General features: G+C 46.9%; 5 protein-coding genes across 12 annotated transcripts in view; 3 read left to right on the plus strand and 2 right to left on the minus strand.

Annotated features, from left to right (window-relative positions):
* The window catches only part of LOC142589980 (arf-GAP with dual PH domain-containing protein 1-like), a 25,060-nt gene extending 1,820 nt beyond the window's left edge, over positions 1 to 23,240 (plus strand). For both annotated transcript variants that reach the window (XM_075701755.1, XM_075701757.1), the window contains 6 exons: positions 4,765 to 5,000; positions 6,830 to 7,003; positions 9,531 to 9,680; positions 10,857 to 11,075; positions 12,484 to 12,706; positions 19,675 to 23,240. In XM_075701755.1, the coding sequence (XP_075557870.1) occupies positions 4,765 to 5,000; positions 6,830 to 7,003; positions 9,531 to 9,680; positions 10,857 to 11,075; positions 12,484 to 12,706; positions 19,675 to 19,742 (1,070 nt within the window). In that variant the 3' untranslated portion in view covers positions 19,743 to 23,240. The remainder of the gene's footprint in view (positions 1 to 4,764; positions 5,001 to 6,829; positions 7,004 to 9,530; positions 9,681 to 10,856; positions 11,076 to 12,483; positions 12,707 to 19,674) is intronic.
* A 12,307-nt stretch (positions 23,241 to 35,547) lies between these two features.
* Polr3I (RNA polymerase III subunit I) lies at positions 35,548 to 36,361 on the minus strand. The gene has a single exon (XM_075701760.1). The coding sequence runs from the start codon at positions 36,237 to 36,239 to the stop codon at positions 35,772 to 35,774; it is 468 nt and encodes a 155-aa protein (XP_075557875.1). The 5' UTR covers positions 36,240 to 36,361; the 3' UTR covers positions 35,548 to 35,771.
* Positions 36,362 to 36,793: 432 nt separating this feature from the next.
* On the plus strand, positions 36,794 to 47,226 carry LOC142589984 (peroxynitrite isomerase THAP4-like). 3 transcript variants are annotated; one of them, XM_075701761.1, is made up of 8 exons: positions 36,794 to 37,243; positions 40,138 to 40,279; positions 40,465 to 40,590; positions 40,679 to 40,799; positions 40,957 to 40,993; positions 42,279 to 42,419; positions 45,090 to 45,232; positions 47,034 to 47,226. In XM_075701761.1, the coding sequence occupies exons 1-4, from the start codon at positions 36,920 to 36,922 to the stop codon at positions 40,702 to 40,704; spliced, it is 618 nt and encodes a 205-aa protein (XP_075557876.1). In that variant the 5' UTR covers positions 36,794 to 36,919; the 3' UTR covers positions 40,705 to 40,799; positions 40,957 to 40,993; positions 42,279 to 42,419; positions 45,090 to 45,232; positions 47,034 to 47,226. The 3 variants fall into 3 exon arrangements, with proteins under 3 accessions (XP_075557876.1, XP_075557877.1, XP_075557878.1); XM_075701762.1 differs by lacking the exon at positions 40,957 to 40,993; XM_075701763.1 differs by lacking the exons at positions 45,090 to 45,232; positions 47,034 to 47,226 and adding an exon at positions 42,491 to 43,085.
* Positions 47,227 to 91,175: 43,949 nt separating this feature from the next.
* On the minus strand, positions 91,176 to 212,660 carry Sans (SAM_USH1G_HARP domain-containing protein Sans). Its single transcript, XM_075701769.1, has 5 exons — positions 211,964 to 212,660; positions 100,701 to 100,872; positions 98,485 to 98,679; positions 97,702 to 97,929; positions 91,176 to 95,583 (listed from the first exon to the last, which is right to left on the minus strand). Exons 1-5 carry the CDS (start codon positions 212,128 to 212,130, stop codon positions 94,867 to 94,869), a joined length of 1,479 nt encoding a protein of 492 aa, XP_075557884.1. The 5' UTR covers positions 212,131 to 212,660; the 3' UTR covers positions 91,176 to 94,866.
* On the plus strand, positions 128,386 to 173,578 carry LOC142589985 (solute carrier family 35 member E3-like). 5 transcript variants are annotated; one of them, XM_075701766.1, is made up of 8 exons: positions 128,386 to 128,509; positions 133,512 to 133,841; positions 164,708 to 165,105; positions 166,315 to 166,699; positions 168,057 to 168,233; positions 168,701 to 168,890; positions 171,383 to 171,708; positions 173,040 to 173,571. In XM_075701766.1, the coding sequence occupies exons 3-8, from the start codon at positions 164,817 to 164,819 to the stop codon at positions 173,206 to 173,208; spliced, it is 1,536 nt and encodes a 511-aa protein (XP_075557881.1). In that variant the 5' UTR covers positions 128,386 to 128,509; positions 133,512 to 133,841; positions 164,708 to 164,816; the 3' UTR covers positions 173,209 to 173,571. The 5 variants fall into 5 exon arrangements, with proteins under 5 accessions (XP_075557881.1, XP_075557880.1, XP_075557879.1 ...); XM_075701765.1 differs by lacking the exon at positions 128,386 to 128,509 and adding an exon at positions 129,666 to 129,741; XM_075701764.1 differs by lacking the exon at positions 128,386 to 128,509 and adding an exon at positions 129,749 to 129,885.
* Positions 212,661 to 216,249: the final 3,589 nt, after the last annotated feature.

Below are 216,249 nucleotides of genomic sequence, written 5' to 3' on the forward strand. Positions count from 1 at the left end.
TGAAAGATAACCATGCACTTACTATGAGCTGTGAAGATGTATGCTTTATTGATGCCTATCGGTTCACATGATTGTAGTGTTTAGTTGATAATCAGCCTATATATGTAGAGTGCTCAGCAATTCAAATGCGATAATCAGACCAGATCGCAGTCTGTGCCTTCTGAGCCACCACTTACTGCACCACTGGATGCAGTCAGAATGCACTACACACTCTCCCATTGATCGTCTACCACTATACAGGAGCTTGATGCCGCCTCCATTGGCGCAAAAAGCGTACGTGGCCATAGGCTCCACATATTGCATTTGAAGTGCAAGCAGTGTATGTGGTGTCAAGCCATTGGCATGTGCAGCAATGTTGTCACTGTGGCCATGAAAATGACAATGCATCTACCAGGCCTCGGCTTTCGCATAAAAAGAAAAAAATAAGTTTGGCTGTCGACAAAATACATATGCTGCGTGCGAATGTTCTTACCTGCCGAAACAATTCATACTGTTATGTTCTCATGGATAACCTTTGGAAATTAGTGCAAAATTTGCGTAGACGCATACAACCGAAACAGTTTGATATAGCATGCATAGCCAATGAAGTCACTTCTGATTCATAAAGCACTTGGATGCTTCCCCGAAAACACTTACATTGCCCACCGAATCTCCACACTGGGCAGCTGAGTTGCAAGGAATTTTTACTTTCTTGCAACTTCCTTGCTTCAAAAACTTTTGCAGTTGGACATATGTTTTTGTTGCAGTTGGCAGTACTCTGGCTTGGTCAAGTTGATACTTAGCTTTAATGGTGACACTGGCGTGAAGTAAATGCAGACAGATTGACATGAAAATGTACTCTCATGTGCAAAAGTAACCGAGACCCCCCTCCAGTTATGAATTAATTTCTGCATCAACCCTAGGTAAAAGCCAGTGCAATCCCAGTTGAAGACCAATGGTTTTCTTCTGGGGCCAATTGAAGCCAATGCAACATCATTTGAAGACCAGCAGCCTTTTACTGCAACCAGTTCAAAGCCAGGAGCTTTCTACAGGGCCCACGTCAGACCAGTTCATTCTAGTTGAAACCACTAGCAGAATTCTGGCCTGGGTCGGCCAATGTGGCTTGACCCCGGACACATTATGCGAGTACAGAAGTACAGTCGATGTTGGTGACTATTAACGAAACCGAGCTGTGGGTGGAATGCCGTGGTCGACACAAGTCGCAACTTGCTTCAGCCTGGTGTTCCTGGAAGTGCACTCTCGAACTCTCGTAACAGTGTTGGTCGGAATGCCTCCGCCAGTGCCTCGTACATCCACGCAGCGGGCGCAAACCGCTGCGGGGGACACCGGCAGCGGCGGCAGCAATTGTTGACTCAACGAACAACGCGGCCCCAATTTATGACTTCAAGTGCACACCACGGACCACGACTCTGCCGAGCGTAATGGCCCGACAACTACAGTGGGGCTAGATCATGACGGCTGGAGGCATTCTTGTACCTTGTCTTGATCGTGGGACTGTGACTCTCGCTCGAGAAAGCCCTGAATGAGCTGGAAAAGACTCCATGCTGCAGGGGTTTTGAGCAGTCCTTAGGGGAAAGTCTGGGGAGATGGATTTCTGAATGTGCCGAGTGAACATCAAGCAATAAATGAACTGCATTTATCCCAGTCAAAGTCTCCTCTCATCGTGAGATATATGAGAATTAGCTTTCTCAGTATCAGTCCGCATTGGACAAAGGTGCTGTCGAACATCATTTCTGGGTAGCAAAGCTATCGTCATTGTTTCTACTTGAAGATGTTCTTCAAGTGTATGACAACGCTTTAAACAGGAATTAACCGGTAACTATTCTGTCAAGTGACGCCCACTTGCAGTTTGAAAAATGCTAGACGATGTCTGTTACTGTTGCACATGCCTGTACATCACAAGGCACTTGTAGTCTTGTATGCTACATTGCTACATTGCTACAGTATGCTACATTGTAGTCTTGTAGTCCACTCCTAAAATGAGCACTTTAACAATGTACTCAGCACTGATTAGAGATCACACTTCACAGAAACACCTGAAAATTTATCGTTTATCAGTGGATACTTGCTTAACACTTCCCATGATCTACCTTCTTCCTGGAAAGGTTAGAGAATTGTAAAAGTTATATTCTGTTCAATTCTAGTAGTTCTTCTCTTTGTGTCTTTAAGTTTTTATTACGTGACATTGCATCTATTGTACATCTCTGTTAAAGGCTCGTCACCAGGCCACATAACAAATTTTGGTTATGCCCTGGAATTTTTTACGTGCCCTCTAAGGAGTGTCATACCACAAGAATTATTCAGATTAGTTTGTTGATAGCAGAGAGATAAATATTTTAAGTGCCGCGATTCCATGACTTCAGGAGGTGAGAGTCACTGCCAACATAGACACTCTCTTCACTTGCCCCATCTAGCTTCTGCAAGTGAAATTCCTTTCCTGTGTTCTCCCATATCAGAGCTGAAGGATCACAAGACAAATATGTTGTGGGTCTCGCCTTCTTCTTTTTTCTTTATTCTTTCTTTTCCTCACTCGTATTTTTGCTGAGTGGCACACTTCTGGCGATGGTCTTGCACGCAAGCTGTTGTGTTTGTCTTGTTTTGCACGGTGGACAATTTTGCACGCTCTGCACGAGAACACTTGATTAGCAGTATAATTCAGTGCCACACTCGGGAGCACTGAGGCAGACGCGAGAGGATGAAAGGGCATGATCTTGGATGGCACTGGAACATGGTAGAAAATCACAAAGTTTCGTTCTCTGCGCGTGCGACTGCCTGACGTGGGAACAAGCAGTCGAAAGGGAAGTACAAATCTCTTGCTCTGGTAAAAGTGAAACAAAAACACACAAACATTCGCTTTGTATGTTTTATTATTTCTCTTAACTTTAATTCGTCCATTGAAGCAACGGATTAAACAAACAACTGATGTTGCCTTGAATAATTCTCTAAATCACGTGCCACTGTGAGTGACGTCACAGCACCGCCATGTATGCAGGTGGCACTTGCGCGATTGACTTCGACTCTCTGGCTGGGACTGCGGTGCCCATGAGGAGAAGGGCAAATGCCGTTTGGTTGAAAATTTAAGCTCTTTCCGCAGCGCATTATATGCACTGTGCTTGTCAGCTCAAAATGGCCCGACCCGGTGAGGAGACCTTTAAAGGCCAACTGCAACAAAATGTTGGATTGTGTAAACACTGGTTTAAGTCTTTTTACGTCTGAAATACTAGTGGATGTATCACAACATCACAACAAAGTAGCAAAACAGATGTTTTTGATACTAAAACTGAAAACAATGCCACCGTTACCACTTGCCGAAATTAACATAGAACACGGCATGTTAAGAACCAGTGCGGCGCCTCAGCATGACCTCTGGGGTAAGACAGCGCACACGGCACGCTGAAAATCTTGGGGGTCATGGCATGGGGTTTACATCTAATCAGTTAATTGCAAGAAGGTGCATGCATTGTTTCTGCAGGTGCTACTTAAAGGCTGTTAGCCCTTTGTAAAAGCAACGGTTGTTAACGTCTGTGTGCTATTACTGACCTTGTGAAACTGGTGAAAATTTCTAATTTTCAGCATTAATGTATGTGGACCTTTCATGATATAAATATTGACAAACTTTGTCTCTGTGCATGCATTCAAAGCAAAAGTAGCCAGAAAATCCTCTGTTTTCACAGGTATACGCGAGGGGAAAAAAAGGTTAATAAGACGGTTTGTTACTTATTGTTATTATTTATTTAGTATCTGAAATACCCCTTTCAAGGGGCAGTGCATGAGGGTAGTGCTGGAGTTATACAATAACTTCGATGATGTGCTTGCATTGAGCGGGATTGGCAAGGAGCTCGAAGTTATGTGGGAGGCTGCTCAAGTCCTTGGAGTTACGCACAAGAAAAGAAGGAAGGTGGGCTGAAGTACGGGCATAAAGTGGGTGAACGGCCTTCGGATGACATGGGCGTTATGACTTGCAGTGAGTTGGATGGATGACAGAGTTGGCAAGCTGCCAGTAGTTTAACTTACGAAAGAGACAAAGCTGGTAGATTTCTCACCTAGGCTTTCATTTTGTAAGATTAGCATGCGAATTAGGAGCATTAACCTTGGAATGAAAAGAGAAATTGGAAAAAATATACCCTACTGCATGTTTCTTAATAGTTTCAATAACTGTAGATGAGTTGCATTGATGGGGGTCCCATGCTACGCATGCCTATTTTAGTTTTAGACGTACTACTATACTCCTTTCCATAGATAGCCGTCAACGTTGTGGAGGCTAGAGAGTCTTCTTGCAGTGGCTTCGTTCGCACTTGGATATATTTAATTGTTTTTTGACTGAAATTTAGCACAACCGTTTTTTGTATAGGCGCAGTATTGAATGAAACAAGTTTTAATCCTTAGAATCAAACACACCGTGGTATATGGTTGCTAATGCGTTGCTCTAGATCATTTTTATTTTTTGTTATTCTTTTCGTTCTTTTTTTTATTATTTGTGCCCCATCGCAAAGAGTCTCACGTGCATGATCGCACGCAGCGAAGCATGGACGGAACGCTTCGAGCGGTAACTTTTCTTGACCGAACTTCTTGTGTAGCCTCCACAGCGTTGGACACTATGTATGCAACGGAGTATAGTGTTAGATGACCTAAACTTCCGAGTCGAGAAGCAGCAAGATGCTAGTTGCGGCGCAAGTCTTACCAGCCATGCAGTTTTGTCAAAGTTAAACGTTGTTGAAGTTGTGTTTGAAGCCAGCAAGATTATTGTGGTGCCCTTAATTTCAGATCCCGAATGGGCATCCTACAACCTCGGCGTGTTCCTGTGCACGGAGTGTGCCGGCATCCACCGGAGCCTGGGCTCCCACGTGAGCCGGGTGCGCTCGCTGCGGCTCGACAAGTGGGACGACGCACAGGTCGATGAACTCGCGGCCGTGGGAAACATTGTTGCCAAGGCAAAGTACGAAGCCAATGTCCCGGCCTGCTACCGCCGGCCGCTTGCAGACGACGTTGGCGTTGTCAAGGTAACTCGTCACGTGGTATGAGAAAGGCTTGCATTGGCTTTGCTCAGCTTTTTCAAGGTCCCCTCGCCAGGTTTGGCCATTGCAAACAGGAAAATGCGGCATGTAAATAAAGCAGCGGCTATGGTGTCTGCAAATTATCTAACCACTGCATGGCTTGAAAACAGTTGATGTTTCGAACAGAAGCCCGCACTTCCTTCCTCTTGAGGGAGCTCCGTTTCCTGCCGGAGAGTTAAGGTCACAAGCAAAAGTGCCTTTACGTAAATTGCACTGCCTTTAATGTCACTTATTGTGGCATGTGACATTGATTTTGTCCACTGGAGAGTGCAAAGTACCGCTACTTTGAAGTGTGTCATGCAACAAGAAAAAAAAAAAAAGGTGGAGGCATGGCTCTTGACACGCGTGGGATGCGAACTCTCGGCTACGGTGTGGGAGAAGGCCAGATGGAAATGTCACTCGCAGTTGCTAGTCGAGGCAAAGAAATAGAGTGTCTTATATTAGCTGCGAAGCTTGCCTTCTGGCAGCATGGCATTGTGATATTTTGGTTTCCTCTAATAATGAACAAATCTAAAAAATTTCTTCCAGCAAAATGCTTCCTCCACAGCAATCTACTGCTTATAGCAGATGACCAAAATTGTGCAGTGGGGCCTGGTGAGTGGCCCTTTAAAAATTGGGGCATAACTGCGCTGACATATCGCTTTCGACTTGTCAATCTGTTGTTTAAAGTGACAGTCCGAACTTTCTAAAATCTAGAAGAAAATATTGGCAAGAATCAGAGTACCACGAATAATTTACTATAATGCTTGTTTCTGAAAACCAGTTTCGGTATCAGTACCCAGGAGGGTGGTTGGGTCATAATGTGCAGATTCACTTGGTTTTTGCGATTGCAGCAGTGGCCACACATAAGCGCAGCCAGAATAAGCACGCAGCATGCTATTTTATTATTTCTTTCAGCAACCTCATCGTACCTAGCCCTATTGCTACACGTCTGTAAATTTTGCTTAGTACCATGACGTCACAGTAATGTCAATGATGCAGGTCTTGCGTTTGGGGACTAACTTTAGTATCAAACCAAAATAGCTTATAAGAAGCTCCCAACCTTCACACTTCTTAATTGTGACCCTTTCACATGCAAGGAGCATATGGTAGATTTTGTAGAAGTTCAAAATGTGCCAATACTCCTTCAGTATTTCAAAAATTGTAAAATCACTGAATAGTCAAAATGGTGGATATTTATGCATTCAGTCTTGTAAGGTCATTAAAGACCTCCTGAACTGTGGGGATTGTGGTATCTCAGTCTGCTGTCACTGGCAGGAGGCCATGTCTTTGCTGCTTTCTGGGCGACATATTACGTGGGGTGCCCTCAATGTTGTCATTTTACCTCGTAGTAACCATTCGTATAAGCGAGATGTACATAGTGTGCCAATATGTAAGGGAAAACCAGATTTCCATATATAGCTGCTAATTTTATTTATTGACATGCTGAAACCTCAAAAAAGAAAGGAAGAAGAGAGAGAGAAAATCGCAAGAAGTCTGCAGCAAACAAGCAATGAGCGAAGTTTTGGCCTGTGTTTTTCCTGTTAAAACAATGTTTTCTTTCATATAACCCTAGAATATGCTAAAAGAACTTAATCAAGTTACGATAGACATTTGAAATGCGTAACAGTGCTACCACACCCATGGCATTTTGCATCAGCTGCCTGTTTTGTGTGTCTGTGTCAGATTATGGGTGACTTGTTGGTTTAGCCAGAAGAGTTGATGTAGCTGCTTTTTCTCATTTGCGTAACGCTCTTTATACATGTGTTAATCCTCTTGCCTCCATGCTTACACAGGAACAGTGGGTGAGGGCCAAGTACGAGCGGGAGGAGTTTGTGCACCAGGACCGGCAGGTGTACCAGGAGGGCCGCATGGAAGGCTGGCTGAACAAACAGGGAAAAGAGGATGGCCGCTTTCACCCTCGACGGTTTGTGCTCAGCGACGGGGTGCTCAAGTACTACGTCAAAGAAGTGAGCCTTTGTTCGTGTGGAGGGCATTCATTGCAAATTGTGTCATGGAGGGCTCATTTGTCAAGCCTTCTATAAGTTACTGTGTTTAATACAAAAAGTAATGCCAAGAGTAACTTCCTATTGGTCTTTGACTGGACTCTGTTATGAGTGAGAGCAGATTACGCTGTCTTCGAGTCGTTGTTAAGTGGCATCTAAAATAACTGCCTGCTGGGGGGGGCTTTCTGTCACAAGTAAGTGCGGATGATGGATCGAATGGGTAAGGAAAAAAATGAGCGAAGAAAAAAGATTAAATATTGGCACTCGGCTTGTGTCATACGCGGCCATACATATGCTGGACAACTGTTGTTGCCATCACCGTGCAGGCCGTTATCATCAACCGGGGTTGCTAGGCACAATTGCATGGGCCTTGAAATGACCGACTGAGCAAGTAACCATGCCTAGTACTAACAGGATAGAGATTCAACAGACCACGTGGTTCGTTGAATCTTTTGCTATTATCGCGACCACCACACCAGCCACTATAGTCAACTGAATAACTAGACATGCATGCACACACGCATGCAAACTCTCATGATTTATGCGTTGACTCCGTAGGCTTGTAGATATAAAAAAATACATTTTTTACTCAGTTACAAAAAAACAGTACTGTGCATTGTAATTCAGGTTGCAGGTTTTCTTTACATGCCGATAAACGCCAAGAATTAGCCCCCAAGGCTGTTTTCTCTGAATCAAGGAAAACTGAAAAGTCCTGAATTTGAGCTGTTCATGAAAAAAAGAGGGATGGGCAATAATCACCTCAAATCTACGACTTCTTGAGTCACCGCGACTCACTAAGACACATTTTTCACTTACTGCTCGAGCATATTTTGTTTTCATTTCTCGCTCTGTGCAAGTAGATTTTTCAGAGATGTTAAAACAATTAAAAACAAATAAATTATTCTTTTGTAAAGAACTCTGAGAATATTGTCACATTGCAAGGACAGTGAAGAAGCATACAGTAGTGAAAGCTTTGAGCAATGAAAACTAACTGTTTATGTGACATGTACGGGTTTGTTATAGCATAGTTTTTTTGTTAGGGAGGCATTAAATGAATGAGACTGACGCAGTTATTAAAAAAGGCATCACAGTTTTTCATTGTTATGTTGTGGCACTGGACATCTGCCTGTTTAAAAAAATTTACCACTTAGCTTTCATTATCATCAGTCGTTTGTGCGAGAAGTTTCAGCTAGGGTGTCTATCTCAGCAGTCCAGCAATCCACTATGCTTCCAGCTTGCCACTTTGATTTTGTATGCGTTTCAGGCATGATGTTACTAGTGATGTGATCGTTGTCTGTGTTCAGCCCAAGCATTGCCATGCTGCAGAAGTAACACCATTTGCCTGCTTCAAGATGCTTGCAATGTCACATATTATTATTATTATTATTATTACTACTACTACTACTACTACTACTACTACTACTACTACTACTACTACTACTACTACTACTACTTAACGATACTGTCAACCCTCTTGCAATGGTCCTTACACAGAGAGTTGTGAAGAAATAGAAAAGAAACAAAAACATGTAGAATAATCACAAACCCAGAATACATCGGAATCAAGCGGCACACTCACATAGGTAGTCATCAGAGTTTGTTTGAATTGAGACAGATCAGTATGTTCCGCAACACACATCGGTAACTTGTTCCACATTTTATTTACGTTGGGGAACAAGGAGTTCCTGAACATATGATATATTCAGAGGCCAGGCTGGCAACCCAGCAATGCAGCCGGTCGAAGTGGCTGAAGTTTTTTTACAGTGCTTCAGAAGATGAGGCCCTGAATGACTTCAAGTGAAGTGAAGTAAGTGTTAGTTTCATACACCTAAGGAGGGCGTTGGTTCAACTTTTATTCTGCTGGAATTTACAGATCGTAAAAAATTTGTTTACGGAAATTTAGTGGCCTGAAATGCCAGAGTATGCCATTTCGCGATGAGGGTGCAAGCATATGTAATCATGTTCGATCTAAAATACGTGCTTCTTATATACCAATTTTTTCTTCAAAAGTCGCGAAAAGTAGGGGGTGTGCATCTTACAGAAAGATGTAACTTATGCACTGTAAAATACAGTATATGTGTGTATTGTTTATTTTAGGTACATAAATGTGTGTTTTCACATATTTAACTTGCCAAGTACAACTTTCATATTTGTTTATTGTAGTCACTAGTGTGCTTGTATAGGTTATGGGCCTCTACTAGTCTTCGGCTACTGGCCCAACAGATTCTTTATACAAGTTCGGCGTATAAATAACCAATACATAAAAACAAAAGCCTAACAAACATTATATATGGAATAGTATGGCATATTGCAATCGCGATATGCCATACTATTCCATATATAGTGGTTGTTAGGCTCTTGTTATTGTCATTTGAAGAGCGCCACTCGGAACTAATCTGAGTTCTGTGTTCTCCTTGGCATAAGTGGCTGAATGGCTGAAGTGATATGTTTATGCTCAAGCAGACGATTCTGCGATTGTTGTCGTTATCAGTCTCACAAAGAGCCCAAGGCATCGATTCCGGTGTCCGAGATCAACGCCGTCTTCTGCCCCGAGAAGATTGGCAACAAGCATGGGCTTCAGCTGAGCTACGTCAAGGATGGCTCGACGCGGAATATTTTTGTCTACAGCGAAGACGGCAAGGTGAGCCTTGCAGATTCTGTCCAAGATTCAGGAGTTCACTTCGTTCACTGAAATCACATTTGGCCAAAAGTGGCTTGGGTCGCGTCGAGAGCACCACTTGTCGACTTTCAATACTACGCCTTTAGAAACTGCTGAAGCTGCTTCCCGCAAGTGACCCATCAGAAAGAGATATTACAGTTGACTTCCATTAATTTGACCGTGACTGGACCGACAAAATCGATCTATTTATTTGGCGGGTCTAACTAAACAAGGTCAAGAAAAAAAGTCAAAATACATCATTCATTGGCAGTATTTGCCCATTTCGGACACGCCCTCAAAACAAACGCGCGCCCACTTGCTAAGTGTCCAAAGTAATAATGTAGAAATGACATTAAAGCTCCTAAAACAAAGTAGAAATCTAACACGCACCAGATTTTTTAGCAAGAAAAACTGTCGCGCACTGGTAGCCGATTTCTTAACGTCGGCTTCGCCACGCGGTTTACGTAAAGCAGCTTCGCCGCAGTACATAGGTGTCATGCAAAAAAGCATACTAACTTTGCGAAGGAGGTTTTAGTTTTGTGACCAACTGCATCGCACAAGCAATCTTCAAAAAAAAAAAAAAAGACGCGTTTTAGAATCGGGTTCAGTTTGACCATCTTAAATTCTTTGCTTTGTGTGTTACTTTTGTAGCAAATGTCTATCTTTAGCCGTCTCGACTTTAGCGCTGAACTCGCAGTAATCACACTCTGTTTGATGTTCGCTCGATCACCATGTCTTGCGATTGGTACTGGTCCACGGTTTACGATTAACAATTTTTTGGGAACTGATGTATGCCCATAAGCAAGGTATACTGACCACAACTATGCCGAAAGAAACTTAATTTCTTCCTGATGAAGTTGCACAAAGTGAAGTAGACCAGTTCACTGGAAAGTTTGCTATGCCAAACTTGAAGTGCTGCCCACGATTTCGCGTTTAAACATTTGCAGGCAGAGCAGAAAGTCGGCTTCGACGCGAAATCCCCGGTTCGTATATTTATGCTCGAGGGAGCACTTTAACAATATATTTCCTGTAGGCATCATGACTGGGTACGTCGCTTTATTCCCTGCATTTTGTTGCGTTCCAAGCCTGTGACCTTCCTCTGTAGATTTTCTCCTTGAGGTGTGACGGCGGCATCTTTCGCTCGCCACTTCCCTGCAGACAATCGTGGACTGGTACAGCGCGCTGAGGGCGGCCAAGTTGCACCACCTTCAGGTGGCGTTCCCAGGTGCCAAGGAGTCCCAGCTGGTGCCGCACCTGACGCGCGACTTCCTCAGGGAGGGCTGGCTCTGGAAGTCCGGACCGAGGCCTGCCGACCAGCACCGGCGCCGCTGGTTCACCCTGGACGACCGCAAGTGGATGTACCACGAGGATCCACTGGTGGGTGTCGACGCGTCATCATTGCACGGTCAGTTTAAGGTGGAGCGTTCTTGGTGAGCACCTTCCAGACTTAAGCTGACCATGGCTGCTGCTGCGGTCTTCCTAAACAGCTCAGAACAAGATGGCACACATTTAACCAGTTGTCTTATACGTATAGCCATCTGTACTACGTATAATGATGAGCTCGTGGCGAGATTTGTTTCCCACGTAGTTACATAATCAAATAACAACTGCAACCTAAATATTCTCACTGCAACAAACAGTATACGCCAAGTGCATTATTACTTTTATTAAAGTGAATAGTTCTCTTTGGCTGTCTCTCCAGTTTTCATGGTTGGAGGAGTATGTTACCTCAGTAGCACAGGCACTTTTCTTCTGCCAGCTCCAACCAGCCCTCCAAAGTGCACGTGTTCTTGTGAGACAGCTTCGCTGTGTCTGACGGCTTAGATGCTGTGGTTGGCACCGACCTTGCCTTGCTCCACTGCCTCCACTGCCTTGGTCTTCAGCTCAGATTAATTTGATTTTTCTGGTTAATTAATCTCAGCCGAAGGTCCCAACCAGCACCCATGCATTTCTGTGGATTCACACTTTCATTACTTCAATCCTAAAATTGGTGTTCGACACTTAATTGGTAATTGACCATTGAGCATGCATGCACCTGACCCCTATAGTGACCCCAATAGCAACCCATTCGGTCCAGCATCCATTTCGGCAGAGCTTAGGGGACAGTGAACACATTGAACACCCGTCATAAATCTCCCATTGGAAATGGCTATTTTCGGCTTGCCCTAGGAAGATGTTCAAGCAATAACTGTAGCTGACAATGTTTGATTACTGTATTTACCTAAATGTAACGTGCGGCTTCTTTTTTTCCCAAAAACAATCGAACCTCAAACTGCGTTCGCAGAGTTCTACTGCTTTGCCGCATAACATGACTGTGCTGCGGCGAAGCCGCCTTTCGGAAAACGACCGCCACTGTGCAATGCACATCACACATTTGACAATGTTTCTTGCTAGGAAACAGGGTGCGCTTTAGATTTCTCCTTTGTTTAGGAGCTTTAGTGGTATCTCGAGATTTGTTTTCTACTCTTGACTCATAAAAAGTGGGCGTGGTTTTTATTCGGGGGTGTGTGAGAATCTGCCAAATGAATCAGCAGCGTGTTTTGATGTTTTTTCTGCATGATATTTATCTCGACCCACCTTATAATTCGATAAGTTTCGTTGGTCTCATCATGGCCGAATTAACGGAAATGAACTGTATTGAAGTTTGTTATATTGAGGCTTAACTGTTTGTCAGCAAGCCTTAAACTAAACGGTTTCTTGCATTGTCTTTATATTTATTTTATTTTATGTTTCTTTGTGTCTTGCCAGTAGCCTCAAATTGAAACCGACCATCTTGTTTCGATAGGATGCCTACCCGAAAGGTGAGGTGTTCCTGGGCCACCGAAGTGAGGGATACTCCGTCCAGACTGGGGTGCCACACTCGTTCAAGGAGATGCCCTTTGCCTTCACGGTGAACACGCCGCACCGGAAGTTCGTCATGGGTGCCGAGAGCGACCGGGACCGCACAGAGTGGATCGCGGTGCTGCAGAAGGTGATGGAGCGCCCTCTGACACCACAGGACACCAACAGTAAGGCTCGGCTCGCCCTTCGGCTGTGACCGGCCAATCGCACTGGAGCACTACTAACCCCAAGCACGAGCATGGAGGTGGCGGTGCATGCAAGCGACTGGGGGACACAACTTGGTGACTTCTCACTGACCGCATGCAGCAGCATGTCTGTGTTTGTTCCAGCATGTCATGAAAGCTTGGTTCTTTAAAGCTGGAGATACATGGTATGACGTGGCGTCTGACATGATCTGCTATGTGCCTGAGAGATGGCTGTTCCAATTGTTGAAACTTGACAGAACGTGATCGGACTCCGTGGAAACCAGTGGAACCTGTTAGAAATTTTTCCGATCTGGTTATTGACACAACTGTTCATACATTGTACTGCACGTGGAGTCGACCTGATAGAAGCAGTTCGAACACGTCTGAAACTTGTATGCGTTTGTTGCTGCGACTGTCTATGGGGGAACCACACGAACAGTTGCCAGGCAATCGTACGTGAATTGCACATGAGAGTCATACCGTGTGTCTCCGCCTAATCGCCTGTCTTCATTTTGTTTGTGGTGGAATGCTTGGTTTCTTTAAGAGGAAGCTTTGGCTTAGGAGCTCGTATGTACAGTAGAACCTCGTTGATACGTTCCCGTTACGTATGTTTTCCTGGTGCCAAGGTTCGCTTTCGAGAACACAAAAAATTACCCAATAGAGTTAAGCTCATTTCTTACCGGTTCATACATTCCCGGAAGACACAATTTTCCGGCACCAACTTTCAGTACGTCGCCAACCTGCGATCTTATGATACATTTTCCAGCCGCTAGATCCTGTGTAAACAAGAAAATGCACGAGGCGCACGTGATCGAGAACAGTATATAGCTGCACTGCAATACTTGCTTGCCCGTCTCGTGGGAAAACGCTGGCGCGCACTCAGTTTCTAATTTCAGTACCAGCATATTTCCAGGATCGTAGCACGTGGCATTCATGGCTGTCATCGCCAATGCTATTGCCCGATAAGCATCTTCGCCTATCTCTTTCACAGTGTGTGGTGCCGTCGGAAGTGTAGCGCATGCTTTTAATGGGTGATAGCCTAAACGCGTCACCGTTTCCTGCTGCAGACTGCGATTGTATACGTTTTCCAGCCGCTAGATCCCATGTGAACTAGAAAAGGCGCAAGGCGTGCGATTGAGAACAGTATATGACTGCCTGTCTCACGTGAAAACGATGGCATGCACAGTTTCTTATTCCAGTACCAGTAAATCTCCACCTGGGCTGCCGCATGTCCCATTCACAGCTATCGCCGCCCAACCTGTTGCGATAAGCACCTTCACCTATCTGTTTTACAGCTCGTGGTGCATAGTGCCATTGGTAGCGTACTGCACGCTTTTAGTAGGCGAAAATCCAAACGCACCGCCGTTTCCTTCTGCAGGTGGCGCAATGTGGGCATCACGGTTCGCTTTGGCAGCATTTGGCATCGCCCACCTGCTCGATTTCTTCCATTTGCGGTCGCCCTCTTAACACACTACACAATAGGAAAACAACAAAAAGTATGTCAGGCCACCGGATTTGCAGCGATCTGCGGGACGCTTCGCATTACGTAGATGTTGACAATAGTTGAGTCTGTCAAATTTCTTTAGTTACTTTGGATCGTACATCTTCCCAGTTAGTATGTTTTTTTCTGACGGTTTTTTCCAAAACATATGAACAAGGTTCTACTGTATATGCATGGGAATGGAGAAGCCATTTTGCCCTGTATCTGCTGCACACAACTTGATACAGTTTATTGCATTTAAAAGAAGTTCAAGTTTAGTGGCTGTGGAGAGTCAGTCTACTACTTAGGCTGTCAATTTATTTTACAACAAAATTTTGAAAATTGTAAATTATTAAAATAGCTGAAGCATGATGTTTTGAGCTCTGTAGCTCAGTAATAAGGAATAATATTACAATTCTGTTAACTGCACTTACTAAGACATCGAAGGGAGTCAAAGTAGATGTAATATGCACTGCTTTGAAATACAGTGAAACCTCGTTGATACGATCCTGTTGCCAAAGTTTGTGAGCAAAAACATGAAAAATGACCCAGTGCAGTTGCGCTTCATTACCGTTTGATACGTTTCTGAGGACACAATCTTTCTTCACCAACGTTGAGTGCATCACCAAACTGCGGTCATATGACGTTTTCGGCCTGCTAGATTTCGTGTAAACAAAAAAAGCGCGAGGTGCGCGCGATAAGGAACAGTAGCCGCCGTTGTCGCAAGGAAACGCCGGCGCATGCTCAGTTTCTTATTCCGTTACCAGCAAAACTCCCAGTGGGTCTTCGCATGACAAATTCACCGTTATTACCACCAACCCTATGGTGATAAGCGTCTTCACTTATATGTGTCACAGCGTACGTGGCGTAGTGCCATTGGAAGCATACTGCATGCTTTAAATAGACGATAACCCAAATGCGCCACCGTTCCTTGCTGCAGGTGGCACGAAATGGGTGTCATGTTTCACTCTGGCAGTATTGTAGGCATCGTATTCCAGCGTCGCCCACCAACTCGATTTCATTTCGGTTTCCCATCGCCGTCTCAAAACACCACACGTTAGGAAAACGACAGCGCGTATCTCAGGCCACGCAGGCCCTATTAACTTGATCGGTGCATGTTGACATCTCCTGCTGCAACAATTCACACCAAGTGGGCAGGTTCCATCTTCCCGCTGAAATGCTCCGCTGGAAGAAGTTGCCGACCCAGGCCGAATTCGAGGAGCGCTAATGTAAGCTTGATGAAGCCGCAAAAACAATGCGCACCTTGTGGCCGCTCGGGCCCCATCAACTAAATACGCATTGGTGCCTTGTGCTGCAATAGCTTGCGCAATGCTTAGCATTGTGAAGATGTCAGCTACAGTTGAGTCTACCAAATTTTTGGAGGGACTTCGGATTGTACATTTTCCTGGTTGGTACGCTCTTTCTCGTGTTCCTTCCCAGAATGTATGAATGAGGGTCTACTGTATTTGTGAGCAATTTGTGAGTGGGACTTTTGCAAAACCCTCGTAAGCATTGTAAGAATTTTGCATGAAGTGTAAACTTATATATTAGATACTTTAACAGTTCACAGAACTGAAATATGCGTCTTTGGTGCAGAGTTACATATTTTTAAGCGTCATGCTTAAGTTGTTGTTCTTTATCTTATCAATTTTCAGCAATTCTTGTTGAAAAACTCAAGGCCCTAAATAAAAATTCTGCTACCTAAGCTCAGTAGAACTCAGCAGTCTTTCTCAAGTGCAACAAATATCAGTCAGATTGACTAAGCGTTTGTCTCAGGAGAGCAACTTTGCATTTCATTAAACTGGAAAATTGGCATCGGGCTCCCAAGTTGAAGCTTCCTCTTTAAGAACCCCCCTCCTGTTGTTTGTGTAATCATGCTAGCCATTCCTTCATGAATGACGTACTGTATGTGTGTTTGTCTAACCATGTTGTATTGTGAACCATCCCTCTCCTGCCGTTCAGATGTCCACCCCAACAGCTTGTCGCTGAACTAAACTCCTCTTATATGGCGAAGCTCCTTGTAAAGAATCGCATCTCAGTCCGTAGCCTGCACCACATGGCAAAGTTTCATGTAAGGAATAAAGATCCATTTTCACCAGCACATCACTCAAGTACAACAGAATGGAACACACACAGCGCTGTTAAGTGGCACGTGGGTGTGGGACACTTCGTTCAATTGCATTTTTTGTGCCTTTGCTTCAGTTGTCTTTTCCTGTTCTCACTGGTTCTTAAATGGAATTCAGACTTTTTCTTGGGAAAATAATGTTTCACTTCAGCGCAGCAAATAATGTTTCAGTCCATGTTATTCATTTCTGAAGGAGAGAGGTGGAAAGGGTGTTTCCGTGAGGTGGGCCGCCGTGTTGTCAGATAGTCTCCGTTTGGCACACAATGAATCCACATAGACACAAAAGTTGAATCCACATAGACCTCATTGATCAATACCTCTCTCCTCCATTCACAGCCGCCCAATCTTGGCGATAACTTCGGCAAAGCATTGCCCAGACTGATGACAGAGTGTGAAAAGGAATAACATTAAAATAGAACAGTAGTTGCATTATGCTGGCCCTGCTTTCTGCGACCGGCCACAAGCGATGTTCAAACGAGCATTCCCACTGAGCTGCTGTGTGTAAATTGTTAGGATGGGCTAGGCCGGCCGGAGTAGACAGTAAACGCCTAGCTAAATCGGTCGGTCCTTGGCAAAACAGCACTGTAACAGATGAGGACAAAAAGAAAAGCTAGGTACACACACGCGTGCACCTACCTGCCTTTCTTTGTCCTCGTCTGCTCTAGCGCTGTTTTGCCAAGTACAGTTGAACCTCGCAAGAACTTCAGTCACGGGGAACGCGAAAAAAATTCGCTTTCGCGAGAGCTACGAAATGCATTGAATCCTATGGGCATTCGCTGGGGATATGAAAATGTTTCGTTGTCATGAGAATTTCGTTGTTGCTGGATTTCTTTAACGTGGGTTTCGACTATGTGAACCTTCAACAACTAGCACAAGTTTCCTCACTACTAAACCTGTCTCTTGTCGCACCTTTTGTTTCACCCACAGGGACACCACAAGTTGAGCTGTGGCATTGGTTTTTTTGCATGTTGAATGATGTCCCAACCTGCTTGATTGTATGTGTGCCTTTCTATAATTTGGCCAACTGTGACTGATGTGATTCTGTGTTGTCTCCCTTCCCATGTGACTAACTGTCTGTTGGCACTTGAAATTTCTGCGGCTATCGCACTGCACGAAGCATGTGTCGTTCACAAAGTGACTTCTGACATTTTTTTTTCTTTTTTCAAGTTAATAAATTTCATTTGTGTGCTCATTTTAACACATGTCCAGTGTGCTGTCATTAAATTTTCTTTTTATTCCTCCCTTACTTTTATAACCTATCTTTTTATGCCTGCCTGACATCCAAGCACTTGTGGCTGCTTGGTCTGTCAGTGAAAATGTGCTTGCATACACTTGTTTGTTCATTGATTGATTGATTGATTGATTGATTAATAATTTGATTTTTGAGAATTTTGAGAATTTGATTTTATTATTTGATTCGTCATTCTGCACATGAAATTCCTCTGTAGAGTGTGATCAACAGTTTCATAAACGACAGAAGCCTCAGTCTGCAAGCAGCTCTTCTAAAAAGTGACCTATCATCATTGGGGTTGGTTTCACGCTTAGACTCCCCTTGTTCAACCACAGTTGGTTACATCAACTCCCCACTTTCCTGCTGAAAATTTCTTGCCAAAAACCTAGGCGCCTGTACTTCAGGCGCGACATCACAAATTTCACAGTACAGTCGAACCCGCTCACAACAATACCACGTATAACTATATAGCCATGTAACCGATACCACATAACGCACGAAATTTGAAGGTGCAGCAGCTGTTATTTGTTACATCTGACTACTACAGTCGAATGCACTTATAATGATCCCAGATATAACGATTTATTGGTTATAACAACCACATTTCACTGCATTTACGATTTTCCGACCATGCCCTATTGAAATTCCGCCCAGGTATAACAAATGTTTTCAATGGTACCGTAGTGCTACAACGAACTCTTAAAAACTGGCCACAGTAAGAGGAGGGCACTTGCAAAGTTCCGAAGCACGGAATCGCGACCGAACTGGGCACACGGCAGCACCTTCCCCCCTCCCTCCTCCCCGTTCCAGTCCAGTAGCGACAAAGATAATACCGCCAAGATGAGCGATTGCTGCACGCAGATTTCAGGAGCCGTGAGGAAAATCACTCACTTTCAACTCTTTCAGCCATGCAAGGGCAACCACGCTTGCAAGGCGTGTCTCCAGCATGCTTCAGGGCGAGGCAGAACGGCAGCTGTGGCCTCTGCGATAGCATGCACCGGTCCTCTCGTGGAAGCCACGATGGCAGCACTTTAGTTTTTTCGCATTTCTTCATGCGGCAATGTGTGCAATCTCGGGAGGTCACGATAGCAGCACGCTCGTTTAGAGTCGGCGGACGTTACGTCACTGTTATTAGGAGTTCGCGGCTCATCCACGCTTCATTTACTTGGTTGCCGATAAATATTGCAGTGGCGTTCTACCTTTCAAACTTCATAATTTGTCTACTGAAGTCACATATAAAACACAACTTCGCCCTTCCCAGCGCCCATGCATCTGACGCTGGGGTCGTAACGACAAGACGTTTGTAAAATGTCAGCATGCCGCAACAGTTTTCGTTTGCAGCGAACAAGAATGTTTCACCATCATATTCAGAACCCACTCATTCCACTGATAGCAAAACATATAACTAGCTCTCAAAGAAAAATGGCGGTGGCTGCACTCGTAGTTTCAAAATGGCAGGTAACCGGAACCAACTGGGTGCCATTTTGAGAGAGCTACGATACCGCATTTCATTCTTGGGATGACGTTTTCAATGGAAACTTTCAGTTAGATGCAGTAAAGTGCCAGGAACAAAAAGTTAGATACCAAAAGTATGATTTTCGAAGCCAAATGTTGTCAAATCGTAACTGCCACTGCCAGATTAAGTGTTGTTAATGTTTGCATGTTTTGAAGGGCAGGATCACATATAATGAACTACTGATACAACAACCACTTTTCCTAGAACTGTTGAGTTTGTTATAAACGGGTTCGACTGTATTCTTAGAACTAGTAATGCTATAAGTGGTTTTGGACTACACTTCTTTCTATCTAGTTAAAATGTTTGTTCCCTCTGCTTATTCTTCGTGCAACCGGGTTATAAGAATTGTCGGTTTATAACAACGGGGACTATCTTGGCATCTGACTATCCTTATAACTGGATTCGGCTGTACTTTCTTATATTCTGATCATTCTCGCATTGAAAAAGAAAAAAAAGTGATTTCAAGTTGTGTTAAGAAATGCAGGTTTGTGGGTTTTTCCCTTTCCCTTCCGCACCGCAATATATTTAGGAGTTCTGAAGTGAACAGGTCGGCAAGTGTGGCAAAGGAAAACTACAGCTTGTTCGTTGTTGCTTACAGTGGCGGCCAAACTCGTGAGGAAGCGACCGTCTCTCTCCTCCTCTCTTCAAATTCTCAAGGTCAGGTGACCTGCCCTTGGCGTGCAGGAGTCCTCACCGTCAGAGTCAAGCCAAAGGTTGTCGCACCCCATCGCTGTCGCCGCCACCGTGGTCGTCTTCGTTGTACCAAGCCATCGTCCAATGCGTATTCACAGCTCTGGCTGGAAAGAAAAAAAAAAGGAGGCAGCCGTTTAAATTCTCTGCGGACTTGTGATGGCTGTCGCTCACTCGAGCTAGTCGATCAGCACTTTTTCTCTTTTAATACTACTTCTTGCTAGTAATGCTAGCTCCTCCACAGCAGGACTGCGTTGTTACTAGCTATGAGTTACTCTTTTCTCTCTTTTCCTTCTTTTTTTTACTTTAAATAGAAAGAAGCAAGGTGAGAGGCTAAACGTTCAGCAAACAGGCCCAAAGATTGAGCAGTCGTTGAGAATTGGTGAATGTCCAGGAAATGTTTTAGCATGCCCTCATCACCTGTATAGTGATCGGCGTTTATTACCTGCGCAGTTAACATTGATGACGAACTCAATATTTTGCTTGTTCACTTTAACTCAGTATGACCACAGCCTATACATATTGCACTTTCCTCTAGGAATATATATATATATATACATATATCAAAGTCTTAATATAATCAAAGAGGTTACTTTGAATACTTTTACAACCTTGCACGTGTTTTCTTGTTTACTGATCGGAAAAACTGTTATCCACCCGACAGTAGCCCAGAGATGCATAGGAAACCCAACACAGGTTTCTCAGAAAGAAAGCTCCACAGCGGATGAAAAATTTGTCCTGGTCTGGGGATTGAAGACAGGGCCAACGCCTTTCCAGGGCAGTTGGCCTACCATCTGAGCTAGCCATCTGAGCCAGGGTGCTAGCAGATCTCAAAAGTGAGGCCTTCCTTTATGTTGCGGATTTTTATAGGTTCATCACATTCAGTGTCCCTGCGCCTTTGAGCCGTCAGTTAACCCCCTTCCCCACCACTGCAGTGTATGGTCATCACCGGAATTGGTGCCAACCTAGCCGATCATGGATATGTACATGATGAGGAAACATACCTCGCAGTGTGAACCCATGATGATTATATCCGTCAAGTTGCTTCTAGTTGCAGTTTTCGACACTAGATGGTGTTGCTGGCATTTTGTGTAATTTTTCTGTTTATTACGTGCTGCTTGAACGCTTGCATTTGGAAACACAGCTGGCTGCCAGCCATATTTCTTATAAGTTTTGGGGCAGTTTAGGAAAATTTCGATAATTTCCTGCGTTACGGAAAGTGTTAATTTGGCCTCAGCTCTGCGATCTGCTAGCCTCCTAGTTAGCTCAGATCACAGAGTGATTGCCACGGAAATGCGGTCCCGATTTCGGTCTCCAGACTAGAACAAATTATCTTCACCTGCGAAGCTTTCCTAGGGAGAAACCCGTAGGCATTCCATTTGTAGCTTCAAGCTACTCTTGGAAGGATGACAGTGTCTTGCTAGCGTGAGGCGCTCTCTGCATTGCGGATTCCCGCAGAACTGATTTGCCATATTCTTGTTTACTGTGTGTCAGCTTTGGGAAAATACTTTTTCGGTGTCATTTTTTTTTTTTCGTTCTTTGTATGTTACTTTTAAATTTGCGTTTAGTATTTTCCCTTTGCAATCTGTCGGAGTGGACAGATGAATCAGCAGGCCTTTTTTTTTGATGATGTTTCTCACATTGTTGAATTCTGAAATCGTTTTTAATACTAGGACAGTTATCGTTATTGTCTTTTGTTCTTCAGTGGCCTACAATGCGTTTCACGTGAATACTTTCTTTTTTCCCCTCCAAAGGTGAAGGGATTGAAAGCGGTGGTTACACTTTAGCAGTTGTAGATATTCTATTTCTATTCTATTTCTATAGAGAGTCTACGAGGTTGGGTTTCAGAATTTGCCGAGACCGACAGGAAGGTCTGCAGAATGACAATGGTGCTTTTGTTGCTGATGCCCCTCCAGAATGATCGTGTGCACCCAGAAGTGTGATACACCTTTCTACATGTGTGTAATTTCTTGCAATACTTAACGCTGTACAAAAATATGAAGTGTGCCTATAGTTATTTTTATTTACTGTTCTTTTTTTCGAGCCTTAAATGTGGTCACAAGATAGGCATCGTACTACTTTGTCGTTGAATTTTTAGTCTGCTGCGATGCGATATGCCAGCATTTGCATGAACCCCGCGAGTCGACTTACCTGCCTCGATCTATCTTCTCCCTTCACATTAAATACGATTCGTCTTTCTAGCACAATACCGCCATTTACATAGTCGTACGCCATTTCATCATTACGTGGTATTTACTCCATTTGCATTCATTTACATGAATGCAATGTGACGGACTATTGTAATGTTCTTGTAAATGCACCTGCCGGGGGGAGCAGCTGTGTACATCCGTGTTCTCGCTTGTGCAGAATCAAAAGATGTGCCCTCGATTTGTAATAGTTCAGCCTTGGACAGTTATCTCGGTCGTTTCCACATTCTTCATATGCATTTTCAATGCATTTTAGCACTGCTACATTCAAACGGGCCTCAGTTTGTTTCCACTTCTTGCTTATCGGACAAAGTAGTCTTAAATGCAAAAAAAATCCCACATATAGTACAAGTTTTTTATTATTATTATTTTGGGTTCTCAGAATTCTGGCATTTAGTGTCTATGCCTTGCATTGTATTTGGGTACTGAACCTTTTGTAAGTTTGAGGGTTTTCGTTTTTGATTGTTTGTTTTTTTCTTATGTGACCAAAAGTAACAGATGTAATCGCATTGTATTGGGATGTATTTCTCATTTGTTTCCTACTTTATGGCGTCCCTCGTAAAATATTCAGCTGTGTATTGTATGCAGGATTTTACGGTAATACAATTTTCACTGCCAAACATGGCTGGAAAACGGCACCTGTGGAGCTTTGGAAGATCAAAATATGGCTTCCATAGCATTTAGTTTTCAAACCTTGTATTTTGATGAAGCGATTGACAATTTATTTCCAAAGTTTGCTAGACCACGTTAAAGCTTATTAGTGATTTAAATTTTTCAAATCTTTCTTTAACCCCTTCCGTGCCTGGCCATTAACCGGTATTCTGACCAAGAATGGTCAGATTTCTTTATTGCACAATTTTTTTGTTTTTTTACGAGAAACAGTGTAGACGATGCTTGGTGTGTCTATTTGAAATCTCAAACCATTACTGCAGAAGTGAACCTTAACAGCACTACACATCACATAGCGTGCAATAGGTATGAAAAAGGAATTTGACACTCAACTGTGTGTCTCCAGTGTACACTATGCCCAAGCGAGGCTATCAAAAGATTGCAGACTCAATTCATGGCTGAAGTCGGCTTTTCTTTTCTGTGACAAAGCCAGCAAAGCTCGAGTTGCCTGTGGCATCATTTTTAAGGACCCCAGTTTCCAACGTGCTTCACTTTCTCTGCTAGAATATAGTCACTCCTGCCCGTGCTGCCATCTATGAGAAGTGCAAGAAGACTCTCAGATGAAATCAGTCCTTCCAGGGCATTGCAAAAAAACAAATGACGTGTACCTCCGCCGAGCTTAGGTCATCCTTTTTGTTGTTGTTTTTTTTTTCTATAAACTCGTGGACTAACCAAGTTAGTCTATGGCACGGAAGGGATTAAGATTGCGTATGTGTTCTGATCTCATTCGAGGCTGCTTGAAAAGAGGCACGCAAGGGAAAAGTCTGCCGTTCCAAAAACTTTTAAGTTGGGCAGATCCAGTGAGAGTTTCGATCACTGCAAGCATTATAGCTGTCATTTTACAGTGACCGTGTAGTTCGTGCTTAGCTTTCTTGTTCTAAGTGTCCAAAGTACAAAGCTAAGTTGTGGCAGACGGATCTTTTTTTGTGTATGTGTGTGTTTTGCAAAGCATAGGATGCAAATCTTGGAGTTGGGAAAGTGTGCTCATACATTATTAGATCTTGTTGGAGTTAATGAAATTACAAGAGGTCAGCGCTAATTAGGTGAGCATTGATCCATTCCATGAACCTGTGTACCCGTGGATAATGTATTCACGTTATTCACACCTGTGCGGAAAGGTCTCCGCTCGCATGTAAGGCCTCATTCGAGCCAGGGTGAGCGAACCGTGCAAAACAACAAATGTTTTGTTGTAGTTATCAAAAACACAAGCGTTATGAAAACTTTCGGCTATGCAAACACGCTCTAATATTTCCTTGTATGGACACCAAGACAATGTGGTGGTACGAGTGTCCGTACATACATGTATATGCAGATATCAAGTTCTTATTTGTGTAGATGCAGCTTGCTGATTAGCATGAGTGGGATAATCTTTAGCTGCGGTCAAATTCAGGTGGTGTTCAGTGGAAGCCTAATGTGACTAAAAGAATAGCGTTAATTAACCTCAAGTAGCTCATTAACTGTTGTCTGTAATGACAATCTAAAAAAAAACTCGAACACTTACTTGAACTCTGCCACCGATACTTGATCTCACCAGTACTCGTATGAGCTTGTCATTGTGCTGCAGTTTGTTTTTTACAGTCTCATTGTGTGAGAGAGTGATACTGAAAAGTATGACTACATTTATGTCACTCAATATGTTTTGCAATCTCCAGTCATGCATTGTGTAACTAGCCTGTCTAATCTGTCTATCCATATACTCGAGCACACAAGGACTTCAAATGTCGGGTGATCCAGTGATTGATTACATCATAAAGTTAACTTAATCAGTGACAAAAATAGGGTTTTAATTAGTCAAATTTTGGGAAAATCTGGAGGTTATGACATTTTAAGGTAGCCAAAATTATACCAAGTTACAAACATGTTACAGTATCTTGAGATAGACCGTTTAAACTTGGCTACATTCCCTTGAATATTTCCCAAGCGATATATTTGAGTAACTGATGTAAAAACAGTACAAAAAAGTTCCTTTTCTTACGTCACTTCAGCCTCGTTTTAAATTCTTCCAAGACATGTATCTGTAAGATTTTAATGCGTTCTCTTCTTTTATAGCACTGCCGATATGGGAATGCTGTGCCTGCAAGTTTTTCCGTTTTATTACTTTTGGCCGTATATGTCAAGTGAGCAGAAGGCCTCAGTGAAAGATTTTTTTTTTTATGTTTCAATAGTTCTTGAAGCGCTGCAGGACTTTTCCTGAAAACTTGTGTGAGGAGAGCCATTTTTATTGCAATTTTGTGGAAAAAAGGAAAATGGTTCCTGCATCATTCAATGCAGGCATGTTTGATTAAGGAAAAGGAAAACGTGGTTTGTTCAAGATGTCAATTGTTAGCACAATCACTCTATGCGATATGCCAGACGCTTTGTAATGATTTGAGGTAGTTGGCCTCCTCCTGAGGGCGACATTTGGCATTGCAAGCAGTTGCTGACCACCTGGCCGATCAAACAAGCATACCCATTTGCGACCTTAAGAAACTGCTTTCAGAGTACTCAAAAAGGCAGTCCTGGAAGGAATGGTTACCTTTCATTCTGCGATGCTTTCAGACTGCCTACACCAGGTCAGAGGTAAAAGATTTCTAGACTGCGAAATGGCGTTGCTTAAAAAAAAAATAACATGCCAAGACATTTTCACTACTACTGCAAGCACCCAAACGTCGCTGTTAACTAAAACAGGGTTTATTGCAAACAGATCTCGACGTATCACTTCTCAAGCATTACACACGTGCAGCCATAGAACACGAGGCCCTACATAGTACGCCTCCACAATTTAGCCCTGCAAATTCATGGTCACCATCTTTGTGAAACGTCAGAAAGAAACAGTTGTGATGGGCACATCGGGCATCTAATGTTGGTCCACGGCTCATGCGATGCAAGGAAAAGGTTGCCTTAGAGCAGTGGGACTCGTATCTTTCCATTTCCTATATCGTGTTGTCATGTCTTGTCAATTTTTCTTCATGAACTCTTTTACAGATACAGTGCTTAACCTTTTTCAGACGCCCTGCGTAGAAGCTGCCATATCACGTAGCCAATTTCATTAGCTTGCTATGTGAGCCTTGAAGCACAGTTGAGTGCTTCACTGAGTGTCCTTAACAAGTACCTTAGCCCACTAGAAGCTGCCTAGAGATGCATAAACATACTGCTACTATACACATGTACTTAGAGAGTCTATCGGAAGATGTACCACTAGAAGCACATGTCTTAAAAGATCAGTTATGAGTAGTTGCCATATTGCACCAGAGTGTGTTAGCGAAGTGTAAAGTGCTATTTTGTAGATGCTGCTTGCTGCAAGCATGTTCACATATCTGCAATGTTGTGAAATGACCTGGTAAGTTCCAAAGCATTGGTGTCGGAAGGCCAACTGCTACGAAATTTTGGACTGCATAACACAAACTGTTTGTGACAATGTAGATAAAACGGAGCCCCCTGGCAAAATTTTATGCTTGAACTGCGATTTGATGCATTACAAAAAATCCAGCAAATTTTTTTATAACATCGAAGAATGTGCCATCGTTACCACTCACCAGAAAGGATGCAAAACCCGCAATGTTTATAAACAGTTCGGCGCATGGGGTTCTAAGATTCAAGTTTGCGGTGCGCCAAAAATCTAGGAGGCTTACATGCTGGGGCTTGCATCGTATCTGCTGACCTCCAGATGCCCACTTTGCTTAGGTGCTTTTCAAAAGGGGTGAATTAGAAAACTAGGAATGTTTCAGCCCTGCAGCTTTGCCAAGGTTTCTTCCATGGCACACACAGTTATTTTATTAACCAATTGAGCCAAACTGAAGTTTCGGTGCAGTTGTCCTTCTAAGCGACTTGTAGTATCTGACACCAGTAACACGAAGGCTTGTTTTACACTCCGGCACGTTCATTGCTGCAGTCAAGCTTTGCCACGGGGATCAGAATTGTCTCATTCAGCCATGAACTCCAGGGTTCAGAGCTTCAGCCTAGGCCAGGTTCTTGGAGCACAGAGTGCATGCCGGCACAGACGTAGAAATGTTGCATCGTCTGTGATGACTTGTCAGATGTAGTTGGTTATCATGCACTGACACAAAGGTTGTTACAATGCTGATGCACATTTTATTATTATTATCTTTGTTCAAGCAGATGATAATATTACACAAAGGTGCTGGGTTCAGACCCGCTGAAGGGCACCCGCCAAGATAAAGGCTATATGCGATCCTTGGCTAGGCACCCAGTTGCCGCAAGGGTATCGCTGCTTGTGGGAAGCTCCTACTGTTGGTGCAGTTATTCGTGGCTCTCTGCCACAGTGGCTGGGCGGAAACTTAGCCTACCGATGCACACTGCTGGGGCGGTATTCTTGGTCGTTCACTTTCGGAGAAACGCAATCACTCTTACGAGACTGTGTGTTCAGCAATGTGCCAGGAGCGGTGCCGAGTCGCCACAAAGTTTTGTGAGAGCGATTGTATCGCCTGAAGTGGTCGGCCAGAAATACCCACTCCCTGGTCACAGGCATGCATCAGCCGGTCCTGCTCTGTCCACTGCCGCTCGACGCGTTGGGAGTGTAAACAAGCCTCAAGCAAGTCCAGGATTAGTGTCATTGACGGCTTTATAATGTGTTGTCTGACATTTCTTTAATGTAGAAATGATTTCCTGCTTTGTTTAAGTTGAATAATTTCGCAAACATTGCCATGTAGCACTCCTTTGTTGGCGTTGGATTGTCCCAACAATGATTTGCATTCTCTCTTTCCGGTCTGCATGTAGATCAGGTTAGCAGACCTTTTATTACACATTATATGTGATTTGGTGCTGAACAGTTTTTATGAATCTGCGAAATGTTTCGTGTTGTGTTAAAAACCTTGGATTATTTGGAAGAGTTCAGAAGTGTCACTCTGCCAGCAATAAAAACTTCAAACTTTCCATCAAATTGCACATAAAGCTGGCATTTTATTCTGAGAGACTGTTTGTGGAATGTACATAATGCATGTAGTACAGTAGACTTAAGCTAATTCAAAATTCAATTTCTTGGTTAATTCAATCCAGGCCGAAGGTCCTGGCCGGTGCCCATGCATTCCTATTGACCCAAAGAGTCATTATTTCCGACCTAAAATTGGCCTTCGCCGAGTAATTTGAACTTTACCAGTGAGCATGCCCATGCCTTACCCCTTTAGGGGCAGTCTCCGTCTCAACGGAGCTTAGTGGACACTGAATCCATTGAAAACATGTTGTAACGTCACGTTCTGCCAAAAACACATTTTCGGCCTACCCTAGGAAGAGTTTTGTGCAGTAAGTGTTGCTCAATGTCTTATTAGAGTATTTACCCGATTATAACCTGTGCTTTTTTTTCTTTTTTTTTTTGAGGGAATTAGCTAAAAATTGCCTGCACGGCGCAGTCGGATAGGAAACCAAAACTGCCTTCGCAGTGTTTTACGATTTACCACATAATGTATTACAGCAAAGCTAACTCTAGGAAACCGGCCACCGTTGAGCGACACATATTAAATCCTTGCCAATTTTTCTTGCTGAAATAAGTGGCGAGTGTTTGTTTTGTACTTTGGGCACGTACAAGGTGGGCACGCGTTTTATTCGGGCAGGCCGCATAAAGCAGTGATGCGTGGCCGTTTGGTGTACGGCTTGTCTAATTCGGCCCGCCGCATAATTTGACTAATTCTGTCGGTCCCATCAGAGTCGCATTAACGGAAGGCGACTGTAAACTTCTTTGCCGAGGCTCTGAATTGAATTGAGTTCTGTGGTTTTATGTGCCAAAGCCACGATTTGATTATGATGCACGCTGTAGCGGGGGACTCCAAATCTGTTTTGACCACCAAGGGATCTTTAACATGCCCCCAATGCACGGGACATGGGCGTTTCTCTATTTTGCCCCCATCAAGATGTGGCTGCCACGTCCGGAATTTGATCCTGCGACCTCATGCTTAGCAGCGCAGCACCATACCTACTAAGGCACTCGGCAGGTCTTTAGTGAGGCTCTATTCTCAGCTGATCACTTCCTGGGATGTTTTCACATTTGCATCAAAAGGTGTCCGGCACGACGCCTCACTACAGAGATGGGCATTCTTTGGGCTGGCTTAACCAATGAATGTTTTGCTGAAAGTGACTGACCAAGCGTATCGCTCATAACAGCACAGTCAGGACATTGTGACTGGCGTTTACAGTGCAGTTGTGCATGTTTTTTTAATGTAGAAATTGGTATGCTGGAGACAGCAGTTCCTCCGAAGACACTTCATCATCTAATAGTACGTAAGACGTCATCACGAGGTAGTTCTGCGTTTTTGCGGTGGCAGAACATGTCCAGTCTCTTGACTGTCGCTTTCACGCCTGCTAAAACCCTACTCACAGAAGAGCCGATGCATTAATCAGACATTTTTGAAAAGACTGTTGCTTGCCTTTAGCATTCTCATGTTAAAGTGAGATTGGTTACTTTTGAAAGGGAAAGAGAAAAAAGTAGCATAGGAAGGCAGGGAGGTTAACCAGAGATAATTCAGGAGCCTCACTCTCAGATTATCACTTTTGGGGATACTTTCGGGAGACTTGACCAACACCATGTGCATGCCATCTACTAGTGACAGCATTCTTGGCACACAACCAGGCACTCTTTTCTTTTCACAGTGCCAGAATGCTGCCACAGGTGTACACGAACACACCCAGTGCTAATTACATGAAATCCTGAAAAAGTGAAAATATCCCCGAAATGCGATCTTCCAAGAATGCCAGCTTGCCGATTACCGTCCATGTATGGGGGGTAGTTAGAGAAGGGCAACACAAATAATGTAAAGCTCTTAACGCAATCCAGCAATAGCGAGCAGCATTCTTGAATCTGGTATGTCCACTGTGTTTGTCCCAGGCCTCGCAACCCGAGTGCATCTGCATTACACCTCCATATGAACTTGGCTGCTTTAGCTGGGAATCTAACTTGCGCTTGACGACAGAACACAATAGCCACTGATCTCTTAAGGCATCCCAAGTCGCCAGTCATACAACACGATTTCAGTCTAGCAAAGTGAAAAGAAATAAAAAAAACGGACTGGAAAACATGAAACAATCAACACAAAGCTTTTATTTATTACAGAGATGAGCCGAGGAACCTACGCAGGTGCATTTTGCTTGTGTCCTCATTTGGGAAGCGGGTGAGGAACAAAGTCCTTGTAGGCTTCCTCCAGAACCTTTGCGTAGGGGTCGTCATCCCTGACAACTGCAAGAATACGGATAACACCAAGTAAATAACAGTCGCCAAGGACCCGAGAGGCACGAGTATTTCAGTGTTTGGCTTCCTTGAAGAGCATTCACGTTAATGTTAATCGGCAATCTCTCTCTCTGCTAAAGCTGGCAATACTGAAAATGAGATTCACTTGGAAGAATAGACTTCTGCAGGACTAGCCTGCTCCACTGCTGGCAAGCAACACGGGAATCAAATTTCCACACACGTAAACCAGAAAATCCAGTCTCAACCCTTCGAAAAGGGCAAAATTTACAAATATTCGTTTATTTATTTAAGTACCTTCAGGGCCCGAGGTTTACAGAAGGGAGTGGAATGCATGAAAAGCAAATGTATACAGTCGAACCCACTCATAACAATACCGGCTTTAACAATGAGTAGCTGCTGCACCGTCAACTTTTGTATGTTGTCCATGGTGAAATAACCCGTTTACTACAATGCCCCGATGCCGAACTATCGGTTATAATGATGAAGTCTGGCTGCTGGGCGTCCGAGCCAAAAGGTAGTGAAATGCAAAATCCTTGAAAAGAAAACGAGAAATTCAAGCCGCTGCACGATGGGCCGCTGCTTCAACAGCCGCTGTGCACTCATTTTCCAGCCATCTCCAAGAGCCTCCCTCCCGTCGCCCTTCCAACCCTCCGAACGGACTGCTGCAACTGCGCCACAAGCAGATTGCTCGCATGCTGCTCACTGGCTCCTTATTCAGTGCAGTTCTGCAAACAGCTTAATCGCTCGCGTTCATTTTTGTTGGTTGCGCCGAAATCGTTCCTGGCCACGCTGTTTCTCAGCCTCGCTTGACTTGCCGCTGAAACGGAAGATGGCCGATCCGCCTGCTGATCGGCAATGCACAAAGTTGCCGGTGGAAAGAAATCGCATGGGTATAGATTTGGAAACTAAGTGCTTCCAACCAATGAGGCGATCATAGCGAACGTGCCTGCATCAGCTAGCGACGGCAGCAATGTCGCGGTAGGGCAGGCTGCTTCAACATTGCCCTCACAGGAGGCTCGCCAGATGATTAATTCCCTCCAGAGATTTGTTATTGCGAGGAACCTTCCGCTGAACTACGTGGAGCACTTGGATGCCTTGCAGAAGGATGTCGGCAAGCTTCACATAAAGCATGCAAGGCTGACGGGCATAGGCTTTTCTTGAGCAAGCTAGTGAAAAGTATGCGGCGAGGAGCTTGCGACGATCTCTCCTCAGCGTTTCCTCTGGATTTCTCAAGCTGACAGGCTGCCGCGGCAGCCTTCTAGCAACTTTTAAAAGGCCCCTTTTTGAATCACCAAAGCGACGCCTCGGCGGTGCTCCCACATCGCTTGCCACCCGTGGCACCTCTTTGCAGTTGTTATAGCAGTGCCATTCTTTAACGCCAACAGCCGCGGCTTGCTACACGTGATCGGGGCGCCCAGAAAGCAGTAAAACGAGTGAACACCATCGGCAGCCGGATGAAGGAAGGTGGTGGGGAGGGGCACTGGCCTCCCCGCCATGAAAATTTTGTCACATCAGCTCTGCCATCCCCCTATTTTGATTTTTTCATGCAACCCGGTTATAAAAATCATCAGTTATAACAATGGATTTTTCGTGGCACTCCCCCTCGTCTACAATAATGAGACATAAAAAAAATTTCAACGTTGCGAAGGGTTACTGCATGTTTTCGTGGTCAACAATGTCTCCAACTGCATAGGAGAAATACTTTCAAATAGCGCCGAAAGCTTGTTTGCTCTTGTTCTGTCAAAAGCTCACATACCAAGGCCCAAAGCCTACAGATACTTGCGTTACGTATAGGTATTCTGTGTTTGCGACGAAAAGAAACGAAAAAAAAAAAAGAACTGCACAGTAGATAGGACAAGAACAAAGAGGACACTGCCTTGTCCTGCTCACTTTTTATTATCCTGCTTTCTTGGATGTTCAGCCGTGAAACCACGTACCAAGCATAAAATCGGGAGGGTTTGTAATGCGTGGTATTTTATTTGTATTCTTTTAGCTAGCAGAGCTTTTTTCTTTTTCTCAGATCCCCCCGAAAGCACAATTTAGCCTGTTCAGGTGGGTTATCTGAAGGTGCAGACATTACGTCTGCGGCAAATAAAAAGTGGAGAGACTTGGTATGTGCTGCTGTAAATTATGCCAACAATTCCCGAACAGGGCTTTCTCTTAAAGTCGCATAAAGAAGGTAATCATTTTACATGAGTTGTAAATTATGTATTGGTCCCTCTTCTGCCTTCGTCCTTATATGTATTTTTTTTTTTTGTTCTCTGTCTGCACCTGTATATTCTGTCCTGTAGTACCAGGGCCTGTGGTGCCTTGAGTAGGCAGCTCGTACAGCAAACGGGGCCACTGCAACACAAGAAAAACGGCATGTTATTGTCCTCACCATTATCGGTCTATGTTAACACGGAATCCTGCTTCCTACAGAGTACAAATTTAACTTTCCCTCTTAAATGCAACAAACTTCATTCTAATCAGTTCAGGGATTGTCCAACAAAGCATTCCACCGTTTTGCATGCATTTGAATAGGGGACATCGGAGTTGGCCCCAAGCTGAAGCTTCCTCCTAAATCTCAACCAGAATACCTGCTACACATGTTCACTTTCCAGTCGCAGCGACATCGTCTCGTCTCTTAAGATTATGCATGCCGTTTTTCGTTCCATCGCTCATCGCGCTTCTTGGATTCTCAAGTTTCGGCTGTACTAGTAAGCACGCTAAAATGCAAAAGTTTATGGACCGTGGGATCTGAGAAAAAGCCAAATACGTCTGCAGCCTGGAATTCAAATTTCCAATTTGCGCTGGTACCTGCAAATTACACAGTAATGCGTAGTTTTAGTGGCCACGGCCACAAAGTGTCTGGAAGTTCTATGTTTTTCTCAGATCCCCGCGCTCCGTAAAGTTTTGCGACCCAGTGTACTTTAAACAAAGTCTGTTACGAGGAAGCTTTAGCTCTGGCCCAACTCCAATTTCCCTATCCAAATGCATGCAATATGCAGAAATGCTTTTATGAAAGAACTGCCAGACCGACCTGAATGAAATTTGTCAGATTTGACAGAGAAAGTCAGATTATAGTGATTCTAGGAAGCAGCATTTTGATTTTAGACCTCCAATTTTTTACGAGATTACTGAATATCGGCAAGCGTAAAGAAAAAAATAAAGGCATGGAATTTACAAAGCCATAACTCCCAATCAAAAGCAGATATCGCGGTTCCGTAAACTACATCTGTTAGGAGAATCTCAAGCGGACACATGTCGCACTGAAACCTACAGCTTTATGCAACAAATTTTTTTAGAATGTTTACGATGTTATTGCAAAAACTCCTACTCACAAATGTGTGGTATATTTCTGAGCACTTTATTAATACTTCAATTCTGTCTGCATTAAATGTATTACAAGTGCTGTTTACAGAATCGTGATACCCTTATTTTTTATTGCAGGGTTACAGAATTGTATACTTAAGTTGGCATCTCTTTTTTTTTTCTTTTTCGCAATTTTTCAATCATTGTTCAACTGAAGGCCTAAATAAAAGGTCCATTTCCTAGTCACTAGATTTAAATTTTTTTCTTTTAAGTGCAACAAGAGCAGCTGCCAAGAGAAACTATTTCTCCATTGCTGTGTAGTTGGAAGCCCCCCGACCTAAAGCATCCTCTTAGGTTGCCATTTATGACTTTGAAGTAGCTACCAAGTCGTGCAATTTGTATGTAAAATAGTGATGCAGCGTGGGATTGACTTACTTGCAAGCACTACTGTAGTCCCGACTATATGCTCAGGATAGATCGCCCACAGATTTCTGATGAAGGAAACTGCGGGATATGTGGAAGGGAAGTGACATCATCGTTAGCACAGTTCGCACTAAGATGCGTGCTTTATTAGTATCATCCAATCAAGCCGGGCATAGTATAGGAACTACACGTTTGGTGAAGATGATGAATCAGTTCAGACAGCTACACAAGGATGATGGAAGGTGGCGTTCGCATTTGTGACCTCGTAAGCCAGAGCAAAATTGGGGAGTATTTCGACATAGCATTACCAATGTCGCCAACTAGCCATTTGCAAGAGACCTTGCGCACATACTGTCACAGGCATCAGTAACTGTGCTGAGACACTTTATCCTTGTTTCGCAAGCTTCAGATTTTTCACTCGAGGATAACACTTGCGATTAAGCAAACAGTGAAATTTAAGGAAAGGATAGCGTAATCATCGTGCATTCCTATAACAGTGGCCATATTTTTTTCACCTCTGATTGGTACTGTTGTGGTGCTGTTTTTCTTGAAATGTGACCTTATACCCTCTTGGTCACAATGTCTCCATACAGACATGCAGCATGCTTTTGAATGTTCCTACTAGTGACAAGAAGAAGAAATATCTTGAATGTATCGCTGAATTTTAACGTAAGGCTCTGTTAACCAAAAACAATGTTACAAGTCACTTTTGTATGATGATAACAAATGCAAGCGATATTTTTAAGAGTTGCACTACCAGGTTTGACAAAAAGTTCAATATATAGTATAGTATAACTGCAGCTGAATTTGTGACCTTTCTTGCATCACGAGGCCCTCAACTCGAGAACAACCGGCGCATCTACTCGCAACGAACATTTCAGTCCTTTCTATAATACAGCATGTCACCTCAAGAGCCCAATATCTGTAATCAGTCGATTTTTGACAGGTTCCATTTTATTTATTTTTTGCAAAAGTTTCACCGCATTTCCAGAAAATTAAATATAAATCTGGAGGTGTCAGGAACATTAGATCGTAACTCCTTACTGAGTCTGATGATGTGCCCGTATCTCAGCAGCTACGCCATTCAAATTTCGCGACCGAAACAAGCTTACTTGGAACTATTTAACCATCGGCAGGCAAGCTTAACTTTACTCGCAAAACCGTGCTCTACCTTTTTGATGAGCCTTTAAATACTGAATGGTAGCCTGAATATGTCTCATTCGCAACTTCCATTTGGTTTTCAGTTGCACAGCTGAAAATGAGCGTCGTAGGAGCTGCATATTAAAAAACAATGCGCTGCTATGCATGCATTACCGAGACTTAATTGTTATACATTGCACCAACACTTGTACAACGTTTCCTGGGCCAACCTGTGCTACTGAACCACACACTTTCTACAATGCAACGTTGTAACCGTTTGGATAGCACAGTACAGAAAAGTCACTCGTCAAGAATGAGTCTGGTATCTGAAAACGTTATCGTGGGTTTAGATCCCGAAGTACGACGAGAAAAAAGAAAAAGATGCCGCATCCCTCGGCAAACGAAAGCAATGCGAGATGGCCAACGGTAGTACTTGCAGTCACCATGTGCTGGTGCCGACTCAATAATCTCCATCAAGGTCTCGATGGTCGCAGTCAAAGTCGTTAGAACACATTTCGCGCGAATCTAAAGAACAACAGAATAATACTCCATGCAAATAAAGTAAAATTTGCGTACAGAGCCCCATCCTGCAGTCGTTTGACCTTCCCCAGCGGGACTGTCTGCTCAACCGATTTGACTTGGCTAGCGACAAGCAGCGTTCAGTCGGCCCCGTAGTTTACGTGCATAATCCAAGACAATCTAATCCAGTCTCCGCGTGCGTGTGTTTGTTTTTGCAAGTTTTGCGTACTTTAAGACACGCTTTGCTGTTACTGCGGTAGGCGATCGTAGTTTTGATCGCGGCATTGCCACTGGCACTTCTGTCGGCCCGCGCCCTAATAAGGCTGGCCCACTAAAGTAAAAGAAAAACAGCGGAACGATGACAGACGAATATTTAATTACAGGATCTGGCAGGTTTCGTCACGCAAACCGCAGGCACTGTACAAAAGGTTTCATGCCGCCGAAATTTATCGGGGCAAACGAAACAAACAGGGTATACGTTATGACTGCAATCCACTGCGCTCCTTCCAAATCACAGTCCGACAGGTTGCGTCGCAGTATTCACACACACACTCGCACTCATATCCGCACGCCTGCTGGTCATTCGCACTGCATCGATTCCTCATCGCCTTCTTCGCCTTCCTGCACTGCTTTTTCAGGTTCCTCGTCCTTAATAGGAGGCAGCGTGCGTTCCACAAGTTCCAGAATGGTGGCCACGTCTTCTTCGGACAGTCGCTCCTCGCTTTCCTCGATGAGCAGTTGGATCTCCACTGGCGAGGTCGGCCTGTGGTTGATAAGTTGCAGTTTTTCTATTTTAGTCAGTTTGAATGGTAGCGCGGTTATCTGTCGGAGGAAGTCCTCGATGTGCTGGTCGGTCTGTCGAACGCACGCTGTTTCTTCCAGATAAGTGATCGTCTCGTACGACACCGTAGCCAGGTTGGGCACCGTCCGAGCGGCCGCCTTGCCTGCGCCGCTTACCGAAGCCTTCTTGTCACTTTGCAAGTCTTTGAGCAGCTTGAGCACCTCGAAGTTGCTGAGGAACGCGGAGTTTTCCTTGATTATCTTCATTGCGCCTCTCACAACAGCGGCGTCTTCTGCGCCGCTACCGTGCGTCGCCGGCCGTGTTGTGATATTTTCGGCTAGAGTAATCACACAGAAGTCATGGAGAAGTGGTGAACGGTAGAGATGACGACATCGCTTGACTTGTTGCGCCGTCTATGCTCGCCCTCTACAGTGACGCGTAGCCTCCGAGATTCTCGCTTCAAATGTTTCGTTTGCTTCGTTGCCGATGGTACCAAGGTGATGGTACGACAGGTGATGTTGATGTATGTATTGATTTCTCTCTCAAATGCAACTAATGTCATACAACGTGGTCCAGCGGTTGACCGACAAACGCACTTCCGCGCTTTGCAGTTGGCGCCGACTTGGGCTAGGTTCGCTATAGATGCATAGGAAATTGATGTCAGAGTATTCTTGGCAAAAGCCGCCAGGGCCGGTAATTCACTAATTTTCTTATTGGCAGCCTTTAAAAGCACGATCGAGCACCTGGCGGTGAGCGGATGCGGATATGGCGTAAGTCCCGGAATCGTATACCATAGAGTTTCCTATGTCGTATACGACTGCTGATCTCTCAGTCTGTCTTGGTCTGTCTCAGCGCACGTTAGGCGCACCGCTCGCTCAGTTCAACATTTCTCGGCGCGCTTTCTCGTTGCGCTCGTTTGAGCCTCGAGATTTGAGTTGGTGCAAAAATGCCGACGCGCTGCGTGGCCGTCGGGTGCTCGAACACGTACTCGACGCTTGGAACCAGCTTTCACATGTTTCCAAGAGACCAACAAGTACGAAAGCTGTGGGTGCTTGCAGTGCGGCGCGAAAACTGGCAGCCGACGAGAAGCAGCATGCTTTGTTCGGCGCACTTCAAGAAAGACGATTTCGTGTACAACCCAAGTTTGACTGTGGAAATGCCTTACAAAATGAAGAGGGTGCTCAAGCCCGGCTCGGTGCCTTCCGCCTTCAGCCGCAATCGCAACAGCGGAGAGTATTCGCCAGAGATAGAGAAGCGCCGACGGCCCGAGGTATTATTGGGCCTCTCTGATTTTCTATTTCTGGCTACCCGCGCGCTGATGATGATGATGGTGATGAACCTCTACCATGGCTCGTACCACGGCTCGTGCCCACTAAGGGGCGGAGGCGAAGAATCGGGCAGCACTAGGTAGCTAAATAAATTTCTTATTTCAAAATGAGAAATGCAAAGTAAAAAAAAACAAGATTTCAGAGTAACTAAACTATAGCATGCTAGCGAGCTGTCAGACTAACAGAAGGGTGAATTTTAAGAGGTTACAATCAAGGAGGGAATAAATAGAATGTTAATAATAAATTAGAAGAAACCAATTTCAGTGAGCTGAATGCTGATCAGATAGGTAGAGTAAAGCTACAATAATTAGCAGGGTAGTCATTTTGTTTCAGTTGAAAAATCCAAGCACTGCTCAAAAAACATCTCTGTGGCTATGACCTAGGGTTGAGGCCCCAAATGATAATATTACTGGTGTACTTAATCCTAATCTGATTTTGCAGAGTGGAGCTTTCAGTAATATCTTTCTCTGACGTTTGAATACCTTCGGCGTGATAAAAAGTAATGGTCAGTTGATTCAGTTTCCTTGCAATTGTGGCATAGAGGAGACGTCGTTGGACCAGCTCTATGTAAATAGAAATTCAAATGTGGGATGTGACAGCGTAAACTGGTGTATGTGACTTCCAACTGCCGAGAAGGACACCACTGTTTAGTCCAGTAAAAACCGAGATGCTGAAAGTCTGGAGATGGTATCGGCGATAATTTGCTTAAATCGTTTTGTAGGCAAAGCTTTCTGTATCTCGATGCGGTGAAGTAAGCTGTATCCGGTAAAATAAGAATCATAAGGTCAACTTAAAGACGTTCTAATAAAGCTGCCATTTCCACGGTTTCCAGGAACCCACAGCATTTGTAATATCGTAGGAACTAAATTTTGGAACACATTTAAGGTGGTTGTATTTGTTGGCGAGGAAAGCGACGCAGATACGAACAGAGAATCTGTAACTACGACAGCTCACAATTTATTTCTGCCAATAATTCTGCTGTGAAGGTAGGCGTGTAATCTGGTAGGACGAACAGAGAGGAAAGATGTCTATGCCAGCCTTCTCATCTGACAGTGAAGCATCAGTGGCTATTATTTGTTTCCAGATGAGAAAGCTAATCTTGTAATTGGTCATTTAAACATTGGAATGGCATTAGTATAGCATTTAATTAGAAAATATAGCCAAATTCAATCTAGAAGCTTTTCTTGGATTGACTTATTGGGTCAATATGTTGAATTTGCACTTTCAGTGGTATTAGCTGTGCCTGTATGAATTCGTGCTTCCATATACAGAACAGTGTTTGCAGCAAACTTAGGGACTCCAAGGTGTAATCACAGAGGTTCCCTTTCTAATAGTATCAGAGGCAGAATTTCATGTGCTGGGCTGCCGGAAAACAAGACGCCCAAATTCCATGATGGGTCGGACAAACATTTTATATATCATAATTAATGTATGTCTTTGCAACCCATATTGTCAGTTATTGATCTTACATGACCATCTCACAGCACGAGATGCCTTAGACGCAACTTTTAAATTCATAAGCATTTCTATGCCTACCCAATGAGAAATTTGTCCATCACCTAAGACACTGAATGGCTCATACCCTCACAAGCAGGCAAAAAATGCAATGGCTCATATTCACGTAAGGCACAGGCCACAAGTGCTCAGCAAAGTGAAGTGAACAGTGCATATATTAATTGAAATCACCCTTACAACACACAGAACAGCATACGTCTGAATAAAGAACAAGCTCAAAACAAGCATCTGAACCATCAATGAAGCATTGCATACTCCCCATCAGCAAATGTCGCAGTGGTTTTGCAACAGCTTCGCTAAATTAACCTTAATTCACCTTAACACAAAAGGTTGTGGGTTCAACTCCTACCAAAGGTCGAGGGTTTGAATACCTTAATTAACTCCATCTTAATTAGCTTAACATTACCTTAACACCAATGGCCGTGGGTTTGAGTGCCGCAGTGAACTCCATCTTCATTAAGCCTGCCATGCCATGTTCGTTATCAAACATGATAAGCAAATGACCGATGAGGGTTGATAAGGGTTTATATTGGTCGGATCAAGTTCCATAACATTGATAATGACACCGGGCTGCATGGAGATGAGTAAGTGGCACAATGCTTACCTACGTATACTTGGGCAACTACCAGAGGAGTTTCTGCGTGAATTTTTCAATGTGGCTTTTCCAGTTTAGTGTCGTTCCCTACATCTGTGATTCCCAGTTATTTAAGAGGATCCACCTGGGGAATTAACTTTTGACGATACATAGGTGAAATGTGAATGGGGAACATCTAAAGAGCTGCCAGAGCCAGCTAGAGCACCTTCATTTTTCTCGGGTTGCTCTGCCCACCGCGCACCACACTTCTGCCGCATGTTTATTCGACTGGACGGTTCTGGCTACCCGCGGACTGCCAGAAGCAGCCAGGATGATTTTGGTCCGGCTTCTCTCTGGAAGTTCTCTGGCTAGCAGACGACAAAAAGAGGTGATGAGCGCTCGTCGCCATTTTTGGGGGGACTTGATTGCAACGCAAGTGCTTGAGGGCCTTTACCTCACTCAGCCAACTGGCTACGGTCACCTTTGGATTGCAATACGTCTAGCGCTATCTTTCTGAGTTTCTAATGCACCATTCCGCCTTGCGAGGCAGTGCCATACAAATGGCTGCAAACCATTTGAAGCTTTCTTTTATGTCTGCGTGTCCCGTGAAGGCTTCTTCCCACGCTCAAATTTCGCATTAGGGAGTACCGCAATAATCTGTGCATTTTTTTTCCTACTTGAACTGAAGCCTTAAGAAAAAGTAAGTCGTTGATTCATTGTGCTCATTTTATCGTTTGTAATTTCTAGATTGTGAACAGCGCACTGCCAGGCACGCAAGCTTCGACCGTGCTTGCAATCACTGCACTTGAGCTTGAAAAAGATGAAGACATTGAAGAAGAGGCTGACCTCTGTGCTGTCGAAACAGACAATGAAGGCTCGCAAAGTGACGGTAAGTAGACATGGCCATCGATATGTGCCGCAGTGTCTCCACCCACAAAGTGCGATTTGCGAGTTCGTGGGAAGCTAGTTCACAATTTTAACAAAGAGAGAATCAGATTTTCTTTATAAAATTGAAGGTACATTTCTGCTGCAGTTCATTCCCCGTGTATTCCTTCCTTATAACCGTTCTTCCAGGTTATTCTGCTTGCTGCCCGGCTTATGGTCACGAAGAACTTGAGACGTCAAAATACGTGCAAGTGAATTTCGGGAAAACCTGCGCACAAAAGGCCACAATGACAACACGTCTACACAGAACATGTGGTATGTTTCAAAAGTCAGATTTTCTTGCTTTTGTCATTAAATCTTTAATACTGTTTATTCATTTATTACTTCTTTTTTTTTTCCTAAGGTGCTCAGACAGATGAGCAGCTTTGAGCCAGGGCTTGTCTGCAGTTCCACACCAATCATGGATTGGGCACCTCACTGTGACCTGACTTCACCTTGCCCAGAGTGCGAAAACACAAATGACAGTATGTGATCATAAAAATTGGAATGTCTATGAAATTGACTCGCAAGACAAAAAGTATTGCAGTCAGAAGCAAGCATGTGCATGGAAAAAGTATTCCACATGTACCACACTCTTTGCCATACCCAGTTAAACCAACACAAATTTTTTTTTTCTTGCAGCCATCAGGTGCCTGCAAGCATGCATGCGATTTCAGAGGTGAAATATACATCATCTTCAACAGCCGCCTCATACATTTGCTTGAATGCTGCAGGACTTGACAGGCTACATGCAACGTGCAAAAGGCAACAGATAGATGCCTTTTGCACCTCACGCCCATGTGTCCGCTACAGCACGTACGGTCGTGGGAAAGCCAGCCATTGCTAAATAGAAAGGCAAAATCCATCTTGCTGGTTGACATATCTTGGCATCTAGAAATGAGAATAGAACAAGTGATGAGTTGGTTGCACTTTTAAGTTAGCATAGGCATTTTACCTAAGACAAAAGAAAAACAAGTCAAGTAGACGAGGCCGCATCAAACTTCCTGACTGCCACCTTTGTTTTGCAGTTTTTTTTTTCTTTTTTTTTCTTTTTTCTTTTTTTTTTCTTTTTACTAAAGGCCAACCTACATGTACACTTGGCACAACGCGAAAGCTCGCGACGGCATGCCTTGCATTTGCTGCACCTCACAAGGAATGGTGGTTTGCATCTGGAATGGACGCGTGCCAGGGCACTCCCGCTTGGCTCACTCTAGCCGTTCTGACAGACATTGTTTCGTACTTTGTTATTGACTGCTTTTGAAGTGCTGAAATATTGCCAAGCAAAATTGTTTTATTTTTCGTTAGATCAGTGCAAAACGTAAAGAAAAAAAGTACATTCTTGCATGACACAAATCTGCCTCACTGAGTGTCGATTGCCCCCACGCTGTAGTTACATAGCCAGGCTATAGCCAGGAAACACTAGACAGCCAAGCACCGATGCTTGTCTGGAACAGATATCCATGCTTGCGCTGCACATGGATGTGTACAGTCTGTCCCGCACCATCTTCGCATGCGTAGGTGTGCCAGTGCAAGCTTTCACGCACCAGCAAGTGTACATGTAGTCTGGCCTTAAGGCAACTGCGTGGCCTCCGCGATCAGCTCCGGCGGCGCGCCGCCGGGCACAACTTTCTTTAGCAGCTTTACATTCTTATATGGTAGGTAACGAGTAGGGGCTGAGTTGTGTTGCCTCCTGTATTAGAGCACTAAGGGTATGAAAGCGTCACTTGTGCACAAGCATGAAATGTTTTTCAGGAGCTTAGCTCTAATGTATAGCTGCGCACAATTTCAGCATGTCAGAAATATCATAATTAGCCTTGATGTGCAGCCTAGGTGTGCCATTAGCCTAGGTGTGCCATTTGGATTTGTGCAAAAGTGCTTTTTCTGTTGCTGGCAGACGTTGCACTCTGCTACAGAGGTTATGATTTATGTGCCTCCTTATTTTGTACCCCATCACATATATGTAGGTGTGATCCTGTTCACAAGTTCAAGCCCAAAAAGAAGCACTGCACCTAGCATTGGTGCAATGCACCATTGGTGTGGCTGTTCCTAAGGTTCAGCTCTACATAGTCATTCAGGCTGCCCTGTTGTCTCCATCCGTGCACAACGTAAGAAAATTTAACTATCAAAAGGCATTCATTAACTAACATTGATGTACTGGTTGTCCTATACTTTCAAGTGAACATAACTTTGGACGGAACAGAGGCACCTAACAAATGAAGCCATCAAACAGCAGCCTCTCAGTCTGGCAGAAAATGGCAGATGTGACTGACCAAGGTTCAATGCCAAGTATCTGATGCGCTCATTGACGGACACTAACTGTGACATCACCTTGAATACAGAGCTGGGGCAGGTACATTATATTTTTTGAGCTCAATAACAACATATTGCATTCGAATGTTAATCGATGCATGTTTACGATGGTCAGTGAAGTTGGCAACAGTGTGCACATGGAACACGAATGTCTTTAAAAAAGGTTTCAATTTCCTAGCATGACTGAATTGCTGTATCAGCAGCATTGTAACTGACCGGCACAGCTCCATCTGGGCATTTTTGAAAAGTGCTACCCAGAGGCCATATTCTGTAACGGTTCACTTTTGGAACCGGTTCGCTCTGGCTGTTACGTTGCTCAGAGAAAGAGTAGGACGTCGCGGCGGAAAGGACACCAATCGCAGAACGACGATCTGCCAGGAGGTAACGTCATAGATTTTGTTTGTACCTTGGGGACAACGTAGTCATTGAAAGATGTTGCCAGTTCGGAAAAAAAATAGTGGTTCGTATAAAATGCCTGCACGTTTAATTTCCGGTATTAGCTGCGAGCTTCCGACGCAAACAGCTGGTGGTTTAATTAATTTTATGCAGCTTTGTTTTATTTTTTCGGGGCTAGGTGGTGCGTCATGCGATTAGTAATCAAGGAGGTTCTCTAGGTCTAAGCTGCAGCTCTAGTAGGATGGCTGAGCTTCTTAGTGCGAGTCATTGCAATGATAGTTGCGTTGTGTCCACACATCCCACAGCTTCGAGAATCTTGCCACAGTCAAGGAAGTGTTCCTTGACTAGGGCTTTCTCCTTCACTGTGCAGGGAAATCCCACCTGCACTTTTTAGTTTCCTTCAACCGTATTGGCCCTAGCGCAGCGGTAATTATGCGACTGACTGAAGGTTGCGAGAACACAATCGCTTCTTCATTCCAGACTCACTGTTGAAAACAACCAGAGGCAAAAGAACACAGCGCGCACAGCCCTTTTGTCGCAATGTCAATGCCACTAAATCTTGTGGTCCGAGATATTCTAGCTCATCGCAAATCCATCGCACTATATCTTCGGTGATCCTAAAATGTCTTTGGAACTCGTCTTTGCTCATGTCGAACACATCGCACCAATGCCTATCATCACATCGTTGACTTTCGCCAACGCTGCCAGCAACAGACAAATAGAGCGGCCATTGGCGTCTCTGTCTCATCCGTGAGCCTGGCAGACGACCACAGTAGCCTTAGCAACCCTCGAGATCATGCTTGCGACCACATGCGACCCTTTGCGGCTTCACTCGTTGCAGACGATGAGTTCCCTTTTCAGATGATTGACAACCTGTGTGACGACAACAAAATTTATAGTAACACCCACCAGGGATGATGACAACAAAGCGCCGGCCAATGGCATTCGTGACGGCAAACCAGTTCCACAGTGAACCGTTACAGAAGATGACCCCAGATGTTCATGTTTTTGACTGCTTGCATGCTGAAAGACAAGCATACTACAAGCTAAAACTACACTCTTTGAAAAATATGCGGAATGAAATCTTTCTGGCCCTTTGATGGTATTTCAGGCATCAAGAAAGAAATGGTTGCTGTTTCAGAATGCCATGCTTTGGAGATACTAGTGAAGTGGTCCTGAGCAACTGTAAATCATTGGTGTACAGCATCAAGTGATCATAAATAAGAAATGTTTTTATTTCCAACAAACTTTGTTGGGGGTCCTCCAAGCAAAAAACTGCGACATACAGCTTGAATGTGCCTGAGGGCGCTCGCACGGGCATCTTGAGGCATGGGCATTTATTTAATGGAACATCTCTAACCAACCATGCCGTTAATATTCAAGAGCATGACTCTGCTGCTGTTCCTAGATATGCCCATGCTGATTTGAGTGGAGATGAGAGGCTGTGGCTGGATGAGGGTAGTTTATCTGGTATAATTCTGTGTGAAAATGTCCTATAAGATATATGTGCTTTTCTTAAAAGGGGTACGCTCATCACAAGCTCCATGGCATCATCCATGCACCAACGCTGCTCATAGACATTGGCCAGCTCTCCACAACGAACCGTACATACAGCCTCATATGTCAGTATCGTTATATATGTCATTATATCATATCATTATTAAGACGTGTCGTTATCGTTGTGGTGGAATGAAAGCTAGGTAAATACTTCCACAATTGTTCAGACGCACATCATCATGTACCTAGCAATGCCGGTTTTATAAGAGTCCTGAACTGATCATTAAGCTGGTACCATATCTCATATTTGACTGCATCAGTCACACTATAGTAAAACCTTGTTATACCAAAGTTAAGGAGGTGCCAAGTTTAATTCGTTATATCCATTACGCACATACTGCAATATCAATTTTATGGGAATCCTGGGAGGGGTGGGTGTGATTTCACTTACTTCATTATTTCATTATAACGAGGTATGACTGCATCAACAAACTCCTAAAATTATAGTCTTAAGTTATATGCAATTCATCAAAGCTTTCTTCTTGTTCTCCTGTTCGTGCTTCTCCGTACAGAGTGGCGATTGCTGCCATACACTACAATGAAAATGGAGTTCGCCAACAAGCACATGGGATCATCAGTGAAAAGAGGGGCTGCGTGATCTAGGAAGGAACGACGCAGAGAGGCCACCATTCCTACTGTGAAGAGCCATCCTACGGTAAATGTCAATTTTTGAGTCTTATAGATGTTGAAAACAAATTCATAAACTACTAGAATTGGTAGACAGTATGGTCATTAGTTTTTTGCAGCGCCAGTGTACATCGGGAGCTATGAAGCCACTTTGAATAGTTACCAGTTGAGGAGTTGTGCAACTACAGCGAAAAAACATTGTCAGGAACCACTGAAGATGAGCGTCAACAACAGCATTTTTGGTATGACCTGCTGCATATCCCTATAACATCCATGAATTACGAAAGCTTACGGCCACATCAGCACACTCACGGAGTGGCAGTCTCACTGCCAACCACTAGCCAAATAGTTCTAGGATGCATATCTCTTGCTGTAATCGCATCACCTTAGTTGAAACTCTGTAGCAATTCTTACTATCCCTAGTATCATGGCTGCAACTTGGTGGCAATGGCTGTTCATCAAGCAACCGCGCTCGATGCGGAGGTGTCTCTTTCGGATGGGACGCTATCAATTTAATATATTCAAGTGCACCTCTTGTGTCACCTTCGTACATCCGTTACGAGAGTTTGACCAAGAATGCGCATGTGCTAGTATCGCATATGCATTGTCGTGTTGTCTATTCAGGCACACACTCAGTGATGCAAGTTGTCCATTCAGCCCCTCATCTAGTGGCCCTTGTTATCTGCTTGGCAACATGGCAGCCAGCACATGTATAGTGACCGAAGTTGACTTTCCTCCTATGCATGGTCAGGAACGTATAAATTGCAAATTGAGGATAAGAGGGAAAGAAGGTCACTGCTCTAATAAGCACCCAGGCAAAAGTAAGTGGCATTTGTTCTCTTTAGACGACACTCCGAGTCTAATTGTGGTTTTATAAATGCAGGCTTAATGTTGTGAGTCCCCCCAGCCAGTGATTCATCACTGTATTCGAGACTCATTGCAAAGAAAGAAAAATTCTCATTGTGTGCTACACACAAAGAAATTGTTACTTTGTTATTTGTTACGCATGCAAGTTATTACTTGTCAAGAAATCAATCTTGTTCGTAAACACGTGAAAAAATGTTAGTAGTACAATTGTTAAGGGGAGACCCTGCATCTATGAACTTTTCAATTTCTGAATAGATTTTGATGAACTTGCATAGTTTACGTATTTCCATGTGCTAATTTAAGGTATACATTCAGTTTTCTTGCGTAGTAAATATCTTTCTAGAAATTTAAGAAATTCATAACTTGCTCGGAGGTGGACTGTTTACAAAAATATATGTGGTGTAATATATATTAACATATAAAAATGATCTTGACTAATCTGAGTATGCAGTAATACAAGATTGAATGCTCTAGGCTGATTTGAACCAAAGTTACAGCATGTCAAACTGTTTAAAGTATGGACCCATAATAACACCCAGGACAAATGATTACTTTTTTAATAATTCTGTCATAATGTTTGTCTATATTATATTCCCACTGCAATGTGTATATTTGTCTACCTTTCTGACAAACAAGTAGTTATTGTGATAGGATGAGAGGAACCAGAAATATTATCACTCCAAAACAGTGATTCTGCCAGCAATGCTGTTTAGAGAAAACGAAGAAAAACATTCCACAACCTGTTTATCATGATTATAAGCTGAGGCTAAATCAATCAAGAATGATACAGGGATGCAGTCGAGGAAGAATAAATGCTCTACACCAATCTGGAGCAATAGGATGCATAAAGATATTTTGGGCCAATTTTCGGCTCCATAAAGCAGAGTCTCCCCTTAAGTGAGAACTTGATTTAGGCTGTCGTGTCTCAAGAGATAGCATGTCCTATGCACTGCTTCTTCCAGGCTATGTTCGCTCTCTTCTCGAGGAAACACTTTTGAAGTACCACAGCTACGAGGAAACATTGGGAGCTACCAGAGGCATCCAGTCTGCTCCACCAAGCACTGCTAGTAGACTTTTAGTTGGTTTGTATGTGTGATGGTTGGTTTTAATTGTATGTACATGTTTGGTTAACAATCAGGTTTGTTGTTTCCTTTCTCCACTGTCGGTTCTCCTCAGTGGTGGCCAGAACAATTCAAATCATGTGTGAATACACTCCCAGGCAAACAACCCCACGTTAACCTAAGCAAACCAAATCATAACAACCCTACATCGCTCCCGTTTCAACACATGGAGACTCAGTGTTAGCTGTTCAAAGTAAGTACCATGTAGCAAGTTAGGACAAAAGTTGCACCTTTGCTAATTGCATACTGATGTTCTCTAAATGTCCCAATGCTGCTAGCTGTTGACACTGAGATCATCGGTGCGGTAGGTTCTACTGTTGCCTGTTGTGATGAAGCCAGTCAGTATGTCCACATGCACTTCAGGCCAAGACTTGAAGCTAAACATTTCGACAGAATTGCCTGTCTGTTTGGGGAATGGATTAGGACTTTCAGACTGACTCCAACCAAAAGTCAGTCTGAAAGTCCTACTTCAGGCCAAACTATTCTGGTGCCCCTTGCTTCATTTCATATGGTGGTGCTATGCGTTCTGATGTACCTGCACTGCTGGAATATCTACCCGAAGATGTGGAGACAGCCTTGCTCCATGTGAGCTCTGCACACATTGTAAAGACTGGATTGGCCAAGTAATTGGACTATTTAAGGGAAATACTGCTAAGAGTGAGGCAGATGTGCTCAAAGACCTCAACGGTACATCTGAACCTGCCACTTCCCAGATGCAAAATCACCGACGTTGTGACTCGAACTGGTGCCTTGTGTCCTGGTTTAATCAGGCATGTGCAGCACTTTGACAACCCAGTCACAGCATCTTTGCTGCCGCAAGTTATTGGGGCCATAGGTGTATTACATCAAGCGTGGCTTTCCAGCTCCCCCGCTACAGCGCTTTCTGGCTGCGGATGGCCCCCATGTGAGCTTCAAAAGCATTACGCTGCTTGCCCATCATACTAGAGAGCAACTCTGGAGGACTTCAGTGCCCTGGGGGTTGACGCTGTCCCCTTGGACGCCCATCCAGGACGCCAACCTCAATCACCAAAGAAAATACAAACAGTGCACAGACCCACCAAAGATTTCGGCAGCAGCAACAGCACCGTTTGCATCGGTGCACCGTCACAACGTTCAGAGTGCCTATGCAGAAACAGCAGCCAGAGCCATGCCTTCCAACTGACTCAAGAACACAAAAGGTTTGGCCCAGCTTAGACACGCATGGTCTGTCATTCATATCAATCAAAAAAAAAATCATTGAGAAGTGGGTGTGATATATGAGGAACAGAACAAACAGTTATCTAAAAACCTATCTTGCTGAGTCGCACCCAAGGGGCTGCACCCAGTGACGGAAATCGCTGTTGAACCTTTGCGACCATGAAACAAAGGAACTGAAAAAGTATGAGGCAAAAAAAATAAAAAATTCAAAAAAGTTTAACTGGGACAGCATAACCCCTAATCCGAATCTGCATGCCAGAAGCAGCAACCAATTTCCAAAAGGTGATCAGATGCCAGCTGGACTGCCTACTATAACTAAGGAGAGAAAATATGTTTCAAAACAAAAACGGCGAGAATTCGACTGTGACAGCATTATCCCTATTACGACCCGGCACGGTAAAGCTAGCAATATCTCCACATGATAGTCATGCGCCTGCGCAAACTACAACTGAGGAAATCAATGTCGTTAACTGATCTAGTGCAGTGCTTGCAGCCGATCAGCTCAAACTTCTGTGGAGGGGCTTGATATTTTGTTTATCGTTCAATGAATTCGAACTCTACCAGGACCTCAATAACTTCTGCATAACCTTCGCCTCTGGGAATACCTCCGCGACTGCGAAAAAAATTCCAGATGAAGAAGCATTGCTTGGCTCCGACAAATCATGTTCTCCAAGTAAGCAGAGGGACAAACCACCTCAACATACATACGGTATGCGAGTGGTACAAAATGACGTAATCAAAGCGTACAGCAAAAGTCGGCCGATTCGCAACAGCTTATCAAATGTGGAATGGCAGGCACTCGGAGAACTCTGCAATGCCCCCAACATTACAATCAAGCCGGGTGACAAAGTGGGATGCATTGTTATTCTAAACATGTCGTAGTGCTTAAGGGGAAGCTTTAACTTGGGCCCAACTTCGATACTACCTATTCAGATACATCTAAAATGCAGAAAACATTTTCTGAGATAACCACTAGGCTGATTTTAATGAAGTTTGTTTCATTTGAGAAAGAAAGTTACATTCTAGTGTCTGCTGGAATCAGAATTTTGATTTAAAGCCTGGATGTTGTTAAAGTAATTTTAAATTGGTAACTTAGAAAAAAGAAATAGAAGCACGAAGTTAACAAATTCGGAGCTCTGCACGGACAACAGATATTGCAGTTCTGTAAACTGCATCCTTTTGGAGTATATGAAGTGAACAAATTTGCTATATCAATTTACGTCTTGCAGGAATTTGTTACATTGTTTACAAGGGTCAGTGGCCTATTTGAGAACCATGTATAACACATCAGTTTTGTCCACTTTAGACGTACCATTATATGCAATTTACAGAATTGTGATATTTTTTTATTGCTGAGTTAGAGATTTGTAAACTTTATGGTCTCATTTTCTGAAAAACTTGCAATTTTCAACAAATTTTGTTTAAAGAATGGACAGCCTAAATAAAAGATCTGCTAGCAACAGTTTCTAGATTGTAACTTTTTCTGCTTAATGCAACAAAACTTATCAGATTTGGTGCAGTGGTTGCCAAGAGAAACCATGACGACTCTTTATCGAAATCAGCTAACAAGCAGAAGACTGCTGAAAGCGATGTTGCCAGCTCATTTTGTTCTCGGTCGCTTTTATCTGCTCCCAAAGATGCACAAACCAGGAAGTCCAGGACGTCTGACAGTATCCAGCAACAGTATGTTAATTGTTGGCATAAATAAACTGACTTTTTTATTGCGACAACACCTCCATTGTGCTTTCATTTTGTCAAGTAACTTCTGGCCCGTGGATTCTCCTACCTTATCATTATATATATATATATATGTGTGTGTGTGTGTGTGTGTGTGTGTGTGTGTGTGTGTGTGTGTGTGTGTGTGTGTGTGTGTGTGTGTGTGTGTGTGTTACGGAGACGGCGGCTCCATGGCTGCGACGCTGTGCCACCATCATCACCATGAGGGCCTGGCTCATGCGCCCGTGCCACACACAGCCAACCTGGGTTTGGAGCGCAAGGACAGGTGACCAGGAAGCAGTTCCAGTTGGTCTGGTGCTTCGGGCAGCAGAGGTTGCCTCTTGAATGACTCTTGCACCCTGTGTCATCTCTGAGAGCCTCAGCTGGCCACTGGCTCTGAAGCCTCGGTCCTGAGCCCGCAAATATATTGATACGTGTACTTGTTTATCTTTATCGGGTGACCATGTTTCACCGCCTGACCAATCTTATAGCAAAGCGCAGGACGCGCCGGCATGTATCGGTAGTTCCTGGAATGTTATCGATGGTTCCATCTGCTGTCTGTCACCAAACCTTAGGTAATCTGACTGCATGTATGCGCGACGCGAATGGTCTAGAATTTTGTGAATGACACGCGGATCCCAGCGATTACTCTGGAACTTTCGACGACTGATCTAAAAAGCCGACGCGCTTGACCCGCTGATCAGATTTTGACTATCGCCGACTGTGTTCGCCGTTCTTTAAGTGTAGCCTTTTTGTGGGCACAGGTTCGCCCGATAAAAGTTGTTTTCATCTTCCACACTATTGCTACTGTGTTCTTTATACGTCACTACCACGGGACATCTGGTGGAGGTGCTTCTCGATCATGTACCGGACGCCCCCGACAAGCCGTGAGCCAAGCCCGGTCCGCAAAGAGAGCACCATCGTAGTCCCGGACCATCGAGCAAGCCGCTGTCTACAACAGCTGCCCCCGGAGCACGGATTTCTGCCTGAGAAGATTAAGATTGCAGCCAGACAAGCCACAGGGAGACAACTGCTTACCACCCACAGACGAATGGTCTTGCGGAGCGCCTGAACAAGACCCTCGCCGACATGCCAGCAATGTACGTCGACGTCGCGCACAAGACGTGGGACGCGGTCCTGCCGTAACCTTTGCTTACGACACGGCGGTGCAAGAAACAACACAGACCACGCCGTTTAAGCTGGTTTATGGCAGGAACCCGACGACGACGCTCGACGACATGCTGCCGCACGTCACTAATAAATGTTATCGAACAGCGCAGGACGCGTCTGCATGTATAGGAAGTTTCTGGCATGTTATCGATGGTTCCATCCGCTGTCTGTCACCGAACCTTGTGTAACCTGATTGCATGTGTGCGCGTCGCTACCCATCTCCAGCGCGCCGAAGAAGCCCGACAGCTCGCCCGCCTACGAATCAAGGACCAGCAGCGTACCGACAGCCGACACTACAACCTCCGACGACGCTTCGTCGAGTACCAGCCCGGCGACCGTGTTTGGGTTTGGACCCCGATACGCCTACGAGGACTCAGTGAGAAACTATTACGACGCTATTTCAGACGCTACAAGGCCATCCGCCGCATTGGCGCACTGGACTATGAGGTCGTGCCAGACGGCATTTCGCAATCACAGCGGCGCCGCGCACGATCTGAAGTGGTCCACGTGGTGCGTCTTACGCCCTTTTACGGACGCTGACGAACTTTCCTTAATTTGTTGTTTTCTTTGCTACGAGTGCTCTTCTTTATTACTTTCAGTTGTTTGCAGCATCGGGTCGATGCTTTTTAAGAGGGGGGGGGGGGTACTGACACGTGTACTTGTTTATCTTTATCGAGTGACCATGTTTCACCACCTAACAAATGTTATCGCACAGTGCAGGGCGCGCCTGCTTGTATCGGAAGTTTCTGGAATGTTATCTACGGTTCTTGCTGCTATCTGTTGTCACCGAAGCTTGTGTAAGCTGATTGCAGGTGCGACGCGAATTGTATGGAACTCTCTGGAAGTCGCGGGCACCAGCGATTACTCTGGAACCTTCGATGCCCCATGTACAAAAGCTGACGCGCTTGACCCGCTGATCAGATTTTCGACGATCACCGACTGTGTTCGCCGCTATCGTTGTGCATTAACTGTTGCCTGTTTTTGTGGGCACAGGTTCGCCCAAGAAAAGTTAGTTTGAAGAAAAGTTAGTTTGCAAACTAACTTTTCTTCAAACTAACTTTCCTTGGGCGAACCTGAAAGACCATGGTCTTTCACAGTATTGCTGTGTTCTTTACCGTCACTACCACGTCACATCTGGTGGAGGTGCTTTGCGCTCATGTACCGGACGCCCCCACAAAGCCGTGGCCCAAGCCCGAACGCGGAAGACAACACCAACGAGGTAGCCGCAGGCTGCAAGGACTGCCCCCGGAGCACGGACTTTTGCCTGAGACGACAAGGAAGATCGTCGCCAAGTCAACCCCAATGGCGGCCCCAGCGTCCCCCGTCGTGCTGCAACAGCCCAGGGAGCCACCGACCCAGTGGCGTAGCAACAGGGGGGGCCGGGGGGCCATGGGCCCCGGGTGCAAGGGGCAGTGGGGAGGGGAGGGGGGGTGTCATATACGTCTGAAGACACCCGGAATTAGTTGATATCCTCGCCTTCCTCGACTACTCCCGGGGGGGGGGGGGAGAGGTGCCAGAAGACCTATGGGCCCCGGGTGCCAGAGGACCTAGCTGCGCCACTGCACCGACCTTCCGTGGATCATCGTCTGAAGACTCGGAAACCTGGCTGGAGACCTATGAACGAATCGCGACTTTCAACAACTGGGACTCCGACTAGAAAATGCGGCGTGTATATATACACCCGCCGTGGTTGCTCAGTGGCTATGGTGTTGGGCTGCTGAGCACGAGGTCGGGGGATCGAATCCCGGCCACGGCGGCCGCATTTCGATGGGGGTGAAATGCGAAAACACCCGTGTACTTAGATTTAGGTGCACGTTAAAGAACCCCAGGTAGTCAAAATTTCCGGAGTCCCCCACTACGGCGTGCCTCATAATCAGAAAGTGGTTTTGGCACGTAAAACCCGATAATTTAATTTCTTTTTAATGCGGCGTGTATACTTCGCCTTAGAAGACGCCGCCAGAACGTGGTTTGAGAACCGGGAGTCGACCCTGACAACATGTTACCTGTCCCGTAGCGGCTTCCTGCGGACATTTACGAGCGTCGTGCGCAAGGAAAGGGCCGAAGCTATGCTGGAAGCCCGAGTACAACTACCAAACGCGACCATAGCGATCTTCCCCGAAATGACGCGCCTGTTCCGCCACGCTGACCCGGATATGCCTAAGAAAATTCGGTTCCTCATGCGTGGGCTACAGCAAGAGCTCTTCGCCGGATTGATACGCAACCCGCCCAAGACTTTTGCCGAATTTATTTCCGAGGCCACAACTATTCAGAAGACGCTTGATATGCGGACAAGGCAGTATAATCGCCGACCGCTGACCGTCAAACTATACCGACGTTCAAGCGCTCGGCAGCGACGACCTGAGGGAGACCATCGGAACGATCGTTCGCGAAGGAACTGCAGAGGCTCGTTCCAAGGTCGCAGCCTCAAGTGGCCTCAATCGCAGACATCGTAAAATTGCCGACATGTAAAAGGAGAATTCGTTTTTCTCGGCAACCATGGCACCAGATGTTACGAGGCTTGTTGAATTTAAAAGAAAAACTTAAAATCTAGTGACTGTTCGTTTCGAATTTTTGAGTTACATTGTCAATTTTTGATTAAAAATTGCAAAAATCGAAAATTTTCGAAAACGAAACTATCAAGTTTACAACTCTGTAACTCAACAACGAAAAACGATAATAAAATTCTGTGAATTGCATCTAATAGTACATCTAAAGTAGCCAAAATTGATATGTTGCTCATGAATATAACAAAAAATTGTAATATGGAAATGCAGCTTTTGCAGAACCCCTGTAAACAACGTAACAAATTCACGTAAGATGTAAAATGACATATCGAATTTGTCCGCTTTGAATGGTCTAACGGATGCCATTTACAGAACCACGATATCTGTTCTTGATACAGAGCTATCAATTTGTAAACTTCGTGCTTCTATATTTTTCACACGGTCGTATATTAGAACATCTTTTTACCAGAATTCGAGCCCTAAATCGAAATGTCGCTTCTGAGAGTCACTAGAATTTAACGTTCTCTCTCAAATGCAACAAATTTCATTAAAATCGGCCCACCAGGGGTTATCTCGAAAAAACGTTTTTGCGTTTTACATGTATTTGAATAGGGCGCGTCGGAGTTGGGCCCGAGCTAAAGCTTCCTCTTAATTGGAGTTCCTGAGGTGCAACCAGCGCAATCCCAGCCAGAAGCGATGACCTACGTTGCCCAGCGCAGCTACGCGAGGAAGACGGTCATTTGGCGCGCCCCCGACCACCGTCCACTCTGCTATCACTGCGGAGAAGCCGGCAACACCTACCGCCGATGTCCTTACCGCGAGATGGGATTGCGAGGGTTCGCCGTAAACGCACCGCACCCTCGGGAAGGTCAACGCCCTCGTGTTATCGACGACTATCTCGCCGCTACTCGGTGGAGCCTTCGACGACGAGGGTTCGCCGTCACCAGGCCGCTGCCTGTCGCCGTAGTGCCGTCCATACACTGGTCCAGATCGGGGCTGGTCCGTCAGCCCATATCCGGAAAACTAACAGCAGCAACCGGTGGAGGTGCGGTTGCTGTTCGTCGAACTGACGAAGATCCGCCGACGAGGACGACGAAGAGAGATCTCGACGACATAACGACACGCCGCCATCCCGACGAAGCCTGGAAGCAAAGAATGCACCGGCCAGAGACCTGACGACGCTACGTACCAGCCACACGTCAGCACGACGCAGCCGTGATCCGACGCCAAGACCTAATTGTAACGCAAGACAAAGAACCGCCTACCTTGATGTATTTCTCGACGGCCATGCCTTAGTGGACACAGGAGCCGACTACTCCGTGATGAGTGGATCCCTTACCACTCATTTGAAAGTTAGGACTGCATGGGAAGGCCCTCAAATCCGGACAGCTGGAGGACACCTAATAACACCGACGGGAATCTGCACGGCAAGAATTACGGTTCATGACCGGACCTACCCTGCCACTTTCAAGCGATACCGCCGGAGAGCTGTCGCAATCACCACGTTTTCAGTGTCCTCGAAGATCAAGTGAGCATGCCGCCTCACTCCAGCATAAAATTATTTCCGTCGGCACCGAAACACCCGAAGACGTGGATGTCATCGAGGCCGACCAACGTCTACTGCTCAACCGTGAAACTTGCGTCGCAAGAGGGATCGCTCGACTGCACGGTGGGAAAGCGAAAGTGATGCTGACGAACTTCGAAGCCAGGAGGTCAAGCAAATCAACAAGGGCACGACGATCGCGTACATCGAGGAAATTGTGGAGACCAGCAATGCGTCCGTCCTCTCGGATTCTGTCGCGTCCACCCCGACGGCCATAGTTCCCGAACCAGACTTCGACATAAATCCAAGTCTCCCCATGATTAATCAAAACCTCAGAAGTCTGCTCCGACGATACAAATGACGTCTGCTGCGATGACGTCTGCTCCGACGTCATCGAGGATTCGACAAACACCAGTCGCAAAGCATCGCGTAATAACCGAAGAGTGCGCTCGACCACTCCGCCGGAGCCCTTACCGAGTTTCGACGCGAGAACGTGAAGCTATAAGACAACAAGTCGACGAAATGTTGCGCGGCGACATCATCCAGCCGTCGAAAAGCCCGTGGGCACCTCCTGTAGTCTTGGTGAAGAAAAAGGACGGAACCGTATACGTTTCTGCGTCCATTATCATCGACTGAACAATATCACTAAAAAGGATGTATACGATGGATCTCAAGTCTGGCTACTGGCAAATAGAAGTCGACGAGAGAAATCGCGAAAAGACCACCTTGATCACGCCAGACGGCCTCTAAGAGTTCAAGGTCATACCATTTGGACTGTGCTCGACGCCTGCAACGTTCCTGCGTGTCACGGACACGGTTTTGGCAGTATCGAAGTGGCAGACGTGTCTTGTTTACTTGGATGACGTCGTAGTCTTCGCCGGAAATTTCGACGATCACCTTAGGCGGCTTGCGACAGTACTAGAGGTCATCAGGGTTCACTCTCAAGCCGGAAAAGTGCCCTCTCCAGTGGCGTAGCTAGGTCGTCTGGCACCCGGGGCCGATAGCTCTTCTGTCACCCCCCCCCCTCCCCCGGGTGTAGTCGAGGAAGGCGTATCGACAATTTTCGGGTGTCTTCAGACGTATATGACACCCCTCCTGCTACTGGCCCCGTGCACCCGGGGCCCACGGCCCCGCGTTGCGATCCCGTATATACGTGATGTGTCCCATCGCATCAAGAAAGCCGCAGGCCGGGCTGGTATAAAGGTCGTGTTCACTGCGCCGAACAAGTTGGGAAGGATGTGCAATAAAATAAACGAAAGCCGGAGAACACCTGGACCATGCAATAAGCAACATGTCGCCAAGCCTGTAGATTGCGGTACCAATGTAGTGTATTCCATTCCCACCTCTTGCGGCTGCACTTACTCAGGACAAACAGGACGCTGTATCAATGAACGTTTGCGTGAGCATGCGCACTGCGTCAAGATTAAGACTGGCAGTATTCTGGCTGTTCATTGTGCCAAGTGTGGCTGTTCTCCACTCCTTGACGACACACGTGTGTTGAAAAGGTACAGCAATCAGATGGCCAGAGAAATCTTTGAGGCATTTTCAATGTGTCAGTTAGGAGCCACCTGTGTTAGTTCCCCTTCCATAGCACTTTGTGATAAAGAACTTAAGTTCCTTAGAAGTTAAGCAGTTTGGCCTGTGTCCACCACGTTGTGGTTTCTTTTATATTCTTTTATATTGTTTAATGTTATTGACGCATGCGCAGCAGTAGTTGACCGACGATGACTCGCCTTCCCCTCCCCTTCTTTCACTCTCTTTATGCCTGTTGCAAATTGTATATATTTGCGCAGGCTCCAATAAAGATGTTGTTGGCAGTCTGCGCTCGTCCTGTGTCCTCCCTTGTCCGTGTTTTTTCGGCGCTGTTTTAAATATTAATGATTATAAGGATAGAGCAGTTTGGTGAAGTTGTTGAATCAGCAATGAGAAAGGTGCAAACTGTGTGTACTGTAGTCACGGGCGACTTCAATACAATAGTGGGAGAAAAATCGGCCGGGGGACAAGCAACTGACAACTACGACATCGATTCTGGGAATTGTATAGGAGAGATTGTCGGTAGAATTCGCCGAAAAGAATAGACTCCGAACAATGAGTACTTCAGGAAGCCCATTAATAGGAACTATACTTGGAAAAGCCGTAACGGAGAAACAAGAAATGGAGCGCTCTGCCCATCTCACCCAAGTGCAGGATGTAGAAGTGTTATGTAGGGTAAAGGGCAGTGATCCTAGGTCAGTGAGGTCTAGGATTGCTTTCAATTTTGTTGTGTTATCGCTCTAGCGGCGGCGCGACTATTGCGACAGCTTATGTTAGCCCAGTCAGGTGGCCACCGGGTCGCATTCCACTACGAGGCATCATGGAATAAACCACGTTTGGTTTTGCTTACGCCTTCTTCCTTCGGCTGCGGTTCCCCACCACGAAAACACTGCATTGGCGACGAGGATGGGATCCTGAGCAATCCTACGGCAAGCTGACATGGCAACGGGAGGTCCGGCAGCGGCGGGTGCAGTGGCGCAAATCGTGGGTCGACTGGGACACATCGAGCCCTTTGACGAGTCCGCAAGCGACTGGCCGTCGCACGAGGAACGCTTGTCGTTGTTTCTTCAGGTCAATCGTATCCCCGAGGACGACAAGGTACACGCTTTTTTTTAGTCTTATGGGCCCAAAGACGTATGCAGTCATCTCAAGTCGTTGACCGCGCAGGAATTGCCGTTAGCTAAGGGCTTCGAGTTTTTAAAGAGACTTCTTGGTGACCATTTGTCACCGAAGCCGTCGGTAATTAGCGAACGCGCAAAATTTCACAGAAGAGCGCAACTTGAGACTGAATCAATTTCGGAATATGTTGCGCAGTTGCGGAAATTGGCACAGACATGCGAATTTGAATCCGCCCTCGATCAGTCATTGCGGGACCGTTTTGTCTGCGGTCTGTGCCGAGAAGATAGACAGCGCGTGTTACTATTCACGGAGTATAACACGCTAACCTTTCAGAACGCCGTGGAACGAGCGCTAGCCATGGAAGCGGCGAAAAAAGAGCGTTGCAGAAGCGCACGCTTCAGAATCAAGCATATCAGACGTTCACAAAGTCGAAGCGGTTGGTGAACCTGATATGACGCAGGGAAATCGCTACCGCTGCGGATCTGCGAAACATGCAAGCAGACTGTGCCCGCACGTTGCGGCCGTTTGTTTCAAATGCGATCAGAAAGGGCACATACAAAAAGTGTGCCAAGCTAACAAGAAGAGAACGACGAAGGGAGCGCGTCGAAACGCGACGAAGGGGTTGAGTCCCGTCCAAGCTTCTGTTAGCGTGAAAAGAATCGTTCCGCCTGGTCTGGAGCCGATAAAAATTTCAGTGCAAGTACAAGACGTACCCTTGGAAATGGAGCTGGATACTGGGGCTACTGTGTCCGTAATGTCTCTGGATCAGTTTCGTCAAATGTTTCCCCCAATCTAGGTCGTGCCAACGACGCTGAAGCTGCGGACGTTCGACGGAGCCGTCGTCCAGCCTGTCGGAGTGGCTCACGTTGCCGTGCAGTGTGGAGAGCAGAGGGCCCAGCTGCCTTTTTACGTCACGATAGAAAATTTGGAACCCCCTCTGCTAGGTCGTTCGACAATGGTTACAAGCCATCCGACTCGACTGGAGCCGTATGTTCAAGCTCAACGCTATTCCCAGGTGGGACGATTCTGCCTGTTCCAGACTGCGCGCTCTTCTAGACAGGTACCAGAGTTTGTTTCAGGACGAGCTGGGGGACAATTACAGAAGAGCGACATTGTACCTGAAAGAAGGTAGCGTGCCAAAATTTATGAAGGCAAGAAGTGTTCCCTCTGCATTGCAACCAGCAGTCGAGGCTGAGCTTCAAAAGTTGGAAGACATGGGAGTCATTTCGCCAGTCGGGACAAGTGACTACGCCACGCCGGTTGCGCCAGTAGTAAAGAAGGACGGTGGCATAAGACCATGTGGCGATTATAAGACCACCCTAAACCCTTGTCTTGAAACTGATCGCTATTCACTCCCGAGAATCGACGAGTTGTTCACAGCGCTCGCAGGGGGCCAAGAATTTTTAAAGTTGACCTAAATCGAGTCTATCAGCAGGTAGTAATGTCGTAGTCGCCAAGAAAGTACTTGACGCTAAATACTCATAAAGGACTTTTTTTCCGTAAACAGGCTGCCGTTCGGGGTTTCTTCGGCACCTTCCATTTTCCAAAGAATTATGGACACAATGTTGAAAGGCCTGAAAGGCGTCAGCTGCTATTTGGATGACGTTTTCATCACCGGCAAGACGTCAGACGAGCATTTTGCAAATCTCGAAGCGGTTCTGAAGCGGTTGACTGAGCGCGGCGTTCGAGTAAAGAAAGAAGTGTTCACTTTTACCAAACGGAATTACAGTATCTGGGCCATGTTATCAGTGCAACAGGTGTCAGCTCTACGCCAGACAAGATAGAAGCACTGATGAAAGCGTCCGCACCCACAGGCAAGCAGCAACTACAATCGTTTCTGGGCATTGTAAATTACTACGGGAAGTTTGTTCCTCGATTGTCTACTCTGGCGAGTCCACTTTACAAATTGCTTATTGTAAAGTGGACTCGCCAGAGTAGACAATCGTAATTGTCTACTCTGGCAATATGTAATTGCTTTACAAATTGTCAAGGAGCGTTCGAGGAAATCAAGAATGCGTTGGCGTCATCCTGGATCCTGCCGCATTACGACCCAGATAAACCTTTGCAAGTGGCATGTGACGCTTTCCAGTACGGCGTGGGCGCAGTACTTTCTCATGTAACTCAAGATGGAAGCTCTCGGCCTATGTTTTATGCGTCGCGCACGTTAACTGTGGCTGAAAAGAAGTACAGTCAGCTAGAAAAAGAAGCGCTGGCCATTATCTTTGCCGTCAGAAAGTTTCATCTTTACATCTATGGAAGATGTTTCACGTTGATTACGGATCACAAGCCATTACAAACAATTCTGGGGCAAAAAAAAATTACCGACGATTACGTTACTTCCTAATGCGAAATTTGAGCGCAGCAAATAAGCTGTTTCACCTTTTCGATAGATTGAGGCAAAGAAATCGAGCAACACATGTATGCGCTATCACAGAATTTTTTTTTATTTTTCACACGTATTCCTTTAACAAAGACTCCACTAGGTAAGCTTCTGCTTCGGCGGCACGCACCTCTGGATTCTGACGGCGACGGCGCTGGGCCTCTGCTCTGGCAGCTCGTTTAGCAGCAGCAGCAGCAGCAGCAGACGGAGGACTTCCATCGGTCGTCTCGCTCATGGCTCAGAAAGAACTGGCAGATAATTTCGCAGTGGCGAACGGCAGCGGCAATTTCGGCTCGGGCGGTGCACATATACAGATCCGCCGCCACCGATCTGGCTCTCTGATTGCCACCGCACAGGGCGAACGGCAGCGGCAATTTCGGCTCGGGCGGTGCACATATACAGATCCGCCGCCACCGATCTGGCTCTCTGATTGCCACCGCACAGGGGTTGCATTGGAGGAGGAGCGAAGAAAGGAATTAAGTTCGAGCCGGCGCTTTGACAACCGGAGACTCGCAGGAAGAGGGGGGAGGGGGGCGGCGTGTACACCCAGCGGCAAACGATGGGGGCAGAAGCGCGCGCAGCAAGCGGACAACACGATAAAGGGAGGAGGGAAGAGATAGCAGCGACTGACTGATGCCGCTGACGCCGATAGTGAGTCAACCCCAGCTGCGGAGTTGGTTTCAGGGACAACGCCGCCGATGCCGACACAAACAATGATACCCTCGCTTCCGCAGCGCTAAGAACCAGGTCTAGCCGTGGGAAGGTGGTCACGTATTCGTCGACGTGCCGGGGCCTACGTGAAATAACCGGCCCGTCGGCAACTGAAGAGCACCCTATCCGCCACACAAGAACAGGGGGGGACCCTTTCCTCCTCTTTCTGCATGGCGGCGACGGTGTTCTATGCAGTCACGTTATCTTGACTCTCTAGCGGCGTCAGCGGCATCCAGCGGTATCAGTCGGTCGCTGCTAGCGCTGGCGGGATGAAAGGGGGGCGGAGCTGGTTACGAGGCCGACGACAACGCCGACGACGACGCGAAACCCAGGAACGGACGCCAAAGAGCTGCGCTCTAAAACAGGCATTCCACCAATTGAAGCGGCACGCTTACAGCGATGGGCTGTCACGTTGTCCGCTTACAAGTACACGCTCGTGTATAAAAAAGTCCAGTGACAATGCAGAAGCACATTTTAACGCGATAGCGTTAAGGAGCTCGTGTCGCAGAAAAGCCGGTGTCGGCGTCGGCGTCCGCGGCGTTGGCCGTGAGCGATAAATCACGGCAGGCACTTCATAAATAAAAAGCAACTTCCAAGATGGGCTGGGTGGGAATCGAACCAGGGTCTCCGGAGTGTGAGACGGAGACGTTACCACTGAGCCACGAGTTCGATGCTTCAAAGCGGTACAAAAGCGTCTCTAGTGAACGCGGTGTTGCCTTAGAAACGAGCTGTTTCTAAGGCTCAGGCGTGCGTCGCTTGCTCAGGCGCACATTTCGTTGTCGCGCCGAACGCTGCGTTGCTCGACGCTCACCGCGTCCGATGCGGGGCGCGTAGTCGCTGCGCCGTAGCCCATTGTCTTACACCCCTTGGTAGGTCGACGGGAATGCTGCCGCGTTCCACTCTTGAAGGCGAAGCTTAAGCGTCCTCCAATTTTTTTTACAAGGTCCCAGCTCCGGGGTCCTGAAGACGGCGCGTCCGAAGGCGAGGAATCATGCTTTTCGTCTGGACTCCATGCCGGTGTCCGCTAAACAGATTGCGCTCGCTACAGCACGTGATCCGGTGCTCAGTAAAGTGCTCCAGCTTACAAGCATATAGGCTGGCCATTGCATTTGCGAGATGCGAGCTTAAAACAATTTTTCGACAGACGTTTGCAGATCAGCGTGCATCAAGGGTGCCTCATGTATGGCCTGAGGGTTGTTATTCCGTCCCCTCTTAGGGAGTCCGTGCTCGACGAACTGCACCTAGGTCATCCCGGCATTGAGCGGAGCAAGGAGCAGGCTCGCAGCTACGTGTGCTGGCCGTCAATTGATGCAGACTTGGAGGCAAAGGTGCGAAGTTGCCAAGCCTGCCTGGAACAACGGAATGATCCATTTAAGGCACCTCTGCATCCCTGGCCATGGCCGACCGCACCGTGGAGGCGAATTCACTTGGACTTCGCGGGACCTTTCCGAGGAACTGTTTTTAGTGGTTGTAGATGCTCACTCGAAGTGGCCGGAAGTGTTCGTCATGCGAAGCACTACGTCCGAGCGTACTGTTGCCTGCTTTCGTGAACTTTTCTGCACATTCGGAGTGCCGGAGACGGTGGTGGTCCGACAATGGACCACAACTGGTGTCTGAAGAGTTCAAGGCGTTTATGCGGAACGTTGGCGCCAGACATGTCGTGAGCGCCCCCTTATCACCCAAGCACAAATGGTCTGGCGGAGCGCTTCGTGCAAACGTTGAAGTCTGCTCTGCGCAAGTCATCTCCCGGTGAAACACTTCACAACTTATTGGCGTGCCGAAATACGCCTCACCCTACGACTGGAGAAGCTCCAGCTAACCTGTTGATAGGTAGAAGATTGCGCACCAGGCTGGATGCAATGAAGCCTACAGTGGAGGGGAAGGTGATGCACAGTCAGTTCACCCGAATGCAGCAGCGCAGGAGCAACAGGGACTGTTTTTTGTGTTAATGACAGTGTTCTAGTTTGCAATTACAGAGGCTCAACGAAGTGGGTTCGTGGAACCGTTCTGAAGAAGACTGAACCAGTCTCTTACAAAGTCTTGGTAACCACACCCCGAGGCAAGTTCATCTGGCGTCGACATCTCGACCAGCTGCTGGCTGGCGCCGGCCCTATGGTGACACCAAGGGCATCCGACTTCACGAAGGGGTTCCTGGTCTTCCCTCAAAGCCACACTGGTGACCAGCCAACGTCAGAAGATCCGGGGCCCGTGGAGTCTGTCCCTCCAGCTCCCGCTACTCCATCTGAGACATCAGCTCCGCTACCCGTCAAGACAACGCCGTCCACCCGAGCGATACTAAGCCCGTTCTTTAACTGTTGTATAAGGATACAAGTGCACCCTCTAAAATAAAGAGGGAGGAGTGTTGTGATATCATCGCCGCTAGAGCGGCCGCATTTCGATGGGGGCGAAATGCGAAAACACCCGTGTGCTTAGATTTAGGTGCACATTAAAGAACCCCAGGCGGTCAAAATTTCCGGAGTCCTCCACTACGGCGTGCCTCATAATCAGAAAGTGGTTTTGGCACGTAAAACCCCAAATATTATTATTAGCGATAGCAGCGGCGCGACTATCGCGACAGCTTGTTATATTAGCCCAGTCATGTGGCCACTGGGCCGCATTCCACTACGAGCCATCATGGAATAAACCACGTTTCGTTTTGCTTACGCCTTCTTCCGTCGGCTGTGGTTTCCCCACACGAAAACACTACAAATTTGTAGTGAGAAAAATTGCTGCAAAGGAACGTACCAACCTAGACACAGTAAGACTAAACGTAGAATTGAGGCCAGAGCTCGCTAACAGATATGCAGCTTTAGAACACGAAGATTAAGATAATATAGGGGCAATGAATCAACCCGTAACCAGTCTGATTTCAGAAGCAGAAACTGAAGTTGGAGGTAAGGCACCAAGGCAACTAGTAGGTAAGCTCTCTCAAGTAACAAAGTACCTTATAAAAAGAAACGACAGAGCATGAACCTGTCTAACTCCGAAGATACAATTCCCTGAACTGTAACAGCTGATAAACGAAAAGAAAGTAAGTGGTATTCGAAATTACAACGTTAAAAATTAAGGACGTATTAAAAATTGGCCTCAGCATGAAATTAGGGAGACGAAACTTGGTATATAGGACAGGGCAAGATGTACTCGGGGAGAGATAACCAGGGTATAGTGTCAGCAATTTTAATGATATAGTAAAAGAAGAAGAATTCTACACTGCCCTCTACAGTACCCAGAATAGCCACGCAAACCTAATTGGAATCGCCCAGTGACAAGAATGATGCCATGTGGGTACCCAATGGACATCGAATGCCAGGACATTCAGATGAGTGGACCTTGAGCTTTCCAGAGAGATTAGGGAACCTACTACGCCAACATTGTAACGGGCTGTGGGCTTACCGCCTTTTTTTCATTTTAGCGCGATAACGTTAATGTCACCGTGTCGCAGAAAGTCCAGCGTCTCACGTCACTTTGGCAAAAGTAACTTACTGCAACCACGCAGGCCCTCCTTGAGGCGCGAGGAAGTTACTAAGCTAATTGAATTCCTCAAGGTAAAGTATGCAGAAAAATCGTAAAGTACGACTTACACACAACCTGCAGATATGATAGCGTCACATTGTAAACTGAATATACGCGAGAACATAAATCTGTTACGCGGAAACTCAAGCGCAAACCTCTTTTAATGCGATAGCGTTTTCCAGCTGCCGTTTGAGGTCTGTCTTAGTAGTGGCCCCCCTCGGTTCCTTGCGCACCATCATCAAAAGAAAATTGGAGGACGCTTAAGCTTCGCCTTCAACAGTGGAACGCGACAGCGTTGCCGTCGACCCGCCAAGGGGTGTAAGACAACGGGCTAGGCGCAGCGACTACGCGCCCTGCATCGGACGCGGTGAGCGTCGAGCAACGCAGCGTTCGGCGCGACAACGAAATGTGCGCCTGAGCAAGCGACACACGCCTGAGCCTTAGAAACAGCTAGTTTCTAGGGCAACACCGCGTTCACTAGAGGCGCTTTTGTACCGCTTTGAAGCATCGAACTCGTGGCTCAGTGGTAACGTCTCCGTCTCACACTGCGGAGACCCTGGTTCGATTCCCATCCAGCCCATCTTGCAAGTTGTTTTTTATTCGTCAAGTGCCTGCTGGGATTTATCGTTCACGGCCAACGCCGCCGACGCCGACGACACCGGCTTTTCTGCGACACGAGCTCCTTAACGCTGTCGCGTTAAAAATAGAACCACAAAGGTCGCTTTCGGGCATAGCGTTCCCCACCAGCGTTTCCCGGTAAACATTACGGTTACCTATGCTGCAGTTGCCGGGAAGCTTGCGAAGCACGCGGGGATCTTTGAATGCTAACGCGTTCCACTTTTGAAGGCAAAGCTTCAGCGTCCTCCCTCACATTATTGGTTTAACGCGAAAACTGGCGCAAGCATGTGCTTGATGAGTGATGTATATGCGAAGATACCAGCGCTTTTGAAAGAACTTATTGGACCTGGCTGAAGCCATTTTTTTTTCTGACGCCATAGGCTTACTGTTTTGTTTTAGTTTTTTCATTTCTTTCCCACAAAATAGTCTGAGCTTATTCCTTTACTTATCGCTCAAATCAGCGTCTACGCATGCGCGGGGAATGATATACACGCAGAACTACCGCTTTTGAGAGAATTTTAACCGCCGTGGATGCTCACTGGCTACGCCGTTTGGCTACTGAGCACGAGTTCGCAGGATCGAATCCCAGCCATGGCAGCCTCATTTCGATAGGGTTTTGGCACGTAAAACCCCATAATTTAATTTGACAAAATTTACTTTACCCCTTTGAAACGAATGTTTTCATGGGCTATAAACTTACCATTTTTTTTCCTTTTTCCGAGAAAATTATTCTAAGCTTATTCGCCTATTTATCGCGTAAATCGGCATCAGCACATGCGTGCGAAGCGATCCATGCAAAGAACGAGCACCTTAAAGCGAGTTTATTGGACCTTCCCAAAACAATTATTTTCATGGGCTATAGGCTTACCGTTTTTTCGATTTTTCGAGAAAATTATTCTAGGCTTATTCGCGTATTTATCGCGTAAATCGGCATCAGCACGTACGTGCGAAGCGATCCATGCAGAGAACGAGCACCTTAAAGCGAGTTTATTGGACCTTCCCAAAACAATTATTTTCAAGGGCTATAGGCTTACCGTTTTTTCGATTTTCCGAGAAAATTATGCTAGGCTTATTCGCCTATTTATCACGTAAATCGGCACCAGCACATGCGTGCGAAGCGATCCATGCAAAGAACGAGCACCTTAAAGCGAGTTTATTGGACCTTCCCAAAACAATTATTTTCATGGGCTATTATAGGCTTACCGTTTTTTCGATTTACCGAGAAAATTATTCTAGGCTTATTCGCCTATTTATCGCGTAAATCGGCATCAGCACATGCATGCCAAGCGATCCATGCAAAGAACGAGCACCTTAAAGCGAGTTTATTGGACCTTCCCAAAACAATTATTTTCATGGGCTATAGGCTTACCGTTTTTTCGATTTTCCGAGAAAATTATTCTAGGCTTATTCGCCTATTTATCGCGTAAATCGGCATCAGCACGTACGTGCGAAGCGATCCATGCAAAGAACGAGCACCTTAAAGCGAGTTTATTTGACCTTCCCAAAACAATTATTTTCATGGGCTATAGGCTTACCGTTTTTTCGATTTTCCGAGAAAATTATTCTAGGTTTATTCGCCTATTTATCGCGTAAATCGGCATCAGCACGTGCGTGCCAAGCGATCCATGCAAAGAACGAGCACCTTCAAGCGAGTTTATTGGACCTTCCCAAAACAATTATTTTCATGGGCTATAGGCTTACCGTTTTTTCGATTTTCCGAGAAAATTATTCTAGGCTTATTCGCCTATTTATCGCGGAAATCGGCATCAGCGCATGCGTGCGAAGCGATCCATGCAAAGAACGAGCACCTTAAAGCGAGCTTATTGGACCTTCCCAAAACAATTATTTTCATGGGCTATAGGCTTACCGTTTTTTCGATTTTCCGAGAAAATTATTCTAGGCTTATTCGCCTATTTATCGCGTAAATCGGCATCAGCGCATGCGTGCGAAGCGATCCATGCAAAGAACGAGCACCTTAAAGCGAGTTTATTGGACCTTCCCAAAACAATTATTTTCATGGGCTATAGGCTTACCGTTTTTTCGATTTTCCGAGAAAATTATTCTAGGCTTATTCGCCTATTTATCGCATAAATCGGCATCAGCACATGCATGCAAAGCGATCCATGCAAAGAACGAGCACCTTAAAGCGAGTTTATTGGACCTTCCCAAAACAATTATTTTCATGGGCTATAGGCTTACCGTTTTTTCGATTTTCCGAGAAAATTATTCTAGGCTTATTCGCCTATTTATCGCGTAAATCGGCATCAGCACGTGCGTGCGAAGCGATCCATGCAAAGAACGAGCACCTTAAAGCGAGTTTATTGGACCTTCCCAAAACAATTATTTTCATGGGCTATAGGCTTACCGTTTTTTCGATTTTCCGAGAAAATTATTCTAGGCTTATTCGCCTATTTATCGCGTAAATCGGCATCAGCACGTGCGTGCGAAGCGATCCATGCAAAGAACGAGCACCTTAAAGCGAGTTTATTGGACCTTCCCAAAACAATTATTTTCATGGGCTATAGGCTTACCGTTTTTTCGATTTTCCGAGAAAATTATTCTAGGCTTATTCGCCTATTTATCGCGTAAATCGGCATCAGCACGTGCGTGCGAAGCGATCCATGCAAACAACGAGCACCTTAAAGCGAGTTTATTTGACCTTCCCAAAACAATTATTTTCATGGGCTATAGGCTTACCGTTTTTTCGATTTTCCGAGAAAATTATTCTAGGCTTATTCGCCTATTTATCGCGTAAATCGGCATCAGCGCATGCGTGCGAAGCGATCCATGCAAAGAACGAGCACCTTAAAGCGAGTTTATTGGACCTTCCCAAAACAATTATTTTCATGGGCTATAGGCTTACCGTTTTTTCGATTTTCCGAGAAAATTATTCTAGGCTTATTCGCCTATTTATCGCGTAAATCGGCATCAGCGCATGCGTGCGAAGCGATCCATGCGAAGAACGAGCACCTTAAAGCGAGTTTATTGGACCTTCCCAAAACAATCATTTTCATGGGCTATAGGCTTACCGTTTTTTCGATTTTCCGAGAAAATTATTCTAGGCTCATTCGCCTATTTATCGCGTAAATCGGCATCAGCACGTGCGTGCGAAGCGATCCATGCAAAGAACGAGCACCTTAAAGCGAGTTTATTGGACCTTCCCAAAACAATTATTTTCATGGGCTATTATAGGCTTACCGTTTTTTCGATTTACCGAGAAAATTATTCTAGGCTTATTCGCCTATTTATCGCGTAAATCGGCATCAGCACATGCGTGCGAAGCGATCCATGCTAAGAACGAGCACGTTAAAGCGACTTTATTGGACCTTCCCAAAACAATTATTTTCATGGGCTATAGGCTTACCGTTTTCTCGATTTTTCTAGAGAAAGTTATTCTAGGCTTATTCGCCTATTTATCGCGTAAATCGGCATCTGCACATGCGTGCGAAGCGATCCATGCAAAGAACGAACACCTTCAAGCGAGTTTATTGGACCTTCCCAAAACAATTATTTTCATGGGCTATAGGCTTACCGTTTTTTCGATTTTCCGAGAAAATTATTCTAGGCTTATTCGCCTATTTATCGCGTAAATCGGCATCAGCGCATGCGTGCGAAGCGATCCATGCAAAGAACGAGCACCTTAAAGCGAGTTTATTGGACCTTCCCAAAACAATTATTTTCATGGGCTATAGGCTTACCGTTTTTTCGATTTTCCGAGAAAATTATTCTAGGCTTATTCGCCTATTTATCGCGTAAATCGGCATCAGCACATGCGTGCGAAGCGATCCATGCTAAGAACGAGCACGTTAAAGCGACTTTATTGGACCTTCCCAAAACAATTATTTTCATGGGCTATAGGCTTACCGTTTTCTCGATTTTTCGAGAAAATTATTCTAGGCTTATTCGCCTATTTATCGCGTAAATCGGCATCTGCACATGCGTGCGAAGCGATCCATGCAAAGAACGAACACCTTAAAGCGAGTTTATTGGACCTTCCCAAAACAATTATTTTCATGGGCTATAGGCTTACCGTTTTCTCGATTTTTCGAGAAAATTATTCTAGGCTTATTCGCCTATTTATCGCGTAAATCGGCATCTGCGCATGCGTGCGAAGCGATCCATGCAAAGAACGAACACCTTAAAGCGAGTTTATTGGACCTTCCCAAAACAATTATTTTCATGGGCTATAGGCTTACCGTTTTTTCGATTTTTCGAGAAAATTATTCTAGGCTTATTCGCCTATTTATCGCGTAAATCGGCATCAGCACGTACGTGCGAAGCGATCCATGCAAAGAACGAGCACCTTAAAGCGAGTTTATTTGACCTTCCCAAAACAATTATTTTCATGGGCTATAGGCTTACCGTTTTTTCGATTTTCCGAGAAAATTATTCTAGGCTTATTCGCCTATTTATCGCGTAAATCGGCATCAGCGCATGCGTGCGAAGCGATCCATGCAAAGAACGAGCACCTTAAAGCGAGTTTATTGGACCTTCCCAAAACAATTATTTTCATGGGCTTTAGGCTTACCGTTTTTTCGATTTTCCGAGAAAATTATTCTAGGCTTATTCGCCTATTTATCGCGTAAATCGGCATCAGCACATGCGTGCGAAGCGATCCATGCTCAGAACGAGCACGTTAAAGCGAGTTTATTGGACCTTCCCAAAACAATTATTTTCATGGGCTTACCGTTTTTTCGATTTTCCGAGAAAATTATTCTAGGTTTATTCGCCTATTTATCGCGTAAATCGGCATCAGCACGTGCGTGCGAAGCGATCCATGCAAAGAACGAGCACCTTCAAGCGAGTTTATTGGACCTTCCCAAAACAATTATTTTCATGGGCTATAGGCTTACCGTTTTTTCGATTTTCCGAGAAAATTATTCTAGGCTTATTCGCCAATTTATCGCGTAAATCGGCATCAGCGCATGCGTGCGAAGCGATCCATGCAAAGAACGAGCACCTTAAAGCGAGCTTATTGGACCTTCCCAAAACAATTATTTTCATGGGCTATATAGGCTTACCGTTTTTTCGATTTTCCGAGAAAATTATTCTAGGCTTATTCGCCTATTTATCGCGTAAATCGGCATCAGCGCATGCGTGCGAAGCGATCCATGCAAAGAACGAGCAACTTAAAGCGAGTTTATTGGACCTTCCCAAAACAATTATTTTCATGGGCTTTAGGCTTACCGTTTTTTCGATTTTCCGAGAAAATTATTCTAGGCTTATTCGCCTATTTATCGCGTAAATCGGCATCAGCACATGCGGGCGAAGCGATCCATGCTCAGAACGAGCACGTTAAAGCGAGTTTATTGGACCTTCCCAAAACAATTATTTTCATGGGCTTACCGTTTTTTCGATTTTCCGAGAAAATTATTCTAGGTTTATTCGCCTATTTATCGCGTAAATCGGCATCAGCACGTGCGTGCGAAGCGATCCATGCAAAGAACGAGCACCTTCAAGCGAGTTTATTGGACCTTCCCAAAACAATTATTTTCATGGGCTATAGGCTTACCGTTTTTTCGATTTTCCGAGAAAATTATTCTAGGCTTATTCGCCAATTTATCGCGTAAATCGGCATCAGCGCATGCGTGCGAAGCGATCCATGCAAAGAACGAGCACCTTAAAGCGAGCTTATTGGACCTTCCCAAAACAATTATTTTCATGGGCTATAGGCTTACCGTTTTTTCGATTTTCCGAGAAAATTATTCTAGGCTTATTCGCCTATTTATCGCGTAAATCGGCATCAGCGCATGCGTGCGAAGCGATCCATGCAAAGAACGAGCCCCTTAAAGCGAGTTTATTGGACCTTCCCAAAACAATTATTTTCATGGGCTATAGGCTTACCGTGTTTTCGATTTTCCGAGAAAATTATTCTAGGCTTATTCGCCTATTTATCGCATAAATCGGCATCAGCACATGCATGCGAAGCGATCCATGCAAAGAACGAGCACATTAAAGCGAGTTTATTGGACCTTCCCAAAACAATTATTTTCATGGGCTATAGGCTTACCGTTTTTTCGATTTTCCGAGAAAATTATTCTAGGCTTATTCGCCTATTTATCGCGTAAATCGGCATCAGCGCATGCGTGCGAAGCGATCCATGCAAAGAACGAGCACCTTAAACCGAGTTTATTGGACCTTCCCAAAACAATTATTTTCATGGGTTATAGGCTCACCGTTTTTTCGATTTTCCGAGAAAATTATTCTAGGTTTATTCGCCTATTTATCGCGTAAATCGGCATCAGCACGTGCGTGCGAAGCGATCCATGCAAAGAACGAGCACCTTCAAGCGAGTTTATTGGACCTTCCCAAAACAATTATTTTCATGGGCTATAGGCTTACCGTTTTTTCGATTTTCCGAGAAAATTATTCTAGGCTTATTTGCCTATTTATCGCGTAAATCGGCATCAGCGCATGCGTGCGAAGCGATCCATGCAAAGAACGAGCACCTTAAAGCGAGCTTATTGGACCTTCCCAAAACAATTATTTTCATGGGCTATAGGCTTACCGTTTTCTCGATTTTTCGAGAAAATTATTCTAGGCTTATTCGCCTATTTATCGCATAAATCGGCATCAGCACATGCATGCGAAGCGATCCATGCAAAGAACGAGCACCTTAAAGCGAGTTTATTGGACCTTCCCAAAACAATTATTTTCATGGGCTATAGGCTTACCGTTTTTTCGATTTTCCGAGAAAATTATTCTAGGCTTATTCGCCTATTTATCGCGTAAATCGGCATCAGCGCATGCGTGCGAAGCGATCCATGCAAAGAACGAGCACCTTAAAGCGAGTTTATTGGACCTTCCCAAAACAATAATTTTCATGGGCTATAGGCTTACCGTTTTTTCGATTTTCCGAGAAAATTATTCTAGGCTCATTCGCCTATTTATCGCGTAAATCGGCATCAGCACGTGCGTGCGAAGCGATCCATGCAAAGAACGAGCACCTTAAAGCGAGTTTATTGGACCTTCCCAAAACAATTATTTTCATGGGCTATAGGCTTACCGTTTTTTCGATTTTCCGAGAAAATTATTCTAGGCTTATTCGCCTATTTATCGCGTAAATCAGCATCAGCACATGCATGCGAAGCGATCCATGCAAAGAACGAGCACCTTAAAGCGAGTTTATTGGACCTTCCCAAAACAATTATTTTCATGGGCCATAGGCTTACCGTTTTTTCGATTTTCCGAGAAAATTATGCTAGGCTTATTCGCCTATTTATCGCGTAAATCGGCATCAGCGCATGCGTGCGAAGCGTTCCATGCAAAGAACGAGCACCTTAAAGCGAGTTTATTGGACCTTCCCAAAACAATTATTTTCATGGGCTATAGGCTTACCGTTTTTTCGATTTTCCGAGAAAATTATTCTAGGCTTATTCGCCTATTTATCGCGTAAATCAGCATCAGCACATGCATGCGAAGCGATCCATGCAAAGAACGAGCACATTAAAGCGAGTTTATTGGACCTTCCCAAAACAATTATTTTCATGGGCTTACCGTTTTTTCGATTTTCCGAGAAAATTGTGCTAGGCTTATTCGCCTATTTATCGCGTAAATCAGCATCAGCACATGCATGCGAAGCGATCCATGCAAAGAACGAGCACATTAAAGCGAGTTTATTGGACCTTCCCAAAACAATTATTTTCATGGGCTTACCGTTTTTTCGATTTTCCGAGAAAATTGTGCTAGGCTTATTCGCCTATTTATCGCGTAAATCGGCATCAGCGCATGCGTGCGAAGCGATCCATGCAAAGAACGAGCACCTTAAAGCGAGTTTATTGGACCTTCCCAAAACAATTATTTTCATGGGCTATAGGCTTACCGTTTTTTCGATTTTCCGAGAAAATTATGCTAGGCTTATTCGCCTATTTATCGCGTAAATCGGCATCAGCGCATGCGTGCGAACCGATCCATGCAAAGAACGAGCACCTTAAAGCGAGTTTATTGGACCTTCCCAAAACAATTATTTTCATGGGCTATAGGCTTACCGTTTTTTCGATTTTCCGAGAAAATTATTCTAGGCTTATTCGCCTATTTATCGCGTAAATCGGCATCAGCACGTACGTGCGAAGCGATCCATGCAAAGAACGAGCACCTTAAAGCGAGTTTATTTGACCTTCCCAAAACAATTATTTTCATGGGCTATAGGCTTACCGTTTTTTCGATTTTCCGAGAAAGTTATTCTAGGTTTATTCGCCTATTTATCGCGTAAATCGGCATCAGCACGTGCGTGCGAAGCGATCCATGCAAAGAACGAGCACCTTCAAGCGAGTTTATTGGACCTTCCCAAAACAATTATTTTCATGGGCTATAGGCTTACCGTTTTTTCGATTTTCCGAGAAAATTATTCTAGGCTTATTCGCCTATTTATCGCGTAAATCGGCATCAGCACGTGCGTGCGAAGCGATCCATGCAAAGAACGAGCACCTTAAAGCGAGTTTATTGGACCTTCACAAAACAATTATTTTCATGGGCTATAGGCTTACCGTTTTTTCGATTTTCCGAGAAAGTTCTTCTTGGCTTATTCGCCTATTTATCGCGTAAATCGGCATCAGCACGTGCGTGCGAAGCGATCCATGCAAAGAACGAGCACCTTAAAGCTAGTTTATTGGACCTTCCCAAAACAATTATTTTCATGGGCTATATAGGCTTACCGTTTTTTCGATTTTCCGAGAAAATTATTCTTGGCTTATTCGCCTATTTATCGCGTAAATCGGCATCAGCGCATGCGTGCGAAGCGATCCATGCAAAGAACGAGACACTTAAAGCGAGTTTATTGGACCTTCCCAAAACAATTATTTTCATGCGCTATAGGCTTACCGTTTTTTCGATTTTCCGAGAAAATTATTCTAGGCTCATTCGCCTATTTAACGCGTAAATCGGCATCAGCACGTGCGTGCGAAGCGATCCATGCAAAGAACGAGCACCTTAAAGCGAGTTTATTGGACCTTCCCAAAAGAATTATTTTCATGGGCTATAGGCTTACCGTTTTTTCGATTTTCCGAGAAAATTATTCTAGGCTTATTCGCCTATTTATCGCGTAAATCGGCATCAGCGCATGCGTGCGAAGCGATCCATGCAAAGAACGAGCACCTTAAAGCGAGTTTATTGGACCTTCCCAAAACAATTATTTTCATGGGCTATAGGCTTACCGTTTTTTCGATTTTCCGAGAAAATTATTCTAGGCTTATTCGCCTATTTATCGCGTAAATCGGCATCAGCACATGCATGCGAAGCGATCCATGCAAAGAACGAGCACCTTAAAGCGAGTTTATTGGACCTTCCCAAAACAATTATTTTCATGGGCAAAGGCTTACCGTTTTTTCGATTTTCCGAGAAAATTATGCTAGGCTTATTCGCCTATTTATCGCGTAAATCGGCATCAGCGCATGCGTGCGAAGCGATCCATGCAAAGAACGAGCACCTTAAAGCGAGTTTATTGGACCTTCCCAAAACAATTATTTTCATGGGCTATAGGCTTACCGTTTTTTCGATTTTCCGAGAAAATTATTCTAGGCTTATTCGCCTATTTATCGCGTAAATCGGCATCAGCGCATGAGTGCGAAGCGATCCACGCAAAGAACGAGCACCTTAAAGCGAGTTTATTGGACCTTCCCAAAACAATTATTTTCATGGGCTTTAGGCTTACCGTTTTTTCGATTTTCCGAGAAAATTATTCTAGGCTTATTCGCCTATTTATCGCGTAAATCGGCATCAGCACATGCGTGCGAAGCGATCCATGCTAAGAACGAGCACGTTAAAGCGACTTTATTGGACCTTCCCAAAACAATTATTTTCATGGGCTATAGGCTTACCGTTTTCTCGATTTTTGGAGAAAATTATTCTAGGCTTATTCGCCTATTTATCGCGTAAATCGGCATCTGCACATGCGTGCGAAGCGATCCATGCAAAGAACGAACACCTTAAAGCGAGTTTATTGGAGCTTCCCAAAACAATTATTTTCATGGGCTATAGGCTTACCGTTTTTTCGATTTTTCGAGAAAATTATTATAGGCTTATTCTCCTATTTATCGCATAAATCGGCATCAGCACATGCGTGCGAAGCGACCCATGCAGAGAACGAGCACCTTAAAGCGAGTTTATTGGACCTTCCCAAAACAATTATTTTCATGGGCCAAAGGCTTACCGTTTTTTCGATTTTTCGAGAAAATTATTCTAGGCTTATTCGGCTATTTATCGCGTAAACCGGCATCAGCGCGTGCGTGCGAAGCGATCCATGCAAAGAACGAGCACCTTAAAGCGAGTTTATTGGACCTTCCCAAAACAATTATTTTCATGGGCTATAGGCTTACCGTTTTTTCGATTTTTCGAGAAAATTATTCTAGGCTTATTCGCCTATTTATCGCGTAAATCGGCATCAGCACATGCGTGCGAAGCGATCCATGCAAAGAACGAGCACCTTAAAGCGAGTTTATTGGACCTTCCCAAAACAATTATTTCCATGGGCTATAGGCTTACCGTTTTTCCGATTTTTCGAGAAAATTATTCTAGGCTTATTCGCCTATTTATCGCGTAAATCGGCATCAGCACGTGCGTGCGAAGCGATCCATCCAAAGAACGAGCACCTTAAAGCAAGTTTATTGGACCTTCCCTAAACAATTATTTTCATAGGCTATATATAGGCTTACCGTTTTTTCGATTTTCCGAGAAAATTATTCTAGCCTTATTCGCCCATTTATCGCGTAAATCGTCATCAGCACGTGCGTGCGAAGCGATCCATGCAAAGAACGAGCACCTTAAAGCGAGTTTATTGGACCTTCCCAAAACAATTATTTTCATGGGCTATATAGCCTTACCGTTTTTTCGGTTTTCCGAGAAAATTATTCTAGGCTTATTCGCCCATTTATCGCATAAATCGGCATCAGCACGTGCGTGCGAAGCGATCCATGCAAAGAACGAGCACCAAAAGCGAGTTTATTGGACCTTCCCAAAACAATTATTTTCATGGGCTATAGGCTTACCGTTTTTTCGATTTTCCGAGAAAATTATTCTAGGCTCATTCGCCTATTTATCGCGTAAATCGGCATCAGCACGTGCGTGCGAAGCGATCCATGCAAAGAACGAGCACCTTAAAGCGAGTTTATTGGACCTTCCCAAAACAATTATTTTCATGGGCTATAGGCTTACCGTTTTTTCGATTTCCCGAGAAAATTATTCTAGGCTCATTCGCCTATTTATCGCGTAAATCGGCATCAGCGCATGCGTGCGAAGCGATCCATGCAAAGAACGAGCACCTTAAAGCGAGTTTATTGGACCTTCCCAAAACAATTTCTTTCATGTATAGGCTTACCGTTTTTTCGATTTTCCGAGAAAATTATTCTAGGCTTATTCGCCTATTTATCGCATAAATCGGCATCAGCACATGCATGCGAAGCGATCCATGCAAAGAACGAGCACCTTAAAGCGAGTGTATTGGACCTTCCCAAAACAACTATTTTCATGGGCCATAGGCTTACCGTTTTTTCGATTTTCCGAGAAAATTATGCTAGGCTTATTCGCCTATTTATCGCGTAAATCGGCATCAGCGCATGCGTGCGAAGCGATCCATGCAAAGAACGAGCACCTTAAAGCGAGTTTATTGGACCTTCCCAAAACAATTATTTTCATGGGCTATAGGCTTACCGTTTTTTCGATTTTCCGAGAAAATTATTCTAGGCTTATTCGCCTATTTATCGCGTAAATCGGCATCAGCGCATGCGTGCGAAGCGATCCATGCAAAGAACGAGCACCTTAAAGCGAGTTTATTGGACCTTCCCAAAACAATTATTTTCATGGGCTTTAGGCTTACCGTTTTTTCGATTTTCCGAGAAAATTATTCTAGGCTTATTCGCCTATTTATCGCGTAAATCGGCATCTGCACATGCGTGCGAAGCGATCCATGCAAAGAACGAACACCTTAAAGCGAGTTTATTGGACCTTCCCAAAACAATTATTTTCATGGGCTATAGGCTTACCGTTTTTTCGATTTTCCGAGAAAATTATTCTAGGCTTATTCGCCTATTTATCGCGTAAATCGGCATCAGCACATGCGTGCGAAGCGATCCATGCTAAGAACGAGCACGTTAAAGCGACTTTATTGGAGCTTCCCAAAACAATTATTTTCATGGGCTATAGGCTTACCGTTTTCTCGATTTTTGGAGAAAATTATTCTAGGCTTATTCGCCTATTTATCGCGTAAATCGGCATCTGCACATGCGTGCGAAGCGATCCATGCAAAGAACGAACACCTTAAAGCGAGTTTATTGGACCTTCCCAAAACAATTATTTTCATGGGCTATAGGCTTACCGTTTTTTCGATTTTTCGAGAAAATATTCTACGCTTATTCTCCTATTTATCGCATAAATCGGCATCAGCACATGCGTGCGAAGCGACCCATGCAGAGAACGAGCACCTTAAAGCGAGTTTATTGGACCTTCCCAAAACAATTATTTTCATGGGCTATAGGCTTACCGTTTTTTCGATTTTTCGAGAAAATTATTCTAGGCTTATTCGCCTATTTATCGCGTAAACCTGCATCAGCGCGTGCGTGCGAAGCGATCCATGCAAAGAACGAGCACCTTAAAGCGAGTTTATTGGACCTTCCCAAAACAATTATTTTCATGGGCTATAGGCTTACCGTTTTTTCGATTTTTGGAGAAAATTATTCTAGGCTTATTCGCCTATTTATCGCGTAAATCGGCATCAGCACATGCGTGCGAAGCGATCCATGCAAAGAACGAGCACCTTAAAGCGAGTTTATTGGACCTTCCCAAAACAATTATTTTCATGGGCTATAGGCTTACCGTTTTTTCGATTTTTCGAGAAAATTATTCTAGGCTTATTCGCCTATTTATCGCGTAAATCGGCATCAGCACGTGCGTGCGAAGCGATCCATCCAAAGAACGAGCACCTTAAAGCAAGTTTATTGGACCTTCCCTAAACAATTATTTTCATAGGCTATATATAGGCTTACCGTTTTTTCGATTTTCCGAGAAAATTATTCTAGGCCTATTCGCCCATTTATCGCGTAAATCGCCATCAGCACGTGCGTGCGAAGCGATCCATGCAAAGAACGAGCACCTTAAAGCGAGTTTATTGGACCTTCCCAAAACAATTATTTTCATGGGCTATAGGCTTACCGTTTTTTCGATTTTCCGAGAAAATTATTCTAGGCTTATTCGCCTATTTATCGCTTAAATCGGCATCAGCACGTGCGTGCGAAGCGATCCATGCAAAGAACGAGCACCTTAAAACGAGTTTATTGGACCTTCCCAAAACAATTATTTTCATGGGCTATAGGCTTACCGTTTTTCCGATTTTTCGAGAAAATTATTCTAGGCTTATTCGCCTATTTATCACGTAAATCGGCATCAGCACATGCGTGCGAAGCGATCCATGCAAAGAACGAGCACCTTAAAGCGAGTTTATTGGACCTTCCCAAAACAATTATTTTCATGGGCTATAGGCTTACCGTTTTTTCGATTTTTCGAGAAAATTATTTTAGGCTTATTCGCCTATTTATCACGTAAATCGGCATCAGCACATGCGTGCGAAGCGATCCATGCAAAGAACGAGCACCTTAAAGCGTGTTTATTGGACCTTCCCAAAACAATTATTTTCATAGGCTATAGGCTTACCGTTTTTCCGATTTTTCGAGAAAATTATTCTAGGCTTATTCGCCTATTTATCGCGTAAATCGGCATCAGCACGTGCGTGCGAAGCGATCCATGCAAAGAACGAGCACCTTAAAGCGAGTTTATTGGACCTTCCCAAAACAATTATTTTCATGGGCTATAGGCTTACCGTTTTTTCGATTTTTCGAGAAAATTATTCTAGGCTTATTCGCCTATTTATCGCGTAAATCGGCATCAGCACGTGCGTGCCAAGCGATCCATGCAAAGAACGAGCACCTTAAAGCGAGTTTATTGGACCTTCCCAAAACAATTATTTTCATGGGCTTACCGTTTTTTCGATTTTTCGAGAAAATTATTTTAGGCTTATTCGCCTATTTATCACGTAAATCGGCATCAGCACATGCGTGCGAAGCGATCCATGCAAAGAACGAGCACCTTAAAGCGTGTTTATTGGACCTTCCCAAAACAATTATTTTCATAGGCTATAGGCTTACAGTTTTTTCGATTTTCCGAGAAAATTATTCTAGGCTTATTCGCCTATTTATCGCTTAAATCGGCATCAGCACGTGCGTGCGAAGCGATCCATGCAAAGAACGAGCACCTTAAAGCGAGTTTATTGGACCTTCCCGAAACAATTATTTTCATGGGCTATAGGCTTACCGTTTTTTTGATTTTCCGAGAAAATTATTCTGGGCTTATTCGCCTATTAATTCGCGTAAATCGGCATCAGCACGTGCGTGCGAAGCGATCCATGCAAAGAACGAGCACCTTAAAGCGAGTTTATTGGACCTTCCCAAAACAATTATTTTCATGGGCTATAGGCTTACCGTTTTCTCGATTTTCCGAGAAAATTATTCTAGGCTTATTCGCCTATTAATTCGCGTAAATCGGCATCAGCACGTGCGTGCGAAGCGATCCATGCAAAGAACGAGCTCCTTAAAGCGAGTTTATTGGACCTTCCCAAAACAATTATTTTCATGGGCTATAGGCTTACCGTTTTTTTGATTTTCTGAGAAAATTATTCTGGGCTTATTCGCCTATTAATTCGCGTAAATCGGCATCAGCACGTGCGTGCGAAGCGATCCATGCAAAGAACGAGCACCTTAAAGCGTGTTTATTGGACCTTCCCGAAACAATTATTTTCATGGGCTATAGGCTTACCGTTTTTTCGATTTTCCGAGAAAATTATTCTGGGCTAAATCGGCATCAGCACGTGCGTGCGAAGCGATCCATGCAAAGAACGAGCACCTTAAAGCGAGTTTATTGGACCTTCCCTAAACAATTATTTTCATGGGCTATAGGCTTACCGTTTTTTCGATTTTCCGAGAAAATTATTCTAGGCTTATGCGCCTATTTATCGCGTAAATCGGCATCAGCACGTGCGTGCGAAGCGATCCATGCAAAGAACGAGCACCTTAAAGCGAGTTTATTTGATCTTCCCAAAAGAATTATTTTCATGTGCTATAGGCTTACCGTTTTTTCGATTTTCCGAGAAAATTATTCTAGGCTTATTCGCCTATTAATTCGCGTAAATCGGCATCAGCACGTGCGTGCGAAGCGATCCATGCAAAGAACGAGCACCTTAAAGCGAGTTTATTTGACCTTCCCAAAACAATTATTTTCATGGGCTATAGGCTTACCGTTTTTCGATTTTCCGAGAAAATTATTCTAGGCTTATTCGCCTATTTATCGCGTAAATCGGCATCAGCACGTGCGTGCGAAGCGATCCATGCAAAGAACGAGCACGTTAAAGCGAGTTTATTGGACCTTCCCAAAACAATTATTTTCATGGGCTATAGGCTTACCGTTTTTCGATTTTCCGAGAAAATTATTTTAGGCTTATTCGCCTATTTATCACGTAAATCGGCATCAGCACATGCGTGCGAAGCGATCCATGCAAAGAACGAGCACCTTAAAGCGTGTTTATTGGATCTTCCCAAAACAATTATTTTCATAGGCTATAGGCTACCGTTTTTTCGATTTTCCGAGAAAATTATTCTAGGCTTATTCGCCTATTTATCGCGTAAATCGGCATCAGCACGTGCGTGCGAAGCGATCCATGCAAAGAACGAGCACCTTAAAGCGAGTTTATTGGACCTTCCCAAAACAATTATTTTCATGGGCTATAGGCTTACCGTTTTTTCGATTTTCCGAGAAAATTATTCTAGGCTTATTCGCCTATTTATCGCGTAAATCGGCATCAGCACGTGCGTGCGAAGCGATCCATGCAAAGAACGAGCACCTTAAAGCGAGTTTATTGGACCTTCCCAAAACAATTATTTTCATGGGCTAGGCTTACGGTTTTTTCGATTTTTCGAGAAAATTATTCTAGGCTTATTCGCCTATTTATCGCGTAAATCGGCATCAGCACGTGCGTGCGAAGCGATCCATGCAAAGAACGAGCACCTTAAAGCGAGTTTATTGGACCTTCCCAAAACAATTATTTTCATGGGCTTACCGTTTTTTCGATTTTTCGAGAAAATTATTTTAGGCTTATTCGCCTATTTATCACGTAAATCGGCATCAGCACATGCGTGCGAAGCGATCCATGCAAAGCACGAGCACCTTAAAGCGTGTTTATTGGACCTTCCCAAAACAATTATTTTCATAGGCTATAGGCTTACAGTTTTTTCGATTTTCCGAGAAAATTATTCTAGGCTTATTCGCCTATTTATCGCTTAAATCGGCATCAGCACGTGCGTGCGAAGCGATCCATGCAAAGAACGAGCACCTTAAAGCGAGTTTATTGGACCTTCCCAAAACAATTATTTTCATGGGCTATAGGCTTACCGTTTTTTTGATTTTCCGAGAAAATTATTCTGGGCTTATTCGCCTATTAATTCGCGTAAATCGGCATCAGCACGTGCGTGCGAAGCGATCCATGCAAAGAACGAGCACCTTAAAGCGAGTTTATTGGACCTTCCCAAAACAATTATTTTCATGGGCTATAGGCTTACCGTTTTCTCGATTTTCCGAGAAAATTATTCTAGGCTTATTCGCCTATTAATTCGCGTAAATCGGCATCAGCACGTGCGTGCGAAGCGATCCATGCAAAGAACGAGCTCCTTAAAACGAGTTTATTGGACCTTCCCAAAACAATTATTTTCATGGGCTATAGGCTTACCGTTTTTTTGATTTTCCGAGAAAATTATTCTGGGCTTATTCGCCTATTAATTCGCGTAAATCGGCATCAGCACGTGCGTGCGAAGCGATCCATGCAAAGAACGAGCACCTTAAAGCGTGTTTATTGGACCTTCCCGAAACAATTATTTTCATGGGCTATAGGCTTACCGTTTTTTCGATTTTCCGAGAAAATTATTCTGGGCTAAATCGGCATCAGCACGTGCGTGCGAAGCGATCCATGCAAAGAACGAGCACCTTAAAGCGAGTTTATTGGACCTTCCCTAAACAATTATTTTCATGGGCTATAGGCTTACCGTTTTTTCGATTTTCCGAGAAAATTATTCTAGGCTTATGCGCCTATTTATCGCTTAAATCGGCATCAGCACGTGCGTGCGAAGCGATCCATGCAAAGAACGAGCACCTTAAAACGAGTTTATTGGACATTCCCAAAACAATTATTTTCATGGGCTATAGGCTTACCGTTTTTCCGATTTTTTGAGAAAATTATTCTAGGCTTATTCGCCTATTTATCGCGTAAATCGGCATCAGCACGTGCGTGCGAAGCGATCCATCCAAAGAACGAGCACCTTAAAGCAAGTTTATTGGACCTTCCCTAAACAATTATTTTCATAGGCTATATATAGGCTTACCGTTTTTTCGATTTTTCGAGAAAATTATTCTAGGCTTATTCGCCTATTTATCGCGTAAATCGGCATCAGCACGTGCGTGCGAAGCGATCCATGCAAAGAACGAGCACCTTAAAGCGAGTTTATTGGACCTTCCCAAAACAATTATTTTCATGGGCTTACCGTTTTTTCGATTTTTCGAGAAAATTATTTTAGGCTTATTCGCCTATTTATCACGTAAATCGGCATCAGCACATGCGTGCGAAGCGATCCATGCAAAGAACGAGCACCTTAAAGCGTGTTTATTGGACCTTCCCAAAACAATTATTTTCATAGGCTATAGGCTTACAGTTTTTTCGATTTTCCGAGAAAATTATTCTAGGCTTATTCGCCTATTTATCGCTTAAATCGGCATCAGCACGTGCGTGCGAAGCGATCCATGCAAAGAACGAGCACCTTAAAGCGAGTTTATTGGACCTTCCCGAAACAATTATTTTCATGGGCTATAGGCTTACCGTTTTTTTGATTTTCCGAGAAAATTATTCTGGGCTTATTCGCCTATTAATTCGCGTAAATCGGCATCAGCACGTGCGTGCGAAGCGATCCATGCAAAGAACGAGCACCTTAAAGCGAGTTTATTGGACCTTCCCAAAACAATTATTTTCATGGGCTATAGGCTTACCGTTTTCTCGATTTTCCGAGAAAATTATTCTAGGCTTATTCGCCTATTAATTCGCGTAAATCGGCATCAGCACGTGCGTGCGAAGCGATCCATGCAAAGAACGAGCTCCTTAAAGCGAGTTTATTGGACCTTCCCAAAACAATTATTTTCATGGGCTATAGGCTTACCGTTTTTTTGATTTTCTGAGAAAATTATTCTGGGCTTATTCGCCTATTAATTCGCGTAAATCGGCATCAGCACGTGCGTGCGAAGCGATCCATGCAAAGAACGAGCACCTTAAAGCGTGTTTATTGGACCTTCCCGAAACAATTATTTTCATGGGCTATAGGCTTACCGTTTTTTCGATTTTCCGAGAAAATTATTCTGGGCTAAATCGGCATCAGCACGTGCGTGCGAAGCGATCCATGCAAAGAACGAGCACCTTAAAGCGAGTTTATTTGATCTTCCCAAAAGAATTATTTTCATGGGCTATAGGCTTACCGTTTTTTCGATTTTCCGAGAAAATTATTCTAGGCTTATTCGCCTATTAATTCGCGTAAATCGGCATCAGCACGTGCGTGCGAAGCGATCCATGCAAAGAACGAGCACCTTAAAGCGTGTTTATTGGATCTTCCCAAAACAATTATTTTCATAGGCTATAGGCTTACCGTTTTTTCGATTTTCCGAGAAAATTATTCTGGGCTAAATCGGCATCAGCACGTGCGTGCGAAGCGATCCATGCAAAGAACGAGCACCTTAAAGCGAGTTTATTTGACCTTCCCAAAACAATTATTTTCATGGGCTATAGGCTTACCGTTTTTTGATTTTCCGAGAAAATTATTCTAGGCTTATTCGCCTATTTATCGCGTAAATCGGCATCAGCACGTGCGTGCGAAGCGATCCATGCAAAGAACGAGCACGTTAAAGCGAGTTTATTGGACCTTCCCAAAACAATTATTTTCATGGGCTATAGGCTTACCGTTTTTCGATTTTCCGAGAAAATTATTTTAGGCTTATTCGCCTATTTATCACGTAAATCGGCATCAGCACATGCGTGCGAAGCGATCCATGCAAAGAACGAGCACCTTAAAGCGTGTTTATTGGACCTTCCCAAAACAATTATTTTCATGGGCTAGGCTTACGGTTTTTTCGATTTTTCGAGAAAATTATTCTAGGCTTATTCGCCTATTTATCGCGTAAATCGGCATCAGCACGTGCGTGCGAAGCGATCCATGCAAAGAACGAGCACCTTAAAGCGAGTTTATTGGACCTTCCCAAAACAATTATTTTCATGGGCTTACCGTTTTTTCGATTTTTCGAGAAAATTATTTTAGGCTTATTCGCCTATTTATCACGTAAACCGGCATCAGCACATGCGTGCGAAGCGATCCATGCAAAGAACGAGCACCTTAAAGCGTGTTTATTGGACCTTCCCAAAACAATTATTTTCATAGGCTATAGGCTTACAGTTTTTTCGATTTTCCGAGAAAATTATTCTAGGCTTATTCGCCTATTTATCGCTTAAATCGGCATCAGCACGTGCGTGCGAAGCGATCCATGCAAAGAACGAGCACCTTAAAGCGAGTTTATTGGACCTTCCCAAAACAATTATTTTCATGGGCTATAGGCTTACCGTTTTTTTTATTTTCCGAGAAAATTATTCTGGGCTTATTCGCCTATTAATTCGCGTAAATCGGCATCAGCACGTGCGTGCGAAGCGATCCATGCAAAGAACGAGCACCTTAAAGCGAGTTTATTGGACCTTCCCAAAACAATTATTTTCATGGGCTATAGGCTTACCGTTTTCTCGATTTTCCGAGAAAATTATTCTAGGCTTATTCGCCTATTAATTCGCGTAAATCGGCATCAGCACGTGCGTGCGAAGCGATCCATGCAAAGAACGAGCTCCTTAAAACGAGATTATTGGACCTTCCCAAAACAATTATTTTCATGGGCTATAGGCTTACCGTTTTTTTGATTTTCCGAGAAAATTATTCTGGGCTTATTCGCCTATTAATTCGCGTAAATCGGCATCAGCACGTGCGTGCGAAGCGATCCATGCAAAGAACGAGCTCCTTAAAACGAGTTTATTGGACCTTCCCAAAACAATTATTTTCATGGGCTATAGGCTTACCGTTTTTTTGATTTTCCGAGAAAATTATTCTGGGCTTATTCGCCTATTAATTCGCGTAAATCGGCATCAGCACGTGCGTGCGAAGCGATCCATGCAAAGAACGAGCACCTTAAAGCGTGTTTATTGGACCTTCCCGAAACAATTATTTTCATGGGCTATAGGCTAACCGTTTCTTCGATTTTCCGAGAAAATTATTCTGGGCTAAATCGGCATCAGCACGTGCGTGCGAAGCGATCCATGCAAAGAACGAGCACCTTAAAGCGAGTTTATTGGACCTTCCCTAAACAATTATTTTCATGGGCTATAGGCTTACCGTTTTTTCGATTTTCCGAGAAAATTATTCTAGGCTTATGCGCCTATTTATCGCGTAAATCGGCATCAGCACGTGCGTGCGAAGCGATCCATGCAAAGAACGAGCACCTTAAAGCGAGTTTATTTGACCTTCCCAAAAGAATTATTTTCATGGGCTATAGGCTTACCGTTTTTTCGATTTTCCGAGAAAATTATTCTAGGCTTATGCGCCTATTTATCGCGTAAATCGGCATCAGCACATGCGTGCGAAGCGATCCATGCAAAGAACGAGCACCTTAAAGCGTGTTTATTGGACCTTCCCAAAAGAATTATTTTCATGGGCTATAGGCTTACCGTTTTTTCGATTTTCCGAGAAAATTATTCTAGGCTTATTCGCCTATTTATCACGTAAATCGGCATCAGCACATGCGTGCGAAGCGATCCATGCAAAGAACGAGCACCTTAAAGCGTGTTTATTGGACCTTCCCGAAACAATTATTTTCATGGGCTATAGGCTAACCGTTTCTTCGATTTTCCGAGAAAATTATTCTGGGCTAAATCGGCATCAGCACGTGCGTGCGAAGCGATCCATGCAAAGAACGAGCACCTTAAAGCGAGTTTATTTGACCTTCCCAAAACAATTATTTTCATGGGCTATAGGCTTACCGTTTTTTTGATTTTCCGAGAAAATTATTCTGGGCTTATTCGCCTATTAATTCGCGTAAATCGGCATCAGCACGTGCGTGCGAAGCGATCCATGCAAAGAACGAGCTCCTTAAAGCGAGTTTATTGGACCTTCCCAAAACAATTATTTTCATGGGCTATAGGCTTACCGTTTTTTTTATTTTCCGAGAAAATTATTCTGGGCTTATTCGCCTATTAATTCGCGTAAATCGGCATCAGCACGTGCGTGCGAAGCGATCCATGCAAAGAACGAGCTCCTTAGAGCGAGTTTATTGGACCTTCCCAAAACAATTATTTTCATGGGCTATAGGCTTACCGTTTTTTTGATTTTCCGAGAAAATTATTCTGGGCTTATTCGCCTATTAATTCGCGTAAATCGGCATCAGCACGTGCGTGCGAAGCGATCCATGCAAAGAACGAGCTCCTTAAAGCGAGTTTATTGGACCTTCCCAAAACAATTATTTTCATGGGCTTACCGTTTTTTCATTTTTCCGAGAAAATTATTCTAAGCTAATTTACCTATTTCTCGCGTAAATCGGCATCGGCACTTGTGTGCGGAGGGATCCATTCAAAGAACGAGCACCTTAAAGGGAGTTTATTGGACCTTCCCAAAACAATTATTTTCATGGGCTATATGCTTACCGTTTTTCCCATTTTTCCGAGAAAATTATTCTAAGTAATTCGCCTATTTATCGCGTAAATCGGCATCAGCACGTGCGTGCGGAGAGATCCATGCCAAGAACGAGCACTTTCAAGGGAGTTTGAAACCACAACCTTCGCATTTCGCCTGCGGCAAAAAAGGACGTTCCACGTCCGCCGCCAAGGTCTGTGAGCGCTGGCACTGGCTCACACTCCCAGGGTTCTACTAGTACACATAAAATACCCAAGAAAGTGGATGGGGAAACAGCGCAGCGGTAGCTCAGTTGGTAGAGCATCGCACGCGAAATGCGAAGGTTGTGGCTTCGGTTCCCACCTGCGGCAAGTTTTTTCATCCACTTTAATTGCCATTAATTTATCGTTCCTTCATTCCATTTATTAAGCACATGTAATTTCCCCTACGTTGTCCTTGGTGTCAGTGTTTGTTGGCTTTTCATGATATGAGTAATGAAAATCGGGCCCCTCGGTTAACCCCGTTTCTTCTCGTTCATTACATAACGAGGGTCTCGAATCCAGCAACATTGATGCCTTCAGGTAGCATATGTGGGTTTATTAGCTAGTTACCTTCACCCAAAAAAAGATCACGCTCTCGTGACCCCTGCGGCAAAAAGGACGTTCCACGTCCGCCGCCAAGGTCTGTGAGTGGTGGCGCTGGCTAACAATTCCAGGGTTCTACTAGTACACATAAAATACCCAAGAAAGTGGATGGGGAAACAGCGCCGCGGTAGCTCAATTGGTTGAGCATCTCACGCGAAATGCGAAGGTTGTGGCTTCGGTTCCCACCTGCGGCAAGTTTTTTCATCCACTTTAATTGCCATTAATTTATCGTTCCTTCATTCCATTTATTAAGCACATGTAATTTCCCCTACGTTGTCCTTGGTGTCAGTGTTTGTTGGCTTTTCGTGATATGCAAAGAGCCAGCAATTTAAAGGGAGTTTATTGGACGCACCCAAAACAATTATTTTGATGGGCTTACCGTTTTTTTTTTCATTTTTTCGAGAAAATTATTCTCAGCGTATTCGCTCATTTATCGCCTAAATCAGCATCCGCACACGTGCGGGGTGTGATATATCGGCTTACCCGGCTGTAACAACATTGTAATGGTGTACAGGCTTACCTTTTTTCCAGGGACGTCGAGTTCGAGCATATCGATTTATTCATAGAGTAAATTGGTGGATACACGTTTAATATAATGGCGATCTTGCCTGTGCCGAACCTGTATTCTTTCCCAGAAAAGTGAGTCGACGTTGCTGCAACATCTTTGTAATGGCCTATAGGCTTACCTTGTTTTAGAAAAATCCAGTTCGAGCATATCTATTTATCCATCGCGTAAATTGTAACCACGTGCGTTACCATGGTGATTGATGTACGTGCCGAACCAGCATTGCTTTCCACAGAAGGGAATGGACCTGGCTGTGACATCTTTGTAACGGGCTGTACAGGCTTACCTTTTTTTCCAGGAAGATCCGATGTGTGCATATCCATTTATTCATCGCGTGAATCGGCGTAAGCACGTGTATGAGCATCTATGAAAGCGCCAGGGCACACGGACGGTTCGTCATACGTGGTGCAGAATTCACTTGATAGAGCGGTAGATTCGCAACAAGACACAGCACCAGACCAATGACGATGAAAACATGTGACGGAGTCTTTATTTTTGAAACTGGTTTTTCTTTTGTCATTTCCCCGTATTGAAAAAGAAAAGCCCGCAGTCCGACTCCGGTGCATGGTTATAGAGTAACAGCGATAGCTGCGGCATAAGTTATCGAACCTTTACGCACAATGCAAATATGAATTTGGTCCTGATTTTTCGTGATCCGCACACAGTGGCGTAGCTACAGGGCCAGGGCGGCCACAGCGGGAACGTTGCGGGTGCGCTTCTGACCGCGATGAAGTTGGTCACCGTCCTCGAGGCTTGCCGGGATCGCTTCGTGATGGCATTTCTGTAGCGCCGGCCCGATGACTGTATGAACGCACAGATAGCTATACAAGCTCACAGTTAGACGATACAGCACACAGACAGCGAAGTTCACACCGTATCCGTACAGAAGCAATGTAGGGACGCACCGCGTATCGCCACCTCTGAAAGGCGTCATGTGTGAATCGCGTGCTTCAGCCGGACTCCTCCTCGCGCGTCCCTCTTGGCGCGCGCTGCGGTGCTGCGAATTTCTCGCCTGGCGCGCGTCTGAACACCTTCTCTTAATATACACGCAACGCGGATTCGTTTTCAGCCAGCAGTGGACAAATTTTCCTTTCGTTTTCTTTTTCTTGTCACGAAGATACACCCAGGGATCCAAGTTGGCGTCCAAGGAGGTACGTTGAAATGTGACACGTACCCTGTAGCGTACGTCCAGTCGGCCAAGTTGGTGCAGGGGGTTTCATTGGAGAAAGTCACATACCCAGTTTCACATACCTCAGCACAGCAGCCCGATACCCTACCTATTCGACCATGGGCCACCTAGTGGCCTAAGGTGACGGGGAAAACGGTTAACAGTGGACAGATGCATACTCCAAACTAGAGCTGTGCACGGGCTCGGGCCGGCCCGAGAGCCCGGACCCGGCCCGGCCCCCGGGGCGGGCTCGGGCCATTTGGAGATTCTCTTACTCGGGCTTGGGCCGGGCCCGGGCCTGGCTGCCACGCCGGGCCCGGGCCGGGTCAAGAATGCCACGTACCCAAAACTTGCTCTTCTTGCTAAGAGGCTATTATCCATTACGGCCACCAGTTCAAGCAGTGAACGAAACATCAGCGCTGCTGGATTCATAATGCAGGAGCGTCGCACTTGCCTTCAGAGGAAGCTTTAGCTCGGGTGCTCCTATCTAAATACATGTAAAAGCAGAATTCGTTTTTCTCTGCAACCACTGCACCAAATTTGACGAAATTTGTTGCATTTAAAAGAAAAACTTAAAATCTAGTGACTGTTGGTTTCGGATTTTTTATTTAGGTCGTCAATCTTTTATTAAAAATTGGCAAAAATCGAAAATTTTCAAAAAACGAAACTATCAAGTTTACAACTCTGTAACTCAGCAAAGAAAATTGATAATACAATTCCGTGAACTGCACCTAATAGTACATCTAAAGCGGACAAAATTGATACGTTACACATGAATGTCAAAAAATATAGTAAAATGTAAATATAGGTTTTGCAGAACCCAATGTAAACAACGTAACAAATCCACGTAAGATGTAAAATGACGTATCGAATTTGTCCGCTTTCAATGATCTGATGGATCTCGTTTACAGAACCGCGATATCTGCTCTTGATGCAGAGTTATGAATTTGTAAACTTCGTGCTTCTATTTCTTTCAAACTTTCGAATTTTTGAAAATCTTTTGAACAAAATTCAGGACCTAAATAGAAATTCCGCGACCAACAGTCACTAGAATTTCACTTGCCCTCTCAAATGCAACAAATTTCATTAAAATTGGTCCAGGGGTTACCTCAGAAAAACGTTTTTGCGTTTTTACATGTATTTGAATAGGCCGCGTCGGAGTTGGGCCCGAGCTAAAGCTTCCTCTTAACCCTTCATCAATGCATGGTCAACTTGATGTTTTTGCGCAATAGCTTAGAATAACAATTCTGTGCGCGCGCTGCATCTGCATATATTCACGATTTTGTCATATGGTATGCAAGAGTGCAACATTATAAGGTCATTTAAATAAGCGGATTTTCCTGATATTGTTCCTTTTTGTGCCGGCGTCGCCTTACTGCAGGTCGGGCCGATCCCGGGCCGGGCTTTAATCCGGCCTAAGACCGAGCCGGGCCGGGCAGGGTTAACTCAGGCTTCTTTAGCGTCGGGCCGGACCGGGCCGCCTGTGGTGGCATTGTGGCCCGTGCACAGCTCTACTCAAAACTGGGTGAATTTCCCGGAGTGCTAATCACATTTACAAAATGACGGCGCGTTTCCTCCCCCGCTTTCCTCCCTTATGAGAGCGAGATTGAACGTACACTTCCAAAGACTGCCAGCAATTGATCGGCAAGTGCAGCAGTCACCAAACACGTGGCCTCCGAATTCGCGCCCTGCGAGCGAGATCTCAGAGGCCATGCATCGCTGGCAGCCAGGACTATAACGGCAAGGACGGAGTTCAACCGCCGCTGTCCCAGCGACGGTTGAACAAGCGGCGGTTGAACGCTGGTATTTCGATCTGTAAGCAATAGTGGCCAGCAGTTTGGTTCATCCGTTTATTTGGCGTTTCAAGCGGTCACATATAGCTATTTCCACACTTCTTTAGCGCATGCCACTCAATGTCGTGCTCTGTGAAATGAATGAGGAAAAAAAAAACATTTGATACCTTGAAGTACCACGTTATCAGCCTAGCAAATTCGTCAGGAAAGTTTATCCTGGAAGTGGTAAGGCTTCTTGGGCGGTTTTGGCTCACCGCGATTCAAAACTTATTAATGTCTCAGGTTAGGGCTGTAGAGACTTCTGAAATGAGCACCCAACATTGAAATGTGTGACATTACCCGGAGCAGTTGCTGAACAATCACCGTTTCCACGGACCATAAAGGCCAACTGCTACAAAACTTTGAACCGCGTAAAACAGCCGTTTCAGATGCTAAAGATATAAAACAGCCTTCACTGGAAAACTCTACGGTTTAAATACGATAGATTCGTCATGAAAGGCTCACGAAACAGACGTTTCTGCTAAAAATCGAAAATAAAGCATTACCGCACGACGGAAATGAAGCAAAACCCGGAAGCTTGGGACCAAGTGCGGCACCTGGGCACGACCTCAGAGATCTAGCGGCGCACTAAAAATCTCGGAAGCCATGCTTTGGAATCTGTGAGCCGATAACTACCAGGCGCCGGCCTTGTCCGCTAATGTGCTATTTAATGGCTATTAAATGGTAGAATGATTCGGTTTACTACAAGAATGATGACACTGTGGTCACTGAAGGCCACCGCTAGACCTGCAGATTTTCCAAGATTGCTTCGAAAGTACAAAATGCCACTCATACATAATCAATTAAGCTTAGTTTCCTAGCAGTTGGCCCTTTTTAAGGGGACCGACAACCAACTTTTGTGGTGCCGGATCTTGCGACGCAACGAAAAGCTTACCGGTAGGAGTGTCCATTCCTGCCGTGGTAACGCTGAAAACACCGTAAGACATTTTTTAAAAAGATTTTTTTTTTCAATCTGCAGTCACGATCGTGCTCACGAAGTCGCACGCCAGAAAACGTGCTGGAATACAGCGATAGGCGAGTGCGATAGCGATTGTACGCCGGCATTGGTGGGAAGCGGTAGGACCTGCCAGTATACAGTGCTAGTCGTGGAGTGCTGGCAACCCTTTGCGGCCCAATTGGTGGATGGAATTTCGTATCTCGCAGGAGGGAGACCGCAGAACTCTTGAGTACTCACTCGCAACTCAAGCGCGTAGAAGAACGCTCACGTGTACTGCCATGCAATGAGGGATGCGTGGATGGCCGCTCCACTCGTTGCATCGAAGGCAGCGCCGCTTTCTTTAGCGTCAACTTTCTTTAGCTCGTAATAAGCGTAGAACAAATCGCGAACGTGAGACAATTAAAGAATGCGATTTCAAACAATAAGAGCGGCGCACTAAATAAGAGCCGACTTACGTGCAGCAATCCGATTGCATCCGTATCAAAGTACCAAGTTTCACCGCCAGTTCGCGCCACGCGCACAGCTTACGCCGCCGACTTTTCCGTGCCAGATTAAAAGCTTGAATTACTACACTCCTCGACAGCGTGCATGCTCGATTCTATCTATCACTTTGCATCAATGTCTCTTCCCTTCCACAAACATCCCACAACACGTTCTGGGCGGTTCGTTGTCGGAGCCCCCCTTAAGATGAATGTGCAGCACCGTAAGACACATAAAACGACTGATATTTTTTTTTTCTCTTTGTCCACAGCCGACGAATTCGATGGCTGACCTGACACAGTTTTCTCGGATCGATACAAACGCAGGACTCAAACTCCAGCGCACGTAAAAGTCAGTTCCCGTGAAGCCCGCAGTGACCAACGACCCTGAAATGCACGAAACTACACAGTCACGAACACAGCTGCTGCTCCCATTGACATTTCAAGCTCGCGCTAGTTGCTCGGATTGAGGGAGCAAATTAGTGCCAACTCTTGCTGACGTCTTTGCGTTCTCTTGAGCACTAAATTCGTCAGAATGTATGTATGACAGGACATTAAAGGGGAAACACTAAATGAATCCAAATAGCATCCGAATAGAATATGTAAACAAGTGTCCTTAATTACGCGGCCCTATTATAGGCGGCACCTGTGCCGTCACGGATTTTGCAATATCTTATCGTAGAATTTATCTTTATTTACGATATTTTATCTTTGTATGCAGGAAGCGCCCACGAAAGTTGTCAGGCCGAGTTCTTGTTTTTCTTACTTTAGAATGTAATGATTTTTTGTTACATTGGAATCTCGTTGATACGATTCTGCATAATACGCTTTTGGGATAATACGTTTATATTTTGCCGGTCAACGTCCCATAGAAGCAATGTATTTCTATACGGATAATACGATTTTCGGATGATACATCTTATTTCCCGGTTCCCTTAGAGGTCGCATCAATGGGATTCCGCTGCACTGTATTATATTATGTTTTTTAAATAACCTTGGAAGAACGCCGCCAGAATCTATGACGTCACAGAAAGCTTGAGCGGGATGACAAGCCATCTGCTGCAGTTCGACAATCCTCTGTAGTGTCCCTTCGACTGTATTTAAGCACGTCTTTATGTGACGTGATTTGAACATCACACGAGTCGAACAAATAGATCAGCGCCCACATTAACACACCTCTTCGGTGACCGGAATCGCGTGAAGGACAAGTTATTACATTCCTAAAATGGGGTGGGGGGGGGGGGAGGGCAATCTCTTTGTCGATAGCTGGCGCAACAACGTCTGTGAATGGTGAAAGCTACGCGGACCACTTCTAAAACAGCACTTTTCGGAAGTATGCTGGAAGGCCTTCGAGTTCAACCTGCTTGCAACAAATACTCTCGATTAGGTGTGCCGCTGTGCCACATAAGGTTTGCAGGGAAGCACATCATCCCTGCAGTAAATTAGGACGCACCTTATATGCCTTTACATCTATTTTTTTTTCTTGAATCTACAAAAGCTACGCGCGCGCGCATGCTTTGCGGCTTCAGGCGGTATTCTGGAATCACCTTGACTAAGATCTTTCCTCAAGTAGAAGAGAAAAAAAAGTTCCCTGAACTTAAAAACCGTCTTTTGAGGAGCACACACCTCAAATGTCTGGAATTACAAGCGTTATTGAATCCGCGCAAGAGGAAACACATTGGCTCCACGCCTTTCTTTAAAACGCGTGGCATAACTAACACGACAAATCGAAGAGCTGACTGAGATAAAAGAGTTTTCAGTGATAACACTTAATCCTTGAGCGAAATCAGATTTCGCCCTCGTGTCGCATCTCTCACTCAAAAAACAAATGTCTAGCAAGGCTCGCGCACCTTGCCGTTTGCATGCACATCAGGGCTGATATTTTCAGCTTTCATTACGTAAAGTCTCTCTCTCATTCCCTACAACGCGGATTCCTCAAACGCCTGGCACCACTGAGACGCAGCGATGCCGAACTAGGTTCCGCAAACGGAGCAGTTCATGCCAAGCAAACACCTTCGGCAAACCTCGAAACGTTGCGATGAAGTAGGGAACAAGTTCATTCCCGATGCACTCGATTACGAGAGAGAGAGAGAGAGGAAGAAAAAATTCACTCTGTTCGTTTGATACAGACCATCGATCGGTGTGGTCGCTCTCGGACTGGCATCACACGACGCCCACAAGCACGCCCACAAGCACGCCCACAAGAAACGAAAACACTCGTATGCCAAAGACGTGTCTCTCAACACATCTGTCCTCTAGACTACAGCCTGGAATCGGCCACTTCTCCAGGGTCTTCGAAGGCCACCCGTCTCTGCTCCACCGCCCTGAGCAGCTTTTTCCGCGGTCCCAGGGGCACGCCCATGGCCTTGAGGTCTTCCTCGCCGAGCAGTGTCAGCGCGTCCAGGTCCACCTTCTCCCTCGAGAACAGGTCCACGTACTCGGCCAGTCCGTGGGCGGAGAGGAACACCACGATCGCCGGGGTCGCGCCGCCGTCCTCCTCTTCTTCTTCATCCTCCTCGTAGTAGACGTCCTCGACGTCCTCCCAGGGCAGGACGCTCTGCCGCTGGGCTAGGCTGCCCGCAGAACCGATGGAGTCGACGACGCTGCCGCACGGCACGGCGATGCTGCCAGCTTCCTCGTCGTCCATGCGACACGACGGCAGGGACAGCAGGGTGCCCGAGATGGAGTTGCGGAACGCCACGCTGCCGAAACCCGGCCGCTCGAACATGCTCGAGCCCGTCATGGGCTCGTCCTCGCCCAGGCCGGAGTCCGGGTGCGTGCCCAGGTCGGGCTCGCTGATGGCCCGCGAGAGGTCGCCCGCGGGCGAGCCGGAGTCCAGGAAGTCGGGCAGACCAGGCCGCGAGGAAGGGTTTAGCTCCTCGGCGGAGCCCTTGGGCACGAAGACGACCTCGGCGTCACGCTGCAGGCCCGTCAGCGAGCGGATCGACTTCTTGCCGTCGCTGTCGAGGGTCCGTACCTGCGACGGGGTTTTAAATGAGAAGTCGTTCCGAGCCACGCGATTGGTGGAATTAGGAACTGTTGCGCACAAGGAGGCGGGAACGAACGGAGTATGGCGCACGTACGCGTCCCTGTCTCGGAACTCAGAAATTTATTTGGCAGCACCCGTGACACATACATAAAGGGGCATTCGTATTGTTTACGCGCGCAGACAACAGCTGCGCTAGTTGCGAGTCCGATGAAACCCGCTGGATGCTTAGCTCCTGGCACGACTGTTTATAAACAGGGGATACGTAGTACGCGGTCCATCACGTTCTTGCCTGTAGAGAGCTTGAAAGAAAAGGCTGCGGGGCGAAGAAAGAAACCGATATCCTTGCACATAGCTGCTTGGTTTAAAGGACTACGCCTGTGAGCGACGGTAGGGACCTGGACAGGTAAGTCACAAGGTGTACAGTGCGATTTCACGAACCTAAGTAGCTGCTTTGGTATATACAGTACTCTCTTATTTGCGTTGCGGCACATACTAGGAGTCCGGCGCGACGTGCGACTCGTCTGAAACATGCTTGTTACGAACTGCTGGAACCGCGTGCAACCTGTAGGAAAGGTATTGGGTGCGTTTGTTGGTACGACTTGTCTCCCATCGGATCGGACGCAGATTTGCACCGTGTGTCTCCTGCTTACCCTAGCAACAACAATGGCGTCGATCCTATGGATATCCTATGGACATCCACTACGGCACACGGATATCCTAGGGATGTGTCGATGTGTCGGACGTCCCTCACATGATCGTTTGGCCGCACTCTGCAAAATTGAAAGTGGACGTCCGGCGAATGTCCTAGCTATTTGTCTCCTAAATCATGCACAGAAATTGGGACATGGTTCGGATGTCTTGTGTAAGAAGTGTTTTCACTGGGACCATAGCACATGGTACGTCCGTACTTTAGTGCTAGTCGAATGTACGTCGATCGCGTTGTATATATAGACGCGCCGATCATAGCATGCGCATTTACTGCTTACGTCGTGTTCCTAGAAAACTCACGGTCCGTCTTACGACTGGTAAACCAACAAGATAATCAATAAGCTGCTAACAAGGTTCCAGCAATTTACGTCGCGCGTATTACGCATCGTACTTCCACCTTACGAAGTTTATTCTGTTCATGTCGTGCTTGGAAACCATGCCGCATGTCGTACGACCGGTCGCACCAACGAAAAGATTCCAGCAATGTACGTCACATGGGTATTACGTATCGGACGTCAACCTTACCACCTTTATTGTGGTAATGTCGCGCTTAGAAATCATGCGGTCAGTCGTACCGACAAGGCGTCAGACAAGCTTTTCAAAATGTTTCCAAACTGTGTACGTCGCATGCAATACGTGTCGCACGCCCCCCCCCCCCCCCCGTTCTGCGCGTATCATGCTTAAGACCTGTGCATACAAACTGTTCAATCCATCGTACGACCGGTCGTACCTACGAAACAAGGTTTCATCGATATACGACACACGAGATAAGGATCGAACGCCACCGTACTCTCCTGCTTACGCATAGCATACGTAGAGACCGTTCGATCTGTCGCACGAGTCGTGCCAACACATCCAACACATAAACAGTTCCAAGGATCCCAACAAACCGTTTTTTTTTTTCCGAAGCGTCATCAAAGTGAACGGACAGTGTTGAGGCACAAGTGCTAAAGGATAGAAAGTTGGGCGAGTTGGTACGGTAACATATTCTTGGATTGTAGCGCGAAGGGACACAGACAGAGACTAGAAGCAAACAGGAAGAGCACTGAAATAGCGCTCGTCCTGTCTGCTTCTAGTCTCTGTCTGTGTCACTTCGCGCCACACTCCAAGTACAAGTGCTGTTTGCCACTTATTGGGTGCTCCGCCTCTTGGAATCTGATGGGACCTCTCGGAGACCCACGCCTCGCACGTCGTCTTTCGATACGACTACAGTCATGCGTGCGCCAGATCGGATGCGAAATTGTACAGTGCCGCGTCCTGCTCTGCACGTACATGTTTCCAACTTCGGAAGGGGCACAACGTATACGACTGTCGCTATATATAATCACCCTTCGCGACCGTTCCGACTCTCGCTAACTTGTGTGCCACGCTGTGAACAGCGAGCTGCACAGTTTGCACACGTGCCTTGTTGAAGTCCCCGGGGTCGGTGTTCTGCTTGCGCAGGTGCACCTTCTTGGAGACGGCGCCGAGTCCCTTGCGACTCGACACCGTGGTCGAGGTGCCCGTGCTGACCATGTCCGAGAACTTGGGCGCCCGCGTGGGTTGCAGGGTGCCCCGGCCGTCGCCCACGTGCAGCGGGATCAGAGCGCTGTGCACGCCGTTGTTGGCCTCGACCAGCAGCTCCACCTGCAGGGAGGAGATCGATTGAATGGCTCACTGAATGAGTGATTGATTGACTGAATGGCTCGTTGATTGGCTGACTGACTCATTCATTCATTCATTCATTCATTCATTCATTCATTCATCACTGATTGATTGAGTGATTGATTGATTGATTGATTGATTGATTGATTGATTGATTGATTGATTGATTGATTGATTGGCTGTCTGACTGACTGATTCATTCATTAATTCATTGACTGGAAGAATGATCGGGTGACCAGCTGATTGAACAATTGACAGCTTGACTGCCTGCGCTGCTTCTTCAGTCTTTTGTCGTCCCGCTCGGCCTACTTAGTTACCTTTGCATTCATGCAACTTTCCTATATGCCATTGGCAAACACCAGTTAAGCACGGCCTCCGAGATTGGCTACGGTTAACTGGCCTCTGAGACCGCAAGGCTGAGGGCGCGCCCCGACCTTGGAGGCCCCCTATTGAACGCACACACGGCCGTACGCAACTCCGTGATGCAGCGACAAAGCCCAAATCTCGACACCCTCGTCGCACGCAACGCCGGCTCACCTGCGCCATGCGCTTGCGCTGCTTCTCGAGCATCTTGTCGTCCCGCTCGGCCTTCTTGGCCGCCTTTCGGGTGAGCTTCTGGTACCCCTTTCGCCTCTTGTCGGCGTCTCGTAGGGCCTTCTCTTTGAGCCGCTGCACCAACTTCTTGTTGAGGGCACTCTGCTTGGACACCGCCTGGTCCAGGAACCGCAGCACCTGCACCGCAGACCGAGGCACAGTTACAGATATCGCCCACGCGGCCATAGGTGGCGCCCAAATAGCACCCATGATAGAAAGCCTGCAAGTGTTGTCCTTGCGTGTATAGGCTCCCTAACCCCTCAGCAACGGCTCCCTCGATCTAAAAGAAACGAATCTCGAAGGCTCTGCTTCACCGAACTGCTGGCGTCGGAAGCAATTTCAGGAGCCGGAAATAAGTCACGATCGCCATCTTGTTGAATGTAACGTTCAAACCATGGCGGTCGCGATTTGCTTCTGGCTTTAGCTATTGCTTTCAGGCGCATGCGGCCGGCAAAAGCACGCAGCCTTCGACAATGACGTGCGTGGTCTTCCGTTATCCGGAGGGAGCCGTCACTGGACCGCCTGGGGCTTGAATATGGGCGGCATACCTATTGAGGCATTGTTACATTTCAAACGCGGTGACTTTTATAAAGGTGTACAATGGAGAGTCCTATCCTGTCCGTAGAGCATCGCAGTTTACAAAACGCAGGAGAAACGCATGTCAGCGGTGACGCACACCTGACCCGTAATTATTCTTACTGAGCGACAATTTGTGTTTAACCTATCCTACACAGACTATCCTACACAAGAATAGTCGCGCATCCTGACTTTCTTTCCTTTCTTTAACGCTGAGCGCCCGGTGCTTCCAGGTAACGAACGGCGTGCGCGTTATCAGCATTCTTGGCAGGAAATAAGCGACCAGCAGAACTTTCTAGAAAAGAAACGAAGGCAAGACATGCACTCTTCAAAGTGCTACAGAAATTTTGAGAACTGTCTACCCAATGCGCAAGCATTCTTTGGCTCGGCTGCTACTTCACTTGTGCTTACTATGCTTTTCCTAGCTTAGGCATGTCTGCCCATGGCTTTTTCCTGTGTAAAGAAATCAAATCCGTGTACTTAGCGGTGTGGATATGAGTTGCCAGGAAGCTGCAAAGCTGCATGGTCCCTTCAAAGCGATGGTATCAACTGAGCCGGAATGCCGTCACGACAGGTTTCACTATAGCTGCTTTTTTTATTTTTTATTTTATTTACATTTTTTTCCTTTCTTCGTTACGACCTTGACGCGGCGACGTCACTAGTTTTTTTAGCGCCATCAATCATTTATCAATATTATTAAACTGTTATCAGATGCACTAATCAGTTATTTTTTACGCTCAACGGCCTCACAGTAGGCTTCTCTGCAAACAAAGCCGTAATGCGGGAGAGTAAGCTTTCAACGCGGCCCGACGAGAACTGTCTTCTCTGTGATAAATTTTATTTTATTTTTTTTTTAATTCTTCCTTACCGCTTATGAAGCTACCAAGTGTCTACGTTTATACTGTTATAACGATTAAATGACTTCGCAAATCACGCATTTTTGTGCAGATACAAGGCGTTATACTGTTATAACGATTAAATGACTTCGCAAATCACGCATTTTTGTGCAGATACAAGGCGTTACACTTTTCGTGTGAGCGACTGATTTTGCTGGGGTGGTCGCCAAAGAATGCTTACGCATTGAAAGTTTACACCTACTGGGGCATATCTTGTCCCGCAACAATAATCGTCACCTGCCTTGCTTGCATTTCTTTGCTTGGATACTCTGCGCCTGTTACTTTCCTGTCGGGAATGATGCGTCACGCTGATAATGCGCATGCCGTCCATGACGCTGAAGTACCGGGCTCGCAGCGTTAAAGAAAAGAAATGCGGCCAAGATAGATGACGATTATTGTTGTGGGACAAGATAGGCCCCAAATGGTGCAATATCTTTTTTTTTTTTTTTTGAATAATGATTGACTAGTGTTGTACCGGACAAAAGATACGCCCAAAAGGGTGTAAAACTGGCGGTGTTTTTGCGCAGCGCGTGAATGGCTTTGGGGAAAGTACAGAGGAGGAAGAGCGCTCTTTCGACTCTGCGCTACTGAACTATTACCAACTCCGCCAAGCTTCCACCGGTGTAAAATGTTTCTCAGGTGAGCATTATACATGTGAGTGTGTAGGCTCTGGCTGGATGCGCATACCTCTTCCCTCTGGTTGATGGAGGCGACGTCGGTGGCAGTGTGGAAGTCGTTGTCCAGCGCCCACAGGTTGACGCCGAAGGAGACCAGGAAGGAGACGCAGTTAATGTGGCCGTTGGCCGCCGCGCAGTGCAAAGCCGTGCTGCCGTAGTGGTCGCAACGGTCGGGATCCCCACTGCGCAGAACAGGAAACAAGGTATAAACGACACGGCTGCAAGAGGAACCGCGCGTTTGTGACGCCAAAGGCCAACATTAGGAGGTGGCAAAACGCGTCCGCTATTCGGGTAAACGCAAGCGGACTGGACCTTCTTATCGGATGAGCGGAGTCGCAAACGTGAACGGCCTAGAGTCACTGTGTAACTCTAGAACGGCCTGCACGGTGCAGCCACCTGGTGGCGCGTAGCTCAGCTCAATCAGACAAACACGGAGCTAATAGAGACTTTTAGCGTGTCCGCTATTCCGGAAAACGGGGTAGTTTGGGCGGATTACCGGACGATCGGGATGTTTGCAGTACCGAGTGTATTTACTTCGCCGCACTGCTGAAATTTACACCAGTGCGAAAGTAAAATACAATTGGTTACTGCAATATTAGGTGTGTTTGTCTGGTTGAGCTCCGCGCCTCCAGGTGGCTGCACCGTGCAAAGCCGTTTGCGCCGTCCGCTCGTCCGGTAAAACGCCTGTCCGCGGGCCGCTTACCGGAATGCGCCTGACGTGCTAAAGCTCCCTAATAGCTCGGTGCCGACTAGGGGGCCTGTTGTGGGGCAACGAGTAGCAGCATAGCACGCCACAGAACGATTCCTGAAGGAGTGCCAAGACATCGCGATGTCCGGCTATAACAAAAAGAAATCGTCCAGAGTTCGCTGCTTGAAAACACAGTTGGGGTTGCCCTCTCACGAAGGCATGCGTGTGCGCACAACCGCGCGTACTACACGACGTACGGCCCTTCCCCCTGCTCGAGCTCACAACAACGGACCGCGAAGGTGTCGAGAAACCGGTGCAGATGGCCGACTCATCGTTGACACGCGACGACGCTCTCGACACTGCAGCAGCGCGTCTCGTCGCCTCCGTACGTTGCACGCAAAGCGCACTCACGAGCCGTCGTTCAGGCGGCCATCCATTACCACATACATCATGGCACACGACGTAAAATGACCCCCCCCCCCGCAACTCCACTTCGCTTATGTGCTCCTTCATTCGGGTTTCCTATTCGCTTTGCATTTTCTGAAGCTCCTTTATTTCAGCGGTCGCGCGCCGTCCGCACGCCGCGGTCACGTCGTTGGCGTCACGCAAGCGGCGCACGTGGTTCTGTGTTTCTGTACGTGTGCATGCTTGATGCGTATGTGCGTGTGTTTTCGTGTGCGCGTGCTTGTGGGTGTTTATGTACTATGCATGTATGTATGTACTATGCATGTATGTATGTATGTATGTATGTATGTATGTATGTATGTATGTATGTATGTATGTATGTATGTATGTATGTATGTATGTATGTATGTATGTATGTATGTATGTATGTACGTACGTACGTACGTACGTACGTATGTATGTATGTATGTATGTATGTGTGTTGTTGTTCGTGAGTGTGTGCAGGCTTGGTGTGTACCTGTGTGTTTGCGCGTCAGTTTGCGAGTGTTGTGTGCGTGCATTGACGTTTGTGTTTACGCGTGTACGCGAGCGCTTGTTGCGCGTGCGCAACTGGGCGCGTGTTTGTGAGCGCCCGTGCGTGTGCCGGGGGAGCGGAGCGGCGGAGGGTGAGTCAGGTGAGCGCCCGGTGCCATCAAAAAACAAAACAAAAAGAAAAACACCGGCCAAACGCCTACCACGACGTCCATCGTGCGAGAACCGAGTTCCTCGCGGCCAAACGCCGTCGCTTCTCCCCGGGCCTACACAGCCGTGAGAGCACGCTCATTTCTGCACGGAGGTCGTTTGTAGAACAGGGACACAAAACGGGCCGTCGTCGCGCTGCCGGCTAGCCGCTATCGTGCGGCTTCACCCGCCGCGCTGATTTTGCGAGGGAAAGCAAACAGCGAGAAGTGCCGAAGAACTTGGCTCCGAGAAAACAGGAAGGAGCGTACAAAGAGGCAAATGGGCGAGCTGCGTGACACGGAGGATGCTTCCCCCCCCCCCCTGCTGCCTGTGCGTTATACGCACTACCAGGCGCTACGTGCGATCCGTTTTTGTTTCTCTCGCTCCTTCGCGTACGTGTCGTTCACGTCATCATCGTCCACGGAGCGCCGTTTGCTGTGCTTAAGTGTTAGCAACTGCCTTCTTTTTTCATTATTTCGGGGAGGGGGACAAAGGCTGCGTCCCAATACGCGCCGGACGGCTGGTATGACAGTGTTAGGTGGATCTCAAGTTTCGTTTTAATTCTTACGGAGCCGGCAAAAGAAAGAACGGCCTCGCGAGGATGGCACTGAAGTCAAACACGATGCAGGGTGTTATACTTTGCTGTCCATACAAGATGGCGGCTGAGCAAAATATGCTTCGAAACTCGGGTGGAAGTTCGAACGTCTGCGCAAAGGATAACGTAGTCACGTTCTTTTTTTTATGTGGCTTTTTGTTCTTATGAGCGCAAGACACTCGCAAGTACAATTATGTAGCGGCAACCATAAGAAAATAGAAATGTCACGTAACGACGCTCATATATAGGACGCTGGAAACAAAATCACAGCGGCAGCCAGAAGTCACTACAAAAAATATAAGTCGAAAATGACAACCGTAACGACAATTAATTCGTCGCACGCCATTTATCGAACGCTTCGCTTATGCATAGATTCCAACGTACGCGTTGGACCTGCATAAGTTGTTCCGAATCTTTTCGCTATCGAAACGGTAAAGTGGTCCAAGACATGACGTTAGTGTCCTCTTAGGCACACAAATACACAACAGCAAAAGAAGGAAAAGAATGGGCGTATACCACCGTAAGCGAACTCGCTTGCGCGTATACGGTAATTACCATACGGTATTACCACATATTACCGTACCGCAACGCGGTCTGCAGCCACACTCTTAAACACAAACCCTTTGGGCCGTATCTGGCCACACAACGATAATCGTCATCTGTCTTGCTTGCGTTTCCTTTCTTGAAAACGCCGCGCCCGCTACTTTCCAGTCGAGAACGCTCTGTGATGCCGATAATGCGCTCGTGACTTGGAAGCACCGGGCTCGCAGCGTTTAAGAAATGAAATGCGGACAAGACGGATGACCATTATTGTTGTTTGGCAAGATACGGCCCAAAGGGCGTAGTTTGGTTAAGAGCGCGGGAGGACGAATTTTTAGCCAAATCCGCGTAGTAACGATCATTCCCATGTAAAGTAAATATGGCCGCACGTTGAAGCTCCACGCAGAGCCCACTTGCATCGTAGTTCCCCCTCTAGTAATACATATTTTTTCTTAGGAAACTATATGGAAATGCCCGCGATATCAGCACGAAAGGAGAGCCGGACAGCGGTCAGCATCGCCAACGCGCACGAAAGAGTTCGAGGACGAAGGCAGTGAGACATGAGAAGGGGTCGGGGTATCCTTTCATCTCTGGTTGGGGGGAGGGGGGGGGTGTTCGGCGCTGGTGCAGGGGGGGGGGGGAGGGGTAAGGAGGGGGTCAGCGAGCCACTTCACCTCCCGCCCACATATCCCCTCCGCCTCCTCAACCTTTAGTGGAACGGTCGGCGCGTCCACTTTGCTGAAATGGACGCCGCGTGCCGGCGATGACCTCGTTCGTTCGGACCGCAGAGGATGGGGCGCCGTGGAGGAGACGGCGCCGGTCCTCGAGCCGGACAGCGCGGAACCGAACGTACGTTTTTTCGTGTGTTGTACACTACGAGAGGCAGCAGCCCTGGAACTAAATAAAGGGGGGAATGCGAGAACGGTAAACAGATGATAGAGTGTGTAAGCGTGACTAAACAGATACAGAGAGACAGCGCTGTCTCTGTGTATCTGTTCTTTTCCACTTCCTCGTTCAGACGCGCTTATACGCTCGATCATGGATTCTAACCAACTAGCCCGCCAACGTGTTTTAACCGGGTAAACAGATGCCGCGAGCGCTCAATATAACAAATGAGCTTTCCTCGCTGACGAATTCCGACGTATACACTGGTACGGAGCGTCCTCCCGACACATCGATACAGCTATGGGACATAATTGCTTTTCAAGCGTTTTTTTTTTTTTGTCTACAGGTATGGTACGAACGTGAAAGCGATTTTTTTTTTTTAATGCATGAGCATTAGGAGCGTCAGAGTGGAAAAGCGCACGTGTGTGTGTGTGAGGTGTGGGAGGTTGGTCACGTGGCAGAGGTAGAGAGGATATGGGTGCGCGTGAATAATATGTACACGGTTGTCTGATCCGAACCACCGTCAGTTTCATTTCGCTCCTCAAAGAAAGCCTGCAGGACGTGTGTTGAGTGAGCTCCTGAACAACACTTTGCAAGTTGGTTTGAACGCGGTTATATTATATATATATATATATATATATATCCGGAAATCCGGGAATCCGGAAATTTCGACCACCTGGGGTTCTTTAACGTGCACCTAAATCTAAGTACACGGGCGTTTTCACATTACGCCCCCATCGAAATGCGGCCGCCGTGGCCGGGATTCGATCCCATGACCTCGTGCTTAGCAGCCCGACACGATAGCCACTAAGCAACTACGGCGGGTAAACGCGGTTTAAGTCGTGGATGCGGGACGTCAAAGAGGTGCAACGCAATGCTCAAGCATTTCTCCTCGCATCGGCCGCTAAATCGCCATTTAATTTATTTTTTAATTTATATGCCATGGTTAGATGCCAAAAGCTGCATCCCCGTGCACGCGGAAGAAGTGACCGTCTCCTCATGTTTGCAACGGTAAAAAACTACATTTTCATTGCCTAAACGCGGAGATGAAGATGCATAGAACTATATGTGCAGTTTACGTTGCCGTGTTGCTGCTGGCATCCTCTCTCTCTCTCTCTCTCTCTCTCTCTCTCTCTCTCTCTCTCTCTCTCTCTCTCTCTCTCTATCTATCTATCTATCTATCTATCTATCTATCTATCTATCTATCTATCTATCTATCTATCTCTTTTTATTTTATTTTATTCACACTTTCTCAACGACTCCCAAACACACTACAAGGTTTGCTTTGCGCCCGTTTGTGGCAACGCAGAGGTTTATGTAGATCGATTTAGTGTCCCGTTTCTCGAACGTGGATGACAAGAATATGAGTACAAACCACTTCCGCGTGCATTTTCCAAATGCATCGTACTTCGCATCCAGGAATAACATATTTAGTAATCGCTTCCGGGTTAATCTTGAAAAAGAGACTGATCATATAATATACAAGGAGTCTTAGTAGGACATAGGTGGCGGGAGTACATCAAGCGTCAGGGCGGTCTTCAGTGCCCGAATCTGAAAAGACAACTACCGCGGGTATACACTGCGAAACACTTTACACGCTTAACGGGGAATAAGGGTATAAATCTGTCTACATAACTCACCCCCTTACACCCAAAAAAGGGCGTACGGGTGTCAATTATAGACAGATGTACACCCTTATTCACTCTTACATTGTAGAAGCTCGTGTGGCGTGCAACGCAGCGCAAAACACCTAAATACAGGAAGGTAGGTGCGTGTGCGCACATCCAAGCAGACAACAGGTATACAAACACCGGCTCTTCTTACAGGCACAGCGCTCGGCGATTCAAACGGGTTAGTCGGGAGCTCATGGCTGCTGTTAGGGTGCCCGTAGTGTCCCAGTATATGCTCCCGGAGCATATACAGTAACTCTAGGCTGAGGGCGCCTTTTGCGCCCCCTGGTGGGCGCTGGGGGCACCGAAGTGACGCGCATTACGGTGCAGGATTAAAGCGAGAGCCTTTGTGGCACGCTTTGAGTGCAAATGACGAAGAGCGCTTGCGAACGAAAAGGTTTGCGAATACTGCCCGTGGTCTATATACGCGTATATTGCGGTGATCCGGATTTAATTTTGTCCGCGTGGAGTCTTTCTTTTTTTTCTTCGAGGTGCACCGAAAGCACGGTGTATACGCCTAAAGCTGCTTTCGCGCTCCGTTCCCCCCATAGGAATGCGGCGCTGCCGCGGCTTGGGAGTCGAACCCGCGACTTCGTGAGCGACTCTCTCTCTCTCTTTCACCGAGCCTTCTCTCTCACCGAGCCTCTCACAACCTTCGTCCAAAGAGAGGAGCGAAACGAAATTGCGTCCTTCGACGGCGTCGCGTCGAGTTCACGGCGACGACGGGGGGCATCGCAACGTAACGATCGCGCGAGCTTTCCGCACACACGTACGCACGTCCCACGGCCGTGTCACGTGACCGTAATTACGTGGCGAGCATGCGCGTGTTTGTTCGCTTGTTTGTGCGCGCGTGCGCGCTCACGTGCAGCTCCACGAATGTGGAACGCCTGACCTGCGCGCGACCGCGATGATGCTAGCTGCCTGCGAGGGCCATAGACAATTGTAATAACCAGTTCCGAACACCGCCGCTTCGCGCTCGTGTATAGTGTATAAATGCTCGGGGACCGCAGACGACACACACACACACAGCTAGCGCCACCATGCGGGCGCGGAGAGCAGGTCAGCAGTGCCGAAACGTCCCGTCTCGTGTCCCTCTGAGCGCGGCACGTATTGTTCTTCGGCCGGAGAAGTCAATCGGCGAAGGTGACGTGATAAATGAGTCTCCGCATGTACTTGGGGACGCGTTTGCCAGAGGCGCCTGGCAAGGGGAGGCAGACGCTGCACTCCGGGGGCCCACACTCCCTGCGACCGTTAGTTCGTTCACTCTATATCTCATCTGTCGCAGTAATTGATGGCTCTCTCCCGCCTGTTCGCCCATGTGGTACTCATAAGGATGACACACAAGGCAACAAGAGATTGTAATAACTACTCTGTAGCACCGCCGCAGCGCCGTGTATACAATACTGTAAAGCCCCTCTGTAGAGACGAGATCGCCACCACGGGGCATGAAAGAGCACGTCAGCGGAGCCGAAACGTCTCGATTAGCTGCGAAGCCGGCAGCACGTCATCTTCGTAGCGAGGGAGTCGTGATATATAGCACACGAGTGCGAACGTCTGCTACCCGCTGTACGGTGACATGTACAGTACGTCTGGCATACGAGGAGACAGATTTCCTTCACGTTCGCCGCGATAGCGCGTTATAGTTCGTCTGCACGCTCTGATATATCATTCAACTAGTGACTCGTAGATCCACGCGCTCACCCGTTTGCCAATCCGGAATTCGTGATTCCTGCGACAACGTTTCCGTACGCCCCCGCGCGCACGCTGACGTGCGCACGTGCGGTTCCACTATAGGTTCCACTAAAGTTACTGTATGTGCTACCTTTGGTAGCATATACAGTAACTCTAGGTTCCACAAGACAACGTCGCCACTATGCGGCTGCGAAGAGCGACTCGGCGGAGCCGAAACATCGATCGTCTGCTGCCGAGAGATTGCCATCGCCGTTACATCACTTGCATGGCTGATACCCCACCCCCCTCGTTCTCCTGCTCGCTCCCAGATACACTCGCTCACCCGTTTGCTCATCCGGAACTCATAAATACTGCAATATGTTCGGGTGCAAAACAACGCCACTGCGCGTATATGTATGTACGTGCGGCTCCATTAGGGAGTTTTAGATTAGGGGACGCAAGCGGCTTGCGTACGCAATAACTGGGGGCGACGGTACTGCTGCGCATGCGCAGACACAGACGTAGGGGTCTGCGCACAGGGGTTTGCGCACGCTAGAGTTGCTGTATATGCTACCAAAGGTAGCAGTTACTGTATATGTTACCTTTGGTAGCACATACATGTAACTCTATAGCGTACGCAAGCCAACGACGTCACTGTGCGCCCACGAAGAGCAGTTTGACGGAGCCGAAACGTCAGCAGCTACCGGAAAAACCAGACGATGAAGGTGACATCACATACGTATTTTAATACTGAAGCCGAATCAACGATTCAATTTAGCAGCTCCTGGACAGCGTCCGCTAAAGAAGATGAGGTCTATGATAATGATTATATACAACGAAAAAAAATATCATGCACATAAATATAGCGCTTACAATATAAGCGTTCTGTCACTCCTGCGAGCCACTAGATAATGGACAGAAGAGAGAAGACCGGCCGTGCTGTCGCGCTGTCGTGACGGCGTAGAATAACACTCTCAAAATCGTGGCTTCGAAAGGCGCACTCTTTAATGGATGAACCTGTGCCCAGCAAAACAAGCGGTGTACTCAAAGCTCAACGATACCGGTGATCACATGCAGTCTGCAATCGTCGAAATCTCATCTACGGGTCAAGCGCGCCGGCTTTCATACGGGACTCGTCGAAGGTTCCAAAGCAATCGCTGGTGCCCGCGCGTGCCCTCCAGAAAGTGCTACACAATTCGCGTCGCGCATGCGATCAGATTACGATCGAGCGCATACGATCAGATCAGGTTTGGTGATAACAGAGAACGGATAGAACCATCGAGAACATTCGAGAAACTTCCGATACATGCAGGCGCGTCCTGCGCAGAGCGATAACGTTCAACCTTTGTTAGCTGGTGAAAAGTGGTCACCTAAGAAAGATAAACGAACGCACGTGTCAGTATATCATAAAGAGGGTCGCAGATGAGACCATTCGAATGCTTTGCGAGGTTTTTCTTTCGAATACTTTCGCCCATACGTTCCTGGATTCACTCGGTTTCGTATAGGGTATATTGGGGAATGAAGGCAGAGAGGCAGCGCGACTATATGTAGTGCATTCAGAAAGGCGTCACGTGGGTTAACGTGCTCGGGTAATTAGCTAACCGGGCTTAGTCATACAAAATGAGGAGCGGCGTTCAGCACTGGCAGTGTTCAGAATACTTGCCCGCGAGGCGGTCTCGTCATATCGTCGTCAAAAATAGCGCTCAACTTTCGTTCTAAATCTTCTTTCAGCCCTCCGACATGATACCATCGCGTATGCAAGCTGATTACTTGGCGCTTTATTTCCAGTCGCAATCACTGTTTCTTTGATATGGAACCTAAAGAAACACACTTGTTACGTCTATCTATCCTCAATGTATTGTTTTACTATTGTTACGCTCTTTAGAGTAATTCGCTTCAGCGGTGTTCAACACTATATATAGGTATACGCATCACATCACACGAGGCTTCCGGCTTTTATCGTGGCGAATGAACAAGCAAGCAAAAGCACGTCGCACACCACGCGGAAACACATCTGCTCCAGACATAATCGGAAGTTCGGGATCCACGTGACCTTGTCCAGCCCTTTCTACATAGCTTCCGGTCACGAACTGCATCGTCTGCTTCTCCGCGGCAGCAGCAGCAGACGAGCGCGAACTACACTGCGCGGGAACTGCTGTATGCAAGGCGACACGTTGGAAGGCACGAGTGGAAAGTAGATTGGTTTCGGCGCCCTTAGAAGCGTGATAGGGAACACAGGCCTCGCATGAACTTGCACCCTGGTTTTCGTATTTTCCGGTCTGCAAAGGCATCGTCTGTATCTGTGCACCGGAAGCAGACGATACGCAGCGAAAGTACAATTGATACCAGAAGTTGGCAGCATCGGCAAAAATCCGACCAAAAGAGAGGGTATGCAGAAACGAAACAAGCGCGCTAGTTCCACGTCTTTGCGTTGAATTTGAGAACACTACTAAAGGGAAAACTGGCGCAGCGGTGGTTGAGGGTTTGTTTACGAACTGACGTGGATCCGGTGAGACAGCGCATCGTATAGCTTCTTTTCTTTGTAGTTCAGTTGCCGTGTGCGCTAGCGCCACACAGCTATTTTCCGCGGTGAAAAAAAACGTTTCTAGCAGATTTATATGACAATCCACATGAACATAGTTGCTCGAGGCCACAAGGACGAAGCTCAAGTAAATCCATGCCACTTCGCCCTTGAAGAAACCCCCCGTGCACACTACATAGCGTCATAGAAACTCTGCATTATCATTGGAATAAGAAGAAAAAATTCATCTGGTGTCTTACGTAGCAGAACCGCGATCTGATTATGAGGCTCGCTGTAGAGTGGAGGAGTCCGAACTAATTTTGGCCACGTGGGGTTGCGGCGTCCTCATCGAAATGAGGCAACCACGGTCCGGATCGAACAGGCAAGTTCGAACGCAACACTATTGCGGGTATGCACTCAGTAACTACGCGACCTCATCCTCCCCTCATCCTCTGATTCGCTTGCAAGGCCGCTACACCACCTCCGATACGCTCAAAACGCCAACACGGCGGGATCTGAGTACCCAGAAAAGCAACCGCCTGACTGCGGGCAACATCCGGTCGCTTTTTATTTCTGCCAGTACGTAGCAGACAACGCGCACGTACCACGTGATTTTCTCCGCCCTGACTGCACGTTATAATGTCCAGACTTGCGATAACGGTACTACAGTGTAAAGGTGTCGTCTGCATTTTTTTTTTCTGCCAGTAGCAGACGGCGCGAGCACGCCACGTGATCTCCTCCACCCTGACAGGACGTAACTTACGTCCGGTCTCACGATTAACGGCGTCATCTGCGTGTGTTTATTTCTACCAGTAGCAGACGGCGCGCGCACGCCACGTGATCTCCTCCACCCTGACAGGGCGTAACCGTCCGGTCTCACGACAGACGGCGTCATCCACGTGCTTTTACTTCTGCCAGTAGCAGACGACGCGCTCAACCGAAGCGACCAGCAACAGCTGCGCCGCGCAGACCACACTGTGCGCGACCAGCAGATCGAGTGCGTTCAGACGAAGAAGTATAGAGGAGGCGGTTTCTGTTCGTGCTTGCAGAGTGAAAGGAAAAACAAGCTTGTGTAGGAGGGGGCAGCTCATCTGCATCGAATGGTTCCCATGGAGTTACACGCGCGCGCGTGTCTCCGGCGAGGTCAAACAGGCCACGGCGCGAAGGCACCCGTTGCAGGCCGGGTTCCGCTTGCAATGCTGACCCCGACTCTGCATGAATGGCCGGGAGGGAAAGATAGGCAGAGAGAGATCCCCACTCCGCGAAACCACCGTCTACGTTGCGCCGACCCTGCTGATTCCGTCGAGGGGAAGAACATGCGCGATCATGAAGGGGCCATCCGTCTCGAACATCGGCAACAATTACGCTCCGTGTACTGTATAACAGTATACGCAGCTCAAATGCTTGCTCTCCTACAGAAAGGCGAGAGTAAGTGATGACCAAATAACAGCACGAATGCAGTCAGTTAGGCATAGTATATGCAATAAAGCGCACCGATAGCACGTGTGTAAATAGCGGAAACAATCCAGTATGAACACTGCTAGGCCGCTCATCTCTGATCGAGCATGCAGAATGGACGGTGTGGGGCTGCATGATTGTTTTGTACATACTTTTGCAGTGCCGCGAGTTGCCCATGTGTTTTGTGAATAGGGAGGCGTCCACCCCACAGCGCGTCGGGCAGCAACCGTTTCTGTTTCGTCACCCGACACCACGGCCCGCGTGGTGTCGGGTGACGAGCCGCGGCGCGCCCCGGGGGGGGGGGAGGGAGGGGGCGGTGCGGATGCGGAAAACGGATTCGGAGAACTTGCTCTTACGCGCGCCGTGTTGACATTCCGCCGATGGCCATAATAGGTCCACGAAGACAAACCTCGAGTGGGACGGCGGTATACGCGACGTTGTGGCGCCGGCTCCCGAGTCCCCCGCTGGTTAGAGACGCAGCCGAGGTTTAGGGGCACCTAGCAATGTTGAACACGTGTTGCGCGTACGGAGCGGGGGTCCACGCCCCTACGCATCCGGGCGGCAGCCACGTGCATCTTGTTTTGAGCGCTGAGGAGAGCCCGCTTGGTGTCGGGTTACAACTTGCAGTGCGCGCCGTAGAGAGGGGCGCGGTGCGCATGCGGAGGCCGCGTTCGGAGAACGTCGTTTAAAGAGCACCGAGTCCGGATGCCGCCAGCGGTCATTATTTTTCTACGAGGAAAAACCTTGAGGGGGACTGCAGTACGCGGTGTTGGGACACCAGCGCCCGAGCCCCCTGCTGGCTAGAAACGCCGCTGAGGTGCGAGGTGGCCTCAATAAATCGTGCGTGCCTGGCGTGTTTGCCGAGGCCGTCACTGACCACGTGTAAATAGGAGAGGGAAACGAAGCTGTGGGAAGAGGGAAAACAGGGTTGTTTTCTAATACATTTACTTTTGAGAGTAAGCCCATCCCTTTGGGTTGTGGCTTAAGAAACTGTCAACTCTCATTGGCAACTGTTTTCGTGGGATGGGCTAACGACCCTACCGCCCCTTTTCTTTGTCTCTTCCAAATATAACAATCGAGACGAGGTGCTTGGTCCTCAGTCTAGGCTGTAATCACTAAACCTGATAGAACAGTAAGACTCCGTACGATGCAACGCTAGTCTGGGCCGTAACCACTTAGTGGTAGAACAGTGAGACTCGGTTGGTCGTATGTAGTGACAGTTGTCCTAGGCTCTAACTTAAGAAAAAGTAGAAGAGTAAGGCGCTGTTTACTTGTGTGTTTTGCATCAGTGTTCTTTTGTTAACTCTGTATTTGACTGTGTAAATATTTTCGTTGCAATACATCTTCAAGTTTTGTTACCTCCAACCTGCCTCCTGCTTCATCAACGCCGATAATCACCTTGAAGAGACTTTGGTCAGCTTCAAGGAGAAAAGAACTAAAACTTAACACTTTCAAGGTATTCGAGGGAGGCTAAAGAGAAAGTCTAAATAAACCTAGATATTTAAAGCGTTTTCTTTCTTTCAAAACATTATTTTCGTTAATTTTGCGGTAATATACGGTGACGATCGGAAGAGAAAACGAGAGTCGAAATTCCATAATTTTAATTCCGCGCAGAAACTCCAGCGACCGTGCGTCAGTGTGACGTCACGGATCTCAGAGCAGTAGTACTACTAGTAGTAGTAGTAGCACTACATAATAGCACTGCAGTAGTAGTAGATAGCAGAACTAGTAGTAGATAGTAGCAGTAGTAGTATATAGTAGCAGCAGCAGCAACTAGGAGTCGCGGTGGTCCTCATCATCGGCATATTTTTATGCCCACTGCAGGACGAAGGCGTCTCCCAGCGATCTCCAATTACCCGTTCTGCGCTGTAGCTGATTCCAACTTGCACCTGCAGTTGAGTTCGTCGTCACCCTTCGGCTGAAGTAGACGCTAGGATTCTCAAACATTGCCGTGGAATGTCATTAAAGTGCAGTGACCACTTCTGTCGTTGGGCGACGCTACACCATCCACTTATCTTTTTCAGTCGAGGTGGTGCGTTGAGCGAAGGAACATTCTAGAATACGGTGGTACTGGCGTCTAAAAGCAAGAGAAAAGAGGGGCTCTTTCATTAATCCCAGAGAGGTCAGCTTTGCGTAGACCATACTACAGATGAGAATGGCGAGAAACGAAATTATAGCGCACAGTGCACGTGCCTTGCGTGCACAGTGCATGCAAGGCTACAGAGGATCTGAATTGAGCAGAGTTTCTTTAGAATCTGGTCTAATATGACTCTTTGCAACGGAAAGTTCAGAGGCACTCTGGTCTCCGCGAGGCAGACGCTCTAAAATTAGTTCGTACGTCGCGCGTTGTGGCGTGACTTACGGCACGTTGTGTGACCGTAACGCGGCCTGTGCGTACCGTCTCACGTACCTTGCGTATCATTTCACGCGCTGTGCGGATCATTTGGTGTACTTTGCGTGCTCGCTCGATGCGCTGTGTGTGTTTATTTCTTCCAGTGTCTCTTTGATATTGCCGCTAGGTGTAACGCGCCAGCGCTGAGAAAGAAGTGACTGGAACGCGCGTTCGGCAAGAGGTGGGCGCTGAAGAAGAAGAAGTAGTAGAGGCTGAGGACGCCGGCTTGAGTTTTGTGTACGCCATCTTGTACAGCTGTCTGTCTCGCCGACGCCGGGTGCATCTTCATTTGTCTTTTCGTGACAATATGACTCTTCATAATGGTGAACCTCGCCTGCCGGGCATCGAACTCGGGTCATCGAGAGAGGACGTCAAGAAGGGGGGGGGGGGGCAATTGCGCACGCGTCGTACGTCGCGCCGCTTTTGTTTTCTCTCGCCGCGGTGCGTGTTTATTTCTTTCAGTGTCTCTTTCATGTGATATTTCAGTATGGCGAACCTGGCTTGCCGAGCATCGAACTCGGGTCATCGAGAGAGAACGTCAAGAGGTGGGGGGGGGGGGGTGCAATCACGCTTTACGCGCGTACGTCACGCCGCTTTTGTTGTCTCTCGCCGCGCGGCGTGGCGCTATAGGCGGGCCGCCATTATCGGCCCCCGGCGGCGGAACCGACTGTCCCGCCTCCGAGACGAGGGCGAGGCTACCGTCTAGGAAGAGACACCGCCCCGGTTGAACTTCACAGGTCGCTGGAGTTTGGGGGAGACGCGCGTGGCGTCAGAGTGACTTTGGGTGGAGTCGAGAACGTCGACGCAGCGCGCGAGGGGATGCGACGGTGCGAAGGAAAAAAAGCGAAGGAGACGAGAGGGGCAATTAAGGGGGCGCAACAATTGCCTTTGAGAAAGAAAAACCCTGCATATAAACGATGACGTCTCACACCGAAAGTTTTGTGATGCGTCATCGCGTACGAGGAGTGAAAGGCCGTGAAAGAGAGGTCGCGGACGGGGATATATATACAACGCCAGTAAACGAACTGCCTTGTCTTTTTATCAGCGGCCAGAGAAAGAGCCCGCCGTAAATCCAACACATGGCCGCACTTGTATACCCAACGTTGGAGAACGGTACGATATTGGCCTCGCTTAAAAGGAGCACCGATATGAAATCACCGACTTGTCGCGTTTCTTTTTTTTTTTTTTTGCGTCATATGAATGTCCGCACCCTTTTCGTATTCGTGCTCTGCGTTGCGCACGAAACACACGGACTGCGGAAGACACGAGCGGATTCTGTTCGACGGGAAAACGGTTGGACACAAACATGCGTAGATACAAACAGATACAAACGCAGATAGCAGGCCCCCGGAAAGTGCCTGAAGTACCCTAATGAACTGACTACGGCTCGCCCAACCTTCAGTTTTTCCTAATGTCCGTATATATCCTCTAAACCAAGGAAGAAGTGCTGGGTAAGAAGTAGTTAGTATAGTAGTAGTAGTAGGAGGAGGAGGAGGAGAAGGAGGAGGAGGAGGAGGGGTAATAGTAGTAGTAGTAGTACCCGCCGCGGCAGCTCAGGTGGTATGGCGTTACGCCGCTAAGCATGAGGTCGCGGGTTCGATCCCCGACCGCATTCCGATCGAAGCGGAATGCAAATAACGCTCGTGTACCGTGCACTGTGCGCGCATTAAAGAACTGCCCGTGTTCGAAATTGATTCAGAGTCACCGACTGTACGGCGTGCGCCTCATTAATCAGATCGTTTTTTTTTTTTGCCACGTAACATCCAATAATTGAATTTTAATTTGACTTGGTAGTTATGGTAGCACTTCCGGCAGCTGTAGTAGTTGCACTAGTTACTAGCGGTGACGTCAAATATCGGATTACACATAACGTGACTCTGCACGGTCCCACATCTCTAACAGCACGCGACTTGGGCCAAAGACAAAAAAAAAAAAGCAGACAAAGGCAAACGCGCTCACTGCCTAGCCCCGCAGTGTGTCCGTGCCATTAAATAAGGCACCATCATCATCGCTGTTGTATTCTTAAACAAGGTCGTTCCGTTATGTACGCGCCGTACAAATCCGAACGAGCGACCGAACCAAGATTCATCAATTTCGCTTCCCTTGAACTCTTTCGAGCGAGAAGAAAGAAAAAAATGACAATACGAGCGGCTCGATTCTTGTTTTTTTTTCTTTTTTGTCTCCACAACAAAGCGAGAAGAATTTAAATGACGTCGCACCTTAATTATATGCAAGCGCCAAGAACTTTTATTTATATCGCCGTAAACGGACGATAATCGCACCCGATCCGCGCGGCGCCTGACCCCATGCACTTAGACGATCGCGTCCAAAAAAAAAAAAAGTATCCGCACGTGCGTGAGCGGAGAAACTAGGCCAAGAAGCGGCGGAGGCCGTATATACATATGCTCTCTCTCTCTCTCTCTCTCTCTCTCTCTCTCTCTCTCTCTCTCTCACGCCAGGTGCGTACGCACAGGTGTCATCTATGCCCTTCAACCGCCGCGCCAGGCAGGCATACTGCATAGTACTGTACGTATAAACCGAGCAGCGGTCAATGCACGAGTGAGAAAGGCTTTCCTGTTGTCGACAGGCTCGCATGAGCGCGCGCACAGGAGGTGTACTTCGGGGGGGAGGGGCGGGGGAGGAGAAGGCAGGTCTGCTGTCAATCAGTCCAAGCGGTGACGAACGTCGCTCGAAGGATGAAGCCACGAGAAACAGAACAGAAAGAAGACACACATAAAGGGTTTTTTTTTTTTTTTCGCGTTCCCGCGAGACTGAATTAAACGATTCGTGACGGAGATTTCGGGGTCGCCTGGTTGGTTACCTCAAGGCGTCGATGATGTGTGCACCCCCCGTGAGCAAAAAGTATACGGACCACGGGATCACCGAAAGAAATACTGTATTTCCTCGTGACTATGACATGCGTAAGCTGGAAGTTGACGAGTATACTACATTGGAAAGTTCTCAATTCCAAAGTTTGGAGCGCGGCCCTCACTTTCAAGTTACATTCACGGGCGGAGGACAATATCGGCTTTGTCCCGCGGAATCCCTCTCTCAAGGCTGTATTACCATCAATGCAAATTGAAGCGCGAGCCGGATATACAAGCGGCCAGAGAACGACTACTTCGTGTCACTTGATGGGACTGCGACATCTAAGCACCCTGGAGACTGTATCATCAGCACGGATCATTTGAAAGTGTACGCTTTGGAGCCTGAACTGAGTGCAGCGTTATAAACGCAGGCGAACTGAGAAGCGGAAAGACGCACTGTGTATATAGTATAGTTTCGGAATGGTTAGCGTTTGAATCTATGCCGATAACGCGTTCTCCTGCTCGTCAATCGTCGCTTCAGGTGCAGGTTGACGAAGACGAGCTATATACATATAAAGCGTGTCCCAACCAGTGGCGTAGCAACGGGGGGGGGGGGGGGGGGCCGGGTGCACGGGGCCAGTAGGGAGGGGGGGGGGTGTCATATACGTCTGAAGACACCCGAAAATTGTCAATATCCTCGCCTTCCTCGACTACATCCGGGGGGGGGGGGGGGGCGCGCTTGACAGAAGAGCTAAGGGCCCCGGGTGCCAGACGACCTAGCTACGCCACTGGTCCCAACTCTAGTGCACCAATATTTAAGAATGTGCAACTGTCACGTAGCTGGACAGAACCAAGATAATATTGTTTGCCGTCGCTAGGAAATGCTCAGAGTATTTTTTTCTTGCATTAAGCTTAATTAATTATTTAGCCTTGATCAGTTAATCAACTTCCCAAATATTATAATCAGATTAAAAGTGTAAATGAGAAAACTGTATATGCAACGTGAAAAACTCCGTATACAGCTTTCTGTTGCTCAATACGTGCTACACAAAAGTGTTTTTTTCCGAACGCGAAAGCATGCCGCAAATGCATGCAGAGTGCCTCGAAGCGACCAGTGGTGCGGCAATATTGCACTAGTCCTACTAGTGCACTAGTGCACTATCTATAATGCTACCTCGTAGTCAGCTCTGATTTCCGCATTCAAAAACAGGTGAAGTGTGCAAATGTTCTTCTTAGACCGCTCTAGCACCGGTTCGAAAGAAATTTGTTGCGTTTAAGAGATCACGGCTGAATTAGCTCGCAGTTTCGCACCAAGAACAGATAACATTATTGCATAGGCTGCGGCCGCTAGAGCAGCTGATGCGGGCGAATGCGATGCTAATATGATGTGAAAGGCAACACGCTCTCCGCGGGGCTACCCCACATTGGTCCACGCGATTAAACTTGGAAACGGAAACAACGACGAACAGGAGAAGGCGGCATCAAGGAAGACAGAAAACTAAAACGCGATCGAGGAAGATTTGGAGATGACGAGACGAGAATGGCGTGGCGAAGGCGGGCGAGCAAGATTGAAAAAAAAATGAACAGAACGGAGCAAAACAAAAAAGAAAGCGTAGACTGGACCGAAAAGAAGAGAACAACAAATGCGGTAAAAAAAAAACGTAGGAAAAAGAGTCACGCACACAGCGAAAAGACTGCGGACGGACTGGCAAGAAGCGGCGCTAAAACAAAAACAAAAAACCGAGGGCGAGGCTGGTTTCCAAGAGACAGAAGAATTTTTGAGGCGAAGTGAGAGATCAGAGAGTGCAGAAGTCCGTTAATTTCCTCCAACGTTGAAAGTCAGATGTGTATGTGTGCGAGTGCGCGGCTGTGACGTATAACATCGAGCACGGTATAGCGAAAGCCGTATTTGTGAACGTTTGCCTTCTTTAGGCTTCTTTACTTTCATGAAACTTTTTTTTTCTCTCTCTCTCGCTGGATACGGTTGAGCGCGTCAAAACTATCGACGAAAAAAAAAAGGGGGGGGGGAGGGGTTCACACATCGCGAGAGAGAGAAAAAAACAAAAAGTGAAAGATGATCGAAAGAAGGAAATGAGCACAAGTGAAGCAGGGTTGAGACAAAAAGAGCGAAAGGAAGGAGGAATAATCGAACTGCCCCTGTGTATGCCCAGCTTTCCGCACAGGCGGGAGACTTCGGCTTCCTTCCAGTGCACGGAACTTCCCCGTTTGTCTGCGGAGCTGCACGCGCGCGGACAAGGTTGCGACGGGGAAAGAAAGAGCTTAAAAGGAGACAGTGCGTGAGAAAAGAAAATTTCGGGAACTGCGGCGTCGAGTTATACCGGTACTACCGCGAGAGAAGGGGGAGAACTCAAAGTCACACTTCTCCATTCAGCTCGCCAGTTGTTTTTCAGACTCGCACACTCACCTATCCGCCCACTCGCTCACGGACTCGCTTGCTGACTTATTCACTCACTCATCCGCTCGCTTAATAAACGCAAAATCACTCAAACTCTCACGTACTCGCTCGTCAGTTCAGCGAATCACACACTCCCTCAAGCACTCACTCACAAACACACACGTACACAAGCACACACGTCGATGCAAGCACTAAGTCATCCGTTCGTTCACTAACTCACACATTCACTCACTCGCACACTCACTCACACACTCACTCACTTACTCACACACACACACACACACACACACACTCACTCACTCACCCACTCACACACACACACACACTCACTCACTCAATCACCCACTCACTCACTAACTGACTCACTCACACACACACACTCACTCACCCACTCACCCACTCACTCACTCACTCACTCACTCACTCACTCACTCACTCACTCACTCACTCACTCACCGATACAATGAACCCAGTCACTTTCAGTGTCGACTGAGCGGCCGTGTCGCAACGCTGCAGAGCACAAGACAGCGAGTGCGATCGTAGGCCACTTATATGCGGCCGAATTTCGACAAGGGCTGTAGCATGCAAAAAAACGGCACTCTAGTGAAGCTTCGGTGCACGTTTGTAGGATGCACTTCACTGCATAGTTTCTAAGTTCCGGGGTCTGGCTTTCGTACGTTGGAACAAACCAGAGCGGAACCAGATCAACGAATATACACGCCACTAACACACACACACACACACACACACAAACATATCGTGTATATATATATATATATATATATATATATATAAACATGCCTCATTTACATTTTCCTCTTTTCTCCCTCCGCCTTATAAAGACAGGATATTCAGCCCGGGTATACTGCAGCGCTTGGACGCTACATAGCCACGTTATACCCCGCTGAAACACGCAGCCGTCACGTGACGCTCGTCGTCGCGGAACGCACACGTGTCGTTCTTATCCATGGCGGTCTGTGTACATAAATCGCCCGTGGGGGGCAAACGCGCTTGCGGATTCCAGTGGGAGCTCGCGCAGACGGATCGTATAGGGCCCGGCAGGGGAGATCAATCAGAACCGAGCAGGGCGGGAACGAAAGAAACAAAAACAAAGCGAACATCCCACACTGCACGGAGACAACGCCGAAAAGCGAGAATGAAAAAGCGACAGCGACTATACCTCGAAGACCACGAGACCGAGCTGTTCCCACCGACAATATTCCCCGACTGCCCCACTCACGGCCTCTCTCTCTCTCTCTCTCTCTCTCTCTCTCTCTCTCTCTCTCTCTCTCTCTCTCTCTCTCTATGAGCTATAAGACGAATAGCGCCTTAAGGCTTGAAGTATACGCGCGCTGACGGGCAGGTAAATATACGGAAAGCAGCGCGTGCAAGATAGAAGGTAAACAAAAAAGAAGAAAGAAAGAACGAAATGAAGCGTGAGCCGAAACAGACGAGACGGAACGGAGAAAACCGAAAACGGGTCTCCTCGTCAACTACAGGACGTGCGCATATCACAACGCTGACGGCGGCGTCGGCGACGACGACGACAGGTGCCGGAGAGAAAAACGAGGTCCCCGCCCTCGCCATGAGCAACAGCCTCACCCTTTCCCCCGACATCCCTCCTCGCCCACCCCACACACGTACAGTCACGCACCATCGAAATGCGTGCAGCGTTGCATAAGGCACCGGACTGCAGGCGGACCGCTGAACTGGGACTATATATATATATATATATATATATATATATATATATATATATATATATATATATATATATATATATATATATATATATATATGTGACCCGCCGTGGTTGCTCAGTGGCTATGGTGTTGGGCTGCTGAGCACGAGGTCGCGGGATCGAATCCCGGCCACGGCGGCCGCATTTCGATGGGGGCGAAATGCGAAAACACCCGTGTGCTTAGATTTAGGTGCACGTTAAAGAACCCCAGGTGGTCGAAATTTCCGGAGTCCTCCACTACGGCGTGCCTCATAATCAGAAAGTGGTTTTGGCACGTAAAACCCCAAATATTATTATTATTATTATTATTATATATATGTGTGTGTGTGTGTGTGTGTGTGTGTGTGTGTGTGTGTGTGTGTGTGTGTGTGTGTGTGTGTGTGTGTGTGTTTTTTGCAGTATGGCGAACGCGGTTTAAATCATTGATTCACATGTGCGACGTGATGCTGACGCATTGCTCTCGCATGTGCCACTAAACCGGCACCGTGTCCTTTTTCTGTTTCTTTGTTTTTCTTTAAGGCGAAAGCCTTAGGTGGCTCACTGCAAAGGCTAGTATACCCAAAAAAAAACGCGTCGTTCCCTCCAATGGCACAAAAACCGTCATCATCAGAAATGGCTCATACCTCCCCCCTCCCCTCCTCCCCCTAGGGGAGCAATTAAAAGATGCAAGGCTCATCGCTCTCACAATGCAGAGGCTACAAGCCATCGGCAAAGTGAAGCGTATACCGTGCATACATTCATTAGAATCGCGCATGCAACGTGTACGGAAACGCGGCGTCTATAGTCGGGAAATAAAAAATTGGCTGAGGCTTAGCTTGGTTAAGCCTAGTCAGATGCGAAGCATATTGGTGGCTAAAGTTGGTAAAGAACGTTGTCGCCGAGCCGCATACTGAGCACGTTGCTTGGCCAGACGTTTATCCCGCTCTTCATCAGTCTCTGTAGCACGCCGCAACCTTCGCTTCTCATTCCAACGAGCAGCTCTGTCTCCAGGAGGCATCTCACCTCGTGAGTGTCTAGCAGAGGCAAGCGCAGCTGCTTATATACCGCCGCGACGCCACGAGCGACGGCGCGAGTTGGAGCCCCGTTTCTCCTCTGTCGTGACGTCACGGTGTCACGTGGTCAGCCTTGAAGGCGACGCCGCGAGCGACGGCGCGAGTTGTAGCCCCGTTTCTCCTCTGTCGTGACGTCACGGTGTCACGTGGTATGGCATGGGGTCGCTAAAGGTCATTGAAGGCGACACCGCCGCGCCTGAGGAGCTGGGTTGAGCTCTAGTAATATGCTTCGCATAATAGAAGCCCCGCTCGCGCAAATGCGTTCCATCGCCGTTCCGAACGTCTCGGAAGCAAAGGCAAGTCGCTTCCCGACATGCAACTTTCCGCTTACGCTCACCTCCGTATTCGCAAATGCTACTTGACTTGAAGCTCATGCTTGGCTTGATATAAATGACGCCTGGTGCGAACGCGCCGAAGACGCTCATTGCGTTCCTTTGGTGCGTTGACGACAGGCGTCGTTTAAATCAAGTCAAGCGTGGGCTTCAAGTTAAGTTGCATTTCTGACTGCGGAGGTGATTAGACAGCGACCCACGCACCTAGTTTGGCGATCTCAACCAGGACGCTCACACAAACGCGGTGTTTTTAACTCGTTTCTCCCAAGAAGCGTGTCACTACAAACAGGCGAACGAGCATAGACTTCGTGGTTCCACAACCACGATGCTGTTAAAGAGTTTGCAGTACATCTCCTGCTACTTTACAGACCATAAGGACAGGATTATGTCGCTGAACGTCGAAAAGCCACGGCAGCGCTCCAGTGACGGTGTGTGTGTCGTTTAGAGGATCGCTTACCACCGGACAACGACAAAAAAATGGACTTTCACAAATAAACAGTCACGAGGCACAAGAATCACATGTGTGTCCTTAATTGTGTCCGGGTTGTGTTACACATTCGTAACACTTACTCGCGACAAGCAAGTGCATCAAGTGCTGCTTGCACATCAAGTACTTGCAAGTGACATTGAGGGGGTCGACCTAAACTGTCACACGTATACCTGACACTGCGGCTCCTTTATATGTCTTGCAAGCAGTCCGAACCCTCAGATGGCATGCGTTTATGGGTTACCTAGTGTGCAGCAGGTTTTCACCTTCACGTGTTGCAGGAGTGTTAACATGCTGCCGAATTTTCTTTTCTTTTTTCTTTTATTTTAGTGAGCGTTACTTGCCAGCTTTCTTGCGGAGCCGCATAGTCCCGCGGCCAACTGCGAACGGGAAAGCGCCTTATAGCAGCGCTGCACGCAACTAGTACAGCGAGGCGATCGCGTGTCGACGAGCAATCGAAACAAGCGCGCGAAACAGGAAAAAAAAAAAAGAAAGTAAAAATCCGACGGAGACCGCACATCGAGAGAGAAAAGCGAGATTGAAGCCGGCTCGCGCGGGAGACAGCCAGCGTATTACAAGTTGCCCGACGCGGAGGAAGAAAATCGTGAATAATAATAATAATAAAAAAAGCGGGAAAGCAAGGGATAAACCCAGACGGGCAATGCGTGACGCCTCGCCCCGTGCAGTTAATCTCGGCGAGCACAACGGGACGCCTCGGCACACCAGCGCCATCTGGGACGCCTGCGCATGCGTAGGAAGGTGGAAGGAAATCGCACATGCGGCGTGTGTGTGTATATATATATATATATATATATATATATATATATATATATATATATATATATATATATATATATATATATATATCCTCAAGGTCCTTCTCGTTGACTAGAAGTGACCATGATGGTGGAATGTAGCGTGAAGGCCTATCGAAGCACGCGAGAAGAAGAGGCCAATGTATGTCCAACGTGGGGGATACGCATGGCGGTACGTTGGAGAAACGTTCGACACCGATATTATCGCCACCTACGGTGATGTTCGTAATCGGCTTATTCGGTATCATTAATTACGACGCGGAAGATCCGAGTTCTATACTTCCACCCGCAGCAAGTTGTTTCTCTGTCCACTTCCATTTTCCTTCTGTTTTTTTTTTTCAAGATTTTCTACATTTCTATTAGAAAATGGGATCGGTGGCGACTTAGCGGTAAATGCGAGAGAAGTGCGTTAGCACTATACGTCGTACCTCTCTTATGTCCCGGATCCGTGATTCCGACCGACCCCGTTCACCAGATTGCAAAGTGTTTGCCGAGGAGCTCACTCGACACATGTACTGCCTCTTCGAGGATCGAAGTGAAGCGGACGGTGTGTGTGTGTGTGTGTATATATATATATATATATATATATATATATATATATATATATATATATATATATATATATATATATATATATATATATATATATATATATATATATATATATATATATGATTACCGCTGTCCATTTTTTTTTTGCTTCATTGCCTGCTTACGTGATATGGTAGTATTGTAGGAATTACGAAATCTTACTAATGTACAAAAAGGTCGCCCCGTAATGAAAAACTGAGCTGGGATCTGCAGCGTGTGAAGATTCGTTCAGGTGAAAACGAAATCGAGACAGCGCATGAAACGAAGAAATAAAAAAAAACGGATTAGAACCACGGAAGAAAAAAAAAAGAATAGAGAGACAGCAGGCGACACTAATCCTGAAGATTAAGCACTGTAGCTCTCCGCGATGTCAAGGGTTCTGAACGTCTGTTAGGGGCTTATTAAATTGCTTATCCTTAATGAATAATTAGCATCGCATTGTAAAGGAAAGCAAAACGCTCAACACGGGAACTATGGAGAACGTGTTTCTGCACTAAGGACATCCCATGCATCTGCGAAAAGGCATCGAGATCCGCTACTTCACGCTGACGTGCAGGCGTTGCTGTTCGTGCAGAAAAGTTTCAAAGAAACGGGAAAGTTAAGTGGCTTCCATTTTTTTCTGCTCGTAATCATCCCTTCCCTGGTCGGATGAATGGACGCAAACCTTTTTTAAAGAGTAATTAGCCTAAATTACTTTATAGCGTTGCTTCTTGTTGCTTCTTCAACAGGCTCTTGCTGAACGCCCATATGCACTGAGATTTCGTTCGCGTTTCTGCACAAGCTCAAGTGGACAAAGTTAATCCGGAGCACAGCAACTCTCGCAGTCCAGGTGTCCGCTTAGTGACGTATGTCAATCAATCAATCAATCAGGCACAACGGCGTACGGATGCAAGTCCGTCTGGTTGCGTAAGCGGTTTGCAGACGACACGCGCCGAGGTTGCGACGCCGCACACACTGAAAGCAAAACAGAACAAGGGAACCAAAGAAGGGGAACCGAAGAAGACGCGCTCGACCAAGTCGTTCCTCGCTCCATTGGAGCAAGCAATGCACACATACGCGTGCTGTAACACCGAAGCCACAGATGCAGCAAACGCGCACCAAGCGAGACGACCGGATACGCCTCTGTCAAACGCCTGTCGATACCGCGTAGTATCCGTACGGCACCCGAGTGGGTATGTCTTTCTCCAGCGGCCATTGACGTACGTGGATAACGAGTACGTCGGCTGCTACGTGTCGTTTGATGTGTAGTTTTTGTGCCGTCTGCTGTGTGCCGTCTGCTGTGTGTCGTCTGCTGTGTGTCGTCCCGCCGTGTTTCGTCTGCTACGTGCCGTCTGCTACCTGTTGTACACCTTCAGTCGAGGAGTGTTGAGTCGTCTGCTCCTGTGTCGCGTTGATATCACTGTTTCGCTAGAAAAGATGTTCAGCATGTCCATAATCGCATTAAAGCTCACGGAATACCGGAGACGCAGACGTACCTGTATGGTGAGGATGATGATTGAGTATTTCTAATGGCGCATCCCCTTCGATCAATAATGTTTTTACTCACTCACTCATCCCCTTCGAAACAAAGCGGCGATAAACAGCCGCCTAGCCTGTTTGAACAAGTTTTACTATAAATCTATTGTAGTGTAGCCTTTTGACCATCTCTACTTAATATTCTTGCTCTTCATAAAAGCTTACATATCTATATTGTAAAGTTATCTACGCATTTTACCCGGTGGCCCGTAACATACCGAGCTCCATTTCTTACCTGCACTTTTTCCCACCAAAACTTTAAGCGTATCTTGCTTATCTAGACTGCTAGTCAGTTAACACTCCCATCAGCTTTGAGTTCCAGCGCCCCTGGAAGGTAGGCGTGTCCTACGGTCCTGGCTCGGTGAATATATTGGCACTCCGAAACTATGTGCTCAGTCATCTCCAGACTTCTGCTGCAGCCAACAAATATATGCCTCATCGCTTTTCGACTATATGTTCCTCTGAAATCCAGCTCGGACCTCACATAGAAAAGGCACAGCGTTGTTGGTGGCGCCACCATGTGACACCGTCGTCGACTAGAGCACACATAAGTGTAGGTGAAACTGCATCTATCTATATCTCGGTTGCAAATGCATTGGCAGGAACAATAATTCGCCTATACACTAGATTTATTTTCTTTATGTTTTGTTTTGCGAGAACAGTGGCGAAGCACTAAAACAGTTCTTAGTGGTTGTGTTTGCAGAAAGCGTCACATGATGGCACTAGCAGCGCTACTGCCGCCATCGACGTCACCGGTATTCCGTAAACCGCAATGCATTTACTGACGGGCGAAAACTTAACGTAACCTAATCTTTCGAAACCTTGTTTGTGCGCGTTAAGTGCGTTTATCCCGATCTCCGGATACGCTCAGGCTTAAGGTTGTGCAGCAAACGCGGGACTTTATACCATGCACCTTTCGCAACTGCCAGGACGCATACGGTACGTTATACAGTCGCCTGAAATAAGAAAGTTGCACAATAATGACCGCGCGACGTCGATAAAAGAATAAGTGCGTATGTATATGGCAATGCGCACTTGGGCAGCGTCTCATACATACATACACACATACATACATACATACATACATCATCATCATCATCATCATCATCTTGGTTAAGCCCACTGCAGGGCAAAGGCCTCTCCCATACTTCTCCAACTAGCCCGGTCATGTACTAATTGTGGCCATGTTGTCCCTGCAAACTTCTTAATCTCATCCGCCCACCTAACTTTCTGCCGCCCTCTGCTACGCTTCCCTTCCCTTGGAATCCATTCCGTAACTCTCAATGACCATCGGTTATCTTCCCTCCTCATTACGTGTCCTGCCCATGCGCCCCCCCCCCCCATTTCGTTTTCTTGATTTCAACTAAGATATCATTAACTCGCGTTTGTTCCCTTACCCAATCTGCTCTTTTCTTATCCCTTAACGTTACACCTATCATTCTTCTTTCCATAGCTCGTTGCGTCGTCCTCAATTTAAGTAGAACCCTTTTCGTAAGCCTCCAGGTCTCCGCCCCGTACGTGAGTACTGGTAAGACACAGCTGTTATAAACTTTTCTCTTGAGGGATAATGGCAACCTGCTGTTCATGATCTGAGAATGCCTGCCAAACGCACCCCAGCCCATTCTTATTCTTCTGATCATTTCAGTCTCATGATCCGGATCCGCAGTCACTACCTGTCCTAAGTAGATGCATTCCCTTACCACTTCCAATGCCTCAATACCTATCGTAAACTGCTGTTCTCTTCAGAGACTGTTAAACATTACTTTAGTTTTCTGTAGATTAATTTTTAGACCCACTCTTCTGCTTTGCCTCTCCAGGTCAGTGAGCATGCATTGCAGTTGGTCCCCTGAGTTACTAAGCAAGGCAATATCATCAGCGAATAGCAAGTTACTAAGGTATTATCCATACATACATACACCCACCAACAAACAAACAAACAAACGCGCGCGATAGTGCGTACAAGCAAAACAAGAAAAAAACAGCCAAATAAGCGCGAGCTAGCGCCAGACGGAACGAATTTTACGACACGGAGAGCGGAAAGAAACGCATTTCAGCGAAGGAAGCGGCAGATTCCTTCCACCCGGCCAAGGGGGCGCTAGTAAGCGCAAGTCATCGTCATCAACGTTCCGTTTGTAAGGCGCACGCGGCAGGCCTGCCTCGCGGCCAGTGAGGCTTCGGTGCTTTTAGCGCAGCAGCAGCAGCCGCCGCCGGGCCTTGCCGTGTCGTACGGTGGATCGCGCACTCATCGCGAAAGCAAACCAGGTCACGACCGACCGAGACAAAAGGAGCCAAGACACGCCTCCTACCCACCCCAACTACGTACATACACGGCTCCCTTTCTGCTGGACCGAGTCGTCGTCTGCTTCCTTTTCTCGGCTTCTTCTTCTGCAGTTCGCGTACTGTTCGCGCGGCATTGGTGTAGCTCTCCTTTGAACTACCTTCTGGAAATGGATGATTCACCGCCACCCAAGCAGACGACGCTTCCTCTTGCACGTCTGCTCGTTCGCTCTGGCAACGTGTACGCTAAGGTCCACGCTCTTGTAGAATGTGCCTACTTGTACAGCATTCAAACCGATGCAACTTGGACATCCGTCATGAACTTTGTAGGGAAAGATATGCTTGGTATGATGCGTTATATGCCTATATTGGCAGATAAATATTACAGAAACACTCGCGCTTACGTAAACTGAGCTGTAATCAGTCACGAAATAATAATTCGCTGTTTCCTTTAACAGTGCGCCACTCTGCATGCTTACTGAGACTGAGCTGCGATTCGTTCTTCTGCACTCAAGATATGTGCATCTTCTGACCGTACGCAGTTAAATCGAGATAACACGTGCAATCAACCATTTTTGGCAATTCTTGTAAAACACTTCATGTCCTAAATTAGAGTTCTGTTTCTTGCAGTTGCTAGAATTTAAATTTCCTTCTAAATTGCAGCAAATTTCATTCATACCGGTCCAGCCGTTGTCTGGTGATAGCATTTCTGCGTTTCATATGTATATGAATAAGGGAAATCAGTTGAATATAATGGGGGGGTGGGGTGGAGGAGCTGTCATACTCAGCTGGTTATAAGAAAAAAAATATAAAGAAGCATCTTCCTATCTCTACTGCCTTCCGCTTTCCGCAGCCGGCCTTCTGTTCACCTAACGCTCACCAGAAGGAAGACTTTGATGCAGAAATAGGTTTTACTCAATTTCTGTATATTCCAGAGCGGCGGTTGGGTTGCGTGTTAAGTGGCTAACTATCCAGCCCCTTCGGCTGCCTCGATTCGTTTCTCGTCTAGAGACAAGTGTGACCATACCGCTGGGCACGAAATGCCGAAACAGGGAGGTGAAAGACAAGGGTTGGCAGTTCAGAATCGCTAAAAAGCCCGTCGTGCGCGCACGTTCTGTAACCAGAAAACAAAGAAAAGAAAAAAGAGAGAAAAAAATAAAGACAGAGGTTCATATCGTATTCACTGCAGACACCCAACAATGGGCCGATTCGTCGTCCAGACGTCGTCCAGATGTCGTCACCGAGAAAGGACCGATCGACTCGCAACCCCCCGGGGGGGGGGGGTAGTGGGGGGAGGAGGGAGGGGGACATTCAAAGAAAGAAAGAGAGAGAGAAAGAAAGAAAGAAAGAAAGAAAGGAAGAAAGCTTGCTCCGCTGTTATACCGCGATCGCTATAGCGACTGCAATGTACGTACATATCGCTGCCGTCTGCTGACGGGCGGCTCGGCTGACCTCCAAGGAGCACTTCGAAAGGTGCCGCATCACTTGTTCTCCGCTTTTCTCTTTCTTTTACATTAACTAGTGTGCAGTCGAGGTGGATATACAGTTGAAACTTTTTCTCTCGGCGTTATTTATACTTTAGTCATTAGGGAAGATCAATGGATAACGTTTTGGCAGGTAAGTCGATTTTACAGTTTGTGCGAGGCAGTCCCGAATATTTATACACTTTTCATGGCCGCTTCAGCGCATAGCTGAACTCCAGCCAGTGCCCTATCTCTTTCCTTATTAAGTTGCCGGATTTAACGTTCTGAAATTGCGCAGCTCGTTACGAGGCAGGCCATTGTTGGAGGCCCCGGACGAAATTCTGATTGGTTCGTTGACCGGCACCTAAAGTTCAGCAACGTCTCCGCATTTCCGTTATTCGCCGCTTCCGCGCTCACCCAGTGTGTAAGGTAGTCAACCGGGTTTAGTCCTGACCATTCACCCTATTACCTTATCGTTCTCCCCTTTCTCTCTCTTGTGAAAGGGGAAGTCGACACAGAACCCCAAAAGTGCGCTCTCAGGTCGGTGACCCACACCCCACGGTTCCGCTTAAATTCACGGCACTGCCACACCTGTCATATGCTTTTATTCCCCACTCGGCCAAGTGGCTATTCGGCGTTTAGCTGGCGGAGCGCTATGTCACGGGTTCGAGTCCCGACTGCTTTGCCATGCGGTGATTCAAACGAGAGACGTGCGTGTGTCAAGCTTCTCGTGGTGTGTGAAAGAACCCCCCCCCCCACCCCCCCGCCAGTGTTTGAAACTCATTGATAGCATATTCCCCTATGGGACACCTCTCAAAAAGTGTCGTGCGTTGCCTCGGGAAGTTAAACACAAGAATGAATGAATGAATTAATTAATTAATTAATTAATTAATTAATTCAACTGCATTAAATTATTTACTTCGCCATCACATATAGACATGATAGCCGAGGTGCCCCCAGTAAAGGTAATGTTCCAATATACGTATAGCTTGACAAACCCGTGGACACCGCCTGCAACACCTCGGCGACAGTGCAGCATCGATCAGGCAATAATAAATTAAATTAACTAACATTTACATAAAGTCTAACAAAAGTAACAATACAACGTTCAACATAACATAAGCAAAAATAATTAATGGATGAATCAATCAATAATCCCATTAGACTAATAGCGGTGTCACTCGGACGTATGCACTTTCGGTCACAGCTGCTTCCTTTGGGGTAAGCTCGCGGAAGGGAGCCAACGGGACTCGCGGATTACGGAAACGAGATTTCGCAGAACACACCAACTATGCTCTCTTCGAGAGAGCGCTTGCTCCAAGCTGAGCTGCCAGCTGGGGAGCTTTCGTGGCTAAGGTAAAGGGCGGTGGTTTTCCGCGCAGCCGGCTTGCTTTTACTCAGACAATGCCTTCACCGTCTACGGAGCGGCTTTACAGACGCGCTGCAAGGTTAATCGGCAATTGTTCTTGAGCAGTAAGGAGAGGGGGGGGGGGAGGTGTGCATTTTGCTTGTGGTAGTATCGGCTCACGAACAAACGCTACCGGCGCGTGAACAAAGAAACAAGCAAACACCCAACCACACACACACACAAACGCAACACTGCACAACACTCAAGCGAGCGAACGCAAACGATTTCCGGAATAAGCAATGCGAACAGTGCTTCCTCTGACACCTGCGCATAGCCAGATGTTGAATGCCTCTCTGTTTTTACAAAGAACGAACAGGCGAAAGCAGTGAATATATATATGTATTATACACAACGTGAACATGTTACAATATTTACTAGGATTTCACCGACAAGTCCTGATCGCACATTATACATCTCGTAGTGATTCGTAGCGCATCAGATTTAACCGGTTTGTAGATTTCAATAGGTTCAGTTTGCACAATCGCGATATCGTGCTTTTTAATGGCCGATTTACAGAGACGTAAAGTGGATGATTCGTTTTTTAATGCTTTTCCTTTTTCTGCAATTTTGCGATTTTCAACAACTTCTGCAAAGAAAATCGGTATATCCTCACTGAAAAATATTATCCCTGCACACAGTAAATTTTATACTATTACTTTAAGTGCAACAAACCTCGCCGAATGCGCTTCAGTGGACGTTGATCAAAGCGATTTCGCCGTTCGCACGCGTACATGTTAGATATCGACTCTTGAGGTGTTGAGGACGCTTTAACAACTAGCTCGGGCGCTCCGATGTAATTATAATGAAACGAAGAAGTCGTTTTTGTTGGAAACCACTACACTGATTCTGGCGAGTTTTGTAGCATCTAAAACAAGAAGTCAATATGTAGTGACTGTAAGAAGTTAATTTCTCATTTTGGTTGTCAACATCTTCACTAAAATTATTGAAAATTACGAAGTTTAAACAAAAAACTGACGTATAAAGTTTACAACTCTATAACTCCACAAAAAGAAAGATATTACAACTCCGTGAACTGCGTTTAATGATTCATCTAAAGCGAACAAAACTGATTTATTATGTACCGGTACGAATTATACCACTTATCTGTGGATAAGACTTTTGCAAAACTCCTCGTGACCAGTGGAAAAAAATAATTAAATTATGGGGTTTTACGCACCAAAACCACGATTTGATTATGTGGGGGACTCCGGAATAATATGGACCACCAGGGGTACTTTAACGTGCACCTAAATCTAAGTAGACGGGTGTTTTCACATTTCACCCCCATTGCTTAACCAGAGACACAATTTCGCGTTAGCTGTAAATTAACACATGAAAATTTGCCCACTTTAGATTTTCTATAACGGATGCGGTTTGCAGAAGGGCGATATCTCCTTTTGCGTGCAGAGCCGCAGATGTGTAAAGTTCGCGCTTCATTCTTATTTTAACCTTACCAATTTGAGGGAATTCTCGTGAACAAATTACATGATCAAAATAAAAATTCTACTTCTTAGAGAATCACCAGAATTTAGCTTCCTCTCTAAAATGCAACAAGGTCCATTGAAATCGGTCCGGCGGTCGTCCCATAAAAGCCCTGCACCAGATTTGATGAGGTTTGTTACACTTAAATGGAAATATAAAAATTATATTTAGTGTTGGTAGCGAATTATCTATGTAGGCCGTCAATTTCTCTAATAATAATTGTTGCAAATAGCAAATTTTCGGAAAACGAAACTATAGTGATTACAACTTTGTAACACAGAATAAAAACGATATTACCATTTTGTAAATTGCACTTAATAGTGCATCTTAAGCATACAGAATTGATGTGTTACGCATGGCTCTCAAATAGACGACTTATATGTGAATACTTTTTCAACAACTTGTAAGCAACGTAATAAATTCACGTCAGATATCAATTGGTTAATCAAATTTGCCCGCTTTGGATGCTCTAACGGATGCAGTTTACAGAAATAGGATGTCTGTTCTTAGTGCAGAGCTACGAATATTTAAACCTCGTGCTTTTATGGGTTTTTTTCTCACAATTCTTATAAAAATTTCTTATAAATAATCAGGCCGTAAATCGCAATTCCGATTCAAACAGTCCCTATCATTTAACGTTCGCTCTCAAATGCAACAAATATAATTAAAATCGGCCAATTGGTTATCTCAGGAAAGAGTTTCTGCGTTTTACATGTACTATTTGAATAGCCGGCATCGGAGTTGGGCCCGACCCAAAGCTTCCCCTCAAAGCCTGCGTATATACTACACCCGTCCAGCTGCCTTTATTACGTAGTATACTATTCCTGGTTTTTCTTCACCGTCTTACACCTGTCTCTCTTTTTCTTTCACCCTCCCTTTACTCTGTCTAGTGAATGCCGCGTCGCTGGACGGAAAGGCTTCTTCATTCCGCGACCAACTTTACGGCCCGCTTTCACGGACTACCGCTGCTTAAATACAGCCCCGAAAAGAAAGATTAAAAGAAAAAAAAACCAAGGAAAGCTGTGGCACCGTACGCACTGTCACCTCGTCAAATCCAGAGTACGCGAGCGACCACATCGCACTTGGCTACGACCACCAGGAGGCGACACCCGAGTGCGCCTCGACCAAGGCAAGGTCCGGTGACAGCTGTGGTGGGAGAGGAAGCAACGGTAGCGCCACGGTGCGGCGGCGACAACCGCGGGAAGCAGACGGAGCAGACGGTATGTGTGCGCGGCGGAGTGGGTTGACTACGCGGTTTACTACCCGCCACTGTTAAGGTGCGGCAGTGTGAAGGGTCTGCAGAGAGCTGGCTCGTAATGGTTTAGACTACGGCTACGGTTTATTACCTGCCACCATAGAGTTTCTCCCTATATTACCTAGAGGGAAATCTGGCGCTGCTGCGCTGTGGTATGCATGGGAATGCAGGTATATTGTGAGTTCGGATTGGCATCGTTCTCGGAGAGCCAGGCAAACACCGTTCCGCCTGTCACAATGATTCATTTTCTACTAAAACAGCACGTAAAAAGCTACTTTAGCTTTACTATTACACAAACACACATGTTTTGTTTAACTATAAGAACTTGATATTGCATGTACAATAATATGATAAGTAAAAAGTATCAGCGGGCCGCTAAAGTTGGAGGACAGACGACAATATTCGCGCTCACTTTGAAAGAGTTTGTCGTCTGTTCTTGCTTTTCTTCCCTGCGTCATGCATTGCAGGTGAGTAAAGATGTAATTTCCGTGAATGGAAACATTTTATGAAGATTTTACTTTAAGAATGCGCGTTATTTGTGTAGCCAAATCCACGTTCTAGACGAAGCCTCTTACAACACCAGCCAACACGAGCCTCGTAGACACACATACCGTCATTCCCATGACGGCCCACGGCGCCCCTTAAGAAACTCCCATAGACAGTGGCGCCAGATTTCCCTCTAGGTGTTATAGTGAGAAACTCTATGCCTGCCACTATTAAGGTGCGGCAGTCTGAAGTGTCGGGAGAGAGCTGGCTTATGATATTTTAGACTACGGCTACTGTACAGGCATCCTGCACTGGCCAGGGGGCGCTACGATCGACTCCACCATTTATTAGGCAGCCCGAGCTGGGACTCTCCGAGAAGAAAATAAAAACATACCGGAGCAAATATCAGCCACAGGATGAGGCATGCGTCCGCTGCAGCAAAAGTGCGGAAATGAATCAGCACACAGTAATTTTGAATGCCGGGACATTCACCCCAGGAAGACCCGCAGGAAATTTCCACGTGCGCTGGGGGTTTAAGACCGGATGGCTGAATTAACCGGTCAACAGCCGAAAGAAGCGAGGGACCTTTACAGCACTGGTGGAGGAAAAATGCAAGGAAGAGGTTGATGAACCGAAGTCATAACAGGCACAGGTACACTGTACTGTACAATATAGAGACAGATATATAGATACACTGAACTGTACAATATAGAGATAGAGGTTTTAATGAAATAGAGAAATACCTATTGGAGGTATAGGCTATAGGCTGCAATGCATGCATATATAACACCCGATTACCTCAAGCAACTAGATGACTACAGCTATCGTGTTCTGGTGCCGCGCACACCGAGGTCACTGGTGCGATTACCCACCGCGACTACATTTCGGTAACAGCGAAATGCTCGTGTGTTGCATTCGACGTAAAGTATCCCGGATGGTAGAAAACGTAATGTGAAACACGAGCTGGCAGTGAGCTACCAAACGTCTTTACTAAACACCAATGAAAAAAAATGAAAACAAATAAGAAATTTACGCACGCAAAATAAAGTTCTCAGAATCATAGTAATTAACAAAATGAGTTCGGACATGGCGAGATCGCTGGCCTGCTGATTTTTGTTCCCACGTCTCACCATTCGTGAATCTTGAGCGCGTTATCTAATCGAGTATGTACACGTATATAAGAGGTATATAAGAGGTAAAGGGTAAGACGTGTACAGAAGAGGTAAATTAGAGGTCGGAAGTCAGCGTTCCCTGCGTGTCCACCTATCGAGCTCAGTGCCAAAGTTACGTCGTGACCTTAAGCGCTCACGCCGGTGTCGGCGAACAGTGTATGCGTACACCGCGCCAGGTTGTAAATTCAAACCGAGAGCAGGCCAGAGATTCGGCTCTTTGAATGAGCGCTTACTGCTTTCCCCCGGCTTTCGTATAAACAGGCTTGCCCGGTTGCCGGCCAAGTGAAGCGCTCTGGCACTTTACGAGGTCCGTGCCGCATAAAGAGGCGCACTTTGGATCCTCTCGAAAGCGAATTTCCATGACGGTTCGCGAAGTCGAGCTGTGGACACGGTTGTCGTAAGACGCTTCGGCTCCGCAGCCTCTGGACAAATCGGTATACATCGACCCGACGCGCGGAGAGTTCGATTATCGATCGCTGTCGCATATCGTTAAACGGAGTCGGTGGAAGCGTTTCGGTTTTATTTGTTCTGCCCTTCGCTGCAGCGCCTACGAACGCGGTTACCGGATTTTCGCGAGCATAACCTAGCTCCTCTATTCCTGCATGATGACGTGGAGATTTGGGAGATGCGCTTCAGACTTTTGGCGTGCATTTTTTTTCTGTTCGCAGGGCGAGGCGCTTTGTTTTGTTGTATACCTTTGTTGTACTGTTGTGTACTATGCTATTATCTTGTAGGGTCTGTTCTTCTGTATACACCTTGAAAACCACTCCACGTGAACGACATGTGCAGTGTCGACAGCAGTTAAGTGAGTGAGCTATATAATTAATTATAGAATTAATGACGGAATTGTTCCGAAAGTTTAGATCTGAACTCTGCACTGCAAGATGATTTACACAAGTGCTTGCATATCGCTGTATAAGACGCCTTTGACACATCTTTATCTGCCAGCTTTTTTTTTTACTTTCTTTCGATACAATGTAACTATGAGAACAGCACCCAATCCTGCATACTTATGAACTTCAATACAAACTGCATATTTTCACAGGTTATGTATTTGTCTTGTAAGGGTGTAGGGGAGCTTTACTTTGGTGACGCAGTTTAGCTTTGATGGCAGCTATGCCATATCACTTCGGATACAATGTTACTACAAAACAACATAATGTGTGTCGTTCTTAAGTGCGTAACAAGATGAAACTAAACGCCTCCAGAGTATTTATTGCTGTCGTACATCGTTACGGAGTACGTAAAAAACGTTTTCTACACGTCTTTTGCGGCTGCTACCAACACGGGTACCGCATTCACTCGAGTTTAACCCTCCAGGATAGCTTGAAGGTTAGTCTATAGCTGACACCATATATATGGGAACGAGATCGAACAGATTTAAAAGTTAGTTAGTGCTGTTTTCGTTCTAAGTGCGACACCCATCAGTCCCGTATCACGGCGTACATTGAGAAATGCTTTAAGCTTTCAATTATGTGTGACGAAAGAGCTCTGAAATTTTAGAAGGTACTAACTATCAGTCATTTCCAAGAAACACAGATAATGACCTTCAACAAGTAAATTCAACTCGACGCATCTCTACGCACGTCCTACCTTTTTGAGGGGCGAAGTGCAACTGAGGTGCATAGTCCGCAGCATATATATTATATATATATATATATATATATATATATATATATATATATATATATATATATATATATATATAGAGAGAGAGAGAGAGAGAGAGAGAGAGTAGATTTTGCAACGGACCAAGCGTATTTAGAAAGCTGATAAGCACAACTTTGTAGTTATCTTCGGTTTACTTGCCTAACAGTTTCTGTCGGTGGACCAGAGATAATTTAATTGAAAGAAGGCAGAGAGGTCGGCCTGAGCTAAGGTGCTCTAGCCTGCTACTCTGCACAGGGGGAGGGGGAACGGGGACATAAAGGTGTAATGAGGGATGATGATGACATAGCAAGAGGGATGCGCAAAGGTGAAAGCAAGTTCAGCACTCTGATGATAAACATTCACAAATGTCCTCCATGAAGCCACAATCAGGTTTCGCATCAAGTCTGTAGTCACCAATTTGAGTGAACTTAATAATAGAGGCGCTAGGATGAAGCTGGTGTGGGCCTCCCCTGCGTGAACAGCACAAGCGCCAAACAAAAACTTCATAGCATATAAAGAGCTGCGATAAGCGGCTCTTTATAGCACGTGACCAGTTTCCCACACTTCACGTGGCGTGTTTTTTTTTTTTCTACTTTGACACTCCTAAATGCGAACGCATTAAAAGCAGACGCCAGGATTCGAGGAAACCGGACATAGGAATATGCGAGCGAGCCAGCGACGCACAGAATAATGTGAGAACGATTCTGGCGCGTCATGCGAACCGCGGGTTTGTTTTATGCATGCCGCGCGTGCGCTTACGCGATATTTCGCGGGTGCCGCCAAACCGGCCAAACACTCCGCTTGGCCGCGCGCCTGTTTGTACTCGAACTGCGAGCGCGGTGTGCGCGTGTACACGTGAGAAGAAAACAGCTGGCGGGGACGGTCGTTACAAACGCGCGAAGGACGCCGCTGTGAAAATGGCCGACGCCTCCGCGTGCTGACCCACTGGTAATGCCCCGCCTGGCACGTTGCGCACAAACTGTGAGATAGTGCGCGCGGATTCTTGAAAAGAAAGAAAGAAAGAAAGAAAGAAAGAAAGAAAGAAAGAAAGAAAGAAAGAAAGAAAGAAAGGAAGAAAGAAAGTGTGGTAGGCCTGCGAGAAGCAGAAGTGTACCTGCGGGAAGCAGAAGTTCTGCATAAACAACGTCTCACCCAATCCTGCGGGAAGCAGAAGTAGACCGGCGGGAAGCAGAAGTCCTGTATAAACAACGTCTCACCCAATGAAGTTCGTTGGCCTTGCGTTTCGAAATATAGGGCTCGCTGCGCATTGCACCGCAAGGTGGGGGGAGCTTTCCTTACGAAATAAATTTAGGCATCTGTAGACTGTGTATAGAAGATTCCTATATAAAGTGCACTGCAGACCCTATAGAGACCTACAGCCTCGAATTATCGGCTGACAGCCTTCTATACGTTATACGTAGGAATAGTCCCATAGAACGTCTTCAATGTAAACCATAGGTAAACTATGGCCCCAGACATATTTTCTTTGTAGACAGTCCTTTCTACATTTTCTAAAGACATGTTTCTATAGAAAATGCGCAGACACGTTCGTCGATAAAAATTATAAGTAAGGTCTTAAGCCTACGGCCTGTCCACAGACCATGCAGTCTATAAGGTACAGCAGAAACGTCATGACCGCATGAATTGCCTACACGCTGTCCAAATGAGAATCTTATGAAGGTTCCACTGCGGGTCGCAGTCACCTCGTGTTGTCTGTCCGTTGTCTCATATTGCTGGCTTCCGGAAGTTCGATAGAGATAATTTCGCAACGGTGTATGTCTCAATGAAGTGTTTAAGTGAGTATTAAACACAGCACATCATAGATCGAGAACGCGATCTTTTTTTCTCCGACACATCAATCAAGGCGGTTAACGTCAAGCTCTGTGTGATAATCACTGAGTGAATAAATAATATAATAATTAGCTAAACTTTCCACAGTACTCCTTCAATTAACAATCCTAGAAGGCCTTATAAGTGCAAAACTGAAGCGATCCGGGGCGCAAATCATTTGCCTCTTCACTAGAAACATTGCGGCTTGTAGCATCTGTTTCGAGAACTATGTGCCCCCCCCCCTCCCCCCGAGAATTGCGGTGAAATGTCCCGAGTATTTTCAGTACTGCACTCTTTCGCACTGCCTGAAGATGGTAGCCCTGCACCAATGCATTTTGGCTGCACATTTAGAGTACACGCATGTGCCTCAAAACCGGTGAGCCTCCTGCGATCGCTTCCTCGAAGTAATAGCAACGAGTCTCGAAGGCTATGCTTTTGCGGGCCGCACGCGCCAGAAGCGATTGCAGGAGTCGGAAACACGTCATGACCACCATGTTCCTGACAGCACCTATTACGCTGCAGACGAGCAGCAGTCCCAAGTTGCGAACGCTAACGACTCTTTGGCTCGTCCCCTCGGCCCAGGGTATATCATCTCGGTCTGTTTGTTTCTCTGCCCACGGTAGCCACTTACCCCGTTGACCCCTAACATCTTACGCAAACAACGTTTCGCTGACCTAATGACGTAATTGAGTATACAGCGAGGCGAGATGACACGCGACGTCGGCGTGCCCTCATTCTGCAAGTCTTCTTCCTCCTCAACAGGTGGCGTTTCCCCAGCGCCTTCTGTTTTGTCGTCTGTTTCGTCGTCTGCTGTTTCGTTGTCTGTTGGTTCGTCGTCTGTTTCGTCCATCGTCTGTCTTGACCAGCAGACGATGCCCATGCATGTGCCACTGTCCACTGGGTTTCGTACTCAAATTACTGTAGAAGAGGAATATGGCGCTGCTGTAGCTCAGCCATCGTGATAATATGACGGGAAGTACATGGCTTTCTCTCTGCGATCTGGCATGGCTTCGTTGAGAAAGCGAACTTCAACACCTGCTATGTTCCTTGCGGTTAAGCTGTGCAGCACATACAGGGACACCAGTCCTGTATCATCGCTGGTGATGTGCACAGGTGCTCCCGCTCACTCGCAACAGACTACAGCGCAACACGCGGCGCCCAGGCAGCTATTGTTGGAAAGGTCCACAAGGTGGTGAGACAGGAAAGGAAATACCTAATCGGTACTTAAACTGTTATGCCAGAAGTGCGACTCAAGGGATCACTCGGTCACGTTATAATACACTATCTTATTCTACCGGTGCTGACATACTGGGCAGAAACTTGGAGACTGACAAAGAAGCTCGAAAACAAGTCAAGGACCGCGCAAAAAGCGATGGAACGAAGAATGTTAGGCATAACGTTGAGACACAGGAAGAAAGCGGTGTGGATCAGAGAGCAAACTGGGATAGCCGATATTCTAATTGACATTAAGAGAACGAAATGGAGCTGAGCAGGTCAAGTAATGCGTAGGTTAGATAACCAGTGGACCATTAAGGTTACAGAATGGGTGCCAAGAGAAGGGAAACGCTGTCGAGGATGGCAGAAGACTAGGTGGGGTGATGAAATTAAGAAATTCGCGGGCGCTAGGTGGAATCGGTTGGCGCAGGACAGGGCTAATTGGAGATCGCAGGGAGAGGCCTTTTCGTCCTGCAGTCCACGGACATAAAATAGGCTGAAGATGATCTCTGTAAATAGTCCTCTCGTCGAAGAATGTGCCCTGCTGAGCTTTTAGTGATTTCGATGCAAAAACACGCAGTGTGGACGTTTTCAAATACAAATTCCATGTTACCTTTCGCTTGTAGCCCAAAGGAAAGGAGGAACACGCTTTGTCAGTCCAGAAAGCGTAAAGAGGCAGGTTATTTGACAGATCTACACAGGCAGGTAGTGTTTGCAACTGATGCTTCTCCAGTGGTCGACGCACAGCGATCAGATGGTGTTTCAGTTTATATCGTACCACCCTGTACACCATCCTCAAGTCAACCACTAAACTCAGCGCACGCGGCATAACAGGTCCATCTTCAGAGCTACTGCGAAGTTCTCTACACGACTGACATACAACAGGTTTGTATTTCAGGAGTACTGTCCGACACAAAATAACACTGGCGTCCCACAGGGGTCCGTACTCGGTCCTCTCTTATTTCCTATATTCATTAATCATTTCCCAAACTGCCTAGCTTCTACAGAATGTCTTCTGTATGGAGACGACGCCACGAACTGTTTACACTTACCATAACGACATTCGCACACTAACTGAGCGTTTAAATGATGACCTAAATAAAACGAGTAGTTGGTGCAACAAAAAATGCTCATTAACCATCAGAAAGTTTGTTTATTATTTTCAGTTCACACACTAAAGCTCAACCTAACCTTCTACCAGTGTACATAGCCTCTCACCCGGTATTACCATCAATGACTCCTCATTTTTAGCTGTTCAATCAGCCTCCTTTCTAAAGTTTACTTTGCATGTCAGCTCCTCGAAAAAGAAAACTGCTTATGGTATCAGGGCGATCATAAAGGCCAGACACTACTTTCAAAAGCGCACTCTCCTGACATTGTATTGTGCCTTTATTTATAGCCGTTTGAAGTATTGTATCAGTTCTTGGGGTCTTAACATACCGTTGTCACATAGCTCCATTGCAGCACTTCCAAATTAACGCTGTCCGTATCATCGCATCTGCTCCTTATAACGCTCATGTTACCCTTATCTTCACTGAGATAAATCTCCTCTCAACAAACAAAATTATCGGGTACGACCACAGCATCGTTATTTGCCGCCTGCTTAAAAACCCACAATTACATAATGTCACTGGCAGAAAATTTCTAGCCAACCCTAACACTACTAGGATCTCTTTACAAAAGAATCCTTCACTTCCAAGATCACGCAGCAACTGTGGCGAACTAACTGTTGGTTTTGCTAGCGTGAAAATGTGGAACAATTTAGCGGCTCGGGTGAAATCTTTACCTACATTATCATCGTACCAGCGTTCACCTAGGGGGTTATATTACTGCCTTCTAAACTTCATCTCTTCTTCAATGTATTTTACATGTTGCTTATTATGTACATTGTTTCGATGTTGTGGTATATTGCCGTAGGTCCCATTGCTTTAACGATGTAGAAATTGTGTAACCAGTCCTTTTGTTTGTTCCTAACAGCATTTGGCGCCCACTTAGTTCTATATATTAACATGCACTAAGAACAAGAGGTGCCGCTGCAGTTTCTAACTGTGGGACGTCTTTATACTTAACATCTACTATATATATACACATACCACTAATGATACAATAAACTTGAATCTGAAAAGGTGATACAACCGGAATCGTAAACGAAAGTTTCGTAACTCCTAACGACACTGCACACGCGCAAAAAGAACAGCAACAAGAGAGAGAGAGAGAGAGAGAGAGAACGACGAGGCCTAGCTGGCAGCTGTTTTGGTCTCATGCCGAAACAAAAGCGCGCGAGAGAGAACCGCCTCCTCTGCGTTGCCGGTCCACAAAAAGTCCGGTCGCTGAGCGAGCTTTTGCTGCCTCTGAAAAGAGCAGAAGAGACAAACCGCGCGCGGGTCGGCAGTGGGTCGAGGTTGGCCAACTCATAGGCCCGCGCGCAATCCACGGCAGAGACCACCACAACCGCAGCCACCCCACTGATCCGCAAACGTCTCACCCGTACTGCACTCTTTCCCCTCGGCCTGCTCGCACTGCCCTCTTTCCTGTTGCAGGTTGTCGGTGAATGCACACCATCAGAGCCTCCGAGATATTCCGCGAGCGGTGTTCTCGGAGGTCATTCATATACAACACACAACGCCGGCCTCCGGCAACGGCGGCAGAGGCGTGGAAGGGGGGTGCTGAGCGCCGGGAACGGAGACGGGCGACGCGCGTTCTAGTCCAAGGACAAAGGAGGAGGCCGACAAAGCCAGCTATGCGGCGCGGGGACGCGGACGCTATTCGCACGGATATACGGGCAAACGAGAAGCTCTCCAAGTGTCAACCAAATCCGTGCAGTGTACCAGAAGCGAACCATACAACCGAGGACTCGGAAGGGGATGCTCGTCGACCGTCGTCTGCTGCTACAATCGCCGTCTGCGTGACGCCGGAACAGAAGGACCACCGTGCAGACAAGGTGCAGAGAGCGACGTCACAAAGATGCGGTGACGCTGCTGTCACCATTCCGAGCAGGCATTTTTTTTTTATTGGCAAATTTTACTTTCGTGAGCTTTCGCTGCAAGCAAGAGTAACGAACGTAGTGGCGTTTACAAAAGCTACCTTGCCAATGTTGTTACTCGAAGCAGCGAACTGCTAAGTGTCGACAAAATCGTACACTCCTTTTTTTTTTGCGCCACTATGACCCAAGCAATATTACATCGAAACTTTCAAAGCAGCAGTACGAACTAAAGAAACTTTGATGTGATGAGTAACGACGCCACCACATAACGTGCAAATCATCTTCTGTCCGTACTTCTGTGTACGCTACTACCGCGTGATCTGATAACAACAAGCGTACTCCGCAACACTACAGAAGGGTTAAGAAAAAATTAGTAGCACACAGCCGGCCAATGCATCCCCTTATCTGCTGTGAGACGCACCCGGTCTTCTCCTCGGAGCGGCTCGATGTGAGAGTTTACTGCATAAATTACTACAGTAATATCTGGCCCTGCTATGGCTCGGCGATACCACACGAAAAATCGGTAGTACAGTGATTTGCTATATTTAGTAGTGCATTGATTTGTTTATCATCGAAGCGTGAAATGAAGCAGCCCAGCGGCACTACGCGCCTCATACGCCACGCATCTCGGTGGCCACGCTCGTACTTCGCGGCGGCGGCGGTAGATGGCGCAGCGTGTGCAAACAGAAGCGCGACAGATGAGCCGGGCGGCGGTACGCGCCCGATACACGACACGTTTCGGCGATGGCGATACGGCGTATCGCTCTATCGATTGCTTTGCTAATCGCATTGACGTCTGCGTTTATCGTGGGACCGGTTGTGCGGATCTGTTATAAAGCACTATGTCGTTGAAGAAAAGAATGATGAACGGTTTGCAAACCCAGGAAGCCGGTTGAAGTCAGAAAAATAAAAGACGTAGTTTAGGCGAATTCACGGTCTTATCCGTACGTTCCTTGCTGGCCGAACCGCCACATGCTAGCAGCCCCCGTGGACACTAGCGTCAGCTTGTTTCCAGGTATATCTTCAGCCTGTAGTAATTTAGCCTGTAGCCATGTGGCGGATACGCTGCAGTCTAGCTGTCGCTTCACTGCACGCAATTGGTGAAACGCGCAGTGCGGAGCTCTGCGGCGGTCGTACGGAGACAATCGGGAGCTGGGAGAGTGGTCGGCGAGGGGTTGCGAGGGAAAGGGGTTCGTTGGACAAAAAACGGACGGAGAAGAGAGAGAGTGCCGCCAGTGGAACGCGATTCCGGTCCGGAAAGACGCTGCCGCAACGAATGCGAGTTCTGCATGCATGGTGTTGCGCGATTCATTTCGTAGTGAGAGTTAGGCGTATGTTTCGTAGAATTGGGCGCAGAATTGGGCGCGCATGATAGATGGCCGTTACTTCATCGCAACGAGCGGTGGAACGAAACATTTCTAGGCGTTACGTTAAGAGACAAGAAAAAGCAGCATCGGTGGATTAGAGAGTAAACAGCTAGCAGTCGATATTTTAGTCGACATTAAAAAGAAAGAGTTGGAGCCGAGCAGGCCATGTAACGAGTAAGGCAGAGATAACCGCTGGTCTATTATGGAGCTACAGAGCGAGCGCCCAGGAAAGGGATAGCGCAGTCGAGGACGGCAGAGAATTGAGTGGTCCGATGAAAATAGCAAGTCTGCAGGGGACAACCTGGAATCATGCTGGCGCAAGACAGGGGATCGTTGCAGGTCGCCGGGAGAGCTCTTCGACCTGCAGTGGACATTATACATAGGCAGATGGTTATTCGCGAACAAGATAAGCCCCAAACGGTATATGCAAAGTAGAGGCTCAACTAACCCAATCTAAGTTCAGTTGAGTTGTTGAGTTGAGCTGAGTGGTTGTAGGCTACTGTGGAATTAGCCTTACAGTTGCTGCCGGCAATTGCTCCACCGTCAATCTAAGTTCAATCCAACTCGACCGATTTGAACTATGCCCAATCAATCAATCAGTCAATAAAACAATTAATCAATACCAAATTTTTACGCTTTTATTTAAAACCACCGCTGCACCCACACCTCACGCCTGCGCATTCCTCAAAGCCAGCACTCCGCACTTCGCGAGGGTCCGCGGCGGATTCAAATTGCTTAGCAGGCTCACACGTGACCGTGGCAATGACGGGGAAACTCGCTCTCGTTTTTAAAGGTCGCGATAACGGGAAGCGAGAGAACTGCTACGTGGGCAAGAACTGAGCCCCCCATTTCAAGAGCACCTATATACACGCGCTTCCGGAATTCGACCGCGCAGCCTACATTCGAACAAACGCGGTAACCCGGCCCATAGTGCAACCGATAGCGGATGGCAGAGGGGAGGAGGGGGGGCATGGGTAGATATATATACATATAGAGAGAGATGTGGTGAGTCCGGAAAAGGGAAACGAAAGCGTTTCATCAATGCAAGGACGCGAGTTCCGCGCGCGGTGCGAAACCGGTACGGCGGTATAATGGTATGCACACCGGTAGAGCCACACGATCACAAGAGGCGACGAATTCGCGTGCCGCATAAGTATACGCAGCCGGTCCTCGCGTACCAAGCGACGTGCAATCTGCGCACGAAAAGCGTGATGCAAAATGCGAGAAGACGTGGCCCATACGCTGTGTTATTACGGGGGGGGGGGGGGGGGGGGGAGGGTCTTCTTCGAAGCGACGCTTTCTATGAGCGAACCCCTTCCCGCGGGAGTTTGCTGGTCGCGGCAGCTGCCACACTTCCCGCGTAGCTGTCACGCAGGACAAACACTCCTAAACGAAAAGGCTTTCGTGTGTACAGCCTCATTTGTACGCCACCCGTTACTGTTTGTTGTGCCGGGAGTCGTCTACGCGTTATCTGCGGGATTACGCAGTGAAACGACATAATGACCCTCACTATCCTCCCTGTACAACAAATACGTGCCTGTGAGCGTGTGAGTCCCTCTTTTAAAGCGAAAGTTTGCGGGCTTTTTCGTTCCTGGAGTTTTCGTCGCGTCTATAGTCTGCCGGTTTCTGGCCAGTTGCCACGTGGGCCGATCCTATAGAGATATTGCAATAAAGAAAAAACGGGCCGACCCCTGGAGACGGTACAATCCGCGGCTGCCTGGTGGGTCTTGCCAGAGGCAAGCACGTAATCGCATTGCTACTACAAAACACTATGCAGAAGACGAACAGTTGTATCAGCGTTTAATTAAACGCGCTTCAAGAAAGCTTCAATTCACATAAGATTCCTATACGAGCGTTGGATCTGCATAATTTTATCCTTGTTGCTGTCCTTGCTGTTGGTTATGAGGAAACACCAGAGTAAAACACAAAACAGTTTGGGCCTCGGCAAGGGATACGTCCGCAACTCTACTTACAACCGTTATTGTCCAAAAAACGCAACAGCAATTATTCTCCCATAGCCTAACCTAATTTTTACCTATCCTAACCTAACCCAGTGAGGACATGTGCTTGCCATTGTGCAGCTATGGCCGTGAAATTGAGCTTGGCACAGTGTCCTTGCTGACGCAATAAATAAACAAAAAAAGAGACTCCAAAGGTGTCTAAGGTAGAGTCCTGGCTTACTCTCAGATGCAACGCTAATAACTCATTTATGGAAAACGATTAACGATAACCACATCGCTGACGTCATAAGTTGTGACGTCACGGGATTCTGGTGGGGGAGTTTCAAGCTAGCGTTGTCACCCGTATTTTTTCTCGCGTTATACCTGGCTTACAAGGCCTAAGATAACGGCGAGGCTCGCACATTTAGTATTCAAAAAGCGTAGTCTACCAGTCAAGACTAACGTGATCTTTCTCGTTATTTTCAATTAGGGTGGGATGAGACCTTGGAACTACTGATACCGAAGGTATATAGTCACACGAGTGATATGGGCTTTTTTTTTTTTTTTCAAATCCTTCATATGCGAGAACTGGCCTGTCTACAAACTCAAATTTATTTAGAAAATCAAATTCCAGTCCTTTTTCTTTGTTTCGCAAATGCATTTTTTTCTTCAGAAGTGCTGGTCGCAGAGTTTGCAAATTCTGCACAATTGAAGACAGTACAATGTTATACATGCGGAACTAACGCTGTATAAACAGTCATAGTGTGGCGAACTTTTTTTATGCTACAGCTTCCAGTAAGACGCGCTCTCTTATTTTTTATTTTTTACAGAGCGGTCTTCAGCAGCCGTCTATTTATTCGAGTTCCACCAATGTAAAGGGTGCTAACGCAAATGTCCGTTAAATCCGCAACGTCAGTGCGTGACGTCACTTTCCCCTTTCCCGGCTTACCAAGCATCCCCTCGCAGTAAAAACCGAGAGAGAGAGAGAGAGAGAGAGTTGCCGCTATTCTATCGCGGAAGCGCGCATATATATTCACTGACGCCGCTCAATTCAGCATTCCTCTTTCAAGCGTCCCTCTAAACTATTACACCCGTCACGCGCGATCTCCCGGCTACAAAACTGAGCCCACGTGACGCGGAAATTTCGGCCCGCGCCCTTGACTCCGAAACGTCGGGGGCGGTCAGGGGAACGCGCATACACACGCACCGTTCAGACGTCGTCACGTGACTCAGTGCGGGCTCGTGCTGGAAGAAGGGCGCGCCAACAAAGCTATAGCGTTCATTGCGGACTCCTTCCTTCCTTGCTTTCTTTTCTTTCTTTCTCTCGAAAGATCGGCCTTACGCCCGAAGCGCTATAGAGGAAGTCCCGCACGCACGAATATAGTATATGTGCCCCACACACCAGCCGCTTCGCGAAGATGCCGTGGCGTCCCCTGGCGTTCAGTGGTGCCACCATTGTGAGGAGCACCGGGGGCCACGCCGCAGGGCCCTCTAGGAAGTGACCTGCGGCGCTCGCCGCGTCCCATTAGAAAAGAAAGCCCCAGAAGAAGAGGAATATGACGAAGAGGAGAAGGAGGAGGAGGGCGCGATGAAGCCGAAACCCGTGCTCGCCTTCCCTAAGCGGGGGGAGGGGGAACGGGGCGAGGGGAGATCTATACACACCGCAAAGGTGCGGTATTCAATAGACGACAGCTCCTTCCTTACCCTTGCTGAACCCCCCCCCCCCTCCTCCCGCCACTCTCCCCCTTCCAGAGCACGCCCTCCCTTCGTCGCCGTCGTCTCTCGCCTCGGAGCAGCAGGAGGAAGATACGGCGTTCTTCGCCGTACGTCTCGTATAGTTATTCTATACGCGCGGCGCGGTATGGTTCGTTCCGGGTCATCTGCAGCGTCGAGAACGCCGGACGAACGGCCGGACGGACTCGGGAGCAGAGATGAAAGGAAGCGAGGAGCCAAGGAGGCGACGCGGAAGCGCTGTGTGCTCCGGGGATCGGCCGGCCATCACGAGCCATCGGCCACAAGGGCGCGCCCCGAGCGAAGAGAGAAAGAGAGAGAGTAAAAAAAGACGAGCACGTCCAAAGAAGTAACAAACGCGTCATCCAAGACGATCAGGACGATTAGGGGTGAAGAGGAGAGGGCAGAAGGAGTGGACTTGTTGCTGGAAAGTATTTTGCGTACGATATTGCGGCTTGTTAATTGCTCGTTTGATGCCACTATAGTGTCGCTGCTATCTGTACGAACGCCTGCCGACTGAGTTACAACGAGTACGGCGACCACATAACTTGGCTACATACTTACTGCCGAGCATAGCGCCTCTATACCGCCGGCCTTCTACTTGCACTTTTACCAACCGCTTCTGCTACTGTACTGCCACTGGTGCTACTATCACCAGCACTGCTACTACTATAGAAACTAGCCCAATACAACAGCTACCCTGCCATTTGTAATACCACCAAGTGCTGCTGTTGATGCTACTACTACTACTACTACTACTACTACTACTACTACTACTACTACTACCACCACCACCACCACCACGACTGGCGCTAACAAATACCACAACCACCTAGTACTACTGCTACTACTACTACTACCACCACGACGACTGATGCTAGCAACTACCACCACTAGTACCCCCTACTACGACCATTCAGCAGAGCAGTATTACTACCGTGGCGAATCTGTGACCCTGCTATGAAACAACCGCGACCGCCATTGCAGCCCCAAAAAGACCACGCTCTTTCCGACCGCTACACCCATTCTTGGGCTGACCGCTACGTTGGATTACCGCCGACGCAGACGGATCAGGCCACGCGCAAGTTGTCGCTCATGTGCGCAAAAAGAATAAATAAAATTGTCGCTAACTGTTCTCGAGCGGAACGGTCGAGTCTCTTCCACAAGACGATAGACGATATAGTGCAACGTGAAGGTAGTACACTCGACCAAGAAAAAAGGGAGAGAGAGAGAGAGAGATAAATACAAAGAAAACGGACAGATATGCCCCCTATCTACCGCCCCCACCATCCATTCAAACACCCAGACTTTTTGTTGCCTCAACGAAGCACGGACAAAGGAGGACTAATCCGCTTTGCAACGTTCTTCTAACCCGTTATCTGAGCCGCGGATGCCATTTTCGTCGCGTCGAAGTGAGTCGACGGACTAACGTGCATTGTATATATGTATAGTGACTATAACTGAACCTCCGCCATTCTAATCGCACTCTGACCAAGTACAAAGCCAATCAAACTTCGCAATCGACAGAGCGAGAGCTCGCAACAGCATACAACAGTCCGATCGAGCGTCCGCGAAAACGCACAAACGCGTCGACAAAGGGGCACCTCTCTCTCTCTCTCTCTCTCTCTCTCTCTCTCTCAACCGACGCTCGAGAATCTCCTACAACGGGACCTCCCGCGGTCTCGGGAGATGCATATCGCTGCAACTTCGCGGGGCAGACCACGCGAATGCCGCGGAAAAGAAGAAGGAAGAAAAAGAAAGAAAGAAATAAAAGGTCACATCGGTGCTGCTATCCACGTATACGTGTATTCAACCCCCCCTTCCCTTCCCGTTTACTTTTCGTTACGCGTTTTTTTTTTTTTTTTTTGCAATACGAAAAACGGGCAGGGCGGAAGCAGCGCGGTTTAATGTGATGAAGCGGCGGAGACAGTAGGTGCGTGTGTGCGTGCGTCAGATGGGTAGGAGTGGGGAGGGGTGGGGAGGGGTGAGGGACGAGGAGGCGTTGTATGAGAGCTACAGGGCACAGGATTGAGCGAGCGCGGTCGAAGTGGTGATTTCTTTCCTTCCGAGCTACAGGGGCGGCATACGAAGGCACTTTTTTCCCACGGTCGACGGAGCCGAATCGCGTGTGTTGCCGGAAAAGGAAAGAACGAAAGCAGGAGAAAAAATGAAGGAAAGTACGAGAATAATGAAGAAAGAAAGGACGTGAAGAAATGAAACACCGAAAAGGAAAGAGAGGACAAAATAATATCAAGTGAAAAAGAAAAAGAAAGACGGGAAGGAGATACTAAGAAGAAAATGAAGGAAGAAACACATGGAATAAAGTAATCGATAAAGCAATAAATTAAAGATTGCTAAATGAATCAACCACACGAAAGGGGGGGGGAGGCAGTATGAAACCAATACACTGAATGAAAAGAGAGACGGAAATCAAAGAAAGGAAGAATAGAAAGAAGGAAGGACACACTCACCAAGACACAAACGCATGAAATAATGAATAAAAAATAAGCGAAATATGAAGGAGCGAGTGAACGAATAAATAATAACGGAACCAAACCTAAAACAAGAAAGAGAGTAGACAATGAAAGCAATTAATTAAAGAAGGAAGGTCAGACCTGTACGTATATAGAAATGAAATAGAAGCTGCCACCGCATTCGGAACTTCCACAATTCTTACCGATTGATTAAAGAAAGAAAGAAAGAAAGACAGAAAGAAAGAAAGAAAGAAAGAAAGAAAGAAAGAAAGAAAGAAAGAAAGAAAGAAAGAAAACGTTCTCCGCCGGCGCCGCCATCGCTGCATTTACAAAGGTCCCCCACGTCCGTGCGTTCGCAGCGGCTGCATCGAGGAGTCGAACCCGGAACCGACCGACCGCGACCTCGGCGCCTTTGCAAACCTCCGTAATCGAGCAAAATAAAAAAGGCGGACAGTGTTTCACGCGATGCCGAAAAGGAGTTCCGCTTCTCCTCAGTACAGTCAAAGTACGCGGCATCCGAGATTGTACATACGCAAATGCTGAGCGGGGGGGGGGGGGGGGGGGACATTCACATTATTAGACACGCTGTCTGGTGACGGCAATTGTTTTTGTTTTTTCGCGAGAAAAAGAGTAGTAATAAAAACAAATCGGCAATAGCCGTTTGTAGTACAGACAGCTCCGTATGTGTGCGTGTGTCGGGGAAGACGGGGGAGAGGAGTGGTAGAGGGGTCACTGCCTTGTCGCTATAGCCTGATGTCAGGGGGTGCCATCGCGGTCGCTACGGTTGAACCTACATCTACGAGCGAGTGAATGAAAGGACAAATAGTTTCCCGCGAAGTCGTCGGTAACCGAAGGGGGTAACCGACGCTGGCGTGGCGGTAAGTGTTTAATAAAGCGTGTACGTGCCGTGAAGGTTACCTACAATAGTCTCGTTTTGCATTTCTCACGCTATACCTCCGGGATCACACCTCGCTGAACCGGTCCGACAGTTCCCAATTTCACGTTCTTTTTTTTTTTCTTTCTTCACTTGCCAGCTTTGTAGATTGGCTTATCGAAAACTTCCGATCCCGTTATAGTTGTTCTTGAACGATTCGCTTCCTCGCACGGTCGCCATACCTCCTCGCGCCCGTTTCATACACACTGTGTATAGCTGTCGTAGTCACTGCAGTCAACGACAAGCGATTCAGCATCATCAATATCTTCCAGAGTAACAAGATGCAACTTGCAGAAGCCGCATTAGCAAGTATCAGGGACCTAACTCGCAAGGGCTTTTTTTTTTGTTTGTAAGAACTTTTTTTTTTTATGATTGAGCGGCGGTGATCGCTAACAATACTTTCGCTGTCACTTTTGAACGGTTTCTGTTCTTGCGAACCTCACTAGTGTCAAGAACTTTTTAGGAATGCGGGCCTGCAGCTTCATTTTCCATTCATCGTGCCCTACGTCACACAGGCTGGCGCGTGACGTCGGCTCTTAGCTATCGCCACTATTGGCCACTTGTTACGATGGCAACAGAATCGAAGGAAAAGAATCCTTACGTAATACGACATCGAGCCTTCGCATTTATGTCATTCTTTTGTTGGCTTGCGGTTGCGCCTATGTTCTTCGCTCCCACCGCAATTTATGTTTTGGGAGTCAAGTTCGCAAATCTTTTTCTTCGTGAGACTATAGTGCGCCACTGGCCATTGCAAACGTCGCTGAGCAAACGTTGCCAAAACGAAATTGTGACATGATCGGCTATCGCAGAGGTTGCCAAAAACGATAACGTCATTGGTCATTGCAGACGTAGTTAAGCGAGCGTTGCCGCAAAAACTACGACGTAATTGGCCATCGCAGGCCTCGGCGAAAATTGTGATCATTGGCCGTTGCAGACGTTGCTCAGCAATGGCGAGGAACGCATCAGTGGCCATTGAAGACATAGCTAAACAAACGCTAACAGAAACTGTGACGTCGTGGGGAGTGAGCTAGTGCGAGAATTTCAAGGTGGCGGCGCTACGTGTCTTTAGATTTTGATTCCATTCTGGCATTCCATATAAACCTCTGCTCATGGCGATCGAGACTAACCCCCCCCCCCAATTTACGATTATATAAAAATAAAATTATCTTAATCTTTTTCTTTAGTATTGCTTTAACACGTGCTTTACTACAAGTGACATTGTACAGAGATAGGACCTAGCTATAGCATGCACTAAAAGGAAAAACAGAAGCAGTCGGTCGGCAGAAGCGGACTTCCACAAGAAAGGTGATGTGTTGAATACTTTGATAGATTGATTGGTCCATTGATTGCTTGTGTGATTGATTAAGCGGTAAATTTGAACGTCTCCGGACCAATTTCGACCAACAACCTCGTGTTCTCGACACACAGCTGGGTGACCGATTCCGCTTGTCAGACCTATAGGCTGGCCGTATCCGCGCGTCGCTCGAGAAGCAGATGGCGTTCGCGTCGGCTGGCGACTGAAATTCGGTCGTCGGGGGAATGGGCTTGACCCCGAACCGTAGTTCCGCGCAGCTACAGTTCGGCCAAACATCCACGGTTCCTTGCGCAACCATGCGATCACACGCGTTGCCTTCTATTACGCGTGCGCGGTCAGACATCACGTGTCACATCTGCAACGGTCGAGACGCGACGTCTGCTGCGCATGAGCACGCCGCTTTTTCTAGACAAACGAAAAAGTACGTCTGCAAGCGCCACCTACCGGTGACAGGAAGTCGAAGCCGGAAGGCAATATGTGACCATTTCCGGTGCGCCTTAAAAGTGACTAGTTTTCTCTTTTTTTGTCCTTCTCTTTTCTTTTAAATCTTTTTTGGGGTGTACACTTCTGTCCGGGAACGCAGCTGTGCGTGCCGGTTCCTTTACGCACGGCTGAATTGCGCGGTTAAGACAGACGAAACGAAAACGAACAACCGAACGCGATGGCGTCGGCGTGCTTCCAGACGATTTCGACCGGACGCTTCCAGGCGACGTTTGCAGGAGATTTCGCTTTCGAAATGGCGCCGCCATACTTGAACGTGGGCGGCGGCTTTTCGAGGTACTTGAAACACGAAAATAATAATTTAAAGAAACGTGAAATGATGTCAGTTTGGGGTCTTACATGTCAAAACCATGATCGGATCCTGAGGCACACCCTCTCCGGTTCAATTATGACCACCTTGGAGTTCGTGAACGTTTTTTGCAATTCGAAGTGTGGCCGCGGGATCGAACACACAACTTCGCGCTCAGTTCATTGTAGTTTCGGCCGTCGACAGGCGTCCAAGTAGGACTGAGTCTCGCACTTTACGCAGACGAAGATCAGCAGACGAACATGCAGCGGCGTCGGCGTGCTTGCAGAATGTTGCAGAAGATTTCGTCCATCTGCACGCTGGGCGGCGCCATGTTGAACGTGGGGATGCTCGGTATGCAATACCTCGCGCACCGCGTAACCTAACCGTGCGTTTTGCACACGGCACGGAAAAAACTAGCAGAAGCAGGGAAATGGCCAGTGTATATAGACCACTGTTGCTTCCGTCCACGGAAAGCGCTGCAGTCAACGCTCGGTCGCATAAACACGTGAGCTCCAATTGCTCGCAGCGAACAAAGCTGTCTGCTCATAACGCAGCTCATTATTCGCCATGCGGTATTTAAAAAAAAAGAACCGAAAGAAAAAGAAATTGGGCACAAATCCGAATGAAAACAGTTAGGGAAACTGTTCGTGTGCATGAAAACGTGCAAAAAAAATAATAAAAATGTAAAGGAAGTAGAACAACTTCACAGCCGCTTTCTCAGTTCACCCCACAAGCCGTACCGTAACAGACGGCCGGTATGTAGTGTTTCAAAACCTACGCAATGGAACAACCTTCTGACGACTATGTAGTGTTGACGATCTTCGAACACGGCGGTAAGTCTAAACAACAGGCGCTCAGCGAGCGTTTCCAGCCGCCTATTTTGCGCATATACTATATATTTAGCATTTATACACATTCATATATATAGCTAAGCCATAGCTTAGAGTCGTGGAGGCAGTAAATGGAGGTTACAATGGTAGAAAGAAAAACGTACATTTAACGCTAACCGCATGCTCTGCTATTGCTCAAGTTTGGCACAAACATCGCATTTTGTGATCCTTATCGTTCGGTATAACATTTAGCACCGTTACTTACCTGGTTTGTCAAGAAAAAAAAAAAAGAATTGCGAATTTGCTATGGTTATTACAAGACGTGCTGTGTTCGGTCGTGAGAGGATGATGACTCAGCACCGTAGGTCTTAAAATCGTATCTTGCTACGTGTTCTTTTTTTAATCTTTTTTTCTGTTCTTTTTTTACGTTGAACAGCTTCTAACGTTAGCTGGGACACCATATATATATATATATATATATATATATATATATATATATATATAAAGTGACGATCGCCTGCTCCGGACTACCGAGCTGTTTGCAGTTCGCTCCTCGAAGAGCCAGGACGTGTGCCGAATGAATTCCTAATTCCTAAACAATGCTTTGCAACGCCGTGAACGCGGTTTAAATCACGAGTCCGGGACCTCAATGAGTCCGGGACGTAATGCTAACGCTTTTTTTTCTCGCCTTTACCGCTACATCGCCACTGAATATCTTGCCCCTATCAAATGCGGTAGCCTTTGGCCTACCGGTGCCTACGTGGGCGGAGCCACCTACTTAGCCTGGGGTCTTGTGCCCTCGGACTCTAGTTTCTCTGGACTAAAATAAAGTTCTTGCCATGCCATGCCATCAAATGGGACACATTTAATTCTAATCGGCGCAGCGGTTGCCTCACGGAAGCGATTCTGCATTTTACATGTATTTGAATATAGAAATTTTTGTTGACCTCGGCTAATTGGATTTCTCTAACATCGACTGGAATATCGGCTGCCTCCGACTGCTCTATAATTCCCACCCCCTGTCCCTCAACGTTACTCGAGCGAAGTGATCACAAACAGGAGGAGACCGTTCAAAAGGAACGCATAAACGAGCGTATATACATAGAATTAGGTAAGCACGTGAATGCACAAGACACACAAATCCGTGCCGTGCTCAGGTTGTTTTGGGAACAAGGAACAAGAAAGGCTGCAGAAGTTCGACAGGAAAGTGCGCACAGTAAGGGCTCCAAAAAAGCATCCCGAGACGTCCCTCTCTTGTTTTTCTGTTTCTTTTTTTATTGCTTTTTTCGATTCTCTCATTTCCAGGCTTCTGCCATCACCCTACCACCGCTACTACTACATGCGAGCGCGAACGCGCGAATGTAGGCATCCCGGACGCGCTCGAGAAAATACGGGCCGAGGACAACCATCGTTACTCTTTCATTTATCTTTCTTTCTTTCTTTCTTTCTTTCTTTCCTTCTTTCTTTCTTTCCGCTTCTGCCAGTCCGTTCGCGTTTTAGCGTTGCGTGCAAATCTACGAACGGTCAGTTCCTCCTCCACCATGTGTCGAAGCAAGCGAGCTCGCGTGCCGAAGGTTTGGTCTTTGGTGGGGAAGGGGGTTAAGGGAGGAGGGGGAGGAGGCGTGCGCGGCTCACGGAGCGTTTGCCCGCTTCCGGCGCCAAAAGGAAGTGGACGTTCGCGCTCTGGGCCGCGTCGCGCAGACACGCACATTCGTTGCGGAGACGGGCTGGGAGGGGGAGAGAGGGGGAAGGGAGGGGGTTGCAGTGTCCGCTGCCGCCGCTGCTGCTTCTGCGAGCGGAACCACGCGTTCTTCGACAGACCGCGCGGTATGTACATATATTCAAAAAAAGAAAAAGAAAAGCTCGCGCGAATTAGAAGTTTCGCTTCGCCGAAGCATCGCCACGGTCCGCCAAAAGATGCGTCCGCCTCGCACATCCATTCTGCGCGTGTGTGTGTGTGCATCTATCTAACCGCCCCCTCTCCGCAACAGGATGCAGTCTACATAGGTGTAACGTTGCTCCAGTGAGCTACATATATACATAGAGAGATGAGGCGAGTTCGTGCCGATTCCAGCGTCGTCACACTTCGACGGCGATCCATCTGTGCTGTATATACGCGTGGTGCTGCTTCTGATCACTTTTTTTTTTTTTTCTGTCGTAGATGTGGCGCTGTAAGACAGAGGACGCGCGAACTTATGTGCCGTTAAACGGCGTTATTTATCCCCAATTGCGTGGTTTGATTCCCGGGCCAAAACCACGAAGTGATTCTGAGGCGACGCCCAATGTGGGAGACATCCGGATTAATTTTGACCACCTGGAGGGGATCTTTCACGTGCCCCCAAAGCACGTCACAGGGCAATTTTTTCCCTTTTTCTCACCATCGGAATGCCGGGAAAAAGCATTTTATAAGCGTCACTACATTATATGCATTATATACGTATATTGCGCTGTTTTCATACCTGAACACTTCCATTGAACAACGCTAAACTTATAATATCGTTTTTGATGCGCTGGAGTATTTTTCAGCTGAAGATATAGCTCGGCATACCAATGACAAACTAATTACTGCGCTAATTAGAGTTTAACACAAATAACACTTCATCGTTTTCTTTTTTTTTTGTGCAAGTGGGCAGAAATGAAGGTGAACGAGCTGTTTTAATTTTTCTCGACATGGAACTGCGTTCGGATCATTACAGGGTTTAAAATTATGGAAGGATGGAGAGCCAGGACGGTATGAGCAGTGCCGGCCGTCCACTGTTCAAGGGATGAAGTCGAGGGTTCGACGGAAGCCCGTCTGGTCGGGATGAAACACGAAACAATAAAACGACAGACACCGGTCAAAAGAAATACTGAAGAGGAATAAATCTTTAAGACGTTTCGGCTTCGCTACGGAAGCCCCGTTCACAATGGACTGAAGGAAAGTTCACGGAAGCTTATGTATGCTTCAGCACGTGACGAAAGCAGCACGTGTACGACGGGGGGAGGGTGCCCTCACTTCTCTAGAACTTCGTTTGGTCGGTGTCTGTCGTTTTATTGCTTCACTGTTAAAGGGAACGCGTAAGTGTGTAAGAGCCTCTGCCTAGATAACTAGAATCGCATGGATTTGCAGCAAATGGCTAGTGGTTGGTGGCGCTTGTGCACCATTCTTCACATCTGATGATGATGGATCTGGCTTCTATTTTTATTTCTTTTTTAAATTTTTTGTGGCGTAAGTGTCAAGCGCCACGCTATGTGTGAATGAGTTGGCAATGTAGCGATGAAGGTAGATGTGACGTACTGTATACATATAGGGGTCTTAAATACACTCGCTGTAATGTGCTTAAAATGTATATGTAAAAAAAAAATTATGGCAATGACTAATGAAGTGCACTACGAACATCATCTACACACCTGTGCGGAATGCATAGACAATGCTTCAATCGGTACTTGCGGCTAGTGCGCCAGCAACGTGAGAGTCGCATTATTACAGCGTGCCCTTTAACACATAATCGCACTGTACGCATCGCAAAAGTTAAGTTACAATAAACGCTGGGCAGAAAGAACATAGACATCCTTTTTTTTTTTTTCAGTGAGTATTGTAAGCTGCCTACAGACAACCTGCGTCACGGTTGAGTGACTGACGTACGTTTCTTCAAAGCACGAGCGACCCCTGCATGCCTGCGCAAGCGACGCCGACGTTGTTCCGCAGGATAACGATACGCGTTCGACGATTGCGCGTGCTTTCCCGCAACGCGCGTTCCAGACGACTGGCGTAGTGCTGCGAGCAGACGGCAACACAGCGCTGTCGTCTGTTTTCTGCAGCCAGTCACCTTTTCTTGGATTTCATTGGATAGCCTTCTTCGATGGCGCGTACCCACTGCGGGGGATGGGCCAAGATTTGGATAGTATTAAGATGTTGGTAGTACAAAAACTGGTCATGTGGAAACGGATAAAAATAATGTTTGAAGAACTTAAGAAAAACGTCTTGAAACAACTATGAATACCTCCACGTCTAAGCAGACATCCCCATGGTAGTTGCCAAGAGAGGAGGCTCCTAGAGAAAGGATACTTAAAATGGAAAAATTTAAACCAAGTTCCGTGAGCGTTGGTTGCAGAATCTGTCATGGTCTTCTCTCCTTCTGCATCACTTCTACGACAGAGAACTAGTACGAATTCCTAGACCATTTCATAAACATTAGATGAAGCGAAGCGGAGCTGATTTACGGGTAAGGTACAGTAAACTCAAGGCGAATTTTCGAAGTTCCAGAACGGGATGCGGCCTGCAGTACGTCCTTCATGTTTTCACTTTTTTATGTTGTTCTCATGACGATCATAGTAAGATGGGCAAGCACTGCCTTACCTAAGCACACACCTAGGCGTGGTGACCCGATTTCTGACCACCTAATACGCCCACAGTGTGAAGATGATAAGTAGCGAGTTCCGCCTACAGCATTTCAATAGCGAGAAATGAAGTCACCGTAGTACGTGTGTCACCACATTTGCCATCGTATTCTCCATTTAGAGCAGGCGCTGAATAAGCACCAAGGTCCTGGCAAGAGATAAAGATAACTTTTGAAAAGGTGCTTCAATGCGTGGAAAAAAAAATAAACAGCCACCTAACGGTAGAACTCGGAAGACCGATCTGCGCGCCACGTATCGGTGTCAACAGATCACTAAGATAAGCGTCTTTCTTTTCGGAGCCATAGTCGTAAAAAAAGCCACTCGGGAGCGAAGAAGCCACCCGAAGAAGACGCTCACTCGCTCGGTCAGTGGTGCGAAACCAGAAGTACGACGGGCACACAAAGGGGGGCGCTCTTCCAGAAGGACAAAGCCACGCCTCCCGGCAGCATCGCGGAATCCAAAACGTTTCACCATAGTGTTCTATTCTCATTTTTTTTTTCTTTTTTACTGAAACGTTGTGAATGACAAAATGAAAAAGAGAGACGCAGCTAAGCCTCGTGACAGAGACGCCCCCTGTGAAAGACCGTAGCAGACCACGCTTCTTCATTCATACGTCGACGTTGTCGTCGTCTATTGGGGGACGAACAGACGAACACTGTCCCTCGTTCCCGCGTACGGTCGCTCGAGCCGTGAAAGTACGGAACTGCAAACCGCAACAAAAGCCAGAGTTGAGCACTCCCCCTTTCAAGTTTCAGACTTCTCGCTTTTCTTTCTCTTGAAGGAGCGACAGGTGCCCTTCCCAGCATTCTTCGAAAGGGCGGTCACGGCTGTCTTTCCTCCTCACGCGCTTTTGTTCGCAGAAGGCTCGCAAAGACAAAAGCCACCAAGCCCGCGCTCCCGGACAAATGCACTGTCGTCTGCTGCACCGCCGGCGCCGTCTGCTTCGGTTCTTCTGTGTACGTCGTCTGTTGCCCCTGAGCAGGCGCTCTCACCTGCTTACAACTCGCTTTGTACATGCACTACGCCGCTAGTGGCGATCACGTTCACAATGAACTGTCATTTTATGCTCACGTGCTAATCACAGCAGAGGTCGTTAAGGGCCAAGCTACTACAGAACTGGTCCATCATTACGCCTCAAGAGCAGCTCCTATAAGCAACTTCCTGAGGACGTTAACTACACAGAAGCTTATACTGTCTCTTCCTTTCAAGGAACAGTAACCGAACGTTAAATCAATTTATACAGGCAAACTATTCTTTCAAAGCCCCGTTTCTGTTCATATTGTCTTAAAAATGTGGTTTGTGACTGGAGAAAATGAACGCGAAACTTATGGTTTCTGAATTTCCCGCCAAAACATCGGCCCCGGCATTAGTCCGACGTCATGGATTTAAATGTATCTTTTGGTATTTTGTCCAGTGTTTCGTTAATTTAGGATGTCAGTGCAGTCCGATTAACAATGAGACTGGGATATTACTTCACTCTATTACTTCACGACGTGACTGCTGCGAGAACTTCAGGGCAGCATCGCCATCCGTCTTTCGTGTTCGCGTATCCTCTGGTCTATCAGGCGTCCTCTCAGGCTGAGAGTGGCCACATTTTTTTATTGCGATTTAACCTATAACGTGCCAGTATACCGTTTAAGCTGATGTTGCCGTCGAGTCTCATTTTCAACCAGCGTTATTTCCCATGTGCACAAAGAAAGAAAAAAAAGTTCAGCTGTACGAGCGGCACGTTATGCGCAGATCAGAAAGAGACACCACCCATCTGCTCCTTCCATTGCTTCCAACGCCGTCTGCTCGGGTTGTACGTGCAACGTCTGCTTGAGTTTCATGCGCGCCGTCTGCTTGAGTTGCATGTTCCGCCGTCTGCTCTGGATGCACGTTCCGCCGTCTGCTTGTAATGCTCATCGTATGCGTACGGCTCTGCGGCCAGTGAAAATGGACGCACCGAAAGTGAGTTGGGATAGGCGGATCGGAAACGTGGATAAACGACAGCAACAAAGAAAATAGAGACAGACGAAAAAGACGGCCGAACGTCTTCGTCGACGCAGAGAGGTGCACGCCGCAACCCTGGGATTACGCGGTGCCCATTGTTCCGGCCAGGCCAAGCAGCGACGAGCGTCTCGCGCATACCCTAGTTACGTCATCGAGGGGGGGGGGGGGGGGGGGGGGGGCGTCGGACGCGACGTGAATATGATGTGTCAACCTCTATCGTTCATTATATGCAGGAGGGGAGGGAGGGCGGGGAGTGGCTGCGCCCTCCCTAATTCGAAGACAATCCACGTTCAGCGGCAAGAAAGCAATTAACCTGCCGGGAGCCCCCTATCGCTCCGCGAGCATGTCGAAATGCGACCGGGGACGACAAAACGAAACGGTGAGATCCGAGCAACGAAGAGCGTGCAGGTCACTCCATTATACAGGTCACGTGAGCATTTCGGTTATCGGCGGACGACATAAACTGTGCGAGCCAAAGAGCCAAGCCAAGTCGCTCGCTCGTTACGGAAGATTTGTACGTCGGGCTTCGAATGTGCGAGGGTATTCTCGGGCCCCACATCGATCTTGTGTCTCTCGTAATCATCCGAGAAGATGCGAGAATGAGGGTCAACGCTTTTCAGGAAACGTGATCGCGTGGACAATCGACGGACGACATAAATTGCGCGCAAGCAATCAAGAGCGAGTGAAATCGTTTACGTGCTGCGTAAGATCTATACTTCTATGAAGCGGCTATTCCAAGCAGGCAGTCTGCAGCTTCTCGGAACTACTTCAATCCAAAGCCGCATGCATGATTTCGTAAGCGTGGCTGTATATAGTCGAGCGGCTCATTTAGAAAGCTGGAAGTACTAAACGAAACGATTGGGTTGAAGGAAGACCGTCGAACGAGAGAGAGAGAGAGAGAGAGAGAAGAAACACGACTACTTGAACTTCGACCATGAGTGAAGACCGAGACGCGAATTAGCGCATTACTCAGTGGAGTCACGTCTATACAGGGCGTGCCCACTTCTTCGAAGTGGCCGCTGGTGCCAACAGCGCCAGGCCCACTACACGAGACGGCACTCGGGGCGTACGCGAAGAAAAATGGATCGCCGAAACAATGGCGACTGAGAATCCACAGATTAGTGCGGTACGAGTGTTGCTGGTTCAAGGCCAGTAAGTATATAGGCCCGTAGGTGTGAAGCTGAGAAGCCTTCGATATATTGTCTCGGAATGGCTATTAAAACACAGCATCCTTTTTTCAGAGTGTTCTGTAAACGCGCTGCGCATCCTCGTATAAAGTTGAGCTTAGACATCGTATAAAAAATTGTCTATAAACTTCATGTAGACTGGACTTTGCCGTCTTAGATAAACTTTGTTTTCGTGTAGACCTTGTATCTGCCTCATTGCACCTATACTTACCTTTTGTGTATCTTCCATAGTCTCTTTACTAAGAATGAATACCCAGATTGTCCACAGGCGAAACTCGCAAACGAGTCTATATTTTTGGTCGGCGGTTCACAGAGTTCCAAACGAGCTGTATGCGACCGTCTATAGAAAATAGAGGTTCTTGAACATGCCCGTAAATGTTTTACAGTTTACGGAATAACCGAACACAGCAGACGTCGACGGCAGTAGCGGCGCAGGTAGCGCCATCCTGTGACAGTTTCTTCCGCCACACCGAGTTATTAAACGTTTTCGTGCTGCGTCATTTATCTGGAACAAAGCAAAAAATAAAAAGCCCACTGTATGGCTAACAAGTGTTGTTGCCAAGACCTTTGCGTCGTTAAGGTAGGTAACACATAGTACCTGATATTAAACTTCGCTATGCTCTATGTCATAGAGTTTCTCACTACATTACCTAGAGGGAAATCTGGCGCTGCTGCGCTGTGGTATGCATGGGAATGCCGGTATATTGTGACTTCGGATTGGCATCGTTCTCGGAGAGACAGCAAACCTTGAAGACGCGCTTGGCAAGTACCGTTCCGTCTGTCACAATGATTCATTTTCTACAAAAACAGCACGTGAAAAGCTGTTTTAGCTTTATTATTACGCGAAAACATGTTTTGTTTAACTATGAGAACTTGTTATTGCGTGTACGACTATATGTTACGTAAAAAGTGTCAGCGGGCCGCTAAAGTTGGAGGACAGACGACAAGGTTCGCGCTCGCTTTGAAACAGTTAGTCGTCTTTTCTTGCTTTTCTTCGCTTGGTCATGCATTGTAGGTGAGTAAAGATGCAATATGCGTGAATGGAAACATTTTGTGGAGATTTTACTTTGAGAACGCGTTATTTGTGTCGCCATATCCCCGTTTTAGATGAAGCCTCTTACAACACCAGCCAACACGAGCCTCGCAGACATATACACCGTCATTCCCATGACGGCACGGTGCCACCTTAAGAAACTCCCATAGACGGTGGCGCCAGATTTCCCTCTAGGTGTTATAGTGAGAAACTCTATGCTCTATGTGGACGTCTGCGTCAGAAGATAGCGCCACCAGAACTGTTGCCTATGTCAGCGTCTCCAGTGTTGTGGTACTTCTTAAGTTATAATAAGCTCACGGAGAGGCTAAAGACTTTCTATCGTCCGCAAGTGCAAAGCCGTAAGTCCACTACAGGGTCTTTATAGACATTCTAAATAATTTATGTTAACACATCTACAAACTTTCTGCAGGGACAAACTTCTCTGACGGACGCAAAGCTATATATATCATGACTGCGCAACACACCTTAGGCTTTCTGGTGCATATTCGACGGCTTCCGAGTTATAGCCCTCGGTTAACCAGGTGCCACTGCAAGCAACTAAAGTAACAACTGCCATAGCGTTCTCCAGAAAAATTACTAGGGTGAACTTCGGCACTGCAATCGCTCAGCCACTATGGAAATGATGGTTAGTACATGGATTTGTCTTACCTTCGTGCTTGTGGCTTCAGACGTTCTTGTGGCTTCGTTTATCAAACATTATCTGCCTTCGTTGGCCTACATTTCAATGCAATCTATAGTATTTTTTTAAGTGTAGGAGGCAATGATACGGGGTGAACACGCATAATCGCTGCTAATTGCAACGGTTCCGCAAAAGTCCGGCGTTTCCAGCGTGCAATTGGGCGGCGGTCGGCAGAAGTCGAGACACGTCAGTCCGGCGACACCCACATTGGCCATTATTCACCAACATCGATGCGCCACCGGCCAGGCAAGATAGCGCTCGAGGTGCACTCTGGTCCACAGCGTCTATACGGCCGCCGGCATCAAAGCACGCCGAACGCCGCACCGTTCCCGCTAACTGCGCCATGACGCGCTCATGAAGCTTCAGATACAGTAAGGACGACGCTAGGCTGTAGAGCGTCCACTTTTCGCCGGGGGGGGGGGGGGGGGAGGTTAATAACTGGGCCGCGAGTGGAACGCTTCCAATTTACGCCACGATCACCAAAGTCATGATCATGGACGTCGTCATTATCATCATCAAAACGGGAAGTTGGGCCAGTTGGTTGGGATTCATAGTAAGGTTTTGTTACAGCGCCACACAACCAGACGAGGACAAGACAAAGACAAGCGCCGTGTCGTCGTTTTATACCTTCTTTTGTCCATGTCTTGTGTTGCGCTGTAACAAAACCTTACTATGAATTATCATCATTATACTACGTAGGGGGGGGGGAGGCGGGGGTACCCAGTGAAATTTTCAGTGTATCCTTAAAAGTCGCGGTCGTCGTTGTTTCTAAAACGAAAGACGAAGCCTTTTCTTTTTCTTTTTTCAACACCGCTCGTATAGTGAGTGTGAGCCACCGAGTTCGGAGGAGAACGACAAACACAACAACGGCGTCGCGGGCGCGCCGTAAGTAAAGGAAGACGAAGAAGAGAACGGAGTGCCAGTGGGGGCGATGATCGCGCCCAGACACAAAGCGTCCGCACCAGAGCCACGGGACGCGCAAGCACTCTTCCGACCGCGGTTCTACTGGGACCAAGTCAAGACGCACTCGATGCGACGGCACCACCGGGAGCTGTCGCGAAGGCAACGGGAAGGGCCACGGCGGCCGCCTGCCGAAGGCGCCCACCAGACGACGTCGTCGCAGACGTCGGAGTCGACGTCAGCAGCCGCCCTGGCGGCCGACGCTCTGGAACCACAAGGCGACTTCGAACGGCGCCGTTGCGACGGCGTCGACAAATGCGGTACGTCGCCATGGCAAGAGCTCCGTTATAGGTATAGGTACGCGCGATCGAGTCAGGGATTAATTGATCGATCGATCGAGTAATTGATTGATTGATTGATTGATTGACAGCTCCATTATACGTATAGGTGCGCGCGATCAAGTCAGGGCTTGATTGATCGATCGAGTGATTGATTGACCGATTGAAAGATTGATTGACCGATAGATAGACCGACCGATTGACCGATAGACTGACCGATTGATTGACCGATTGATTGACCGATTGATTGACCGATTGATTGACCGATTGATTGACCGATAGATAGATAGACTGACTGACTGACCGATAGATAGACTGACCAACCGACCGACCGACCGACTGACCGACAGGTCTAACGTCCCCAAAGGGTGAACTCAGCAGAGAGGGACCTATACTGAACCAGCGGTGCCGAATAATCTCGAACTTTACGTGGATGAGTTTCTTTGACGACAACACCACTGCGTCAGTTTTAAACATTATACCCACACATTTCGTTTCCACGCAGTTTAATTTTATGGAAAGCATATTTTCACGTGGCACAATAGGTATGCTCACCAGCGTTTTCATCCTGCACTAATACAACGATAATATGTTTATTTGTAATCAGTGTATACATGGAGCCGACAAACAGCAGTTGCTTCGACGATATATGGTCATCGCAGCCTTTGTGACAATAAACTCCAATTAACATCAGCAGCAGCAGGCATACAGTGAATCCGTCGCGTAGTATCAGCTTTAACCTTACAGAAACGAGTCTATATGCATAATGAATCAGTAGCGCTGTTCGTACGTATGTTCCTTTCTTTAATTTGACAGGAACGATCGAACCTAGAATATGCACCAGCCGTGACAAATCATCCTGAACTTAGCATAGTAGAGACGAGAACCACTCAGTCAAGCGGGGTTGCTTTGAAACTATGCGGAAACTAGCCTGTACAGAATGCTGAGTATAGACAGCTGGGCTAGTTGGTTGTGATTGGCATTATGAAACATCGTTCCAGAGCACAATTGAACACGGACGAGAAGAGAAGGACCGGCGTTCGTGTTGTCCTTCTCTTCTCGTCCGTGTTCAATTGTGCGCTGGTACGATGTTTCACAATGCCTATCCAGAACGAACGAGTCGTGCAGAATCGTCCAGAACTTAAGATGGGGGAACCAATGAGTCACGCGTGATCCTCTCCGACTGCGCAGTGATGGGCCTGTCGGCCGAGGAGCCCTCTCTGCCCGGGAAGGCTATGAGCGCGTCGGCGAGCCTCCTGATCGCGACGCCGACCGTTTCGTCGCGAACGACAGGCGCCGACCCGGCGCTACCGGCGAGGCGCCGGGCCGAACGACGTCACAGGTGGTGGTGGCGGTGGTGGCGCCGCCTGTCGCCGCTGTCGCGATGCGCCTGCCGCGGCGAGTCGCTGGGCGTGCCCCTGGTCTCGGCGCTCAACCTGTCGCTCGCCGTGTCCGTGGTGGTGTCGTGCAAGCTGTGCTACGACCGGGCGCGCCTGCCCAACCTGTCGCTCACCGTGGTGCACCTGGCCGCCTCGCTGGCAGCGCTTCGCACGGCCGCGGCGTTCAAGGTCACGTGGTACGGGGGCGATGCGTGCACGGGGGGGGGGGGGGGGTCACGCGTGCAAACGCGGATGCTCGATGAAAAGGCCTTCGAAGACAGACACACATACACACATACACACAGAAAGAGAGACAGACAGGTAGAGACACGGACATTCACATAGATAGAGACAGATATACATATATACAGAGAGAGACACACAGAGACAGACAAGGATGAGACACACAGAGACAGGCATATATATGCACATAGACACATACACACAGACAGACAGACAGACAGACAGACAGACAGACAGACAGACAGACAGACAGACAGACAGACAGACAGATAGACTGCGCTATTTCCTCCAATGTGGCGGAAACCTTTCTCAAATTACCGCAAGATATTTCTTTATTTATTCATGTGCATATTGTATATGGTCTTTAAGATGCTGCCGAATTCATACGTCGCCTTTAAAGCTCTGTTTTTTTTTTTTTACTTATACTAATACTAGCAAAACTTCCCCGATCGGGCCCACCAATCTGCCTCTTGTCTATATGTTGCCGCAGAGTATGTATACCTTCTGTTTACAGAACGAGCCAAATACGCCATAGGCAAATCGTGCTCACGCTATTACAGGACTGAATGAAAGTTGAACGATATTATACAATAAATGCATGACTAGCGCTGAACGACAACAGAAGCCAAACGAAGGGCTCACTTCGAACAAAAGTTTACTCCAGACCAAAAGCGTCTTTCTTCGTACCCGAGCACTTTTCTTTGACCTTATATTTTGCGACGGCAGCTAAAAAGTTTTTAGTCTGGAATAAACTTTATAATATTATTTAGTTTAACAACAGAATGAATTAATAATTTTGTCTGTCATTCTGCCTGTATTCCTACTACTCATGTCTGTAATTTATCTATAATCTACGTACCTACATGCCTACCTGTCGTCGATCTATTACATGCCCGTATATCTAACATTTATGAATCTATTCTTCAGCGTGTAAGTTATCTACCAGCCTCATCTTGCATCTGTAACGATGCATCGATGTAACGTTCTACATATCCGTACGTATGTAAGCGGTCTTTCTGCGTGTCTGTCTGTCTGCCATCTATTTATGCGTCAATGCCCGCGTATCTAATATTTATCAATCAATTTTTTTTATGTGTAAGTTGCCTACAGGCATATATCTGGCATCCCTTTATCCAACTCTACTATCAATGTATCCTTCCGTCTGCCCTTCTGTACGTCTGTTCGTCTGCCCGTCTGTCCGTATGCCCATCTGTCCGTCTGCCCGTCTGCTCATCTGGTCCGATCTCCGGGCCCTGGATCATGACCTGGATCCACGCGGTGGTAAATCATGCCCTCGTATATGGGATGCAGGGCTCCGCAGACGCCTACTTCTGAAAACGCTAGCGGGGCTCGAGTCTCGCCTTCCGCCAGCGCGACGGCGTCCTCCTCCCTCGACCACTGGAGGCTCGCCTTTCTCCTGTGCGCCTTCATGGCGCTCCCCAACCTCTCGCTGGAATTCAACACCGCCGGCACCAGCACGCTGCTCAGGTAGTACACGCGCGCGCATGCAGACACGCGCGCAGTGCAACCCTGTACCTGACCAACTCGATATTCAACGGCATTTCAACAGAAAAAAAAAAGTTGATTGAATATCGAGTTTGTCGTCTCAACAAAAAGGCCTTCGCCCGTGTATAGGAATGAAATAGAGTAGGGGAAAAAAAGCACACGCATCCAACCTCTCCACATGATTCCTTAGCTAAATCTTTAAAACATCAGAATCTCAACACAAAGGCCACATAATATTTATAACGGCTTCTGCATAGGGCTGAGCCATCTGCTCTCTTTACGGCGTCTCACCGAATTGGTGCTCTGGGAGGAATCGCTTCTCGGCCTACCGGCTAAGATCGAAAATCCAGTCTAAACGGCGAAAATATAGTCTATGCGTGAAATCTCCAGATATATACGTAGACTGCCCACACTACACTTTTTTTCAAAAGCCCCATGTTCTCTGGCAGGCTTCTGTCGCTGCCAGTGACGGCCTGGCTGCAGACCACGGTCTTCGGCCGCAGGCAGCGCCGAGCGGTCGTCCTGTCGCTGCTCCCGGTGGCCCTGGGCGTGTCCATGAACGCGCTCGGCGATTTGCGCTTCAACCCGGTGGGACTCTTCTTCGGCGTCGCCGGAGCCGCGGCGGCTGCCTTCTATTTCGTAAGTGTGTGTGTAGGCGTGTGTCTACACCCGCGGCATCATCGCGCACGTAGTACGTGTACGGTAGAGCCCGCGATTTATGCAAATGGCCGTGCGTGATGTCTGCCTTGAGCACGCTGCCTCTCTCAAGCACGATCGATTTCTTTAAAAGTGCGTGAGCATTGATATGCTTACCCAACGAGAAAAGCCCGTCCGTCCGTCCGTTCAGTACGATAATCGATTTCAAGATAGCGCCTGCAGCAGCGAGCGAATTCTCCTTCGTGTTGCCTCTCGCTTCAACGTCAATTAACGAAGCCGCGAGAAAGCGCTCACTGAGCAGTTCGTGTTGCCGCAGTGCTGTCGTTTGTATACTGGCCGGATCAAGTTTCATAACATTAGTAACGACACAGGACTGTGTGGAGATGAGCAAGTTGAACCATGCTTACGCATACTAAGACAACTTCCAGAGGACTTTCTGCCTTGATTCTTTTCCGGAGGAGGAGTAAGAAAACGTAAGAAGTGTCGGCAAATATTCCTCTAGGGGAAACGATGGGGCCTGCAATCGGGGAAGCATGCGGGCCTCTTATAGGTTATATAAAATTTTAAATTATAGATTATCTGTATACGGTGGCCCAACTAACGTTAGCCAAGCTGTTCAGCGAAGAAAAAACACGGTGCAAGATACGATTATAAGACACACGGTGTTTGGTCGTCAGACCTGTGACAACCGAACTCAGCAAGTTTTCTAATTTTATCTTGCACAGTGTTTGTCTTTCAACCGCTTTTTTTTTTACAGCTTGGCTAACGTTATCTAGGACACATGGACGCTAGGACTTCTCCACGGCCGTTCTGATTTCTTATGGACTTTTTTGGGGAGCTATGATGGGAAGCCTATCTCGTTAAAGTACACCTCGTTTGGTCTAGAAGAGACAAGAAACGGCTAAATACCGTATAGGCTCGTGTAAGGGCCGCACTCGTGTGGGGGCCGCATCCCCAACTTGGCATCCCAAAACTTAGAGAGAAAAGAATTCTAACGGCGAAGCAATCGCGTTCGGTGCTCCGATGACGCACGCGTGACGTATTTCCGCATGCCGCTGTTAGATGGCGAGAGCCGAGGTGTTCACAAGATCCGGGGTGTGCACAAGTCGCCCGCTGGGCCGGCACCATTTCGACCAAAAGGTTCGGTCCCGTGTAAGGGCGGCACCTCGTCAAAATTGTGAAAAAGGAAGTGCGGCCCTTACACGAGTGTATACGGTAGACAACTAAGCGGCCATCAACGGCCATCTTAAGCCTTGTCCCGGTTCTCACGAATCCAGCATAATAGACAGCTTCGCGAAGACTGTCGCGAACCTATAAACGATGCGGGCTACAATTTTGCTGTTTAAACAAGAGGGTGGCTGAGCAGAATGCTCGTTGCTCGACGTGAACGCCTCATGCGTACTGGAAAACGTACAGTCATGTCTTCGTGCGCGCTTGATGTAAACTGCATTGCGTGTGTGTGTGTGCGTGCGCGTGCGTGTGCGTGTTCTTTTTTTGAAGATTCCCACATGCGCAGTGTTCAAATACAGCAACAACATGTGCTTTCTCCTTAGCTTTTATCTTGTCGACGCGAAGTGGCGTTAAGTCGCAGAGACGTATCCCACATTCGTTCCCCTTACAATGGGCTTGCAGCTGTCCTGATTCCCTTACAAACATTTTTGTTAGTTCGTGGGAATCCAATTGACATTTGTCTATAAGGTTGATAGACCGTCTATAAAAATTACTTGGAGTTTATAGACAAATTCTATACACTGTGTATAGGCGTAGAGTATGGACAAACTTCCGATATTATACTTTTCATAGAGTATTGTCTATAGAATGTTCAGAATGTATAGAATGTGTGTTGCGTGCGTGTCTGTGTGCGGGCGTGCGTGCGCGTCATTGGCGAACTTGTCACCGAACCGGCAACTATATATAACATGCAAAAAGCAATATATATATATATATATATATATATATATATATATATGTGTGTGTGTATGTATATAAGATTTGCTTTTTGCATGTTATATATAGTTGCCGGTAGCTAGGTAGGTAACGCCGCCGTGATAGCTCAATTGGTAGAGCATCCCACGCGAAATGCGAAGGTTGTGGGTTCGGTTACCACCTGCGGCAAGTTGTTTTTTCATCCACTTTAATTTCCATTAATTTATCGTTTCATTACTTCATTTATTAAGCACAAGTAATTTCCCCTATGTTATCATTGGTGTCAGTGTTTGTTGGCTTCTTATGATATGATTATATATATATATATATATATATATATATATATATATATATATATATATATATATATATATATGATGCAATCCTGAACAACACTTTCCAATGTGAGGAACACGATTTCAGTCACGGATCCAGGAGGAGGCTCGAAGAGGTGCGACGTTAAGGCCCATACATAACGCGTTTCTCGCATTCACCGCCGAATGTTTTTCTCCTTATATCGAACCTCCGGTTATTACGCTCGCGCGCAGACCCTGGCGGCCGAGCAGCAGCGCCGCCTGTGCCAGCCGCCGTGGCAGCTGCTGGAGTCGCAGCTGCGGCGCGCCCTGCCGGCGCTCGCGCTGGTCGCCCTGCTACTGGAGCCCCCGTGGCGCGGACCCCGGGGCCTGCTGGCACGGCAGTGGGCGCCGCGCGACGCGGCGCTGCTCGTGGGCTCGTCGCTGGCCGGCTGCCTGCTCACGCTGACCATGCAGTGGCTGCTGGGGCGCACGTCGGCGCTCACCTACCAGGTGCTGGGGCACGTCAAGATGTGCGCCACCCTGCTCGCCTGCGCGGTCGTCTTCGACGAGCACCTCAAGTGCGTGTCGAATTCGGAATTCTTTTTTCGAGCTCGTACCCTCGCTAATCCAAGCAATGGTCTTACTTATTTACGCGACAGCGTTAAGGAGCTCGTGTCGCAGAAAAGCCGGTGTTGGCGTCGGCGGCGTTGGCCGTGAGCGAAAAATCCCGGGAGGCAATTCATAAATAAAAACAACTTTTTTTTCCGAGCTCGTACCCTCACTAATCCAAGGAATGCTCTTACTTAATTCTTATTTTTTTTCGAGCTCGTAGCCTCCCTAATCGAAGGAATGCTGTTCTTTATTTCGAGCTCGTACCCTCACTAATCGAAGGAATGCTCTTGCATTTTTTTCGAGCTCGTACACGCGCAGGTTGCCACACACACGCGCGCGAGTACGCACCATGGTCATAATCGTTTGAAAGGCACGAGTGTGCAGCAAAGGGAGTTGAGTAGGAGTGAGTACGAACGCGAGCGCAGTGTATGTATACGGGTGAGTGAGAGTGCGAAAGAGCACAGTTTGGTGCGAGTGGAGTCGAGTTAGTGGAACGTGGGCGAGTGCACCGAGACGTGAGGTCCGCGCCACTATCTACGCGAACGGTGACGGCGAGTGAGTGATTATGAACGCGAGTATAGAGCGATTCCTGTAAAAAAGAAAGAGGAAAATGGCGAGTGAATGTTTCCTTGTGCTGCCGACCTTACGACGTAATCCGAGGAAGGGAAAGAAAGAACGAAGGTTTCGGTTAGTTTACGACGTGATAGGGGGCGCTGTGTATAGTTATCAAAATACCTATACGGAAAGAGGTGGAAAAGTGAAGCTATCTGAGGCTGGTCTGTATTCGATCGTTCACGCTCGAGGATACAATCACTCGCGCGTGCATACTCGCGTGACTGTATAGCACAGGACACATCGGCCTTTGGCACTGCTCGCGGTAAGATTGTTAGCACTGTTGCTATAGAATGATGTCTTTTGCCGTTGAGTCCAGAGCTACATACAATTACGCGAAATCTCGCGGAAGTGAGTGAGTTCCCCGAAGGTGAACGACCGAACAGGTTGTGGCGTTAATGGTTGCAAGACTCAGTCTGTAACAGATATAGAGGATAACAAAGAACATTGAATGGAAGCTCGGGACTGTCCAATATGAGCGATAGAACGTCTTTCGGAGGTTACGGAACCGCTCCGGAAATTTCCGGAACGTGTCTCTCTGCCAGAGCCCACTGTTCCCTATGTAACAACGATTTCTCTGGCAACTCGCTGCTAACTGCACATCCCTCTCGCGTTGTTTGTTGCCATAGCGTTGGGCCGCAGAGAAAACCGCAACGTTTCGCCTGTTATACGCACCCCCTCGCAGGCCGGTGCAGCAGGGCGGCGTCTTTCTGACCCTGTGCGGTGCCGTCCTGTACACGGTGTTCAAGGCACGGGACGATCCAGCGTCGTCGACCGCTCCGTCTCGCCTCGACCGTCATCGCAACCCCTGTAACCAGCCGCTGCTCGACTCGCCGCCTGCAGCCGTCAAGTGACGTGGCCGGATGCCGGGGACCGGACCCTATACATACCGATCGATCGAATGAATGACCGACCGGCAGGCAGCTGCTCGGTCGGTCGTTAAAGGTGTACAGACTTTCTCTCTCGCCCCCTGGTGATTGGTGTGCAGAGTGGTACACTGCGGGCGTCACCACATCGCTGTTCCTGCGGACGCCACCCCCTGGGAAGCGTCACCACGCTGCGGACAATGCAGACCTGTTCCACGGTCGACACGTGACCTGCCGGTCGTTGTGCGCGCGTTCCTGCACGTCTGTACAGAGGCTTAAATATAGCAATTCAACTCGACGTTGTGCGCGGTGCTTGGTGTTCGTGAATGTGCTTATTATTTTTCCCTAAAACTCCGTGCCCGCCGATTGCGGAGTTCAGGAGAGGGGGAAGTGTGCGTTCGTGGGGGCAGACGTGTTCGATCAGTATATAGCCGATATCGATCGTCGATGAATACGCGTGCACTGTCCCGCACACACATACAAAAAAACGTCATTGCGATGGGGATCGTGCCCCATCGCAATGACTCGTGCCTCGTCGCAATCACTCGAGCCTCGTCGCAATGGCTCGTGTCCCGTGTTACGGCCCCGTGCGGACGCACGGTAAGGAACCCCGTGTGGAGGTCAAAATTAATCCGGTGTTTCCTCGTGCTATACGGCTTGCCTCACGACCTACCGCGCAGCTTCGAGATCGTCAAACACCGCAATTTTTTTTTCTTTAGCATTTACTTTCACCCATCTGCTTTTTTTACCTCCGAATAGTCGCTATTTCGAAGCGTCAGGTGCGCCCAGCTAAACGTAAAATTGGAGTAAAAGTACGGTGCATTTTGTTTATCCCCGTGGGCCGCAGTCTAGACATATGTAAACAGTGACAACTTGCGTAGTGGAGCAGGGTACGTCACTTTGGTAGCCATACTCTACAGGTTACACAGTGATCGTTCGCGCTCTCTGAAAATTTTGTGCATGCGAACAAACTACTTTTTTGCTTCCAATGCTCAACTTGATCTTTTAACAATCCACGCTTCATAACGTACCACGTAATGACAGAATTACCCGGCTAACCTTAAGAATACAAGTATGTGACATTGCTCTACACTAATTGTGACAACGGCTATTCATTATTCTAAAGCTACTAGAAACGTATTCGATATTCGATCAGACTCCGTTTCGCTTCTGGCCGTATTTGATTCATATTCGATTCGGTCTGAAGAATATCAATATTCGCACTCTCCCAATTGTCTGTTTTTTTGTTTGTTTTTTTGCCTCCCGTATGGCTGCAACTCTTGGCTTTTGTTTCCTGGATGATTTTCGTGGCGACTCCACTTTCAGGATCTACCCTCTTCCTCCGGGGTGGCGTATAATAAAGAAGGTTGAATTAGCACGATGCCAGGGGTTGTTCGCAAAAAAAAAAAGAAAGAAAAACGACCCTTCTGCCACATGTTCGCGGGTTTTTTTTTCTACGTTTATTTTACCTCGTTCATTTAAAAAAAAAAAGACAATTATGTCATTTTAAGCTCGCGTTTTATCAACACTTCACGTCAAAGTAATTTAGTGATCGAGTTTTTTTTTTTTTTTTTTTTCGCGCATGCCCAACGCCAGGAGGCGGTGCGCCAGGAGGCGGTGGGCTTCTTCGCGTATCGTCACTCGTACGTCATCGCTCGCGTTGTCCGTGTCTGCTTTGTATTTCGCACTACTGTAGCCTCTTTTTTGATAACGTACCAACCGGCCCTAACATCTATCCTCGTGGTACATATGTATATATAGCATTCTTCTTTCGTCTACAACGAGTGACTCCCCCCCCCCCCCCGCCCCGCCAAAGGTACGACGCATGCTCCACCACCAGTCACGTGCGCGAGGCGATGGAGAACACCGCGGAGAGCAGCAGAAGCCTGGATACCACGTCGTTCGGGCAGGCCGGCCGGCATGCGAAGCCGTCGAGTTCGCTGACCTTGATCTCCCGAAACACACTCGCTCGCGCTGCTGCTCTTGGAAGCTGCGCAGCGGCAGCCGCGAACGAGGAACAAGCGAGCAGCTCGCTTTCTTGCCGGCCTCGCACGGCCAACATTTTAACGCGCATACCTGCAGCGCGCGCGAGCAGAGAACCAGCAGCGCACTACGCGTATATGGACCACCGTCTTTACTCGCGTATAATTCGACCGGTCTTTTTCTTCCTTTGTTACGTCGACCGCTCCGCGTACGCGGACTCATCAGCTGCAGCCGGGTTGTTTTCAGTGTCAGAATTACACACCGCCCCCCCCCCCTCGCCCCCCACTTTACCACCAGCTCTCCGAGTGAGATGGGGCGGGGAGGAGGAGGAATAGGTAAGAATAGCCAGCCTTGGTGTAATAGCGCTCGTTGTAAGAAATAACGCGGCGCCCTCTTTGAATAGCTGAAAAACATTCTGAAAGCGAAGTCCTTTGTAGACCCTCCCTCCCCTCACCCACGCGTGGTTCTGGTGTAATGGTGTACGCGTGTACGCATCTCTCCGAATATAGACGACTTACATGTGCAGTCCTGGATGCTGGGCGACAATTATAGTAGTGCCAGCGAGCGCCACCTCGGTTCGGCATGGTCGGACGATAGCACATAACGACATAGCACTTGCACGCACGATGAGATCGACTAATTAATCGGCGTTCCCCGAGCACACGGAGACCATTTATGGAACAACGCGCGGTGTAGACAACAGCTTCGTGACCAACGGCAACAGTGCACACCGGCCCAACAGTCCGTTTTGATGAATCGATAATGGTAACAATCGCTGCGATAACGTAAGTTGGCCCATTATGCGGCTGATTTCTTTCGCGAATCCGGCACTTGCCCGTAATCGTTAACGAAATCTCCAAAGCGTCTCAAGCATGGCTATAGTGCAAAGATTGCCCACGGACTTATTAAGGTCATAGATCGCAAGTACCAAGTGAGACTTGCGCAATCGCAAAGGGATCCGTATTACGTTGCCACAGTGGTGGCGTTTCTTTTTTCACAAATGACGGGGAGAAAGGCTGGTGGCGACACTTACGAGCAATTCTTGCACCAGGACCCCGTGACGTCACATCATCATCATCAGCAGCAGCAGAAGTCTATTTCGCTGTCTACTGCCGGACGAAAGCGTCTCTCCCAGCGATCTCATTTTACTCCTGTCTTGCGCTATAGCTGATTCCAACTTGATTTTCCCCCTTGCGGAGAAGCAACCTATAACTGCGGCATTTTTGTAGGCTTTCCCTAAGATGTTCGCGTATGCCCCCTGTACTCCTTGATTGCGCAATGCCTCCATGAATGCTGGTATCTCGACAGAATACTTTTCATAATCTACGAAAGCCATACAGGGTGTGGTAAACCGCAGGCTATTTGCTCCAAGGAATCTGCGTACGCTGCGGCGACCAGCCAAACGCCTATCCTGTCTTGTGGACACGTGACCCTCGGCCTCACATACGATACCTCCTCCCAGCTCCTTATCCCACCTCTTCAAACCCCTGGGTGGCCTCACTACCGCCGCCACAGTAAGGCAGGAGCAACCGCATTACCTGGCAGTGCACATATTATCCGCCACCAAGTACGCTGACAGAGGTGGCCCTGGGTACGCGCACTCGGACGATCACTTTCGGCGATACTGCAGCCTTCGCGCGACGTAGCGCTCCACCTGCCAATCAGCTCATCCGGTTTTGCTCAACCAGCCAATCAGCGCGCGCATAATGGCCGAGGCGATAGCATCGCCGAAACTGATCGTTCCAGAATCCACTGGTCTGACACCACGCTTTCGATAATGCGCTGGGCACCAATAAGATTTTATCACTCTCTCTCACTCACAAAAAAAAAAAAAGACGTATATGTTTGCATAGATAGGTACACGCGTTTTCAGGACCACCAGGCTTTGCAGAAACGTGTGGGAAACGCCATTCAAATACTAAATACAGAGATATACACACATATTAACGATTACGATCAATGAAAGTTGATGGCGTACTAGAAAACTTCTTGATCAGTAATGGAGACGATGGCGGTGGGAAGGTGTTTCCAGTGGTGACTAGACTTCGCAGTAGTCTGGTCTTTATATAATGACCGCAGTATAAACAGTATAAAACGAGTCATTGCACACTGATAGTCATAGCACACCGACACAATTACGCGAGCGTATATATGCAGCCTATAGTTAGGCAAGGTCTGGTTAACCATCCTTCCTTTTCTCCCCTCTCTCTCACTCTCCCTAAATAATCAGTAGCAGTAAAATTTCGAATTTGAATTACACTCGAAATCGTACTCTAAAACGTTAGAATTATGCGTTAGAAAATGAATTTAACGACAAACTATTGGCACACTCTTTTCCTGAAACAACATGGACGAGCATGCACACCTAAATTCAATTAAGTCTTTATTTTTCTCTTGGACAGAGAAGGAGACAGGACTAACAGCTCGTAAGCTTGACAGAGGTACCGCCCCCTTTATCAACTTGGCAGTACAGTACACAGGCAGATATTTTCAATTTTCCAAATGAACACTGAAACAAAATAACAAAACACTTTGTAAAAGGCAGCGCTATGTATTGCAGCACAAACATAAGTATTAGAAAAACAAATAACAGGTCATGGGAAACGAAAAATAATAATAACAGGTATAGCTTTAAACTGAATGCTGCAGAACACGCGACATCACTATGACGCCCTTGCTTGTTGTAATTTTGGCTAAAAAATTAATGAAGTTGACATTTAAGTATCCTTACGTGATTCGAATGCAAAAGCATCGCGAATTCTCTAATTAATTGCTTACGTCCATGACACGTCACATCATGCATTGTCACGTGTCCTTCCCGACTACCTTAATCCAACTAAATCCACTTTGCTATAATTTGCACCAGCCTTAACCCCATCTTAGTCCACTTTAATTCACCTTCATTCACATTACCTTAAATCACCTTACTCTAACTTGTTCTCGCTTTAAGTCTGCATTACTACTGACGTCATACAAGACGCAGATGACGTCACTGATGATGCTGATCTTTGCTACCACTCGTTGCCTACAACGCCAGCTTTTCTGTCTCATGGGACACATAATGTTTTCGCATTAAATGGAAGTGGCTGTAAAGCGCTTGTAGTAAGCTGTCCTTATGACCATTCTGCGCGTTCTGAAACGAAAACCGGTGCACATGATCGGTCAAAGTGAAGTCGAGTTTACTTACGACTTTTTAAATGCGAAGCATTTTCTGGCGAACATTTGGTCACTTTGACAGTATCTATCTAGCCGCCTACATCTTGGTGCTCTCGTGGTCGTTTCGTTAACTTGGTATGTACCACAATTGGCATAGTTAGTATGACAAAAGTGCATTACGAACATAAATGGTAGGTCACGAAATGAATGTCACGACATGCGCGTCATGTATAGGTCGTGAAACAGCCGCCAACGTCTCGGTGCTCTCACAGTCGTTCCGTTAAATTAGTAGGCTTGCCGCACACTGCTTCGCATAACATTGATTCCCACAGAGCGCGGGATACCTGCCGGATTTTTTGTATCCTTATAAAGTATGCGCGGGCGTGAAGCGGATGGGGGGAGAGAGGGGTCGCTTTTTTTGAGGAAGGGGGCAATTGGACTAAAAGAAATGAGCTGTCAAGCAAAATATGTCTTACTGGTCTCTAAAGTGGTAGTGCTGACAGTTGTTGTAAACATATTCACACGAAAGTAACATACATACCCAGAGCCTATACCCAGGTTTGATAAAAAGGCGCCCCGCCTTGCGTCCACCATACGCCGCTGGTAATACGAACATTTGTCCTACTTCGCATGAATTACTTTTATGTGTAACTGTGCGTTTCCGTAGATCCATACGTGAGTGAGTGTGGAACGTGACATGCCTATAGCGCTTCGTACTTTGCATGTGCGATCGTCCTGGTGGAATAGTGCCGTCATTGTGACTGAGCGTTCGTATCCTCTTTCGTTGAAATAAACTTTTTTTCTAAAATAAAATTAGACTGCACCATTCCTCCGGCATTCTTTTGTTGCACAGCGTTTGCGTATTATTGTCACAGCAATTATGTGGACGCCCCGGACAAACTTTCGCCGTTGAATGCTGTGAACGCGGTTTAAAGCATGGATCCGGGACTTCGAAGAGGTGCGACGTGATGACAACGCATATCCCCCGCATTTACCGCTAAATCGTCACTGTTTTCTTTTTTATTACCTATATAATCTCCTCGTGGGTTTCTGAATCCCAACTCTTGATGAGCCTCAGGTTTTGATTCGTCTGCCTGTGGCTGAAGGCAATTACTCTATTAACGTGCTTAATCGTTTCCCTTACTTGGTTACGTCATCAACCTATTTTTCAACGAAGCTGTGCCGTCGTTGTCGGATTTCGCTAAAGCTATCATCATCAGCAATGGCTCCAGCGTCGCCGTCTGCTCCCACAGCTGGCTCCGTTGCCACTCGTCATTCGAGCTTAGAATTTCACTTCTGTCGTCGTAATGGAGGGGGGGGGGGCGTTTACGGGGGTACGAGCCATTACTTAGGGGGGTATGAGCCATTGCTTAAGGGGGTACGAGCTACTCATTGTCTTACGCGACGGACAGATTTGATTTTGAAGCGCAATTGCTGTGATTGTGAAACGTAAACGCCGTCGTCTGCCGTCAACTCGAGAGCAAGCAACGCAAGATGCAACGTTTCCAGACGAAGCCCTGAAAGCGGTGGAGGCACACCGAGCAGTGCAGACACGACAGACGACAACTCCAGATCGATTTGGCAGAAGAGAGAACATAGGACCAAGCGAACACAACATTACACGCAAAATGAATAAAAAAAAACAATCAAGTGGTTTCTATTTCACGACCAACCTTGCTCATTAGCCTGCTGAGCACAGGGTCGCGGGATCGAATCCCGGCCATGGCGGCCGCATTTCGATGGGGGCGAAATGCGAAAACACCCGTGTACTTAGATTTAGGTGCACGTTAAAGAAGCCCAGGTGGTCGAAATTTCCGGAGTCATCCACTACGGCGTGCCTCATAATCAGAAAGTGGTTTTGGCACGTAAAATCCCATAATTAAAAAAAAAAAAGAAACTTGCCCAGACCTTAATCCCGTGACCCTCTCGTCGAGATGGCACGCCGGCCTGCGCAGCTCCCATCTCGACGACCAACTCTGGGCGACCCAGCAGGCCTATGAAGCGGCGAAGAAGCAAGACCTCGACGTCCCATCTTGGGAGGCCTAGGCACAGCCGACTGAACTGCTGGTGCTCATTAAAGTTCAATCTCTCTCTCTCTCTCTCTCTCTCTGATTACTGGCGCGCAAAAAAAAAGGGGGGCGGAGCAACTTGCGCGCGAAAAAAGACAAGCACGGCAAAACACCAACAGAAACCTCACGCGCGCAAGAAAGGAACACTAGGGGAACCTGAAAAAAAAGAGAGGGCTCCTAAAAGATGCCGACCACGGGAAGCACGCAAAAGCAAAAATGAGGTGAAAGAATGGCGAAACAAAAGACTTACAACACAGACTGCTTGCGAAAGTTTGACTTGCACGGTGTAGGTAACGCTCGGCGTAACTGACAGAGCTTCGCTGTTCGACCATCTTCACGAACTGGAAGGGGCGGTCATTTTTTTTTTTTTTATGTCCACTGCAGGACACAGGCACTTCCCATCGATCAGCGATTACACCCGTGTCTTGCGCCGTCTGACGACCCCCCATCTTATGCCAGCGAAACTGCGAATTTCATCGCGCGCCGCCCAATTATCCGCCCCCCCCCCCCCCCACTCCCCTCCTCGACGACGCTTTTCCTTGGCACCCGTTGCAGAACCCTTGATAGGCCATCAGTTATCTGCCCTTACGCTACGTGCGGTCTTTATCTGGCGCTATGCAATCATCCCGATCAATCACGACCGCGCTGTTGATGTGAAGGCCGCTAGAAATCTTGAGAATTAAGTCCTCCACCAGGTGAACGTGGCGCTTTATAGCGCGCTCTCTAAATCAACGTTCGCTGCGACTTTCGTATTATGATTCTACCGGACAGTCTTTTAACCACGTAATGTCCGAACACAGTTCCCCACCGGAAAATACAGAAATTGACTTGTTCACCGCTATTTCTGGCGATGGGGAGTACATGTGCGCAGAAAAAGAAGAACAAGGAAAGAAACTTAGTTTAGTTAAAACCTAATTAGTTTCGTATTTATTTATTTATTTATTTATTTATTTATTTATTTATTGGTTTGCAGAACCATCCAGAGCGTAAACTTCCCTACGGCAGATAAAAAAGAAAACGCCGCGAACTTTACGTATATGATACACCACGGTTAAATCAACATTTCGAGGCATCAAACTCAGCGTGTACACCATATACACGATGCATATACGTTGGCCATTACGGGGCTATAAGCACCTCGCCAGTATGTGCGCACTGGGTAGTTTCCCCACGATGCCACTGTGGCACTTCCACTCACTGGTACTGTTTGCAATAACTTTTACAAACCCTAGGGTGAGGCCCATATTGTGACGTCAGCGGGGACGTAAGCGGTGACGTCACGCGCGTAGCAGCATGTCACACTGTAAGCCCACGCGATCCACTCATGACACTGTGGCGCCTTTCTCTTTTCTTTTTTTTTTCTTTTTTCTTTTTTAATGGCACAGTGTAACATGAGAGGTTGGCACATTCCGGTTGCACCGGCTTGTTTTCATCGCTTGGCAAATAAAAAAAATGTCACATATTTGTGACAGAACGTGTCACAAAATGTATGCGAAATACAGTCAGCCAGCATGAGCACGAGGTTCTGTAAACGCGGTGTGAGAACTACAATAAGTAAAAACAGGTTACCGACGCATATCAAAATTGCTGGCTGGGAACGCGTACGCTACAAGTACAGTGCATACACGCATACACAGCAGCGCTTTAGTCTTACGCAAGCGCACTCATTGCAGCGCAGACCCACACAACTGTCTTGGTTTAACGCAATAGTGAATCATCGCGGTGGCTCTTTCACTGTACGGAATGATAATCAGCTAACTAGTTATGCTTGTGTAGTTCGATTTAGCTGCACACGTCAAATAGGGCAAAATAAGTACGGAGCTCTCCGCGTTTGCGGCCGAATTGTCCAGCAAGCCTCAAATGTCCAACAAGAGGGAATGTCCAATAGTGGACATTCAGGCTCTATGGGCATTGAGACTATTTGGACAGACAGGCTATTCGCACATTCGTACTATTTGGATTTTCCGTCTCGGTTAGACAACACGTCTCGGTTAGACATTCCGTCGCGGTGGAACGTTCCGTCACGTGGAACATTCCGTCACGTGGACCATTCCGTCACGTGGACCATTCCGTCACGTGGAACATTCCGTCTCGGTGGAACATTCCGTCTCGGTGGAACATTCCGTCTCGGTGGAACATTCCGTCTCGGTGGAACATTCCGTCTCGGTGGAACATTCCGTCTCGGTGGAACGTTCCGTCTCGGTGGAACGTTCCGTCTCGGTGGAACGTTCCGTCTCGGTGGAACGTTCCGTCTCGGTGGAACGTTCCGCCTCGGTGGAACGTTCCGTCATGTAGGTCATTCTGTCACGTGGAACATTCCGTCACGTGGGACATTCCGTCACGTGGGACATTCCGTCACGTGGGACATTCCGTCACGTGGGACATTCCGTCACGTGGGACATTCCGTCACGTGGGACATTCCGTCTCGCCGGTGACGTGACCCGCTTGGACATATTCCGTCTCGATTGGACAGTCAGGCTCTTAATCACACTGCGTACGGCGTCATATGTGGCACCACACAGTTTCGAACGGGAACTTTTAAACGGCGCAGTTTCAATTCAATTTCATCGCCGGCAGCATATCTGGTAACACGATTCCCTGCCCTGCCATTCGGAATGCGCGCGTTACGCGTTTTTTCCCAAGTAAACGCGGGTAAACGCGGGTAAACACGGTACCCCAAAAAGCCGCTTCCTCGGCGAAGCCGCCGCCGGCTGCCGAGGTGCGACGCGGAGACTATGACCGAGAGGCAACAGCGTGCCAGCGTTACACACCGTCCAGTTAACCGGGGAAAGGATGGGATGAAGGGGAGGTACATAACCGGCAGCGCCCCCCCCCCCTTTTTCTTTCTTTCTTGCTGGAACACACCTCGCTGTTCTTCTTCCTTCTGCTTCATACCAGCTGCAGCAGCAGCAGAAGCCAGACGAGGTCGGCATACGCTCCCATGGCACGTCGTGTCGACTGGCACGCCGCCGCCGCCTCGCGCTAAACAGCGAAGAGAAGACGCCGTAACGAGGCCAGCTGAGAAGCAGCCCCCCCGACGAGAGAGAATCACGTATAGACCATCCGCGGCACGCCGAAAGCTGCGTGCCGAAGACAACGAAAGACGCCGCCCAGGCACGCCTTAAACACTACTACTCAACTCCTTCCCCACCCCCTATTCCTCCTCCTCGACACCGAACGCCAGACTGCACTCCCCCCTCCCGGCCTTCTCCGCCGCCACTCTTAGCGCTTGGCGGTACACTGCTCGTTTTTTTTTTTTTCGTGAATTACGCGGAGTGAACGCGACGACTAGTGCATACACCGGTATATGTATTTCGCTTGTAAACGGAAAAAAAAGAGAAAGAAAAAAAAAAGAAACGTCGAGAGGGAACGCTCTCACGGCCACGGTCTGCATCGTTCGCGCGCGGTCGGTATAGGAGACAGACAAAAGAAAGGGTTACGTGGAGACGTGACGTTTAGACGTCTTCAAGTAAAACTCCTTTGTTTTCCTTTTGGGCTCGCCCTTTCGGCTGCATATAGACGCAGCCGTCTTCACGTAAGCGACCTTGTTTTCATTTAGACTTGCCCTTTCGGATGCTTGTAGCCTATACGTGCCGTCTACAACACTTCTTGTATAGACAACGCGTAGCCATCTATATATGACTTCTTGCAGACGGTTCTACCTTCCTTTTTTAACATTAGTAAAGTTCAATTGTGGGGTTTAACGTCTCAAAGGCAACACTGGGGCTGCGAGGCACGCCGCATATACGAGGGCGCCGAGTCAACTTTGACTAGCTGCTGTTTACGACTTTGTACCTTGTACCCTCTGTACTGCGAGATGAAGTCCAGGAGTGTCAAGTGTTTGGACCTTCCATCTGCGTCTTGTGCATAAGAGACTTCTCCAGCAAAACTTTGAAGACTGAACTGCGTCCCGAATTCTATGCATAGCCGACACATTGTCTATTAATTACTTCATCTACTTATATCTGTATCTCATTATTTGTCATTACTGCAATTGTATCGATTGAGCCGCTGTTGCAATGAACTTTTGTGTTAACCATGAACAGGAGGTCCCAATTCAGATTTAACTATGGGACTTCCTTCTGTATACCTCTTTCTGTAAAGTATTTTTATGTAATAAAAATTGATTGATTGAGTTGCGTGGACAGCAGTTAGACATTCATTTCATATTTACGTCATGGCAGCCGTATATCTTTTCTTAATTGATAATTATATATATATATATATATATATATATATATATATATATATATATATATATATATATTATTTTATTGCTGTAGGTCACAACCATTTGGCGAAACTATGACACGGCTTTATTTCGGCATCACAACATAGCGACAAGGGCGTTGCAGTCAACGGCTGCACCGGGATCATTTGCCATTTAGAAACAGTTAACAAATACCAGGAGCGCAGGAAAGATCAAAATGTACAACGAATGACAGAGGCGTACATATTGAAGGACAATCAAGTCAATCTATTTACAATGCAAGAAAAAAAAGCTTCACTGTACAAACATGGCTTTGGAACAGCCGTGTTAATTTTCCACTTCGCTCTCTCCAAGGCAGCATATTTACAATAGAACAGAAGGGTGTATCAACCTTGTATAGCCATGAGTGCAAGTTTGTAGGAAGGCACATCCACTTAGTGGTCTACAAAAGGCCTACAGACCAACTTTATAGACTGCTTAAATCAATTTTCGTGATAATAAGAGGTCAAACGCGGGCTCGCAAATACCTAGCTCTCAGGTCAACGTATTTATTTTGTTTTGGTTTTCGTTACATTTTTCAGCGTCTAGAGGCACCGTTGGAAGAATCCGGTCGCTGCAACCGTAATCGACCACGCCAGTTCGACCCCGGCATCCTAATCCCCAGCATATTTCGATCCGTGCACGATGGCGCATCCGGGTAAATCTCGCTTTTTTTTTTGCGTTGCCTTTTGTTCTGCGTAGCGGTAAGGTTTCAGCGATTTGAGCCAAGAGAACTACATACGCCTCTTTTGCTTCCTTTGCCCCATTTTGCCTCTTAACCCACCGCTAGTCGCGCCCCTCCCCCAACTCCTTTCAGCCAGAACATTACGTGGCTGCATTACAACCGACCACCGTGGCAGCGGATAAACCTCGAAGACAGTGCGATACCGCATCTGAGAAGGTGCACTGGAAACAGCGCAGAGGATGGTCACGAGCAACACCGTGACGCCACAAAGAAACCGAAACTATGGGAAGCCCCCCCCCCACCTTAGACACGCAGCGCTAACAACACAAAGGAAGAATCCGAACTACAACACGAACTGCAACGAAAACAAACCGCAGCGCAATAAGCAGATATCGCATAAAAGAGAAACAAGAACTATATGTACATTAGATACCCTCGTGACCATCGTTCTAGTGGGAAACCACGCGAAGCGCATTCCTCAGAATATTATGCACACGCCACGCTGAACTGGCGCCGGGTCAGCGGCGCGCGAATACCGACCGCGCGTTCCGGCCGGAGCGTGTCGAAGTGGACAGAGAGAGAGAGAGAGATGGTGATCTGGCTTTGACTATGTGGCTTAGCCTTGAGATTTGAGATCCCGAGAAGTAATAAGGCCAAAATCCAGTCGCCGTCGTGGTGGCCCAGTGGTTGTGGCGATCTCCTACTGCTATACCGAGGCCGCTGCTACATCGAATATCCGCATGGCCGTGACCGTATTACGATGGGAGCGGAATGTATGCACACGCACGCACACGCACACAGAGACACGCACGCAGGCCCACACGTAAAATAATGCACTGGTATGACACACGATTTTTCCCCGTTAAATGAGGGTCCTGGACAACGATAGCCTAGAGAAAATACCGACAGACCTCGGCGCGCCCTAAGCAATTGGCTGTATATTATCTTTTCTATGAACCAGTCAACTAAATGTATACGTTCACAATTGAGGTGTATACGACATGACCGCAGAAGGTGGTCACGTGGAAGCATAACCATGTGACGTTTTGCTCCGGCTCGCTCAGCCGTCTGCTACTCATTGCGCTGTATACATAGCAGACGATCGACCGAGCGACCAGCACGTAGCAGACGACCGAACGAGCCGGAGCAAAACGTAACGATGTTCTGCTACCACATGTATGACCACGGTTTGGAAATCGAGGTCATTCGTGTAAAGCAAGAACAAATGAAGGGCCGAAATGCCTCGGCCGAACATCCACGTAGGGTAACGCCAGATTTACCCCAAAAGCTAGTACTGTAGCATGCTCTGTCTTTCAGAGATCTGCCCAATATCTTTTCGATCTTTGGGCTAGCTCGCGGCTCTAATCCTTCGCCTTCGTGGTGAACAAGCGACCCGTGAGAATTCCGCAAAGCCGCTTTCTTTCGTTCTTTCTTTCTTTCTACTCCCCGCTGTTAACTTCGGCAATGCTCGCCCCCTCATGCCAGACAGAACGTTTGGTCAAACTCTTCGCCGCAGTTCCTTAATCCCGCTCTCGCGCGATCGCATTATACATAACATACGCGGTCACTAAACCGCGTATACCAGCGGCCGCGGCACTCGAAAGACAATGGCAAGCCACCCGCAGCGGTCTTCTTACATACCGCTCGCGCCGATATCTACAGGAGGTCACGAATATACCATTCATGACTTGCGGTGCGCCCAGCGCGGCCGCGTTCCCATCGCGGCGGCGTTGGTCCGAATGCACGAATATATATAAATATATATATATATATATATATATATATATATATATATATATATATATATATATATATATATATATGTATATATATATATATATATATATATATATATATATATATATATATAACTATCACACAGCCTAGGCCTGCTTGCAGAGCCCAAGGGCATTGTACGAAGAGGAAGGTTAACTTCAATATACTGTAAATATACATGGGATCGAACGAGGAAATTATTCGGATCGGCAATAGCTGCGCCGATTTTTATTAGGTTAGTTGTAGACTAAAAATAAAATGCTAAAATCTACCGGCCGTCGGGAGCGGATGTTTTAACCTAGATCACCATTTTCTTCGCAGTGTCTGTATATACCGCAAAAGATTATACAAAAAATCTGAACGTTACAACTGTTTACAACATCGTCAATAAAATATGATATCATAATTCTCTGGACATGAAGTGTACAGAATTAATGTAGTACGCATCACCCTGAAATATGTCACCGATTTGCGATTATACGACTTTCGAGAAACCGTCGTATCTATTGTCACAATTTACCGTATAAGCTGCAAAACTCGAATATCAAACTAATGATGACGCGGCGCTTAATTTTACGCTGAAAAAATAAATATAAGAAACAAGGGGCACAACGACGCAAACGCATGTAGAGAATGCACACGTGTGTATTCTCTACGTCCGTTCGTGTCCTTGTTGCGTTCTTTGTAATGTCGTTTTTTTTTTTTTTGCCAGTGTGAAACTCAGCACTACGTAATCACGCACGCGCACCAACAAGCTTCTTTCACTGCTTTGCTCAGATCTCAAAGTTGCCCGCTACAGATTCTCCAGCGGATATGCAGTTTACAGAACTACAACATCTGGGGAGTTGCTCCGTAGGAGTCCACCTAGTGGACTGTCCATTTCGGCCGCTGATGATTGGCTGGGGCCGCTCGTATACTCCTCGCTCGTACAGCTGCATCCAATCAGCAGCGGTCTAAATGGACAGTCCACTAGGTGGACTCTTACAGAATACCTCCTCTGCTTTCGCTACCGAGTTGCCGACTACATATACTTCCAAACCGTGCTGGCATTTTTTTTTTTCGAAGCTTATCGAGGTCCTGCAAATTTTTTATCAAAGCCACGGTGCCCCAAATCAAAATTCGCCCTCCAACAGCCGGTATATAGGATAGTTTTGGCTTTTTTGTTATCTCTTGAATTCCGGGAATTTCACTGGACTTGGTTCGTTGGCTTTTTAACGAGAGCTCAAATGCATTCCCCGTGCATTTGAACAAGGGGAACGAGGAGTTGGCCGCGAGAAAAAAAAAAGAAAAAGAAGCACTCGTCTCACGTAGATCGAGACATAAAAGACGTTACGAATCACGCATTCCGTCGACGCCGCCGTGCATACGTATCGCAGCGTACGCACGGCGTTGTCGGCTCGATGCCGCCCCCCTTTTAACGCGAAAGCGTTATGGACACCGTATCACAGGAGATACGGCGTCAGCGTCCCGCATCGGCGTTGGACGTCGCTCCAGCAAATAGAGAATTTCGAACCAAATTCCGAACCACGCACAGCCCAATCACTTCTCTACCACCAAAGTTGCTCATACCGTGCCTTTCATTCTTTACACAGTTATTCCTCGTAATTTTGAAAACGGCAGCCCAGGAATGAAATGGAAAAAATAAAACACCGACAGCGCATGTCCTTTATGTTAGCTCTTCTCAGATTGAAATATTAAAAGTGCGAAACAACAATACCAGATAGACCCACGCAAGAGGCCGCGTTTCTACCAGAAACCTCGCCTTCGTGCATATATCGTTCATAGCCAGCGTCTCCCGGTAAACGTTGCGGTTACCTAAGCTGCAGTTGCCGGGAAGCATACGCGTCCTCCACATTTTTCCTGGCTCCCAAAGCACCAGGAAGGCGTCGCGACCGAAAGGCTCATTAGCATATACGTGATCCCGCTCGCATACTACACGTATCAGGTGACATCGACGCGCAGCGGGATTTAAAAAAGAAAGGCAAAGAAAAAAACAGCGTGCAGGTTACGCTATGCGAGGAGAGCGCTGCAGAGCGGTGGCACCTTATAACGAATACTCGACACGGGTGAAGAGTTACCCTTGCGGACGCGTGTCCCATGGGGAGCGCCGAGGCATTCGAATACGCACGGAGAGGGGGGCGAAGAAGGTGAGATAAGCTGTACGTGGCCGTGACACCGGGGCGACTCTAGAAGCAGCAGGGGAGGTTCACTTCCGGTTCCGGTGCTCCGCTCGGGTGGCGCAGTGCGCGTGGTGCGGCGTACGGAAAAGCGAAGTTGTGTGTACGCGACGTTGCTTCGGGAGGAGACGTCGTGCGAGAGGTCGCCGATCTAAACGGATCCGATCAAAGCACGATTTCCTAGAGAGTCAGGGAAACAGTCGACTTCAGTCAACTATAGTGCAAAGAGAACAGGCTGCTAGAGCTTCGGGAAATGATGTTCTACAATGAATCCCGCCCACGTCATCAATCGGGTATAACTGAGAAATCGTCGGAGTGCAAATCAACCTCTCTGTCTGGTTTTCGTAGACTACGAAAAAGCATCTGGTTCAGTGGAGATACCGGCAGTCATGGAGCTATTGGGCAGTCGAGGAGAACAGGATGCATACGTGAACATACCTTGGCAAATATATACAATGACTCCACAGTATATCTTAATTTCTCCACAAATCGAAAAATACCTATCAAGAAAGGGATCGGGCAAGGAAACAAAACATCTCCCATGCTATTCACTCCATGCTTAGAAGAAGTATTCAAACTATTAGACTGGTAAGGCTTAGGTGTGAAGATCAACGGTGACTATCTCAACTTTCGGTTTGCAGATGATGTTCTGTTCAGTATTATGGGGATGAATTGCAACAGACGATTGAGGACCTTAGCCGAGAAAGTGCAGGAGCGGGGTTGAAGATTAATATGCAGAAGACAAAGATAATGCCCAATAGCTTGGCAAGTGAACAAGAATTCCTGATCAACAGTCAACCCCTACAGTCCGTGTAGGAGTACGTTTATCTAAGCCGATTACTCATAAGGGACCCTGATCATGAGAAGGAAACTTACAGAACAATAAAAATGTGTTAGAGTGCATACGGCAGGCATTACCAAATCCTGCCTGGTAGCTTCACACTGTCGTTTAAAAGAAGTGTGCAATCATTGAACTCTATTGGTTCTAACATATGGGGTAGAAGCTTGGGAGGTTAACAAAGACCGCACAAAGATCGATGGAACGAAAAATTTTAGGCGTAACGTCAGAGAGCAAATGGGGATAGCCGATTTCTAATTGACATTAACAGGAAAAGAATGGAGCCGGGCAGGCCATGCAATGAAATCTGACGGACCATTAGAGTTACAGAATGGGTACCAAGGAAACGGAAGAGCATTCGAGGAAAGCAGAAAATTAGGCGCGGTGATGAAATTAGGAATTTTTCAGGCGCAAGTTGGAATCAGGTAGTGCAAGACAGGGATAATTGGAGATCGCTGGGAGAGGCCTTCGTCCTCCAGTCGACATAAGAATAGGCTGGTGATGATGACGATGAAAGTATTAAGCAAGACTCACTAGGGGTAACTCTGGAGATGAGATGGCTCAGCTATCATGGTAATGATGCATACATAAAACATTATTTCTCTGGCGGTGTTGCCCATATCCGCGCTCCAGTAAGGTCCCTAGATAACGAGTTTATCTAGGGATCTTGCGCCTCAGCGAATGCTTCCTCTGAGTAACGGAAACAGATCTCGAAGGCTACGCTTTTTTTTTCGGGTAGCGTAAATGGCGGTGGAGATTGCAGGAACCAGAAACATCTCTGGCCGCCATGTTTTAGGAAATCACCGATTCTTCGTGTTTGTGGCTGTAAACGTCGTTGTGATGTTGGTTACGCTTCACTTTTTTACATTTTCGAGCACCTATATGCCTTTTTACACGCGGCAAGGTAATCAGACTCAGCGCGCGTGCGTAATCACAAGTGGAAACCAAATCCCCCCCCCCCCCCCGCAAGAATGGTTCCCCCGGTGTAACGGCAACTGATCTCGAAGGCCATGTTTTTTGTGCAGCGCAAGCGCCGGAAGCTTCGATTGCAGGCGACGACAAGGACGGGGAGATTTCAATTAAGATAAAGGAGGAGAGGTCGGTCAAGAGAGAGCGTGTCTCTAGCGCGCTCCTCCTTGCTGGGGTAAGAGGAAGTGGGAGATACTGGGAAAGGTAGGTGGCAGGTGATTATGATATGGTACAATGAGCTACTATAGACACTTTGTCCAATACACGGATCGGCACTTTAGATACACTGCGGTTGCACTTTAGACACATTGCACGCAGGAGCAAATCTTGTCCACACATCACGTTATCGCGCAGATTTCGCACTGTCTTCACGTCTCGCAGATCCTAGAGGCGACCGTCTATAGTCTCGAGTAGAAAGTTCAAGAGTAATTTTATCGCGCGTTGGGCATGGTAAACTCTTCTCCACCCGCATAAAATCTTTCTTTTTTTTCGAAAAGGGACGGGAGTCCAAGCAGTCAACACTACAGACTTTAAGTGTCCTTCGTTCGGCCGCATATTGAGGGCCCAGGCAAAGTACGCGAGCTATTTGTCTCATGGGTGTGACAGACGCTACAGTCAGGGTCCCGTTCTCGTCCAATCTCGTGAAGGTATCAGCGAGTGTATGAGCCACAACGAGCCGTAACCTTATAAGTGAGCCTCTCCTGGCCCTTCCGCAACCGAAGTGGAAGCCGGAATCGCAAGCTGCAGAGTCAAGAGTCTCTGGAGGCCTCCTCTTGCCGATTTTCGGGAGTTGTTCCAGTGTCGCCCCATAGACGTTTTCATGGAATTATGGAGCAAGGCGTTGATGATGTCATGCCGGGGAAAAAAGAAAAAAAAATTTAAGTGGCGCGATCCGAAATTCCGCCACGGCATCCAAGCTCTGAACATCGCCTATTTGCGAATCGCTTCCCGTAGCGCAATAATATTGTTTGAAAAAAAAAATGACCAATTTACTACAAAGTCACGCAAGGCTATTTGAAGCCGGATGTGACGAAGTTTAGGCAAAGTTCGCGTTTAGTCTCACCCATCATTCCTATTACGGTGGCCAGCCGTAGTTCCTACGCTCGCTGAATAACCACCGTATACCTTCAGCTCACGCAAACAACATTAAGAAAGCAAATCCAGGTACTATAGTGAAGATTACAGCGAGAGAGTTGTTGCTTCTAGTTAATCTTTCTTTGTTTTGTTTTGTGGCACAAGGAATGCCGGTGCTCGTGACGTAATCGACAACGGTAGTACGGGGGGCGTGGGAAAGTCTCGCACTCGAAAAACGCGCACGCGCAGTTCAGCGTCGACCCGAGAATCCTAAACGGTTCCGAGTCGCGCCACGTCGATAAGAAGCTGGGGGGGACCGATTTAATTGCCCAAACGTATAGCCCGCAGGGCCCCGTATCCAACCGGTTCCCTTCGAGGTAGTATAGTATACGTTATGATACAAACTTCCTACTCGGCAAACTCTCGTCTCGGATACGACGTATGCCCTCGCTCGCGCGCGCATTTCGAGCCGAAACGCAAAACGAAATAAAACTGAAAGAAAATAAAACCACTAATGATCGAAAGGTGTATACAAAAAAGTATCGGCGCGCGTCCTCTCCCGTTTGTGACCGCCTTAGATAAAAAAAAAATTTAGCAATAGAACTCGACCGGCAGAGCGTACGCACGCTGTGTTGATATATACCGGTTGGGCCACCATGGAGTCGGCGTACGTATAACACGTGGAACGAGCGCGAATGCATACACCGTTGCCTGCGCGCCCAGCACGCGCTGAAAGAAACAACAAACGTAATAACGCAATCTTCAAAGAGTTGGGAAACGAGAAAAGGAAAGAAAAATAAAAAGAGTCTTCAGACAAGTTTACCGGAGGGTATACGTCGCGAGTTCCTCGCGTTATCGAAACGGAATGTTTGTCTTTCTTTTTTTTTTTGCTTTTCTTCGAGGACACGTTTGAGATAAACCGGAATGCGCGAGCTGTAGCCGCGCGGCCACCGCTTTTCCCACGCACCCGTTTGATAACGACGTGCTTTGCTGAACGGTGCACGTACATACTTGCGTACATACATACATACATACATACATACATACATACATACATACATACATACATACATACATACATACATACATACATGCATGCATGCATGCGTACCTACACACATACATACATGCATGCATACATACATACCTACATAAGTACGTACGTACATACATACATACATACATACATACATACATACATACATACATACATACATACATACATACATACATACATACATACATACATACATACATACATACATACATACATACATACATGACCCGCCGTGGTTGCTCAGTGGCTATGGTGTTGGGCTGGTGAGCCCGAGGTCGCGGGATCGAATCCCGGCCACGGCGGCCGCATTTCGATGGGGGCGAAATGCGAAAACACCCGTGTACATAGATTTAGGCGCACGTTAAAGAACCCCAGGTGGTCCAAATTTCCGGAGTCCTCCACTACGGCGTGCCTCGTAATCAGAAAGTGGTTTTGGCACGTAAAACCCCATAACTTTTGAAACACACATACGTACACACGTGCTACGTGCACACGTACATGCACACGCGCAGTGTGGTCTAAAGAAGCCATCTCGCCACCGCAGACATCCACAAAAGAAGAGGCTGCCGCACAGCTCAACGACGTGGCTCTCCGCTCTACACGGCGGCTGAAATGCGATCTACACGCATACATACATGCATGCATACATACATACCTACATAAGTACGTACATACATACATACATACATACATACATACATACATACATACATACATACATACATACATACATACATACATACATACATACATACATACATACATACATACATAACCCGCCGTGGTTGCTCAGTGGCTATGGTGTTGGGCTGCTGAGCCCGAGGTCGCGGGATCGAATCCCGGCCACGGCGGCCGCATTTCGATGGGGGCGAGATGCGAAAACACCCGCGTACTTAGATTTAGGCGCACGTTAGAGAACCCCGGGTGGTCCAAATTTCCGGAGTCCTCCACTACGGCGTGCCTCGTAATCAGAAAGTCGTTTTGGCACGTAAAACCCCATAACTTTTGAAACACACACACGTACACACGTGCTACATGCACACGCGCAGTGTGGTCTAAAGAAGCCATCTCGCCACCGCGGACACCCACAAAAAAAAAAAAAAAAAGAGGCTGCTGCACAGTTCAACGACGTGGCTCTCCGCTCTACACGGCGGCTGAAACGCGATCTACACGCGCCTGCAGGGCAAAGTTGGATAAGATTCATACTCTCGTCACGCGCTCAGAGAACGCCTCCACAATAGCGCGAGAAGTGTGCACATGCATAAATGGTCACTGTGGCCTGAAGATGCACCCGCTCTGCATAACGCTCCGCCCATTGTGCTGTTTCTAGTAGAGCTTGAGGCCGTGCGTGCGGACGTGAACAGGGGAGGAGAACAGAAGGCGAAGGAACGTGCTGAACTCGGAAGTGTGTATGCGTATGCAGCGTGAGCGAATATTCGAAACTTTCCGACAACGAATCGAGTACACCGTATACGATTCGACTCGGTATTCGAATCGAACAGTCACCATCCCCCCCCCCCCCCCCCCCCCGTATACGTAAGCGCTTATTTCTCGGATAGTTTTCGAATAATTATATAACATCGTCGGCTGTGCGCGATCAAGGATAACACTGGAGCCAAATTTAAGTGCGATAAACTTCTTCCCGCATGCGGCCATGGTGTACGCATAAGACACGGCAAGTTACGTCATGGAGCACGCTGTAAGTCGTTCGGGGAGACAAGCATTTCCAGCCGACCAATCGACCGCTAAGTTATTCCAACTCACCCAAGCGTCCCAAGTACGCGCGAATAAAGTGCTTTCTGTGTTGCTAATGCTCAATTTGCGATTTGAGCAAACGGCGCGCTTCATAACGTTCGGTGCATTGAGAGAGATTCGCTAACGTTGTGAATATGCTACGATGTGGACATCGTTTTACATAAGAGAGAGAGAGAGAGAGAGAGAGAGAGAGAGGGATATGAAGAGGAAAGACAGGGAAGTTAACCAATATTAGTCTCCGGTTTGCTACCCTACACTGGGGTTGGGATATATGGGTTAGAAAGAGGACAGAGGGGAAAGGGTTAAATAAAAAAGGAAAAAAATGCACACAGAGAGACACACACACGAAGGGCTTTCCAGTTAGAGACGTTCGCAACGGCCGGTAGATCGCAAGAAGCGCAGTAGCTCTTGCAGGGCCTTCTTCTGTGACGTGAGGTCCTGTCGATGGCGTAGAATCCCTTTCTCGGACAGTGGTCGGTCGTCCGGCTGGTCGAGCTCGTGGCGAAGGGATTCCCTCTGTGGACTTTTTCATGTAAATAGCGACGGAAACGGCCTGCTCGTCATTCGAAAGGTATCAGACAGTCGATTCGTCTGTGGAACCTATTCGCGAGTCGTACATTTGACTCGGTCTCAAATATTAATATCTGCACACCCCGAGAAATGTGCAATATAAAAATTAAATTAAATTATGGGGTTTTACGTGCCAAAACCACTTTCTGATTATGAGGCACGCCGTAGTGGAGGACTCCGGAAATTTCGACCACCTGGGGTTCTTTAACGTGCACCTAAATCTAAGTACACGGTTGTTTTCTCATTTCGCCCCCATCGAAATGCGGCCGCCGTGGCCGGGATTCGATCCCGCGACCTCGTGCTCAGCAGCCCAACACCATAGCCACTGAGCAACCACGGCGGGTAAAATGTACAATATATATATATATATATATATATATATATATATATATATATATATATATATATATATATATATATATATATATATATATATATATATATATATATATATATATATATATATATATATTAGCACTTCCGCAGGCGGGGAAAAAACTTAAGAAGGCATGAAACAAAAGTAACCAGTTATTCCAACGCTCTAGGCATATTGGATCGTCCAATCGTGTATGTCTCCGTCAACACTAATAAATGTGAGTTTAGTGATTGACGACTGTTGTGGGCACAACCCTTTTCTTTCCCTATCTTGTTACATTTCCAGCGCAGAAAGTCACATTCCTTTGCCAGGCTATCGAACATGTAACCACGGATGCCCACGGAGATCGACCGAAGCAATATAAACCGGCGCGCAGGCCCGTTACCATGGCAACCACTGCTTAGAGCTCTCACGCACCAGTGCTAGTCGTCGTACAAACGTCTGCACGTAGACGTCTGTGCCTCGTCTCCGCGGTCTCTGTGTGTGACCAGCTGCGGGCTGGCACCTTCGTCAGCGGCGAAGGCAGAAAGAAAGAGAGAAAAAAGGCAACACAACAACAACAAAAAAAGCGAAAGAAAAGACCAGCACGTTTGCAAAACAAAACGCCGGCCCGTACAGCTCCATCGTCGAATGTAGGCGCACACGCTGAACACACAAACCTGGCTGCTGCTCCGGACGCTGGCGCAGCTGACACGCTCCGGCATTTGGGTCGTGAAATGACGTATTCACCGGGGACCCAAAGTTGGCGTGTATATGGGAGCGTCGAAAGGCTCCCGATGGAATTGGTTAGAAATGCTCGCTCGTTTTTTTAGGTCTCGCGACAGGTACAGGCGCTCCTCTGTATAAACTTCACACCGGAATATACTTATACAACATGCAATAACAAACTAATTTGAGTACGCGTGTGTGGCAACAAACGTTCTTGTAAATAAACTTCTAGTTTTCTTTCAAATACAATGTATCTCTTTTTCATCTATTACCTGATGCAAATAGTGTCAAAATCTGCTATCTCAAAGGTGTAACTGCGGGAAGCGCTACCTACGAATCATACCCCTCACCTAAATATATATATATATATATATAGTGCGTCTTGAACTATGTTCTCTCACGCCTCAACTAGGAGGATCATTATGGGTGTTTCTGCCCTTCTTTTTTTCAGTAGTCTTAAACACAACCACTGTCAGCTCTAAATAAACACCACAATTCCTTCACCATTGTATTATAGACTAATGCCACGGTAACCTCAAAATTTAAATTCTGCGGTTTTAATTACGCGCCGTAGCCGCGATCCGATTACGAGACACACGCCGTGGTGGGGGGAGAGACTTCGGAGGCGTAATTTTGACCACCCGCTCTTGACTCTTTAACATTCCCCAAATACACAACACTCGAAGCGTTCTTTTTTTTTTTTCGCATACCGCCTTCATTGGAATTGAGCCGCCGCAGTCAGGGTTCGAACCCGCTACTTCGAGCACAGCGACACGACTTCATACGGGCACCGATAGACCACGGCACGACTCGGATCGGCACACACCTCTCAACAAATCACCACCACGAATCAGCTAATGACAAGCCTGAATGCCACACTAACGCCACCGATGGCCGCATTGCGTGACAAATCTGTGTCATCGAAGGACATCGACTGCCACAGAATGCCGAGTGTGCCATCGTCGAGTGTGACAAACGACGAACTCCCCCCCCCCCCCACCACCACCACCACTAGATGCAGCACGAGGCGGTTACACAAGTGGGTTAGTAGCCGCGCGCACAGGACATGCAGCTATAACCGCGACGGATGCAATCTACATAACCCAGCACCGCCAAGGCGCACACGCGGCTCCATTGCAACGGGTCGGGACACCCAGGTAGAGGTCGATTTCCGGCATGAAAGGCAATTGAGGGGAAAGTTGGTCAGGAAAAGCGAACCGACACACGGGCGGGGGTGAAAGCACACACAAGGAAAAAAAAAAGCCAGTCCGCGATCCCGAGCTTGCATATGTCTGTCGCCAGCTGCGGTTAGACAAAGGAAGGAGCCCCGTGGAAAGGACAAAGAGAAAGAAAAAAACACACGAACGAACACATACAGCGACCGCCTGCAATTTGCTAGGCACACCGCAAGAGCGTGCTTGCCGGGGTATACATAGGTGTGTATCGAAAGGCCGTTCCCGACAGACACCGCAAGGGCCCGGAACGCAAGACTCGCTCGAGCCCCGCGGAGCGCACGAAAAGCGCTGACTCACGACGCGACACGCGTCGCAACGCATGGAAAGTGGCTCGCAACACGCCCTCGAATACCTCCGGCAAAACCGCTCCTGCGTGTCTCTGCAGTCAAGCCGCAACAAAACCGCGACCGGAAGCCAGCAACCCAAGCCACGCAAACGCGGTGACGCAAAAAAAAAAAAAGAAAAAGAGGAAAGGACACCAGAGGAATGTGGACAGACGACAACCAGAAACGAAAGTGTCTTGAGAGGATATACGTAAATGTCTCGGTGAATTAGTGCGACTGGTGCTCAGGCTGTTACTATATTAGATGACTCGCACTGCCGAAGTCCCAACGCCATGCTCTCCTCAATCCTCTCTAGTTCAGCCATCCCATATTGGAGCACTGCTATTTCACGTTGGAGCACAAAAAAAAAAAAAGGAAGAAAGAAGGATGGCTCGAGTACTGCGATTTGGGACTGATTTAATTGCTGAAGCAGGTAACGTTAACTGTGCTCCGATAATAAGGGTACGTATTCACGAAGTTCGTATACGCTATAGAAGTATCCCTAAGAACAGATGCCCGCAAGTCCTCATATTTGCACAGAAGTATTCCTAGCAGGTGCCTGCAAATCCTCATATTTGCACATATATTACTACAAGCCAAGGCGTTCGACCGATGACAAACAATTAGCACACGAACGAAATGCTAGTGAACTAATTCGGCCCCGGAATATCATTAATCGCAGTGCGCGCAGACGTCCCACCATCGTTATTACGATGCGTCGTCTGTTCGACTTTCTTGAATCGTCTGCCTGATGCAGGAACAGACGACGCACAGTCATTCTTACTCAACTATAGCGTTCTGTGTGGCTGTGTTGCAATGCTCACCGCAGATAACTAAATAGACAGCTAAGCGGACAGTGCCCATATCTTGCCTCGTTCTAATTCTGGCGAGAAAAAAAAAAAAAAAACAAGTCTGCTTCGCGAGGACAGCATCGAATCCAATGCCGGCTACTTTGCTGCCCAAACAAGATGACGGCTAAGACGAATGCTTGAAAACTCGATGGAAGGATCGCTATATACGAAAACGTAGTTACGTTTTCTGATGAGCTTAATGTAAGCTACCTTTTGCTTTCCATATGGGTTCGCCCGCGCAAAGTGTTAAAGTACAAATAATAAATCAGCTTTTCTTTAGCCTTGTATTTTCTACGCCGCGAGGTGGTGTCAAGTCGCAGGGACGACTTCATTTGCGGGGCCCATAGCGTTCCAAAACAGCACAGTGGGCTAGGGCCCCGGATTAAATTTTGACCACCTGGGGCTATTTACTATGCACCCGAACCACGGTATATACACAGGGTGTGTCAGCTAACTTTAGCCGTGCTGTCCGACGAAAAAAAAGAACATTAAAAACACGGTGCAAGATACAATAATAAAACATACGTCGTTCGGTCGTCAGACCTGACGACCGAACACCATAGGTCTTAAAATTGTGTCTCGCGCAGTGGTTCTTTCTTTTTTTTCAATTTCTTTTTCATTCAAGAGTTTTGCTTAAGTTAGCCAGGACAGTCTGTATATAGCCATTGAGTCACGTCCGCGACAAGTTGAGGCGTCTTCCAAATGCGTTTCATTTCTTGGACTTCATAAGCTTTCTTGGCAGTGAGAGCAGACTGTCTCCAGTGCTGGTCGCCAGTGGAACACAGCCAGTGTTTCCCACTTGACATAGTGGCGAGGATCTGATCAATACACCCGCTAGAGGTGTATATGGACAGTCCTAAAGGACTGTCCATTTCGGCCACTACTGCCTGGCTATAAGGGCCACGCGTCTCCTCCTTTCTCGTACAGCTGCATACAGTCTGCACCGGCCGAAATGGACAGTCCACTAGCTGGACTCGTAGAGAATACCCCGCCCCAGGGCTGCACAACTCAAGAGTAGCGAGACCCTGAACCAGCAACTCCGGTATACCCACACGGGCTTCCATTCAGTGATCAACGTTGCATTTCTTTTTTTACTTCAGGCCGAACAGTTGGTGTCAACGTACTCGTTGCTGCCCTCGGCACGTCTTTTAATGTCCCGTTTGTCACTGAAGGTGAGGCTGCTCTTGTCTAGAGGCATAAAACAGAACGTCTGGTCACAGACGTTTACGCAGGATCGTGCTGATCCACGCAGCATAAAACCAACTTCCTTTTTTTCACTTTTTTTTTATTATGCGTGCACACGCATCGTTGCAAATTCTATAACAACTGACCTCTGCCAAGTCCTCATAGCATACATTAGTGGTCGAGTGATAAACTCAATAGGCCGTCTATTTCCGAAGTCAAAGCAACACACTGTACACGCCCTGAATTTCTCTGGCAAAAACCCGCCCACCTGTGACGTCTAGCAGACGTTGCGCTCAGACCTGATATACACCAAGACCTAATTCAACTACCCGAATACACATTTGTATTACCGGGCCGGTGTTTTCGACGAGATAAGCCAGTTTTAAGGCAAATTAATAGCTATGTTTCAGTATTTGATCTTATTGAGATTTCTTTTTATGCACATAAAGCCAAATGAGGGTCTACTTCCTGTGCAAGCCTTCTCGCTTCCACCGAAATCAGTCGCGCTTTTATACGTACGATGGCAATTAACCTGCGCACACGACGGTGGCCTGCCCTTTTATTTTTTTTTTCTGACGAGCCGTTTAGCAAACGTATCAAGTGTTTTAAATGATGCGGATTGAAAACATAAATGTGATCCTGCCGAGAAAATTGAGTGAAGACAAGGGATCAGCGCAAGATCTTCATTTCACTATGCTAAAACAGCAGGTCACTGGACATACCTTCGTATCAGTAACGAGAGAACGTGAAAAAGAAAAAAATGTCTCTTCGCTTCAGCTAAAACGCTTGCAGGTATGCCTGCGGGTAAGCTGTTGTTTCTATGGTACGCCCCAGTATATTTGGTCAGAAATAACAAAAAGAAATATATGCGACGCCAGCTAAGCACAAACATAAGTCCCATCAATAGTGGTCGCGTGGACGTCTATTATAGACGGCGTATAGACGTCAATAGTAAAAATAGGCGATGCGGTAGCGGTCGTCACTTTACAACGTATATATATCTAGGTCACGACGCGTCCGACATCGCGTACGCAGGCAGGAAACAAAGAACAGCGCGAAAAAGGAAAAGACGAATACGAAAAGTTCGTAGTTCGGAGGGAAAATCGCGCATGCGCCATAGCACACTGCTCACAATGGGACGCGCACTAGATCAGCGAGTTTCCTCAATCAGTCGACACTTGATTATCGAAAATTGAGGACATATTCGGACAGTATTTCCTTTCCGTGGAAATGTCCGTGCTGCGCATTTCAACGAGCGCCGAATGAAAAAGCATATGGTATGACCACAGATCAGGCCAGGACGTCTTCGTGCGGAACGGCGCGTTATTTGCTTTTATTTATTGTTTTCCTCTCACTTTCGCTCTGTATGTACGAAGCAAACTAAAATAAAGTAACGTTACTTTCACACGCAGCTTGCGTGTAGCACGTGTAGAGCACAGGTGGCGCGCATGACTCAGCGGGATACGTCATCCGCAATGGGAACACAGGAGGACCATCGAAAGCAACTGTATACGACAACAGATTGAGACACGCCCTCGCAACCGTGGCCATGGCGACGGACGGACGAAACCAGCACGCGGTTAAACGTAGGCTGAATACAAGGAAAGTGGACAATGTTATTAGAAGGAAGCTTTAGCTCGGGCCCATGGCAACTTCGACGCGGCCTATTCAAATACATGTAAAACGAAAAAAAAAGCGCTTTTCTGAAAGAACCTCCGGACCGATTTTAATTAAATTTGTAGCATTTGAGACGGAAAAGCAAATTCTAGTGTGTTGGAAGCGTATTTTCGATTTAGGGCATGAATTCTGTTGAAAGAATTTTCAAAATTTCGAAAAAGATAGGAGCCCGAAGTTTACAAATTAATAACCCTCCATCAAGAACAGATATCGTGATTCTGTAAACGGCGTCCACTCGATCATTCAAATCGGACGAATTAAGTACGTCAATTTATATATTACGCGATTCTTTACTTTGTGTGAAAGGGTTCTGCAAAAGCTGTACTTACATATTGCTAATTTTTTTTAGATGCATGTGTAACATATCAATTTTGTCCGCTTTACATGTACGATTAAATAGAATTCACAGAACCGTTTTTTTTTTACATCCTTGTACTCTGTCACGACTCAGCGTCGATGCGTTAGCTCCTCCTGAGTCTGGTGCCTGGCTTTCGCCAATTACCATCGTGAACGAGAGAAAGGCCTGATGAAATCAAGCAAAGGCAGTAATTTAATGCGATTGGTCAGGAACAAAAGAAACTGGCGTTATTAAGTAGTGGATATGAATATGTTGGACGGAAACATTAAAGTGACAATTCCAAAGAACAGATGTAACCAAGTTAAGCAATTACTATGTGCAATCGCAACATGAACAATGAACATCAGTTCCAACTAGACTCCTAAACAGTATTCGGGAAGGCAAATATTTAGAGTCCACAGAATCAAAAGCGACATACAGTCAACCGGGCGCGCCGACAGTCCGTCCAAACCGCGATGCGGCCCGTAAAAAGTGACCCTCGAAGTCGGCGCCTCGACGTCGGCGGCTGGCTTCCACGGCGGCTGGCGGTGTTCGGTGTCGGGGCGTGATGTCGGCAGCTTATTTGCCCGGAAGTTGCTCGGCGTTCGTTTATCGTCCCCGGACCAGGCTGGTGAAGTGTCGGATCGGCGCGTTTTTATAAACCTCTCGAGGCGCCGGCGTTCACCTCATGCCGTCTATAGACATGGATCACACACGCGCACACTGGCTCTCGCCGTAGTTCGGGCTCCACTGGCGGTCACCTTCACCGGCAGTCAATTTAATCACGCACAAAACACTAGCTGCGGACGAAGACGGCTCCACGTAGGCCGGGCGCGCTTCCACCGTGGTTTAGACTCTACTAGCGGTCACCTTCACCGGCAAGCAATTTAATAACACGCAAAGCAACAGCCACGGAGGCACCCATCTTCACGTAGCCCGGGTGTGTAGCCACCATGGTTTCGACCCTACCGGCGGTCACCTTCTCCGGCGAACAAATTAATCTCACACATTACAGCAGTCACGAACACACATAGCTCAACGTGCTCGGGATGTACCCAAGATCACGTTCTCCACCGTTTGCGGCGATGCTTAAACGGACACTAAAGAGAAAAAATGATTTCTTCTGCATCAGCAAATTACCGTTCTACGACACTAAAAACACCACTCTTACCGCAATAAGACGCTTGGTAAGCAAGGAAAAGCGCAAGACCGAAAGTCGGGTGGCGACGCCTCCTTGAAGTCCCCGCACCTGGTGGCTGTGACGTCATGGATTTCGATGGCATCTTCCAGGGCCTACTTACCAATATAGCGGTACAGATTGAGTACATTGTGTTCTAAATGAACCAAATATTAAACATAGCAAGTTTCGGGAACCTTTACTCAGCCAATGCGTCCCGAAATGCGAAAACATACCTTGGAATCCCTGACGTCACACTGGTGTGCCGGCGTCGGGGTTTCGGCGCGAAATTCAAATACTGATACTTCGACCTTCATTTTCTCACCTAATAATCAAAGTATTATTTTGAAATGACTGCCTGCAGGGTTCTCAAACAATGCTTTATTAGTCTAAACTGATTTCTTGTTTCGCTTTAGTGTCCCTTTAATAGGCGTGTATACATAGGAAGCTTCGGGGGCGGAGAATTGAAGAAATAACGCGACTTTTGTGACATACTCACAATAGAAAGATTATGCCATTACATGCACATACTATAAAACATATTCTATCAAAAGCACGAAGTCATCATTATTAGGAATAACAGCGGTTTGTTCATAACCTCAGTAAGGGCCCTTCAGAACATGCGTGGTCAAGCATTTTTCATATAAAATTTAGAAATGTCCGAGCCAAAAAAAAAAAAAAAACATGTGTCCGCAACTATGACGGGGCGAAAAAGAAAGAAAGCGCACTTTTTCTCCAGGTCGTACGGTCGTGACAGATTGTGCCAGTATTACGAATTGCAAAGAAAAAGAAAAAGAAAAAGAAATGACAGAAATAAGAAAACGTATCCAGATTTAATCCGCTGAAAAGAAACAGGTCACAGGTGCTGCATCTATATGTGGTACAATACCCCCAGTGCACAATTCCATATCTAAAGAAAACTTTTATTGCGGTTAATTTTGGCTTAGCCGAAAAAAAAAAAAAGCTGGCCCTCAGAGCACCGCAGCGTGTCTTATTACGTTATCATCACTGCGCATGGCATAATTAAGTGCTATCACATTTCGCTTCCTTTTCGCGTGTTATCGTGTGACAGTCGATTTTTGAGGTATTCGAAAACTGTACATTTAACAAAGATGTTGGGAATTTCGAATAGTGACTAATCGTTTCGAGGGCCGTATCGAATACGACAATACTCGAGTCGTTATTCGAAAGTGTCGAATAGTGGCACGCCCCCAGCACAATATCGTTATTGGTTTGTACCCTCCTCACTCAACTGCTCCTTTGGGGGAGCCCTGAGATGTACCCTAAATAAACGTTGTTGTTTTTTTGTTTTTGTTTTTTGACGACGGAAACGCTACAAAATGTACAGACACACGCGCGCGTACAAAATGAATCCCAAACGCAGCGCGTCGAGACGCTCACGCACAACTTCCGTTTCTCCGTTGCACAAAACGCGGTCGCCCCCGGGGCTCCATAATGGCGAACGAAAACGCGTCGGCAAAAGTCGGTGTAAACGATTAACCTCAGAACACGACGATGCGCGTGCTGGGGGTGGGGGGGGGGGGGGTCACATTTTTGTGCAACCTTTCCTCTCCCCTCCCCACGACCCGACGCCAGTCGTTCTCACGAGCGTTCCAGACGAAACCGAAGTCGTCGTCTGCTAGAGACGTCTGCTTGCTGCCGTCATCATCGTCTGCTCGAGAAGTCTGCTGCTGCTGCCGTCATCAGCGCCGCTACGCGGCCGAGCGTGTTGCTAAACCGGTTTAATGCGGTTGGTCAAGGGGGGAGGACGCGTTGATGCTCGTGTATGCAATGCGTGCTTGCGCTTGCACGCCGCTGTTTTACACGAGCGTAAACAAAGAAATAAAGAAAGAAACCTGGAAGCCCGTTTTGATACGCGTGGCGTCGGTTTTTGCGTGACCACGCGACAGCGACGTGACGACAGTATTTGTCTGCCTCGCGTGCGGCAGCGTCCAGGTCGTGTTGACATCGACGACATATGTGCAGTTGGTAAGCACTTGCAAGAGAGGGGTACGAAGAACGAAAGGACAAACAAAAAAGAAATTACGACGAATAAATAAATAAATAAATGACGCGCGACCGCTCCTTTTCAATGCTGCACGCGAGTGTGCCAACTGTTCACTTTTAACCGCGTAACGCATTATGATGATGATGATGATGGTGATGATGATGATGATGATGATGATGTCCTTGAGTTTGGCGCTTACCCACTCATGGGGATTGGCCAAAAGTCGGGCAGACTTTGCTTATGTGTTCAGAAAATGGAGGTAAACTATATAATAACGCATTATTGTTCCAGTTTACGGCTGTCCCGGTTGCTTCTTTTTTAGCGCTTTCCAAGGTGCGTTTTTTTCTGTAGGTTGGTTGAGTTAAATACTGCATTTTATTAAAATACTCCGTAAAGTCATTGAATGCAATAACTCGGAATTTAAAAAAAGAAGGGGAGGGAGTAATTCGATGGTGTTGATATTCCTGCATCTGAAGGCGAAATTAGCCTACTGAGTGTACAAATTGATAACCCATAATTGGGAACACAAGTTCCCTAGAAAAATCAACCGATATTGTCTCCGAACGTCTTATATAATCGTATACCAGCGAATTTTCGTTTAAAAGCCTAATTAACCATTTTAAAAAAATAAACTTGTATTGGCTGGCTCTACTTGTTCGTGTAAATTGTGCCCGCCAAAGGTCACAAACCACTTGCGTAAGTAGCATTCACGCAGCACCTACAGAATGGCGTTTTTATCAGAATTACTGCTATTCGTTTATTTGCTAATTACTATATATATCGCATCGTCGCGAGAACGCTCGAATGTGACCTGTCGAATGTATAATTAAATTAGCAGGCCGTAAAACACGCAAGAAGGAGAGAGAGAGAAATTTTTTATGACAGGTGGCAACGCCACCGTAAGGTTCCCGCATCAGTTCGACGTGACGTCATGAATTTTAAATGGCGTGTGCTGGGGTTCAGTTAACCTTTTAAATCGGTGAAGTTATGCTACAGCGCAATCTAACAGAACCAAAGAGTGAGCTTGGCAAGCTTCGAGAGCATTTACTGATCCACAACGGCCCCGAATACGAGAAAACGAAAACTTCGAAATCCGTGACGTCACACAGCAGTTCCGGTGCTGGAGTTTTCTGGCGCGAAATACAAAAAAAAAAAAGCGAGTTTTCGGTCTTCAGGTTTCTCTGCTATGGTATTCAGCCTCTTAGCGCCAAAATTACGAAAATTGAGTTTTCAATGTATACGCTATCACTACAAACCGATTTATGGCATATTCTGGTTGTCGTTTGAGAGCGATCTGGCCGGGCTACACGAAGGTGTTGAAAAGCAGCTTTACGGATGTATTGCGAGAACGATCGGAAATGACGATCGATCTGCTTTACTTATCAACAGTTGAGCCCGCTAATGCCAGCGGTAACGTTTATATGGTCTTTTATATGAACTATGTAATGCTGCGAACGCGATATGAAGCGAGCACCCGAATATATGCCAATAATGCTTCTCTTTAGTGCCCAAATCGCGGTTGAAAAGATCGCAATGTCCCCCTACAGCGCGTAGTCGGGAAAGTGGTTCTTGTTTCTCTATTTGATAATGCCGTAACATCACGCAGGCATTGCGATCAATACACGAGAGAAATAACCGAGGCGTATCATATCGCAAGCGAATAAGTATCGCCCTGTCAAAGGAAGAAACGTCGTTTCTTGTTTCCAGATGTATCACATCTTTGAAGCGGATATTGTTTGTTTGTTCTTGTTGATTCTTTGCGAATTTGTCGATCGCCATCGAGCCAGGTATCACCCGATATACTATCTACTGTACTCCCTTTAATAAGAAATTCAGTTCATTATCAGCGCTGCTATACCGTGCTAGACAGTGTCACGACAGTGTCAGCACAGGGCCAGGAAATACCTCGGGTAAAAGAATACAAATACATTGGTATAGGTATAAACGAAGACAATAGATATACGGAAACACATGAAAAAGAAACAATGATAGCAAGGGGGAAGAGAAACGTGGCCATGATGAAACGCAGAGCGCTATGGGGATACAATAGGTACGTGGTGGTCCGGGGTATGTGGAAAAGTGCAATGGTTGCAGGACTTACATTCGAAAGTGCGGTTTTTTGCTTTGCTTGAAATCAGGGGTGCAATCGGGACTCGATGGCAATCAATGGTAAATGGGACGCCTCGCATTGGGCGCTCACGGGAAGACTACAAATGAAGCTGAGCTGGGTGATATGGATTGGACAAGTTTTGAAGTGAGGGAAGCTCAGAGTAAAATCGATTATGAAGAACGACTGAGGAATATGGAAGAAAGTAAACGGGCTGGGAGAGTGTTCAGATTATTGCGGAGAGAAAACATTGACTCACAGTGCAGGAAAACAACTAAGAAGCTTACCAGCAAGTATGCGACCTGTATGGTAAGCAACATGGCAACAAAGAACGTCAACCGGGAAATCAGAGAGGCTGAGACATCTCATGGGTGGCGGAAATGGAAAAGAAACCTGCTATGGGCAACTATACTTAAGAGGTAAAAACAAATTAGGAAAGAAGCAATTTATAATAACTCAAACGGAAGCTGTTTACTTTTCGATGCGATATCAGTATGCCTTAGAACGAGTAGTTATAAAACGAGATATAAGAATAAAGAAGAAGCACGTGCTTGCTGCGATAAAGCTAGGGAAACGATTGAACATGTTTTATTAGAATGTGAAGATATCTACCCAGCTGTCCGTTTAGGCTTTTCTGGCCTCCTCGAAGCGCTTGGATTCAGGGGTGGCAGGGAGAAAGTGCACGCATTGGCAATAGAGATTAGTAAAATGCGATTGGGAGGTTTAGTGACAGAAAAGTAGGGAGACCACAAATAACGGAGGCGTACGAAAGCGAAGTTCCCGGTAGTTCAGAAAGTTTGACGCAGGGAATTCTTTGTGCGTTTGGGCATTAGGCAAAATAATAACAAGAGCTTGGTGGCGCAACCCACAGTCCCGATTCAAAGGGCACACTCATAGCATCCATCCATCCATAATATTAGCCCACTTCATAGAGTTTCTCACTATAACACCTAGAGGGTAATCTGGCGCCACCGTCTATGGGAGTTTCTTAAGGGGGCACCGTGCCGTCATGGGAATGACGGTATATGTGTCTGCGAAGCTCGTGTTGGCTGGTGTTGTAAGAGGCTTCGTCTAAAACGTGGATATGGCTACGCAAATAACGCGTTCTCCAAGTAAAATCTTCATAAAACGTTTCCATTCACGTATATTACATCTTTACTCTCCCACGATACATGACCAAGCGAAGAAAAGCAAGAACAGACGACCAACTGTTTCAAAGCGAGCGCGAACCTTGTCGTCTGTCCTCCAACTTTAGCGGCCCGCTGACACTTTTTACGTAACATATAATCGTACACGCAATAACAAGTTTTCATAGATAAACAAAACATGCTTTCGCGTAATAATAAAGCTATAACAGCTTTTGACGCGCTGTTTTGGTAGAAAATGAATCATTGTGACAGATTGAACGGTACTTGCCAGGCGCGTCTTCAAGGTGTCCTGTCTCTCCGAGAACGATGTCAATCCGAAGTCACAATATACCGGCATTCCCATGCATACCACAGCGCAGCAGCGCCAGATTTCCCTCTAGGTAATGTAGTGAGAAACTATATGGCCCACTTAGCGCTCATGGAAGAAAGAAATTAAGAGCGAGCAACATGTCACGGAGCCAGCTCTGGCGAGCACACTCTCCGTAAAGTCATTCCCTTCGCCTTTTTCACTCGCAGTGTAGGCCCAGCACGTGACCTCCGAGACTCTGGGTATGGGCCGAGGCGAGAATGTTTGATTCCCGGTAGTTTTTAATCGATGGTTGTTCAGCTGCTCCACCTGCACAGCGCGAGCGCGGATGGACCGGGAGCACTAGAACATATACCGCGCGCTCTGACGTGACGATCACATGTTGGGCCGACTCTTTTGCTACGATTGAGTTGCGTCATGCTTCCTCCTCACGACATTCCGTTATTCCGTGCTGTTCCGAAACACGCGCGCGCACACACACACACACACACACACACACACACGCACACACACACACACACACACACACACGCACACGCACAAACAAACAAACAGGCCCAACTTACAATATTACTGCTATGCCATTGACGCCGATGTGCTCCCCCCCCACTTCGAGACAGAACTTTATACTAAAGTTAAAGTACAATAGAAGAGTATCCCGGCCTTCAAACTTCCCGAGTGTCATTGCTTTTGCGTGCGAGAACCGCGCGATATAGTTTCCACAATAAATTTCGAAAATGTGTGTCACAATGACTTAAAAAGAGAACTCTACACAGAAAATTTAATTTAATTATGGGGTTTTACGTGCCAAAACCACTTTCTGATTATGAGGCACGCCGTAGTGGGGGTCTCCGAAAAATTTGGACCACCTGGGGTTCTTTAACCTGCACCTAAATCAAACTAAGCACACGGGTGTTTTCGCATTTCGCCCCCATCGAAATGCTGCGGTATTTGAGCGGTATCGGTAGATTACCCACTCTTTTCAAAAATCGCAAGTGCGCTTCTCTGCATTGCACATTTGCACCAACTAACGGTGGTACTGTAGTCGTCATTCAAATGATTAGTAATTGCCGGCTGCACATGCTGGGGCTTGTCTCTTGCGCATGCGTGGTTACACCATGGGAACCACGCCTGCATTTTCCGTCTAAATAAAAATAAGCTGCGCTTACACAGGGTATTTGTATGAATGACTACGTAGCCATTATACCCAATATCGCAAGTCTTTTGCACCGCTGCCGTAAGCATGAGGCGTACTTAGGCAACATAATTGTGCAGTGGAATGTAGTTCCGGGCCTAACCGTCAGATTAATGACATGATTTGACAGTTTTCTTCTTGCTTGGTTACGGCGATGCGTGAAACGTTAGGACCTCATATTACATTTTATATCAGGCAGCCGAGAGAACTTCTGAAACGAATGTCCCCCAGCACTCACCTCCTATTAGCTCTCGGAAGGTTAGCTTAGTTACTGCAGTGGACACAAATAGGCTGATGATGATGATGAGGCTAGGTTAGTTAGGTTAGGTCAGGGTACATATGCAGGCTCTCGGGCTTACTCGCAGGCGGTCTCTCCCGGCAGTCTGTCACGTGAGTTCCAAGCGCCAATAGGAGGTTAGTGCTGGGAGCATAGACGCTGCCTTTTTTCTAGAGGAGCCAAAGATTTGGCTAGTTTCCAGAGGTTCTAGTGAAGCACAACGGACAAAATAGTAAAGGATCCTTTGAAATCCGTGACGTCACACTGACGTGTCGACGCTGCGGTTTTCGGCGCGAAATCGAGAAACTGGAACTCTGACCTTCATTTCTCTGTCCCAAATAATCATCCTGATAGATCAACATTAACGAAAGTATACTTTTTAAGTGTTAGTTTAGCGTTTTAAACTGGTTTGTGCGTACGTGCTTAACGCGACTTCAATGTTAGGATTTAGTATCGCAGACTCGGCGCGCTCGTTACACACAAGTCGAACACTTGTCAAGACGACGCGTTTGACTCGCTGTGCCCGCTTCTTAGCCGACTTGTTCGTATGGCTTCGGTACAGTGCGCCTTCGGATAGTTCTTAAACGAAGCGTCACGACATAACCTCGGGACACGAACGTCCTATTTCTCAAGCCATTCCTTCTTTTCTGGATTCGTACTTTCACGCCGCACCGGCGACGTCTGAGCGGAGTCTACAACTTTTTCCAGTCCATTTTTTTTTTTGTTATCTTGCTTCTAGGTCTTGCTCAGTTTTTTTTAACGCTCAAATAACGACTGGTGTAAATTATGCACGGTGTCACTCATCGTAACATTTGAGTACGTATCCGTTTCATTATTTTTTTCAATGCTGTATTACATGAATGGGCCGCAACGTTTATGAACGTGCTTTTGCGTTATTACTTTTCTTTTTCTTGCGGGCGGAGGGGGGATGAAGTAAGCGGTTAATGAGGTGTACGTGCATTGTGCAGACAAAAAGAATGACCGGCCTAAACGTCTGTTCAAAACCGATCCAGACGACGCATTGTGCGTTCAATATTTCCTTGTTTTCTGCTGCGAGTGACTCCACAATGCGCGTCCAACGAGCTCGGGTGTGATGCATTCTCAATTTCTATTATATTCATCTGTCTTCTTTCGTGAAGCGCGTTTCTTTATAACCGATAACCACGATACGGCGATGACAACGAACACGCGGTCACGCGTTGCAGACGAAACTCGCAGGCGATAAAATGCCAGAAATGTTCGTTTGCTTGAAGCAGACGAACACTGCGCCGCAGACGAAACGCAAAAACAAAATTATTTTTAAGTTCGTCTGCTCGACACAGACGATGCGGTGCGTTCGAACAGCCGCTCTGACGCGCCGACGGCGTGGAAACACAATACAGACGCATCGGGAATGCAAGCAAGCGCACACGTGAAGAAGCAAAAAAAAAAAAATAAATAAATAAATAAAATAAAATAAACATTCGCTACTGACCCTCGTCCTACGAGCAGGCGAAGAGCGTCGAGGTGGCCGTAGTAAGCCGACCAAATGGTGGGCGTCATGCCGTCTTCGTCGGGCGTGTTGCAGTCCTTGCGAGTGGCTTCCCGGAGAAGATCCAGGTATCCGTCGCGAGCGGCGCGGTGGAACTTGTCGCGATCCATGACTCCGCGCCGCGAAAACCACCGGTTACTTCACCACAAACCTCGGACGAAGAAGAAGAAGGCCCTCCGCACATGGGCCGCCGAGCGAGCACGACACAAGATTTCAAACATGGGCTCCGGACGACAACAACAGCAGACGAAGCAATCCGGCGCGGCCGAACTGAACAGCACGCCGCAGTTGGCAAAACAAAACGCCGGACGTTGAGCGGCGGGGCGACGCCACCGACGGACGAACGACACACAATGCGTGCGAACAACGTTTTCGCTCACTTTGGGAAATGCAATACAAAAAAACAAAGAAAGGAAACACGGCAAGCGGTGGTGTGGGGGGCCGCGAACTCTCCCGCTGGTGGGATGGGCTGGTCGGAGCAAGCCAACGCTGTTACGAGACTCCGCGCTGCCGTGCGAGCCAGTCTCTCCGCCGCGACGAACTCAACAATCGCCGTTCTTTCCAACTCGCACAGGTGGTTGTTGATCCCTCCCGAGAGAAGAGGCGGGAGGAAGTTCGAGCAACGCTCTCATCCTCTGCCTCAGTCTCCTCCGCACAAAACTATGACGTCACGACGCGTCGACCAATCGGAAGATCGGAAAGTTCGCGCATCGCGCGCGCTGTCGTCTGCACTTGTTTCGCTTTTGCTGCTCTTCTGATTTTGTTTCACTGCGGCGGAAAATAAACCCGTCAGAAAACAACAACAAATAGCGTTGTCACTCGCGTTTCTGTGCGCCGTGCGCGATCGAGTGTATGTGCAAACCCAACGTACAGTCACTAAACTGGAAGGCAGGCAGTTATTCACATTCCCATTTGGCGGTCACAAATCCCCAACTCTGCGAGATAGGATGTAACCGAAACGTCGTGTGTCGTGGCGCCATCTCTGCAGCGCAGTTGAAAACGCGCTATGCAGTTTATGGCCTCAGAGACTGACACAGCGCGCCAATTTTAAATCGGGTATTACGTGTTTGTTCTGCAATCGCTTCGTTAAGTCGTCTACGAATACTAAAGTAGTAACGGTCATCACTAGCAAAAAAAAAGGCGAGATAGAGATGACAGTTCAAAAGGCCACATGAATTTACTCGCCATTTCGTGAAGAGGTTTTTTTGGTCTTGAGCTTGACAAAATGAGCCCAGCGAGGAAGACTTGGACAATTAAACAAAAAAAGACACACACACGGCGCTGACTTCCGACAATTGGTGATGCAAAGACCATAGATGTATAGAGGCATGCGCAGAAAGAAAGGGAGGAAAAAGGAAGCGTTTTATCATACAACAGGATGGAGATGGAGAGTGTTGACAAGTCACATGTACACAACCTTTAAATACGATTTAGCTGGGAAATCTTGTGCGAACGCAATGATTCGTCACCTAAATCAGATCTGAAGGCTGCACATGTGCCCTGTGAATATTCATCACGGGGCACGCTTTACCAACAAACGTGGATAAACGTTGGAAGTCAGCGCTGTAGGCGTCTATCAGTAGCCCAGTATAGGTATCAGGTATCAAATACCTGATCCTCGACCCTTTTCAAGATAACGATCTGATCGAGCGTCCCGCGAGATGATGACACAACTAAATGGACGCTAACGATTAAATATGAATTCGAGTGCAGCGCTCAGGCGGGTGCAGTTGGGCTGTGAAAGGTGGTTGGGGGTGGGGAGGGGGGTGAAATGGCAAATAATTATCGTCAAAGAAACCATGGCACTATGCAGATCACAGGGGAAAAAAAAAGAAAGGAATTAATTAAATTTTGTACCCTCGCATAACTTTGGGTTGCTTTTAGAACGGGAAGTTAAAACGGAATATACACTAGAGACATGAACCCCCGATATGTACATACAATATTGTTTCGCAGATGCACCTGTGTAAGCGCTTGCTGTAACTGCAGCAGAAATACCAAATTTCCACCGGGGCCGACTGCGCTGGCGTATAGTGCGAGATTAAGAGGAAGCTCTAGCTCGGGCCCAACTCCGACGCGGCCTATTCAAATACATGTAAAACGCAAAAACGCTTTTCTGAGATAACCCCTGGACAGATTTTTATGAAATTTGTTGCATTTGAGAGAGAAAGTTAAGTTCTAGTGACTGTTGGAAGCGGAATTTCGATTTAGGGCCTGAAACGGTTTTCAAATATTAGACCGTTTGAAAAAAAATAAAAGCACGAAGTTTACAAGTTCGTAGCTCTGCATCAAGAACAGATATCGCGGTTCTGTAAACGGCATTCATGAGATCATTCAAAGCGGACAAATTTGATGCCATTTTACATCTTACGTGACTTTGTTACGTTGTTTACAAGGGTGCTGCAAAAGCTGTATTTCCATATTACTAAATATTTTTTATACTCATGTGTAACATATCAGTTTTGTCCGCTTTAGATGTACTATTAGTTCATATTAACAGAATTGTATTATCCCTTTTCGTTGTTGAGTTAGAGTTGTAAACTTGATAGTTTCGTTTCTTGAAAATTTGTGATTTTTGCCAATTTTTAATAAAAGAATTGACGACCTAACTCGAAAATTCGAAACCAACAGTCACTAGATTTTAAGTTTTTCTTTTAAATACAACAAACCTCGTCAAATTTGGTGCAGTGATTGCCGAGGAAAACGAGTTCTCCTTTTACATGTATTTAGATAGGAGCACCCGAGCTAAAGCTTCCTCTTAAGCATACATCTGTGCTTGAACTTGTCGCGCGAAAGCTGCTTAAACATACCACACGTTCTAGCGAGACTGTATCTTCTTTGACGCCTAATTGCCCTATTTATGGCTCGCCTCCATCTTCCTCCTTCCGAGATGCTTCTTTCAATTAGTTTCACTTTAAAATGCGGTCAATATACACTTGCATATACCTACGCGGCTATGTTTGCAATTTGCATCGCACGTGGCTATACATGCACTGTGCATACAGGTATCGCTACAGGTATTTCTACATGCTCAAAACATTCCTGTGTTCTAGCTGCATGCACTTTTCTTTTTATAGCGTTAAAGGGCCCCTCATCCGGCCCCATAGCAAATTTTAGTTAAACGCAGGAAGCTGTAAGTTATGTGTCCTTTACCTAGCGTTCTGCCGCAAAATTTTTTCAAATCGGCTCATTAATAGCCGAGATAGAAACATTTCAGTGCCGCGAACTCATGGTTTCAGCAGGCGGGCTCCACTGCCAAGCAAGACGCCCTCTCCACTCGCCCTGTCAAGCCTACGCAAGAGAAATACCTTCCTTGCGTTCTCCCATACCGGACCTTGAGGATCGCGTGACGCATACGTCACAGGCCCCGCCTTCATTTTTTTCTCCTCGCTTTCTTTTTTTCGGCGCTACGCACTTCCGCCGACGGCGTCGAGCGCGAGCTGTTGTCCCATTCGCGCAGCGCACGATTTTGCGCGCTGTGCACAAGTAAACATGACTAGCGCTATAATTCAGCGCTACACGAATACTGGGGCCGAACAAGCGGATCGCAGAGCATAATCACGCGCTGGTGCACGGTAGAAAATGGCATAGTTTCGGTGCCTATGCATGTGACCGCACGACCACGGGAACAAGCAGACGAAGCAGAAGTACATTCCTCTTGCTTCGGTGCGAAGCAAAACAAAAAACGCGCAGACATTCTGTTTGTGTTTTATTTCTCTAAACTTCAATTCGTAAATGCATGCAACAGAACGCACAGATAACAGATGTCTTGAATTCTAGAAGTCACGTGTCACCACGAGGGACGTCACACTGCGGACACGACTACGTAGGCGCAGGGGCACGACTACGTCGCCGTCCGGCTTGGAGCGCGGCTGCCGCGAGAAGGAAAAACGGCGTGTGGTTTGAAATTTGATCTTTCAGCGGCGCGTAGTGACGTAATACTTTGCAGACACGATCATTGTTGCGCCATGTATGCTCTGCGCTTGTCAGCTAAAAATGGCCAGACCTGGTGAGGGGCCCTTTAATACAGAAATTTACGAGTCGAAAACTATTTGCTTTGTTTAATTTTTAAGAAGAGATTTTTTTAAATAAAGGAAGTTGCACACTCCCGTTTTTCTGCCTGTTAACAAAAAAGAAAACACGTAAATATGCGCTTTTGATGTGATACCATGCTGAATTGGAAGCTGTGTGATGTACTCGTTACATTTGCACATTGCAAAAAGAAACAA

Source organism: Dermacentor variabilis, chromosome 8 (assembly GCF_050947875.1).
Source record: "Dermacentor variabilis isolate Ectoservices chromosome 8, ASM5094787v1, whole genome shotgun sequence".
Classification (NCBI taxonomy): domain Eukaryota; kingdom Metazoa; phylum Arthropoda; class Arachnida; order Ixodida; family Ixodidae; genus Dermacentor; species Dermacentor variabilis.

What these genes read in the sequence shown, in the direction of transcription:
- Polr3I (XM_075701760.1), bottom strand. Translation starts at nt 36,239, where the DNA reads ATGAAGATAATCAAGGAAAACTCCGCGTTCCTCAGCAACTTCGAGGTG.
- LOC142589984 (XM_075701761.1), top strand. Translation starts at nt 36,920, where the DNA reads ATGCCGACGCGCTGCGTGGCCGTCGGGTGCTCGAACACGTACTCGACG. An exon ending in AGAAGCGCCGACGGCCCGAG is followed by an intron (nt 37,244 to 40,137) that starts GTATTATTGGGC and finishes TGTAATTTCTAG; the next exon opens with ATTGTGAACAGCGCACTGCC. An exon ending in ACGTCTACACAGAACATGTG is followed by an intron (nt 40,591 to 40,678) that starts GTATGTTTCAAA and finishes TTTTTTCCTAAG; the next exon opens with GTGCTCAGACAGATGAGCAG.
- LOC142589985 (XM_075701766.1), top strand. Translation starts at nt 164,817, where the DNA reads ATGATCGCGCCCAGACACAAAGCGTCCGCACCAGAGCCACGGGACGCG. An exon ending in CGACGGCGTCGACAAATGCG is followed by an intron (nt 165,106 to 166,314) that starts GTACGTCGCCAT and finishes CCGACTGCGCAG; the next exon opens with TGATGGGCCTGTCGGCCGAG. An exon ending in GCGGCGTTCAAGGTCACGTG is followed by an intron (nt 166,700 to 168,056) that starts GTACGGGGGCGA and finishes TATGGGATGCAG; the next exon opens with GGCTCCGCAGACGCCTACTT.
- Sans (XM_075701769.1), bottom strand. Translation starts at nt 212,130, where the DNA reads ATGGATCGCGACAAGTTCCACCGCGCCGCTCGCGACGGATACCTGGAT. An exon ending in CGCCTGCTCGTAGGACGAGG is followed by an intron (nt 100,873 to 211,963) that starts GTCAGTAGCGAA and finishes TGTTCTGCGCAG; the next exon opens with TGGGGATCCCGACCGTTGCG. An exon ending in GGGACTTCAACAAGGCACGT is followed by an intron (nt 95,584 to 97,701) that starts GTGCAAACTGTG and finishes ACCCCGTCGCAG; the next exon opens with GTACGGACCCTCGACAGCGA.